Source organism: Schistocerca gregaria, chromosome 7 (genome assembly GCF_023897955.1).
Source record: "Schistocerca gregaria isolate iqSchGreg1 chromosome 7, iqSchGreg1.2, whole genome shotgun sequence".
Lineage (NCBI taxonomy): Eukaryota > Metazoa > Arthropoda > Insecta > Orthoptera > Acrididae > Schistocerca > Schistocerca gregaria.
In genome coordinates, this window is record NC_064926.1 from 389,114,968 (window position 1) to 389,403,325 (window position 288,358).

The 288,358-nt window shown below is 43.3% G+C and overlaps 1 protein-coding gene across 1 annotated transcript; it reads left to right on the forward strand.

Moving 5' to 3' along the window:
* The first annotated feature begins 11,676 nt into the window (after positions 1 to 11,676).
* Positions 11,677 to 236,822, forward strand: LOC126281185 (myrosinase 1-like). The gene is made up of 12 exons (XM_049979885.1): positions 11,677 to 11,799; positions 107,979 to 108,165; positions 128,344 to 128,477; positions 135,014 to 135,148; positions 167,021 to 167,143; positions 186,485 to 186,674; positions 195,916 to 196,010; positions 208,947 to 209,094; positions 213,594 to 213,742; positions 214,904 to 215,038; positions 228,275 to 228,381; positions 236,522 to 236,822. Exons 2-12 carry the CDS (start codon positions 107,988 to 107,990, stop codon positions 236,670 to 236,672), a joined length of 1,545 nt encoding a protein of 514 aa, XP_049835842.1. The 5' UTR covers positions 11,677 to 11,799; positions 107,979 to 107,987; the 3' UTR covers positions 236,673 to 236,822.
* Positions 236,823 to 288,358: the final 51,536 nt, after the last annotated feature.

The window sequence follows — 288,358 nt, forward strand, 5'->3', positions numbered from 1 at the left end:
TCTGAACTGCTTCACCAGATTTAAGTGCTTGTTACTTGAAATTATCCTACTGTCTCAGTTCGCAAAGAACCGACGACTGTATTAGTAGGGCAACCTTGTAGATGAGTCAGCAAACTGGCTCAGCTATAGTTTCGCTGCACAATCGTACCTTAGCTTTGATCACCTTATAACTTACACATAATCTTTATTCTGCTGGTAGACCCAGAGGAAGGACATTGTAAATGTAGCGAAAATCTCGGTTTTATTCAGTTTATTTAACACGACGCTCCACAAAACTCAGAAATCTTTCATGTCACCTGATTCTAGCCGCAGAAGAGTACGCACCTCTGGTTTTCCGCGGTTTTATTAAACTACTTGAGGCGCATACCGGATTGTCATGGCCATGCCCATGTTTTCTCTTTGTCCCGTCTCGTATGACAACAATATGGACGGGACTCCAAACTGTCAGCTTTCTTTTCACAATCAACAAGTTTTGACTTCGTTGAACTTCAGTAACTTAACATTTATAGTGAGATGGAGAGGCTCTCGCGATCATACTGGAATTACAGTACCTCCCATGCAGCCAATGTAACGCCCACCATTAATTCAAATAAAGTATTGTTCTCGAAAAGCATTCCATTAAGTCCCGTTATTCGCTCCTGCTGCAGGTATATTTTACTTCGCTCTATTCCCGAGAACAGTGTTTGTAGATGCATTTATAGAGAAACTAATTTTGAAACTTGTTTACACTGTCTTTCGTCTGTTGTGGTGCAGTCATCGATGGTAACTGCGTGGTTATTGATTCAACACTGCGTAAATGTGGTTTCATCAATCAACAGCATAAACAGAAGTATGTCACGATTTCCATTTAACAGCAGACAAATACTGAATCACAATGCTGTCTCCGTTCTGAAGAGCTACCCGTGAAAGGACAGAAGCCTTTTGTATGTAATGTTTGCTTTGCTCGTGTTCGCGAAACGGGGAGATCTACCCGAACTGGTCGCGTGAGAGTTTTTGGACAGCACTGAGCAATATTAATGTGTTCTTGAACTTATTGTTTACTTTCTTGTTCAGCTGTAATGTGCTCTCTGGTGACCCTGCCACTTTCATTCGGCTTTTCTAAAACTCGTGAAAAACTCGACGACCCGTAATTCGATGCTTGGGAAAGCGCCGTGGTATCATTGATATTTCATAAATCGTAAAAGTACAGTACACTTCTTCAGCATATTCATATTTAGTGAATATGTGTGGCATTTTAGCGACTACTTTTAGAATAAGCAGTTACTTTGATGCTGAATTGTGATGAGTTAGCAAAAGAACTCCCTAATGGAGTCGTGTTAAACAACAGTCAACTGATAATGGTGGAGAAAACGACACATTGTTTTGCGTGACTGCGTCCCCCATTGTCTTAGCCTTCGCATGGCAACTCTGGAAAAAGATAATATATGTCTGGGGTCTTTTTTAGCCCCAAAGTGATTCTAGCAACTTAATGATGATAAAACGTAAATATTAATAATGATATATTGAGAGACCCATGCACAATGTTGAAATCACAACTCCTTAGTTGCTTGCTATAATTAAGTTACGTATGTTGTAATTATGCACTAGCTATGTTTGAAATATGTTTAGTTTGTTTGGTTCCAAAAATTATTTTAACGCCATGTAACCCTATGTCATTAATTAATATGATGTGTAATATAATGTGTAAAAAGCTGTGTTAGAGATAAAAATCTACTTGCTCTCCATGTCATGTGACGAACACTCATTACACAACACTCTTACTCTGATATGTTCTTTCAGCAAACTTGTGACACTCATCAGATTGTGATTCACTTTCATGAATTTGACCTTTCTCGTTTCGTATTTGGAACATTGTAACTATGGTCTAATGTGACGTGACGGAAATATGTGCCGTTTCAAGTATTACATTCCTTGAAATCTGCTTGCGCACATCAGGTAGTACTATGACATATGTTGTCAGTGCACATCCAGATACAAGAGGAGGCACCCTAGTTTCCTGAATATCATTATCGTCTTTTCACATCCAATCACTTCTACTTCATCTCTGGGCTGTATATCTTCCTCCATCACATTTAAATCAGCGTTATTACTCTGACACTTCATTTCCAAAAATTGATTCATTTCACTGTTACTCTTGTGTAAATCTGCTAAAGCCTGTTCGAGACTGTAGCCACTTTCAAAAAGTATGTCATCATCCATCACGAATAAAATATAACAATACGTCTTATTTCAACAAAATGCAATTCCTAGCAGTGAATTAGTCGCAAAAATGCACAATTTGTGTTTTCTACCAATTGTTTACAACAATGGACATACAAACGTCAGTTAAGAAGGTGCATTGTTGCCAAGTTTTCATTTTCAATAATAAAGTTGAAATACAGCATCAGAAATCACGTACTGTATACGTGATGTATTTGCTGACCCCATTGCCAAAATTTCAAATTATTGTACTATGAACTGTAGTATAACCACAAATGTTTTACCCAGATATAATCAAAAGCCCATGAAACGCACATCTGTAGGATGAGAATTCTACATTCACATTTAAACTGTTTCTTTTTAGTTAAACGATCGCTGGAATCTAAAAAGACCCCAGACACCACACAAGGGTTAGGATTTTGATGTAAGGTAACTGTTGTAGTTGTTGGTTGTTGTTATTGCTGTTGTGGACTCCAGACCGAAGACTGATTTGATGCAGCTTTCTACACTAGTCAATCCTGTGCGAAACTTTTCATCTCTGCATGACTATCATACAACGTACATAATTTTGAATCTGATTACCACATTCAAGCCTTGGTCTACCTCTACACTTTTCATCCCCCAACACATCCCTCTTTTGCCAAACTGAAAGATCCTTGATGCCTCAGGATGTGTCCTATCAACTGATCACTTCCTTTAGTCAAATTGTGCTATAAATTTCTTTTTTACCCTCAAATATTTCGCCGCCCAAATAAGAAAGCTCGTCTACTACTTTTAGAGTCTCATTTCCTAACCTAATTCTCTCAGCATTGCCTGACAATGCTCGACTGCATTCCATTACCATAATTTTACTTTTGTTGAATTCATGCTGTAATACAGGAATACTGCGTGGTTTTCATAATATAATCCGATACAACGCCAGAAAAGGTTTTAAGCATCTTGTAACCTCTTTTCAAGACACTGTCCGTTCCTTTCAACTGACCTTCAGAAGCCTTTGCCATCTGCGACTAAACTATAATATCGTAGGCAAATCTGTAAGTTTTAGTTCCTTCTTCTGGGTTTTAATTTCCTTTCCGAATATCTCCTTGGTTCCCTTCACGACTTGCTCTAAACTGTGGTAACAAAAGTCAAAGGATAGCGATATGCACATGCACATATACGGATGGCGGTAGTACTGCGTACATAACTTCTGAAGTCAAGAATGTGCCGTGAATACCAGATTTGAGGATTACCTCTCAGCACGGACAGCGCAATGGCTGACGGCTTTGGTTAACGACGGACAGCAACGGTGTTTCCGCAGGATTGTCAGCGTTAACAAACAAGCAACATTTCTTGAAATTACTGTAGAAATCAATATGGAACGTAAGACTAACGTATCCTTAGGCGAATGCCGCGAAATATGGCGTTATTGGGCTGTGGTAGCAGACGACAGCCGTGCGCTCCCTTGCTAACAGCACGATTTCTCCTGTAGCGCCTCTTCTGGGCTCATGACCGTGTCAGTTGGACCCTAGCCTACTAGAAAACCGTGGCATGGTCAGATGAGTATTTCAGTTGGTAAGAACTGATGGTAGGGTTCGAGTATGGCGCAGACACCACGAACCCATGAACGCAATTTATCAACAAGGAACTGTGCAAGCTGGTGGTGGCTCCATAATGGTATGGGCTGTGTTTACATGGAATGGACTGGGTCCTCTGGTCCAAGAGAACCTATGAAATGAAATGAGAGTTTGGCGTCATTGGCCGGGAGGCCCCTTGCGGAGCAGGTCCGGCCGCATTGGTGCAGGTCTTATTACATTCGACGCCACCCTTGGGCAACCTGCGCCTCGGATCTACATCTACATCTAAATCTACATGACTACTCTGCAATTCACATTTAAGTGCTTGGCAGAGGGTTCATCGAACCACAATCATACTATCTCTCTACTATTCCACTCCCGAACAGCGAGGGGGAAAAACGAACACCTAAACCTTTCTGTTCGAGCTCTGATTTCTCTTATTTTATTTTGATGATCATTCCTACCTATGTAGGTTGGGCTCAACAAAATATTTTCGCATTCGGAAGAGAAAGTTGGTGACTGAAATTTCGTAAAAAGGTCTCGCCGCGACGAAAAACATCTATGCTGTAATGACTTCCATCCCAACTCGTGTATCATATCTGCCACACTCTCTCCCCTATAACGTGATAATACAAAACGAGCTGCCCTTTTTTGCACCCTTTCGATGTCCTCCGTCAATCCCACCTGGTAAGGATCCCACACCGCGCAGCAATATTCTAACAGAGGACGAACGAGTGTAGTGTAAGCTGTCTCTTTAGTGGACTTGTTGCATCTTCTAAGTGTCCTGCCAATGAAACGCAACCTTTGGCTCGCCTTCCCGACAATATTATCTATGTGGTCCTTCCAACTGAAGTTGTTCGTAATTTTAACACCCAGGTACTTGGTTGAATTGACAGTCTTGAGAATTGTACTATTTATCGAGTAATCGAATTCCAACGGATTTCGTTTGGAACTCATGTGGATCATCTCACACTTTTCGTTATTTAGCGTCAACTGCCACCTGACACACCATACAGCAATCTTTTCTAAATCGCTTTGCAACTGATACTGGTCTTCGGATGACCTTACTAGACGGTAAATTACAGCATCATCTGCGAACAGTCTAAGAGAACTGCTCAGATTGTCACCCAGGTCATTTATATAGATCAGGAACAGTAGAGGTCCCAGGACGCTTCCCTGGGGAACACCTGATATCACTTCAGTTTTACTCGATGATTTGCCGTCCATTACTACGAACTGCGACCTTCCTGACAGGAAATCACGAATACAGTCGCACAACTGAGACGATGGGGATGAATTTATGATGAAGACAACACAACAACCAGTCCCTGAGCGGAGAAAATCTCCGACACAGCAAGGAATCTAACCGGGGCCCGTAGGACGGCAATCCGTCACGCTGACCACTCAGCTATCGAGGCGGACCAAGAAAACCGATAATTGACCATCTGTAGCCATTCATGTACTTCATATTCCTAAAAAACGATGGAATTTTCGTGTATGACAATGCGCCGTGTCACTGGTCCACAAATGGGGGCGATTGGTTTGAGAAACATTTTGGAGAATTCTAGCGATCGGTTTGGGCCACCCAGATCACCCGGCATGAATCCCATTAACCATTTATGGGACAAAACAGACAAATCTGTTCTTGCAAAACATCTTGCATGGGTAACACTTTCGCAGTTATGGACAGCTGTTGAGGCAAAATGGCTCAGTATTTTTGCAGAGAACTTCCAGCGCCTTGTTGAGTCCATACCACGTCCAGTTGCTGCATTGCGCTGGGCAAGAGGAGGTATGGCACGATATTACGAGGTATAACATGACTTCACTCACTTCAGTATGTTCAGATTGGATAAGATCGAGGTATGCTACAACCCGGTCTCACTACCGTCCCAACTAAGAATTTCCTTTCGTATAAATAGACTGTTATAACTGCAGCATGGTTTCTGTGTGAGTTGAAAGACGAAGCTAATGAAATTCTCTCACAGGCGGCGTGACGTCGTGTGAAGCCGCTAACCATACGTTCCTAGCGCCTGACAAATTTTGCAATACCTCACGTCACTTACCAACAAGGAAACATTTATCGGAGGATCTGCATCAATGCTCGGACCTACTACATTAGTGAAAGAGTTTTAGTTAAGAGTCGCCAGCCATGTTCTTAGCTCGCGAGATATTGTTAAAGTATTACGTTGGTGCATAAGTTCGTAGGGTTTTCGTGTTGCATGTCGGTGTTCCGGTTGCTGTGGGTTTATTTATCGATTGTCATTTTCTATTTGTGGATCACTGTTGCTATTTGAGTTTACATATTGTTATTTTGAGACAGTGAGTGGAGCTGTGGACGCTAGAAAATGGAGTGCCAAGTGGATAAATCGGAACATTTCCGACATTCTGTTTTGTTTGAGTTCAGTAGAGGAGTGAAAGCAGAGAGGCAGCCAAAAATATTTGTACCGTATGTGTGGATAATGCTGTTGGGCAGGGAAAGGCAAGAAAAAATTTTGCTCCTTTTAGGGAGGTCCTTTTTGACATTAGTGACTCTCCCCGTTTAGGATGACCTTCGAGATTTGAAAAAGCCCGTTTAAAGGCATTAATCCACAATGATCCACGTCAGTGTACTAGAGAACTGGCAAATTTCACGAACTACGATCATTCCACCATCGTGCGACATTTGCATGCAATAGGGGAGGCGGGTGTACGGGTAGCGCATGCTCTAAGCCAAAATCACAGAAATCAGCGGGTGGCCATATGTTCATCTCTGCTTGTTCGCCATCAGCTGGCTCGTGAACAACGTGGAACAGTCCTTCCCTGTACCGTTAATAGTGACGAGAAATTGTGTCTTCATTCTACTATAAGGAGAAGAAGTGAATCGCTGAGTCCAAACAAAGCAGCAACTCCTGGTACAAAGACCAACGCGCATCCACAGAAGATAACGTTGTGTTATCTGGTGGAACAGTGACTGTGTGGTGAGCTAAGAAATGCTTACCCGAGTTGTCACCATGACATTTATTATTACAGACGCAAGCCAAGAACAGCGACTAAAGTCTGCGTGAAGTGGTACTACTTCACTATAACGCACAGCAGCGTTTTGCCAGACTGACAAAAAACACCACACAGGAGTTGGGTTGGGAAGTCACTCCGTACCCACCTTATTCAACTGATGTTGTGCCCTCAGATTTTCACTGTATCCGCTCTCTATCGAACAACCTTCAAGGAACTTACAGGATAAAAATGCGCTACGAACATGGCTCGACGAGTGATTTCTACAGTTGCGGAATCGAAAAGTTACCCCAGTGTTGGCAGACTGTAGTAAATAGTGAAGTAGAATATGTTATTGAAGACTTAAGTCTCTGTTATGTGTATCTGTTGTGTTTATTAAACTTACGGATCGTGCCGCGAACTTCTGCAACAACCCAATAGCCACTGCTCGAATACCAATGATAAAAACCCTGCAGCAGACTAACTGCTCTAAAAATTTGTTTTCAAGATTTTAAAACAAGGAAACGTATACTGCTAACAGTCAACGGACCATCGTTCCAACCGGTATTTCGCAACTTGCTCAGAAATCTCCTCCAGGAAAGGACACAGCTTGCACTGAGGCAAAGTCATCGAGTGAAACAGAAGTGATGTCTGGGGTTTGCCAAGGAAGTGTTACAGGTCATCTGTTGCTTCTATTTCATAGACAGTGTAAACAGCCGTCTTGGATTCCTTGCAGATGTCGCTGGTAAAGTCTCAGAAGATGAATTCGAATTACAATATGATTTAATCAAGAGTTCTGTATGGTGTGAAAAGTGGCAACTGTCCGTGAATAGTAATAAGTGTGAGGTCCTTCACATGAGTACTAAAAATAATGCGTTACATTTCATTTACATGACAAAGAATACAAATTTTAAGATTGTTGATTCAGCTAAATGCCCAGGGCTTACAATTACGATCAACGTAAGTTAGAAAGTGTTGTTGGAAAAGGGTACCAAATGGTTCAAATAGCTCTGAGCACTATGGGACTTAACATCTGAGGTCATCAGTCCCCTAGAACTTAGAACTACTCAAACCTAACTAACCTAAGGACATCACACACATCCATGCCCGAGGCAGGATTTGAACCTGCGACCGTAGCGGTCGCGCGGTTCTAGCCTGAAGCGCCTAGAACCGCTTGGCCACTCCGGCCGGCGCTCGGTTTAGAAAAACGATTTACACCTTATTAACTTTTCCACTCTGGCAAACACTCAGAATAATGGGGGCACTGGAAAGAAAATAAGAAAAAATTTCAGTTATTATCCGTATTAAAAAACAGCAATTTACTAATTTAGTTTTAAAACAGTTACAATTAGCAGCTCACCTTTGTAGGTACCCAAGACAAGCAAAATTAAAAAAAAAAAAAATAACTAGCCACAACGGCCGGCCCGAAAAGGGAATCGTTTCATTGGCAACATACTTAGGAGACACAACAGGTCTACTAAAGAGACTGCCTACACTATGCTTTACCGAACTCTGCTAGAGTACTCTGCGTAGTATGGGAACCTTAATAGACAGGATTGACGCAGGTCTTCGAAAAAAGTCAAAGAAGAGCAGCTAGCTCTGTATTACCGCGAAATAAGGGTCACAGTGTCACATATATTATTCTAGAGTTGGGGAGCACTCGTTAGAACAAGTAAGTTTTACGTTGAGACGAGATGTTTTCACAAAATTCCAATCACTAACTTCCTCTTATTTCCACTTACATAGTAAGAAACGATCATTGTAATAAAATAAGATAAATCAGAGCTCGCACAAAAAGATTTAGGTGTTCATTTTCCAAAGTGCTTCTGGAAAGTGAAATGGGTGGGAAATGATCTGAAAGTAGGTCTGTGAACCTTCCGCCCAGGACTGGAATGTGAACTGCAGAGTTGTGATGTAGATGTGAAGAAGATAACAGTACAATGAACGAGCATCAGGATTCACAAAAAAAAAAAAAAAAACAAAATTCACACTGAAACAGAGTTTATTAGTTTCAATAAAACTCTGCGAAGCCCATCTCTCTGTCACCACCTCCTCGAGCTGGCTTGTAACTCCACAAGCTAACACGAGACCTATGCCTGCCAATTACACGAGGAATATCGCGCGCGTTGCAATATCCACGTAGCGCAAAATAGGAGATAAACTAACCAGAATTTCACATTCAGGAACGGGGACTTGTTCAGAATTTCGTGTAACCTTCCTGTGCTGTCACAAAAACGTCGTTAAACACTGGATCACTAACTCTAATCAGAAACCCGTAACACACTCGCAGGCGGCCCATGGCAGGAGCGCTGCTGATCTAGCAAACAACTGACTCCCAAATTTCGTAAACTCGGAACAACTCCCAAAATAGTTGAGACCCTGAGACGTTTCAGCCATCAGGCCAGATGCGCAGAATGACTTCTGGCTTCAGTACATTTCTCTGACAGAATTTTCCACATTCTTATTTCCAGCTACACGGTACAGGTAAACCGGAGTATCTCTAAACCTTTAACCATGCATCCAGATTCGAAATCCAATGTTAAACATCATAAAACATACAAGGCTTCAAAAAGTAGCTTTTAATTGCTGAAGATGGGCGCGACACTGATCCAAACTTATTCACAAATAAATAATCTTTTGTCTAAATTTTGTCAGTTTCTGAATCACAAACACGTTCTTCAAATTTACTGAAGTTCCAACGCACCATGTATCCAAAAAGAAAAAAAAATAGAATTCAGTAGCTAAATGACCACAGGAGTTAGTTTCAGTCGCCTATTTTGCCTCAGAGTTTCCTGTTACAACCGTCCAAAGTCACATCCAATGCCCCCAAACCATGACGCTAGGAGTAAAGTAATACGTGCCACGCAAAACATTGGAAGATGGGACCTCGCCACATATCTCCACCCCACTTGATACAATGGTCTGCCGGGGTAGTACAAAACCACGATTCATCACTGAACACAATGCGACACCATTCATCAACAGTCCATGGTTCCCGGCGATGGCACCATATCAAACGCAGTCGTATGTGCTGTGGTGTTAAAGCAGCCTACGCATGGGACAGTAACTCCTTAAACTAGCTGCTGCTAGTCTCCGACCAATAGTGCTGAATGACCGAGAACGTTGCAGGAAGTAAATTATTTGTTCTCGTGATGCAGCTGCAGATCTGATTGAGTTACGGTATAGTTGGTGTACAATACGGCGGTCTTCACTTGTGGTGGTCAGACGTGGTCGACAGGTATTTTGATGACGATGCAGAAGGAAAGCAGGTCTTAGATGAATACACTACACTCTGCAGGGGCACGCTATTTAACCCATTAAAGGAACTTTACAAAAAAGACAACACAAACAGATAAAGTCTATATACACACTCACACACACACACACACACACACACACACGCACACAAAGAAAATATAAACAAAATTCAGATTTGCCGCCGAACTCTCTGGTGAACAAATGAACACTGACTAGGCTGGGACACACAAGAAACCACAATTGCACTGTGTTTTGGAGAAGTGAAAAGTGTTTTTACGATCTCATTTGTCGTAAAATACGTGTTATATTTACGTGTGCATCACGACACCTCACTATGATGCGGAGAATAAAAGGGCTTGCCACACGAAAACGTAAGTAAAAACGAATACAGGCGCGAAATATCGCGACAAACTAAATTACGTTCTAGATGATAGGTTAACTCCCAGCAATATTTCTCAACATCGTTTGGTTGTAGGTGACAAGCTACCTCTAGCAAATAACACACATGTGATCTGGAAAAATCATGCACACCAAGTGTAAAGGTATTAAGAAAAAGAAACGAACTATTGTTTGAACCTAACTTCCACAAAATTTTGTAATCAGTTAGTAAAAATGTTCACATTACATAATAAATAAAACGGAAACCCACTGATGATGGCACAGTGGTGCTGAAACATGTTTGGGTACAGAGAAAATGGCTCTGAGCACTGTGGGACTTAACTTCTGAGGTCATCAGTCTCCTAGAACTTAGAACTACTTAAACCTAACTAATCTAAGGACATTACATACATCCATACCTGAGGCAGGATTCGAACCTGCGACCGTAGCGGTCGCGCGGCTCCAGACTGCAGCGCCTAGAACCGCTTGGCCACTTTTTTTTTTTTTAATCTCATTTTGCTCGCTATTGCTCGTTGCATCTGCTCGGGGCGGACGTCGTAAGACATCCGTTTAAGTTCGTTGTTGATCGATTAGCTCAGTTTTTTTATTACAGAGGGCTGCTAACCCTCTGACCAAAAACGGTGTTTTGCATAACTGGCGGACCTCACATCCTACAACTTTTTAACTGCAGACACTGCCAACATAAGGAGCTGCAAAGACGAACCTCAGTCGGAAACTTGACACGGCAGCGCTACACACGATACAATATGTTGGGTGAAGTGATGGTTGACCAAAATAATTACCCTCTTTAAATCTGTCGGTCGGTCGGTCGTTCGGTCGGTTGGTGGGTGTGTAGGGGTTGGGTTGGGTTCTTTGCGGGAGGAGACCAAACAGTGAAGTCATCGGTCTCATCTGAGTAGGGAAGGATGGGAAAGGAAGTCAGCCGTGCCCTTTCAAAGGAACCATCCCGGCATTTGCCTGGAGGGATTTAGGAAAATCACGGAAAACTTAAAGCAGGATGGCCTGACGCGGGATTGAACAGTCGTCCTCCTGCATGCGTCCTCCTGCGCCACCTCGCTCGGCGGGTGTGTAGAGCTCTTTAGCTGCGCGGATAAAAAAGTGTGCTTTTTCTTGCGCATGAGGCAAACACAGGTGCACGGCGACTACTCGTAGGCACATGAGCGTAAACCCATCTTCGGTAGCATCAAGTGGTATGCTGAGGTGAAGCGAGAGCGCGTGAGGAACAGCTGTGGCTCTGCGATAGCAGCAGGAAGAGCGGCGGAGCTGCTGAGTCATCCTGATGGCTGCCAAGGTCGTGGCCAGGCGCGCGAAGGCAAGCCAAGCCGCGTCATGGCTCGCCTACCAGTCGCGACGCTGCCGTCAAAGACGCAGCACGGACGCGCGTTGCCTTGCTGTGCTGTCAGCTGTGCTGCCTGAGGTAAGTTTGCCGGCAACCTGCTTCTTCTTCTCTCGCGGTGCGCCGGGAAGCCGTCCAAGTTCCCGAACAGCGTTGCCCCCGCATAGTTCGACATTGGGCGTGTCTTCAAGCGCTGCCCCGCATAGTTCGACATCTGGCCAGTCTTCGAGCACTTGGTTTGACCCACCTAAAGAGGGAAACGAACAATTTAGCGTCTGCATAGCAGTGTCTCGACCGTGAAAGGGACGCTTTGCACATGATAATCAAGCGAGAAAGTTTTACACTTACTGCGTACTCCGCATTCTTTTCAACGGTCGAAGTGCCGTCGTCCTGAAGTGAATACTGGTGCTGTGTTTGTATGGATGACATCTGCACGCTTCGCTTTAGATACATGTTTACGGGAAATGCGCTTGCCTATCTCGTGCAATCATTCGCTTCTGCTGAGCAGCTGACCTCGAACACTTATCTGTTCCTATCAGTCGCTTATGCGCAGGAGCATTGCGGATTACGTTAACGGAGGCAGCGGGTATGGCATCTCTACCCGGCTCGTCTCTTCAGGTCCACTTGCTGTTCCCTGCAGCCATTGCAACTGTTTAACCCTAAGAGTATACACCCCAGTCACTCTGATCCTGAAGTTTTTGTGTTTGTTATTGGGCACACGTCACTGCAAATACACAGCCCGCTGCCGCCAATGCAAATTCAGCATTTAGGGAGGTCTAGTAGAGGATGGACGTTCGAAGTAGTGAGACAATGGTGTTTAATTGATTCGACAGAAATATTGTTTGAAAGTTCACTGTGATCCTGGAGTACACTTCATGTAACTGCTCTGTCCCTGAGTGTGAAGATCATTTATGTGAAAACGGTATGAGGGAATGACATTTTACTAACAGATTATGTTATACGGGAAGCCTTGTCAGACAAACTTAACTGTGAAAATGACAAAGTGATTTTCGTGATGAAAGTGATTCTGAAGGTTGATACCCATACAGTAGTTATGGATAATGGCGAATCTGATCAGTCCACCGAATTCTCAGATGAAGTAAATAGAGTTGGAACACAGCTGTCGCCAAACGTTCAGGTCTGCCATCTACCTATAACTTGTAGTCCATATTCCGAGAAATGGGAAATAACGAATGAAAGTGTTTTTCAACACCTTAGAATATACATGTAATATGTGCATTTCTTTAAATGAGTATCATCTTCATGTAATTAAACTGCAAACAAAGTCTTTAGATCCGCATCACTTTCAGGTTTCTACATTGAAAAGTTTCCATGACAGTTTTTACCAAGTCTCGAATTTTGGATGCATTAATACTAATATTGATTGAAAATGTACATGAGAAAGATGAAATAAAATGAGATTAGTACATGCGAGCGCAATTTCATTATAAAAATGGTGTACACTTCGTGTAATAATTTCAGAGGTGTACACAACTAGTGTTAACGACAATCGAAAATAACTGCACTGTTTCTGTTTATCGTAATGCTTTAGCAGTTTTGGGGTGTAAGCAGAATATAACAGTTCCAAGCTACAGATATGCTGTTAATTGTACACAGTAAATTCAGGAAAAACAAAAGAGAGTAATATTCAGCAGTGAGGTTCCACTTGGACTGTTCGAGCATTTAGTGGTTTTGAAGAGACCTGCAAACTAAAATCTGATGACTTAAACTTTATCTTGACAACTAGAAGTTTGAAAAAATAATAATGGAAATTATCGAATGATTTTAATCTTCGCATTTTATTTCTCTCTTAGACCCTTCAGTACAAAGAAATCTTTTCTGTTTATATATTTGAGAAGTGATTGAATTTTACAAAGGCCTCTATTTCGTAAGAATAAAGAACGAACTTTCTATGCTGTATTTTATTCACCTGAAGAATTCAATGACAAATTCTAGTATGTTTATTACGAAACTGATAATTAGCTACAGCTCTTTCTGAAGTTCGTAATTTGGCACAGATTCGCTACAACTGTGATCTGCACAACAAGTATGAAAAAGCTAGTTTTGAGCTCTGAATAGGACAACAACATTTTAAAAATTTTGCTTTTGTGGGGATCCACAGCCTCTAAGGGTCTGATAAAATTATGCATTGTCCGTTGTGGACTGTATTGTGCTTTATTAAAGTCGATTTTAATAAAGTACAATACAGCGTACAATTGACATTGTATTCTTTATTAAACATTTTAAATGCTTACCCAACATCATAATGATGCCTGAGACGTGGTAGCTCCGTCTACAGAAAAGTTTGTTTTCATTTATAGAGTGCTCCTATATTCTAGGTAAATTCTTTCGACAAGAGATATGAACGTATTTTACTTATAAATACGCTACCATAATGATATGTAAGAATTGTTGTATATTTGATACTGTCGGAGTCAGCATCGATACAAACAAGGTGGCAGAAATCCGAAATCATCTGTACAAAACGCTTTCTAATTAGGACACTCTATATCTAAAAAGAAACTAAACATAACTAGAAGTACTTTACTCTCTATTACTACTCTCAGAACGCAGGCTAAGTACGTCTTCCTATTACTCAGTGCTGATGCTCTCGAAAATTGCAACCGATCTGGGGCGACCAGAAGTGGGTGGTTGGTTAAATCAGCGATGACAGGGGGCGCTGAACTCCTCCTGGAGGTGTGATGCTGCCCGCTGTTTCCATTGGCACGCGAGTCAGCGCCTTCTTGATACCGTTTCGCGGCGCTGCGCTGGACGGTGTGCAGTCGATACTGTAGGACTGCACAGATTGGATGAAATATTACGATATGAAAAACAATAGTAGCGATGGAAGATGTGAAGTACTAAGTTTTTATGTAGTAAAGCAGACATTTGTTGATTGTTGTGTGATATTTTCTACGCAGATTGCACTTTCAAAGAACTGGTGTAAGTTTCTATGCTCGGAATAACGTATGAAACTACTTATACAATAGGAAATTATTGAAGCACTGTTTGTTATAAGGGCTTAATGTGATTGTAACTCTCCTTTCTGCCACTTGTACCACAACGAACAGCACAGTCCACATCTCATACTATCGCTACATACATACCTTTACTTCTACTACTTACATATATTTCTGACGCTACAACAATCCGACACTAATCCCTCTGTCGATTTTTGTCAAGTATCTTGAAAAGACAGTCCTTCACATGATTGTCCAATACAGTGTTAAAATCACACACAAGCTAATCAGCCATGTAATTCAAGGAATGAAGGTTCCGCTTGGAAATAACGGTTCACCAACTGCTTAAACGCGTATGTTTTGTCAAGGGATACCACAGTCTTTCAATTCGATTCAGAGTCGACCACACTGTGTGGTGTGTAAATGTGTTCCCATCGAAGCATCGATGCTTATTCTGGAACTCTTGGTACAGTACACCGTTACTTTCTAAGTTTACAGTTGTTGTTCCCACCTCTTTCTTAATAACGTAGTGTTGTGGTGACGAATGTGTTACAATGCAAGAAAACAATCAGGTGATTCAGGCCCTGAGGGCTATTCTCCTCGTAAATGTTATGCAGCAGTAAAGCTACACGTTTGCATTCAGAAGTGTTCATTACATTCCACAAAGCGACACGAACTTCTGTTTTTACAACAAATAACCATTGTTTAGAGTTTACTTGGTACTCAACAAGGCGGAATAGAGGCATGTTGCTACACTGCAATTGTTAACACCTTCAACGCTTTTACACACTTTCGTGGTCTTCTGTCTTACATAAGTTTGACATAGCTCTCCGCAATAAATTATACTATTGAAGCCTCTTCATATCTGCATAATTATTGCATGATACATCCACTTGTACCTGCTTTCTGTAGTCAGGACTTGCTTCTCCCTTCGCCTGCTATCCAACCATTACCAAACTGATAAGTCACCGATGATGCCTCAGGATGTTTTCTATCGACTGGTCTCTTCTTTCAATTAAATAGGGAAGATAACAAGTGCTCTTAGCTATTAACGTCTGCATTTTAGAGCCCATGTTTACCAGACTTTTTTTCTTGTTGTGTCCATACTATCACCTCTGAAAGTTGCCTACCCTACAATCTTAGCAACAACAGTACCAGTAGCCATATTCCACCGACAGAGATATCAGAACGATTTTCCCTTAAAACTTCCGACTCGGTCGTTTTCGAACAAGCTGATATTTTTACCCTTCTCCATCATCCCTGGAAGTTTGTAACATCATCACGGAATCACCATGTATAACACAGTTCTCCGTTCTTACAACGTCTTCTCAGTCGGTCCGTCGACGGTAATTCCCGACCTGCTGTTACTCGAGTTATCATCCAGCTGCCAAACATAGCGAGTGACTAATCGACTCCTACTGGCGAGACCTATGCTCTACGGTATTTCTGGCTCACTATTAACCATATCTTTCTCTTCCAATTGATATAATATACCTGAACAATGTACTTTCCATATATTCATAATAACAGTATTATAGTCTGACAATATGTAAGGGCGTAATGTCTTGATATATGAATTTTTACTCGCCGCAGATGTACATAAAAGTGGACATCTTCAGGTTCTTCATCACGAAGATCTTGTATAGTTTTATCGCAAAAAAATGTGCTTATGGCATTGTTGGCTGCGAATCCCATTCCGTGCAGTTGGCCGCCTGGGGAAAGTCTTCATCTGACGTCACTTCAACGGTCTGGGCATCAACGATGACGAAATGATAGTAACACAGACAAGCAGCCGCCACCAGAGAAAATCCCCCTCCGGCCGGGAATCGAACTCGGAGCACAATGATCGTGAGTCAGCAATGCTAACCACAAGACCACGAGCTACTGACTTTAAAAAAATAATTAATGACTTCAGTTTGCAATGTAAAAGAAGGGTGCTCGGCAGCACGAACGAACATTTTCATTAGTTATCTACACAACACCGTACTACAGGGTGAGGCAAATAAAAGTGGCACAGAGAAAAGAGTTCCTGGGTGCAAGGAAACACAACAGAGGAAAGGAAATACAGTACTAACCTGACCAGAGTAGATGTTGAAAGTGACGACCATCTCTTGTCACTTTTGGGCCCCTGTCAGCAAGTTGCTTAAGGCGGACCGAAGCTGGACAGCTGAAATTTTTGCATTCTCGTACGAAATGTTCTGCTACAGTTCTTGAAGGTTATGAGGGTTTTTGCGATACACCTTAGACTTCAAGGCTTCCCACACAATGTAATCGCATAGTGACAGATCAGGTGGGCCGGGTGGCCGCCTAGCGCTGCGACCAAACTGAGCTCTGCTAACAACTCCGTCAGGCATGAAGATTGTTCATGTGCCGGCTGTATGGGCAGTTGCTCCATCCTGTTGGAAGTCAGCTTGGGTATTAATAAACCGCTTCAGCTGTATTTAGACCTTTATTATTGGATCACTACCGTTTTAGTTGTACTAAAAGCCACATCTTCAGATGACTAATGTTTTAGTTATGTGAGTACTAACATTTTTATATTATCATGTAAAAGTTTTTAATAGTTTTCAAAAACTTTTTAAAATCTTAAAATAATTTACGATACCATTGTATATCTTAGGGCTGTTATTCGTTCTGGATTTATAGTTATACGGATGTTCACCTGAAGATGTGGGTTCTAGCGACACGAAACGATAGTGATCCAATAACAAAGGACTAAATATAGCTGAAGCGGTTAATTAATACCCAAAATGACTACTGATAGCTGTAGTTGCCCTATCTAGAAATGGGCTGCGGAAGCATGCCAATTGAGGCAAAAAGGGCCTTCCTTAGATTTTTAAATAACAGTGAAGCCTTACTCAAAGTGCAATATGCTGTGTCTCAGAAAGGTTGCATCCCCAATTACATAAAACACTTGCTCGCCGGCCGGGGTGGCCGAGCGGTTCTAGGCGCTTCAGTCTGGAACCGCGCGACCGCTACGATCGCAGATTCGAATCCTGCCTCGGACATGCATGTGTGTAATGTCCTTAGGTTAGCTAGGTTTATGTAGTTCTATGTTCTAGGGGACTGATGACCTCAGAAGGTAAGTCCCATAATGCTCAGAGCCATTTGAACCAATGAAAACACTTGTTCCGACAAAGATTGGCTATGTCTGAACATTATATTCGCGAAGTTATGACATTTTCTGTCAGATGTGAAATACGAAGTTAGTGTGCAAAAAAGGATCAGGTAAATAAGGGATTTATTTAGACCAGTTGGCACTTTCCAGGTTAGTAAGCGGCAGCAGTATGATTGGGCCTGCGACCACATTGCGGATAGCTGTAGTTGCCCTACCTTAGAGATCCTATTAGTGCTACACATCAAGGTAAACTAAGTAGCTTACGTAATAAGAGGCACTAGATTGTTCATCAGGATGTCACTGAGTGTAGTTTTGACTTTTGTCTTAGGGTGCGCAACAGTTCTGATACAACCTTTAATGAGAAAGAAACACCATTTTTAGAGAAAGGATTGTCATACAACATCAATGTTATGACCAATCAACAAGGGATTAGTTCGTTGATCTCCCACAACGTCTCTGCGTCAGACTTTGCTACTCTAACCACGGCTCAACGCTATGAAGTAGCTATTGGCTTCAAGAAAACAATCGAGGGAGGACGTACAGACTACACTAGGTCTGGTTTAGTCAAGGAACGACTTTACAGTGACAAGTCTGTTTCGGACAGTAATAACAAAAAACTCGGCGAAATTAAAGCGGAAGAGAAACACAGTATCTCAACTGAAGATCAGTATGTGATTAAAGTGCAGTCTTTCTTTGTAGATAATGGAATTTTTAAGTCTAATGTAGACCCTACGAACAGATACTTGACCAGCTTAAAAAAAGACCCTTAATACAACCAGTGCCTTTCCAAAACCGTTTAAGAAGAAAATCATTTTCCCTGTTGTTGTTGTGGTCTACAGTCCTGGGACTGGTTTGATGAAGCTCTCCATGCTACTCTATCCTGAGCAAGCTTCTTCATCTCCCAGTATCTACTGCAACCTAAATCCTTCTGAATCTGCTTAGCGTATTCATCTCTTGGTCTCCCTCTACGATTTTTACCCTCCACGCTGCCCTCCAAAGCAAAATTGGTGATCCCTTGATGCCTCAGAACATGTCCTACCAACCGATCCCTTCTTCTGGTGAAGTTGTGCCACAAACTTCTCTTCTCCCCAATCCTATTCAATACTTCCTCATTAGTTATGTGATCCACCCATCTAATCATCAGCATTCTTCTGTAGCACCACATTTCGAAAGCTTCTATTCTCTTCTTGTCCAAACTAGTTATCGTCCATGTTTCGCTTCCATACATGGCTACACTCCATACAAATGCTTTCAGAAACGACTTCCTGGCACTTAAATCTATGCTCGATGTTAACAAATTTCTCTTCTTCAGAAACGCTTTTCTTGCCATTGACAGTCTACATTTTATATCCTCTCTACTTCGATCATATCAGTTATTTTGCTCCCCAAATAGCAAAACTCCTTTACTACTTTAAGTGTCTCATTTCCTAATCTAATTCTCTCAGCATCACTCGACTTGACTACATTCCATTATCCTCGTTTTGCTTTTGTTGATGTTCATCTTATACCCTCCTTTCAAGACACTGTCCATTCCGTTCAACTGCTCTTCCAAGTCCTTTGCTGTCTCTGACAGAATTACGATGTCATCGGCAAACCTCAAAGTTTTTTTTCCTTCTCCATGGATTTTAATACCTACTCCGAATTTTTCTTTTGTTTCCTTCACTGCTTGCTCAAAATACAAATTTAATAACATCGGGGAGAGACTACAACCCTGGCTCACTCCCTTCCCAACCGCTGCTTCCCTTTCATGTCCCTCGACTCTTATAACTGCTATCTGGTTTCTGTACAAATTGTAAATAGCCTTTCGCTCCCTGCATTTTACCCCTGCCACCTTTAGAATTTGAAAGAGAGTATTCCAGTCAATGTTGTCAAAAGCTTTCTCTAAGTCTACAAATGCTAGAAGCGTAGGTTTTCCCTCCCTTAATCTAGCTTCTAAGATAAGTCGTAGGGGCAGTATTGAACATTTCTACGGAATCCAAACTGATCTTCCCCCAGGTCGGCTTCTACTAGTTTTTCCATTCGTCCGTAAAGAATTCGCGTTAGTATTTTGCAGTTGTGACTTATTAAACTGATAGTTCGGTAATTTTCACATCTGTCAACACCTGTTTTCTTTGGGATTTGAATTATTATATTCTTCTTGAAGACTGAGGGAATTTCGCCTGTCTCATACATCTTGCTCACCAGATGGTAGAGTTTTGTCAGGACTGGCTCTCCCAAGGCTGTCAGTAGTTCCAATGGAATGTTGTCTACTCCCGGGGCCTTGTTTCGACTCAGGTCTTTCAGTGCTCTGTCAAACTCTTCACTCAGTATCGTATCTCCCATTTCATCTTCACCTACATCCTCTTCCATTTCCATAATATTGTCCTCAAGTACATCGCCCTTGTATAGACCCTCTATATACTCATTCCACCTTTCTGCTTTCCCTTCTTTGTTTAGAACTGGGTTTCCATCTGAACTCTTGATGTTCATACAAGTGGTTCTCTTATCTCCAAAGGTCTCTTTAATTTTCCTGTAGGCAGTATCTATCTTACCCCTAGTGAGATAAGCCTCTACATCCTTACATTTGTCCTCTATCCATCCCTGCTTAGCAATTTTGCTCTTCCTGTAGATCTCATTTTAGAGACCGAGCGAAGTGGCGCATTCGGGAGGACGACGGTTCAATCCCGTCTCCGGCTATCCTGATTTAGGTTTTCCGTGATTTCCCTAAATCGTTTCAGGCAAATGCTGGGATGGTTCCCTTGAAAGGGCACGGCCGATTTGCTTCCCAATCCTTCCCTAATCCGAGCTTGCGCTCCGTCTCTAATGACCTCGTTGTCGACGGGACGTTAAACACTAACCACCACCACCACCAACAACCATTTTTGAGACGTTTGTATTCCTTTTTGCCTGCTTCATTCACTGTATTTTTATATTTTCTCCTTTCATCAATTAAATTCAATATTTCTTCTGTTACCCAAGGATTTCTACTAGCCCTCATCTTTTTACCTACTTGATCCTCTGCTGGCTTCACTACTTCATCCCTCAAAGCTACCCATTCTTCTTCTTCTACTGTATTTCTTTCCCCCATTCCTGTCAACGTTCCCTTATGCTCTCCCTGAAACTCTGTACAACCTCAGGTTCTTTCAGTTTATCCAGGTCCCATCTCCTTAAATTCCCACCTTTTTGCAGTTTCTTCAGTTTTAATCTACAGGTCTTAACTAATAGATTGTGGTCAGAGCCCTCATCTGCCCCTGGAAATGTCCTACAATTTAAAACCTGGTTCCTAAATCTCTGTCTTACCATTATATAATCTATCTGAAACCTGTCAGTATCTCCAGGCTTCTTCCATGTATACAGCTTTCTTTTATGATTCTTGAACCAAGTGTTAGCTATGACTAAGTTGTGATTAAGTTTTCCCTATGTACCCAGTCACTCCAAAACACCGAGCTTTGATTAAGGTACATAAAGTCGACTTGCCAACTCGTCCAACTGTTAACGCCCATAGTGGGTTTGATTGCAATACTGAGAAGTTGCTTGTAAAGTACCTCGACCAGCATTAACGCCTCTTGGTTTGCTTTAACATTCGCAATAGGGGACAGTTAACTGAAAAACTTTCTAGTTTAAATATCCTCCCAGGAGCTCATCTAGCCTCCTTGGATGTCAAGAACATGTATACCGGTATTCTGGACGATCAGATGCCGGATATTGTGGCTCCGAATTTAAGGGCGCATTGTGGAAGACCCAGCAACGAAATCAATGATGTACTCAAGTTGATGGAATCGGTTCTAAGGTTCAGTTACTTCAGCTCTGGGAACAATATCTTTTTACAAAAACAAGGTCTTGTAATGGGATCCCCCATGTCATACTGCCTTTCCAATATGTTCATGACAGTTTTTGAGTCGCACTCTATGACTCAGTTTCCAGTGTATGCTAGCAAGATCGGATCTTGGTATAGGTATGTAGATGACATTCTGCTTCTGTTTCTATAGGAAACGCGAGGAATGTTGTCAGTTCGTGCACGAGTTAAATGGTTTACAAGAGAACATTCAATTTACTCCTCAGCACAATGGATGGGGGTAGTTAGTATATCTCGACCTTAAGATTACCTTACGACATTTACAGAAAAGGAACTTCCACTGATATAATGATTCATAGCTCCTCCAACGCCCTACCAAGTACAAGGGGGACTGATGACCTTAGCTGTTTAGTCCCCCTTAAACATCCCAACAACAACAACCAAGTACAAAATGTCAGCTTTCAGGTCGTTTCTAGAAAGGGTTCATAGTATCCCGTTGATAAAGGGTTTCGAATCATACACTTCATAGGATACTAAAATGGCTTTGACAATGAGTTCGCCATTGGTATTAATCGGGGTATTCTGAGAAAGATAAGAAGAAAAGCTACTCTAACAGACAGCATTTTTTTTGTTTTCATTATCAATGCCAGTAGTTGTATGGCCGCTGGTATCATGTATCATAAAATTCCACATTTCAGCAATATTCCCGAAAAGATGGGCAGACTGTTACGGTCTAAAAATATTGAACCGGGTTTCTTCACTGCCAGCAACGTTGGCACAAAGTAGAGACCAGAGAACATGCCACTTGTTCCAAATACAGGGTGTTACGAAAAGAATACCACAACTTTAGGAATTTAAAACTCTGCAACGACAAAAGGCAGAGCTAAGCACTATCTGTCGGCGAATTAAGGGAGCTATAAAGTTTCATTTAGTTGTACATTTGTTCGCTTGAGGCGCTGTTGACTAGGCGTCAGCGTCAGTTGATGCTAAGATGGCGACCGCTCAACAGAAAGCTTTTTGTGTTATTGAGTACGCAGAAGTGAATCGACGACAGTTGTTCAGCGTGCATTTCGAACGAAGTATGGTGTTAAACCTCCTGATAGGTAGTGTATTAAACGTTGGTATAAACAGTTTACAGAGAATGGGTGTTTGTGCAAAGGGAAAAGCTCTGGACGGCCGAGAAAATGTAGCACGCATCCAGCAAGCATTTGTTCGCAGCCCAGGAAAATCGACTCGCAGAGCTAGCAGAGAGCTGTAAATTCCACAATCAACTGTATGGAGGGTCCTACGAAAAAGGTTAGTTATGAAACCTTTTCGTCTGAAATTGGTTCAAGTACTGTCTGCAGCTGATAAGATTAAAAGAATCGATTTCTGTGATTTTATCCTTGCTCAAATGGAAACAGATGAATCTTTCGTTTCAAAGATTGTGTTTAGTGATGAAGCAACTTTCCACACTAACTGGAAAGTTAACCGTCACAATGTCTGTATATGGGGCACTAAGAATCCGCGGGAAACAACTCAGTATGAACGTGACTCGCCTAAGGTGAACGTTTTCTGTGCCATTTCAGCCAATAAAGCTTTTGGTCCCTTTTTCTTCGAAGGTGCTACTGTAACTGGACTACAGGAGCTGGAGATGTTAGAGAATTGGCTGTTCCCTCAGCTCGAACAAGAAGCACAACAATTCATATTTCAGCAGGATGGAGCGCCACCACATTGGCACTTATCTGTCCGTAACTACCTGAGCGTCGACTACCCGAGGCGATGGATCGGCTGCCAGGCAGTCTGTGACAGAGCACTTCATCACTGGCCTCCAAGAAGCCCTGATCTTACCCCTAGCGATTTTTTCTTATGGGGGTATGTTAAGGATATGGTGTTTCGGCCACCTCTCCCAGCCATCATTGATGATTTGAAACGAGAAATAACAGCAGCTATCCAAACTGTTACGCCTGATATGCTACAGAGAGTGTGGAACGAGTTGGAGTATTGGGTTGATATTGCTCGAGTGTCTGGAGGGGGCCATATTGAACATATCTGAACTTGTTTTTGAGTGAAAAAAAACCTTTTTAAATACTCTTTGTAATGATGTATAACAGAAGGTTATATTATGTTTCTTTCATTAAATACACATTTTTAAAGTTGTGGTATTCTTTTGAATCACCCTGTATAATGAAACCGGGGTGTATAGCACCACTTGCAAAGATTGCCCCATGCGGTACTTTGGACAAACAGGCAGGAACTTTAGCACCAGGTTTAAAGAACATTTAGGGTTTCTGGCTCAAAATCTGCCTTGAAAACCCACCTTTTGCTACTAGAGACATTCCGTCACCGATCTCACTAGCAAATTGAGAATTTTTCACCGAGGGAACAAGGAGTGCGCTTTAAGCATCCCCGGAGTGGTTCTAGGCGTTACAGTCTGGAACCACGCGACCGCTACGGTCGCAGGTTCTAATCCTGCCTCGGGCATGGATGTATGTGATGTCCTTAGGTTAGTTAGGTTTAAGTAGTTCTTAGTTCTAGGGGGACTTATGACCTAAGCAGTTTAGTCCCATAGTGCTCTGAGCCATTTGAACCAACCCGGGGGAGGTCGAAATTATGAGAGCCATTGATCTTTTTCCACATCAAACCCTGAATGGACAAACGAAGTTGAGACACTGTAGCATTTTTGCAAATTTCGACTGGCTAAGTTAGTTGATGTAATACTCTCTACTTTTTTTGCTTACTCCCCCTTTGTTCCTCCTGGTTCTTTCCGGTTTCCTCCCACCTTCCCTTCCCACCTCACCTCCTTTCAGCTCCCCACCTCCTATACACCCTCCTTATTATTTTAGGTTTCCATACCTTCCTTTCAAGTGTGTTTTAAAATTTCTATATATTTTCGTAAATTTGATCTACTCTTAATAACATAAAAAATCACTTCAGTCTTGGATTCTTTTAATGGTAAAAGTGCACAATTTTTAAAATATTTTCATGAAAAAGTAATTTTTACAATTTTCAAGTTCTTTAAGTTTTTGAAAGTTTTGACATTTATTCAGTGGTCACTGCCTGCAGATCTGTTTCGTTGCCGCAATATATCCATATCATGTTCCTTTTTTGCGTCATTACTCGCTCAAGATTTAGCGTAACTTATGAAAAAATATAAACTGTCACTATCATATTGTTATTCCATAGATATTTTTTTAAAAACGTTTTTGTGCTTTTTATCCCCAAATTCCTTGTTCTCATTCACCATTCTTGTATCCTCCAAAAGACCAACAATCATTCGGCCGAGCCCACGTATCATTAGCGCATGCGCGAGCCGTCACAGGCAAGCTACACTCCTGGAAATGGAAAAAAGAACACATTGACACCGGTGTGTCAGACCCACCATACTTGCTCCGGACACTGCGAGAGGGCTGTACAAGCAATGATCACACGCACGGCACAGCGGACACACCAGGAACCGCGGTGTTGGCCGTCGAATGGCGCTAGCTGCGCAGCATTTGTGCACCGCCGCCGTCGGTGTCAGCCAGTTTGCCGTGGCATACGGAGCTCGATCGCAGTCTTTAACACTGGTAGCATGCCGCGACAGCGTGGACGTGAACCGTATGTGCAGTTGACGGACTTTGAGCGAGGGCGTATAGTGGGCATGCGGGAGGCCGGGTGGACGTACCGCCGAATTGCTCAACACGTGGGGCGTGAGGTCTCCACAGTACATCGATGTTGTCGCCAGTGGTCGGCGGAAGGTGCACGTGCCCGTCGACCTGGGACCGGACCGCAGCGACGCACGGATGCACGCCAAAACCGTAGGATCCTACGCAGTGCCGTACGGGACCGCACCGCCACTTCCCAGCAAATTAGGGACACTGTTGCTCCTGGGGTATCGGCGAGAACCATTCGCAACCGTCTCCATGAAGCTGGGCTACGGTCCCGCACACCGTTAGGCCGTCTTCCGCTAATTTTCAAAGCTCGCCTCCAGTGGTGTCGCGACAGGCGTGAATGGAGGGACGAATGGAGACGTGTCGTCTTCAGCGATGAGAATCGCTTCTGCCTTGGTGCCAATGATGGTCGTATGCGTGTTTGGCGCCGTGCAGGTGAGCGCCACAATCAGGACTGCATACGACCGAGGCACACAGGGCCAACACCTGGCATCATGGTGTGGGGAGCGATCTACTACACTGGCCGTACGCCACTGGTGATCGTCGAGGGGACACTGAATAGTGCACGGTACATCCAAACCGTCATCGAACCCATCGTTCTACCATTCCTAGACCGGCAAGGGAACTTGCTGTTCCAACAGGACAATGCACGTCCGCATGTATCCCGTGCCATCCAACGTGCTCTAGAAGGTGTAAGTCAACTACCCTGGCCAGCAAGATCTCCGGATCTGTCCCCCATTGAGCATGTTTGGGACTGGATGAAGCGTCGTCTCACGCGGTCTGCACGTCCAGCACGAACGCTGGTCCAACTGAGGCGCCAGGTGGAAATGGCATGGCAAGCCGTTCCACAGAACTACATCCAGCATCTCTACGATCGTCTCCATGGGAGAATAGCAGCGTGCATTGCTGCGAAAGGTGGATATACACTGTACTAGTGCCGACATTGTGCATGCTCTGTTGCCTGTGTCTATGAGCCTGTGGTTCTGTCAGTGTGATCATGTGATGTATCTGACCCCAGGAATGTGTCAATAAAGTTTCCCCTTCTTGGGACAATGAATTCACGGTGTTCTTATTTCAATTTCCAGGAGTGTATTTACTTTCCTGCCTCGTTCCCTGTTCGCGATTGCGTATAGATCGGAGAATCTGTAAGTGCGGTTTTCAGGTTCTGCTTTTCTGCCATAGCTATTTACTTGACGGGTTTGTTCCAGGCCGCGAACATCTATTCATTATGTGTCAACCACTTCTTCGTTTTTCATTCTGGTCCAAAATTAGGTCCTAATAGTTTTTCATTTATTTTCACCTTACCAGGGGAGCCCTATGGTATGATCTGTTTAGGACTCGCCCAATATATTGGAAACAGGCTGTTTTATTCTAGGACATTCGCCTGTTAGCGGTGTTTTGTTCTGACGGAAGTCGAATTTTGGGTACAAAATTGCGAGAACTTCCGCTGTCATATTTTAGTTATATGAGTACTAACATTTTAATATTTTCATGTATAATTTCTTAACAGTTTTGAATAACTTTTTAAAATATTAAAATAATTTACCATACAAGTGTATATCTCAGGGTTGTTATTCCTTGTGGATTTACTGTTATACAGATGCTCACCTCACCTGAAGAAGTGCCACGAAACCGGTACCGATCCAATAACAAAGGAGTAAATACAGCTGAAGTGGTTTATTAATACCCAAGATGACTATTCATAGCCGTGGTTGCCCTACCTAAAAGGTTGTCTGTCTGCTGGAAGTAACTGTTGGTCACGGGGGCGTGGTTTTCTGCATACATTCACGTAAAATAGCATCCAGCCGTCTGGGCCACTTTTATTTGCCCCATCCAGTGTATCCCTGTCAACGGAAGCAAGCAAGCAAGCAGCTAAGTCGGCCGTCACAAATACCCTCGAACCACCGAACGCTACTTCCCCCCCCCCCCCCCCCCCCCCATCTTTTGTTGCACCACTATGACTGTTTCTGTGAACGGATTGGAGGCGGAATATTTCTCTTGAGACACGTCTGTACCTTACGCCGTATCTAGGAGCACCGGCACGTGTCACACAATGTTATCTGCCTTTGCCTTTACGGCCGCCACTGCTGTGTTTGTTCGTAGCGGACAACGTGCGTCAGTTACTGAAGTCATTAGACGCAGTATGTCGTCTCCTTCACAACACTCCAACACAGAGTTCTTGCTTCTAAGTGCCATTCAGAGGAATTGCTGGTCGGAGAGGTTTAGCTTCCAAGAAAGTAGAAGTGATGGTACCAGAAAGCAGTTCTGCTCTCCACTTAGTAACGTCTAGAAAGGAAAACAAAGAAAAATTCATGGAATGCGTGGACGTAGGAAATTACTTCTACAGTAAAGTGGAATAATGTTTGCCATGTAACGCGAAGAAGGAAACAAATGACGAGGCAGCCGAACAATAAAAGAGGGAAATCAAGAGATCCGGCCGCGGTGGCAAAGCGGTTATAGGCGCTTCAGTCCGAACCGCGCGACTGCTGCGGTCGCAGGTTCGAATCCTGCCTCGGGCATGGATGTGTGTGTTCTCCTTAGGTTAGTTAGGTTTCAGTAGTTCTAAGTTCTAGGGGACTGATGACCTCAGATGTTAGGTCCCATAGTGCTCAGAGCCATTTGAACCATTTTTTGAAATCAAGATAGAAAATTCGTGTTAGAAGGATTTGAGGCAGAGACCTTCTTTCACTTGTGTGTCAAAGAAGGAAATGAGGCAACAATATTTCTCAACAGCAATAAAAATGAAAGAATAGCAAACGAGGCTGATAAGATCTAGAGATGACAGCTTCTCTGCCTAGAAGTAAGAATGATGTAGAAAAATGGTTAACTGGATTGACGTCCTGAGAGACGCAGAATTTACGTTAAGGACAAACGAATGAAAGATGTAAGTGGTGAGGAATGATAGAGGAAAGAATAATGGTTTTGCTTAGTGTTAACATTGATGTAAGCGTAGTGAAGGAAACGGTAGGGTTCTCCTGTCTAAAATGAAACATTATTCAAGATGACCGAAGCATGGAAAACATCGATAAGCAGACTGGTGCACAGAAAAGAAACTATTTTATACAAAAGATGTATGTATAGGTATCGAATACTAACTTATAATAAGAGAAAAATATTTCGTAAACTTGTATGTAGAGCCACAATATTGTGCTGAAGTATATAAGTGAGGTGTAGGATTCATAAGAGAAGGAATAAGTAGGCTTTGAAAATAGTGCAATGAAAAAAATTAAAAATTATGTTGTCAGATCTGATAAGGCGGGTCTTCAGTCTGCTGGCTGATTTGAACACTGGCGGTGTGCTAGTATTTGACTAATGGATGTGGTATACCGTTGCCATCGTCTACGTTTTATACACGGTGGTCCACTGATAGTGACCGGGCCAAATATCTCACGAAATGAGCATCAAACGAAAAAAACTACAAAGAACGAAACTCGTCTAGCTTGAAGGGGGAAACCAGATGGCGCTATGGTTGGCCCGCTAGATGGCGCTGCCATAGGTCAAACGGATATCAACAGCTTTTTTTAAAAAAAAATAGGAACCCCCATTTTTTATTACACATTCGTGTAGTGCGTAAAGAAATATGAATGTTTTAGTTGGACCACTTTTTTCGCTTTGTGATAGATGGCGCTGTAATAGCTACAAACGTGTAAGTACGTGGTATCACGTAACATTCAGCCAGTGCGGACGGTATTTGCTTCGTGATATATTTCCCGTGTTAAAATGGACCGTTTACCAATTGCGTAAAAGGTCGATATCGTGTTGATGTATGGTTATTGTGATCAAAATGCCCAACGGGTCTTGTACAGTTCTGCCACTGGGAACAAGAGAAATTACAGGACGATGACAGATTTTTTGCAAGCGTTCTATTTAGCGACGAAGCGTCATTCACCAACAGCGGTATCGTAAACCGGCATAATATGCACTACTGGGCAACGGAAAAATCCACGATGGCTGCGACAAGTGGAACATCAGCGACCTTGGCGGTTTGATGTATGGTGCGGCATTATGGGAGGAAAGATAATTGGTCCCCATTTTATCGATGGCAATCTAAATGGTGATATGTATGCTGATTTCCTACGTAATGGTCTACCGATGTTACTACAAGATGTTTCACTGCATGACAGAATGGCGATGTACTTCCAACATGATGGATGTCCGACACATAGCTCGCGAGCGGTTGAAGCGGTACTGAATAACATATTTCATGACAGGTGGATTGTACGTCGAAGCACCATACCATGGCTCGCACGTTCACCGGATTTCTTTCTGTGGGGAAAGTTGAAGGATACTTGCTATCGTGATCCACCGACAACGCCTGACAACATGTGTCAGCGCATTGTCAATGCATGTGTGAACATTACAGAAGGCGAACTACTCGGTGCTGAAAGGAAAGTCGTTACACGTATTGCCAAATGCCTTGAGGTTGACGAACATCATTTTGAGCATTTATTGCATTAATGTGGCTGGCTCTGAGCACTATAGGACTTAACATCTGTGGTCATCAGTCCCCTAAACTTAGAACTACTTAAACCTAAGGACATCACACATATCCATGCCCGAGGCAGGATTCGAACCTGCGACCGTAGTGGTCGCGCTGTTCCGGACTGAAGCGCCTAGAACCGCTCGGCCACCGCGGCCAGCATTAATGTGGTATTTACAGGTAATCACGCTGTAACAGCATACGTTCTCAGAAATGACAAGTTCACAAAGGTACAAGTATCACATTTGAACAACCCGAAATAAAATGTACAAACGTACCTACGTTCTGTATTTTCAATTAAAAAAACCTACCTGTTACCAACTGTTCGTCTAAAATTGTGAGCAATATGTTTGTGAATATTACAGCGCCATCTATCACAAAGCGAAAAAAGTGGTCCAACTAAAACATTCATATTTCTGTATGTACTACACGAATATATAATAGAAAATGGGGATTCATATTTAAAAAAAAAACGCAGTTGATACCCGTTTGACCTATGGCAGCGCCATCTTGCGGGCCAATCACAGTGCCATCTGGTTTCCCCCTTCAAGATAGACAAGTTTTGTTCTTTGTAGTTTTTTCGTTTGACGCTTATTTTGTGAGATATTTGGCCCGGTCACGATCAATGGACCACCCTGTATACTCACCTGGTCATTGTAACGTCGTATCCGAACCAAGGTGCAAGATTGCATATTTTTTTCTCATGTAGCCAGAGGTGAAAGGAGCTATAAGCTACAGAAAAATTCTAGGAACAACCGAGAATGGAGGCATAGTGTCTCGATATGTTCAAATCATCTACGGGAACGTAGCCGGGTGACGTCGACGGCAACCGCCAGTCTTTCGACATGTTACACCCTGTGATTTTCAAGGCAACACAGCTGCAAGTAAGCACTGTGAAGGACATTTAAAAGCCTCAGTTCACACGGCAATTCCGTGAAGGTAACACACACACACACACACACACACACACACACACACACACTGTAAACACTAGCGCCTTCACGCAACCAAAGAAGACCGACGTCAGAAGTTAACAATAGTGAAAATAAATAACCAACGGGTGAGGTAGCATTAACTCAGTCCGTCTGATTTCTTTTCTTTGACATCGCTTACTTACTGCAGTTTTGCCTTGAAAATGGCGAGGTGTGCACGCGTCGAAATGAACACAATGCGACCCCGTTCATCAGCAGTCCACGGTTCCCCGTCATGGCACCAGTCTACACGCAGCCGCTTTGTGTTACGGTGTTAGTGTCGCCTACGCTTCGGACGGCAATTCCCTACTCCGGTTGCTGCTAGTCTCTACAACATAATGTTAAGTGTTATACTCCATCCGTACGTACATCATACATATGTAAGCCTTATTTTATCGCCTTCAATTATATAAAAGGTTTATGTATTTATCATATTCATGGCAGTTTTCAGAACCAGTTGAAAATAGCCTAACACAAAGGCCGGGAATCTAGCCCAGGATCTCGTGATCCAGAGGCAGCAACGCTAAACACTATACCACGAGCTGTGGACGCATAGTGAAAGGTCTCACCGACTAAAAACAGCAGCAAGTCCAGCTTACAGCTCTGCTGTGTTGCAACATTTACCAGGTCACCTGAAAAAGCTGTGAAGCAGGGTGCACGTGAAAGCGGGGCGGGCAAGCCAGTCGAGCGTACGACGAATTCTGAAGGTTGCAAAGTGGAAAATGTACATTCCAAGATCGCTGCATTCTTTGAAGGAGGACAACTCGGGTCGAAATATGGAGTACTGCGAGTGGTTTGAAGGCATCTTCGCAAGGATGAATGGTTTTCAGCGATGGTTATCTGGTCTCACGAAGCGTAATTCAGACTGAACTGTGTGGAAACTGCCGCAACTGCGTGCACAGGGCCCCTGAAATTTCTCACTTTGACGTGGACAAACATGTTAATCTACCGGGTGGTAAAGTGTGAAGTGGTCCATTATCGCCCGGTTTGACTGGCCCATTCTTCTCTGAAGGTACCGTAACTGGTGAGATGTATCCCCATTTGGTGCAAACATCGATTTTACGTGCCATCCGAGAAGTGTTAGGAAAAGAAAAATTTTACCTGCAACAACATAGCTCCGCCTCACTGCTACAGAGATGTCAGAGCCTACTTGGATGAAAATCTACCTGGACGTCGATAGGTCGAAGAGGGTCTGTTGAGTACCCACCTCGGTCAGCTCTTGACTTCTTCCTATTGGGAACCTTGAAAAATGAAGTTTAGCAACAGAAGCCAGCTACACTGAAGGAGCTACGAGAAACCATCGAGGCGTCCTGAGCGGCTATCGCACCGGCAACACTGACAACCGTAGTTGGGTGCTAACAGGGGGTCTCTTTGAACACACAAAATAGCCTTCCTTCCGAGGATGAATTGTAAGGGTATGTCGTTTTGTTCCATTAATATTGACTGTCAAAAAAGTGTCTACATTTTTCTGGACCCCTCTGTTAAGTGACTTCCTGTTAGCCACTTTTCTTTATTATAATCTGTTACCGACTCTATAAATTTTGACCGTTATTCGTTTACCTTCACCCGTCCAGTACCCAGCAGTCTGTAAAGCAGCTGACAGTACAGTGCAGTCACCACATAATTAGATACTTAGCGTCTACCCAGCAAGGAAAAGTGCTAAATCATCTGGCGGGACTTGCGGAAATAGTACACATCCAGCCTGTACGTTAGCTTTACACAATTCCATACCTGGTTTTGAATAGGCATCATTTTACCAAGCTGACAATTAGTGGCCACAGCTGTGTTCAATGGGTAGCGGTTCAAACGGCTCTGAGCACTATGGGACTTAACATCTGTGGTCATCAGTCCCCTAGAACTTAGAACTACTTAAACCTAACCAACCTATGGACATAACACACATCCATGCCCGAGGCAGGATTCGAACCTGCGACCGTAGCAGTCGCGCGGTTCCGGACTGAGCGCCTGGAACCGCTAGACCACCGCGGCCGGCCTCAATGGGTAGCACCAGCTGAAACTCAATTACGGTTATGCTAATGGACAGACTGGATAATGACTTAAAGCCTGCAGTGTTTGGCTGCAACTACAGGGGTAAACCGGTATACAAACAGTTACTGTCTTTGGAAACTTGACTGCTAGAAGATAGTCAAACGATCGAAGCTATTAGAGAAATATCATCCTAAAGTAGCAGCCCACAGTGTATTTTGCCGCAAGATGACATTCGCAAACAAGTGTAATTTTCTTCGTCCAGGCGTGTTGAGTTACAGAACTAATTTTCCGACTCTTGAGACCTTGCCCTTCCTGAAAATATTTATGCGCATATGCTCTCGAAAGGCATGAACTGAATACATAAAGAGTTACTAGATAAAATCGGTGTAGGACGAAGTCTACAGAAAATCTTGAATAAAAGAAGGGTACACGCAATGGCATCCAGAATAGTGAACATGACAGTGGAAGGAACACATGGCGGGGAAAGTGGAAAAAGCTCATGAAGTTTGGACGGTTAAAACAAGATTACTGAGCATTTATTTATCCATGTTAATGGTTATTGAGCTTATCATGGTATAAGTGTATATGTATGTAGCCACTTTATCACAGGATAATTATATATTTTTATTTTTATAATTATATGTTTTACGATTTTGGTTGGGGTGGCTTTAAATATTGTGGGCTAGCATGAGACTTTTAATTTATACCGCGATAACACTCGTACGGACATCGGCTGCCCCAAAGTACGTACGATATAATATTTGTCAAACACAACGCGCGACTCACCGCCTTCTAATAAACAGTTTGCATGAGCCCTGAAAGAAAATATGCGTATTCTTAGGCAAACTGTAATTATTAATGTGGGTCTCAGGGGCTACTGGTTTTTTATGGGCAAAACAACACAAAGATTAACTGAGATATTGTGGAGCTTATTGAATGAAAATAATTCCAATATTTCTTGTTCATTATTTGCAAGGCAAAACTGGAGAGAATCTCCAACCAAAATGAAACATACTGAACTCATTCAGTACTGTAGATTTAGTAAATGAACTCTATCACTATTCTTTTTAACTTTGAAATTAATGAAAGATCAGAACTGAGAAGTCTCTCGCATATTATGACATGAAATTTTAAATAATACAGTCAGCGTAATGGCCGACTAAATCCTGCTAGGGGAGATGAGCTCCCTGCATTACGAAGTTCTGTAAAAACTTGGATGATGAGAATTAATGGTTGCGATCATGAGAGGTAACAACTAAGACAATAATACACACTTTCTAATAACAATTTATATTTTTCAAAAATACAGATAAAACTTACGTTAAATATCAGACAGCACTACAATGGCGGCCTACCGCTAGACGAAACAAAACAGAAGAGCTTTCAATAAAACAATAGTCTCTGATCTTCATGGCTTATGTTACACAGAGATTATACTAAAAAACTGTGTTTTCTTAATTACATCGATATTTGTGTTTTGATAATAATAATAACTTGCGTTCTTTACTATTTTTTATACATCGCGCAGACGTACTTAGTCTTTAGATAATTCATGTTTCACACGTCTCATAGCAAAAACTTCTTTTCCCTTTCTCCAAATACCCATTTATGTGACATACCGTCACAAGCTCTGTGGCTGGGGAGTGAATTACTCACTTACTGACGTACTTAGTTTTACTGGGCACACAAACCGCAGCCGGTCCTTGGCCTCTCTCAGTCCAGCCTTCCACACTTTCCTATTAGTTGCATCTTCACCCACTAGACCCAGTATCTACATGTCTCCCATGGCATTATCCTCCTATCTCGTTCTCTGCCGTCCTAGTGGTTTCGTTCCTTCGGCTTCCCCATCGACCAAAGCCTTTGTTACCACGTTCTCCCCTCTCCTTCTCACATGTCCGTACCACCCGAGACATTTGGTTAAAAACAGTCTTGGTTGCAATTGCTCAAGAAATTCGATGAGTCTCGGACCTCGAACGTCGAACGGTGAGTATCACCTTGGCGATTGAGGGCAGAGTTTTGAATTTTTTTGGGGGAGGTGATGACACTACACTCGAGTCCTTTGATATTTCACTACGTTATCCCAAAGCGACATGTACACTTTTCGATCGGTTGGTCGTCGTTTCGCACCTTTTCATTTGAACACTTCTTATACACTCCTGGAAATTGAAATAAGAACACCGTGAATTCATTGTCCCAGGAAGGGGAAACTTTATTGACACATTCCTGGGGTCAGATACATCACATGATCACACTGACAGAACCACAGGCACATAGACACAGGCAACAGAGCATGCACAATGTCGGCACTAGTACAGTGTATATCCACCTTTCGCAGCAATGCAGGCTGCTATTCTCCCATGGAGACATCGTAGAGATGCTGGATGTAGTCCTGTGGAACGGCTTGCCATGCCATTTCCACCTGGCGCCTCAGTTGGACCAGCGTTCGTGCTGGACGTGCAGATCGCGTGAGACGACGCTTCATCCAGTCCCAAACATGCTCAATGGGGGACAGATCCGGAGATCTTGCTGGCCAGGGTAGTTGACTTACACCTTCTAGAGCACGTTGGGTGGCACGGGATACATGCGGACGTGCATTGTCCTGTTGGAACAGCAAGTTCCCTTGCCGGTCTAGGAATGGTAGAACGATGGGTTCGTTGACGGTTTGGATGTACCGTGCACTATTCAGTGTCCCCTCGACGATCACCAGAGGTGTACGGCCAGTGTAGGAGATCGCTCCCCACACCATGATGCCGGGTGTTGGCCCTGTGTGCCTCGGTCGTATGCAGTCCTGATTGTGGCACTCACCTGCACGGCGCCAAACACGCATACGACCATCATTGGCACCAAGGCAGAAGCGACTCTCATCGCTGAAGACGACACGTCTCCATTCGTCCCTCCATTCACGCCTGTCGCGACACCACTGGAGGCGGGCTGCACGATGTTGGGGCGTGAGCGGAAGACGGCCTAACGGTGTGCGGGACCGTAGCCCAGCTTCATGGAGACGGTTGCGAATGGTCCTCGCCGATACCCCAGGAGCAACAGTGTCCCTAATTTGCTGGGAGTGGCGGTGCGGTCCCCTACGGCACTGCGTAGGATCCTACGGTCTTGGCGTGCATCCGTGCGTCGCTGCGGTCCGGTCCCAGGTCGACGGGCACGTGCACCTTCCGCCGACCACTGGCGACAACATCAATGTACTGTGGAGACCTCACGCCCCACGTGTTGAGCAATTCGGCGGTACGTCCATCCGGCCTCCCGCATGCCCACTATACGCCCTCGCTCAAAGTCCGTCAACTGCACATACGGTTCACGTCCACGCTGTCGCGGCATGCTACCAGTGTTAAAGACTGCGATCGAGCTCCGTATGCCACGGCAAACTGGCTGACACTGACGGCGGCGGTGCACAAATGCTGCGCAGCTAGCGCCATTTGACGGCCAACACCGCGGTTCCTGGTGTGTCCGCTGTGCCGTGCGTGTGATCATTGCTTGTACAGCCCTCTCGCAGTGTCCGGAGCAAGTATGGTGGGTCTGACACACCGGTGTCAATGTGTTCTTTTTTCCATTTCCAGGAGTGTAGTTTCTGTAAATGCATCATATAGATGTATATGCGGGGCAGCGACTGATCTGTTACCCGAAAAAAGTATACCAACAGCCGTAATTCTTCCTAAAAATTTTATTATTCAAGCAACCAGTTTCGCTTCGGCTTCAAGACAACACTAATGAAGCCTCTAAACTGGTTCCTTAAGTAATAACATGTTTGGGACTTGTTTCAGATTTGTATAGCAAAAACTGACTGTCAGAAGGCCCTAAAATCAGACAATGCAACACATTAATCCAACTGACATTTACATATGCAAATGAAATATTGAGTCGAAAACTAGATTTATAAGAAATTAAGAAAGTGGAGAGAAAGATTATTAGAAAAATTCTGGGACCACGACACACACAAGATGGATACAGGTTGCAAACCATCGAGACAACAGAAAAAGTAACAAACATCAAAACTGACAACAGAAAGAGACGAATGAAGTTGTATGGACACGCAGATAGATTGTCTGGAAACGGACTAACTAAACGTCTATTGGAATGTTCAAAAATGTTCAAATGGCTCTGAGCACTATGGGACTTAACATCGGAGGTCATCAGGCCCCTAGAACTTAGAACTACTTAAACCTAACTAACCTAAGGACATCACACACATCCATGCCCCAGGCAGGATTCGAAACTGCGACCGTAGCGGTCGCGCGGTTCCAGACTAAAGCGCCTACAACCGCTGGGCCACAGCGGCCGGCAAACGTCTATTGGACTATGTGACATTCCTTAAAGCATCAATACCTTTTCTAACTGAAGTTAAGAATGATTTGACAAAAGCAGAAATTGACGTCACAAAGAAATCAGACAGGGATACCTTCAGAAGCAAAATTGATAAGTGGAAGTTCATTCCGGAGATGGAACGGAAACCAGACCGACCAAAATTAACTGAAGAAAAAAATTAGGCCTTCGAAGAGAAAATGAAGAAATAGTGGGAAAATAAGAAGAATCCTAAGAAACACTGAAAATGGCTTGCTTTTCGTTCTCCAGTGGGGACACTCGCTAGTTGCAATAAAATGTTTAGGAAAATTTACAGATGTTGGTATCCTTTTTCTACGAGAAGATATAAATCTTAACTGAAGAACAGCGAATGCCCTAAAAAGCATCTTAGCATAAGTAGAACTCCACGAAGTGACTGGTTGCTGCATTTCTTCTACAAACATTATAGAGCTCGTTGGGATGGCGATGCGTCGATCAGCAACAGCAGGACTGTGGATCACAAAGGAACATTATGTCGACCCAATACACAGGGTTAAGGTCCTAACTGTTTCACCTCAACTGCCTTATAACACGTAAAAGACATCGGCAGTCTGTTTACAAGGAGCACACAAGACAATGAGCAACGTGTTTTCGTAATACTTCTATATTCCTCTGGTTACTAATATCAGCTTAGTTATTTTAATACAACAGTAGTTCTCAGTGCATCAGTCGTATTCAGTTGTGTTGAAACAAAAAATACCAATGGCGATCTTGCAGCGCTAGAAAAATGAAATTACAATGAAATCCAGACATGTCCGGAAGAACTGGTACCATCTTCATATAGAGAAGTCTTACCAGACAATGATGCTCTTTAGTGCGGCACATTGCTCAAACTCTTACGGGAATCGGTAGATCGACTGCCGTGAGTAATGAGTATAGTGGGCAGGGGGACTGCAATTGTAGTGTGTTGACAGTAAGTTTGAAATGTGGGTCTCACGGGGAGCTTGCCAGAGATAAGTTCCTGCTGTTGCACTATCCTCTGTGGCCTCGATGGCTCAGTCGGATAACAGCCGGCACGGTAGCTCAGCGTGTTCGGTCAGAGGGTTACGCGCCCTCTGTAATAAAAAAAACTGAGTCAATCGATCAAAAACGAACATAAATGGATGCCCCGAGCAGATGCAACGAACAAAAGCGAACAAAATGAGAAAAAAAAAGGTAGAGCGTATGCCGTACAAGCAGGAGATACCGGGTTCGAGTCCCGGTCGGGGCACTCATTTTCAACTGTCCCCGTTGATTTATATCAACGCCTGTATGCAGCTAGGGGTATTCATTTCATTGTAACCCTCATTTTGCCAATGATCGATGACCAGCCCAAAGCTTTTCATTGGTTTTCGCATTAAAAGTCCATGTATCTTTCCTGTAAGTCAGAAGTCACACTGCCAGAGAGCATTCCTTTCCCGAAACATCGGTATCTTAGTTATGAAAATCTCGTTCAGTTTACCGAAACCAATCTAGGACATTTTTACTTCTGTGCTTATTTCTTTTGCAGTCCGTCGAGTCTGCCCACCTCAGAAATAAAAGCTACTGAGCTGGTTCTGTGGCTCTATTGTTACGTGGCACACAATTTGTCTTCTCATCGTTGATTTTCCGGTGTAATTTCAAACTCGGATAAGAAATATTTAATCAATTGGCTGTCGCCGTTTGGAGCATTTAGACGAAGGTGAAATTTACCGTCTTATATGTTAAGCTATACTGAAATTAATTACAGTGTGGTCCCTAAAAAGATGTACTGTGTCCAGTTTAATCACATATTCCTTGAGATTGTCATGATTTTCCGGTTTTGTCTACTATTCAGTTAAGGAATATAGTATTTTACTTCACGTGCTTACTTTTTCGTGTCATGATCTATCCGTTTTTCGGCACAATATTGGTCTATATTAAAAGTTTCAGGCTTGCTTAGCCAGATGTCGTAAATTTGGAAATTTGTCGTAGGTTCCTATGGGACATAACCGCTGAGGTCATGGGTCCTTAGACTTAGTTTACTTAATGTAACTTAAACTAGCTTACGCTTACACACACACCCATGCCCGAGGGAGGACTCTAACCTCGAAGGGAGGACCACGGTTCAATCCCGCGTCCGGTCATCCTGATTTAGGTTTTCCGTGATTTCCCTACATCGCTCGAGGCAAATGCCGGAATGGTTCCTTTCAAAGGGCACGGCCGACTTCTTTCCCCGTCCTTCCCTAATCCGAAGAGACCGATTACCTCGCTGTCGGGTCTCCTCCCCCATAAACAATCCAACCTCCGAAGGGGGGAAACCGCGCGAACCGTGGCAAGGCGCCCCACACCGCACGGCTACCCAGCCCAGCCAGATGTCGTCTAGGGAGCAACGTGGAAGACAATTTCGGCCTGATGGAAGATGTTTCATATTATATATTTCTCCGCAGTCGAACGTATTGTCATCAGGTTCTAATAGGCTCAGTTTTATCGGGCTGATTTTGACAGAGACTACACCAGTTCTGATATAGTGTAGGATTTCCCAAGACTTATAGTTTAATTCATCACCACTTGGTGGATCTTCTGAAATAGGGTAGCCGACAGGCAGTTCATCCAAAGTGTAATTGAGGAACCTATTCTTGATTTTAGTGTTTTTATTCCATAAAGGCTACCGATAGTGGGCGGCACTCATCAAATGTCTTTTTGAACTGCTCGTTAAGCTCATGAGCTATCCTGAGAGACTTAGGACTACTGAAACCTGAATCTTAGTAGAACTTTTCCAGTGGAGTGGGCTACGTGCCTCCTGTTACCAGCCAACAGATTTCGTTTGTGCTTTTTTCGATCTTCCTTGCATGCGCCGACGTAGGCCAGACAGGGCACGCGTACTCAGCTGCGAAAAAGCAAAGCGCTAAAGCGTTGGTTCTGAGCACAGTAGGTTTCGCGCCCCATTTACTGCCGGTTAGCTTTCTGAGGATATTGTTCCTTTCAGCTACCTTATTCCGGTTTTTGCCGCACTGACGTTTCAATGTGAGGGATATGCCAAGTGTCACTCTGGGGCATGTCGCATCCTCTGTGCGCTCAATGGTAGAACCATTTAAGCCTACGCGCAGCTATTGGCTAGGCGTGTGTGCAGGTGAAAATCGCAAACTTTGGTTTTATGGAATTTGGTTTGGGAGAGTTTTCTTCGTAATATATTAACGTAGCTTCTAGGGTATTCTCCAGTTTTACCTCTACTTCCTCAAACGTTCTGCCTTGCGCTGTGATACCCAAATCGTCTGCATACAGAAGATATCACGTATCTATGGGTATTGACTGAACGTTCGTGTATATGCTGAACAGATGGGAGCTGGAATACTTCCCTGAATAAGGTCAGTTTTCTGCTTCCTCCAGCGACTTGTATTCCCATCTAAGATGACTTAGACAGTTTCTGCAGCAGGGATTCCATAATTTTTACTAGTTGATGTTCCCAAGTAATATCATAGATTTTGAGTAACAGTTTTCGCTGGTTTACTGCATCGTTGGCGGCTCTTATATCGACCAGAGCTAAGCCCATTATTTTCAGAACCATTCTATATATGCTTCGTCAGTGCCAATATATGGTCAGAACAAGATTGATCTGGCCTGAACCAGCTTTCTGCGGGATTAACTTTGAGTCAATGATGTTATTGATTCGTTTGAAGAAGTGGCACAGAAGGGATATGGGCCGATATTTTCTTGGCGAGACAGGCTCTTTTCCTGCCTTTATGTGTGCTATTACCTTGCACGTGGTTAAATAGGCTTGCAGTGGTTAAATAGGCTTAACACTCAGTTTTTGGCATTCGGTCTGAATGACTGTTGCTAGCTTGAATGTCGAGGGAATAACAAAGAACAAGCATTAATATTTTGAAAACACGTTGCTAATTACTTTACGAATTCATCATAACGATATGTCTTGATGACAACATGTGGCCAATACTTCTAACATGTAAAAATATATCTGACATGAAAAATAAGACGCGTCATACAGTACGCTAAGCGCTGGTTATCATTTCATAAGTTTATAATCAAACATAATTTACGGCTAAAACAATGACGTTCATTCATTTTCGGCTTACCGTAAATGACCTTTACTGGAAGGAAGAATTGAAAAGTATCTAAGGCGGTTGATTATCAACACATAATCACGGATGGCCAATATATATTAAATGTAAGTAAAATAATGCCATCTCAGACCACGCCAACACAGGTCTACCACCGACAATGGACGCTTAATGTTCTTTGACACCGCCGGTCAGATAAAGGCGAGTGAATGTGGAACACCCGTTAGCTTCAAAACATCGAAAAATGCACTACGGACGGCAGTTAAGCCCAAAAAATCTGTAGCCATTGCGCCCGCCATTCTCCTGTGTACTGGCTTACTGTCTGACTGGCAATCGGCTTGCTTGCTCACTTCATTGTACAGCATTCTCTTTATCGCTGGCCGGTTACATAAAAAATTAAAAATCTAGCGTTGGTGCCTTATTGGAAAAAATCTCTAATTTTAATCTTCTGTAAAACCAATGGCAAAAAAGTCGTAATTCTGCCTCTTACTCTGTTATTGTAGCTTCTAAAAAATGATTATTAATCCTCTTAGCTTTTTGTTCTAGTGAAAGAAGGTTGTGTCAGGAATTCGTGTACTGTAGTTAGCAGAAAGCAGTAATTTTCAGTAGTCATTGTCGATGTTAGATTTTATTATGTATCACTCAAGTCAACGGACTTACTGAGTTCGCCTTGTGAAATCATCAACAATCCGTTGCGATATGTCTGTCCAATCTTTCAGAAGAACAGGAGGAAAAAAATGGCTCTGAGCACTATGGGACTCAACATCTGAGGTCATCAATCCCCTAGAACTTAGAACTACTTAAACCTAACTAACCTAAGGACATCACACACATCCACGCCCGAGGCAGGATTCGAACCTGCGATCGTAGCTGTCGCACGGTTCCAGACTGAAGCGCCTGGAACCGCTCGTCCAGCCCGGCCGGTGGAGGACATCATATTATTATTATCATTAGTCTGGTGATTTCATGCGTTGATTTTCAACAGCTAGACAAGACCCATTCAGTGATCTGAACTTTTTTCTGTATGACATTTACCACATTCCTTTCTAATTGTTATTTAGCATCCAAGTATTTATGTAGAGGCGTGCGAACAATTTAAGATATATCTCATTTTTGTTTATAGGCGTGTCACAAACTTAACCTGTTTTAAAATTAATGTCTGCTTCCTTTGTATTAAATTTGATGGCCTCGTCTTAGAAGTATCGACCTACGTAAAGGCATATTGATGGTTGTTTCAACAACTTATGTGGATATTGGGAAGACCAAAGACCGCATTAATTTCAGTTTATTATTCCGTGAGACACTGTGTGATCTTTTCCGTGTAACATACACAAAAGATTGTGTCATTAGAAAGGTGCCAGGGCACCACGCAATTCTTTGCAGCAAGAAAATACGCATGCAATTGGGCAAGAAATCGTTGTAGTAGATGTAATACAATTGGCAACATCTCCATCATGTGCTGGAAAAACTTTTGTGAAGCAAGAGAGAGACTGACTCCATCGCTGCTTTATGAGACCTCATTCCAACCATTAACGATCTGTAATTATTTCCGCAATATGTAGGTAAACCATGAGCAGCGAAGAAATGATCGTCATCTACTAATTATGCCAAGGAGCGTGCCAAACTGTCTCAAACTATGTACTGGGCAGCGGATTTTGTAAATAGACCAACTAACCTCTACAAGATCTTCCATGGAAAAAAAGTTACTTCTAGATTATCATCGTGTAAAACACAAATTACAGATTTTAATGCAAGGGTCCTATACGGTGATACCATAAATTTTAAAGATTGTTTCCGTAGAAAAAATCCTCAATATGGCGCCGTACAGTGCGAAATCTGCAGTGCACCTGTCCTTGAGCTTCAATTACTTATAGTTTATCCGCTAATTTATTATTATATGTTGTGCAGGTGATACCTCACAGATCGTAAATTTTTCAAGGGAGTCGTAATTAAGAACCCTTCTGAGCTGCTGATGAACTAAATCTTAATTCACTAGCGGTTTCGATTAGTGGAGTATGAAGTAAGATAAAATTATGTAGCTTACATTTTTATGCCACAATATGAGCGCTACCGTACAGGCAAATGAAAATAATTTCATGTTATATGATTATCGGTTAACTGAAACTGATAGTAAATAAAAGTTTAGCGCATCAGCAGCTTTTAGAGGCTCCTAAGTATTTTTTCGATATTTTTTTTATTGGGTGCACGTTGGAAGGATTACAAGCATTTACAAATGTTTGTTAATGTTAGTTCATATGGCTAAATCTAAAGGATATTATTGTGTTATTCACGTATAAATTTACAAATGTCAATATTGGATGCGCCATCGATCTTGCTGCTGTGGTAACGTCGGATCCAGTCAGATCACCGATGTTAAAGGCTGTGGGGCTTGGCTAGTACTTCGGTGGGTGGCAGTCCGGGTCTGCCGAGCACTTTTGGTAAGTGGGTTGCACCCAGTTCTTGTGAGGTCAAATGAGGAGCTACCTGACTGAGAAGTGACTGCTTTGATCACGAAACTGACAACGGCCGGAAGAGCGGTGTGCTGGCCTCATGGCCCTCCATATCCACATCCAGTGATGCTTATCGGTTGAGGATGACACGGCGGTCGGTAGTACCTGTTCGAATGGAATATTGGATGTGTTCAGAGGCTTGTGTCCGCTTATGGTAGGTTTCAACTATTGCGCTGTATTTTCGATATCATCTTATGGATGTCAGTGCATAAGGGAGAGTCTATCTCCACCAACCTGTAGATGTGAGTAAGAAAACCTGTATGCCCCAAACGGGTAATAGATTCGGCGTTTGTCATTGCTGTTCCTTTTCTTGAAATGTGGAAGCTATACATGGTGGTTTCTTCCACCGTTTGCAAACTCTGGGGATTGATCGAAAAGGCCGGTCGTAGTGGCGAGCGGTTCTAGGCGCTTCAGTCTGGAACCGCGCGACCGCTACGGTTTCAGGTTCGAATCCTGTATCGGGCATGGATGTGTGTGATGTCCTTAGGCTAGTTAGGTTTAAGTAGTTCTAAGTTCTAGGGGACTGGTAAGTCCCATAGTGCTCAAATTCATCTGAACGATTTGAAACTTATGGCCACCTGGTAAATATCGTGTTGGTGCCCCTTTCGAACAGCAACGGTTCTGCCTGGCCAGGCATCGACAAATTCGCATTAAGTTTACGGAGGCATGTGGCACCAGAAGCAGATGGTCCGCAGTAATATCTATCCAGTTCACAGCTCTCATGATACCTTCGATTTGTATAACAGATCTCACAGAAGCCTTGGTGAATGTCTCGAATGTGTGCATGATATGCAGTTCCAATAATTAACGCTGCCGGCCGTTGTGTCTGAGCGGTTCTAGGCCCTTCAGTCTGGAAACGCGCGACTGCTACGGACACAGGTTGAATCCTGCCTCGGGCATGGAAGTGTGATATCCTTAGGTTAGTTAGATTTAAGTAGTTCTAAGTTCTAGGGAACTGATGGATTCAGATGTTAAGTCCCATTGTGCTCAGAGCCATTTGAACCATTTTTTAATTAATGTGTCAGTGGGCGCAGAACTAGCACCCGTTAGCGTCCCCGACGTGTTGCACAGTATTCAGATAGGGCGGATTTGGTGGCTAACAGAGCAACGTTTGTCCACTATCGTGTCATCAAACGACTGTAGCATGTGATATCTGTAATTCCCCCGACGCATACATTTTTCAAATAATTTACGGCAATACAGCCAGGTGACGTCGTCGAAAATCGCCGTTATTTCGGTAGCAGCATTCGATGCCATTTTCAAGGTAAAAGCGTTGTGCAAAAGAATTTAAAGCCTCGGTTAGCAGAGAAATTTCAGAAAGATATCACACACACACACACACTGCGAACAGTAGCTCCATTACAAAGCAAAGATGATACGATATTGCAGTGCCTGTGTTGTTCAGAACTACGATGCAGTGTTTCTTTAGACATGGATGCATGTCCGAAGGAACAGCCATTATGGCGAGCACAGCCGTTATGAAATACATGAAATACACTCGCAGTTGCCTGTTTCTTCAGGAATGCTTGCATGTCCGGAGGTACATTGCATCGTACATCTGAACAATGGCACTGCAATATCATAATTATCCGCCGACACCAGGCAAGCGGATTTCAATTAAGGTGTCTCACCTTTACGAGAAAATACATAACGGATATACTGCTGCAGGTCGTAGACAAATGGTTGACGACATAGCGAAGTTTGAGTCTGACCGTGAGGCGTGTTCGGATAGCCTAACGTTAAGGCGACCGCTCGCAATAAAAAGGAAATCCGGGTTCGAGTCCCGGCCCGGAACAAATTTTCGTTCTTGTCACTCATTACACAGCTGATGATTATCCTTATTTTCAGCTGTAAAGATGACCGACGTTGAAAGTTACCAATAGTGAAATTAATAATAAGCGGATGATGTAGTATCAATTATGTGCCTATGTTATTGAGGAGGGTGAGAGCAGGTTTCCATGCACAACTTAAGCAAAAAGCAAAATCTACACTCCTGGAAATGGAAAAAAGAACACATTGACACCGGTGTGTCAGACCCACCATACTTGCTCCGGACACTCAAGCAATGATCACACGCACGGCACACCGGACACACCAGGAACCGCGGTGTTGGCCGTCGAATGGCGCTAGCTACGGAGCATTTGTGCACCGCCGCCGTCAGTGTCAGCCAGTTTGCCGTGGCATACGGAGCTCCATCGCAGTCTTTAACACTGGTAGCATGCCGCGACAGCGTGGACGTGAACCGTATGTTCAGTTGACGGACTTTGAGCGAGGGCGTATAGTGGGCATGCGGGAGGCCGGGTGGACGTACCGCCGAACTGCTCAACACGTGGGGCGTGAGGTCTCCACAGTACATCGATGTTGTCGCCAGTGGTCGGCGGAAGGTGCACGTGCCCGTCGACCTGGGACAGGACCGCAGCGACGCACGGATGCACGCCAAGACCGTAGGATCCTACGCAGTGCCGTAGGGGACCGCACCGCCACTTCCCAGCAAATTAGGGACACTGTTGCTCCTGGGGTATCGGCGAGGACCATTCGCAACCGTCTCCATGAAGCTGGGCTACGGTCCCGCACACCGTTAGGCCGTCTTCCGCTCACGCCCCAACATCGTGCAGCCCGCCTCCAGTGGTGTCGCGACAGGCTTGAATGGAGGGACGAATGGAGACGTGTCGTCTTCAGCGATGAGAATCGCTTCTGCCTTGGTGCCAATGATGGTCGTATGCGTATTTGGCGCCGTGCAGGTGAGCGCCACAATCAGGACTGCATACGACCAAGGCACACAGGGCCAACACCCGGCATCATGGTGTGGGGAGCGATCTCCTACACTGGCCGTACACCTCTGCTGATCGTCGAGGGGACACTGAGTAGTGCACAGTACATCCAAACCGTCATCGAACCCATCGTTCTACCATTCCTAGACCGGCAAGGGAACTTGCTGTTCCAACAGGACAATGCACGTCCGCATGTATCCTGTGCCACCCAACGTGCTCTAGAAAGTGTAAGTCAACTATCCTGGCCAGCAAGATCTCCAGATCTGTCCCCCATTGAGCATGTTTGGGACTGGATGAAGCGTCGTCTCACGCGGTCTGCACGTCCAGCACGAACGCTGGTCCAACTGAGGCGCCAGGTGGAAATGGCATGGCAAGCCGTTCCACAGGACTCCATCCAGCATCTCTACGATCGTCTCCATGGGAGAATAGCAGCCTGCATTTCTGCGAAAGGTGGATATACACTGTACTAGTGCCGACATTGTGCATGCTCTGTTGCCTGTGTCTATGTGCCTGTGGTTCTGTCAGTGTGATCATGTGATGTATCTGACCCCAGGAATATGTCAATAAAGTTTCCCCTTCCTGGGACAATGAATTCACGGTGTTCTTATTTCAATTTCCAGGAGTGTATTTTCATAAGGTTACTTGCTAATTTGATTTCAACTGCTTCCTTAATGACACTGTACCAACAGCTGGAAGTGCAAGCCAGAATTCTGTGTTGTTATACGTATTTCACAGTCCGATTGCGAGTATCTTTGTTGCCCCGCCGCATCGTGTAGCAAAACGCCTTGCTACTCTGTTGAGCCCTATAATGTTCAAATACACTACGGGCCATTAAAATTGCTACACCAAGAAGAAATGCAGATGATAAACAGATGTTCATTGGTCAAATATATTATACTAGAACTGACATATGATTACATTTTCACGCAATTTGGGTGCATAGATCCTGAGAAATCGGTACCCAGAACAACCGCCTCTGGCCCTAATAACGGCCTTGATACGCCTGGACATTGAGTCAAACAGAGCTTGTATAGCGTGTACAGGTACAGCTGGTCATGCAGCTTCAACACGATAACACGATACCACAGTTCATCAAGAGTGGTGACTGGCGTATTGTGACGAGCCAGTTGCTCGGCCACCAATGATCAGACGTTTTCAGTTGGTGAGAGATCTAGGTAATGTGCTGGCCAGGGCACCAGTCGAACATTTTTTGTGTCCAGAAAGGCCCGTAAGGGACCTGCAACATGCAGTCGTGCATTATCCTGCTGAAATGTAGGGTTTTGCAGGGATCAAATGAAGGGTAGAGCCACGGGTCGTAACACATCTGAAATGTAACGTCCACTGTTCAAGTGCCGTCAGTGCGAACCAGCGATGACCGAGACGTGTAACCAATGGCACCCCATACCATCACGCCGGGTGATACGCCAGTATGGCGATGACGAATACACGCTTCCAATGTGCATTCACCACGATGTCGCCAAACACGGATGCGACCATCTTGATGCTGTAAACAGAACCTGGATTGGTCGGAAAAAATGACGTTTTGCCATTTGTGCACCCAGGTTCTTCGTTGAGTACACCATCGCAGGCGCTCCTGTCAGTGATGCAGCGTCAAGGGCAACCGCATCACGGTCTCCGAGCTGATAGTCCATACTGCTGCAAACGTCGTCGAACTGTTCGTGCTGTTGACTTGCAAACTTCCCCATCTGTTGACTCATGGATAGAGACGTGGCTGCACGATCCGTTACAGCCATGCGGATAAGATGCCTGTCATCTCGACTGCTAGTGATACGATGCCGTTGGGATCCAGCACGGAGTTACGTTTTACCCTCCTGAACCCACCGACTCCATATTCTGCTAACAGTCGCTGGATCTCGACCAACGCGAGCAGCAATGTCGCGATACGATAAACCGTAATGGCGATAGGCTACAATCCGACCTTTATCAAAGTCGGAAACGTGATGGTACGCATTTCTCTTCCTTACACAAGACATCACGACAATGTTTCACCAGGCAACTCCGGTCAACTGCTGTTTGTGTATGAGAAATCGGTTGGAAACTTTCCTCATGTCAGCACGTAGTAGGTGTCGCCACCGGCGCCAACCGTGTGTGAATGCTCCGAAAAGCTAATCATCTGCATACCACAGCATCTTCCTGTCGGTTAAATTTCGCGTCTGTAGCACTCCATCTTCGTGGTGTAGCAGTTTTTATGGCCAGTAGTGTATGTGTGAATTCCTAAGGGACCAAACTGCTCAGGTCATCGGTCCCTAGACTTACACACTATTTAAACTGGCTTAGGCTAAGAGCAACAGACACACCCATGTCCGAGGGAGGACTCGAACCTCCGACGGGAGGGGGCACGCAGTCCGCGACATGGGGCCTCCAACCGCGCGGCCGCTCCGCGCGGCAAGAGCCCTGTAGTAGGTCGGTGTGCGCATCACATTAAGAGCTCGGCGGATTTCTTTCGTCGATTAGAGGGAATACGTTTGAGTGACTCCGATATTCTAGCAACTCTTGATGAAGTCTCTCTCTTCACTCGTGTCCCTCTGTCCGATTCGTTCCGGTACATTAAGGTTAAGTTTGGTTCAAATGGCTCTGAGCACTATGGGACTCAAAAACTGTGGTCATCAGTCCCCTAGAAATTAGAACTACTTAAACCTAACTAACCTAAGGACATCACACACATCCATGCCCGAGGCAGGATTCGAATCTGCGACCGTAGCAGTCGCGCGGTTCCGGACTGAAGTGCCTAGAACCGCTCGACCACTGCGGCTGGCCGTGTGTTGGAGCCGGCGGCTTTGAAACTTGCGGTTTTTTTTCAGATAGGTAAACGATACTTTCGTTGTTCGGCCTCACGGCAGTGAGAATTTGAACAACTTTTTAGAACACTGAATTTAATCCACCCGGATGTTTGTTTCACTCTGGAAGTGGAAAAGGATGTCATTCCTTCCCTGATGTGTTGGTCAGGAGCGAGGTTTATGATATGTTGGGACATGCCGTTTATACGAAGCCTAGTTATACTGACATGTGTCGACAGGCTGACAGTTGTCACCGTCCGGCTCAACGTGAAGGTGTACTCCGTGTCTTGGTTCACACTGCCCACGTTATCTCCAACCCGTGAGAGTTGGTCAGCTGATTTGGCCCATCTCGAAGTCACCTTTCGTCAGAATAGTTGTTGTGGAAGACAGATTAGACGTGCGTTAGGCTGTCGGCCAACTGTGCACCGTGTGAGTAATGACAGTTCCGAGGTGGCAGCAAAGTCTACGGCCTCTTTGCCTTACGAAGGGAGCATTTCAAATAGGACTGGTCGTATTTTGCGGGAATATGGTGTCAAATGTGGTTTCCGATCACCATCTAAGATCAGGGTCCTTTTAGGTTACGTAAAAGATGATCTCGGTTTGCATAGGGCTGGTGTCTCCTTATTCCTTGCAGTTGCGGCATGTCATACATTGGTCAGACTATCAGGGCTGTGGAGGATCGGTGAACTGAGCCTAAGTGTTACACCATCCGAGAAAATCTGCCATTGCAGAACATTGTCTTGGCAACGGTTATCCAATGGAATGTAACGACACGGAGATTCTGGCATATACTTCCAGCTATTGGGATATTGTTACGAGGAAGCTGTTGAAATTAAACTGGCAAGTAACCTTATATACAGAGATGGCGGTGTTTGTTTAATGGCTTCATGGGATCCCGCTCTTTCCTTTGTCAAAAAACAGAAAGAATTACTTTTTACTACCTTTGACATAGGTTGTCTTTGGTTTGTGGTGGCGCTAGTGCGTGTACGTATGTGTGTGTGTGTGTGTGTGTGTGTGTGTGTGTGTGTGTGTGTGTGTGTGTGTGTTTTATCTTTTCGGAATTTCTCTGAAACCGTTTCAAATCCCTTGCACAGCGTTTACATGCTGCAATTTTGCCTTAAAATTCGCAGGGTGTGCTTCTTTAGAAATATCGGCTGTTATCGACGACACCACTTGGATACATTCCCATAGTTTATATGAACACTGTAGCATGATTCTGGCCTTGTAACATGGACTGTTATCCTGTTGGAAGACATCACCACTGGGAAAAAAGTAGAGCTTGAAGACACGCAGGCGGTCCGCAATAATATTCTCCTAGTCCACAGCTATTGATAGTGTCTTGGATTACTACCACAAATGACACGGAAGCCTTGGTGAGTGTCTGAGACAGGATAATACTGTCCCCATCAGCTTGCGTCTCTAGTACAATGCATCTTACCTGGATGATAGCGTGTCCGGATATGACCATCATCGACCTGGTGTAAGAAGGAACGTGATTCGTCTGACCAGACGACATGGTTCTGTTGATCTACAGATCCATCTCCATGATCTCGTGCCCACTACTATCGTGATTGATGATTTCGTCGAGTGACATGGGGAGAGGGAGGTATCGTACTCTGTGGAGCCCTGTGTTGAACAATATGCTCTGAGCGGTGTGGTCAGAAGCACTTGTACTTGCACTGTACTCTGTAATTAGATCCGCCATAATCGCCAGATAAGTCATGCCCCTCCCCTCCCCCTCCCCCCGTCCTACACAGGCCAAGCGGATCACCGGTGTGTGGGAGGCTTTGTGCAGAGTGGGCAAATACCTGACCTCCATATTGTAACCTTTTATCGGAGTCACTTATGTTCAGTGTATTTCCTATATCGTTGTTAGGATTATTTCCCATTCTTTTTAGGGCTCCGTGGCTCAGTAGGTAAAAACGGAACTCTTAGAGGATAGCTCTGTTATCTATGTGTCTGTCTGTCTGAGTGTTAAAAATCTTCTTTTCTCAGGAACGGGTAGACATATCAACTTGAAATTTATGTCGCAAGGTGAGGTCTATGGTCCTATCATGGTGTAAAAAGAAACATTTAAGCTTCTAAGTCAGTGCAATCAAAGGATACGGTCGTTTATGTCACTTATTTTAGTACTTGCAAACTCACTCATAAAAACCTATTGAAAAGTATCTTTACAATTACAATTAAAGAATGTCTTCACAATTAATCTGAATATGATGATAAAGTGTGGCCTCAGTACAACTGTCGCGCAAAGGGAATGGAGTAGGATGTGCCGTATATCAGAGCTAAATGAAGCACGGAGGGGAATTTTAGCAGTGAGAACATAAACAAAAATTCTGGCAAAAGAACATTTATTAGATCGGTAAATTTAATTGCATACGTGAGGAATATGATGGTTGCTGTTACCTGCAATCTATTACGTCGCATATTAATTAAACCGAGAACTTGACCGAGCGAGGTGGCGCAGTGGTTAGCACACTGGACTCGTATCCGGGAGGACGACGGTTCAATCCCGTCTCCAGCCATCCTGATTTAGGTTTTCCGTAATTTCCCTAAATCGTTTCAGGCAAATGCCGGGATGGTTCCTTTGAAAGGGCACGGCCGATTTCCTTCCCAATCCTTCCCTAACCCGAGCTTGCGCTCCGTCTCTAATGACCTCGTTGTCGACGGGACGTTAAACACTAACCACCACCACTACCGAGAACTTTACTTCGGAGTCCCCTGCAAGGTCTGTGATCTATGGAAGAATAATGATCAAAGAATGGTTTAATCACGAACACTTACATTCACACGCGCTTGAGAGACTAACAGGAAGAAAAATAACTAAAAACGTTCACCACAGCACACGTGGGTAGCAAGGAGGACTGTTCCATTGATTTTAACATGCGGGATAAATGAATAAAATTTCTATTAAAGTGAATTTCTATAAAAGTGAAGCGTAAATAAGAACCAAAATTAATGCAGATATTCCACAGAGCAAGATCACTGTGGCCTCGGCACTGTAGAAATTCTTATTAGATCACGACCACGTGGTTCTCACAAACAAAAGTGTGAATAAAGAAAGTTATCAAGTGAGACGACTTGCACAAAATTCAGTCGTAAAATCAAGGAAATCATACGCAATTTACATGTTCTCGGGAAAGGGATACTAAACAAAATGAAGTGAATCACAATAAACTCAACACGTCTCCACGCGTTTGATTAACAGTTCAATTGAACAATAGCCTACACCGTCCCTGGATTTCACACTTATCGCCAGTAGGTTTCACCCGTCTCGCGTCCCACGGAACACTCCGCCAGCATTCGCTCCCCGTACCTACGGTAGTGGTCAGAGGAACCCTATTGTGGTGCCAACCTATGAAAACGGTTCGTTCAAGGCAAACAGAAACCCCTTTGCCACCTGCTACGTGTTTCCTACCGTTGGCTGTTCTGACACAGACTACTATACTCCCACAGATCTACACACTGAAAACCTTGCACACTCACATTCATGCATTCAACTAACCGGACAAGAAGAGGAAAGAAGATGAAATATGGCACTTAAATGTATTAATGCGTGTGGGGCTCCGACAAGTACCAATAACCTAATGAAATATTAAAACGAAATATGGATAGTATACTGTGGCTACCGTAAACACACTCAGCTGCTCAGTCTTTTCCCTTTTCTTCTTTACATATAGGGTAATAGACCATTTGTACCAACAACTGAGGTGCCATTGGCAAACAAATGAAGCTGTGTGGTATGGCAAAATCGTGAAGAGGCTCATGCATAGTCTCTTCACTATAGGGTACTTCCGTTGGCCTATAATCATGAAATTTGGTAAAAGGAAATTTTCACTATACAACCAAAGGAAAAAATCCTAAAATTGTAAATTTGTAATTAGATATCTCGAAATTTGTTTGTCGTCTGTTATTCGACGTCAGACCTGAAATGAAAACAAACAGCAGTTTTGCGTTCAGGCGGAATGGATCGCAACAATAAAAGTCAAACATTAGGCAAGGAATAACTTTATTGCTCATTTGACGCGTTTCGCAGTTTATCCACCAGATATCCAGGAGCGATTGCAGCATGTAGATATGGCGTTTCAAGTTGTTTGTTGATATGCCATATCTGGGAGCAGTAATCGTTCCCGGATATCTGACGATGGATAAATTCGGAAACGCGTCACATGAGCAATCAAGTCATTCATTGTCTGACTTTTACCTTTACCATAGCGCCCCAGTTGGCCTGAATGGAGGACTACTGATTATTATAATAACGGTCGCCTCCCTCCTGCTCGACTTAATGTCACATTTATATTACTGAAAGTAAAACGTTCTCTAAAATCTTGTAGCATCAGGGACCGATATCGGTGCGCGAGTCCGACTCGCCACCTGGCCTTTTCTTTTCTTTCTTGCCTTCTTTTCTTTTAGCTGTTTTTTCTACCTCTGGAAACCTTGGCCATAACTGGCGGATGGGGCACTCTTTCAATTTCAATCTGGTACCGTATGTTCCAGACAACAAATGAAAGCCTAGTGTATATGTAAGTGAGTTTTAGTAAGAGTATACACTCTAAAGAGGATGATTTACTCGACACATGCACGTTCCTATAACTTGCAGGCGATGCGAACAACGTGTGTTGGTTCCCTACTCGTCTCTGTTCCAGTTGTATAGCCTACTTTCGTAAGTCGTCGGCACAGGAAAGTTAATGTTGAGCGTACTGAGTTCAATGTGCTGCTGAACGCCCATAAACAACACGGCTGCTTGTGCATACGGGACGCGTGTCTCAACGTGGCATATGCGATGGCAACGCATTCCGGCGGCAGTTGTCGGCTGCATCTGGCTCACAAATCACAGTGTTTGTGAAATGGACGAGTGTAAAATTCCTACGTTAGCTCTTTAGAACGCATATTTTCTCCCTTGTCCATAAACTATTCATGTTATTTTTCCAGTAGTGTACATAAATAAAAACTTTAATATCCATGAATATGTTCTAAGGCAAAAAGGGAAGTACCATGCCAAGTCAGTGATGACATCGGCTCATGAAAGTTCCGTTACAAACAGTGAGATACAAATTTAAAGTAGTCCTCCGCATAAAATAAAAATTATTTCATCATTCTTACTTTTTAGTAACACCCTGAAGTCATTCTTCCTCGATCAGTGTTACTATTCAGTAGTAGAATCTTTAAAACGAGTGAAATTCAAAACTTAAAAACTAGAAAGTGCCAAAAGTCTTACTACAGGTACTGAAAGCTCCTTGTAAATCAATCCAGTCGAACAGACTCATTCCACAGAAAGAGCGCATTGATATTTACATAACATCGAATGTTACAGAATATTCTTTCATTAAACTAATAACAAAGCACCAGAACTCACTAGAAAGCACGATGGCTAGTAAAAAAGTTTTTTTGGGTCCAGCGAGAGGCGAGCCAGCGAGACATTATAAATCTGTGACTCTGATCATTGCTCTATACCTGCCACATGTGTTACACGATCATAATTTGCATCTTACCGTCTCGTGAAATCCGTAGTCATTGACATGTTATTAACTGACAAATAATTATAACAAATTGATCGAATAACCTGGATTCTCAGTGTGCCGTTGCCTTGAAAGAGCGTACTTTCATAATACGCAAGTACAATAATTCTCTTACCACGAATACGATGTTTCCTGTCATTTTATTAAAACGTATTATACAATTAACGATGGGTTTTCGAGGGATCCGCAATGTCCTGATGCTGAGATACGGCATATGTACGTACACTCATGCTCATAAATTAAGGATAATGCCGACACATGGTGGGCAGTTTGCGGGTTTAAATCATCTCGGGGTATGACCGTGAGGCGTATTTGACATGCGGTCGCGGCACGGTGGCGCTGGCAACAGTCCACACACGCAGAGGTGTGTTGGTGCATGACAGAGTACGGTGCAGCGAGTAAGTGAGCAGACGTTTTCAGACGTGCTAATGGTGACTGTGTTTTTAAAATGGCTCAAAGAGCACATATTGACGACGTTGTGAGGGGTAGAGTACTAGGGCAACTAGAGACTGGTCAAACACAGCAGGTCGTCGCACGGCCCTCCGTCAGCCACAAAGTGTGATCTCAAGATGATGGCAACGATTTCAGCAGACAGGAAACGTGTCCAGGCGCTACAGTACGAGACGTCCACAGTATACAACACAACTCGAAGACGGAGTACTGCACATGGCCTCGCTAGGGACCCTACCGCAGCCACTGGAACAGTTGTCTCCAGACACATAGTCTACAGACGACTGAACAGACATGGTTTATTTGCCCGGAGAAGGCGCATTCCACTGATCGCTGGTCACAGGAGAGCCCGTAAAGCCTGGTGGCAAGAACACAATACACTGTCATTGGAACAGTTGATCCCTGGCTATGTTCACGGACGAGTCCAGGTATAGTCTGAACAGTGATTCTCGCCAGGTTTTCATCTGGCGTGAACCAGGAACCAGATACCAACCCCTTAATGTCCTTGAAAGAGACCTGCATGGAGGTCCTGGTTTGATGGTGTGGGTTGGGATTATGATTGGTGCACGTACACCCATGTGTGTCTTTACAGAGGAACTGTAACAGGTCAGGTCTATCGGAAAATCATTTTGCACCAGTATGTCCGCATTTGAAGGGTGCAATGGGCCCCACCTTCCTCCTGATAGATGATAACGCACGGCCCCACCAATCTGCTATCGTGGAGGAGTACCCAAACAGAAGGCTAATGGAGAAGCCTGCCTGTTCGCCAGACCTAAACCCCACCGAGCACCTCTCACGTCTTCAAACCCCTAAGACACTTCAGGAGCTCCCACAGGCACTGGTGCAAGATTGGAAGGCTATACCCCATCAGCTGCTCGACCACCTGATCCAGAGTGTGTCAACCCGTTGTGCGGCTTGTGTACGTGCGCAAGGTGATCATATCCCGTATTGATGTCGGGGTACATGCGCAGGAAACAGTGGCGTTTTGTAGCACATGTGTTTCGGGACGGTTTTCTCAGCTTATCACCAATGCCGTGGACTTACAGGGCTGTGTCGTGTGTATCCCCTATGTGCCTATGCTATTAGCGCCAGTTTTGTGTATTGCCACGTTGTGTGGCACACATTTTACAGTTATCCTTAATTTATGAGCATGAGTGTATATGCTGCAGCTGAAACGCAATATGGCGTCTCGCGACTCTGTACTGAAGAGAGATAGCGTGCGTGTGACGTGTGTGTCTCATTGGTCTACGATCAAACGCACGTTCAGAATATCTCAAGTGATAGATATTATTTAGCGCGTTCGGAAAGACTCCCCAACGTGCTACTTTTTCCAGTCTGTGATGTCAGAAACTTGACACTCTCAACGCCCAACGTTCGAATGCACGTCACGGGCCCGTAATCATAAGAATCTCGCGGTGGCCTGTGTTCATTACGTTTTGGTTGAGCATTGTGGTTCTATCGGTATTAAATCCGTCTTGCGACGCTCGGTTCACTCCAAAGTACCTCTGAGGTGGGTAAGAAGCGAAATTTCGCACCGTGTCACCAATCACTAAAGTTAGCTACCACCAAACAAGTACACTTGGAATTTCAGACAGTGCAAATATCATAGTAGCATGTTCTTGCTGATTACCAAAATTTGTAAACACACGGACAAACCTCAACAAAGCGACATCACTCTCTTGAGTACGATTTGGAGTAGGGTACTGACAGGTGTTGAGCGTTGCTAAGAACAACGTAAACGATGCGATCTAATGTCTTGGTAACGTAAATTATAGTGTTAGATAACGCTTTTGTTCGCGGCATTGGATGTAAAATTTGTAAATTTTGTAGCCCTTCGATGCAACGGAGCCTTAGTACAAATTGATAGAGGACGACAACGCGTACAGTCTCGTATCAGATGACTGTCGCGCATCTTTGTCGTCCGGGATACCAAAACCACAAAAGTGGGAAGATGTTTCCTCAGTACAGAGCGTGTACAAACGTAAGCGAAAACGCCGACGCTTAACTTTGTTTAACAAACCAGGGCTCCTGCGATACTGAGAAGCTGTAGAGTTAATTATTATGACAGTTTCAACTTTGAGTCGTGTCTAATCCCATTATCGTTACTTGTCTTTTATCATAGGTCTAGATAGAACATGTCTGTAATCTGTATTTGATTTTTCCCTCCAAGTTGTGTCATCTGCCACAACGGCTTGATTATGACAAGGTGGTCAACAACTTCACTATCGGTGCACAGTCTGTGTGCTTCCCCCCCAAGCGAAGATAACGGATTTGTCAGCTGACAACTTTTATCAATTATATAACTTCGCTTAATCTATATTCAGTAAGTTTTCGATCGATTTGATGTTGAAGTATTTTTCAGGGTTAGCAGTGACGAGAATGAATCGCAGAGTATGATGTAAGAACTTACTACAGCTGAGGTGAGGCCTTTTGGCGGGTGATTGTTAGTCCACTGTTGCCAGACTGTGAGTGACAAGCACTTAATAGTCACATGCAGCTTTGTTACACGTCATTATAGTTCCTGCTTTCGTCAGAATCAATACAATTACGTTTTTGTGGTGAAATCTGATTCCTGCTATGTTAGTCATATCGTTGTGGAAGTAATGTAAGTGTGCATCATTTCAACGTAAAAACACATTAAAAGTCTTTGCTATTCAGTTCGTTATTTGTAGTCTAGAGTGTGTAAAATTATTATAGACAACATGAGGTATTATATGTCTATATGAAGTATAAATGTAAATAAATCACTGATAAAAAATGCATATCAGGGTAGAACATATTATAACTACTGGTATTTCACGCAAATTTGCACGTTAACGAAAGTGTATAATTGCTAAGACTAGCCGTGTTCATTTTAGAATATTCATCTTCCGACTTGCTTGTTTTGATACATTTATAAACAAATTTACTTTCTTTAAGAATCCTGTATTCGGTGACCCCACATGTATGACAGTCGGCCTGGCTCCTTTCACAGCAGGTGCCTTAAGACCCCCACTTTGGCTGGAATTCTGCCTTATGTACGTCGGTAAATAGTTCTGAGTAACCGAAGTTTCATCCAAATAAAACACAGGTCGCATGTCATTGAAGTACGCAGCAAATTCATCGACAGCAAAAATTAATTCCGGATGCCATTATGTCGCTTCGTTAAAGTAAAAATTGTCAACAATCGTTGGGACGTTTGTATTTAAATTCTATATCATTTACTATGCGTCCAGCAGATCTAGCAAAAATTATTTTTTCAACTAACTTTTTTGTAAATGTTGGGTACTCGCCAATGCAAAATTCACAAACTGTCCGCCTGACAACGTCTGTTGATAAGTCGTTCAGTTGGGTTAAAGAGCTGTGTTGTTTAATATTTTTTCATGGAAAATTGAACGTTGGGGACTTTTTCCTCGCTATTCTTGCGCTGGCTAGTTCTGCACAAATACCATGTTCGGTAGCAAGGTGTTTTGTTACAATGTCTTTTTCATGTGTAACATGTCGCATTTCTTGATATCATCGCTATTGATTCTGTCTACTTTCCGCAAAACTTTCGTAACGAGCGTGCATGTAGATGCGAACACTTCACCATTATCGTATACAAGACATTTTAAATATTTATAGACTCTGTGGATTATGAATCTGCCTTGCTGCTGCATCGGTGAGCACCACGTACACCGAGGTGACAAACGTCATGGGATACTTTCTAATATCGTTTCGGACATCGTACTGCCCGCCGTAGTGGGGCAACTAGGACGTGTCTTGGGCTCAACAAGTCGTTGGAAGTCCTCAGCATAAAATTGAGCCATGTTGCCTCCATAGCCGTCCATAACTACGAATGTGTTGCCGGTGCAGGATTTTCTGCACAAACTGACCTCTCGATTGTGTCCCATAAATGTTCTATGGGATTCATGTTGTGTTATCTGGGAGACCAAATCATTCGCTGGAACTGTTCAGAATGTTCTTCAAAGCAATCGCGAACAATGGTGGCCTGGTGACATTCGTATTATCATCTATAAAAATTCCGTAGTTGTCTAGGCACATAAATGACCTTGTGGATGACATCGGAAATTCACTGAGGCTTTTTGCGGATGATGCTGTGGTATATCGAGAGGTTGTAACAATGGAAAATTGTACTGAAATGCAGGAGGATCTGCAGCGAATTGACGCATGGTGCAGGGAAGGGCAATTGAATCTCAATGTAGACAAGTGTAATGTGCTGCGAGTACATAGAAAGAAAGATCCCTTATCATTTAGCTACAATATAGCAGGTCAGCAACTGGAAGCAGTTAATTCCATAAATTATCTGGGAGTACGCATTAGGAGAGATTTAAAGTGGAATGATCATATAAAGTTGATCGTCGGTAAAGCAGATGTCAGACTGAGATGCATTGGAAGAATCCTAAGAAAATGCAATCCGAAAACAAAGGAAGTAGGTTACAGTACGCTTGTTCGCCCACTGCTTGAATACTGCTCAGCAGTGTGGGATCCGTACCAGATAGGGTTGATAGAAGAGATAGAGGAGATCCAACGGAGAGCAGCGCGCTTCGTTACAGGATCATTTAGCAATCGCGAAAGCGTTACGGAGATGATAGATAAACTCCAGTGGAAGACTCTGCAGGAGAGACGCTCAGTAGCTCGGTACGGGCTTTTGTTAAAGTTTCGAGAACATACCTCCACCGAGGAGTCAAGCAGTATATTGCTCCCTCCTACGTATATCTCGTGAAGAGACCATGAGGATAAAATCAGAGAGATTAGAGCCCACACAGAGGCATACCGACAATCCTTCTTTCCACGAACAATACGACGCTGGAATAGAAGGGAGAACCGATAGAGGTACTCAAGGTACCCTCCGCCACACACCGTCAGGTGGCTTGCGGAGTATGGATGTAGATGTAGATGTAGATGAAGTCAATGAATGATGGTTCAAATAGTCTCCAAGTAGCCGAGCATAGCCATTCCCCGTCAATAATCGGTTCATTTGGACCAGAGGTCCCAGTCCATTCCGTGTAAACAGAGCCCACACTATTATGGAACCATTGCGAGCTTGCGCAGTGCCTTGTTGAAAACCTGGGTCCATGGTTCCGTGAGGTCTGCGCCATACTATAACCCTCCCGTCAACTCTTACCACTTGAAATCGGGATTCATCTGACAAGGCCGCGGTTTGTCAGTCGTCAAGGGTGCAACTGGTTTGTTCACGAGCCCAGGAAAGGCGCTGCAGGGGATACCGCGCTGTTAGCAAAGGCACTCACGGCGGTCATCTGCTGCCATAGCCCATTAAAGCCAAATTTCACCGCAATTCCATGACTTTCGTCAATTTGAAAGAAATCTGTAATATTTGTAAACTCGTGTCTGTTAAAACTTAGCCGCGCGGGGTTAGCCGAGCGGTCTCAGGCGCTGCAGTCATGGACTGTGCGTCTGCTCCCGGCGAAGATTCGAGTCCTCCCTCGGGCATGGATGTGTGTGCTTGTCCTTAGGATAATTTAGGATAAGTAGTGTGTAAGCTTAGGAACTGATGACCTTAGCAGTTAAGTCCCATACGATTTCACACACATTTGAACATTTTTTTGTAAAACTTATTTTGATATCGTAATGTGTAAATTTCGGTGCAGAGCTACAGACCTATGTGAAAATTTAATTTTGAACGGAAATACGTGGAGCACACGCTACACGATGAGAAATCCAAGACTATCCGTTACATCAAACAATTCACTTGCGAGAAAGAAAACCGTTTTAAATGAGATGTACATAAGCTGTATGATTGCTAAACTAATAACTCAAATTAAAGTGCTGGCCTGAATAGGGCTAATCTTCATCTTAGTCTTGTAAACAATCACTGTACCAGGACTGTAATTGTAATTAAACAGCAAATAAACACAAAAATTAATGCATCTGACTATCTGATAAAACAGCTTGAAATTTTGCAAGGTAGTGCCCTACTGAAACCTTTTACTGGTATTAAGCCTCAGGACTGATTCTTACATTTTCATTAAAATGCGTTGATAGTCACTCTGCCTTACAGTGGACAGGAGCTTTGATGGTAATTAAATTTATTGGCACGCTTGTGCGCATGGAACGCTCGTCCGCTCTGCATCCTGTCACTATTAGGATTATTGCTTTGATTGTCCAAAACCAAATTTCATTTGCCAAACTTGCAATGTGCAATGCATTTTCATAAAAATGGTTCTCCGTACAGACCACGCGATGCGAGTATGCAAACACAGTCATGAAAGTAAACAAGAATGGGGAACTAGTCTTATCGACTGATAAATAAGAACAAGAATCCGAGTTTTACTACGCTTCTTTAAACCCTAACAACAATATATCTTTTCATAAAGTTCTCACAACTAGCTAGCTTAGCAAAAAAAGTTTCCTAAAAACTCCCCTGTTTAATTGCCTTCCCTGACACTTACTATCATCTGTCAGAGAAGTCCATGTGCTTCACTATAAAACTTTAACCATACACTATGTTCTAACAATAAGGAACTACACAGTTACATATATGTGTACCAGAAAAACTGGGTTAAGCTTAACAGGTGGTTTTTATCATTCTTCTACTAATATAGTCTCACCAATAATTTTCCTTCAAACATATTATTACAAAATCCCTTTTTAAATAATATAGTGGTACTACACGGCAAATCAGATTCCATCCTTTACAAACCAAGTATATTGCCAGACTGTCCAGTACACACTATCGCCACTCTCTTCAAAGTGAAGCAACCTCTCTGACTAACGTCTGTGGTCTCAAGAAGAGATCTAACAAGAATAAGGTTATATCAATACTAGAGAGGTTAAGTACATTTATCAAATTCGTAACTTCATTCAGCTCAACAGTTCCTTTTCAGCCCCAGTGTGTTATTCTCACTGCTCAACACTTTCTTTCTAAGTGGTGACTTACTGCAGAAAATTATTCCTTAAGACATTATTGAGTGAAAATAAGCAAGTTACAGACAGTATTTTGAACTGGTTTTGAGGTTGGCTTTGTGTAGGAGATAGATCTCGCCGCTGATATTGTTGCTCCTGCAAAGCGCATCTGCAGCGGGCGCCGCAACTTAACAGTACAGTTGGCGAGCAGTTTACGGGTCAGTGGCTTCCGGAGAAGGAGCTGCTTCAGCGAAAGGGCCAGTATTTGAACCACTTCAAGTATCTCAGCCAGTTTACTCAAGTTGTTTGCTCAACAACACTTACAGTAGCTCCCAGCTGCGTGCTTGCAGTCTCATAGACAATACCCAGCTACATGCAAACAACAATATATTCCGCGGCTGGAAATATAATTTGCTACGGCGTTATTATGTTCACTGTTATGCTTGGATGTTATTGAAAATAATAAAAAAAAAATATTCTCAACTACAACTGGGTTTATTTTAATTTTATCACAATGACAGTGGCTAGACTCATTCGTTTGTGTGAATGATTCCACATGAAGATTTTATTGAACCAAGTAAAACTCTAATCGCGGAGAGCACTTAAAACCTTAACCTTCCATCCTTCATGCCTTTGAAATAACCACAGTCTTATCTCGACGTCCAGCATTTACTTTTTCTGTAACTAGATTGTACAGTAATGTACGAAGACCATGCCTGACATTCTACACGAGTCAACTACAGTAAATTTAACAAGTCACATTAACCCCCCTCCCGCGAATCATTATATACATTTTCCTTCCATAGCGTTACCTACCAAAAGAGATCGCTAACACTTCAGAAAACTTAGTTTACACTTCACAGGAAATGTCAGACAGTATACGTCATGCAAGGACGAAACCGGGGAAGCCTACAGAAGTAAAATCAAGTGTCTCTACGGGTAAGATACGGTAAAAATTGCACAAAGTTTGTATAAACTTTTGAGGAAGAAATGGAAGCTGTTGAATACACTCACCTTCTTGCTGAGATGCCATGAGGAAAATATAATTTCTAATTTAACCACATCTGTTCATTTTATTAATAGGAGGAGTGCTAATAGGATTAAAGAGAGCGACAGTCAAGCACTGATTACGGAACGCATTCGTTTTGCCTATAGAGAGTGACCTATTATTTCCAAAGATTTAGGTTACTTACATATGGGCCTTCAGATGCGGTCATCATGAAATCTTTTTAGTGCATTGATTATTCCTGAGTGGTATCAGATTGGGTACTAGAAGCACCGTTATCAGGGAGTCTTCCCAATTCAAATTTCTTTCTCGGTCTGCCGAGTTAGAAGGGCGTACCCTCGACACACCAATGTTTCAAGTAAAGAACAGACTGGGCCCACAGTGGTCGTGTTGAAGAAATGTTTAAATTTTACTCCCACTCTAGTGAGTCATCCGGTTACGGTGAGAGCAATTATTCGTTCTCGTAGGAATGACGTAGTGGTTTCACAAGATGATAAGGGTAATGTCACAGTTGGGATGAGTACGTCGTTAAAATGCAGGCACTACTCTGTGGCTGAATTACAGAATATTATGTAATGACCCCCGGAGAGGATTAAAACATATGACTGTTCACTTTTGAAAACAAGCACATTGTCGGAAGAGTTGTGTAACAAACTTCATCCTGATGCTGTATTACCTCAAGGTTGTACACAAAGCTACAGCCTATAGTAAGTAATTTCGGTACACCCTCTTACAACAAGGTTAAGCATTTAACATGTTTTCTTTGGCCATTTGATAGCAAATATGAACAATATATCCCTAATTGTACGGATTTCGTTCGACAGCTGAAATCTTTGTGGCAGGATTCTTCGGATTTACTTCTGAGTTTTTATGTGGTATATTTAGATGTGTGCCTCCGGAAGAGTCCTTGAATTTAACTGGTGAAAAACTGAGTGAAGAGTTGAAGCTTTGTCGTCTTCTATCGACACGAAAGTATTTTTCACTTAATGACAATATTTTTGATTAGACTGGAGAGATGGCTATGGGAAGACCTTTACCGCTTATAGTTGCCACTTTATTTATTGAGGACTTTGAGGATAGGACACTGAAGACTCCAGCTTTGGAAAACATGTTCCTGGAGATACGTTCACGCCTCTTTTTTTTGTCTGCCCTCATAGACATGATGCACTGAACCGATTTTATGAACACTTCAACTATCTTCATCGCACAATTATTTAACATGCTGGCTGAAGGGAAGCTTCCATTTTTGGACATGAAGGTTTATAGAAAAGCATCATTGTTCTATGGGACATAGTGTTCACTGCAAACGGACACATACCGACCGATATCTGTGTGGCAAAAGTTGCTAGCACTGTACCAACGCAGTGCCGTCCTTTGTATTCTGGTAGGCAGAACATATTCTATTTCGGACACGGATGGTCGAACACAGGAACTTTCACAATGGGCATCTATGTTTAAGGAGATAATCAGATCAGTCGGGCTATGGAGCTTGGACCATCCCTGAAGTGTATGAAAGGGAGAGCTGTAGCCTTTATTCCTTATGTTGGGCGTATATCCTTGAAGACTGGAAGAATTTTAGGGGATTTGACATCAAGAGTGTGTTCCATCCACCTGACAAAATCAGAGCACTACTGGACTCTGAGAAGAATGACTTAGGAAGCGTGACATATATATAAATTCCGCGTCAGTGTAGGTAGAGTATTATCGGACGGCCGATTCGCACAGTTCAGGACAGGTGCGTGGAACATCGCCTTCACACGAGGTTGCAACAGACGAAAAATGTCTAAACGAGGTACATGGGATTAAATTTAACGAGACACTGCTAGTTGCCGATACGTCAGGTTTTTGGGACACTGTTTGTCACAAATCAATTGACATTAGGTTGCAGATAACTTGATTAATACGGTGACAGGGGTTTCCGTGTTAGCAGGACGGGGAACGCTGTGTTATCCCGCATCAAAGCACGATGTTCTTAAGTGCGGTCGAAATGAGTGTTTGAGGATAGCCTTTGATCGCGATACATCGTTAACGCTGGTGTCTACCGCGGGCGGTGCCCCAAGCCCATTCTTGGGGACAGCGGCGGTGGTGTGCGGCGCATGCGCCATGTACTGTACGAAGGCCTATATTGGACGGTTTCCAGTCTTGGCATCAGTTTTCAGTGGAGCTCAGCAGCAAGTGCATCACCCTTGGACAAGCAGACAGACGGATCGCTGAAATTTCGAGTCGTGTTCATTTCAGGATCAGACAGCAAACAAGAGGAGACTAAAGAAGTGTTGCCTTCATGACTTTCCATTGATCTTAGGACGGTAATAGTCACAGGCTGCCAGGTCAAGCGAACAGCGTGTTTTTCTTACCTGTTTCTCCCTATCTTCCATTTTCCAAGCTAGGGAGATGGTGGGTGGAGGAGGTCAGACCGGAGGGAGCGGAAAAGCATTGGACTTGTATTCAAGAGCACGGCTGTTGAAATACCTGTCCAGACGTCGAGGCTGATGTCTTTTCCGTAATTTCACTGGATCTCGGCGTGGTTTCTTTGGAAAGGCACGGCCGATGTCTTTCCCCACTCCGCGCTTGTGCTCCGTCTCTGATGACTTCGTCGTAGGTGGGATGTTAAACCCAAATGTTTCTCCCTTCCAGTCTTTCTTCATTTACATAAAACCCAGCACTTCTTCCTGCTGTGCTGGCTCTTATTTTGTCTTGGATTTCAATGCGTGCGCTTTAGTATTTAAGAAGCAATGATTTATAGACAATGTGCCGTATAGAATTTAGCCGCCAATATGTGTTGGATATCCAGGAGGCAGGGGCTGGGATGTCCGATCCTTGTGAAGAATGACGCGATCTGTCTCAGTATTGAGATTCCATGTTCTCGTGATTGTCGGGCTTTGTTCTGAGAGGCACCAAACAGGTGTTTGCTGTTAGGTTTCTGGCTCATGACGGTATACAAATATCTCGTCGCCATTCTTTTTCTTCTTGCGTTACGGCCTCTGTAGGACCACGGGTAGCCACTTCGTGGACTGCATTTTCCTCTTCTTCTCCCAGAACCTCTTCATTCTTTCTCTTCTTCTGTTCCGCCCTTCTTCTGAGATCTTCAGTTTCCGTTTATCCTGTCGGCTCCACTGGTGACACTCTAATCTTTTCCTGTTTTTTTTATCTGTCATTGATCTCTGGCATATTGGTCGGTGTATATTTGTTCCTCCGATTTTCCTTTCCTTCGACCTTGATCCCCAATTCCAACCACTCCTTCCGAAGTTCAACGACCCACTTGGTTTCTGTCTTTCCCCTTGTCCTCCCTGTTGTTTCCCACACTCTCTTCATCATTCTGTCCATATTCATCCTAACTACATGTCCAGCAAACCTTGCCCTATTGAGTCTGATTTCCCCGGATATTTTTCTCATGTTCCCGTACAATTCTTCCCTAGATCTTCGCATGCACCTCTCTTCACATCTTTTGGGACCTAGTATTTTTCTCAGTAATTTTCTCTCTTCTTTCTCTAGTTGTTTTCTTCCTTTGAAATAGCTTACCTCCGACATGTAGTCAACATTGTTTCGAGTACGTCGCAGAATCCTTTACGCATCCTTCATACAGCCCCAATTTCTCCCCACGCGATTTCCATATTTCTTTTAGAGCCCTGATGAAAGACATTCGTGGCTGTCGATTTTCTCAGGACAAGAGGTACACGTCTGGATACAATGATGGTTCTGTTGGTAGCCGCAAACATTTTTCCACTTGACCGTCTTGTCTCATAGTGGGATAAATGTGTTAGCAGTGATGGTGATTACTTTCGAAATAATAAACAGTTTACGTACAACAACAGTTAAAGCACAGAAAAACCCATCTTATCTGGAAGTCCCTGTATATACTCCTAACACTGCCATGTAGAGAGTGCTGCGCTATCGAAACAGGCGAGTTTCACTCCGCAGGCACACTTCCTTTATTGTGATGTGGCTTGCGCAGTAAGTAGTACACTGCAATTCATGCAGTCATGTTACTGCTGGAAAGGTGCAGTGGCGCAGAACATTACTGAGTTTATGTGTACTCTGCGGTTTTGGTTACATCAGTGAATACATCTTTCGTTGTTAACGGAGCATTCTGTTAGAAGAATGGCCTGTGACTGTTTTCTTGGAAAGTTAACTGACTGGAAATAAAGTTTTCCTCTATCTGTTGGCCGGCCGCGGTGGTCTCGCGGTTCTAGGCGCTCAGTCCGGAACCGCGTGACTGCTACGGTCGCAGGTTCGAATCCTGCCTCGGGCATGGATGTGTGTGATGTCCTTAGGTTAGTTAGGTTTAAGTAGTTCTAAGTTCTAGGGGACTGATGACCATAGATGTTAAGTCCCATAGTGCTCAGAGCCATTTGAACCATCTATCTGTTGGTGTTAATTGCGGTTAGCACGACGTCTTTGTTTTTTAACTCTCTTCAGCTCATGACCACATAAAGAATGCAAATTGTAAATGGATAACGTTCTAAGTGCCATTTTTTTTTCATAAGCATGTTTACAGTGCTGTTGTGTTCTCCGTGCTCTGTTTCAGTTCCCCAGACTTGATCGAATGGCCAAAACATGGAGGAATTCTTTCAAGCAAGCATTAATAGGTGACGCATCGCCCATGTGCCAGGCTGTGCTACCCTCCAGGTTTCCAAAATTTAAAAGTTATGAGAAGCGCTTTTTGTTGGCTAAGGTTTGTAAGTAGGCTGTTTAGGTTTTTTTACTGGTAACGCCACGTAGCCCTTTGTATGAAAATCACTGGCTGTGGCTGGTTCGCATTGTTGTTGGCTATTGTAGTATTGGGCAGCTGTATGTTAACAGCGCGTAGCGTTGCGCAGTTGGAGGTGAGCCGCCAGCAGTGGTGGACGTGGGGAGAGAGATGGCGGGGTTTTGAAATTTGTAAGACTGGATATCATGAACTGCTATATATATTATCACTTTTGAACACTATTGAGGTAAATGCAGTGTTTGTTCTCTATCAAAATCTTTCATTTGCTAACTATGCCTATCAGTAGTTAGTGCCTTCAGAAGTTTGAATCTTCTATTTCGCTGGCAGTAGTGGCGCTCGCTGTATTGCAGTAGTTCGAGTAACGAAGATTTTTGTGAGGTAAGTGATTTGTGAAACGTATAGGTTAATGTTAGTCAGGGCCATTCTTTGGTAGGGATTTTTGAAAGTCAGATTGCGATGCGCTAAAATTATTGTGTGTCAGTTTAAGCACAATCATGTATAATTGTTCATAGGGGACGTTTCAAGTTCTACGAGCTGAAAACTTAATGCTGCATTTCTGCACCTGTATTGTTGAAAAGGAACATAGTACTTCAGTATTAAAGGCACTTGAAAGCAAAACTTTCTTCGTCCTATCTTGTCGGAAACAGACAATTTTGAGACTGTGGTTGTGTACAAAATACAAGTTGAATCATGCAAAGAAGAAAACAGCAACCAGTCACTGATAATGGTGCCTATTTTTACACACATACCAGCGCTATCGTTATGGGGCCAATAGGTTCATCTTCACACGACTGTTATATAACAATTGTTGTTGTTTACATTATTTGTTAACAAGAAGAACCAGCCAACAACTAATTTAAATAAAAACAAATGTAACATACGAGGGTTGCCCAGAAAGTAAGTTCCGATCGGTCGCTAAATGGAAACCATAGTTAAAATCAGAAACATTTTATTTGCAAGAGTTAGATATACTTTCCAGATACTTCTCTACATAGTTTCCGCTCCAACTTAGACATTTATCAGAGCGTTATACCAAATTTCCAACCCCAATGTCATAGAAGGCAGTCACCTGTGCTTACTGATAATTCTCTACGCTCGTCTATAGAGCGTAACCTGCGCTCAGGTGTTGTCTTCGTATCCAGCGTTTCATGTGAACAGTGACGATACTCAGGACGAGGCAATTACGGCTGTGTTGTGGGTGATCGAACACTTCCCATCGAAAAGGCTGCAGGAGCGTCTTCACTGCCCCTGCAGAGTGCGGCTGAGAATTGCCATGAAGGAGGAAATGCATGGCAGTTGTGTTAGGTGGGCTGCATTCATTAAGGCGAAGCCTCTCAGTGGGCCCTCAAACTTGGCGGGAGACATCGTTGTTCTAGGCTCCTTTACTCGCTCGCAGTGCGCTCACAACTGTAAAAAGCGTCTTGATGCGATCGACGGTCATACTAGAGACACTACTCAACACACCTGCGCAAAGCTTCATCGGGTTTTCACTGTGGTGTCCATTTCTCGACCGATCGGAACTTACTTTCTGGACAACCCTTGTAAATGTGAACAGAAACCGATAGCGGAGCTGTCTGTGTAAATAAATAGCATTATTAACAGTTCCTAGTTGCTCTTTTCTTCTTTGGAAGAATCAACGTCTAAAAACTTTCTAACTGCCACTTAGAACAAGACAGTTACTTGCTATGGCACTAACAATGTTCCCAACAAACTACTTATTTTCTAATTTGTTCATTGTATTTTGCAGTAACGCAGTGAGTGGCATAATTCCGAGGTTTCGAATGGCTTTTCAAGTTTTGGATATAAATCAGTTGTGTACAGATAGACACACATTGTTTTTAATTCTCCGGCCATATGTCAAATAAGGCACTTACAACGTTTACCACTTCCCTCTTCATATGTGTCTCCTTACGAACGCAGCTCTGCATTTCATTTTCACACCCCTATTAAGCGTTAAAGACCGAGACTGCTGATCAGTAGTACTGCACTTATAGCTCAGACAAACGAAATGTTTGCCCGTAACGAAATCTGTATGGTTTGAAGCACTTATTGTTCCCATTTTATTCTTAAATATTTTGGCAGCACAATTCCGAATGATAAAGCACTACCAATTTTCTTTTCTACTGCGTAGTTGAATGCTGTCCTCTCCCACCCGACGCAAAATAATATACAGCACTGTAGTCACACATTTCATCTCACGAAACTCTGTGCGAGTGTTCTACTGTCCGGCTGAAACGTCTATTATTTTGGTGCGCTAGCCAGTTAGACACGGGATAACACACTGACAGATTTCAAAGAACTGAAACACACAGGGAGATTTTAAAGAATGTGAAGAGAATACTTTCAACAAGTTCCTGTCATTTGTTGAAACTGATTATAGAGGATTAGTTCGTGTTTGTTCCCATGTTCTGTTTAGTCGGTTATCCTGGTATTATATTATTCTGAAATAAGGGGTGCAGAGCTGATTAATCGTCACCCGAAGTGTGGAGGTAAGCAGAAATCAACTGCGAAGTCGTCATTAGGCAGAGTGCAATCCACACTGGGGGATGGACGTGATGATGAAAGTGTACGAAGAGTAATTAACTATAGCAATGTATATATGTTCGTAGTCTTCCACGGCTGGTGTCATTTTGGACAAAATAATTTTGGGTATTGGGACGCGTTATTGTCACTACTAAAACAGCTAAATTGTCAACGTTTCGATCGACTTGCTGAAAAAGGACCGCCGCAAATCGGTCCAAATGTCGGCAATTTAGCGGTTTTAGTAGTTCCAATAACGTGGTCCAATACCCAAAATGATTTTATCCTAAATATAGCAATGCATTTTACCGCTGACAGCACTAATGTATTTAACTACTAACAGCTTGCATACACGCCATCAGAGGGCACTGAATTAAAGTGACGTAACCGCCTGCGACTCTGATTGGCCGGCGCGCATTTTTAAGCGGCCGCAGTTCATAGCTTCACCCCGAAACAAACTGAATCAAGTGGTTCAAATGGCTCTGAGCACCATGGGACTTAACATCTGAGGTCATCAGTCCCCTATAACTTAGAACTACTTAAACCTAACTAACCTAAGGACATCACACACGTCCATGCCCGAGGCAGGATTCGAACCTGCGACCGTAGCAGTCTCGCGGCTCCGGACTGAAGCGCCTAGAACCGCTCGGCCACAGCGGCCGGACACACTGAATCGATGGATTCATATCTACCGTAGTACAGAAATTAACAGTGTGGGAATTACATAGACGTAGCACGACGCTACTAAGCATTTGCACTTGGCAGTGACTTATCTAATATCAGCATTCAAGACTAGTTGTTTCTATAAAGAACATTAGTGTCTTGCATATAAGTGAGACTAGAGGACTTAACACCTATCCAAAGTTATGTGTATCTCAGTTATGATTTTTTTTTTTGTGTCATCAGCCTTCTGACTTGTTTGATGCGGCCTACTACAAATTCCTCTCCTGTGCCAACCAAATCATCTCATAGTAGCTACGGCGTCCTGCCTCCTCAGTCATTTTCTAGATGCATTCCAAACTCTGTCTTCCTCTTCAGTTTTTATTCTCTACGGCTCCCTGAAGTACCATGGAAGTTGTTCCCTGATGTCTTAACAGATACCCTGTCATCCTGTCCCTTCTTCTTGTTAGGATTTTTGACATATTCCTTTCCTCTCTGGTTCTGTGGAGAGCCACTTCATTCCTTACTTTAACAGTCCACCTAATTTTCAATATTCGTCTGTAGCAACATATCTCAAATACTCCAGTTCCCTTCTGCTCCCTTTTTCCTACAGCCATGTTTTACTTCCGGAAAATGCTGTGCCTCAAGCGTACATTCCCAGAAAAATTTTCCTCAAATTAAGGCCTATGATTGATACTAGTAGACTAGTAGACTTCCCTAGACTAGTAGACTTCTCCCTTTCTGCCAGTGCTAGTCTGCTTTTCATGTCCTCTTTGCTCCCCCCCATCATGGGTGTACATACTGCATTGTACCTAAACTACTCTGAGGCGCCAAAAAAACTGATATAGGGATGCATATTCAAATACAGAGATATGTAAACAGGCAGAACACGGCGCTGCGGTCGGCAAGGCCTATATAAGGCAACGAATGTCTGGCGCAGTTGTTTATCCCATGGAGTGGGACGGCGAAATACCTAGGGGTTACCCTAGACCGCAGGCTCACCTGGAAGCATCACATCCGCGATGTGAAAGGGAGAGCAATTGGACGCCTCCGAGCCCTGTATCCACTGCTACACCCGCAGTCGTCATTGCCACCGCAACACGGCATCACGCTTTACCTAACATTGGTTCGCCCACTGTTAGAGTATGCGGCTGTACTCTGGGGGAAAGCCGCAGATGCTCACATTGTGACTCTGCAACGGATACAGAACCGCGCCCTGAAGACTGCTATGCATCTTGCGAGGCGCTTTTCGACGCGCCAACTCCACAAGGACACCGGGATCCTGTCTCTCCGAGAAAGGTTCCGCGCCATCTCCAGGAAGTTCTACGAGAGGGCGGAACACTCCCGCAACCGGCTCATCCGTGGACTGGGCCAACAACCACATCACAGGCCAACCACGCGTTGGCCTGACCTGCTGAGGGATGAAGTTTTACTAATCCCTCAACAGAGTGTGTCTTTCTCTTTTTCAGGTAAAACCAGACAGGACCAATCGACAAGAGTGTTAATATATATTTCTCTCCCCTACAGGAACTGCAGGAATGACAAATGTATGTCTATACTGCACCACCTCGAGCCAAGGACAGGCTCGTCATTCCAGCGTCAGCGTCAGCGCCAGCGCCAGCGGCGCAGTTGTTAGATCGGTTACAGCTGCTACAATGGCAGGTTATCAAGGTAGAATGAGTTTGACACGTGATGTTATAGTCGGCGTACGAGCGGTTGGACACAGCATCTCGGACGTCGCGATGAAGTGGGCATTTTCTCGTACGACCATTTCACTATTGTAGCGGGAATATGAGGAATCCGGTAAAACATCAAATCTGCGACATCGCCGCGGCCGGAAAAAGATCCTACAAGAAAGGGACCAACGAGGACTGAAGAGAATCGTTCAACGTGACAGAAGTGCAACCCATCCGCAAATTGCTGCAGATTTGAATGCTGGGCCATCAACAGGTGTCAACGTGCGAACCGTTCAACGTATCATCATTGGTATGTGCTTTCCGAGTCGAAGATCCACTCGTGCACTCTTGATGACTGCACGACGCAAAGCTCACCTTGGCCCGTCAAAACCGACATTGGACTGTTGATGACTGGGGACATGTTACCTGGTCGGACGAGTGTCATTTTAAATTGTATCGAGCGGATGGACGTGTCCGGGCATGGAGACAACCTCGTGAATCCATGACCTTGCACGTCAACGGCGGACTGTTCAAGCTGGTTGAGGCTCTGTAATTGTGGAGAGCGTATGCATTTGGAGTGGTATGGGAGCCCTGATACGTCTAGATACGACACTGACAGGTGCCATGTACGCAAGCATCGTGTCTGATCATATGCATCCATTGTGCATTCCGAGGGACTTGGGCAATTCCATCAGAACAATGCGACACCCTACACGTCCAGAATGGCTGCAGAGTGGCTCCAGGAAGACCCTTCTGAGTTTAAACACTTCTGCCGGCCACCAAACGCCCCGGACATTAACATTATTGAGCATATCTGAGATGCCCTGCAATGTGCTGTTCAGAAGAGTTCTCCACCGCCTCGTAGTCTTACGGATTTATGGACAGCCGTGCAGGATTCACGGTGTCAGTTCCCTCCAGCACTACTTCAGACATTAGTCGAGTCCATGCGACGTCGTGTTGCCTGACTTCCGCGTGCTCGCGTGGGCCCTACACGATATTAGGCAAGTATACCAGTTTCTTTGGCTCTTCAGTGTAACAGATGTGTTTCCTTTTTGTAGATGTCTGATTGCCTTTTTTGGCCGTTTCAACATCGGACTTGTTAGAAAGTATTTAGGATTTAACAAAAGTGATAAGGCCGAGAAGTTATATCTCAGCTGTGGGGCATGTTGAGCCAGTCACCGAGTCCTCGTCTAACGCACCTCACTAGGTATGGGTCTCGGTGGAAAATAACAGTGCCCTCGAGAAGTGTTAAACTGTACTGCCCTCTCTTAACCGGATATGCAAATCAGCTGCGTAGTAACTGCTCCCTGCGAGTGCGGCTGTCGGGTTAGTTAGCCGCTTATCGACTGGGTCCGGTGGGCGGGGACTCGTGCACTAGAAACGGTCGGCAAGTGCGCGTAGTTGATACGCAGTTTTAAATGATGGTATCGGAACATCTGCTGAAAATTTTGGAAACAACGGTTTATTTGCAAGAAGGAATGACACGTAACAATACCCGGTTAGGATAATGTTAAAAAACAAACGCATTTCGTCATTTACATACATGTTTTTTTTCTGTTCGTCAGGACATGGTCATAAGAACAGATTTTTGATGCAGCAGCCACCACACATATATAATTAAGGAAAGGACGGCCAATGTCCTTGTAAGTGCGGATGCACATCAGGCTCGAACTCTTACGGGAATGCCGGCCGGATTGGGCGAGCGGTTCTAGGAGCTACAGTCTGGAACCGAGCGACCGCCACGGTCGCCGGTTCGAATCCTGCCTCGAGCATGGATGTGTGTGATGTCGTTAGGTTAGTTGGGTTTAAGTAGTTCTAAGTTCTAGGGGACCGATGGCCTCAGAAGTTAATTCCCATAGTGCTCAGAGCCATTCTTACGGGAATCGGCGAAATGGCGCGAGTACATTAGTACTGTGTGGATAAGTTGAGAATTTGGGTCTGACGGAAAGGATAGTCCGTTCAGTTGCGACGAGCACTTGCACTTTGTTATGACGTTCGTCCCAAACCAAATAAAGCAGACAATAACGAACAAATTGGACCAACGATGAAAAAAAGTGGCCAGACTATCTGCCTAGTAAACAGGAGACTCGGCTTCGAATCCCTGTCCGGCACAAATTTTCAACTTTCACCGGTGATTTAAATCAATGCCTACTTGCAGCCAATGTCTGTAATTCGTTTGTGTCTTAATTTCATTATTTTCCATTGAATAAATTTACATCCAACTGTGACATCCCACCTGTCACTTATCTGGTTTTGGTGTGTTTTCACCCCAAGTAATTGACTAACAGCTCAACAGAGAGTGGAAAACTGCCGCAATGTCGGATAATGCAAAGATGGTAATAAGGCCCTGTGACTCCTGATTGAACTGCAGTGGCAGTGTTGACATTAATTGATTCAGAATTGATCCCATTTAATTAAAAGGGGTGCACATTGATGTTATATTCAGCGATTGAACACTAGATGCAAATGTTGAACATAAAATTAATTAAGAAAGTGACTTGGGGTTTCAACTACTTGATTGAAAACACATGCAGTCCATTAGCAAAGATTTATTTTTAACTCACAACCTTCAATCATCACATTACATGACTCTCCTAACAGGCAGTGGTAATAAAATGCGTTTGTGCGGAGTAAAGCGCGATAATGCAAAAGTAATTCCTATCGACTGACCCAGGCTCACAACAAACACATGGTACACAAAGTAGGCGTGTACCCCCCTGAGGAAACGTCCCCTTAGAAAAATTTATACACGACTGGTCTATGTGAAACGTCCGCTTAGAAAAATTATACAAGACTGTGCTTAAACTGACACACAATATCTTTAGCGCAACGCAATCTGACTTCCAAAAATCCCTACGAAAGAATGGCCCTGACTAGCATTAACCTATACGTTTCACAAATCACTTACCTCACAAAAATCTTCGTTACTCAAGCTACTGCAAGACAGCGAATACCACTACTGCCAGCTAAATAAAATATTCAAACTACTGAAGGCACTAACTACTGACAGGCATAGTTAGCAAATGAAAGATTTTAATACAGAACAGACAATGTATTTACCTTAATAGTCATAATATATAAATCAGTTCGTGACACCAATTCTTACAAATTTCAAAACTCCGTCATCTCTCTCCCACGTCCACCACTGCTGGCGGCTCACCTCCAACTGCGCAACGCTACGCGCTGTTAGCATCCAGCTGCCGCTGCCCAACACTACAATGGCAGACAACAATGCAAACCAGCCACAGACTGCACACGGCACAGCCAATGATTTTTATACAGAGCGCTACGTGGCGGCGGCGTTACCAATAAAAAAACCTAAACAGCCTACTTACATAGCCCCCATGCTCCGAACAAAAAAATTTTACAAATTGTTTTGGGCAGTGGCCAATAATGATTTGATAAAATTTTTCATAATTACTATAACAAAGATATCAAATGCACACACTTATTGATACAATGTTGGTCAGAAGCTAAAATTTTCTCACAGTCCATAAAGACAGTCCTGATCGTTCATCACAGTAAAATTGCAGTGTTTTTTTCAAAGTCTGAGCAATAAAAGAAATTGCACTTGGAAGTAGTGGATTTCTAAGCAGTCTTGAAGAAGTAGTGTTGTCCTTCCAACGAAAGACAGTGCTGACTTGTGACATGCAGACAGGTAATGGGCCACAGCAGAGTCAGTCGACGTTGAAGACTATCGGTAGGTAGGTCATCACAGAGCAGACCCACTGTAGTCCTGGTAGAGATTACAGTATTGGTGGGCCACCAGAGGTGCAGACCCATTGCAGTCCTTGTAGAAATAATGGTATTGGTGGGTCATCAAAGGTGTAGACCCACTGTAGTCCTTGTAGAGATGGCCAGCAGGCATCTGTTTGACTGTGCAGGCGCACAATCACCATTGATGAGTCTTGCGGATAATATAACAAGTCCATAGCCACCACTTGTGCACTCACAAACATTGTTTTTGAAATGTCCTTAGAACCAGCAATGCTGTTATCCAGTCCCTTACTGAGTTATTAACACACATGCAAACACTATCAGTCCCTACTTCTCACATATTGTCCATATACTATGACCAACAGAAACGTGTGCAGTGAAATGTAATTTACAAGTTACTTAATTTGATGAACTGGTGTCAATTACAATTTTATAACATAAGAATGCAATAACAAAGGTACAAAATACATCTTTAAATAACATAACAATACAGATAACATTTGCAGTAGTATAGGCTTTACAAAAGAATCGAAATAGCAAATACATCAGTATTACAAAAATTACGACATAAGTACATACATAAAAGATCAGAATAACTTTTGAAACATCAACTTCACACATGAGCATTAAAACAAAACACAATAAATAATGTCTGAACATATTTACAAAGAAAATAACACAGTATTTGAAAAATTCTACAACATAAATCTTATTAGCTAAACACATAAAGGCAGGAAAAAGACAAATACACAAGGGTACATAAACACATAGAGGGATAACACAAAAGGAAAGGACAGGGTTTGTTTTACTTCAGTATTTTGCATAGAGATCTCCCTTAGATCATCATTATTCCCAAAAAGTCCTATCTAAACCTGCTTTCTGTATTCTGTTCACATCCTCTTTCAAAAATAGTTTTTCTCCACTGTACACTACTTTTTTTTGCCAAACCATTTTCTTATAGCTTCCCAATGCTTTCCTTCCAATTCATCATAGTTAGTTTCTTATATAGTCTACCCCTCTTAAGCTAACTTAAACCTACTGAGCTCAGCTGCTAAACTAAGGGACGACGCAATGCAGCAGCACAAAACAATTAATACAAATAGCAATGATAAAAAAAGGAAATTGGCAAAAAAGGCAGCAATATTACAACTAATATAAGACAATGCGCACCAAACAAGAAAAATAAATCAGTAATAAAATTGGCTTAACCTAGTAATTTGTTAAGTAGAAACTGTAACTCGTTCAACCTGAGTATGCCTGGTTAGGTGTAAGAGAGGGCCTGAAGGCCCTAATCTTGCCAGGTAAAATAAATGCATAAATAAATAAATAAATAAATAATACAAAGTGACATTCAGTAGCACTAGGAATGGCAAACAGCCGCAGCAAATGCTATAACTTATACCTAAACATGACAAAGCTCAATCAGAAAAAATGTTACACTAAAGACAACAATGCAGATAAGGACAATGTCTATTCACATCTTAATGTCTATACAATTAAAGTGGTGCACCACAAAAACTAATGCTACAACAAATTACCAAGTACTTGAAAAGAAAATTATATATACAGTTACTGTTACTAGTCCCTTCTTATTGTTCTTTCCTTTCCAAGTGCTCCTTTTTTTTTTTTTTTTTTTTTTTGAAGAATGTGGATCATAAAATTATTATTTAATAGAGATGTTGACAGAAAGTGTTCACATTAGCAAATGCATTTAATTTTATTTTATAAAATCAATGATGCAACACAGCTGGAAAACAGATATCAAATGAAATAAGCTACTACGGACAAAGCATAAAAATATCATTCAATAGTCATGTGACATTTCATAAGTTAGTAGAATTCTCTCAATTCTCGTAGAAAGACGTTTGTTATAATCAGGTGTCAGATGTAAGTATCTTTCTCAGTAATGAGCGTGTCGTATTTGCGGTGCTTTCTACAAAGGAATGTCAATAGCGAGGATAATGGCCTCCCTTTTTTTTTTACCTGTGCCTCTGAAAGGCACACACTAATGGCTTTCTTTTTGTCAGGTGGTTGTCGCGCAGCTGGATGCCCACGACGCATTACGTGCAGGTGGTCACTTAACTGTCTTACCGAAATATTTACGACACCAGTTTCCGCTACAGTGGCAGTCTCATGTAAAAAAAATTCACAGGTCAAGAATTTGCGTTACACATCAGTAGAAACAAAATCCTATTGATATAACAGTGTCCGAAAAATTTTCGTCGGCATTGTAATACATTCACGCATTTACATACATTTCATAACTCTTAAAGTGCGATTCTTGGTTTCCAACAACCTTTTTCACAAACCAGAGTCCCTAACCTCTACTCATTATTTCTTACCTTATTCGTCGACACTTCTTCAATATTCCATCATAACAGATAAGTAGCATAATCAAATAACTCATATAGCATCAGCTTATTGATCATAAACATACCGCAATAGCATAATACACATAGTCATCGTAATAATAACATCGTAACACCTCAGTCAAATTCTCAGAATCGTCGTAGCTTCCTCCAAAAATTTCAAAACCTAAAAAAAATTCTCTGCTCATGTCAAAAGTGTCATCTACCTCAAACGTACTTTAAAAATCATGATCCCATACCAAATATGTCATTCAAAGCTCTCATAGTATCACAGTGGTTCCGAAAAAATATGAACAGTTCACAAAGTGCAGACAAAATGCAGTTTCATAAGTGTGAAGTTATCCAACTGTGTAATTGCGTAAACATCTGTCACTGATGTAGTAAAGTAAATGTTTGTCTCTCTCAGTTAAATGATCAGATAGCTGTGTAATTTATGTGTTAGAGAAATATGGTACCGATGTGTAAAGTTGTATAAACAAATACCATATTAGCTAGGGCTCCTTGTGCTTGCCAAACACATGGTACACAAAGGAATAATGTAATTATATCCTCAGGTGTTACAGATTACAGCAATGGAATGAAATGTATCACGGAAAACTTTCTTTGTAATTCAAATATGTTGAAAAATAAATAGTTTAATGCGTGTCCTGTAGCGCTAATTGCTGTAAGACAATCTCTGTGGAAGTGTCGTAGTTATTGTCCTCCGAAAGCTAAGTTCTGCAGAAGTCAATGTACTTACCTCATGATAAACGAAATTGAAATGCTTTGCGTATAGATATCTTAGTTATTACGCTTATTGCCGTGATGAAGTAAGTACTGTACTGTACGTATTGATGTGCTACAGAAAAGGCTGTCTCATTGTAGCTATACCACAAACGTTACTACTAAAACATGTTTTACTTTCCAGAAAAATTCAGAAAAACTGTGCAGATATAAAACAGATAAACTGCAAAAGCAACATTGTAAATTGTCACTCATTAGTAGCGTCGTGATAAAATCGTGTAGCTGTCACGTAAATTAACCACTGTATCATCTGGTATCTCACAGAAAGTACTTTAAATCCAGAATGTATTTTCAAGTAAACCAAAATGTTGCATTAAAATCTCATTAGCAATACTGGTAAATGTTCTAAGTATGTGAGCCTTATAGTCGTTACGTAATCGTGCAACTAACAAGCAAGAGTGTACACACGAAATAACACAGTGATGTCTGTTCACTATAACAATGCACTCGTAAATACTGGCTAAATATGTTCCGTAGGTTCTAGACTGGATAGTGAACTTCAAAACATTGTTGCATGTTAACACTTTCTAAGTGTGACAAAGCATACTAGAAATGTGAAGTGAAATGTTTTATGGCAAAGACAAAGTTAAAAAGCAGATTATCTTTCAATAAACGGTTTTACATGTAAAATATAGTGCAATTCTTTACTCTTCATGGTACTCAGAGTTTCAACTGAAAAGCAATTATCATGTGATTACGTCGGTAAGGAACACTGGAATTTTGCTAAAGGTTAGCTTATGTTATTTTTCTCTGAGCCAGCCGGCGCACGCGGCTGCCTGCGGTGCGAGTCATTGTCTGTTTCTTTGTTGGCGCGCGCCGTTATTGGGATTAGGAGACCTAACTTGCCGAGAGGGCCCAGCTCTGTTTGGATCCCGCCAGTTCTGATGAAATTCCGGTCTGTCGTTACGATCATATCGTCTGTCGTCATGTCGGTAGATTCCATAGTTTCTTTCTTGTCGGTCACGTGGTGGAGAATTTCTCTCTGAATCGTAACTGCACGCTGGACCGTTGCGTCTAAAGTTATTCTGTCTCCCTTGATAGTAGTTATTTTGGTTCCCATATTGTCTGTTTCTCTGATTGTCTCTGTGATAGTCATTACCGCGGAGAGGTGATCTTTCCTTGTAATAATTACTAGTCTGTCAACGGTTGTCATACGGGTGGTGTCTGTTTTGGTCACGATTTACGTTGTATGAATAGCCTTCTCGTATATTATTTCTGTCATCGCGGAATTGTGACAGGTGTGACCTGTAATTGTTGTGATCCTGTTTTCGCGTTCCGCGATTGTCAGTGTCAATTTCCAGCTCTTGTAACAGTCCCTGAAAAGCTTCAATGTCGTCTTTGCATCGTCCTGCTAAAACAATCTGTGGTAATGTTCAGGTAATTTGATTAAGCAAATGCGGATGAGTTCTGAGGGGCTGTATGGGTTTGAAAGATACTGATTCTTATGTAACATGTCTTCAAAATATTTCACAAGACTGGAAAATTCAGATTGTTCGAAATTTTTCATCATTATGATGCCATGTTTTACTCGGTCTTGTGTGGCTTGAGACCAATATGCTGAGAGGAAGGCATGGTAAAATTCTCCTTCACTGTGGCAATCGTGAATGACCGATCGCATTCTTACAGCTGGTTCATTCTCTAAGTAATCTGTGCTCTAGTGACCAGTTGGGAGGAAAACAATGAGAGAATTGATGGAGCCACGCTTGTGGATGAATGTCGTTGCCAGAATTCTTAAATGTTTTGAATTTACGTGTAGTAATGAACAGCTTATAGTCAAAATCATCGTGTCGGCGGGTCGCATATCGGTCATTGTTACGTCGTTTCGGCGGTTCCATCTCAAAATTCGGTGTACTTTGCCAATTTCTTTCATAATCTCCAAAGTGCCCTGTGTTGTTATTTTGTGGCAGTTCCGTATTTTTATGTCCCTCTTCCCGTATTGGAGTGCGAGTGTCCTCTGAAATACGTAATTCTTGTATTACCTGTGTCAGCTGATCTTGTACTTCCCGGATTTCTCTTTGGTGTTGCTTATTAATTTGATTCTGATTTTGTTTGAATTTCCTAATTTGTTCGAACTCTTCTGTGTCATTAAAGACTACCGGTTTTGTGTCATTCAGATTATCATCTACCTTCGTAGATAAATTAGTGAACTGATCCGAAAGTTCGGCGACTTTCTCCGATAGTGAACACATTTCCTCAGTGTGTTTTTCTGAACCAAGTTTCAGAGTGTCCATTTGTGTTGAAATCGAATCTACTGTGTCCTTTAAGTTTTCCTGAGTTCTTGCAAGTTGCGTAACCGAATCGGTGGATGCAACTGAGTCCATTTTAGCTTGCAAGGTGTCGTGATTTTCACGAACAACAGTTTGCAATTCTTTTATGGCTGCTTCGTGATTCTGTAATGAGTTTTCATGCCGCGAAAAAATAGGTTGAAAATGCTCACAAATTTGTGTTTTTACGTCATTACAGATTTTTTGACATTTCGATTCAATGTTATGTAACTCAGTAGTTAAATCTTCACGTGTTTGTTCAAGTGTGGTGTCTAACTTCCGAAGATTATGTTCCATTGTGTCCAACTGTTGCTGTGTTCGTCTCTGATTTTGTTCCCTTGTGCCTAACTTTTGAAGCTTTTGTTGTGTTTGTCTCTGATTTTGTTCCATTGTGTCTAACTTTTGAAGCTTTTGTCCCATTTGTTGCATTAATTGTAATAACAATACACTGGTGTCTGAAACATGTTCCTTAGTGCTATTCGGCAATGCATTTGAACCGGCAATATTCGCAGTTTGAAAAACAGAAAATGTGTCTTGACTTATGTGAGAAAGCGGTGAGGACACAAAACCTGAATCTACAGTTTTTGCAAGAATGTGTCCTGTCATTTCGGAATGCTGAGGCGAGCTGTTGCCGACTGATCGATCGATAATTGTTCCCTGTTCACTACTTGTTTCACTGTCTACACCATTCTTTGCAGCTCGCTCCATTTTCCTATGTACAATTACCAGATTACTACTTTGAACATTAGTTAATTCATTACATGGTGGCGCTAACACACTGCTTTCGTCTTCACTGTCATTTCTCAGTTTACTTTGGAGCCTAGTATTACGTTTTTCACACGCCATTATAGTCACAATATTTCAACAACAACACAAAAAAGCACAATTTGAAGAGAAAAACAAGAAAACACATTAACATGACATTGAAAATAATATCTCGTTAATTGCAAGCGCATCTGCGAAATACTTGGTGCAGATGTACATGCATGCCCCAACTGTTTTACTGTACAACAATGAAAGACTGCTATTACGCACTAGCAATAAACAAAAGCTACACTAATTACACAAACTACAAGAAAAAATCAGAAGATTCCAGTGAGGTATCCTGGCAGGGTCGCCATATGAAACGTCCCCCTTGAAAAATTTATACGAGACTGTGCTTAAACTGACACACAATATTTTTAGCGCAACGCAATCTGACTTTCAATAATCCCTACAAAAGAATGGCCCTGACTAACATTAACCTATACGTTTCACAAATCACTTACCTCACACAAATCTTCGTTACTCAAGCTACTGCAATACAGCGAGCACCACTACTGCCAGCTAAATAAAAGATTCAAACTACTGAAGGCACTAACTACTGAATAGGCATAGTTAGCAAATGAAAGATTTTAATAGAGAACAAACAATGTATTTACCTCACTAGTCATAATATATATATAGCAGTTCATGACACCAATTCCTACAAATTTCAAAACTCCATCATCTCTCTCCCACGTCCACCACTGCTGGCGGCTCACCTCCAACTGCGCAACGCTACGCGCTGTTAGCATATAGCTGCCGCTGCCCAACACTACAATGGCAGACAACAATGCAAACCAGCCACAGACTGCACACAGCACAGCCAATGATTTTTATACAGAGCGTTACCAATAAAAAAACCTAAACAGCCTACTTACAGTTGAACATAAAATTAATTAAGAAAGTGACTTGGGGTTTCAACTACTTGATTGAAAACACATGCAGTCCATTAGCACTGATTTATTTTTAACTCACAACCTTCAATCATCACATTACATGACTCTCCTAACAGGCAGTGGTAATAAAATGCGTTTGTGCGGAGTAAAGGGCGATAATGCAAAAGTAATTCCTATCGACTGACCCAGGCGTAATGTGAAGTGCGAAGTGCGAGAAGAATTCTACACTACATGGCCCATGAAACCCTTGTGGAAACTTTGCAGACATGATCCAACAAATTAATCAGTGGCCGGAGAGGGCGCAGTATCACCGAATACAGCGTGGTGGAGCGTCGTCGTTGTGCGGACGTCGGCCGACCTTGCGATGCTGCAAGGCTGCGCTCGTCCATTCACTCCTAGCTATCTTGCTCAGTACATATCTGAACCAAAACTTCCTATCTCCAAGCTCAATCGTTCCATTTGCTAGGTCCTAAACTGCAGAGATACTCACTCTTTCCCAGGCAAGCTGAGTAAAGAACGCCACGTCCGCACTCTAGGCAAGCTAGGAATGGAAGACCACTACAGAGACTTCTCACAGTCCGTTCTTCACCTCGGTTTCCCCTCCAGCAAAATCACGCCAATTGCAGCGCATGTCGCATTAATTATGCGTCACTTCCCAGTGCTGACCAATGCCTGCTCTGGGAAGTGAACAAATTCCCCCAAAATTTCCCTTCCTCTCAACTTCTGCTATTTAGCTCCTCCCAGGCCACCCATTAAGGTTAGCGTCTGCACAAACACCAATTTTTCCGGAATTCTGACTCCCAGGAGAGTACTTCAAATTCCTTGGTCCTATGTTCCCATCGGAGGCCGGCATATTTCATTCTGTCGCTTGTCACCTGATTTACTTCAGGCTCTATGGACCGTGAATTCAGGGTGAAGTTGCTATAGTCACGAACAAGCATATTTTGAACTCTGTTGACCGCTCCACTGTAGCTTTGCGTGGCTTTCTCACATGTTTCACTGAAAACGGGACGATGGACATTTATCAACAGGTGTGCAAGTTCTCCGTCTGCTTCCCGGTACACCAGCATGGCGTCAACCACCGACTCACTGTCACTCATCTTAAGGCAGCTGGAGGCCTCGCCCCCTTACCGATTTCTCAGAGCTTGAGCCACCCTAAGCTGCCTATTGTCGCTTCCCTTTGCCGCTCCCCCACTGGCCACAGTCACTCGAATACTTCCCTCAGGTAAACTAGCCTCCAGTAAATCGACCCATATCATGTGAATTACTTGAAAACCATCACTCAACATTAATTATTCCAATACGTCCATACTATACCCTCTACAAGATGCATTGTGCCTTGTCAATCATTTTAGTTCAGCCCTACTGTTCGCTCAACGTGAGTTAGGTGATCTTTAATGACTTCATGTAAGGGGCATAGTTCTTGCCATTTTACACGATCTTTCATTGATTATCCAAGGATTTGTCTTTGTTCTAAATTTCCTATTCAAAACCGTAAATACTTACTCGAAAAACACGAAGACGAGCAGACTAGTTTTTTGCTATATGGATAGTAAGCGTAAATAAAGTAAACTATGTAGAACATTCATCTTTCAGTTCTTAATCAAATAATGCAGATTCTCTACCAAAGATGTTACTTAATTTGTTAATTCTAAATAAGTCTACAGCCCACACATACAAAGCTGCTGCCCATACGTGTACAGTAATTCCAACACCAGTGTACAGAATTGATTCAGAGCTACTTAGGGGATGTGAAATTATTGTGCAGTCGGGAACCTACATCTACATCAAGGAATAAAGGGTATCACACGTTACTGACACACGATACTGATATACTGAAGGCAGACATGTGCAAGTACGACTTAAGTTATTATGTGTTGGAAACTGTGATACATAAAGTATCCTTCACTACACGCAGTACAGTTTCTTGAGGAGTATAGATCTTATTTTGAATCTCACAATCAGATTGGAGGTGACGTGGTATTTTAAGTCATCCATCTTTGGCATGCGAGCGGCTATGTGCATGCTTGTATTCTCAAGCTATTATTAAATGCTCCAACCAATTACCAAAACAAATGGTCGCACCGGCCTATCACCCTATTTCTATTAGAAACGGAGTGCACACAACTACGTCTAACGGTGGTATTCAAAACATGAATCATGAAAGGAGCCAGTTACTATTTGTGTAATCGAACCCTTAGGTGCAGTTACACGTCACGATGGAAGTGACAACGGGATATCGGTACATAAAGCAAATGTACAAAGGAAACAACTAACATCATTATAGAGGTACGTTTATACAGGCACGTTTTGTAAGTCATTTTTAGTGTACAAACTTAAGTGAGTGTAAATCTTCTCGCTCATGCAGGTGCTACTGGCGACCGGTATTCTTCTCTCATTATTGACTGGTAGCCTCTATATACTGCGTTTGGGTCTGTTTGCTTACAAATTGTGCCTGACTGCGTCGCTTTTTGCGTCCAATACGCACTCAGAAATCACATCAGCTGTTTTCTAACGCATACGACATCACACCGAATTGGCGAAAGTGACTGGCAATGTTTCCTGTCACTGCAGGTCTCCTTACATGGCTTATTGGCATTATTCGTGACTTGGCAGTTTTTGATTTTTCTGGTAACCCTTCATGACTAGGCCATTACAATGAAAACCGTTTTATCTTCGAGCAGATCAGTGGTATCCAGCAGGCTGCCACCAACACGGCACTGTGACTCCTGTACAACACTCCAAAAGAACTGAAGAGCTGTAGTCTCCTGATTTACGTATGTTCAAAATTTGTGGAACATCTTAGAATCCCGTACCAAAAGCAATCATAGTGCAATAAAAGCTGTATAAGTAGGTAATTTCAAGAACTCTGAGGCAAAATATCGGCAATGCAGTCATCGAAACTGATAGACTTAACCAGTTAATGGTTTTAAAGATTTCTTACACAGAAGAAATATCTGATTACGATGGCGTGTAGTATGATGCTACCTACACTGTATACTTCTTTTAAGTTATCTACGCCTATCTTTGCCACAATTTTCTATTTTCATCCTTCTATGTGTGTTGATACTGTGGCAGTAATTCATCTTAAAATGTTAACTGAATCTTCCGTCGGTTCTTGGCAGTCAACGTTATAATAAATGAAAACACTAGCATGCTTTTGTTCTACATTATACCCAAAACTGCGATTATGTAACAGTTTGAATTAAACAAATGAACCAAAAGTATTTGATGAGTCAACTACAAGAGGTATTAAACATGGAAAGTAATACAAGTACCACATATTGTTTTTATTTTACTTGGTTAATTTATTTAATGCAAAGTGTTACATAGTCGCAGTTTTGAGTATTACGTTAATGTTTTCCCTGTTGTGCCTTTTGTATTTCCGTATTGCTCCGCCCTTTTTACCTTTTAAAATGCAGTGTCACCACACTTTCAAAGATTGCATTTACAGTATGTTCCCTCACATTCCTCCATTTTCCTGCATTTATTCGTTTCTGTTTATCTTATTGATATTGCTTAAGTTCCTTATACATTCTGTAGTTACACTGATAATTCTTTCTTCTTTTGTTTGGTTCGTGTATCAGTCTCCATGTTTTAAATCTCCTGAAGCAGCCTTATCAAGTACTAATTATATATTTTTCCTTAGTTTTGCTCGTTAATAGAAACTGTTACGTAGGCATGCTGTTCCTACTTTGTGTTATATTTTTTTCCTGTCTACTCCGTTTTTATTTTTATTTATGTACTGCTGATTTTTTTTTTACTTTTTACATTGCATTACGATCACACTGTTAAAGATGTGACTTACTGTATTTTTCTGCTTCAATGTAGACGTGTAACTTCTCTTCCAACGTTGTTTACAAACATTGTAACTTCTTTGGTGACAATACTCAGTAAATGTCCGAAAACAGGTTAATGCAATAAAAGTAGAACAAAAGCAAACTATGCTTTTCATTTATCATCTTAAAACCCTAAACGTCACACTGCCTTCGTGTCAGAACACTTTTTTTGGCGTTTGGAAATATATTCAATCGATGTTAACACGAGAATTTTATCACAGGAACAACTAAAGGCAGAAAGAAAGAATATGCCGAGTACCTGAATACTAGTTGCGCTTCTGAAATGAAAGAATGCTCACAGTTATATTTTATTTAATGTTAATTCTCATTTTAATTGTTTTTAAGTGCTATATGTCTAAAACAAAAACTGTGGTATGTACCGCGGACATTTTTTATTAACACCGTAATTCGTCTCCTAAACAAGCGGAAAAGTCTAAATATCGAGTTGCCCGAACACATTTTACATTTGCCATAAGACAGGACAGAGAAATTAATTACATAAGGTTACTAAAAAGATAACTGATCGATTACAAATCAATACTAACAGGGACACAATGACATCCGTAACGTTCATCTGTCAACCTTACAAAATAGCTTACATATTGTCATTATTAAGTCATACCAGCACTAAACAGTAACCTGAAAAGAAGAATAGCTACTATTTGATGTTTCATGTTGCTTCAATTGGCGAACCTCGCCGGTTGAATTCCGGTTTTTGAAAATCATGCATTGGCAACGATTACGATATTAGACTTTATTTTCTCGAACATTTGTGAAATATTCCCAGGCCCATTATATACTATTCGTTGCTGTTAATATGCACAGCACTGTGTTCACTGTAACACTTTCCTGCTCGCGCCAAACGAAAGAGAGAGCTGAAATGAAATGAAAGAATTTTCCTCACGTCTTGCTTACCGTCGAGGCACATTTTGCTACTCGCTGCGAGCAGAAGGCCACACCTCTGTTTACGGCTCAGCCTATTTGCCCTTTCCACAGATCGTCCGAGCATGTTGTTCCTTCAAACTTTCGGAGTCTTGCGGAATGCTGACGTCAGAAGCGCGCTTACGTTCACGAGAGTCTCATGAGGCATGTTTTACGAGGAATGCTTCGAGAAGTTTTCAAGTTTCTCGAGACATGATCTTTCATGTCCTATCCCTGCAGTACAGGCTTCATGCAGCGCTGCAAAGTTTCGGCGCTACCATTGAAAACGAAGTACATCGTAAATAAAAGAGGACGCCTAGCGCAGCAGAGCTGGCTGGTTGATCTGACATGTGGCTTCTCTGTGCATTGCAAACGCGGCGATACATTAGCATATGGCGGAGCGTGTTTGGATTCCCAGGGCTGCTGCGCTGTTTGTCTGGGGCGGCGGGATGCATGCAGCGAACTGAGTGGAGTGCATACTAATGTTTGAACCAAACGCCGTACAATAGCCCATAATTACGCTGGGTGCAATAACTCACATACACGGAGGCGAAAAACTAGTGTGTTACAGAAAGCAGTTTAATGGAATATCATCATCATCATCATCATCATCATTAGTATTACTTATTTGAAATCCTTGGCTGAATAGAGGCCTCCTGTAGGCTTCTCTGTGCATTTCGGTCTTGACATGTAAGCATCCTTGTTCCTTCAGGATGTTTTCTGATATCATTTACTCGTCTTCCAAAAGGCGTGGCTGCGGGCTTTTCTTGCCTAAGAAACTCTGAGGGTCGTTAAATAAGTAATGAAACCTATTTCTTTCTGAAAGTAGGTTGGTTTTATTCAGGTTTCTACACTACTGGCCATTAAAATTGCTACACCACGAAGATGACGTGCTACAGACGCGAAATTTAACCGACAGGAAGAAGATGCTGTGATAAGCAAATGATTAGCTTTTCAGAGCATTCACACAAGTTTCGAGCCGGTGGCGACACCTATAACGTGCTGACATGAGGAAAGTTTCCAACCGATTTCTCATACACAAACAGCAGTTCACCAGCGTTGCCTGGTGAAACATTGTTGTGATGCCTCGTGTAAAGAAGAGAAATGCGTACCATCACGTTTCATAAAGGTCGGATTGAAGCCTATCGCGATTACGGTTTATCGTATCGCGACATTGCTGTTCGCGTTCGTCGAGATCCAATGACTGTTAGCAGAATATGGAATCGGTGGGTTCAGGAGGGTAATACGGAACGCCGTGCTGGATCCCAACGGCCTCGTATCACTAGCAGTCGAGATGACAGGCATCTTATCCACATGGCTGTAACGGATCGTGCAGCCACGTCTCGATCCCTGAGTCAACAGATGGGGACGTTTGCAAGACAACAACCATCTGCACGAACAGTTCGACGACGTTTGCAGCAGCAGGGACTATCAGATCGGAGACCACGGCTGCGGTTACCCCTGACACTGCATCACATACAGGAGCGCCTGCGATGGTGTACTCGACGACGAACCTGGGTGCACGAATGGCAAAACGTCATTTTTTCGGATGAATCCAGGTTCTGTTTACAGCATCATGATGGTCGCATCCGTGTTTGGCGACATCGCTGTGAACGCACATTGGAAGCGTGTATTCGTCATCGCCATACTGGCGTATCACCCTGCTTGATGGTACGGGGGCTGCCATTGGTTACACGCCTCGGTCACCTCTTGTTCAGACTGACTGCACTTTGAACAGTGGACGTTACATTTCAGATGTGTTACGACACGTGCTTCTACCCTTCATTCGATCCCTGCGGAACCCTACATTTCAGCAGGATAATGCACGACCGCTTGTTGCAAGTCCTCTACGGGCCTTTCTGGTTATAGAAAATGTTCGACTGCTGCCCTGGCCAGCACATTCTCCAGATCTGTCACTAATTGAAAACGTCTGGTTAAGGTTGACCAAGCAGCTGGCTCGTCACAATACGCCAGTCACCACTCTGGATGAACTGTGGTATGGTGTTGAAGCTGCATGGGCGGCTGTACCTGTACACGCTATTAAAGCTCTGTTTGATTCAATGTGCAGGCGTATCAAGGCCGTTATTAGGGCCAGAGGTGGTTGTTCTGGGTACTGATTTCTCAGGATCTACGCACCCAAATTGCGTTAAAAGTGTAATCACATGTCAGTTCTAGTATAATATATTTGTCCAATGGATACCCGTTTATCATCTGCATTTCTTCTTGGTGTAGCAATTTTAATGGCCAGTAGTGTAATACACCCTATTATTCTCCACTCTTTTGGCTGCAAGACACTGTTTTTGAACATAAACTCCGCTCAAAGCGACTTTCTTACGCCACCTTACTGGGAGGACCTGTGTGCCCGCATGGTACTGGTCGACATCAGAATAGTCCAGTGACGTTTAGTGAGCTCCTCTCGGGTGCACAGACTTAAGTGAGACATTGCGCTGTCAGGGAGAAAGAGAAATTCGTTTACATTTTTGTGGCGACGAACACGCTGAAGGTGTTTCTTCAGTTTCCTGATAGTAGTTGATCGTTGCACCATGAGAGAGGAAATCGAGCAGAATAACCCTTCAGGGCACGGGTAACCCCGTTTTCAAGAAGGGACGGCGAATAGATGTGCAGAACTATAGACTTTATCTCTAACGTCGATCAGTTGTGGAATTTTGGAACACGTATTATGTTCGAGTATAACGACTTTTCTGGAGACGAGAAATCTACTCTGAAAGAATCAGCATGGGTTCCAAAAAAGACGATCGTGTGGTGTGAAACCCAGCTCGCGCTATTCGTCCACGAGAGTCAGAGGGCCATAGACACGAATTCCCAGGTAGATGCTGTGTTCCTCGACTTCTGCAAGGCGTTTGATACAGTTCCCCACAGCCGTTTAATGAACAAAGTAAGAGCATATGGACCACCAGACCAGTTATGTGATTGGACTGAAGAGTTCCTAGATAACAGAACGCAGCATGTCATTCTCAATGGAGAGAAGTCTTCCGAAGTAAGAGTGATTTCAAGTATGCCGCAGGGGAGTGTCGTAGGCCCGTTGCTATTCACAATATACATAAATGACCTTGTGGATAACATCGGAAGTTCACTGAGGCTTTTTGCGGATGATGCTGTAGTATATCGAGAAGTTGTAACAATGGAAAATTGTACTGAAATGCAGGAGCATCTGCAACGAATTGACGCGTGGTGAAGGGAATGGCAATTGAATCTCAATGTAGACAAGTGTAATGTGCTATGAATACATAGAAGGAAAGATCCTTTATCATTTAGCTACAATATAGCAGGTCAGCAACTCGGAGCAGTTAATTCCAAAAATAATCTGGGAGTACGCATTAGAAGTGATTTAAAATGGAATGAACATATACAGTTAATCGTCGCTAAAGCAGATGCCACACTGAGATTCATTGGAAGAATACTAAGGAAATGCAGTCCGAAAACAAAGGAAGTAGGTTAGAGTACACTTGTTCGCCCACGGCTTGAATATTGCTCACCAGTGTGGGATCCGTACCTGATAGGGTTGATAGAAGAAATAGAGAAGATCCAACGGAGAGCAGCACACTTCGTTACAGGATCATTTAATGATCGCGAAAGCGTTACGATGATGATAGATAAACTCCAGTGGAAGACCCTGCAAGAGAGACGCTCAGTAGCTCGGTACGGGGTTTTATTGAAGTTTCGAGAACATACCTTCACCGAGCAGTCAAGCAGTATATTGCTCCCTCCTACGTACATATCGCGAAGAGACCGTGGGGATAAAATCAGAGAGATTAGAGTCCACACAGAGGCATACCGACAATTTTTCTTTCCACGTACAATACGAGACTGGAATAGAAGGGGGAACCGATAGAGGTACTCAAAGTACCCTCCGCCACACACCATCAGGTGGCTTGCGGAGTATTGATGTAGATGTAGGTGTAGATGTAGATGTAGAGCCCCAGAGGACTATCGTTGTGACTATACCGCCTGAGGTTGAGATTTTGAACTTTTTCTCAGAAGGAGAGATAGTGTGGGGCCACTCCATGGATTGCCATTTTGTCCACAGTTCGAAGGGATGAACCCATGTTTAGCATTCTGTGACGAACTTCGACAAAAACTTGTCGCTATCAGCCTCGTAACGCGCAAGCAATCCCAGACAGATGGTCCTTCGTTGCTCTTTATGGTCTTCTGCTAGGCAGCGAGGAACCGAACGGGCACACGGATTTGAGTGCCCCAAATGGTGGACGAGTGTGTCAGCTTTGTCAACAGAGACATCCAGTTGGGCAGCGAGGTGTTTCATTGTGATCTGTCGATCACCTTGAATGAGAGCGTCCACACATTCCAACATTGCAGAAGTCACAGGTGCGTGTGGCCGGCCGGCAAGCGGGAAATCGGACATGCTTGCGCGACGTTTAATGACAGATGCCTCGCCCAACGACTCTATGTGCTTTTGTTCACTGCCAGGTCTTCTTAGACATTCTGGAAGCGCCTATGAACATCGTCGATGCTCTGTTTTTCCGTCAATAAAACTCAGTGACAGCTCTCTTCTTGGAACGTACTTCTGCTACAGACGCCATTTTGAAGGTTACGTACAGCGTCACCTGCTATCGGAATTTCATGGAACTGTAGGGGCTGAAGCGGGAATATTCCACGACGTGCCACACACATTCCTCATTTTTTGAAGCGAAATTGGGTGAGGAAAAATCTTTTGCATTGTTTATTGAAAGCCCCTTGCAGTAAATAAATCGTGATACTCTTCTTCGGTTCACAGTTTTTAGTTTACTTAATAGTTCGACGGTCCGTCTGGACGTCGTCCACAAGTGTGACGCTACTGCCGGCGCCCCTGTATTGCGCCAAAGAGTACTCGGCCCTTGCACAAAGTGCCTTGATTGCAGCCCTTTGTCCACTCTCCCCTCCCCCCCCCCCCCCCCCCTCACACACACACAGATATACATTACCAGACTCTCGCAGACGTAGCTTTTACTGAAGCCTGACGTTTGGTGAGGTAAGTTGGTGGCGTAAGGAAGAAAGGCCGAAGTTGACCGAAAGTGGTTAAAAGCTCATCATTAAGCTACGTCTGTAGATTATGAGATCCCATAAAATGTAATAAACTACTTAAATAATTCCGGTATTTCGGATAAGACAAATTTTAATGTAATTATTTAGGCTTACATACAGTACAAAAGCGAAAATACATAAGATGTTTCTAGTAATGCTTCCACTGAAACATGTTCCTTTCCTTGTATACTCCGTCTGCTGTACGAAAAAATACAGCCAAACGAGACGTATGTATTGACCATTAAGCTAAACTCTGAAGGTAACATGGTTGTATCAAATTAGTCCCATTTCTTACGACTGTTTTATCAGTAAATAAAGAGCTTTTTGTACGTCCTTGCGCTCGCCGCCATGTTGTACTTCTAAACTGTTGCTTTCAGAGAGACCAATGATACTGTTTACTTTAGTTGGCTGGTTGGTTGATTGTTTTGGGGGAAGGGACCAAACAGCGAGGTCATTGGTTCCATTGTATTAGGGAAGGATGGGGAAGGAAGTCAGCTGTACCCCTCCAACATCGTGGCATTTGCCCGAAGCGATTTAAGGAAATCAGAGAAATCCTAAATCAGGATGGCGGGACGCGGGGTTGTACCGTCGTCCTCCCGAATGCGAGTCCAGTGCGCTAACTACAGCCCGACCTCGCTCAGTATACGTTAGTACCAGTCTAGTAATGTGTGTCTGTCCCCACCCTTCCAACTCCCCCTTCTCTCTGCCCCACGCGAAAGCAGCGCCGCTAGTGGAGAGGGCGAACAAAAACGAGGTATCGCTGTCGCAACTAATGGTCAAGATCTTCTGCCGATTGAAAATGTTACTCAAAGAACAGCCCTTGTCCCTGTTAATACTCTGAAAAAGTCGTGGAACCCGACGCTGATCTGAGTTAAAACAGAATGTACTCGAAAGTCATTAGGTCACTAAAAAGTGGCAATTCTGATCAGTCCCTGATTCGGCACCTGAAGTGAATATTTCCATTGTCCAGCAACGAGCATTTACAACACTGGAGAATAGCGAACCACTCGCAACTGCAGATCAGTTTCATTCCAGCCAATCTTTTCACAATGTGTGATAGAGTACTGACTGATTTTTCTTAACAAAACGTAAGTGCCTCACACTCTGAATTTCATGAAGGATTGTCCCCAGAAAAGTCCTGACTGAGTGTGTACAGTGACCTTGCCAGAGCCTTTGATCGAAAGGACCACAAAATTCTAATTGGAGAACTGAAATACAGAGTCCGCCAGAAAAATGTATACACATTGTAAGGAATGAAAAGTATTATTTTACGTTTACTAATTGATCACACATGTTGTACAACCTTCAGTGGTTACTTTAAATGTTCAAAATGTCACCGTTGGCGGCTATACAAATAACAGAACTACGAGCGGTCACAGCAACTACGTCAGTAAATGTTACGGTGGACTTCGCTGCACGTGTCGCTGTAATCTCCTAGCGAAGTTCCTCCAGTGTGCATGGCTTACGTCAATAGACATTATCTTTCACAGTTCCCCACAAGTAAAATTCCGTAGGTGTTAGATCTGGCGACTGTGGAAGGAACTCAATGGGCCCTATTCGTCCAGTCCAATGCCCCAGAAAATTGTCATTCAGGAAAGCTCTTACGGATAGGTGATAGCGTGGTGGCGGTTGGTAGAAGACCTCTTCATCAGCTCCATAAAGTGCACATATACCTGGCAAAACTGATGCGCGTAACATTTCCAGGTACACTTCTCCAGTGACTGTAGCATGAAAGAAAAACGGTCCTACTAAGTCCCTCGATGATAGTCCACACTACACATGAACCCCTGGTAGACTGAACGCTTTATTCACATAAACATGCGGATTTCCCTGTGCCCAGTATACACTGTTATGCCGATTCACGGTTCCATTAAGTTTAAATTGTGCCTCGCCACTCCACACTACCTTCGTCACAAATTGTTAGTCATCAGTTACCATTTGCTGATACCATCCGCAAAATTGCATTCGGCGATCAGGATCGTCATCGTCAATCGCTTGGACTTATCTTGGAATGTAAACTCTCCACTTTGCAGCTTTCAGAATTCTTCGTACACTTGTACTGCTAACCCCCACTTCACGTGCATATTGAGTAGTAGACTTCTGTGGAGAATTAACAAACGTTTCCAACACCAGAGCCGACGAAGGAGGACTTGTAGCTGTATGCTGTCTTCCTGATCTTCTTTTGCGAATATCACAAATCGTCCCATGCAATTCAAATTTGCCTGTGATCTGTATAATTGTTGGTCGTCGAGTTGGCGGTTCTGTTTCAAATTATCTTCTCCACTAACATTGCACTTCAGCGGGATTATCGAACTTGAAAAACCACTTCACAATACATTTTCGTTGCTCGAACGTCAAGTGTACTCCAGCCATCTTGTTTTCTCAATACCGAGATCAAAGTGTTAACGTTTTGTTGAGCCAAAGACCATACTACAACACACTCGTAACTCAAGTCGAACGATAGAGCCTGCCATGGAGTGTATACATCTTTCTGGCAGACTCTATTATTGATTAAGTCCTGTTATTCGTAAGAGAAAGACTGCATCACATGCAAGAACAGTAAGTCGGAATGGGGAAGCACGACATTTGGTGCGTACACGGATCAGTACTGTGTCCACTACCGTTACTAACCTACAGAAATGATCTTCTAGTGGCTATTCAGGTATACATTTCTTTTTCATTTGTTTATCCTTGTCCAAAGAATGCTAAATAAGATGTACTTTAAAACTGTAATATAGTATTAATTACAGAGAATTTCTCCATTTATTAGTCTGATGTACAGCAAATAGAAAGGCACAATCAATCACTGTAAACAAATCTTCCATATCATGAGGTTCGCTCAGATTACTGCTAACCAAGAGTTCGGAGCCCGGCTTTGCTTTATATTCACAAAATTCACCATTACTGATTACTCCCTCCTTCAAATTACTCTTGCAGCTTGTCACTCCTGTTATTAACCTGTTGCAAATTTTCCAGGACTTATACTGGAGATGGAATCCTGATGGTAGCTTCTCTTTTGCTGTCCCTAATATTCCAGGATTTGTTCAGTTCGACGGACTTCTGCTGAAGGTGGAATTGATGCTGTTGTAAGTAGGAAGCTTTTTTTGGATTTCAGACGTGTTAGACAGGCGTGAGTTCCGAACAGTGGATGCTTCGGATATCTTTCTTGCTTCATTCTCTGCTGCTACTTGTCTTCACACCTCTGGTGGTGGTACTCCCATGAGTGAAAAGATTTTATTGACTGGGGTTGGTCTTAGGCACTCGGTGACTGTGCGGCTTCTCCCATGAAAGTCCATGTAAATTTGGTTAGCATGTGCAGAGTTCCTCCAGACTGCTGCATCTTATTCCACACAGAGCCAGAGCAGGAGCAGATGTGCAGAGGACGCTGAGCTGCGCTCCCCACATGGTTTTGTCAGCTTGCAGATAGGATTGTTCCTGGTGCTTTTCTACTGTCTGGTGTCAACACAGTATTGTTTCTAGGTTAAGGCACGATTCAACTTTAGCCCTAGTTATTAGCGGTGGACACAGTGATTTAGACTGCGTCGTTTCCAGGTGTTGTTCATCTTTCTTCTTGCCGTCTTACTGCGTAGATGGAAGGCATACACTTAAGCTTCATTCGAATTTGATTTTAGACGGTTGTCGTCGTAGTATATAGCAAGTTCTTCCAGAGCACCTGTTAGCTTGTATTCTACGTCTTCAAACGTAGCGCTCAGAGTAACAACAGCTGTGTCATGTGCTTAGACGAAGGACCAGGTTCCAGTACAGAGCTGCCGGTAATTGGTATTCGAGTATCTGTTGAGCCTTGTACAGCTGGCGCTTTATCTCATTTATTGTTTGTCATCTTCTATTACGGAACTGGCGCCTCGTTTTCTTATCCCATTTAGTGGAGTCACTAACTTCCTGCCTTACTTGCCCGTGAGCGGCAGCAGCAGCGCATATCGAGAAGTGCACTGTCGTACCATCTCTGGAGCGACCGATACTATTTTCGGATCGTCGTGTGCCTGGCTGTCAGTTGGAGACGGACCAGCAGTGCAGTCGGGACGCAGCAGCAGTGAAGTCGGGGCGGAGCGCCGGTGAGGCGCCGACAGCCAGTGCTCGCCAACCGCTGGCGACACACATGAAGTGTCCGAAGGAGGGAGGTTGGAGCGGGACGACCGTTGGTTGGTCGTTCGGTTGGTCGTCTCATCGGCCGACGCATACTTGGTCCTTTCACCGTTTCCGGGCCTGGGAGTTGGTCGGTCGGCGTGGAAGCAGCGAGGAAAACTCCACAGCGTGTAGTTTGGCTGTGCCCGCTGGTGGCCTCTATGCAGTGTCGGAGTGTGTGGTGCTGTTCCATTGCTACGAGGTTCGTGGCTCGCTTCCCTTCGACATGAAAGTTGAGTTTTGACTTTACGTAGCAGCAAGTCACGATTGTTCACATTGTGTCGTTTGGAGTTCGTTGTCGGCTGTTGGGATATTGCCGCGAGGAACAACGTGTGTTTTCAACTTGGGAAATTTTAGTCACCCTCTGGTGGAGTTTAACTGTACTTGGTTATTTGAATTGAAGTGCACCAGCAGAATCTTCTGCCTTGTGGTCGTTAATGTTCCGGTTACCTGCCCTGGCCATTGATGTAAATTCAGGCAGTATATTTTCCTCATCGTGTTGTCGCTGTGCAGCACGGTGTGTAGTTTGACAGCTCAATGTATAATTGGTTGTGGTTGCCAATACCTTCTACGCTGTTCCATTCAACTCCCTGTTGTGTTCTGGTCGGGTGAAGCTGAGGTTATCTTGTCGGTGGGTCTGCTGACTGTCTGTCAGTTGGGTTGTCGTCGCATCGACAGTGGTTGGGCCGACGGCCTGCCTCACCTAAGGCGAGAGTTAGTGTTTGAATTCCAGGCCGACCCTCGGAACTTCTGAGCGCCCTTGGGTGTGTTGCCATTTCTTGTTTGTTCTTGTCGTTTGTACTTGTATGGCTTCTGGCCGATTTCTAGATTAAGGCTGTTTTGCCATTAAGGCGTGAGATGGTTTGGGCCTTCAGCCTAATTTAAGAACTGTTTTACGTAAAGCTTTTGCCATTTTTAAAATTAATGTCATTGAGTCTTAAGTGTTGGACCTTCAGCCGATTTTGAATTTAAGTAGTTTTGCTCTTAAAGTATCAGATTCTTTGGGCCTTCAGCGTATCTAAGGAACAGTTTTAAGAGAAGGCTTGCCTTTTAAATTTCTGATTTTGGTTGAGCTTTAAGTTATTGGCCTTCAGCCGTTTTTAAATTAAAGTGGTCTTGCCCTTAAGGCATGAGATTGTACGGCACATTCAGCCGCTAATTAAGTTCCAAAACTAAAGCTGTTTTTTTTTTAATTTTCTTGGCTCTTGTTATGTTTGATCAAAGAAAAGGTTGTATATTCGAGTGTAACTGACAGCCGCTTATGTTGGCCCGTTTCCACAACTTAAACTACCTGTCCTGTACTGCGGGTTTAGCAGGGCGTCTCATATGTTATATACATTTTAACAAAAAAAAATCTAACCACGAAAGAATTATTTGAATGGAAGTACGGAAATCGGTACATGTGACGTACATATACAGACAAAGAAATGATTACGATTTCAGAAACACTGGATGATTTTTTCAAGAGAACGGGCTTCACAAATTGAGAAAGTCAATAATGCATTGATCCATCTGTGGCCATTACACAAGCAGTTATTATGCTTGGCACTGATCGACAGAGGTGTTGAATGTACTCTTGAATGATGTCCCAAATTCTGTTCCGTTGGCGCGCTAGATGGTCAAAATCCCGAGCTAGTTGGAGGACCCTCTCCATAACGCTTCGGCGACCTTGCTGGTCATGGTAGGGTTTGGCAAGCACTGTCCCAAGAAATAGAAACTCAGGCCGTCTGCAGGCGGTGTCAGCCCAGGATGGCGTGGCATTAATGGCAAAAAATGCACCCCAGACCATCACTCCTGGTTGTCGGGCAGGGTGGCGGGCGACAGTCGGGTTGGTATCCCACTGCTGTCTGGGGCGTCTCCATACACGTCTTTGCTGGTCATCGGGGGTCAGTTCAAAGGAGGACTCATCACTGAAAACAATTCTACTCCACTGCGAAGTAGTGTATGGAGACGCCCCAGACAGCAGTTGGATACCGACCTGTCTGTCGCCCGCCATACGGCCTGACAGTGGTGGTGTGGGGCGCCATATTATTTCATAGCAGGATCCTTTGGTTGTCTTCCGCGGCACCCTTACAACAAGATGTTCTGCGCCCAGCTTTTTTGCCCTTCTTGCCAAGTCGGCCTGGGCTTACATTTCAGCAAGATAAAGTCCTACATGCAGACGGCGAGAGTCTTTACTGCTTTTCTTCAACTGAAAACATTTGGAACATTATGAGCAACGCCCTCCAACTATCTCAGGATTTTGATGATCTCGCCAAGTGGACCGAATATGGTACGATATCCATCAGGGGGACATCCAACAACTCTATGCGATTTCAGCCTTTCTCGGCATATTCCACTGTTGAATTCTTCTCGGGTTATCAGCCGACTGGTGGCGTCGTCTTGTCGTAACGTTTCAATGAGTTTCGTACCCATCATCTTCTGGCGAAGTGTTGGGATGCTGCTGCTGCTCTCATCTGTTACTTTCCCCTCTTTGGGGAAGGGAGTTTGTAGCCTTTCGGCTTTTACTCCCCTGTGTACGTGTGTATGTGATTATATCTGTAGTTTTTTTGTGTCTGTGAAATGTGATGATTGATCTATTTGTGTCTAGTACTTGCCTAAGGTTGGCGAGATGATTGGTGTTATATGGGAAGGAGCAGGATTAGGGATTGGATATTGTGATTTTCTCTTCGACTTAATCGTCGAAGATCGTCATGGGGTGCTTGTGTTTGTCGCGGAACATGTCATACCGACCTAGGGATAGGATGAGAGCGTTTCCTGATCTGGAAGAACCCTCCTAGAAGGCCGTTGCCAGATCTTGGAAACGCTCTCTCAGGAGTGGGATTTCAGCTGCGGCGTGCAGATCATCTATGGGGAATCCAAGAGGTAAACGCAATGCCCTCTTGAGGCCGCGGTTCTGCAGCCTCTGGAGTTTGCCCAGGTGCTGCTTCGCCGCGTATCCCCTGACAGGACACGCATATTCCATTACTGGCCGGATCAGGGCCTGGTACACATTTACTGCTACTGGGCAGGGAAGGGAGCTGGTTGAGTTCAGGATTGGGTGTAGGATAGACATTCTGGCGCAGATCTTCTTGTGGACCTCGTCTATGTGGGGTTTCCACATAAGACGAGAGTCCAAGGTTACGCCATGGTACTTGGCGGTTTTGCGCCAGGGGAGTTGGGTTCCATTTAGGTGAAGATGGAGGGGGGGGGGGGGGGGGCGTTGAGGTTTGCGCGTTCCGAGCCTGCGGGTAATCAGCATAGCCGTCGGGATGCTGTGTTCTGCGTATCTATATTGCTGCTTGGCCATCGTCCGCTACTGCAGGCCGGCCAATCACGTTCCTCCGGAAGGGAGTACCGCGTCGGTGGCGGTGGTGGTGGTGGTGGCGGTGGGGGGGGGGGGGGGGGGGGGAGGGCGGATGCTCGGACCGACGTCGAGACCCGGTGGCTATCCAATCTGTCTGCGGACGCCGATGCCTTCAGATCGGAGCTTTTCTGCCGTATTTTGTCAATTGTGGGATTCCACGCTGCACTGTGCTGAAAATCGCTTTCCCTGTTTACTAAATTGTTGTGCAGACGTATCTCCACTGCCTCTTTGAGGATCGAGTCCCAGAAACCGTTGGCGGTGGACAGCTTCTTCGTTTTTTCGAATTCGAAGGTGTGCCCCTCGATAATGCTATGTTTTGCTACATCGGCCTTGTTTGTCTGATCTAGTCGTACGTTCCTGATATGTTCAGTACAGCGCTGGGCGATGCATCGTTGTGTCTGGTCGATATATTCCATCCCACATTCGCACTCAATACTGTAAGTGCCCTGCGTCTGCAGCCCCAGTTGGTCTTTGGTTGAGCCAAGTATATCTTTGACTTTTTTCGGTGCGCGAAAGATGGTTGTTATTTCGTGCTTCTTTAATATTCTTGCGATCTTGGCTGTTGGAAGTCCAGCAAACGGCAGAAACGCCACAAATTTTTCTTCGTCTTGTTCTGGTTTCTCCTCCCGCCTCTTGTCTGCATACGAGGCGTGTCTTATTTGTGTCTCGGTGTAGCTATTCTTACGGAAGGTTTCCCGCAGATGTGCTAACTCACGCGGCAAACTCTCGCAGCCACAGATCGAGCTGACTCTTTGTACTAAGGTGTTAAGTACTGAGTTACGTTGTGCTGGATGGTGGCAGCTCCGAGCATTGAGATATAAGTCCGTGTGCGTCTTCTTCCTGTATACAGAGTGTCCCAACGTAGCGTCCGGATTTTTCTTGAGCAAAATATCCAAGAACGGAAGGCAGCCATTCTCTTCTACCTCCATGGTGAATTTGATGCTGTCATGTCTGCAATGGATTTGGCGTAGGAACTCCTGTAACTTTCCTTGTCATGGGGCCACACTACAAAAGGGTACGAAACTCATTGAAACGTTGCGACGAGACGACGCCACCACCCGGCTGATAAACCGAGAAGAATTCATCAATCCAACAACTCTATCAATCAATTACACGCCTAATAACTGCTTGCAAAAAGGCCAGAGGTGGACCGATGAGTTATTCACTTGCTCAAGTTCTCAAGCTCTTTCTCTCGACTAAATCATTCAGTTTTTCTGAAACTGTAATCATTTGTTCGTCTGTACATGTAAGTTATATCTACCGATTCTTGTCCCATTCGGATAACTGCTTCGTGTTGCGTCGCCTTCTTTTCCGCGTAGAGTTTAATACTGGCTAGCACACTTTTCCGAGGAAGGTCATTCTTCTGGATTAGATTCTTTTTATATGTCTTACTCTGTTGATATAAATAACAGCCTTAACTTATTTTGCCTATTTTCACTCCCTGCCGTCCTGTGGAATTATCTTCTGCAGCAGTGCACATAAAAATAAATAAAGTATTTGTTCTGCAGGTGATGTCGCGTAAGCAGAGGTGTGCTCATCAATCACTTGAAAACAATAACGCAGCTGGTTTCGATGAAGTCTCAGTCGAAATTCAGAAATATGGAAGTCAGGACTTAATTTTCTACTTTATAAACTGTCGAAATATTTGTTGACAAACAAGTCAAGGTCCAGAAGAACGGAGGCGTGACGTCATTGTTAAATTACCGAAGAAAGGAAATATAACCGAATGTACAGATCGGAGAGGTAGCACGTTTCTGCTGGTTGCAGGTAAAGAATTTCGGCTCTTTCTTCTGTAAAGGATACTAGAGGCAGCAGCTGACGACTACGTTAAGAACAGGCTGGCTTTCGAAGTGGGAGATCCTGCTCCGAATAAACGTTTGTTCTGCGAAACACAATAGAACAATGCATGCAGTAATTTAGAATTTCACTGTTCATTGTACCTCAACTTCGTTGTTTAAAAAAAGCATTTGACATAATACACCAGAATCATAATAGAATATTGCAAGTTTATGTGAAATTCCTGAACATCACAATGAGTCTTTAAAAACCTGTTAAGTTTCTGTATAAGAACGGAAGAAGGGAATAACTCTTTCTTTAGTATTCCGGCAGGCATCAGACAAAGGTGCATTTAGTCACCATTCCTTTTCACATTAATCGTAGACTTCATAATAAGGACAACTCCAACACGCGCATACGTTTGCCTAAGAAACCCAGGCTAACGGATCTTGATTTTGCTAATGACATGCTTCTGGCAAAAGCGACACAATGTTACTACTAATGACTATCAATCTGGACGGATTGGCCTGTTCGGTAGGGCTAAAAATGAATTGTGATAAAACAAAAATAATGTGCATAACAAGTGAAAATTTATCTACTCTGATTTCATTCCAACAAAAGGAACTACAAGATGTTGTCTGATTTCCATACGTCGGCAGTCTCATCTGTAATAACGGGTACGTAGACGCACACATCACCGGCAGAACTGGGAAAGCTTCTGTTTTCTTCCAACGAATGGGATCCAGCTGACTACAGTACCCACAAAGCTTCAACTGTACTCCTTTATCACTCTACCCATGGCCGTATAGGGGTGTAAACTATGGAAAATGTCAGCAAAATCTGCACATAAGCTCAGTGTTTTTTCACCAATGATGCTTGAGGCGAATTTTGAAGATCGGCTGTCGCGGCCGCGTTTCAGATGATGAAGTGCCGACAAGAAGTGGTCTATGCAGCCTGCAAGAAGTCGTTGCTGAAAGGAGATTGGAACTTGTGTGGCATGTTCTACACATGAAAAGTGGAAGAATCCTCAAATAATCAATGTTATGGATGCGGAAGTAGAGGGAGACGTCGTAAAGCCTGGAAATGAACTTTTGCAGAGGATCTTCAGTGAAACTGAAAACCTGTCAACTGATAGAGTTCTCTGGAGGAAACTTGTGGCCCGGTACGCTGCCTATCATCGGAGGAACCAAGTAGATCGGCAGACTCAGAAGTAACAATCTTGTGTAAAGTAACTGCAAATCAGGCAAATATCTCTTAAAAACTCTCGGAATTCCAATACTCACGTGACAGTGTTGGGACCAGATGAACCTAGTTTCGTGCAGCCATAACTGTGGGTTCTTTGATTGCTCAGGGAGAAGGGGAAACTAAAACACGTGAAATATGAGTACACTTTATTACATAAATGAATAAAAGTTGTACCTGACACACTTCTTTGCCATAGGATTGTTGTATAATTTGCGACTGTCGTTGACTAACCAAGAATCACTTGATGGACCTATTAACAAACTGTTTCCTTGATGTACAAAAGGCTGTATTTACGAAAGTACTTTTCATCAAAAACCTTAACAACTGTCAGTGTTCTGTACGATGATTCGCAGCTGTAGCAGACGTCAAAAACTGGGAACAGATCGCTTCCATGTTCAGCTCTGTATTGATAACTGATGAGAGGGTAGCCGGCGTTTGTGGCCCAGCGGTTCTAGGCGCTTGAGTCCGAAACCAACCTGCAGCTACGGTCGCAGGTTCGAATCCTGCCTCGGGCATGGATGTGTGTGATGTCCTTAGGTTAGTTAGGTTTAAGTAGTTCTAAGTCTAGGGGACTGATGGCCTCAGATGTTAAGTCCCATAGTGCTCAGAGCCATTTGAATTTTCTGATGCGAGGGCGCTGCTATGCTGAGGGCTAGGTGTGACCTTCAGGAGCACTTCCTGTAAGTCGTAGCAGACTGCTGTGAGATCTCGATAATGTCTGTGGTATCGATATATGCTGCCAACTTTGGTGCGGCACCGTGATCTCTGAACTATACCAAAAACAGAGCATTTACTCCTTAATGTTTTCAACTGCTTACAATAAAAATCAGTTTCATCTGATGTGTGATTTGCTAACTGGTCTTAGCAGAACAACAGAATAATAAATGAAAAGAACAGTATTGTGTATGTTCTACAGGATTAATTTATGGGGGGATTTGGAGGGGTCTTTTGGTAGTGATGGCTGGAATACCTGTTTTTAAATGACTAAAGACATAAAGGAGAAGAAGTGTTTGAGACGGGAGAGATATAGCACTGCAGCCAATCCCAAGTGAATACTGAGGAAACTAAGAAGAAATTTGGACAGGGACATAAAGTTTTGGGAGAGAAAGTAAAAGCTTGGAGGCTTGATGACGTTTCAATTCTGCCAGAGATGGAAATGTATGTGGAAGATCAGTTGAAAGGAATGTAGAGGGCCTTGAAAGAGGATATAAGATTATCAACTAAAGGAAAGCAAGAGTATTGGAATATAGTTGAATTAAATCATACAATGCCGAGGGAATTAGATTACGAAATGGTCAACAAAATAACTGACAATGATAGATGTAGAGAGGATGTGAAATATTTACTGAAAATAACAGGAAAAACATAAAAAGATAGATTTGTTAAAGTAGAATATAAAATTAAGTGTTAGGAATAATTTTATGAAATTGTTTGTTCGGCGTGTGGCCTTGATCGAAAGTGCAACGCAGATTATAAACATTTCAGGCGAGTAGACAATAGTAGATATTGAAATGTGGTCCCACTGAAGTATGCTGAAGATAAGATATGTAGATTGGATAACTATTGAATACATACTCATCTGATGTAGGCAGTAAGGAAATTCAAGGCACAACTTGACTTAACGAAGGGATCATTTTATAGTATACACAGGTTAGTCCATTGATCGTGACCGGGCCAAATATCTCACGAAATAAGCGTCAAACGAAAAAACTACAAAGAACGAAATTTGTCTAGCTTGAAGGGGGAAACCAGATGGCGCAATGGTTGGCACGCTAGATGGCGCTGCCATAGGTCAAACGGATATCAACCGCGTTTCTTAAAATAGGAACCCCTATTTTTTATTACATATTCGTCTAGTACGTAAAGAAATATGAATGTTTTAGTTGGGCCACTTTCTTCGCTTTGTGATAGATGGCGCAGTAATAGTCACAAACATTTGGCGCACAATTTTAGACGAACAGTTGGTAACAGGTGGGTTAAAATACAGAACGCAGGTACGTTTGAACATTTTATTTAGGTTGTTTCAATGTGATGCATGTACCTTTGTGAACTTATCATTTTTGAGAACGCATCTATTACAGCGTGATTACCTGTACATACCACATTAATGCAATAAATGCTCAAAATGATGTCCGTCAACCTCAATGCATTTGGCGATACGTGTAACGACATTCCTCTCAAGAGCGAGTAGTTCGCCTTCCGTAACGTTCGCACATGCATTACCAATGGGCTGACGCATGTTGTCAGGCGTTGTCATGATAGGAAATATCCTTCAACTTTCCCCACAGAAAGAAATCCGGGGACGTGAGATCCGGTGAACGTGCGGCCCTGGTATGGTGCTTCGACGACCAATCCACCTGCCATTAAATATGCTATTCAATACCGCTTCAACCGCACGGGAGCTATGTGCCGGACATCCATCATGTTGGAAGTACTCGCCATTCTGTCATCTGAAACATCTTGTAGTAACATCGGTAGAACATTACGCAAGAAATGAGCATACATTGTACCATTTAGATTGCCATCGATAAAATGGGGGCCAATTATCTTTCCTACCATAATGCCACAATATACATTAACCCGCCAAGGTCGCCGATGTTCCATTTGTTGCAGCAGTCGTGAATTTTCCGTTGCCCAATAGTGCATATTATGCCGTTTTACGTTACCGCTTTTGGTGAATGACGCTTCGTCGGTAAAGAGAAAGCTTACAAAAAATCTGTCATCGTCCTGTAATTTCTCTTGTGCCCAGTGGCAGAACTGTACACGACGTTCACAGTCGTCGCCATGCAATTCCTGGCGCATGGAAATATGGTACTGGTGCAATCGATGTTGATGTAGCATTCTCAACACTTTGTGATTCCCTATTCTCAAGCAATTTGTCTGCTACTGATGTGCGGATTAGCTGCGACAGCATCTAAAACACCTACTGGAAATCATAATTTGTTGCAGGTCGTGGTTGACGTTTCATATGTCGCTGAACACTTCCTGTTTCCTTAAATAACGTAACTATCCGGCGAACGGTCCGGACACTTGGATGATGTCGTCCAGGATACCGAGCAGCAGACGTAGCACACGCCCGTTGGGCATTTTGATCATAATAGCCATACATCATATCAACATGATATCGACCTTTTCCGCAACTGGCAAACGGTCCATTTTAACACGGGTAATGTATCACGAAGCAAATACCGTCCGCACTGACGGAATGTTACATGATACCACGTACTAATACGTTTGTCACTATTACAGCGCCATCTATCACAAAGCGAAAAAAGTGGTCCAACTAAAACATTCGTATTTATTTACGTACTACACGAACATGTAATAAAATGGGGGTTCCTATTTAAAAAAAAACAACGCAGTTTATATCCGTTTGACCTCGCAGTGCCATCTAGCGGGCCAATCATAGCGCCATCTCGTTTCCCCCTTGAAGCTAGACAAGTTTAGTTCTTTGTAGTTTTTTCGTTTGATGCTTATTTCGTGAGATATTTGGCACGGTCACTATCAATGGACCACCCTGTATACTGAGGCATCAAGGAGTAGTCTGTTTGGTAACAGAGACAAGTGGGTAACCTTATGGAGGGAGATCGAGGACTACAGACAAGAATGTGGGCGTACATCGAACCAAAAAGAGCCATTGACTCTGCAGTGGAGTCTGCAGTGATATGAAACTTACTGTCAATTTAAGCTTGTGAGCTCGAAGCCGGAACCTGTGCCTTTGTCAATGTACTGCTGTGTTTACTGAGGTATCCAGATTCCGCTCACGAGCTACGCTCGCACTTTCACTTCCGCCAGTACCCTAGTTTGCACCGGGCGAGGTGGCGCATTGGTTAGCACACTGGACTCGCATTCGGGAGGACGACGGTTCAATACCGCGTCCGGCCATCCTGATTTAGATTTTCCGTGATTTCCCTAAAGCGCTCCAGGCAAATGCCGGGATGGTTCCTTTGAAAGGGCACGGCCGACTTCCTTCCCCGTCCTTCCCTAATCCGATGAGACCGATGACCTCGCTGTTTGGTCTCTTCCCCCCAAAAATCCAATCCAATCCCTACTTTGCATCAAACCAGTCTCTGAAGGGAACACAAGCACGACCTCTGTTGACTGGGCTCTTGTATGTACAGATCGTCGTCACAGCTGCTGAGAGTTACGCAAGTCGCGACAGCTTTGTCGTTCAGAGCGGCGCCGCTTGCTGAAGGTGGCGTGACTCATCACCAGGTGGAGGTTATCTTTCATGAGCGCCGTTGCTGCCATGCGCACAGCTGAGCGCCAGCTTAACCGCTGGGGGGACAAGGTCGCCTCCTGACGGGAACCTCCTCACGTGCCGCACTGCCCGTCTGAAGGCAGCCTCCGTTCCGCGTGTTGCAGCCGCGCGCCATGTACAGCCGGGTGGCGGCCTACCATGCGCAGCAGGGCCACGTGCTGGAGGCGGACCCGGACGGCCCCCAGCGCCGCGGCCAGCGCGCCGACAGGCCGCGCAGCCGCTTCCCGGACGACTTCATCTTCGGCGCCGCCACCGCCGCCTATCAGGTCGAGGGAGCCTGGGACCTCGACGGTCAGTACTCGCTCGCTGCAGCCTCCCGCTACTACACTGGTTTAACTCTGGGATGCGTGAGAGGTGTCTCTAAGAGCCCTACCTTAAAACCAGTACTAAATGTAGGTATTGAAGGAAATACACCTGAAGTAAGGCTTGAAAACCCCTTCACTAACAAATTTTCGTGTTTTATTAAATAGACGATGTATTTCCATTATCAGGCGTAAATCGACTTACACTGTAGCGCCAAACAAACTGGTATAGGCGTGCGTATTCAAATACAATAGAATCTTTATTTGCCTTTCAGTATGTTTTCTATACAATTGCCACCGTCAGTGTGTTCAATACATTTTTTTTTTAAATTCCAATAATTATTATTGTACATAATTGTCCCTGTGGAGGGCAAGCAGATATGCATGCTAAAGAAATATTGATAACAAAACAATTATTCATACGCAATAGTTGTGGTGTCACAGCCACTTGCTAGGTGGTAGCCTTTAAATCGGCCGCGGTCCGGTAGTATACGTCGGACCCGCGTGTCGCCACTATCAGTGATTGCAGGCCGAGCGCCGCCACACGGCAGGTCTAGACAGACTTCCGAGCACTCGCCCAGTTGTACAGCCGACTTTGCTAGCGATGGTTTGCCGAGAAGACAGTTTAGCATAGCCTTCAGCTACGTCATTTGCTACGACCTAGCAAGGCGCCATTATCAGTTACTATTAATATTGTAAATCATGTACCATCAAGAGCGACGTTCATCACTAATGGATTAAAGTTAAGTATTCCACCAGCTACGTCCGTTGTTTCTAAATTCTAATTTCCTTGTCCTGTTCCAGAGCTCACGCCAGCCTTCGTGAGCTAAATCGCGTGCCTTTCGGCCTCCTCTAGCAACACTGTGTTGGCTCTCCTGCCAACCACAAAAATAGTAATAATAATAATAATAATAATAATAATAATAATAATAAATCATAACAGTTAAATATACAATAGTATCAAGATATATTCATGGTACATCTTACGTATCCATGTAAAAAGTCTTTGTTGGTACATTAGTGTCACAAACATATAGGTATAATTTATATGGCAGTTTTTTGTTTCATGTAGCATATCTGTTTTGTGTCACTGTTTAGAAATTCATCAAGTGAGTAATGGGGCGTACATTTGGGCCCCAATTCTATTGTTTGCTTAAAGTTATTCATCGGTAGTTTGCTCACAGCCTTCGGGAGCTTGTTACAAAAATTTCCAGCTAAGGTGTTTATGGCTCTTTTGTGTTAATGTCAGCCTTGTGTATGGTAGGTCTATGTTACTATTATTTCGAGTATTATGAACATGCACTTCACATCTTAAAGTTCTTTACGTTCTCTTTAGCATATATTAAACAATTATAAATGTATATACTAGGTAGTGTCATTATCTTTAGTTCTTTAAAATCATTTTTGCAACTCTGTCTTGGTGCTAGTCCTAAAATGCACCTGACTGCTTTCTTCTGCCGCTTGAAGATGGTACTTGAACCAACTGAGTTACCCCAAAGAACTACCCCGTATTGCAGTTGTGAATGGAAAAAAGCAAAGTATGTAGAGATTAGCAGATTTTTACTGATAACGTGTCTCAGCTTGCGTAATAGGGACATGTAAACAGGCAGCAAATGGCGCTGCGGTCGGCAGCATCTACATAAGACAAAAAATGTCTGGCGCATTTGTTAGATCGGTTACTGCTGCTACAACAGCAGACTATCAAGATTTAAGTGAGTTTGAACGCGGTATTGTAGCCGGCGCACACAGCAACTCCGAGGAAGCGATGAAGCGGGGATATCAGGAATCCGATAACACACCAAATCTCCGACATCGCTCCGGCTGGAGAAAAGATCCTGCAAGAACGGGACCGACGACGACTGAAGAGAATCGTTCAGCGTGACAGAAGTGCAGCCCTTCCCAAATTGTTGCAGATTTCAATGCTGAGCCATCAACAAGTGTTAGCGTGCGAACCATTCAACGAAACATAATCGATATGAACTTTCGGAGCCGAAGGCTCACTCCTGTACCCTTTATGACAAAGCCTTACATCTCGCCTGCGCCCGTCAACACCGACATTGGACTGTTGATGACTGAAAATATATTGCCTGGTCGGATGAGTCCCGTTTCAAATTGTATCAAGCGGATGGACGTGTACGGCTATAGAGACAACCTCATGAATTCATGGACCCTGCATGTCAGCAGGGGACTGTCCAGACCGGTGGAGGTTCTGTAATGGTGTGGGGCGTGTGTAGTTGAAGTGATACGGGACCCTGGAAACGTCTAGATACATCTCTGATAGGTGACACGTACGTAAGCATCCTGTCTCATCAAATGCAATCATTCATGTCCATTGTGCATTCCGACGGACTTGGGAAATTCCAGCAGGACAATGTGTGATCCCACACGTCCAGAATCGCTACAGAGTGGCTCCAGGAACACTATTGCGTTTAAACACTTCTGCGGGACACCAAACTCCCGTGACATAAACATTATTGTGTATATCTGTGATGCCTCGCAACGTGGTGTTGCAAAGAGCTCTCCACCCCCGTGAACTCGAACAGATTCATGGTGTCAGTTCCCACCAGCAGTACTTCAGACGTTAGTCGAGTCCATGCCACCTCTGCGTGCTCGTGGGGCCCTACGTGATATTAGGAAGGTGTACAAGTTTCTTCAGTTCTTTAGTGTAATACATGATTTATTTTTGCTCTTGAGTGAGGTGAAATTCATGTTCTTGTCATGAAAAAGTTTGATGATAGGTTATGATTTTCGTAATCAAACGCGTAAGATATGTGCGAAATAGTGGAAAAATGAACAGTGTAAACTTATCTCACAATATACGAAAGGCGTTTATAATTTACACTCCTGGAAATGGAAAAAAGATCACATTGACACCGGTGTGTCAGACCCACCATACTTGCTCCGGACACTGCGAGAGGGCTGTACAAGCAATGATCACACGCACGGCACAGCGGACACACCAGGAACCGCGGTGTTGGCCGTCGAATGGCGCTAGCTGCGCAGCATTTGTTCACCGCCGCCGTCAGTGTCAGCCAGTCTGCCGTGGCATACGGAGCTCCATCGCAGTCTTTAACACTGTTAGCATGCCGCGACAGCGTGGACGTGAACCGTATCTGCAGTTGACGGACTTTGAGCGAGGGCGTATAGTGGGCATGCGGGAGGCCGGGTGGACGTACCGCCGAATTGCTCAACACGTGGGGCGTGAGGTCTCCACAGTACATCCATGTTGTCGCCAGTGGTCGGCGGAAGGTGCACGTGCCTGTCGACCTGGGACCGGACCGCAGCGACGCACGGATGCACGCCAAGACCGTAGGATCCTACGCAGTGCCGTAGGGGACCGCACCACCACTTCCCAGCAAATTAGGGACACTGTTGCTCCTGGGGTATCGGCGAGGACCATTCGCAACCGTCTTCATGAAGCTGGGCTACGGTCCCGCACACCGTTAGGCGGTCTTCCGCTCACGCCCCAACATCGTGCAGCCCGCCTCCAGTGGTGTCGCGAAAGGCGTGAATGGAGGGACGAATGGAGACGTGTCGTCTTCAGCGATGAGAGTCGCTTCTGCCTTGGTGCCAGTGATGGTCGTATGCGTGTTTGGCGCCGTGCAGGTGAGCGCCACAATCAGGACTGAATACGACCGAGGCACACAGGGCCAACACCCGGCATCATGGTGTGGGGAGCAATCTCCTACACTGGCCGTACACCTCTGGTGATCGTCGATGGGACACTGAATAGTGCACGGTACATCCAAACCGTCATCGAACCCATCGTTCTACCATTCCTAGACCGGCAAGGGAACTTACTGTTCCGACAGGAAAATGCACGTCCGCATGTATCCCGTGCCACCCAACGTGCTCTAGAAGGTGTAAGTCAACTACCCTGGCCAGCAAGATCTCCGGATCTGTCCCCCATTGAGCATGTTTGGGACTGGATGAAGCGTCGTCTCACGCGGTCTGCACGTCCAGCACGAACGCTGGTCCAACTGAGGCGCCAGGTGGAAATGGCATGGCAAGCCGTTCCACAGGACTACATCCAGCATCTCTACGATCGTCTCCATGGGAGAATAGCAGCCTGCATTGCTGCGAAAGGTGGATATACACTGTAGTAGTGCCAACATTGTGCATGCTCTGTTGCCTGTGTCTATGTGCCTGTGGTTCTGTCAGTGTGATCATGTGATGTATCTGACCCCAGGAATGTGTCAATAAAGTTTCCCCTTCCTGGGACAATGAATTCACGGTGTTCTTATTTGAATTTCCAGGAGTGTATTTTGTAGAAATGTTTTATAAGTTTACACTGTTTATTTTTCCACTCTTCCGCACATATCTTCCGCATTTGACTTACTAAATTCATAACTTAACATTAGAATGTTTCATGATAAGAACATGCATTTCTCTCAAGAGCAAAAGTGAATCATGTATTGATGATGGACCCACAGGGTCCGAAATGCATTTTGTATTTAATGAAACACGAAAAATTGTGACTAAAGGCTACAAAATATTGATGAAATTAAATTGAAGGAAATGTTAAATTTATTATTTCTGTGCTACTAAATGTATTTGCAGTAAATTTCGCAGACAGAATCTATATATGCTGCTTAATGCACCTAAAAAATTATATCGTGCTAACACACATAGCTCAGGAGGTATCACGTCATGACACTGAGAGCGTGAAAAACTGTCGCATCATGCTTGACGTATAAATTTATTACTTCTTTTCTACTAATTCTATTCTGAACACATTTTGCGAACAGTATCCACATATGCCGCTAAATGTACCTACGAAATTATATCACTGTGTGGCACCAAGATCACAGGAGATATTACGTCATAAACAGTGAGATGCGTAAAAAGTTGCCCCATCATCTATGAAGTTTTAATAAATTTATTATTTTCTGTTGAGACACTCGTACAGTCGAGTCAAATTAGGGAAATTTCTGATACCTGGTAGCGGTTTTGATAGCGAAGCGCAAATGGCTGTGGAAGGAAACATCTGTAGAGCTATTTAGAGGCGTTGTCGTAGAGACGTTTACAAAATGGCTTTGTAGACTCGCAAAGCAGCTGCGCCCAGCATACAACTTGGGTACTGTACTTACTCATTTGTACATTACGCATATTTTTTTGTTTGACTGTTTGACAATTTCAAAGGCGTTCGCAGGTACATGACAATGAAAATTTTGATACTTTACTATGAATACAGTTTCGTTTTTTGTTTTCATTTCTAATAGGAAACTGGCAAAATGAACACCCAGGGAATGCCAGTTTTGTCAGCTAGTTATGTTGTAATTTTCCACAGTTGAATTAGTAACTGTCACTTTCACTCATCCACACCAGAATATTCACTCATTAATAGTAATACTCTTCATAAATAATTTCAGTATGTTCTTTGAATAGGTTTTTTGTGCATTTGCTGAATGACTGACCTTTTTTCTGCTTTATCGGTGGGGGCACATAAAGCATCTTCCTTATAGTGACCTTCCAGTTGCCGCAATTTTCGTCTGTTGGCTAGAAACTCCACAACGTGCTGTACCTCGTAGAACTTTATTTTGAAAGTGTGGCTTGTTGGTCCTCCTGTCTACACGAGAAAAGTTCCGTTTTATCAGACCAGTCTTCCGTGTAGTTGGTATGCTACTGTGAAAATAAGCATAAGGTATTTATTGCTACTGTATCTAATACGTTTCTCTCTAAAACAAAATGTCATCTTCCTGATTGTTTCTTCCAAGTGTATGTAATAAAAAGAATCAACTCCTGATGCACATTACGTTTTTCATCTGCAGTGAAGCTGTTTCGCCGAGACAGAGAAACATGACATGTCTGTTCTTTTTGGCCACACAACGTACAAATGTCAAATTGTCCATTCAAATGAAAGTCATGATTATAAAAGTTCTAAGGTTATGAAGGCTTCATTTCAAGTTAACATTCCCTTTTGCTTAGTGGCACTACCTCTTACTGGAGAAGGTGGAATTTTCGTGACACTGTGTACTCGTATTCTGGTCATTGGTGGTAGTGATTTATCCTAGTGAGTTCCATCATGATCGATAAGGAAAACAGCTATTCTACAGTCTGTGTCTCCACTGTTCGCTTCACCTAGGGCGCTAGAAGACTACGTATTGTGTTTATGATACAAAACCCATCTAAAAATCTTTAGCCACTGAGAAATACACTTGCCTTCAGTTGAGTACGGGGATGCAACTTTTACAGATTCTGACCTCTCAACAAGGAGTAATAGTGCCAAACTGATAACTGTTATAAGTAAAACAGCTACTTTAACACGCCATTCTGATAAAAATAGCCGGCCGCTGGTGGCCGAGCGGTTCTAGGCGGTTCAGTCTGGAACCGCACGACTGTTACGGTCGCAGGTTCGAATCCTGCCTCGGGCATGGATGTGTGTGATGTCCTTAGGTCAGTTAGTTTTAAGTAGTTCTATGTTCTAGGGGACTGATAACCTGAGATGTTAAGTTCCATAGTGCTCAGAACAATTTGATAAAAATAAATAAAGTATCGGAAAGGCAACTGGTTTGCCATAGGGATTAAAAGGCTCTTATGATGAACTAGACGGGTAGAACTACAAACCCATGGAATAAAATAATTAATTTGACGTGCAAGAAACAATGTACCTTCTGAAGAAAGTCATTTTATTTCCAAGGATTATACAGAATATCAACAAAAAAAATTAAGACAATTTATTGGAAGAATGAAAGGTTGCTGGGACTCAAAGGCCCCTGTTATTCATCCAAGGGTTAAAATAAACTTCAAAAAATAAACAAAAGAAAGTTTTACACCACCGCCATATCTGTGAACATGTGTGGGGTTAGATTCACGGCGTTTACAAGCGAAACAACTTCCAGTGGCGGAAACCGAATTTTGGAAACCATTATTCGCTGTCGAGTTTACATGTTAAGGTCTGAAGGGGTTTCGCTAAACCGGTCGAATAGGGTATCTGCAGAACAACTGTTACCGTTTCTAATTTAGTCAACACAATGACTATTTCCATTCAAGTAGATAATTCTGCTTCTCCTTCACTGTACAAAAAGTCAAACTACCCAGACAAGCCGAAAATTTTTGAAAACAAGACTTAATACGACAACCGAAGCACGTCTCAAAAATGATTGTGCTTTACGCGGAAGCGAGTTGTGGAAGCGGAAATCTGGCAGCAAGAACCAAATGTTCAAACGTGTGTGAAATCTTATGGGACTTAACTGCTAGGGTCATCAGTCCCTAAGCTTTCACACTACTTAACCTAAATTATCCTAAAGACAAACACACACACCCATGCCCGAGGGAGGACTCGAACCTCCGCCGGGACCAACCGCACAGTCCGTGAATGAAGCGCCCCTGACCGCTCGGCTAATCCCGCGCGGCAGCTAGAACTATATATTTCCAGATTAGATGCTGTAGGGTTGTACGAGGATGCAACTTTTACAGTGCTTCTGGCCTCTCAACAAAGAGTGACAAACTGATAATTATTAGTAGTAAAATATAAATAAAGTATCGGAAAGGCAGCTGGTCTGCTACAGGATCTAAAAGACCCCTGTCATACACTAAACGTACACTGCAAAATTTATAAAATAAAATAATTAATTTGACGAACCAGAAGCAGTAGTGTGAAATCGGTTTACTAAATGCTGTTTTAGGAGCTCAGTGTAAACATAGTGACTGGAGCACAGTTCAAGCCACAACTGGCTGCTTGAGACACCGTGACGAGAGGTACACCAGAGGTGAGCCAAGATAGATCTATTCTGTTTTCACGAAAAGCTTTTAAAGATCTCGTAAATTACCCTAAACGAAAAAGAATTGTTTCGTATTTTCATATTTAGCTCTGTAATGAGATTCAGAACTTTATTTCTGTTAAAAATATCTACGGAGTACTTATTTTAAAAAAATAATAAAAAATCGAACAAGTATGAGTACAACTCGCGCTCTTAGTATTCCGTACACACATAATGATATATGTAGATAGTATAGTAATAATACAAGGGGTTTTCGGAAAGTAAGTTCCGATCGACCTCGACACAGAAAACACTGTGAAAATCAAAAATGTTTTACTTGCAATGGTTAGCTACAACTTCAAGCCACTTATCTACGAGGCTGTTCGGAAAGTAAGGCCCGATCGGTCGCGTAATAGAAACCACAGTGAAAAAAAAAATTTATTCGCAACAGTTAGCCACACCTTCCAGCTGCCTCTCTAAATAGTCGCCGATCCAACTTAGACATTTGTTGTTGCGTTGTACAAACTTTCCAGTATCCTCGTTACAGAAAGCAGCCCCCTGTACTTTCCGCTAATTCTCTACGCTGGTCTGCCTTTCGTTGTTTGTGCCGTAACGTTGTCTTTGTAGCCAGCGTTTCCTGTGTTAGAGATGAATATCGGAGGTAGGCATTTAAGGGCTGTATTGTGGGTGATCAGTCACTTCCCATCGAAAACACTGCAGGAGCGTCTTCATTGCCCCTGCAGAATGCGGCTGAGAATTGTCTTGGAGAAATAAACGCATAACATTGATGGTTTCTGGGCGTTATAGCTTCAGGCAAAATCTCTCACCAGATCTACATACATGGTGGGAGACACTGCTGTTTTAGGGGTAAAATACAGGGAGCCAAAGGCTATTTACAATTTATACAGAAACCAGATGGCAGTTATAAGAGTCGAGGGGCATGAAAGGGAAGCAGTGTTTGGGAAAGGCGTGAGACAGGGTTGTAGCCCCTCCCCGATGTTATTCAATCTGTATATTGAGCAAGCAGTATAGGAAACAAAAGAAAAATTTGGAGTAGGTATTAAAATTCATGGAGAAGAAGTAAAAACTTTGAGGTACGCCTATGACATTGTAATTCTGTCAGAGACAACAAAGGACCTGGAAGAGCTGTTGAACGGAATGGACAATGTCTTGAAAGGAGGATATAAGCTGAACATCAACAAAAGCAAAACGAGGATAATGGAATGTAGTCAAATTAAATCGGGTGATGCTGAGGGAATTAGATTAGGAAATGAGACACTTTAAAGTAGTAAAGGAGTTTTGCTAATTAGGAAGTAAAATAACTGATGATGGTCGAAGTAGAGAGGATATAAAATGTAGACTGGCAATGGCAAGGAAAGCGTTTCTTAAGAAGAGAAATTTGTTAACATCGAGTATAGATTTATGTATCAGGAAGTCGTTTCTGAAAGTATTTGTATGGAGTGTAGCCCTGTATGGAAGTGAAACATGGACGATAACTAGTTTGGACAAGAAGAGAATAGAAGCTTTCGAAATGTGGTGCTACAGAAGAATGCTGAAGATAAAGTGGATAGATTACGTAACTAATGAGGAGGTATTGAATAGGATTGGGGAGAAGAGAAGTTTGTGGCACAACTTGACTACAAGAAGGGATCGGTTGGTAGGACATGTTTTGAGGCATCAAGGGATCCTAAATTTAGCATTGGAGGGCAGGGTGGAGGGTAAAAATCGAAGAGGGAGCCCAAGAGATGAATACACTAAGCAGATTCAGAAGGATGTAGGTTGCAGTAGGTACTGGGAGATGAAGAAGCTTGCACAGGACAGAGTAGCATGGAGAGCTGCATCAAGCCACTCTCAGGACTGAAGACCACAACAACAACTTGATCACTTTGCGCTCTGAACCGAAAAGAGCGATGTAAAGCGATCGACAGGCACGCTAAAGACACTGCCCAACACATCTGTTCAAAGTTCCATCGGATTTTCACAGTGGTTTCCATTTCGCGCCAAATCGGACATACCTTTCCGAGTACGCCTCGTACATAGTCGCCGTTGCGACTTAGACGTTTGTCCTAGCATTGTATCAATTTTCCATTACCTTCGTCATAGAAAGCAACCGCCTGTGCTTTCCGCCAATTTTCTGCGCTGGACCACTGTTTGTTGTCTGTGCCAAAATGTTGTCTTCATAGGCAGTGGTTCATGTGAGCAGTAATGAAACTCAGAGAGAGCTAGTTACCGGTTGTATAGTGGGGATGAAACACTTCGCAATCAAACACGCTGCGCTAGCTGCTTCATTGCCCCTGCAGAGAGGAAGGAAACGATTGGCAGTTATGTTATTTGGGCTACATAGGTTCAGGCGAAATTTCTCACCGGACTCTCGCAGTTGGCGGGAGACACTATTTTCTAGGCATCTTTACATGCTCACTGTGCGCTCATAACTAAAAAGAGTGACGTGATGCGATCGACAAACATACTAGAGAAATTGCCCAGCACATCTGTGCAAAGCTTCATCGGATTTTCACAGCGGTTTTCATTTCGCGACTGATCGGAACTTACTTTTCCGAATAGCCCTTGTAATAATAATAGTAATAATTTCGTGTGGCTCAGTGGCCTGGTCTTTGAATTGGACGGCACGTCAGCGGCCTGCATGTCCCTAACTTACCCCATTTGTCCAGCCGGGGAAAGGGAGCCCGGAGTTTAACGTGGAATCCGAACAGAGAGTTGTTTCTGGGGACTTGTCACATCGGTGAGAGGTGAAGGCTAGATTAAAAAAAAAAAGAGAGAAAATTCTGTGGTCTGACCGGGAGTCCATCTCGCGACTTTGGGGTTTCCAGACACACGCTGTACCGCTATTTCATCAGTACTCAATTTATAAGATCATGCATCTAAAGATTTTGCTGATGGAGTTAGCGAGTATTGAAATGCGTGACATATGTGGCCGTATTGAACTGATTTAGAAGTTTCAATTTTTTATGTTGCCAAGGGACCTTACTACCTGACATAAATCTGAGCATGATAACTCTACCCATTCCTTTCAAAAATCTGTCTCAATTGTGGGACAGACAGATAACAAAGTGACCATATACTGAAGAGCCAAAGAAACCGGCACTCCAGCCTAATACCGTGTAGGGCCCACCCTAGCACGCAGAACTGCCGCAACACGACGTGACATGGACTCGACCAATGACTCAGGTAGTGCTACAGGGAACGGACACCCTAAATCCTGCAGGGCTGGCCATAAATCCGTGAGAGTACGGGCGGTGGGGGGTGAAGATCTCTTCTGACCGGCAAGTTGCAAGGCACCCCAGATATACTCAACAATGCTCATGTCTGGTGAGTCTGGTGACCAGCGGAAGTGTTTAAACGCAGTAGAGTGTTTCTGGAGCCACTCTGTGGCAACTTTGGACATGTGATGTGTCACATTGTCCTGTTGGAATTGCCCAAGCGCGTCGGAATGCACAATGTACATGAATAGATACATGTGATCAGACAGGATGCTTACTTACGTGTCACCTGTCAGAGTTGTATCTAGACGTATCAGGGATCCCATATCACTCGAACTGCACACGCCTCACAGCATTACAGAGCCTCCACCAGCTTTAACAGTCCCCTGCTGACATGCAGGGTCCGTGTATTCATGAGGTTGTCTTCATACTCGTACACGTCCATCCGCTCGATACAATTTGAAACGAGACTCGTCCGACCAGGCAACATGTTTCCAGTCATCAACAGTCCAATGTCGGTGTTGACGAGCAAAGGTGAGGCTAAAAACTTTGTATCGTGCAGTCATCAAGGGTACACGAGTGGTCCTTCGGCTCCGAAAGCCCATATCAATGATATTTTGTTGAATGGTTCGCCATGGACGTCTTGCTGATGGCCCAGCAGTGAAATCTACAGCAGTATACGGAAGGGTTGCACTTCTGTTGAACGATTCTCTTCAGTCTTTGTTGGTCCCGTTCTTGCAGGATCTTTTTCCGGCCCAACGATGTCGGAAATTTGATGTTTTACCGGATTATTGATATTCACGCTACGCCCACGAAATGGTCGTACGGGAAAATCCCCACTTTATCACTAACTCGGAGGTGCAGTGTCCCAGCAATCGTGCGCCGACTATAACACCACGTTCAAGTTCACTTAAATGTTGATAAACTGCCAATGTAGTAGGAGTAACCGATCTAACAACTGCGCCAGACACCTGTTGTCTTTCACAGACATTGCCGACCGCAGCGCCGTATTCTGCCTGTTTGAATACGCATGCCTTTCCCAGTTTCTTTGGCGCTTCAATGTATAACTGTTCCCGTGTACCAATTGAGGTGCGGAACCCTAAAAACACCCCTTTTCCAAAAACATTGCTGGTGGATTTTTTTATTTTTAAAGGTTTTACCAAAAGCCCAATGAAAGGCAATTATAATTTCTGATGACATACGGGAGTGGCACCAAACGCTAAATAATATATCGGTTGTGTGGAAAAATGTTTTCAAATCAATCATGGATCTGCCTGTGTTTAGTTGTTCGCAGAAAGGAGTGCGTCCCTTCAGCAGTCTCTCAAATCTAGATCTTCCGTGTATATGGTTAAAATGGGGCGAGTGAATGGTTTTAGTGATACACAGTAACTTTGCATAATGTGTCTTTTGTTGTTATTCATCACGGGACAAAACTGTTCCACATCATCATTTCGGCTGTCGTCAGTGTTAGTACCTGAATCAGTGATGCACAATGTTACCTGAAGCTCTCGTAACAAACCGCCACATGCAACTCCCGTTACTTTGATATACTCTGTCAATAGTAAGTTTAACACAAAAGTAAGCATTGCAGTATGTAAGAAAATTGAGAATCTGTTAGATGACGATTAGTTTGACTTCGGGAAAGGTAAAGGTAACAACAGAGAGGCAGTTCTGATACTGCGGTTGATAATGGCAGAAAGACCGAAGATAAACCAAGAAACGCTCATAGGTTTTGTCGGCCTGGAATAAGCATTATACAACATAAAATAGTGCAAGATGTTTGAAATTCTGAGAAAAAAAGAGGTAAGTTATAGGGAGGGAGGACGGGTAATGTGCAATATGTGTAAGAACGACGATGGAACGATAAGACTGGAAGTCGAAGAACGAAGTGCTCAGACTAAAGAAGAGGTAAGACACGGACGTAGACTGTCGTACCTAGTGGTCAATCTACACATCGAAGAGTAGGATTAAAACTCAAGGTGAAAGGATATAAATGATAAGATTCGCTGATGACACTGCTATCCTCTGTGAAAGTGAAGTAGAACTACAGAATCTCTTGAAGAGTCTAATAAGTACAGAATATGGTATGAGTGTAAATCGAAGAAAAACGAAAGTAATGAGAAGTAACAGAAATGAGATCAAGGAGTAACTTAACATCAGAATTAGTGATTTCGAAGTAGAAGTAGTTAAGGAATTCTGCGAACTAGAAATTACCCATGACGGACGGAGCAAGGAGGACATAAAAAGCAGACTAGCATTACCAAAAATGGAATTCTTGGTCAAGAGAAGTAAATTGGTATTAAACATAGGTCTTAATTCGAGGAAGAAATTTCCGAGGATGCACCTTTGGAGCACAGCATAGTATGGTAGTGAAACCTGGATTATGGAGAAACTGAAAAAGAAGGGAATCGAAGCATTTGAGATGTGGTGCTACAGAAGAATGTTGAAAATTAGTGGACTGATAGGGAAGGAATGAAGTTCTGTGCAGAATAGGCGAGGAAAGGAGTATATGGAAAACACAGACGAGAAGAAGGGACAGGGCGATAAGACATCTGCTAAGACATGAGGGAATGACTTCCATGGTGCTAGAGGGAGCTGTAGAGAGCAAAAACTGTAGAGGAAGACAGAGATTGGAATACGTCAAGCAAATAATTGAGGAATTAGGTTGCAAGGGCTACTCTGAGATAAAAAGCTTGACACAAGAGAGGAATTTGTGGCTGGCTGCATAAAACCACTCAGAAGACTGATAACTCAAAAGAATTGTGTTCTTGTGGTTTTTTTGCTTCGTCATTACATTCTCTTCCTTGCGGAACGTACAGGGGTTGAAGAAAATTATGCAAATTCCATGAGAAATTATTTTTCCCACGTGCTAATCGAGAGTGGGACGGTCGAGAAATAGTCTGAGGGTGTTTCTGTGAAGCCTCTGCCAAACACTTACGAGTGAATTGCAGAGTAACTACGTTCGTGAAAATGTAGATGCATTAAGCTTATCTTCTTTTACTGCCTGTTTCAGTATACGAGGAGACTACTATTAGGCAAGTGAACTTTTAACAGCCGAAATTACGAGGGCTGCGCCAGTTGTACTCTACTGTTGAGGGAAAATATAAACTGCAATAAGGATGGCGGTTTATTACATAGGGTTTGTGCAACTTGCCGCAGATAAGTGAGACAAAAGGGAGAAAAGTATTTGAGCGCTGCTACAAGTGTAATGGAGACTGTCTACGTGGTACGTAACGTCTCTTCTTACGAGACAAAATGGATTGATCTAAAGCTAATTTCAGCAGTTCCACAAGGGAGTCTTATAGCGCCATCACTGTTTACATTTTTTTCTCGGGGTTCAGTTGCAGAGTAAATTAAAGAAACAGAGTAAATCTGTTGAAGCTTTGTGCATATGTGTTGCACAGTGTCTTTAGTATCAAAATGGTTCAAATGGGTCTGAGCACTATGGAACTTAACATATGAGGTCATCAGTCTCCTAGAACTTAGAACTACTTAAACCTAACTAACCTAAGTACATCACACAATTCCATGCCCAAGGCAGGATTCGAGCCTGCGACCGTAGCGGTCGCGCGGTTCCAGACTGAAGCGCCTAGAACCGCTCGGCCACACCGGCCGGCTCTTTAGTATCTGCGTCGATCGCTTCACGTCGCACTTTTCAGCTCTGAGCGCACAGTGAGTACTTACAAAACCAAACACCGTCCGAATAGGCATTGAAGGCCCAACGGTACCGACCGGCCGCCGTGTCATCTGGGCCCTTAGGCATCACCGGTGCGGATACGAAGGGCCGTGTGCTCAGCACAGTTCTCTCCTGGCCGTTGTCAGTTTTCGTGACCGGTGCTGCTCAATCGGCCTCACTGAGTGCATCCCGCTTCCCAACAGCACTCGACAGAACCGGACAGTGACCCATCCAAGTGCTAGCCAATCCCGACAGTGCTTTACTTCGGCGATTTGACTTTGTCCGGTGTTACCACTGCAGTTAGGCCGTTGGCATAGTAAGTACCTAAAGATGCCCAAAACATCGGAGTCACTGCCAAGAGTGATATCTTCATACTGAGGGGCTCTACCTAATTTAATGCAGTGTACATAATGTAACGGTCATGCATGACAGTAGACTGAGGCAATGGTTTAAGATCTTTGAAGAAGGGCATGCAGAGGAACATGATGCAGGCGTCCGGGAAAGGAAGCGAAGGTTAACTGATGATCTCGATCATCTAGTGAATCGAGCGACTTGAGAAAATTGTCTACGGAGGGCAACTCAGAATAAGCGAAGGGATGTCATCAGCCACTGTCCTTTTTCACGACAACGCTCCGACACACTGCAGCTGCAGCAAAGGCGCTCCTGCAGCGTTTTCAATGGAAATGTTTTGATTCCCCACCATACTGCACAGACTTTGCTCCGTCTAATTTTCATCTCTTTGTTCACATGAACCACTGGCTAAGAGAACAGCATTTGGGCATAGACGACGAAGTGCATACCAGCATAGAAGAAATCGGGTCTCTCTGAGACAGAGCCTTGCTGTGTGAAGGTCGTTTAACACCTCAGATTTCAAAGTGCACACAGGGCTGTACTTCTCATAGCCATCCTAACTATGCTCGTTTGCACAAGACACTGACCTCTTCTAACTCGCAGGACCGCTTTTGTGGCGTCTCTCTAGTGTATTCATGCGAGAAGGACCGGTCAAACCAGAAAGAACTCCCTTACAACGCAGAATGCATCTTGCTGGAAATTATCGAAATCTGGATCAGCTGCAGTTGACCAGCTAAAGTTATGACCTCTGTAGCGGTACGTCATTATTGCCTATTTTATATGTTTCGTTCGTCCTCACAAGCGCACACAACATCACTAATCAAATTATAGTCAAAATTAAAATCATTGCTAGCCCCAAAGCCTTGTTAATCTCTAGTTAACTTACTTACAATGTGACAGAGTGGCTTCGTAAAATGTATTTCATGCACGGAAGAAGTGGCTTCAAAAAATGGTTCAAATGGCTCTGAGCACTATTAAGCTTAACATCTGAGGTCGTCAGTCCCCTAGACTTAGAACTACTTAAACCAAACTAACCAAAGGACAGCACACACATCCATGCCCGAGGCAGGATTCGAACCTGCGACCATAGCAGCAGCGCGGTTCCGGACTGAAGCGCCTAGAACCACTCGGCCACAACGGCCGGCGAAGTGGCTTCGATTGTAACAACAATTTTTGAATGTTACTCGTCGTTTTAGGACCTCACTAGGTTGCACTAACAGATGAAACGTGGAGCAGCACATTTCGTCACGGGATCGTTTACTAAGCACGAGAGCGTCATAGAGATTCTCAGCAAGCGCTAGCGGCAGACGACACAAAAGAGGAAATCTATATCAGGGAGAGATTTACTGCTGAAATCAGAGAGCGTGCGTTCCAAGCACAGTCGGGAAACACATTATTTCGTTCCACATGTGCCTCGTGAAACAATGGCGACGAGAAAATCGGAGAATTTAGTCTTTCTTGGCACGCACAATTCGCGAATGAAAGAAGGGAAGGGGTAAATGATGAGGGCGTAGGAAGTACCCATCGCCACACACTGCCAGATGGCTTGCTAAATATACATAGAATTGTACACACATCAAAAGATTTTTGCATCACCCCGGTTCCCAGAACTCCTGAAGATAGACGTTGACTATGGATATTCTATCACAGACACAGTCCCTTTGAAACGTCCCCTTAGAACATTTATACAAAACTGTGCTTAAACTGACACGCAATATTTGTTTAGCGCAACGCAATCTGACTTTCAAAAATCCCTACAAAAGAATGGCCCTGACATTTTTTAGCGCAACGCAATCTGACTTTCAAAAATCCCTACAAAAGAATGCCCCAGACTAACATTAACCTATACCTTTCACAACTCACTTACCTCACCAAAAATCTTCGTTACTCGAACTACTGCAATACATCCAGCGTCACTACTGCCAGCTAAATATAAGATTCAAACTACAGAAGGCACTAACTACTGATAGGGATAGTTAGCAAATGATTTTAATAGAGAACAAACAATGTATGTATCTTAATATCATCAAAAGTCATAATATATATAGCAGTTAATGACATCCAGTCTTACAAATTTCAAAACTCCGCCATCTCTCTCCCCACGTCAACCACTGCTGGCGGCTGGCGGCTCACCTCCAACTGCGCAACGCTACGCGCTGTTAGCATCCAGCTGCCGCTGCCCAACACTACAATGGCAGACAACAATGCAAACCAGCCACAAGCTGCACACAGCACAGCCAGTGATTTTCATACAGAGCGCTACGTGGCGTTACCAATATAAAAACCTAAACAGCCTACTTACTCCTTTGACTGTTCAGAGACGTCACTAAACCCGCCCAAAGATGTAAACAACCATGCATGAACAGCATCTATTAGACGTAGGGAGTCCGATAGGCGAACAGTTCCAGCCAGTTCACCATGAAGGAGGTACATGGCTCGTGTTGTCTGAAGTTCAACCATGCCTAGACACTCAATACCAAGGTTCGATTGCGTCCGTATTATTGCTTTGTGCCAGGAAGGGCTCTCAACAAGGGAAGTGTCCAGGAGTCTCGGAGTGAACTAAAGCAATGTTGTTCGGACATAGAAGAGATACAGAGAAACAGGAACTGTTGCTGACATGACTCACTGAAGCCTCCCAAGGGCTACAGCTGCAGTGGATGACCGCTACCTAAGGATTATAGCTCAGAGGAATCCTGACAGCAACGCCACCATGTTGAATAATTCTTTTTATGCAGCCACAGGACTTGGTGTTACGACTCAAACTGTGAGTAGTAGGCTGCATGATGCGCAACTTCACTCCCAACGTCCATGGCGAGGTCCATATTTGCGAGCACGACACCATGCGGCGAGGTACAGATGGGCCCAACAACATGCCGAATGGACCGCTCAGGATTGGCATCATGTTCTCTTCACCGATGATTGTCGCTTATGCCTTCAACCAGACAATCGTCGGAGACGGAAGCCCAGTCAGGCTGAATGTCTTAGACACACCGTTCAGCGAGCGCAGCAAGGTGGAGGTTCCGTGGTGTTTTGGGGTGGCGTAATGTGGGGCCGACGTACGGCGCTGGTGGTCATGGAAGGCGCCGTAATGGCTGTACGATACGTGAATGCCATCCTCCGACCGATAGTGCAACCATATCGGCAGCATATTGGCGAGGCTTTCGTCGTCATGGGCGACAATTCGCGCCCCCGTAGTGCACATCTTGTGAATGACTTCCTTCAGGCGCTTCAGTCTGGAACTGTGAGACCGCTACGGTCGCAGGTTCGAATCCTGCCTCGGGCATGGATGTGTGTGATGTCCTTAGGTTAGTTAGGTTTAAGTAGTTCTACGTTCTAGGGGACTGATGACCTCAGAAGTTGAGTCCCATAGGGCTCAGAGCCATTTTGAACTGCCTTCAGGGTAACAACATCGCTCAACTAGAGTAGCCAGCGTGTTCTCCTGGGATAGATTGAAAAGCACACAGCGACAACACTCATCAATAATCGATGCTTCCCGGTCGTGGCATCGCTCCAAACACATGCTTATGCATGGGACTGAATCTCCTAGTTCGGCAGTTGCTATTATCCGACCAGTAGTGTGGTATGACCAGTATGTTGCAAGGAGTCCATTATTCGTTCTCAAATGGCAGACGTGGATATGAAGAGATGACGATGTACTTGGTGCACAATACGGTGATCCTCCGTTGCGACCGGAAACCTGGCAGTGTGGATGCCTGCCCTTGTCTTCCCGTGCAGCGAAACAACGGTCCATTGTCAAATCTGAAATATGTGGATACTGCTCGATTCGACCAGTCGGCCTGATGGAGTCCCATTATGAGGCATCTTTCAAACTCTGTGGTTTGCTAATAATGCTGTCTCAAACTAGTGCACGGCATCTTTCTGTCCTTCACAGTGATAACGCCTCTTATATTCTCTACCGTGCCTGCTAACAACACTTAACACGAACAACACTAATGAACTTCGGTGGTACCCGCTATGCTTGTGGCGAGGAATTTCAGCTGTTATTCATTTACGTACCTGCCGATGGTGTGTGCGTGTACGGTTACATTGACGTCCAACTCTGTCTTCTGGCTGCTTCAGTTCGTTAGTCAGGCAGTGTGTATAGTAATAGAAGTCACTTATACTGTTAGTTTGGTACTTCTGTTCTAGGCACCTTTTCGACAATTGCTCAACTTGCTGGATAAATTTACTTTGTAAACTCTTGTGCAGACATTTTGATGCATGGCCATCACAGTGCTCATTTTTCTGCAACTAGTTTCGACAGTAAGTCATCGTCTGGCTAACTTTAATTATTTTGTATATGGTTTCTCGTGTTCTGAAAACATTGAAAAAAAGAATTGTCTCTCAGACGATGACGTCCTGTCGAAACTAATTTCGGAAGAATAAGTATTTTAGCAGCTCTGTAATGGGTACGCATAAAAATGTCTCTTTTAGACCGTAGCTGTAGACTCTAAATTAAAGTAGAGCCTCTGCACACCTTTCCACTATGGAAACATCGGGTAAACTGTCTCTTAGAAATATTCGCGGCGGTCTCTTTAGGCAACTCTTTGTACAGATATCTTGCATGAACGGATCATTGTGCATCTTTTTCTGCAGTTCGATAATTCTCTACCAAGGCGATATATGATATCTCAGCCGTACCTGCTAGAAGCTTGGTTGGTTGTTTGGTCGGTCGGTCGGTCGATCGGTCGTTGCTCCCATCGGATTAGGGAAGGATGGGGAAGGAAATCGGCCATGCCCTTTCAAAGCAACCATTGCTAGCACCTTCATGGTGTTGGTTCTATGTAACTTAAAGTGTAGTTGGCTCTGTAGTCGCTTTTCTGCACACATATCACTGACAACAGCAGACAGCCTCTTCCAAAATGGACACCTGTTGGAAGCTGTTTACAAGCTTGAGGCCACTTGGAACGTGGACGGTTTAACCTATGTTACAAATCGCAAATCGGTCATCAGCGCTGACTAAAAGAGAACTTGCCCTTGATTATTACTACGGTCGTGAAGTTCCCATAGGGCTATTTGTCTACTGTTATCTGGGATGGAAGGTAGGGTGAAGGCATGGAAACCACTGTGTCAGAGGGGAGGAGGAGGGGGAAGGAAGGAGGGAGAGGGTTCCGAGCTTAAACTGATGGCCACAGTGAAAGTAGGATCATTCTACAATTGTCATTCGCATGTAACGTTCAGTTTATTCTGTTAAAGGACCTTTCTTATTTGTTTTTTAGGCAAGGGCGAGAGCATCTGGGACCACCTGCTGCATTCCGGTGGCAAAATCACCGATGATGGTGGCACTGGTGACGTAGCAGCCGACTCTTACCACAAGTTTCGGGAGGATGTTCGCCTTCTAAAGGAGCTTAATGTGAGTATTGTGCAGTGCGAACCTAACCGTGGCCACATGAACGTATCACCTCTCATAATCAACAACGACATTTCTGTTGTAGCATTCACAATGGATGTATCCCTAATAGCATAGATGATTTAGGCCATTCCGTGAAATTTCTGGCTAGCTGCCGGATGTCTGTAGCTTGTTTACACGATATCCTGGCACAATCTTCCGGCCAGCTTCAAGTGTAGCCTGGCGATAATGCACTGAACTCCCGTACGGCATCGCTCAAAGACAGTGCTGCGCAGGGTAGCTTATATAATTCCATACGACTACAAAAAATATTATGTAGGGCAAACGACGCGCGCTCTTCGGGAGTACATCATGGAACACCAACGGCCACCAAGTACACTATCGGGTCAAAAGTATCCGGACACTCCTATGTAATGCGGACATGATCAGTAGATGTCACTAAAAGCGAACCCGCCAGTATAAAAGGAGGCGGGAATTATTGTGAAGTAAATAGAGAGGTAGTAACATCAGAATGGGTTGATCGGGAGAGCTCAGTGATTCCAACGCGGATTAGGCGTTAGATTTTAGCTGAGTAAGAAATCCATCAAGCACATTTCAACTCTTCTATAGCTGCACAAGTCGACTGTTGGTGTTGTGATTGTGAAACGGAAACGCAAAGGAACAACCACAGTGAAACCAACACCAGACGGATCTCATTCACTGACGGATAGGGACCAGTACGAAAGGGCTGCCAGCAGTCCAGGTACCGCATTGACTTAATGGGGTATGATGGTCGAACAAACTCTCCTCAAAAGCTACACATATTTGTAGTCAATCTTAAGCGTCGCTTGAGGTGGTGTAAAGAGTGACGCCACTGGAGAGTGGTTGAGTGGAAACGAATGATTTGGACTGATGATTCACGCTACACCCTGTGGCAATCCGGTGGAAGGGTATGGGTTTGGCTAATGCCAGAAGAATTTTACCTGCCATCATACGTATGTAGTGCTAATAGTGAAGTTCGGAGGAGATGATGTTGTGGTATCGGAGTGCTTTTCTTGTTTAGGGTGTGGTTCCCACACTGCGCTTAAGAAAACAGTAAATGCGGAAGGATATAAACACATTTTGCAGCACTGTGTAAAGTGTACAGTGGAGGAACACTTCGAAGACGATGATTGATTGTTATCACCAAAACAGTGCAACCTGTCGTAAAGCAACATCTGCAAAGTCAATAGTTTCTGAACAATAACACTCCTGAAATGGTCTGCCCTGCCCAGAGTCCAGATCAGGATCCAATGGAACACCTTTAAGATGAATCAGAACGTCGACTCTGCTACAGATGCCAGCGTCTAACATCACTACTTTGTGTGGTTTCGGCTCTTCAGTAAGAATGGGCTGTCATTTCTCTACAGACACTCAGACACCGCATTGAAAGCGTCCCCAGCATAGCTTTAGCCTTTATAAAGGCGAAGGGTGGACAAAGCTCGTATTAATGTGCACTAATAGGTGTTAGGTTACTTTTGATCAGATAGTGCATGTCGGCTGGTCATTCGATGAAATACAATGAAACCAAATTTGTGGAACATACTTCAAACTTTTGGAGCTCCATTAACAGTGAATGAGTGCAAATATGACTATGTGAGGCATTAGGCAGTCAGTACGGCGGTTTCCATTTGGATACTGCATAAATCAGTTGCATATTTTTCAAGGGAGCCACTACGAAATTTGCCTAAAGCGATTTAGGGATACCACGGAAAACCATAACTTTGCCAGGTGAAATAAATGCATAAGTAAATAAATATTTTATGAGAGAGATACTTGTGTGTGATACAGCTGAATCCGATAATTTCTTTCCATGTTTTTGTGCGAGTTTTAACTAAGTTTTGAACTGTATTCTATTTTTATATTTGTGGAGATTATCAGCAGAAGTTCAAAGGAACCAGTAAGAGAGTTTTATAGATTGTTATTCGTATTGGAGTTGCGACATATTTAACCCTGTGTTGTGGATCAATAATAATGCAGTCCTCGAAAGTGTAGAAAAAGTGAGATTACGGTTCTTCGAGAAACGCTTCCTAGTTGATTAGCAGAGGGATCCGTCGCGAAATTTGTATTGTGGGTTGTACACAAGTTGGCTAAATTCTATACCCTGAAATTTATGACCTAGAATGAACTACAAGTAAAGCCTATACAAAGCGATCTTACCTCTGCAAGCCGGCCGCTGTGGCCGAGCGGTTATAGGCCCTTCAGTCCGGAACTGCGCTGCTGCTACGGTCGCAAGTTCGAATCCTGCCTCGGGCATGGATGTGTGTGATGTCCTTAGGTTAGTTAGGTTTAAGTAGTTCAAAGTCTAGGGGACTGATGACCTCAGATGTTAAGTCCCATAGTGCTTAGAGCCATTTGAACCATTACCTCTACAAACTTTTAAAAGTTTAGTGCAGTCATTTACTTAGTTCCGTGCAGCACATTAGCTAGGACGAATAACGAAAAAGGTTCAGCACTTTATCGAGCGAAGATATCAGGCTACAAGATACGAAAGAATCAAATCTTTTCACCAAGTAGTTCGCTTAAATATTGTAAGTATTTCGTAACAGGCTGTGCGTCCATTCCAGCACTTCGCCGAGAATACCCATAGCTGTCGTTATCAGTGTAGTGCATGCCGTAGCGATAAGATTCTAACACGTTTTAACTGTAATGCCACTGGTTATAGCGGACGTCAAGCAACGGCAAGGACGTCGCCAACCTAGGACAATTCCGAGCGTAGCTGTACTGCGACAGTGTTTTGTCGCCTAAAGCTGCTGTGTACTGTGGGTCACTCCCGGCGCTTACTGAGGATGCAGCCTAAAACAGCGCGCGTATCCCAGCCGCGGGTACGAGTGAGAATTCGTGCGACGCCACGAAGCTCAGAGTACAAGAGGCATGGACGTCTGAGTATTAGCGTTCGTGAATAGAATTACTATTAAATTTTTATTATAGTCAGACTAAGAAAGAAGAAAGTGGTGTGTAGTCTATAATGTTCGTTCACTGTCAATCAGAAAGCTGACCAGTTAGCAGTTCACATGAGACATGGCGAATTGAGGAGGAGGAGGATCTTAGTTTTTAACGTCCCGTCGACAACGGGGTCATTAGAGACGGAGCGCAAGCTCGCTTGAGGGAAGGATGGGGAAGGAAATCGGCCGTGCCCTTTCAAAGGAACCATCCCGGCATTTGCCTGAAGCGATTTAGGGAAATCACGGAAAACCTAAATCAGGATGGCCGGAGACGGGATTGAACCGTCGTCCTCCCGAATGCGAGTCCAGTGTGCTAACCACTGCGCCACCTCGCTCGGTACTGGCGAATTGATTCTGCTGAGTATCACAAAACCATTGGTCTAACAACAGTCAACACCCTAGATCGCATAAATATTTCTTTATTTAAGGCAATCAATTTCGAGAGGTTTTGCTGTTGTCTTCAGGTATTAAAAAAATCTTTTTTTTGTGAAAAGTGTTCATTTTACGTTGGACCTCACATCAAGTTGCCATGTGAGGTCCAACGTAAAATGACCACGTTTCACAACAAAAAGATTTTTTAAGGCCTCAAGATGATTGCGAGGTCTGTCAAAATCGGTTGTTTTAAATAAAGAAATTTTTATGTTATCTAGGTGGTTGTATGTTTTTAACAAGTAAAACAGATAGCTCATTCGGTATTTTTAATATGAGAAAATTCGATAAAAACCGTTAGGGTAAACAAGAAAATAGAATATGCTCAGATGAAGTATACAGGAAATTACATATAGTGTGCTCAGATTCTAATTTTGCAGAGCACTGAAGTGAAGGGCAGTAAAGTTTAGCGATATTTTGGGAATCGGTAAAGGCTTTTATGTACGTACTATAGGCCTACTTAGACATCATATTATGATTTGTCCTTATTTTCGACAGAGGCATAAAAATATTAAGAAATTCATAAGTGTCAACCACTAAATATTGCTCCTCAGTGCCCAGACATGTGAGTGACAATAAGAAAACGTGCACAAGAGCGAAGATGTACGATTGCGCTACTGACTTATACTAAGACGAAAATGTTAGTGGCTGCTGGAAAGTTGAAACCTTCAATCGAACAGTTACCCCGGGTGTGGTGGCTGAGGAGAAATGCCAGCTAGAGATGGGCGTTCAGATTAGTCACTGGCAACCATACAGATGCAAGTTTCCTCATCTGGAGAGAATAACAGAACTACAGCCCAAATTGATGAGTTTTGAAACGGTCGGAACCTAAGTTGGTCTGTGGTAAGGTGCTAGATCAAATAAACTGATACAATTTCAGTTAGTTTATTTAACAATAAAACATCAAAAGCAACTTTGCGGGCTTTCAAAATAGAAAATGAAATGACATGGTGTGTGTCCCTCAACTACGTACACTCAGACTCAAAGTTGAAATATTGAAATTTTTGGTTGGTTTCGTTGTCTAGGGCCTGGAATACGTAGTTGCTGCACTACCATCCAAATACTGCTGAGACTACAGTATACAATATGAATATACACATGAATCGAATGGTCGAAAGTTCGTATCACTTGGAAATTGCGAATTTTTAATGCAACGCAATAGTTTATGAATGAAAGATTGCAATTAAATAAAATCTTCAGGTACTATCTTAACGACTTTAAATGATGAGCACGATAATAAGAGTACTTTTAAGAATGCAGTATATTTCTGCAAAACACTTACTGGTGTCGATGGACCAGCAATTAAATAACAAGGAAACAATAGAAAAAAATGGTTCAAATGGCTCTGAGCACTATGGGACTTAACATCTATGGTCATCAGTCGCCTAGAAATTAGAACTACTTAAACCTAACTAACCTAAGGACATCACGCACATCCATGCCCGAGGCAGGATACGAACCTGCGACCGTAGCGGTCGCGCGGTTCCAGACTGTAGCGCCTAGAACCGCTTGGCCACTTCGGCCGGCGCTCGGTTTAGAACAACGATTTACACCTTATTAACTTTTCCACTCTGGCAAACACTCAGAATAATGGGGACACTGGAAAGAGAATAAGAAAAAATTTCAGTTATTATTATTAAAAAACAGCAATTTACTAATATGGTTTTAAAACAGTTACAATTAGCAGCTCGCCTTTGTAGGTACCCAAGACAAGCAAAATTTTAAAAAATGCGATTTGGCAACTAGCTGTTACAGCAGTCAAATTAAATCAGCAAAACAATAAAAAAAATCAGTATTTAACCATCAAACTCTGGTGGCCAACTACTTTTCAAATGAGTTACCAAAACTTAGGAAGCAGCTCTCGAAGAGAAACGGTTAGGAAACAGTGTACTCAAATGGGCTGTCTTTTAAGATTTTAAATGCTTTGCAGTGTTGTTCCATAAACAGTAAGTGGCTACCTGAAACACACCGAAAGTCTTTAAGCTTTTAAATACTAATTCAACGCAAACCTGAATTTAAAATACACGGTACTGATTAAATATTTAGTCTTCAGACAGTAAACCAAAAAAATAAAGAACACACGGAAGGAGCAATCGTCAAACGGCCACTGCCGCGAGATACCACAAGAATTGAAATATAAATAACAGTTAACGCCAAAGTGGCACAGAACTAGTTGAAAGCCAAATAATAATAAAAGTGAAGAGTCCTCCAGTCAGTGCAATCGGCCCCATGCATTTTTGTATAGGATATAAACACAAAGAAGATAGATTACATACGGACAATGACCGCTCGCCAGCCTATTGCACGTATACTGACAAGACAGCCCTCCGCGAAATGTGTGGCAGAACATTACAAAATTTTAATAAGAAGTAACACACTTGCTTATTACAAGAACAGAATATAAACAGGACCCCACACGGGTCAAGAGCACACAATGTTACAGTGCAATGTGCCTTGATAACCAAGATGGCGGAACATCTCGGCAGAATACAGGGATTTTCCAGAATCCCTCCGCCGCCCCTGACACCTGATGGCTGTAAAGTAGACGCTCAACGCAGTTTCCACAATGTTCCTGGATCAAGTTAAAACGGACCGCAAGTGCCCTTTCTACCAGGCAGTGCAGCGTTTCTGGGTCTCGAACTCCAATCCGCGCCTCGCCACTGCCCAAGCAGGAAGCAAACAGCCATTTCCAACGGTGTGGCCGCTCCGTTAACGGTTATCACGCCAACCCCGACCTCCATGTGGATCCAACTGTCGAAGCCTGTCCCTCGGCCATTACACCGAGCCGTCAGCAAAATGTCGCCCGCTGGTTGTAGATTGCACCGGACGCTCAATCAACGTCTCTACCCTGGCTCATGCGCAAGCCTTTACCCTTGCGAGGCATTACATTTCTGCCCTTGTGCTGGATGCCTAATCTGCAGTTACCAGGCAACGGGCCGAAGACGTTACGCTAGAAGGGCAATTTTCGATAACGGCTTAAACGTTTATCCGTTTAATGTCACTAAATTGTATACAGGAAAGAAATGATTTAGGTTAGCCGACACACTACGATGAGCAGGATGATACCCTAGACAAGTTAGTCACTACTGTAAGTTGGATCCTTAATTTTAACTGCCAACGAATGTCTCATAAGATGATCTTTTGCAGGTGGACGTGTACCGATTCTCGATATCCTGGTCGCGGATCCTGCCGGACGGGGGTGTGGACCGGGTCAACCAGGCGGGCATCGACTACTACAACAAAGTCATCGACGAGCTGTTGGCACATGGCATCCAACCCATGGTGAGTACCTACCGGTCCAGGCATCCTGAACTAAAGGGAAATTTATATAACTTACATCTACATGGATACTCTGCAAATCACATTCAAGTGCCTGGCAGAGGGTTCATCGAACCACCTTCACAATTCTCTATTATTACAATATCGTATAGCGCACGGAAAATATGAACACCTATATCTTTCCGTACGGGCTCTGATTTCCCTTATTTTATCGTGGTGATCGTTCCTCCCTATGTAGGTCGGTGTCAACAAAATATTTTGGCATTCGGAGGAGAACGTTGGTGGTTGGAATTTTGTGAGAAGATTCCGTCGCAACGAAAAACGCCTTTCTTTTAATAATTTCCGGCCCAAATCCTGTGTCATTTCTGTGACACTCTCTCCCATATTCGCGACAATACAAACGTGCTGCTTTTCTGTGAACTTTTTCGATGTAGTCCGTCAGTCCTATCTGGTAATGATCCCACAGCGCGCAGCAGTATTCTAAAAGAGGACGGACAAACGTAGTGTAGGCAGTCTCCTTAGTAGGTCTGTACATTTTTTAAGCGCCCTACCAATAAAACGAAGTCTTCGGATAGTCTCCCCACAACATTTTCTATGTGTTCCTTCCAATTTAAGTTGTTCGTAATTTTAATTCCTGGGTATTTAGTAGAATTTAAGGCCTTTAGATTTGGCAGTTTTAGCGTGTAACCGAAGTTTAACGAGATCCTTTTAGCACTCCCGTGGATTACATCACACTTTTCGTTATTTAGGGTCAACTGCCACTTTTCGCACCATTCAGATATCTTTTCTAAATCGTTTTGCGGTTTGTTTTGGTCTTCTGATGACTTTATTAATCGATAAACGACAGCGTCATGTGCAAACAACAGAAGACGGCTGCTCAGAGAGTCTCCAAAATCGTTGATATAGATAAAGAACAGTAAAGGGCCTATAACACCACCTTGGGGAACGACAGAAATAACTTCTGTCGTAATCGATGACTTTCCCTCAATGACTACGAACTGTGACCTCTCTGACAGGAAATTACAAAGCCAGTCACATAACTGAGACGATATTCCATAAGCACGCAATTTCATTACGAGGCGCTTGTGTGGTACAGTGTCAAAAGCCTTCCGGAAATCCAGAAATACGGAATGGATCTGAAATACCTTGTCATTAGCACTCAACACTTCATGTGAATAAAGAGCTAGTTGTGTTTCACAGGAACGATGTTTTCTAAACCCATGTTGACTATATGTCAATAGATCGTTTTCTTCGAGGTAAGTCATGATGTTCGAACACAATATATGTTCTAAAATCCTGCTTGATATCAACGTTAAGAATATGGGCCTGTAATTTAGCGGATTACTCGTACTTAGCTGCTTGGGACGTTGAAACTATTCAATAGCTGAACTTGCAGGTTTGTGACCGGAGTCCAACACAGATTCTTCGCTTCTCGCTAACGGTCGCCTTGACCGTCTCGACCATCCCGACACATTTCCTGTCCGACCCAAATTCCCAAATGCTGCTCCCCACTGACGTGATCCCGCCCATAAGCGCAGTTGCTCGCAGCCTCTCTGTACTCCCGGAAGGAGAACAACGATGGTATGCATACGCAGTGAAATAGTCGTATACCTGTCGAGGCGTATCTACACAATTATACATGTGAATTATACGTGTGATGTTTGTTATCTGGGACACGTCTGAAAGAATAGATACCACACATGTAATTCTCCAGCCATCTTTATTAGACATTTTTTTCTTGTCGGCGCATTAGAAGATGTCTTCAGTCTTTATTCGATCACTCCTTTTGTTCTTCAACAGTCTTCACAAGTAACACGACTAATTAGTTCCTTACATCTTTCGTGAATCATATTCGCGGCAGCACTTTTTATGTACCCTTATGGCCATTAAAATTGCTACACCAGAAAGATGACGTGCTGCAGACGCGAAATTTAACCGACAGGAAGAAGATGCTGTGATATGCAAATGATTAGCTTTTCGGAGCATTCACACAAGGTTGGCGCCGGTGGCGACGCCTACAACGTGCTCACACGAGGAAAGTTTCCATACGATTTCTCATACAGAAACAGCAGTTGACCGGCGCTGCCTGGCGAAACGTTGTTATGTTGCCAAGTGTAAGGAGGAGATATGCATACCATCACGTTTCATAAAGGTCGGATTGTAGCCTATCGCGATTGCGGTTTATCGTATCGCGACATTGCTGCTCGCGTTGATCGAGATCCAATGACTGTTAGCAAAATGTGCAATCGGTGGGTTCAGGGAGGGTAAACGGAACGCCGTGCTGGATCCCAACAGCCTCGTATCACTAGCAGTCCAGATGACAGGCATCTTACCCGCATGGCTGTAACGGATTGTGCAGCCACGTCTCGATCCCTGAGTCAACAGATGGGGACGCTTGCAAGATAACAACCATCTGCACGAACAGTTCGACGACGTTTGCAGCAGCATGGACTATCAGCTCGGAGACCATGGCTGCAGTTACCCTTGACGCTGCATCACATACAGGAGCGTCTGCGATGGTATACTCAAAGACGAACCTGGGTGCACGATAGGCAAAACGTAATTTTTTCGTATGAATCCAGGTTCTGTTTACAGCATCATGATGGTCGCATCCGTGTTTGGTGACATCGCGGTGAACGCACATTGGAAGCGTGTATTCGTCATCGCCATACTGGCGTATCACTCGGCGTGATGGTACAGGGTGCCATTGGTTACACGTCTCGGTCACCTCTTGTTCACATTGACGGCTCTTTGAACAGTGGATGTTACATTTCAGGTGTGTTACGACCTGTGGCTCTAACCTTCATTCGATCCCTTCGAAACCCTAAATTTCAGTAGGATTTCTACACCCTACATTTCAGCAGGATAATGCACGACCGCATGTTGCAGGTCCTGTACGGGCCTTTCTGGATACAGAAAATGTTCGACTGCTGCCCTGGCCAGCACATTCTCCAGATCTCTCACCAATTGAAGACGGTTGGTCAATAGTGGCCGAGCAACTGGCTCCTCACAATAAGCCAGTCACTACTCCTGATGAACTGTGATATCGTGTTGAAGCTGCATGGGCAGCTATACCTGTACATGCCATCCAAGCTCTGTTTGACTCAATGCCGAGGCGTATCAAGGCCGTTATTACGGCCAGAGGTGGTTGTTCTGGGTACTGATTTCTCAGTATCTATGCACCCAAATTGCGGGAAAATGTAATCACATGTCAGTTCTAGTATAATATATTTGTCCAATGAACACCCGATTATCATGTTTAACTTCTGCATTTCTTCTTGGTGTAGCAATTTTAATGGCCAGTAGTGTATGAAGTACAACAACTCAGTAGGCTTACAAGTACGACACCTATTTTTTTGTGGAAATATGGTTACATGCTGGTCATTTACATAAGGGGATTTTTTAAAATCGTAATACGGTGGCTGGAATTTCATTTTCAGCTCGGAGAAAATAGATATGTGTTTCAAAGTTGTACTGGCCTTTAAAGTAGTCACCAGAATTGTGTACAACCCCTTCAAAAGAGATGTGGAAGACGTAGGATACTCTTAGCAGTGCCAGTGGTGTTCACAGTTCGAGCGGCGCAGAACAGTCTAACAAATCAGTAAGAGCTTGCACTGTACGTGCTTGAGCATTGTCCTGCAAAATATTGGTCAGGTCCTGCAGAAAGCGTCATCACCTCTGTCTCTATGCTGTTTATTTTTGGAACACAACCCACGACCAGCTTAGAGACAGAGGTGATGACACTTTCTGCAGGACTTGACCATCATTTTGCAGGACTATGCTAAAGTACGTACAGTGCAAGCTGTTACTGATTTGTTTGACTGATGGGGCTGCTAAGTGCTATACCACCTACTGCACTCCCCTGACTTAAGCCCTCGTGAGTTCAACTCTATTTCTAAACTGAAGGAAACACTCCACGGCATCCGCTTCAGAACTGCTACAAATTCGGCGGTCAATAGAACGCGCCGCTCTAACTGTCAATACAACTGGCACTGCTAAGAGTATCCTACGACTTCCACATACCTGGCAACGGGTTGTACACAATGCTGGTGACTTCTCTGAAGGTCAGTAAAACTTTGAAACACGTATCTATTTTGCACGAGCTGTAAATAAACAGTTGCCATTATTGATGTCCTAACCCTCGTATATTAGATTGGTGCAAAAGTTCGCAGTGTTTTTGTTATGCATGTTGGTATTCCGGTTGCTATGTGTTTATTTATCGATTGTAATTTTTATTTGTAGTGAACTGTTGTGGTTCATGGAGTGGGTTCCTGTAGTCATGTCCTAGTTCATGAACCACGGGCAACGTATGAGTGGCCAAGTAAGTGGTCCCGACAGTCGGGATACCAGTTACTTTGGAATGAGGCTGGGCATCTCCGGCATATTCTGAGTCGTGCTCATACGGCAAAGACTACCAAATCCACCGGTTAGTCCCTCAACCGTTAGGAGTAAAACCCAATGGAACTTGGGGCAAGTAAGGCTAGCAACGTGCTTCCCCGGTACTTTAAATATGATGCTGGCAACAAACAGAGCAATATGCCTCGGACCTTTGGAGGTGACGGAGTCCCACCTCTAACTGACAAACAAGGGACTCCTAAGATACGACTTGGCAAACAAATGGTAATGAGATGGGGAGCTATTAATATCAATGGGGGCTACTCTGGGAAGAAGGTAGAGCTGGCAGAGGCTGCAAGTAAGATGGGGCTGGACGTTTCAGCTGTTAGTGACATTCGGATAAGGGGTGAGAAAGAAAAGGAAGTGGGAGAATACAAGGTCTACCTGTCAGGAGTCAAAGCAGGAATAGCACAATGGGGTGTAGGGCTTTACATCAGGAAAGAAATGGAACCCAGCGTAGTTGCAATAAGGCATGTAAACGAATGACTGATGTGGATAGATTTGACAGTGTCTAGCAAGAAAATTAGGATTGTGTCAGTATATTCGCATTGTGAAGGGACAGATGAAAATAAGATGGATAGTTCTTATGAGGCACTCAGTGATGTAGTTGTTAGAGTAAAGGACAAGGACAGTGTTTTGCTCATGGGTAATTTTAACGCCAGGATTAGAAATCGAACAGAAGGGTATGAAAAGGTTATGGGTAAATTTGGAGAGAATATGGAGGCTAACAGAAACGGGAAATAACTCTTGGATTTCTGTGCCAGTATGGGCTTAGTAATCACAAACTCCCTTTTTAAACATAAGAACATTCACCGGTATACTTGGGAAGGCAGGGGAACCAGATCTGTCATTGACTATATAATAACAGATCAGAAATTCAGGAAGGCTGTGAGGGACACACGTGTATTCAGGGGATTATATGATGACACTGATCATTATTTAATTTGCAGTGAAATTGGGATTGTGAGGCCGAAAGTGCAGGAGGTCAGGTCCATATGTAGGAGGATAAGAGTGGAGAAACTCCAGGATAAGGAAATCAGGCACAAGTACATAACAGCGATCTCAGAAAGGTACCAGTTACTTGAATGTAGTCAATTACAGTCATTGGAAAAGGAATGGACAAGGTACAGGGACACAGTACTAGAAGTGGCTAAAGAATGTCTTGGAACAGTAGTGTGTAAAAGTAGGATGAAGCAAACAACTTGGTGGAATGACACAGTCAAGGCAGCCTGTAAAAGGAAAAAGAAGGCGTATCAAAAATGGCTACATACTAGAACTTAGGTAGACAGAGAAAGTTATGTTGAAGAAAGAAACAAAGCCAAACAGATAATTGCAGCACCCAAGAAGAAATCTTGGGAAGACTTTGGAAACAGGTTGGAGACTATGGGTCAAGCTGCTGGAAAACCATTCTGGAGTGTAATTAACAGTCTTCGAAAGGGAGGTAAGAAGGAAATGACAAGTATTTTGGACAGATCAGGAAAACTGTTGGTGAATCCTGTGGATGCCTTGGGCAGATGGAGGGAATATTTTGAAGAGTTGCTCAATGTAGGTGAAAATACGATCAGTAATGTTTCAGATTTCGAGGTAGAATGGGATAGGAATGATGATGGAAATAGGATCACATTTGAGGAAGTGGAGAAAATGGTCAATAGATTGCAGTGCAATAAAGCAGCTGGGGTGGATGAAATTAAGTCGGAACTCATCAAATACAGTGGAATGTCAGGTCTTAAATGGCTACACAGGATAATTGAAATGGCGTGGGAGTCGAGACAGGTTCCATCAGACTGGACAAAAGCAGTAATCACACCAATCTTTAAACATGGAAACAGGAAAGATTGTAACAACTATAGAGGTATCTCTTTAATCAGCGTTGTGTGTAAAATCTTTTCAGGTATTGTTGAAAGAAAAGTGCGAGTATTAGTTGAGGACGAATTGGATGAAAATCAGTGTGGGTTTAGGCCTCTTAGAGGTTGTCAGGACCAGATCTTTAGCTTACGGCAAATAATGGAGAAGTGTTATGAGTGGAACAGGGAATTGTATCTACGCTTTATAGATCTAGAAAAGGCATATGACCGGGTTTCTAGGAGAAAGTTATTGTCTGTTCTACGAGATTATGGAATAGGAGGCAAACTATTGCAAGCAATGAAAGCTCTTTGCATGGATAGTAAGGCAGCAGTTAGAGTTGACGGTAAATTGAGTTCATGGTTCAGAGTAGTTTCAGGGGTAAGACAAGGCTGCAACCTGTCTCCACTGTTGTTCATGTTATTTATGGATCATATGTTGAAAACAATAGACTGGATGGGTGAGATTAAGATATGTGAACACGAAATAAGCAGTCTTGCATATGCGGATGACTTAGTTGTGATGGCAGATTCGATTGAAAGTTTGCAAAGTAATGTTTCAGAGCTAGATCAGAACTGTAAGGACTATGGTATGAAGATTAGCATCTCCACAACGAAAGTAATGTCAGTGGGAAGGAAATATAAACGGATTGAGTGCCAAATAGGAGGAACAAAGTTAGAATAGGTGGACGGTTTCAAGTACTTAGGATGCATATTCTCACACGATGGCAGCATAGTGAAAGAACTGGAAGCGAGGTGTAGCAAAGCTAATGCAGTGAGCGCTCAGCTACGATCTACTCTCTTCTGCAAGAAGGAAGTCAGTACCAAGACTAAGTTATCTGTGCACCGTTCAATCTTTCGACCAACTTTGTTGTATGGGAGAGAAAGCTTGGTGGATTCAGGTCACTTTATCAACAAGGTTGAGGTTACGGATATGAAAGTAGCTAGGATGATTGCAGGTACTAGTAGATGGGAACAAAGGCAGGAGGGTGTCCACAACGAGGAAATCAAAGAAAAACTGAGAATGAACTCTATAGATGTAGCAGTCAGGGCGAACAGGCTTAGATGGTGCCGGCCGCGGTGGTCTAGCAGTTCTAGGCGCGCAGTCCGGAACCGTGCGACTGCTACGGTCGCAGGTTCGAATCCTGCCTCGGGCATGGATGTGTGTGATGTCCTTAGGTTAGTTAGGTTTAAGTAGTTCTAAGTTCTAGGGGACTGATGACCAGAGTAGTTAAGTCCCATAGTGCTCAGAGCCATTTTCTTTTGCTTAGATGGTGGGGTCATGTTACACGCATGGGAGAAGCAAGGTTACCCAAGAGACTCATGGGTTCAGCAGTAGAGGGTAGGAGGAGTCGGGGCAGACCAAGGAGAAGGTACCTAGATTCGGTTAAGAATAATTTTGAAGTAATACACTCCTGGAAATGGAAAAAAGAACACATTGACACCGGTGTGTCAGACCCACCATACTTGCTCCGGACACTGCGAGAGGGCTGTACAAGCAATGATCACACGCACGGCACAGCGGACACACCAGGAACCGCGGTGTTGGCCGTCGATGGCGCTAGCTGCGCAGCATTTGTGCACCGCCGCCGTCAGTGTCAGCCCGTTTGCGTGGAATACGGAACTCCATCGCAGTCTTTAACACTGGTAGCATGCCGCGACAGTGTGGACGTGAACCGTATGTGCAGTTGACGGACTTTGAGCGAGGGTGTTTATTGGGCATGCGGGAGGCCGGGTGGACGTACCGCCGAATTGCTCAACACGTGGGGCGTGAGGTCTCCACAGTACACCGATGTTGTCGCCAGTGGTCGGCGGAAGGTGCACGTGCCCGTCGACCTGGGACCGGACCGCAGCGACGCACGGATGCACGCCAAGACCGTAGGATCCTACGCAGTGCCGTAGGGGACCGCACCGCCACTTCCCAGCAAATTAGGGACACTGTTGCTCCTGGGGTATCGGCAAGGACCATTCGCAACCGTCTCCATGAAACTGGGCTACGGTCCCGCACACCGTTAGGCCGTCTTCCGCTCACGCCCCAACATCGTGCAGCCCGCCTCCAGTGGTGTCGCGACAGGCGTGAATGGAGGGACGAATGGAGACGTGTCGTCTTCAGCGATGAGAGTCGCTTCTGCCTTGGTGCCAATGATGGTCGTATGCGTGTTTGGCGCCGTGCAGGTGAGCGCCACAATCAGGACTGTATACGACCGAGGCACACAGGGCCAACACCCGGCATCATGGTGTGGGGAGCGATCTCCTACACTGGCCGTACACCTCTGGTGATCGTCGAGGGGACACTGAATAGTGCACGGTACATCCAAACCGTCATCGAACCCATCGTTCTACCATTCCTAGACCGGCAAGGGAACTTGTTCTTCCAACAATGCAATGCACGTCCGCATGTATCCCGTGCCACCCAACGTGCTCTAGAAGGTGTAAGTCAACTACCCTGGCAAGCAAGATCACCGGATCTGTCCCCCATTGAGCATGTTTGGGACTGGATGAAGCGTCGTCTCACGCGGTGTGCACGTCCAGCACGAACGCTGGTCCAACTGAGGCGCCAGGTGGAAATGGCATGGCAAGCCGTTCCACAGGACTACATCCAGCATCTCTACGATCGTCTCCATGGGAGAATAGCAGCCTGCATTGCTGCGAAAGGTGGATATACACTGTACTAGTGCCGTCATTGTGCATGCTCTGTTGCCTGTGTCTATGTGCCTGTGGTTCTGTCAGTGTGATCATGTGATGTATCTGACCCCAGGAATGTGTCAATAAAGTTTCCCCTTCCTGGGACAATGAATTCACGGTGTTCTTATTTCAATTTCCAGGAGTGTAGGTTTAACATCAGAAGAGGCACCAATGTTAACACTGAATAGGGGATCGTGGAGGAATTTTATAAGGAGGCTATGCTCCAGACTGAACGCTGAAAGGCATTATCAGTCTTTAATGATGATGATGATGATGATGATGATGATGATGATGATGTTAACTGTTGCTGTCTGTGTTTACATATTGTCATTTGGAGATAGTGACCGGAACTGTGGGGGCTAGAAAATGGAGAAATCTGAACATTTCCGACATAGTCTTCTGTTTGAGTTTATTAGAGGGGTGACAGCAGGTGAGACAGCCAGATACATTTGTGCCGCGTATGGGGATAATGCCACTGGATAGAGCATGGCAAGAAAATGGTTTATCGTCTTAAGGAGGAACGTTTCGACATTTGTGTCCCTGTACATTCAGGAAAAGCTTCGGGGCTTGATGAAAATCGTTTTATGTTCAAAAAATGTTCAAATGTGTGCGAAATCTTATGGGACTTAACTGCTAAGGTCATCAGTCTATAATCTTACACACTATTTAACCTAAATTATCCTAAGGACAAACACACACATCCATGCCCGAGGGAGGACTCGAACCTCCGCCAGGACCAGCCGCACAGTCCATGACTGCAGCGCCTTAGACCGCTCGGGATCGTTTCATGCGTTAATCCACAATAATCGATGTCATTGTATTCGAAAACTGGCAACTATGAAGAACTGTGATCATTCCACCATCGTGCGACGTTTACATGCAATGAGGAATGTACAAGATAACGGTACTGGATGATCCCTGCTAAAATCACAAAAAATCAGCGGGTCGCCAAATGTGCATCTCTGCTTGCTTGTCATCAGTTAGCTCGTGAATAATACCGACAATTCCTATCGTGCATCGTTACTGGTGACGAGAAACGGTGTCTTTACGTTAACGTAAGGAAAAGAAAGGAATGGCTGAGCCCAAACAAAGCAGCCACTTCCTCTACAAAGACCTACTCGCGATCACAAAAGATAATGTGATGCAGCTGGTGGAACAGCGGCGGTGTAGTGTACTACGAGTTGCTTCCCCGAGGTGTAACCATCACTGTTGACGGTTATTGTCAACAGTTGAGACGTCTTGCAGAGGCAATCCAAGAACAACGACCAGGAAGACTGCGTGATGGTTCGTATGGCTCTAAGCACTATGGGACTAGCCATCTGAGGTCATCAGTCCCCTAGACATGAACTACTTAAACCTAACTAACCTAAGGACATCACACACATCCATGCCCGAGGCAGGATTCGTACCTGCGACCGTAGCAGCAGCGCGGTTCCGGACTGAAGCGCCTGCCTGAAGCGTCCACAGCGGCTGGCTGAAGACTGCGTGATGTGATGCTCTTCCAAGATAACGCCCGCTGGTATTCTGCTAGACTGACGGAAAAAAACTATACTGGAGTTGGGTTGGGAAATCATTTTGCAGTCACCTTATTCATCAGTTCTTGCGCCCTAAGATTTTCATCCTTTTCGCTCGCTACCGAACAGCCTTTAAAGAACTTGCTACCTGGATGAAAATTCGCTCTGAACATGGCTTGCCGAGTTCTTTGCCTCAAAACCATGTGATTTTTAGAGCCGCTGAATGAAAAGTTGCCTCAGCGCTGGGAGACTGTTGTAAATAGTGAAAGAGAATTTGTTATTGATAACTAATGTCTTTCTGTGTATTTGTTGTTTTTATTAAACTTATAGAAAAACGCTACAAACTGAAGCACTTGCCCAATACAGCAAAAATTTTATAAACTTAACCCACCACGTACATACTGTGTACTTTGAAATTTGTCTATAGAGTACACAGAGTTGTCAAGCCAATGTGAGCTCAGTTTGTTTTTATAATTTCTGCTATCTGCCGGCACATTTAATTCAGGAAGTAGATAAAGATATATTTTTCTGACTGCTTACGTCGCCACTTTCTGTGCAGGCTTAAGGTTGAGTTGTGTATAGAGCAATCTATTTTTGTTCCTAATGTTGTATTTATGATTGCTACAATTCTGTTCAAACTGTGGTCTATTTTTCACAATAAACTTCATAAGAGAATGAAATTATTGCGAGGCTGTTGTTAGTATGCCTATTTTTTAAACAGTTGTTTTAAACAGGATACACACCAGGTGTTACTCTTACAGCCTGTTTTTTTGCAATAGATTCTTTGTGTCCGTTAATGAAATTGTAAAAAAAAAAAAATTGAATGTGAAGTCGAGGAATCAAAGTATGCAAAGAAAGTTAGGTTTCTAATACTTTGATCACCAAAATCAGTGACTACACTTAGAGTAAATGTTGCTGCTCTCAAGAAGTTCATGAACTTAGGAAATACGTTTTCCGTAATTCACGGAAAACTTCTGCATCGACTCAGCTGATCAGTAGAAATAATTTTTGCTGTTTTAGTGTTAGCTTTTTACGTGGAAGAATAAAACAATCAAAACAAAATAAATAATTAATTGACACATTAAATTTGGATATCACAAAAAATGTTGAGAAATCTACATCTACAACTACATGATTATTCTGCGATTCAAAATTAAGTGCCTGGCAGAGGGTTCCTCGAACCACCCTCAATATATTTCTCTACAATTCCATTCTCGAATGGCGCGCAGGAGAAATGAGCACTTAAATCTATTTATCCACATATTTTATCATGATGATCATTTTGCCCTATGTAAGTTGGCGCCGACAGAATATTTTCACAATAAGAAGAGAAAGTTGGTTATTGAAATTTCAGAAGAAGTTCCTGCCGCAACGACAAACGCCTTTGTTTTAATGATTACCACCGCAATTCACGTATAATGTACGTGGCACTCTTTCTCCTATTTCGCTATAATACAAAACCAGATGTCCTTAATTGAACTTTTTCGATGTCCACCGTCGGTCCTATCTGATGCAGATCCCCAAACCGCAGAGCAGTACTCCAGAGAGAGCGGACATGCGTGGTGTATATAGTTTCTTCAGTAGACCTGTTGCAATTTCTAAAAGTTCTGCCTATAAATCGCAGTCTTTGCTTTGCTTCACCCACAACATTATCTTTGTGATCGTTCCACTTGTAATTGTAATCCCTAAGTAATTTACAGCCTTTAGATTTGTGTGATTGATTGTGTATCGAAATTTGGCGGATCTCTTTTAGTACTCATGCGAATGAGACTTCACACTTTCTATTGTTTAGAGTAAACTGCTCCTTTTCGTAACATACAGATATCTTGTATAAATCATTTTGCAATTGGTTTTGTTCATCTGATAATTTTACATCATCTCCAGACAATCTAAGACGGCTGTGCAGATTGTTATATGTGTCGTTCATGTATATCAGGAACACCAGAGTTCCTACAACACTTCCTTGGTGAACGCCCGAAGTTACTTCGGTTTTACTCAATGACTTTTCGTCAGTTATTACAAACTGTCACCTTTCTAACAGGAAATCACGAAGCCATTCACATAACTGAGATGACACACCATAGGCAAGCAATTTGAGTGAAAGACGCTTGTCAGGAACTGTGCCAAAACCCTTCTGGAAATCTAAAAATATGGGATCAGTCTGACGTCCCCTGTACTTACTCATTGCTTAGTGAAAATAAAGAGGTAATTGTGTTTCATAAGAACGATATTTTCTGAACCCGTGTTGATTATTTTTCAGTAATTCGTTTTCTTCGAGGTAAATCGTAATATTTGCGCAGTATATGTTTCCAAATCCTACTGCAAATTGACGTGATGTTCTTGTTGTTGTGGACTACAGTCCGAAGATTGCGTTGATGCAGCTGTCCATGCTACTTTATCCTTTGCAAGCCTCTTCCGCTCCGAGTAACTACTGCACTCTACATCCTCCTTCTAGTTAGCTTGTGCCACAAATTTCTTTTCTCCCCAGTTCTATTCAGTACCTGCTCATTAGTTACGTGATTACCTATCTAATCTTAAGCATTCATCTGTAGTGCCACATTTGAAAAGCTTCTATTCTCTTCTTGCCTAACCATTTATCATCCATGTTTCCATCCAAACAAATAATTTTAGAAAAGAGTTCCTGACATTTAAATTTATACTCGATGTTAACAAATTTCTCTTCTTCAGAAACTCTTTTCTTGCCATTGCCAGCCTACATTTTATATCCTTTCTACTCCGACCATCATTAGTTTTTTGCTAGCCAAGTAACAAAATTCATCTACTACTTTAAGTATCTCATTTCCTAATATAATTCCTAGTGTAATTCCCTGAAAGGAGCCGGACTGGTATATAATCTGAACCAGTGGTATTGTCTTCATTGTTTTAAGCTGCTTCGCTACACAGAGAATATCTCCTTCTAAGTTACTCATGTTGGCATTTCTTCTTGATTCGAATTCGAGAATATTTACTTCGTCTTTTTCTGTGGAGGAATTTTGAAAAATCTTGTTTAGTAACTCTACTATAGTGGTACGATTATCACTAACAGCATAATTGCTATCGCTCATTGAAGGTATTGATTGCGTCTAACCGATGGTGTACTGTACATATCACCATAGTCTCTTTGGGTTTCTGCCAGATTTCGAGAGAGAGTTTTGGAAACTATTAAAAGCACCTGGACTTGAAGGACGCGCTAAATTTTGAGGCTTCTGTAAGACTTCGCCAATCTTGGGAATTTCCATTTCTTTTAAATTTGGCATGCTTTTTTCGTTGCTCCTGCAATAGTGTTCTGACCCGTTTTGTGTACCATGGAGGATCAGCACCAACTCTTATTCATGTATCTGGTATTTATCTCTCAATTGCCGTCGATACTATTTCTTTGGATTCAAACCACAGTTGATCTACACTTGCATAGTAAGGGCGGAAGGAATGGAAACTCTCTCTTAGAAAGAAGTCCAACGAATTTTATCTGTTTTTTAAATAGATGTAGTTTGCGTTTAGTTTTGGTCTGTTTGGATGTTACGGTATTCAGTATCACTACAGCTTCCTTGTGATTACAGAATGGTCCGGGTTGCACTTGCCACGACGGTGCCTGCTTCTGTTTTTGATTCTAAAGTGAAGCCATACAGGGTAGTCGATTTTCCTTGGCATACTGCTGTTATGACGATTAAAAGTTTTTAGCCGGCGGACCGTCTTCTACATAGCGTGTCATAGTGGGTGTCCACCTCTGTATGGTGACGTTTGGTTTCATCGGAGAGTTCTCCACCATATCTTATTATTTTTAGGACCTATGCGTATCTGCGTATAGTCTGTTCCGTGGGACTGACTGTGAGTGCTGGGAATTCACATAATTTGTTATGAATGTTATGACTTGAATCCAATTTACACTTGAAGATGCAGCTGTAAATGCTGTGAAACAGATAATGCCTAAGAATGAAAGGATTTTACAGGTGAAGCGGTTTTATTTCTCAACGTGATTTATCGTGGCTGTGGTTGCCCAGATTATAAAGTTTTTATCACTAAAACGCAAGGAATCTCTTCATCTTTTTGCACCGTGTTCTTCAGTGTCACTATATCGGTCAGTTACGTCGTTTTAACTTTTTTCTTAGTTCTCAAATGGTAAATAAAAAATTTTGGAATGGCATTTCAAGAGACTGAAATTTTTTCTGATATTTTATTAAGTCGGTGTTTTTCATGGTAAGGCGTACTGCGATATCGAACGTACTCTCCCCTGTCCTTCTCGACACTGAATCTACCTTCTATCACGGCAGACGGGACGGTCACCGTAAGCAGACTTCAACTCCAACGTTTTCGCAGTGTTTTTACATACGGAAACACAAATTAAAAGTTTCTTATGCCAGTTGCGGCAGGCGACTTTACTGGTGCCTAGTAAAAACTTATATCAGAATTCCACAAACTGTGAGACATCTGTATCGAGTCATCTGTACACATGCAATCAATCTCGATATACCTAGAAACACTGCAGTTATGCACGGTAGGTCCGTACACAGATTTTAAGTCTGTATCTAGGACTATGATGATGGAATATTTGCTTCGTCTGTTTCATGCAGATTATCTCATGAGGCAACAGACCGGAAATTGATTGGAGAGTACAAACTGCATCTTTAATAGTAATGTAAGAGACAGTACTATGCGGAAATCGTCCAATCTGGAGTCTTCTGAGGCCATCGATACTATTGTAACCAATGCTATAGTAGACAGGTCAATGGGAGAAGCAGGAGCATCCCTGAAAAAATGAAAAACAGAAACTGTACAGCCAAATATAGGCACAAGAAAACTAATTGCGAAGAAATTATGGTAATAGAAGGAATAAGTCACCTGATCGTTGAAACAAGGAAGTACAAATATGTTCAGAAAGAGAAAGGAGTACAGCAGTATGTGAGGAATGAAATCAGTGGTAAGTGCGAGGAAGCTACAGCGAAAAGGTTGCACAGGAAGTGAAGAAAACTGAAAGGAAATTACGTCGAGAAGACATTTTCAACTTGTAGAAAACTCAAAATATCTTTCTGTGAAATTAGAAGCAAAGGCGTCATTCCAAATGCTTCCACTGCTAATCACAGATGAGAGACTAGATGGATGAAAAAGTATACTGACGGCCTCTACGAGAGGTAAGAACTGTCAGCTTACACTATAGAAGAAGAAATGTCGATTGGGAAGACGTAAGAGACCCATTATTAGAACATGACAGAGCTGAGGATAACTAGAGATAAAATAAGGCAGAAGGGGCAGATAATGATGTTTTGAAATTTCTAAAATCATTAGTAGAAGTGGCAATCAAACGATTTTTCGTGTCAGTATGGGATTAAAATAAGGGGTTAAAGTATATCAATGGTAAGACTTGTTGATGGCATTGCTATGCTGAGTGAATATGACACGTTGAATGGCATAAACAATCTAAACACTACGGAGTATGAAATGAGACTAAACCAAAGAAAGACGCAAGCAATGAGGAATAGCAGAAATAAAATTAGCGATAAATTTAACATCAAAATTGGAGATCACTTAGTAGAAGTAGTTAAGGAATTCTACTACCCTGGAAGCAAAATTACACACGACGGACAAAGCAAGGCGGGTTTAAGAAGCAGACTAGCAAAGGCAAAGAGAGCATTCCTGGCCAAGAGAAGTCAACTATTATTAAACATAGGAATTTCTGATAATGTGCGTTACGAGCACAGATTCGTAAGCAAGCCTGAATAATCGACTGTAAGAAAACGAGAGAATAAAGGAATGGAGGTGTTAGAGATGCGGTTTTACAGAAGGATGTTTGAAGTCATGTGGACTGATGAGGTAAGAACTGAGGACTTTCGGCAAGGAATCGATAAGGATACTAGAAGAGGGTACCGGACGTATGTCAAGACATAAAGACTTACAATGTATTGCATGGAGCCGTCGAGCACAAAAACTAAAGGGAATAACAGAGACTGGAACACATTTAACAAAGAATGGAGGGCGTAGGGTGCAAATGTTACTCTGTTTAATAGCTTGGCGCAGAAGGCGCGGTGCACCATATCAACTGCCAAGCTTAAATCGTTCTTTTTTGCACCGGATATATTAGACAAATTCCACTTTTTTAGCTGGTTTTCGACCTTTACTCTTCCTGCAATGACTGAATGATTAACGATAAACAGAAATGACTCATATGTGACAAAACAGGTAATTAACGCGATTACTTTGCTCTTTTAATGTTGGACGACGACTGGTTAACGGAAAATGACAAACAGAATGACTAAAATGATGACTGTACTTCACGAATAACTATTGACAGCGCTTACACGTTGAACAATCACTGCAGACTGTTATTCCGTAGCGCGTAGAGATGTGCGTAGTACTGGAGCTACAAAATGGTGAAACTGTCAGTAATTACATCTTCGCTAATAATATGAAAAACAGAAATAATTGCTAATATATATCAGACGATGAAGTAATTCGGTTCAGCTACAAATCGTATAATTAAAAAATGTCAAAAACGGTAGGTAATATTACGTGAGAGGGAAGTTTCGACGTGCACTGGAAAATTCAAAGCTCGCCAGCAACTTTCTGGAGAGCTACATTTTTTAATTGGATCATTTCATTAAGTAACACGTTATTTCAGCAGACGTATATATTTCGCAAAAAGGAAAACTGGAACAACAAAACTGCAGCATTGTAATTCTGGAAGAATTATATTTTAAGAGTCAAATATTATGGAACCAATAATTCCGAACAGGAATAATTTTTGAAGTGTCAAACCTTAGGAAAAAGAAGAAATTGACCAAGTACGACAAGGATACGCGCTCTCTTGGTTCTGTACAAACTTAATTATATATACAGACAGTTAATCCATTCTGGGAACGGAGGATCTCGACAATTTATGCCTATTATCAGGAATTCGAAGACTTCCGAGCAGATTTTAAGTTTGAAGTCTGAAAAAAATGACGAAAGAAATGATTTTCATGTGATATAATTACAAATTGAATATTTTCTGTTTTTTTTCATTTACTTGTAGTGTGAAACCTTGCTTCTCGCCAATTTTCATGATTCTAGATCTACGAGATGTATACGCTATAGGTTGTTTTGAGAGAGTTTGCGAATATCAAAATATGTGACATATACAACCATATCTTTTGATTGCATTAACTTAGAAGTTTATCGTTTCTCCACTGCCAGGGTACAATATACCTCCGGTAACATAAATTTCAATTTGATACGAACAACCGTTCCATAGAAAACAGGGAGTCTTAACAGACTGACAGACACTCGGGCAACAGATGACAAAAATATTTTTTCGTGTGTTATAATTACAAATTAACAAGTTTCGGATTTTTTTCCCTACCGTCAAACCTTGATTCTTACCAAATTTCATTATGCTAGGTGAACGAAAAGTACGCTATAGGTTTTGATGAGTGAGTTTGCGAGCATAAAAATACGTCACAAATGGTTCAAATGGCTCTGAGCACTATGGGACTTAACTTCTGAGGTAATCAGTCCCCTAGAACGTAGAACTACTTAAACCTAACTAACCTAAGGACATCACACATATTCATGCTCGAGGCAGGATTCAAACCTGGGACCGTAGCTGTCGCACTGTTCTAGACTGATGCGCCTAGAACCGATCGGCCACCCCGGCCGGCGAGAAAATACGTCACACAAAATGGTTCAAATGGCTCTGAGCACTATGGGACTTAACAATCTATGGCCATCAGTCCCCTAGAACTTAGAACTACTTAAACCTAACTAACCTAAGGACATGGCACAACACCCAGTCATCACGAGGGAGAGAAAATCGCTGACCCCGCCGGGAATCGAACCCGGGATTTCGGGCGTGGGAAGCGAGAACGCCACCGCACGACCACGAGCTGCGGACACGTTTATTGACTGCATTGACGTGGAAGTTTCGACTTTTTACACAACCAAGGGACTGTAGACCTTAGTTGTTATGGTGATCTTCAGTCCAGAGACTGGTTTGATGCAACCCTCCATCTACTCTATCTTGCGCAAGCTGCTTCATCTCCAAGTAACTACTGCAGCCGTCATCCTTCTGAATCTACTTAGTGTATTCATCTCTTGGTCTCCATTTATGGTTTTTACCCTCCATGCTGCCCTCCAGTACTAAACTGGTCATCCCTTGATGCCTCAGAATATGTGCTACCAACCGATCCCTTCTTCTAGTCAAGTTGTGCCACAAATTCCTCTTCTCCTCAATTCTATTCAATACCTCCTCATTAGTTACGTGATCTACTCATCTAATCTTCAGCATTCTTCTGTAGCACTACATCTCGAAAATTTCTGTTCTCTTCTTGTCTAAACTAGTTATCGTTTATGATTCACTTCCATACATGGCTGCACTCCACACAAATACTTTCAGAAATGACTTTCTGCCACTTAGTATGTGACATAAATTTGAACTTATACATCTATCGATACCAGATAAAGGGTGTTAACAGTTTGACAGACAGACAGATAGACAACAAAGTGAACCTATGAAGGATCCGTTTTTACTGATTGAGGTATGGAAATGTATTTTTTTTAACTAAGGGAATGTGACCTTTCATATAAGGTCTGTTAATCCTAAAACAGTTATTAGCGGGTCCGAATTTTGGAGAGTAAATGGTTTCAGTCTTTCAGTTGGCAGTCCGTTGAGTATTTGGAGAATGTAACAACTGCGGTGGCCTATACAAGAAGGGCATCCGGCCACTGTTTGCTATTCGCATCGATAGATACAAAAAAATGTGAAGACATCGAAAAAGATATGATTGTCGGAAGGACAGACTCAGCATACAGGAAAGTCAAAACAACCTTTGGTGACATTAAAAGCAACGGTGGTAACATTAAGAGTGCAACGGGAATTCCACTGTTAAATACAGAGGAGAGAGCAGATAGGTGGAAAGAATACATTGAAAGCCTCTATGAGGGTGAAGATTTGTCTGATGTGATAGAAGGAGAAACAGGAGTCGATTTAGAAGAGATTGGGGATCCAGTATTAGAATCGGAATGTAAAAGAGCTTTGGAGGACTTACGGTCAAATAAGGCAGAAGGGGTAGATAACATTCCATCAGAATTTCTAAAATCATTAGGGGAAGTGGCAACAAAACGACTATTCACGTTGGTGTGTAGAATATATGAGTCTGGCGACATAACATCTGACTTTCGGAAAAGCATCATCTACACAATTCCGAAGACGGCAAGAGCTGACAAGTGCGAGAATTATCGCACAATCAGCTTAACAGCTCATGCATCGAAGCTGCTTACAAGAATAATGTACAGAAGAATGGAAAAGGAAATGGAGAATGCGCTAGGTGACGATCAGTTTTTCTTTAGGAAAAGTAAAGGCACGAGAGAGGCAATTCTGACGTTACGGCTAATAATGGAAGCAAGGCTAAAGAAAAATCAAGACACGTTCATAGGATTTGTCGACCTGGAAAAAGCGTTCGACAATATAAAATGGTGCAAGCTGTTCGAGATTCTGAAAAAAGTAGGGGTAAGCTATAGGGAGAGACGGGTCATATACAATACGTACAACAACCAAGAGGGAATAATAAGAGTGGACGATCAAGAACGAAGTGCTCGTATTAAGAAGGGTGTAAGACAAGGCTGTAGCCTTTCGCCCCTACTCTTCAATCTGTACATCGAGGAAGCAATGATGGAAATAAAAGAAAGGTTCAGGACTGGAATTAAAATACAAGGTGAAAGGATATCAATGACACGATTCGCTGATGACATTACTATCCTGAGTGAAAGTGAAGAAGAATTAAATGATCTGCTGAACGGAATGAACAGTCTAATGAGTACACAGTATGGTTTGAGAGTAAATCGGAGAAAGACGAAGGTAATGAGAAGTAGTAGAAATGAGAACAGCGAGAAACGTAACATCAGGATAGATGGTCACGAAGTCAATGAAGTTAAGGAATTCTGCTACCTCGGCAGTAAAATAACCAATGACGGACGGAGCAAGGAGGACATCAAAAGCAGACTCGCTATGGCAAAAAAGGCATTTCTGGCCAAGAGAAGTCTACTAATATGAAATACCGGCCTTAATTTGAGGAAGAAATTTCTGAGGATGTACGTCTGGAGTACAGCATTGTATGGTAGTGAAACATGGACTGTGGGAAAACCGGAACAGAAGAGAATCCAAGCATTTAAGATGTGGTGCTATAGACGAATGTTGAAAATTAGGTGGACTGATAAGTAAGGAATGAGGAAGCTCTACGCAGAATCGGAGAGGAAAGGAATATGTGGAAAACAATGATAAGGAGAAGGGACAGGATGATAGGACATCTGCTAAGACATGAGGGAATGACTTCCATGGTACTAGAGGGAGCTGTAGAGGGCAAAACCTGTAGAGGAAGACAGAGATTGGAATACGTCAAGCAAATAATTGAGGACGTTGGTTGCAAGTGCTTCTCTGAGATGAAGAGGTTAGCAAAGGAAAGGAAATTCGTGGCGGGCCGCATCAAATCAGTCAGTAGACTGTAGACTGATGGAAAAAAAAAGACTACGTGAAGGAACGGGATGAAGGCCCTGCATTACTTGTAGACTAGAAAGCAGAAAAGAAGATAAAAAATTGTCTAAGGAGTGGGGCAGCTATCCCGTCTTGCTGCATTTCGCGATCTACTTCTCGTAAAAAGAGAATGGGTTATCCTCTTCTCTGTTTTTGATACCACACAACTTAAGTATGTAAAACATATTATAACATTCCACGTTCTCGCAACCCTTCCCCAAATATTTGAATGCTATGTATGTTTCGTAGTGTTTTGCTAAATCGCTAATTTTCTTTTCTTAATGTATTAGCCGCTACGTATCCTAAAACCAAACTACCTCTGTTCTAAACCACTTTCAAGTTTTCTGTTACCGATTTTGATAAGGTGCTCTTGTTTTTTGATGAATGTGGTAGTAGAGTGATTTTGCGGTAATTTTCATATCAGTCCGCCCCTCACATTATGTAAGCATCTGATTCACGAACGAAAGTCCTCTTTCTTCATAAGTTTGTAATGTCGTTATTGGAACTAGCGCCTACACAAACAGTACATCCCGGAGTATTACGCCATTCCCTAGAATAACCAAAAATTATGAACTGGACGGGAAGCGGAGGTGATAGAGATGATGCTCGGTAACATCAAGAGTGCCTCGTGAGTCTGCAAACATCATGTAACAGACTGCTCTTCTAGGCTCCAGTGGCTGCCCATCAACAGTAATAGGCATGGCACGCGTGTGTTAGCGCCACTGCTGGTGGCTTTATCGCGTTCTGCTTTGTATCGTCGAAGCTCTGCTCTGACTGATATTTCCACGGAACTCCATTAGCTGGTAAACAGAGCCATGCGTCCCGCGTTATACACCGTCACACGTGGCGACTGCGCGCAGATTTTACGCGGGATGTTAGGGCACTCCTGTGTCCCATTGTGAGGACGAAATCGAAAGTGAGTGTGCTGTTGGATGGCCTGCGTCATACCAGAAATGAAATTATGGGATTATTCCGCACGACGACAACTGAAAGCCGATTATTCCGCGTGGCGTCGGCTGAAAGCCGAAGTTTGTCCTGTCCTGTTGCTTCCCCAGATGAAAGCCAACGGCAGCGCACGCAGCAAAACTGCCTGTGTCGCTTGCACAGAGACAGGTGGATCTGTGCTCGAGACAACGGACTCGCAATCGTCATGCGTCAGTTCCAAATACGCGTCCAACCATTCTGACTTTAGCGTTTCGAGCTTTTCCTAAGTCACGTAACTGAAATAGTTGCTTCAAAAAATCTACTGACGATCCCATTCCTCGACCTTGTTCATGTCAGTTAGGTGACCTTCTGACGAAGCAGTTAAGGAAACCAAAGACAAGTTTCGAGAGTGAATTAAAAATCAGGAGAGAAAATAAAAACTTTGAGTTTTGCGGATGACGTCGTAATTCTGTCAGATGTAGCAAAGAGCGTGGAAAACAGCTGAATGGGATGAACAGTGTCTTGAAAGGAGGCTATAGGATGAAAATTAACAAAAACAAGGATGATGGAGAATAGTAGAAATAAATAAGGCGGTGCTGAAGGAATTAGGTCAGGAAACGAGACGCCAAAAGTGGTAGATGAGTTTTGCTATTTAGGCTGTAAAATAACTGATGATGAAGGAAGTAGAGAGGATATAAAATGTGAACTAGCAATGGCAGGAAAAGCGTTTGTGGAGAAGAGAAATTTGCTAACATTGAGTGTAGACTTAAGTTTAGAAAGTCATTTCCGAAGCTACACTCCTGGAAATGGAAAAAAGAACACATTGACACCAGTGTGTCAGACCCACCAGACTTGCTCCGGACACTGCGAGAGGGCTGTACAAGCAATGATCACACGCACGGCACAGCGGACACACCAGGAACCGCGGTGTTGGCCGTCGAATGGCGCTGGCTGCGCAGCATTTGTGCACCGCCGCCGTCGGTGTCAGATAGTTTGCCGTGGCATACGGACCTCCATCGCAGTCTTTAACACTGGTAGCATGCCGCGACAGCGTGGACGTGAACCGTATGTGCAGGTGACGGACATTGAGCGAGGGCGTATAGTGGGCATGCGGGAGGCCGGGTGGACGTACCGCCGAATTGCTCAACACGTGGGGCGTGAGGTCTCCACAGTACATCGATGTTGTCGCCAGTGGTCGGCGGAAGGTGCACGTGCCCGTCGACCTGGGACCGGACCGCAGCGACGCACGGATGCACGCCAAGACCGTAGGATCCTATGCAGTGCCGTAGGGGACCGCACCGCCACTTCCCAGCATATTAGGGACACTGTTGCTCCTGGGGTATCGCCGAGGACCATTCGCAACCGTCTCTATGAAGCTGGGCTACGGTCCCGCACACCGTTAGGCCGTCTTCCGCTCACGACCCAACTTCGTGCAGCCCGCCTCCAGTGGTGTCGCGACAGGCGTGAATGGAGGGACGAATGGAGACGTGTCGTCTTCAGCGATGAGAGTCGCTTCTGCCTTGGTGCCAATGATGGTCGTATGCGTGTTTGGCGCCGTGCAGGTGAGCGCCAGAATCAGGACTGCATACGACCAAGGCACACAGGGCCAACACCCGGCATCATGGTGTGGGGAGCGATCTCCTACACTGGCCGTACACCTCTGGTGATCGTCGAGGGGACACTGAATAGTGCACGGTACATCCAAACCGTCATCGAACCCATCGTTCTACCATTCCTAGACAGGCAAGCGAACTTGCTGTTCCAACAGGACAATGCACGTCCGCATGTATCCCGTGCCACCCAACGTGCTCTAGAAGGTGTAAGTCAACTACCCTGGCCAGCAAGATCTCCGGATCTGTCCCCCATTGAGCATGTTTGGGACTGGATGAAGCGTCGTCTCACGCGGTGTGCACGTCCAGCACGAACGCTGGTCCAACTGAGGCGCCAGGTGGAAATGGCATGGCAAGCCGTTCCTCAGGACTACATCCAGCATCTCTACGATCGTCTCCATGGGAGAATAGCAGCCTGCATTGCTGCGAAAGGTGGATATACACTGCACTAGTGCCGACATTGTGCATGCTCTGTTGCCTGTGTCTATGTGCCTGTGGTTCTGTCAGTGTGATCATGTGATGTATCTGACCCCAGGAATGTGTCAATAAAGTTTCCCCTTCCTGGGACAATGAATTCACGGTGTTCTTATTTCTATTTCCAGGAGTGTATTTGCTTGTAGAGTAGCCTTGTATGGAAGTTTAACGTGGACAATAAAAATTTCAAACAGTAAGAGAACAGAAGCTTTTGAAATGGGATTGTACAGTAGAATGCTGAAGATTAGGTGGCTAGATTACGTAACTAATGAGGAGGCGCTCAACAGAATTGGGGATAAAAGAAATTTGCGACACAAAGAGGCTGAAAGACGGGATCGGTTTATAGGATACGTTCCGTGACAGCAAGTGATCATCAGTTTAGTGCTGGAAGAAAGTGTGGGAGTAAAAGTTATGGAGGGGGACCAAGAGATGAATGCAGTAAACAGTTTCGAAAGGGTGTAGGTCGAAGTAGTTATTTGAAGATGAAGAGGATTGCTTAGGATAGAGCAGCTTCAGTAGGATGGAGAACTGCATTAAACCAGTCTTCCGACTGAAGACCACAAAAACAACATGTGACCATCTTTCATGTTTCCAAGCTGCATAAGCGTAAACTCAACCTTTTATTCTACAGGCGTTCTACATGTTATCAGAACATGAATCTAAGTTTTCAGAACGCTTCCAGGCTCTGGCTAAGCCGTCTCTTGTCAATTTTCCTTCTTCCAGAAGTGCTAGCCCTGCAAGTTTCGCAGGAGCACTTCTGTGAAATTTGGAAGTTTGGAGATGTGCTACTGCCGGAAGTAAAGCTGTGAATATGGATCGTGAGTCGTGCTTGCGTAGCTCAGTTGTTTGATCAGTTGTCTGCGAAAGGCGAAAGTCCTGGATTGTAATCTTCCAGGAAGTTTCATGAGTCTGTATTGTATGCATCTCATATTTATGGGACTTGAATTGAACATTTATTTATTTATTTATTTATTTATGCATTTATTTTACCTGGCAAGATTAGGGCCTTCAGGCCCTCTCTTACACCTAACCAGGCATACTCAGATTGAACGAGTTACAGTTACTAAATAACATTAAGAACATTTAACGTATTATGCAGTATTGATGTCAAACGAAAAAAATTTGAGATTATAACAGTAGTACAATGATAGTTATAACAATAAAAATAATTATAACAATCAACGATAATAATGATAATAATAATGATAATAGTAATAATAATAATAATAATAGTGACTAAGTATATGAAAGTAAACATACATTTCTTTTGTGAATGTCAGTTAGTTGGGAATTTTCTCGTTATATTCTTGCAGCTTGTGAGTTATTCGCATCGAGCAGAGACATAAGACGATAGAATGGGGTGAAAGAGATATATAAGAGGTGGATAGGTTTGAGGAAGAGAAAAAGAATGGTCTCTGTCTCTCATTTTCTGTTATAAATTTTTCAGTCATCAGTCCACAGTATTAGCGGTACTATACTTCAGATTACATGATTATTAAATACAATAAAGAATGACGCATGACGAAGGAATTATCCGAATGGGACGGAAATCGGTAGATGTTACGTACATCTACAGGCTAACGAAGGATTACAATTTCGGAAAATTTGGATGGTTTATTCAAGAGAAAGTGCTTCACAAATTGAGCAAGTCAACAACGCATTGGTCCACCTCTGGCCCTTATGCAAGCATTTATTCGGCTTCGCATTGATTGATAAAGTTGCTGGATGTCCTCCCCAGGGATATCGTGCCAAGTTTTGTCAGGCTGCCGCATTAGACTGTCAAAAGCCCGAGATGCTTGCAGGGCGCTGCCCGTAGTGCTCCAGACGTTCTCAATTGGGGAGAGATCCAGCGAGCTTGGCAAGCACGAAAAGAAGCAGTAGAATCTCTCGCCAAGTGCGGGCGGGCTTTATCTCGCTGAAATATAACCACATGACGGCTTGGCATGAAGGACAACAAAAAGGGCAATAGAATATCGTCGAAGAATGTCGCTGTGCTACGAGGTTGCCGCGGGTGACAACCAAAGAGGTCCTGCTACGAAATGAAATGCCACCCCAGACCATCATTGCTGTGTGACGGGCTGTAAAGTGGGCGACAGTCACGTTTGTGACTTGGTAGTCAAGGGAAGGCAGGATTCGGTTACGATTGTGGAAGGGGCCGTAATCACTTACTGTTGGTTGCCTTTTACAATTACACACAATTTATTTTTAACCAGTAATTCCAGAGTCAACAATAGATAAAAAATACCACACGTTATTAATGAAGGAATAAGCAACAGTGTAAAGAATAGTGTTTTCAGTGAGTTACAATTTAGCAAATCACCATTAAATACAGATACAAGAGATAATGTTTTAAAATCAAGCCACTGTGATCTGGACAGAAGGCCTTACACGCCAGGCATGGCAATAACTTAAGCATTGTTTAAAATCCGCTGCAACTTACAAATTACAGGTATTGAAATATTAAAGGTAAGACGCCAAAACCACGGCAGACGCCAACAGACGCCAGAAACGGCAGTAAATAAGGTTTTAAGGCTTACTTTTAAAATACAAATACCAAATTAGAATTTTAAGGCAAATGACCACAATCACGGTTGAAGGCCCTACTCGCCAGGAACGGCAATACTATTGAAAAATTTTGAAACCTGCTGTATAACAGCAAAAGCTAATAAAAAAAGCAACTGATCTAGATGATGCTCCAGGAATCGATCTCTGAGAACGTTCGGCAACAAGCACTTTCGCGAGCGATGAGATAGGCAGCCAAGAGTTACATTCACTTCACAAGATGGTAACTCAGACTAGTGGCAGTCCACCGAATGACTAATGATAATCTTGCTGACGTCCGATAAACCAAATGCAACGATGGAACAATACACCAAAGCCGGAACCGGCGGTCTGCGCTACGTCCCCATAATACTGTGTTTAGAGCGGAAATTCACTCCTCTTAAAGCTTCCTGGATCTGGGCTACGACGAGGTTGTGCACCCTCGTCACCACAGCCCTTCCATCTGGCAGTCCATGCGTGCCGCCAGCGGTCCCGGCGTGTTCTCTCACTGCGCGGACCTGGCTCCTCCTGAGTCCCCCAACTGAACTGGCCCACTCGCAAGACCCAGAAAAACAACGACGTCGCCCCAAAGATAGGGCAACAGTTAATACATATCGATAACCGCCGCTGCTGCCACCAGCGGACAGGCAACGCTTGCGAAACCGAGTGGCGCCAGTCAACATGAGAAGAATACAAACAACTGCAACCACGCCAACTAAACGATACCGTCTGGCCTCCAACAGCACCAATGCGAGCTGCAGCACGGCTCAATGTTAGTATCCCAAAATTGTCTGGAGTGTCTCCAAACACGTCCATCCTGGCCACCTGGGCTCTGTTTGAAGCGAGACTCATCACCGAATATAATTCTACTTGAGTCAGTGAGATTCTAGGCCGAAGACATTTCTGATGAGGCCCCGGACGGCAGTGGGATACTTACCTGACTGATGCCCAACATGTGGCTCGACGACCAGGAGTGATGGCGTGGGATGGCCTTTCTTTACGTAGTGGAACTGCCTTGGTTGCCATCTGCGGAACTTTTACAGCACGGCGATATGTCGACGATATTCTACGCCCCGTTTTGTTGCTCTGCATGGAAAGCCGTCCTGGGCTTACATTTCAGCAAGATAAAGTCCACCTGCACACGACGAGAGTTTCTACAGCTTGTCTTCTTTCTTGCAAAGCCCTACCTCGGCCAGCAAGGTAGCCTTATCTCTCCCCAAAGGAGAACGTTCGGAGCTTTATGGGCAGGGCCCTGAAACTAGCTCGACGTTTGACGATCTGACGCTCCAGTTGGACAGAATTTGGTACGACATCCCTCAGGAGGACACCCCTCAGGAGGACACCCATTATCACCTATTATCAATACCAAGCTGAGGTGGACTTGTTCAATTTGTGAATCTCTCTATATCTTGAATAAATGATTCCATTTTTCAAAAGTTGTAATCATGTTTTTGTCTGTACACGTTGGTCACATTTCCATTCAGATAATTCCTTCGTGGTAATTCGTTTTTTGTCTCCGAGAATGTAACTCAGTTATATTTTGTAACCTGTAATGCTAACGTCCAAACCTGTAATACTAACGTCCATGCTTAATTCCAACCACTGGCAAGAATAAATGCTATAAATTTTAACAAAAGTTAACATGTATACTTCGATTTTTGTTTTATGGACAATAGTCCGTACTTCAAGGCATTTTGTGTGCCTAACGTTTCGTATCCAAATGCTGGACATATCATCAGAGGCTGCAAAGACTCAGGTAGCAGTTTCAAACTTAAAAAGGATTAGCAAGTAGAACTGCTTACACAATTTCACGATACGCTCATGTATAAATAGGAACCACAAAAAGAAGCATTAACACTCAGCTTAACTAAATCAGTAGCAGTTGTCCTCTCGGAAACATGGATAAATCGGCAGCAGCACGTAGTGAGCTGGAACTGACAAAATACCAAACTCGTTTCTCCGATTATATGGTTTTATTAAGATCCAATTATTACTGCGCTGCCTGACAGAAAAAGTGAAGCGCCAGAAAACATGGTCGCATCTCAAATGTAACGTCATACATGTACACAACGTTGGCAGATATGTACATGATTGGAATGGAAATTATGTGTGTAACGGCTGCCAGAGAGCATTTGGATGTGACAGGGGTCCAATGTTGGACTTCATGAGCAATTTGAGGGGAGGAATACCCCCGTCAGAGTCCCGGTGGACAATGTCTGATCATCACAAGGGAGGACCCTTATATTGTGCACCAAACACATCGAAATTCGTTTACGTCTACACCAACCATCCGGGAACAAATGGACACTCTGCAACATTCTGTGTCATCCCTCACCATTGTTCAGAGACTAGCACAGTGGTGTTACTCCTGGTGACGTAGTGTGGAGACCTGTCGGGTATGGCTTCAGGTCATGGATGGTAGTGATTGGGGGGACTCTGTCGGCACAACTGCGCCCTTATGTATTACCTCTCCTACGACAGTATCGTGGTGCCGTTTTTCAACTGGACAGTGCTTGTTCCCATTTGGCACGTGTCTCTATGAACTGTCTACGAGATGCTGAGGTGTTCCTGTGGTCAGTAAGATTCCCGGATCTGTCTCCAATAAAACGTGTTTGGGACCAGCTCGGACATTAATTTTGTCCCAGGCCCAGTTTCGAGGATATCAAGGAGTGTTTACAACAGTTTGGGCCAGCTTGCATCAGGTGATGATACAATCGCTCTATGATACACTTCCCAACCGAATCAGTGCATTCCACCACACCAGAGGGTATGCAACATCATAGTGATATGTGACCTTAGACTGCCAAGTTCATTGTATCAGTGAAAGTGCATATTGCATTACCGGCCAGGGGACACCATCTGTGATGTTGGGTTGCTGGTGCAGGTCATTCTGTTTGACGCCACTGCAGCGGCTTACACATTGATGGAGATGAAATGATGGTAACACATACAACGAGGTCTGAGTGGAGACAATCCCCAATTCGATCATGAATCGAACCTGGGGCTCCGTGATAGAGAATCAACAATACTAACCAGAAACTTAGAGCTGCTGACAGCCACGGTCTTTGTAAATTTGACTAGAATTCGTAATCACTGAAATAACACCACATCTCCCTTCAACCTGCAAATTTTCATTTTATTTTCTCCTCCTCCTCTCTTGTACACCTCACATGTTTCTCAGATAGCATATGGTGGCAGTACACAGAGGCCATGGAAATTCAAAAGCATGGAAATTGCTTTAACAGAAAAGAAGGATGATTTAAATTAGACAAGTTGTGAACCTAGGTGCTAAATGAGGCAAATAGCACCAAGTATTTTCCACTACAAGCTCCACAACATACTTTGACGTTTTATGATGTCACAAACTGACTGTTATGTGGATTCTTATAAACACTTCGGCTTGTTGAGCGTGTTTTAGTTTGAAAATGCTATCTGCATCCTTATAGCCTCTGATGATGAATGCATCATTAAGAGTCGAAATTTTAAATGCAGAAATATGCCTTGGACGATAGCCTCATGCACATAAAATAAAAATCACCAAGGACAGACATACCATCTGTGAAACCCAGCATTGAGTATTCTTATAAAACAGTTGTGTGTGTGTGTGTGTGTGTGTGTGTGTGTGTGTGTGTGTGTGTGTGTGTTTAGGATCTCCATGCAAACCACTGGATCAGTTTCAACCACATTTTGGACAGACACAACAAGCCTCAAAAGTAGCACCACTGTGGGGGCTATACTCTCCAATCTCCAGTAGGAGAAGAGATATGGGAAAAAATGTGTCTTCCCTTGCAGTATACAGGTTCCGTGCATGACAGGCATGTTATGTGAGAACAGTAAGAGCCTCTCTTACTGACCTGCTTTGCAATGTAGCATACACATCAGGAGCAAGAATTGTCTTTCCATGCCCTGACATGTAGGCTGCCTTGTATTACAGGTGTTTTGTGTTGGTGTAGTACAGGTATTTGTTATCAACTAGTTTTGGAGATTACCCTACATGTCAGGGGCACAAAAACTGTTTTCAAGACCCTGAAGTGTAGGGTGCCTGACGCAACGACCAATTGTGGCTATAGTATTGTCCTGCTTCATAGATTATGTGCATATGGGCGTGTTGGGGAAAGCAGGAGATGGATAGAAGAGGGGAGGGACATGGAGAGGGGCAGAAGGGGACAGATAGGGACAGAGGGATACAGGGGGAAAGAACAAAGAGGAAGACAGAAGTGAACAAAGAGGGAAGACAAGGAGGGGAGGGACAGATAGAGGGCAAGAGAGGGGGAGCAAGAGAGTAATGGGAGGAGAAGGCAGTTGGGCAGAGTAGGGAGGAGGAGATTGGTGGGGAGAGAGGGGATGGAGAAGATGAATAGGTTGAGATAGAAAGGAGGAGGAGTAACAAGAGGGGCAGAAGTGGGTAGATAGGGAGGAGAGGTGGGTGAGACAGACAAAGAGAGAAGGGGGAAGAGGAATCGACATGGAGAAATGGGCAAGGAGAGTTGAGGGCGAGGAGATGGACAGAGTAAGAAAAGGGCAGGAAGGGGTGGGCAAAGGTGCAGGGAGGAAGAGGTAGGCAGAGAGAGGGGGAGGAGGAGTGGAGAGTAGATGGACAGGGAGGGGATGGAAAAAAGATATGGATGGAGGGTGGGGGAAGGAGATATTCTCAAAGGGACAGACAGAGATTGACAGAGAGGGGAAGGAGGCTATGGAGAGACAGGAGATGGACAGTTTGGGGTGGGAGGATAAGGTAGACAGAAAGACAGGGGAGGAAGGTGTGACCACGGAGAGGGGGGAGGAGGAGATGTGTGCAGTATATGTGTCGGATGTTTACGCAAGCGAAGCCGCTTTATACTCGTACATTTCATACAGTTTTGTAAATTGCAATTAAGAATGCGCTATAACTACCACAGTTACTCGTTACTGGCTTATTGATATTGCAATGGGGGCGCTTACATACGAACTGAAGCCGTGGGTATGAAATGTACACTGATCCAGTGGATTTGCTATAAAAATAGAATACGGATTTTATTATTACGTTTACCAAAATACCGCATTTGATTTAAGTCTTTCTGTTTTGACCACAAAATATATTAAAGCCTTCACCCGTTTGGACATCACAGCTACAACAGCTGCACAGTGTTTCTTCAGCTAAACTGGTGCACACTAGGTTGGTGTTGGACTACAATTGAGAGAGATGTGACATTACAGCCGATGCATGAAAGTTGCGGGTACGTCGTGGCACTCAGTTCGTCCAGTCGATGGAAAAGAGTGCAGTGTGCGAGTAGAAAGAACGAGGAACACTGTCGTTCGCAGCTTTACCAGACCGGTGGAAATGTCTTAACGGCGCCCGTGCGCCTGCTGTTACAATGACGAACGTAAATGCAAGCGGCTGCCGTGTCTGCCCGCAGGTAACGATGTACCACTGGGACCTGCCACAGAAGCTGCAGGACCTCGGCGGCTGGGCCAACCCGGTGGTTGCAGACTACTTCGTCGACTACGCTGAGCTGCTCTTCGAGAAATTTGGCGACAGGGTTTGTTCTTGTATAGTTTTAACGTTTTAACTCTTTCCTGATCCACTTGTAATACTCTATCACTGATTCTTAAAACCACTGCCATTTCCTGCTGTTTAGTTTTTAAAATGGCGTTTACTTAATTCCATCATTTAGCTATACACTAACTACTCATTTCGATGTGTAAGTATACTGTAGTACTTTGCCTGCCTCACAGGTGAGGCGAGGGTGTGCTGAAAAGTAATGCCTTCAAATTTTTTGTGAAAACTCTAAAACTTTTAAAATAAAACAAACGTCATCAACATTCTACATCTTTATTCATCTACATCTGCATTGAACTCCTCAAGCCACCTAATTGCGTGTGGCGGAAGGTACTTTCGGTACCATTATCTGATCCCAGCAACCCTGTTCTACTCGCGAATAGTGCGAGGGAAGATTGATTGTCGGTAAGCCTTTATATTGGCCCTAATTTGTCGAATTTTCCCCTGGCGGTCAACAAGCGAGATGTATTGACGGGGGGGGGGGGGGGGGGGAGGGGGGGGGGGGAGAAAGGGGAAAAGAGGAAGTAATATGTTGTCAGACTCCTCCTGAAAAGTGCTGTCCCAAAATTTCAAGAGTAAACCTCTCCGTGATGCACAATACCTCTTTTGTAACGTCCGCCAGTGGAGTTTCTTTAGAATCTCCGTAACGCTGTCTCGCCAGCTAAACGATCCCGTGACGAAACGCGCCGTTCTTCGTTGGATCTTCCCTATCTTCTCTATTAGTACTATCTGATAGAGGTCCCAGATAGATAAACAATACTAGAGAATCGGGCGAATAAGCGCCTTATGAACCACTGCATCCTGTTACATATTGCAGTCCCCTTCCGGCCCGCATCTGGTGGTCGTGCGGTAGCGTTCTCGCTTCCCACTCCCGGGTTCCCGGGTTCGATTCCCGGCGGGGTCAGGGATTTTCTCTGCCTCGTGATGGATGGGTGTTGTGTGATGTCCTTAGGTTAGTTAGGTTTAAGTAGTTCTAAGTTCAAGGGGACTGATGACCTAAGATATTAAGTCCCATAGCGCTCAGAGCCATTTGAACCAACCCCCTTCCGCTAAAGAGCACCGAATTGTAGCGTGAGAAACTGATCGCTGTAACTGAGTTTCGGATTAGAAGAGTTTGTCCTCACATGGAGTACTATTGAGCATCACATTCCCAGACCACACACGAGCGCTGCGACATCCTTGCTTCACTGTCATCAGTCATCCTCCATACAGTCCCGACTTGGCCCCATCCGAGTTTCATCTATTTCCAAAACTTAAAGAACACCGTCGAGAACATCACTTTGATAGTGGTGAAGCAGAGGTGAGGTTGTGGCCTCGTCAAGAAACCCAAACATTCTACAGTGACGATGTGAACAAACTGGTCTCTCGTTGGAAGAAATGTGTTCATTGCCAGGGTGACTATCTTGAGAAATAAATTTCTAGACATGAAGTATAAAGATGTAGAATGTTAATAACTTTCGTTTTAGTAATAATCTTTAAGTGTTTTCACATAAAAAAACTCGTACTCATTACTTTTCAGCACGCCTTCGTAGTTGTCCCTTTACAGAATGCCGATAGTGAGTGCGAGAGGATGGTGAGGAGCTTTAGTTGTGCACAACACGATAAAAGGTGGATGCTTGGTTTACAGTATGTCAACATTTGTGTTTCTAGAAAAGGATAGAAATTTCACTGTAGCAGCTATGTGTTTTATATAAGAATTCATCAGTAATGAGTCTATAAATTATTATGAATAATTCTATCAGTAATGAGTCCATAAATTATTATGAATAATTCGTGCGTCGTGTCGTCGACCTAACAATCTGCCGCGCAGTGACGGTTCCGAAAGTAACGAACTTCGACCCATACATAATTCGATGAACATTCTATATGAGAGAGATCTATAAACTAGGTGTAGTTAGAATTCACGATTGAAGATACTTTATTTCGTGTATCGTGCCGCGATATCAACAGTCAACGCTTCGCGAAATGGATACGAGTACTGTCGCGAACGACATCACTAGCACGATCAGTGTGAGCCGGTTTTAATTACAAGGAACTGTATCAATTACCAAAACCAGAACTAATACTCGAAGAGTGATTTTCAAATGATCGCGCTGCTAGTAAATATACAGGGTAACTGTCCACCACGACAAAATATGGACCTAAATGTACAAATGTAAGTTAATGCTGATGAGTAGGAAAAACAAACCCGTAGTGTTCGGGTACAGCATTAATCGTGTCCTGCTTGATACAATTACGTAGTTTAAATGTCTGGGCGTAACACCGAAAGAGATGGTGCAGTGGTTACCACACTGGACTCACATTCGGGAGGACGACGGTTCAAACTCGCGTTCTGCCATCCAGTTTAGGTTTTCCGTCATTTCTCTAAATCTCTCCTGACATATGCCTGGACGGTTCCTTTGAAAGAACACGGCTGACTTCCTTCCCCATCCTTGACACAGTCCGAGCTTCTGCTCCATCTTAATGATCTCGACGTCGACGGGACGTTAAACCCAATCTTCCTTTCTTCCTTCCCTTTCACCGTAACGTTGCAATGCGATATGGAAAGGAACGACTATGTAAGGTTTGTGGCAGGGAACTCGAAACGTCGACTTCGGTTCACTGGAAAAATTTTGGAAACTGTGATTCATCTATAAAGGAGATCACATATACACTATTGCCCATTAAAATTGCTACACCACGAAGATGACGTGCTACAGACGCGAAATTTAACCGACAGTAAGAAGATGCGGTGATATGCAAATGATTAGCTTTTCAGAGCATTCACACAAGGCTGGCGCCGGTGGCGACAATTACAACGTGCTGACACAAGGAAAGTTTCCAACCGATTTCTCATACACAAACAGCAGTTGACCGGCGTTGCCTGGTGAAACGTTGCTGTGATGCTTCGTGTAAGGAGGAGTAATGCGTACCATCCCGTTTCCGACTTTGATAAAGGTCGGATTGTAGCTGATCGCGATTGCTGTTTGTCGTTTCGCGACATTGCTGCTCGCGTTGGTCGAGATCCCAGAATATGGAATCGCTGGGTTCAGGAGGGTAATACGGAACTCCGTGCTGGATCCCAACGGCCTCGTATCACTAACAGTCGAGATGACAGGCATCTTATCCGCTTGGCTGTAACGGATCGTGCAGCCACGTCTCGATCCCTGAGTCAACAGATGGGGACGTTTGTAAGACAACAACCATCTGCACGAACAGTTCGACGACGTTTGCAGCAGCATGGACTAACAGCTCGGAGACCATGGGTGCGGCTACCCTTGCCGTTGCATCACAGACAGGAGCGCCTGCGATGGTGTACTCAACGGCAAACCTGGGTGCATGGCAAAACGTCATTTTTTTGGATGAATCCAGGGTTTGTTTACAGCGTCATGATGGTCGCATCCGTGTTTGGCGACATCGCGGTGAACGCACATTGAAATCGTGTATTCGTCATCGCCATTCTGGCGTATCACCCGGCGTGATGGTATGGGGTGCCATTGGTTACACGTCTCGGTCACCTCTTGTTTGCGTTGACGGCACTTGAACAGTGGACGTTACATTTCAGATGTGTTACGACCCGTGGCTCTACCCTTCATTCGATCCCTGCGAAACTCTACATTTCAGTAGGATGATGCACGACCGCATATTGCAGGTCCTGTACGGGCCTTTCTGGATAAACAAAATGTTCGACTGCTGCCCTGGCCATCACATTCTCCAGATCTCTCATCAACTGATAACGTCTGGTCAATGGTGGCCGAGTAACTGGCTCGTCACAATACGCCAGTCACTACTCTTGATGAACTGTGGTATCGTGTTGAAGCTGCATGGGCAGCTGTACCCTTGTACGGCATCGAAGCTCTGTTTGACTCAATGCCCAGGGGTATCAAGGCCGTTATTACGGCCAGAGGTGGTTGTCGAATGAATACCCGTTTATCATCGGCATTTCTTCTTGGTGTAGCAATTTTAATGGCTAGTAGTATAGGACGCTAGTGCGATCTATTCTTGTTAATTGCTTGAGTGTTTGGGATCCTTACCAGGTCGGATTAAAGGAAGGCATCGAAGCAATTCAGGGGCGGACTGCTAGATTTATTACCAGTAAGTTCGAACTACTCGCAAGTGTCACTGAGGTAATTCGGGAACTCAAATGGGAAACACTGGCCGAAAGGTGGCAGTTCTTCTCGAAGAAAACTATTGACAAAATTTAGAAATCGGCATTTGAAGCTGAATGCAGAACGATTCTAGTGCCACCAACATACATTTCGCGCAAGTTACGGGAAATTAGGGCCCATACGGAGGCACATGGAAGTCGTTTTTCCCTCGCTCTGTTTGCGAGAGGAACAGGAAAGGACATGACTAGCAGTGTTATGTGCGTAGGTGTGTATGTAGATAATAAGTGGCAGATTACTGTGGCTGAACGTATTAATTACACGTTGTGATTATTGCATTATTACAGAAGTTCGTGAACAGTGAAGTTGACGCTCATGTGATTCCTGGTAGAGTATACATGGGTCTTTACCAGATTCTTGTGATCCAATTGTGTGTATGCTCCCTTACTCTGCAATTAATTAAACAGTTACAGAACTTGATATATAGTTTGTGGTTGCAGCAAGCAGAAGAGACGCACTAAGGGGAAGAGCAGGCACATGTGATCTGTGGACATGGTCGTTAAATATTCCGAACCATTTACTTGTCTTTGTAGTAGTTGAGTGTACGATTTTGCTTTTTTGAGGGACACAGGTAATTAAAGTCGTAATATGATTTGCTTCTGACGACCACATATCATAAGCGTGTATGAATAATTACGTGATTTATTAGAATTTCCTCTAGTGAAGAGGCTGACTTGGAGATGAGTAGGGTGAGACTAAATACCGCGTAGTGACCAGAGTAATTGGTGACAGACCTTTATATGTGGATAGTAAAATTTCGTGTACCCTTGGTCTAGGGGTAGCGTCTTTGATTCATAATCAAAACGTCTTCTGTCCCGGGTTCGATCCCCGCCACTGCCTAAATTTTGATAAATAATCAGCATTGGCGGCCGAAGACTTCCGGCAAAAGAAGTCAGCCTCATTCTGCCAACGGCCTTCTCAAAGAGGGCGGAGTAGCGGATAGAGGTTCAGGGCACTCTCTTGTCCTAGGGGTGGGAAATTGCCCCTAAAGGCGGAAGAATCAGCAATGATCAACGACATGAGGATGCAGAAGGCAATGGAAACCACTGCATTAAAGACACGTAAAGTGTATCCACAGGACATGTGGCCTGTAGTTGAAGAAGTGTCATGATGATCTCTCCATTGGCAAAAGATTCCGGAATAGTCCCCCATTCGGATCTCCGGGAGGGGACTGCCAAGGGGGAGGTTACCATGAGAAAAAGATTGAATAATCAACGAAAGGATAATACTCTACGATTCGGGGCGTGGAATGTCAGAAGCTTGAACGTGGTAGGAAAACTAGAAAATCTGAAAAGGGAAATGCAAAGGCTCAATCTAGATATAGTAGGGGTCAGTGAAATGAAGTGGAAGGAAGACAAGGATTTCTGGTCAGATGAGTATCGGGTAATATCAACAGCAGCAGAAAATGGTATAACAGGTGTAGGATTCGTTATGAATAGGAAGGTAGGGAAGAGGGTCTGTTATTGTAAACAGTTCAGTGACCGGGTTGTTCTAATCAGAATCGACAGCAGACGAACACCGACAACGATAGTTCAGGTATACATGCCGACGTCGCAAGCTGAAGATGAACAGGTAGAGAAAGTGTATGAGGATATTGAAAGGGTAAATAAGTATGTAAAGGGGGACGAAAATCTAATAGTCATGGGCGACTGGAATGCGGTTGTAGGGGAAGGAGTAGAGGAAAAGGTTACAGGAGAATATGGGCTTGGGACAAGGAATGAAAGAGGAGAAAGACTAATTGAGTTCTGTAACAAGTTTCAACTAGTAATAGCGAATACCCTGTTCAAGAATCACAAGAGGAGGAGGTATACTTGGAAAAGGCCGGAAGATACGGGAAGATTTCAATTAGATTGCATCATGGTCAGACAGAGATTCCGAAATCAGATACTGGATTGTAAGGAGTACCCAGGAGCAGATATTGTCTCAGATCACAATATAGTAGTGATGAAGAGTAGGCTGAAGTTCAAGACATTAGTCAGGAAGAATCAATACGCTAAGAAGTGGGATACGGAAGTTCTAAGGAATGACGAGATACGTCTGCTGAATTTCTCTAACGCTATAGATACAGCAATAAGGAATAGCGCAGTAGGCAGCACAGTTGAAGAGGAATGGACATCTCTAAAAAGGGCCATCACAGAACTTGGGAAGGAAAACATAGGTACAAAGAAGGTAGCTGCGAAGAAACCATGGGTAACAGAAGAAATACTTCAGTTGATTGATGAAAGGAGGAAGTACAAACATGTTCCGGGAAAATCAGGAATACAGAAATACAAGTCGCTGAGGAATGAAATAAATAGGAAGTGCAGGGAAGCTAAGACGAAATGGCTGCAGGAAAAATGTGAAGACATCGAAAAAGATATGATTGTCGGAAGGTCAGACTCAGCATACAGGAAAGTCAGAGCAACCTTTGGTGACATTAAAAGCAACGGTGGTAACATTAAGAGTGCAACGGGAATTCCACTGTTAAATGCAGAGGAGAGAGCAGATAGGTGGAAAGAATAGATTGGAAGCCTCTATGAGGGTGAAGATTTGTCTGCTGTGATAGAAGAAGAAACAGGAGTCGATTTACAAGAGATAGGGGATCCAGTATTAGAATCGGAATTTAAAAGAGCTTTGGAGGACTTACGGTCAAATAAGGCAGAAGGGATAGATAACATTCCATCAGAAATTCTAATATCATTAGGGGAAGTGGCAACAAAACGACTATTCACGTTGGTGTGTAGAATATATGAGTCTGGCGATATACCATCTGACTTTCGGAAAAGCATCAACCACACAATTCCGAAGGCGGCAAGAACTGACAAGTGCGAGAATTATCGCACAATCAGCCTAACAGCTCATGCATCGAAGCTGCTTACAAGAATAATATACAGAAGAATGGAAAAGAAAATTGAGAATGCGCTAGGTGACGATCAGTTTGGCTTTAGGAAAAGTAAAAGCACGAGAGAGGCAATTCTGACGTTACGGCTAATAATGGAAGCAAGGCTAAAGAAAAATCAAGACACGTTCATAGGATTTGTCGATCTGGAAAAAGCGTTCGACAATATAAAATGGTGCAAGCTGTTCGAGATTCTGAAAAAAGTAGGGGTAAGCTATAGGGAGAGACGGGTCATATACAATATATACAACAACCATGAGGGAATAATGAGAGTGGACGATCAAGAACGAAGTGCTCGTATTAAGAAGGGTGTAAGACAAGGCTGTAGCCTTTCGCCCCTACTCTTCAATCTGTACATCGAGGAAGCAATGATGGAAATAAAAGAAAGGTTCAGGAGTGGAATTAAAATACAAGGTGAAAGGATATCAATGACACGATTCGCTGATGACATTGCTATCCTGAGTGAAAGTTAAGAAGAATTAAATGATCTGCTGAACGGAATGAACAGTCTAATGAGTACACAGTATGGTTTGAGAGTAAATCAGAGAAAGACGAAGGTAATGAGAAGTAGTAGAAATGAGAATAGCGAGAAACTTAACATCAGGATTGATGGTCACGAAGTCAACGAAGTTAAGGAATTCTGCTACCTAGGCAGTAAAATAACCAATGACGGACGGAGCAAGGAGGACATCAAAAGCAGACTCGCTATGGCAAAAAAGGCATTTATGGCCAAGAGAAGTCTACTAATATGAAATACCGGACTTAATTTGAGGAAGAAATTTGTGAGGATGTACGTCTGGAATACAGCATTGTATGGTAGTGAAACATGGACTGTGGGAAAACCGGAACAGAAGAGAATCGAAGCATTTGAGATGTAGTGCTATAGACGAATGTTGAAAATTAGGTGGACTGATAAGGTAAGGAATGAGGAGGTTCTACGCAGAACGGAGAGGAAAGGAATATGTGGAAAACACTGATAAGGAGAAAGGACAGGATGATAGGACATCTGCTAAGACATGAGGGAATGACTTCCATGGTACTAGAGGGAGCTGTAGAGGGCAAAACCTGTAGAGGAAGACAGAGATTGGAATACGTCAAGCAAATAATTGAGGACGTAGGTTGCAAGTGCTACTCTGAGATGAAGAGGTTAGCACAGGAAAAGAATTCGTGGCGGGCCGCATCAAACCAGTCAGTAGACTGGTGACCAAAAAAAAAGGGAAATTTTTAAGATGGGAAAATAGTTCAGATACCTTCGAGCATTACTCAGCGAAATAATGGCGAGAGTTAAAGCATAATCAGGTGAAGATTTGCACTCGGAAAGCTGCTCAAGTATCGGCTTTTATCGATTCCATGAAGACTAAGGATGTACGGGACTGTAATGCAGCTTGTTGTATACGGAGCAGAGACATGGACGCTGACCAAACAGATAGATAGAAATCTCCTCACATCTTAGAATTCTGGCCTGAGATATTTTTAGATTAGTGAAGGATGGAGACAACTGGGGAAAAGGAAAAACCGTGAACTGGAGAAGTTGTACAAATCGTTGGACACTGTGTCGGTAATTAGAAGAGAGGAGACAGAAGTGGTATGGGCAGGTAATGCGTGGAGAAGACATGATCACTAGACAAGAGGTGTAAGAAGGAATATGAGGTAACACACAAAGGGGAGACCAGAGAGGAGATGGATCTGCGGGATCAGAGACGATACGAGTAAGATGGGACTAGCTGGAATACGTAGACCGAAAAAGATGGAGAAGGCTGATTGTGGTTTGTGTGGTAGGTGAGTAAGTAAGTAAGATGAGTTTGGTCTTTCATTCCTTTCTATTTGCAACTCAAGATGACGGCTGGGTTGTGTGTGTTTTATCTCTGTGCTTTCAACTTACATTGTACACACTGAAGCTACAACCGCACGAAATTTCCATATTCTTTACTGCTTTAAACAAGGTGTCTGCCGCAAGACATCCTAACTTAACTCTTTTAGATCTTACGGACTCAACACCAGTGGTCATAAACTGCGGCCCACGGTTCTCAGTCGAATTTTATGTTAATATGCATCTAGCAACCCACAGCCGAATCCAAAAACGCCAACGTTAAGAGATTCATAAAAATGTAGTTCTCCTGTTCAATAATAAACAAAAATGCTTATAGTGACAGTAACATTACAAGGCGTGCTTAATTCTAATTGACGTTGGTGAATTCGATTGCGAGATAAGGGGACATCCATTAATTGCCTGATCTTAAAATAGGTGAGGGGAGGGGGGTGCGAGGGTTCGGCAGGGAAGGTGGCGAATGAAAATCTCACGCCAGCTTTTTAATTAAGAGGATAGACATGATTTCAACGGATAATATTTTGTTTTATTTAGTCAATTCCGATCATAGGCAATATTACCGAGCGAGGTGGTGCAGTGGTTAGCACAGTGGACTCGCACTTTGGAGAACGACGTTTCAAACCCGCGTCCAGCCATCCTGATTTAGATTTTCCGTGATCTTCCTAATCTGCTTTAGGCAAATGCCGAGGTGGTTCCTCTGAAAGGTCACGGCCAACTTCGTTCCCCATCTTTCCTTTACCGATGATGTCGCTGTTTGGTCCCCTTCCTCAGATAAACCAACCAACCAATCACAGACGGTATTACAGTGTCCACGTATCGTTATGATCTCTCTGAACTGATCTGAACTGAATGTCTTACACATGTTTTGAAAGAAATGCCGCAAAAGTGTTAGATTTCATTTAGGAAGTTCTCTACCGCGCATGCTGAAATCACTGCAAGTTAGCGAGTCAGTCAGTCGTGGTATTCTGCAACGAATATAGAGCTGATATTTTGTGTGCAACACGAATTTGTTCCAACATCTTTACAATGTATTTGTTAAGCGGCATGCTGACAAGTTGAAACACACATATCAGCAAGAAGGATAGGAACACAGCAATCAGTGGCGCGAATTCCAAAACTTTCCAGAATGTTTTAATTTTAAGTCTGAAGTCGGATAACAAACGAAAAAATATCTTTAAATTACAATGAAAAAATTTCGATTTTTTCCTTTACTTGCACTGTGAAATCCTGCTTCTTGCTATGTTCCTATCTTCCTTAATTACCTTAATTTTTTGGATTTTGAAGTAAAATCTTCCGAAAAATTGTAGAGCCTGCTTTGTACCTGCTAATCCCCATTTATTTCGGAATCAAGGTACAACCAATTTCGCGATAATGAATCGCATCTTGAATTTGATTTGGCTAGATTACAATACGATCTCCACACTTTCTATAGGGCACATATCCTAGCATCATGAAATGCGATGGTTGTTGAAAGATCCATCAATAATCTTAAATAATCACGCATCCTCGCTGAGGGACATACTAATTTGCACTTGTGCTGAAATCCTGATAGTACTTAGAAAAACAGCTTTCTCTGCTTCGATGAGGAAATGATGATAGTGTGCAGATGCGGCCGCTAGTAAGTCATAGTTTTCCGTTAACTTTTTAAAAGACTTTTTAGCTATGCACAGATTACGCTGCGATTGCTCACATAGAAAACTTCCTTAATTAATATACAGTCGCTGTGCACTTCGGTTCCTTGTGGAACCAAAGTTGGATAGGAAGTTAAGCGTTTGTGGAAGGAAGCTAAGCTGAAGTTCACCGACAAGAGTTCTCTTAGTGATCGTGTTAATTAAGAGACTGAAAAGCTACGTAATCATACGGTTCAAGGGAAGGTGCAAATAATGTTGTCTTTCATCTCTAAATCAAGTGAAGGTTACCGGTATTTAGGATTGGTGTGTTTAAAAAATATTCTTAAATACTTGTTAAAAACAATTTGTAAACGAAACATGATTTTATTGAAGTGTTTTAATCAATGTTTAAAATCAATTTTAAAAATTTTATTTGTACTTATTTTTACCCGGCGACGTGAGGAGGGATGCGCGAGGGTCCAACCACATCTCACCAAATCTCATCAACTGGGGGGGGGGGGGGGGGGGGCAAAGTTTAAAGAAAAGCTCTAACGTGGGGCGTGGACCAAATTTTAAACAAAAGCTCTAACGTAATTAATGGTGGCCGTTTGCCTCAGAGGTAGAGTGATGATTAAGGGACCACTGCGAGGTTAGAGGATTTGAGAGTGAGGAATGTAGTTCGTCTTAGCGTACTGATAAGTCATGGACGGCCGCACAGACGCTATCCATCTGAATGCTATTCAAATGTTGAGAAAAAAAATGTTAGACACTTCAGACCATCACAACCCCCTTCAGTCGGACGTGATGCCGGATTATATAGGCCTACTAACAAGGGGAGGTCACGGCGCTGGAATCACGGATGTACTTCAGACTTTGTGCACATTTAATAGGCCATTAAAACAACATAATCTGCAAGTAGTAAAGTGCACTAATCTGGCAATTCCTAGAAAATCACCACAGAAGTTTTAAACGTCTGTTAAGTGGCCTGTGTAACTGTGCTTAGGTGTCGGACGTTAGACTTCTTGGTGGTCAAGTGATTAGCGTTTGGGATTCGTAAGACGAACGTGTATAACGTGGCGGCTCGCCTCCCGCTCAAACAATTTTTTTCATCACTGGTCATGTTATTTTATTTATTGCATTTGTAAGATAATATAATAAAAAACCCGTGTATTAGCATGAAGTTTCAGTTTATGCTTTCCATGACCTCGGCGAAGATCAGTTTGGATTCCGCAGAAATGTTGGAACACGTGAGGCAATACTGACCCTACGACTTAACTTAGAAAATAGATTAAGGAAAGGCAAACCTACATTTCTAGCATTTGTGGACTTAGAGAAAGCTTTTGACAATGTTGACTGGAATACTCTCTTTCAGATTCTGAAGGTGGCAGGGGTAAAATACATGGATCGCAAGGCTATTTACAATTTGTACAGAAACCAGATGGCAGTTATAAGAGTCGAGGGGCATGAAACGGAAGCAGTGGTTGAGAAGGGAGTGAGACAGGGTTGTAGCCTCTCCCCGATGTTATTCAATCTGTATATTGAGCAAGCAGTAAAGGAAACAAAAGAAAAATTCGGAGTAGGTATTAAAATCCATGGAGAAGAAATGAAAACTTCGAGGTTCGCCGATGACATTGTAATTCTGTCAGAGACAGAAAATGACTTGGAAGAGCAGGTGAACGGAATGGACAGTGTCTTGAAAGGAGGATATAAGATGAACATCAGCAAATGCAAAACGAGGATAATGGAATGTATTCGTATTAAGTCGGGTGATGCTGAGGGAATTAGTTTAGGAAATGAGACACTTAATATAGTAAGGGAGATTTGTTATTTGGTGAGCAAAATAACTGATGATGGTCGAAGTAGAGAGGATATAAAATGTAGACTGTCAATGGCAAGGAAAGCATTTCTGAATAAGAGAATTTTGTTAACATAGAGTATAGATTTAAGTGTCAGGAAGCCGTTTCTGAAAGTATTTGTATGGAGTGTAGCCATGTATGGAAGTGAAACATGGACAATACATAATTTGGACAAGAAGAGAATAGAAACTTTCGAAATGTGGTGCTACAGAAGAATGCTGAAGATTAGATGGGTAGATCACATAACTAATGAGGAAGTATTGAATAGAATTGGGGAGAAGAGGAGTTTGTGGCACAACTTGACAAGAAGAAGGGACGGGTTGGTAGGACATGTTCTGAGGCATCAAGGGATCACCAATTTAGTACTGGAGGGAGGCGTGGAGGGTAAAAATCGTAGAGGGAGACCAAGAGATGAATACACTATGCAGATTGAGAAGGATGTATGTTGCAGTAAGTACTGGGAGATGAAGCAACTTGCACAGGATAGAGTAGCATGGAGAGCTGCATCAAACCAGTCTCAGGACTGAAGACAACAACAACAACATGTCTGTATGACAAATATCATCCTGCAACGTGTGATGTCAAGAGAATATCCGACGAGTAATTGTACTTTACTTTTGTAGTCTGACACATTGTGACTTACTATATTACTGATTATGAATAACGTCATTCGCATCATTGTTTGTCGAGGTTCGTCTTGGGCTTTCCAAGGCTGTATCTCGTCCTTGAGAATTTAATTAAAATACTAAATAGTTAAATAACATGTGGAATTCACTACAACTTCATGAATATACACGTGGATGTTTATTCATTATATTATCTTTCAGATACCACATGAATTAAATAGTGTGACAAATTATGAAAAAGCTACAGATTAAAAAATGAGTGTTGGCGGTATTCGAACTATCGTCTCGTTCCTTGTCTATCCTGTGTGGTGCCTATGCTGACAACTTGACGACAATGACTTCTTACCGCCTGCCCCTTCGCACGGATACGTAAGCCACATAATAGACGTGTAATACTACTCTGGCGATTTTCTCGGAATTGCCAGAGTAGCGCACTTTACTACTTTCACATTGTGGCTTTCTAATGGCCTACTTAAGTTGTCAATGTTTGAAGTAAATCTGTGATCCCTACGTCGTGGCCTTCCCATGTAAGAATACAGCGTTCACTTCTTCAGATTCCCACTTCTACCGACTACTACAGCAGTTGTAGTTTAGGTGACACATGATTTCTTGTCAACTGGCAAACTATTGCTTACAACGTCCGTTTAAAAACTTCAGAGACAGATTTTATTCCATGCTTGTAAGCGACATCAACACAGTTATTGTGGTGGCTAGTTGAACTAACAATTGTTAACAGATGTGCATTCGACCAATTAGTTGTGATCAGACAGTGTTAAGTGGATGTGCGCCAGAGTGTTGTATCACAAATCACAATCGAGCAACATCTCTAAATCAAGAATTCAAGACATTCTCCAGAGTATTTGAAGCATAAAAAAATGTATGAAGACTTTGTCCTGTACACCTTAACTCCCGAACACAAATAAAGTCAGGTAGATGCGCGAGGTTTCTTGATTGAAATGGAAAATGCGGACCATTCTTTTGTGGGAAAATCATCGCGGATGAAGAGGCTTGGTGTTGTCAGTACGAACCTACCAGAAAAGAACAAAATGCAGAAATTGACATGAAGGACCAATGCTTTGACGACAAATCCGACGTTTAGGCCAATGTAAGGCGTGAGTTGAGCAACACGCCAAAGCATGATTTTTCTGACAGTTTCATGTGGTTGTGTGAACTGCTGTTCGTTGAACTCAAGTGGGGGGGGGGGGGGGGCGAGCATGGGAGCGGGGGGGAAGACATGTATAACACCTGAGGCGTTGAAACTACCATCTTAATTTTTTTTAATCCAGTCTCAAAACTGTTTGAATTAACGAAGTATACTGAAAATTCGAGTACTTACACAGAAGTGTAACAGATCTTTTTATCACCACACACTAATATTCCGGAATATTTGTAAACATACTCGACAAACTAATTAGTTACCCTGAGGAGACATTTCCGTAATGCCGTATAACACAGCTTCCAGTCTTGATAATGAACTCAGTTTTGAGAAGTACAGAGAAAAAGTGTCTGCAGTTATGCCATATCCTGCTGAAGCCACTCATTTATGAGTTTGTCCCGTAGCCACCATATTGCGAAGATGTAGGTTGCTACGTTTGACCCAATGTTCCAAATAGTCCCAGACGTATTCTCAAGGGGTTAATGTCGGACGATTTAGAGGGCCGTCGAGGTACTAGAAGCTACCTAAGACTTCATTAAACCAGGAACACGGCTGTTGCTTTCTTGGAAGTATCCAAACGATAACCTCAAAGATGTAGATGAAAGGGCTACACTTGATCACTGAGAATGTTCACGGTCATCGAAAGAGTGTACCTAAGTCATGGTTGACACTGCTTCAACAGGTTTTATAGATTGACGCTGAACGCTGTTTTATAAATTATAACTTAATATATGATATGGTAGCAGCCGAAACGACTTTATAAATAACTATATTAAGCGACTTAAAAGGTATTACTCACAAAAGATCTACAATAATGGCAGAATCATTCAGGAAATTACTTTCTTTCATTAATATTACCAATACACACCCCCAAAAACATCAGATGAGCACCTTTGGTGTGAACTACACACTGCTCAAATCGTGGGCTAAACACGTCATTGGAGTGTCGATGGACTCGACATCCAGCATACCTCAAAAGGAGGCGAAATCGCAATTCGTTGGACCACACTACACGCCTCTCATCAGCTCTGTTGCTCTATATGCCTCTGTGGGCAACGCGCTTTCGCAAGTTACCCGGTTACAAATGTCCATTGCGAGCAGCTCACCTCAGAATGTTCACTTGCATACTGTTCGAGACAATGCTACTCTCACTGGCATCAGCGATTTCTGTCGGGTTTGAAGCCAGCTGTCACTGACAAAGGTTGATGCTCATCTACGACTCCTTTCAGTTAGGCTCTTTTTACGACCACTGCTGTTACTATGTGTTACGTGGCTGCGACGGGTACGTCATTCCTTGTAGATACGCCAACAGTCCGAGTTGATACACTAACAAATCGTGCAACTTAGTTCTGTACGGTGCGAAGTTGTTGCAAATGCTAATTATTCCTCCGAAATTATGCCTAAATTAGTTTGTCTGTCGTGGCTATTACTTTATTTTCTACATAGTTGGGTTCTGGAACACCCTCTTAATATTACTGTGTACGAGTAGCCTGTCATCTGCAACTAAATAATGTTGCTATTAGTCTTGTTAGCGAGTAAACAAATCACTAGACGGGCGGTAATTTCCATAATTTAACATTAAAACATAGCTGCTGATAGATCTTCAATACTAAACAATAATCATAATATTGTTCATGTCTGTTACTTCAGCAGCTGCAGTTCAAAAATGGCTCTGAGCACTATGGGACACATCTGTGGTCATCAGTCCCCTAGAACTTAGAACTACTTAAACCTAACTAACCTAAGGACAGCATACAACACTCAGTCATCACGAGGAAGAGAAAATCCCTGACCCCGCCGGGAATCGAACTCGGGAACCCGGGCGTGGGAGGCGAGAACGCTACCGCACGACCACGAGCTGCGGACAGCAGCTGCAGTTTTTATCCTTTCAACAAAAATAAAAATAAACTGTGAGCTGCACGAACATTTTCTTAGATTTACTTTAGCGGTTTCAACTTCAACCGTACTGAAATTTGCGATGCAGTAGGGTATAAAACATGACATTTTGTACTTGATTTGGTGTGTGCACCGTTGGAGATCTAAAATTGTGATTCACTAATTCACAAGCTTCAACCTGCTATTCATTTGAATAAATTTGGAGTAATACAATTTACGATGGTTTAGTAACAATGTAACATTTTCTCCGCATTACTGTTCTAGGGTTTAACTGTCTTATTCAGAAGTATGAAATAGGCTCAAATTATAGCCGGCATCAAATAAGGATGAGACGTTGGTGTCCTAAATAGAACCAGCAAGAAATACATATATAAAAGAGTATATAGAAAGACTGACAGTCTACATAATGATGACTTGAAAAGCATTTATCATATTTACACACAAAATAGGGGCCCTAGTGTTCATAAAACCTTAATGAAATTACGACAGTGGGAGCGCTAGTATCCACTGAACCTTGTAAAACCACATAAGATATTTAACATAAACATAAAAAAGGCAATTAAACCTTAGATGAAATTTTAAACAAACAAAAAAGTATTAAAATATCTCTTTACATGTAAAGATAGCCAAAAAAGGCAGATAATAAGTTCTGTTTTGTCGTCAGCTGATGGTGGCGCCAAGGGCTTATGGAGAGGCGACGATCTGTCAGCTTCTCAGTGTCTTGTAGACAAGGCCGAGAGGCGAATGCGATTCTTCAGAAAACGGAAGTAAGTGGGCTGCACTCGGCCTACTGTGCCAGGGAGTGGCAGCTGCCGACAAGGAAGCGTGCGAAAGGCCCCATCCCGTGTATACAAATCCACTTTGTCTGTAGAACCCGTTCCTCTAATCCACGTGTAGGGTGACAGTTATTGAACTATATGAAAAAAAAAAAACTACGGCGTGTACACACTTCATTCAGCGTGCAAACGTCACTAAAGATATTTGAATTTCGGTTATGACATATTCGATATGCCTGCCATCATTGACTATGATGTGGCGCAGGCGAATAGCGAAATTCTGCATGACTCGCTGAAGTGTCGGGACATCGATGCCGTCGATGGCCTCAGCAATGGTTCTGAGATTATGTTGTCTTTAATACAGCCCCAGAAAGAGGAGTCGCATGTGTTCAGATCCGGAGAATATGGCGGCGAATCAAGGCCCATGCCAGTGGCCTCTGGGTGCCCCGGAGCCAGAAAGCGGTCCTCATAGTGCTTTTGCAGCAAAGCAAATACTCTCCTGATTCAGTGGGGTCGAACTACGTCTTGCATGAACCATATCTTGCAGAAATCAGGGTCTCTTCAGATAATGGGGATGTAATCATCTTCCAAAATCTACACGTACCGTTCGGTAGTCACTGTGTCATCAAGGAAAACGGCACCGATTTTCCGTGAATGGACATTGCACAGCACACAGTCACCCGTTGAGGGTGAAGATTCGATGGGGTCGAGCTCCGTCATTCATGAACCATATCTTGCAGAAATCAGAGTCTCTTTGGATAATGGGGATGTAATCATCTTCCAAAATCTACACGTACCGTTCGGTAGTCACTGTGCCATCAAGGAATACGGCACCGATTTTCCGTGAATGGACATTGCACAGCACACAGTCACCCGTTGAGGGTGAAGAGACTTCTGGATCGCGAAATGCGGATTTTCAATCCCCAAAACGCGCCAATTCTGCTTATTGACGAGTCTATCCAAATGGAAGTGGGCTTCATTGTGCATACGCATACTAATTCCTCTCATGCCCCGCGACCAACCGTGCAGTTTGAACCTTCTAACGCAAACCATTCAGAACATACGACGATTTTATCTCATGTACTTCAATAACTGTCACACTGTAAATGATGACTAAAACGTACTACTTGCAGTTCACTTAAATTTGGAAATTTGGCGCTTGTGGAAGAGTCTTATGGGACCAAACTGCTAAGGTCATTGGTCCCCAAGCTTACACACTACTTAATCTAACTTACGCTACGGACTACACACACGCCCATGCCCGAGGCAGGACACGAACCTCCGACGGGGGAATCCGCACGGACCGGGACTAGGCGGCCTAGACCGCGCGGCTACCCTGCAGTTCACTTACTTGGGTTTTCTGCGGACTAGCATCCAGCACCCAGCCTCATCTACAAGGTACTGAAAGGTTCAACGAATCGTCGTTTCTCCGTTGGACTTTGGCGCCACTATCAGCTGATAATAAAGTAGAACACTCTACCCATTTTCAAAAATGGTTCAAATGGCTCTGAGCACTATGGGACTCAACTTCTCAGGTCATTAGTCCCCTAGAACTTGGGTCGAGATCCAGTAAACCGGTCAGTCTGTGGATAGTTTTTAGGCGGTTTTCCATCTGCCTCGGTGAATGCGGGCTGGTTCCCCTTATTTCGCGTCAGCTACACTATGTTGGCGATTGCTGCGCAAACAAGTTCCCCAAGTACGCGTATACCACCATTACTCTACCACTCAAACATAGGGCTTACACTCGTCTGGTGTGAGACGTTCCCTGGGGGGGGGGGGGGGGGGTCCACCGGGCGTCGAACCGCACAATAACCCTGGGTTCATTGTGGGGTGGCGGAGGGGTGAAGTGAGCTGCGGTAGTCGTCGTGAGGTTTTTGTTCTGTCTTTCTGCATAATTACGTATTTCTTGTCGATTTGTTTTAGGACACTGTGGCCTAATGCTTATTCGAAGTTGGCATACCTATGGCCGGCCGGAGTGGCCGTGCGGTTCTAGGCGCTACAGTTTGGAACCACGTGGCCGCTACGGTCGCAGGTTCGAATCCTGCCTCGGGCATGGATGTGTGTGATGTCCTTATGTTAGTTAGGTTTAAGTAGCTCTAAGTTCTAGGGGACTGATGACCACAGCAGTTAAGTCCCATAGTGCTCAGAGCCATTTGAACCCAACCATACCTATGACTTGAGGCTATTTCAAACTCCTGGAGACGACAGTTTAAACCGTTGACACCGGTAAAGTGAATAATAAAATTTTCGTGCAGGAAATGATAATTTTTTATCTTTGTTGAAAGTAAACGATGGTTAAATTCACGGTGTTTCTACTGGCACATCCAAAAACGGCAGCTCCTTTGCAACATTTTATCACATCTCTATGTTGAATCGATAAGCAGATTAGATAAAACGGACTGGTGCATACAGACCACTTCACTGCTTTGACTTTCGTCAGTGGCAGGGGATCATGTGACTGCTTGGCACCAGCACACCACATCTACAGATCTCCAAAGCGAGCAGCGTTCTCTTTTAGCGGGGTGACATGTTTTGTGGGCATGCTCGCAGGTGAAGCTGTGGACGACCTTCAACGACCCGTGCACTTTCGCGGGCGGCTACCAGGGCGCTGACGCAAGGGCGCTGGCGCCGCGCGTCGATCTGCCGGGCGTCGCAGACTACCTGCTGGCGCGCACAGTCCTAATCGCGCATGCGCGAGCCTTCCGCCTCTACAGCCACCGCTTCCGCCACGTCCAGAAAGGTAACCGCAAGCGCTGCACCCCTCTGGCGCTCTAACAGCCCCTCTTCTCGTTTACACCTTCAGTTCAGAGTCCCATTATTAAGCGTGTTTCTCGTCAAATATCACGTTTTTAAGGGTTATGATTAAGATGTGTGAGCTGTTGCGTTAATCTGGTTACTTTACTTCAGTGTAAACACGTAAGCACAATTACCATCAAAGGTGCCGCTGATGCTGCAAAATTCAACGGAAATTATACCACTGGCCATTAAAATTGCTACACCAAGAAGAAATGCAGATGATAAACGGGTATTCATTGGACAAATATGTTATACTAGAACTGAAATGTGATTACAGTTTCAAGCAATTTGGGTGCATAGATCCTGAGAAATCAGTACACAGTACAACCACCTCTGGCCGTAATAACGGCCTTGATAACCCTGGGCATTGAGTCAAACAGAGCTTGGATGGCGTGTACAGGTACAGTTGCACATGCAGCTTCAACACGATACAACAGTTCATCAAGAGCAGTGACTGGCGTATTGTGACGAGCCAGTTGCTCGGCCACCATTAACCAGATATTTTCAGTTGGTGAGAGATCTGGAGAATGTGCCCGCCAGGGCAGCAGTCGAACATTTTCTGTATCCAGAAAAGCCCGTACAGGACCTGCAACATGCGGTCGTGCATTATCCTGCTGAAATGTAGGGTTTCGCACGGATCGAATGAAGGGTAGAGCCGGCCGGGTGGCCGTGCGGTTCTAGCCGCTGCAGTCCGGAATCGAGGGACTGCTATGGTCGCAGGTTCGAATCCTGCCTCTGGCATGGACGTGTGTGATGTCCTTAGGTTAGTTAGGATTAAGTAGCTCTAAGTTCTAGGGAAGATGTTGAGTCCCATAGTGCTCAGAGCCATTTGAACCATTTTTTTGAAGGGTAGAGCCACGGGTCGTAACACATCTGAAATGTTACGTCCACTGTTCAAAGTGCCGTCAATGCGAACTAGAGGTGACCGAGACGTGTAACCAGTGGCACCCCATACCATCACGCCGGGTGATATGCCAGAATGGCGATGACGAATACACGCTTCCAATGTGCGTTCACTGCAATGTCGCCAAACACGGATGCGACCATCATGATGCTGTAAACAGAACCTGGATTCATCCGAAAAAATGACGTTTTGCCATTCGTGCACCCAGGTTCGTTGTTGAGTACACCATCGCAGGCGCTCCTGTCTGTGATGCAGCGTCAAGGGTAACCACAGCCATGGTCTTCGAGCTGATAGTCCAAGCTGCTGCAAACGTCGTCGAACTGTTCGTGCAAATGGTTGTTGTCTTGCAAACGTCCCCATCTGTTGACTCAGAGATCGAGACGTGGCTGCACGATCCGTTACAGCCATGCGGATAAGATACCTGTCATCTGGACTGCTAGTGATACGAGGCCATTGGGATCCAGCACGGCGTTCCGTATTACCCTCCTGAACTCACCGATTCTACATTCTGCTAGCTGTCATTGGATCTCGACCGACGCGAGCATCAATGTCGATATACGATAAACCGCAGTCGCAGTGGCTACAATACGACCTTTATCAAAGTCGGAAACGTGATGGTACGCATTTCTCCTCCTTACACGAGGCATCACAACAACGTTTCACCAGGCAACGCCAGTCAACTGCTGTTTGTGTATGAGAAATCGGTTGGAAACTTTCCTCATGTCAGCACGTTGTAGGTGTCGCCACCGGCGCCAACCGTGTGTGAATGCTCTGAAAAGCTAATCATTTGCATATCACAGCGTCTTCTTTCTGTCGGTTAAATTTCGCGTCTGTAGCACGTCATCTTCGTGGTGTAGCAATTTTAATGGCCAGTAGTGTAGAAAGAAACCTTAAGTGAGTAAGCTTCTTGAAAAATAAATTAGTAAAGCGTGGTTTATACTAGGTATTTCACAGTTAATTTTACACACTTCCAATGGTTGTAGAGGGTACTTAGTAGATCAAGTTTTACGTAGTAACCTATGTTCGGAAACGCCATTGAACGACGCTACAGAACGTTAAAGTTACATGCGTCGACACTCGGTAAATGTATCCATATGCAGGGTGATTCTGTGATGCTGTTACGACCTTTATAGGATGATGGAGGAGGATAAATGTATCAATTTGAGGTAAGGGTCCCTGCACCAGAAACAAACAAGTCGAGAGTTACAAGTGAAAACTCTTCTGATAACATCTGACAGTGGAATACATGTATTGGTACTGTTGCTGCTAAGACTGCAGTGTAAGCAACTTTCAGAGGTGGTAGTATGGACTAAAACAAGGAAACGATTCCCGGTAAACAGGGGGTCTAGAACGCATATCTGGAGAGCTAAGAGCTACTGCGAAACATATCTCCTCCTTTGAACAAAGGGTCATAGCTCTTAGGGCATCTGAGTTCAAATTCTACCTGACTTTCAGTTATCATCTTGCAAGTAATGTTTAATTCTTAATTAGAACTGAAAAAGATATAGTTTTTAGATTACTTTGTTCTTCTCAACTGTAACAGTTTCGTAAGTCATGGAAAGTGCTTGTTCATAATCATGAAAATTAGGACAGTCTGCATTGTTACCAAATGTGTGCAAGACTGCAGCTCTCCCGCACGTGTTCTCCTTGGTGTAAGAGGCTCAATTGAGGGCCCTTGAACGGGTTTTGTTCCCGTTTCCGATCGCCTGTGTGTATATTTTCACCTTGCTGTGTGCTCTAGCCCACAAAACCACTCGATATTGGCGGGAAACGGTACTACAGTTGCTGCTGGAAGAATTACCTTATACCATCTACAGGTGTATAGCTGCTGAGAAACGTGTACACAGATACATGGTAAGAAGGAATTGGACAGCAAACTATCATTGAAGTGTAGGAAGAGTAGCCTCCTTCCAATCTACCAGTCAAATAGCTGCCTAGCAATTTGTACACAGACATTCATGCAAGGTAAGAAGGGACAGGACGTCAAACCATCACTGAAATGTAGGAAGGCCAATACACGATACCACAGCTGACAAAATTCTTCATTGCTGTAATTACACATTGAAACTGTCACGAAAAAACACCACTCATAAACAATGGATCATATTGCAACACACACACTAGGAATTGAGAAACATTGTTGTAACAACAAAACTACAACAAAAACCTACCCCAAAACAACTCGCCAGGGGAGAGTGGCAGCAGCTGCACAAGTGTTCACCTCAATGTGTGGATACAGGCTAAGCAGCCTGAACCGGACTCCCCCCCCCCCCCCCTCCCTCACTCTTCTACGTCCCATCCTTCATGAGATACTTGAAACGGGGTTTGTTTCGCTTTCCAATACATGGTAAGTAGGTATAGGACAGCAAGGACAGCAAAGTACCACTGAAGTGCAGGATGAATTGCCTCTTCCCGTGAACAAAGGCGCGCAAAGGGAGAGTGGGGCAGTGGAACAAGATGAATTTGCTCCTGCACCGTGGAGTGACTGGCCATTTCAAAAACCATGAACAGGCGGCAGTCTCTATGAGCTGTGAAATGCATCCTAAGTCCAACCTGCTTCATCACCATTATTTTGCTGAAAGTTATTTTCCCTATGCTCGTCCATTACGACCTCCTTCCATTCCTCATATAGGACACTATGGACACAGTCCTCAGCTGTACGCTTACAGGTATTACACTTATTAAACTGCTCTCGCTAACTGGAAAGACATGTCGCAGGAATTTAATTAATTAATGTTCACATAAATAATATGTTTCTGTAATTTATCACCCATTTTGTTTATAAAAACAGTTTTTCCATGAGAGCGTTTTTCTATTGTTACTCCAATTTTAAGAAGTTGTGTTTATTTGAATTTCAAGCAACAAATCTGGAGGGTAATCATCAATTCGTTTTCCCTGGCAAAATTTAGGAAATTTTTCGAGCAGGATAACAACCTCAAAATAAATAGAGTAAATAAATGACGACAGAATCTTACATCTTTCCTCTTTAGCAGGTAAGCACAGACTGCTACGATTTGTCTGCAGTATACACAGAGAGAGAACAGGTATGCCATTGTTGGCTGGGCGACTGTGAGGGGTGGGTTCAGCTGCCTAGATAGAAAGTGTTCTCTCCCTCCGTGTACAATAGCTCACTTTCCACCTGGCGTATGTGAGTTGTGTCTTAGGTATGTTTTTGGTTGTTGTTGTAAAAGACAAAAAAAGAGTTACCCGTGTGAGTGTCAAGTACTGCCGAGGTATGCACATACCATTGTAGGCAACGTAGAATAGGCCTAGGACCAGGTACTGTTGTAGTTAGTCGGCAAACCTCGAGTTCTCCTGTAACCAATCTAGTAATACAAGCTGGCAATGGAACTTGAATTAATTCCTTGGATTTTGCATTATTCTTTATTGATTATATTTTCAATATACTGTTTTATTTCTACATTAATATTAACAATGATAGCTTTAACATAATTTATAACTCTACAGGGTGAGTCAGGAGGAAAGGTAGCCGGCCGGAGTGGCCGAGCGGTTAAAGGCGCTACAGTCTGGAAGCGCACGATCGCTACGGTCACAGGTTCGAATCCTGCCTCGGGCATAGATGTGTGTGATGTCCTTAGGTTAGTTAGGTTTAAGTAGTTCTAAGTTCTAGGGGGACTGATGACCACAGCAGTTAAGTCCCATAGTGCTCAGAGACATTTGAACTACTTCTTCTTTTTTTTTTTTTAAGGAAAAGTACATGCTTTGTGGCATGATACTAGTAGTAATTCTGAGCAAAAAAACTCTTGATAAACATATGCCCCTTTCGTAACTGTTTCCAAAAATGGTTCAAATCGCTCTGAGCACTATGGGACTTAACATCTATGGTCATCAGTCCCCTAGAACTTAGAACTACTTAAACCTAACAAACCTAAGGACATCACACAACAACCAGCCATCACGAGGCAGAGAAAATCCCTGACCTCGCCGGGAATCGAACGCGGGAACCCGGGCGTGGGAAGCAAGAACGATACCGGACGACCACGAGATGCGGGCAACTGTTTCCGGTAAACCAATGAAAACAACTAGGAACAGAAAGCGTGTAGCCTCGTCCTTACAAACTGTGTCAGTACGCAATTCTCTTGCGCGTGGTGCAGTTGTTTATCTTAAGTCTCTGTCTGACGATCGTAGTGGACGGTACTACAGTGTTGTTACGGGAACAACGAATACCGTTTTGTTCAAATGGTTCAAATGGCTCTGAGCTGTATGGGACTTAACATCTGAGGTCATCAGTCCCCTAGGACTTAGAACTACTTAAATGTACCTAATCTAAAGACATCACACACATCCATGCCCGAGCCAGGATTGGAACCTGCGATCGTAGCAGCAACGTGGTTCCGGACCGAAGCGCCTAGAACCGCTCGGTCACAACGGCCGGCTACCGTTTTGGGTAGTGACAATGCTACGGATCTTCACACATGCAGAGTATGCTGACATGGTGTTTTGCCTATGGTTTGTCCAATGGGAATTCCAGAGCTGCTTTTTGAGAATACCAACAACGATTTCCGAATCCCAGAGTTCCAGATAGCAAGGTGTTTTACGGATTGCGCGAGCGTGGTACCCTTCCCAGCGTAAATGTCGTCTCTAAACGTCCCACACAACAAACTCTTAATGAAGTTGAGAACATTGTTCATAGTGGAACTCAACCCTACTACTAGCTCGAGAAAAATTGCTGCCCAACTTAGTATTCCACAAACTCGAGTGATACGCACAGTACACGAGCACAGTCTGTATCCCTTTCATCGGCAGAATGTACAGCATTTAACATGAAGGAGTTGCTGCCGCCCGGCAAGAATACTGTCAATGGATCATTGCCAATGAGCGGTTAATTCCACGTATTCTGTTCACTGAAGGGTCAACTTTTATCTGCAACGTAATCAACACCACGCGCAACTCATGTATGGGCAAATTAAAATGTCCACGCTACTGTGGAAACGAATTTTCAGGGACGTTTCTCAGTCAACGTGTGGTGCGGCATTATTGATGACCAAGGTCCCGTTGTTCTAGATAACCGTCTTACTGGGACACGGTATATGAGTTTCTTCAAACTGTGTTACCAGAATACGTGGAGGATATCCCTTTGGCAACACGAGCTCGTATGTACTTTCAGCATGACGGAGTTCCCACACACTCCTTACTGCCAGTAACACAGTTCTCAACACAACGTATCCTGGTCGTTGGATCGATCGCCGTGGAGTCATTGCATGGCCACCGAGGTCACCCAATCTTACGTCATTGTATTACTGTTTGTGGGGTTTACTGAAGAGCGACGTCTACAAGTGCATAGTGGAAACAAGATAGGAACTTCTCTCGTATTTTACATGTTTGTGCCCAGGTAAAGGAATGCAAAACTGAGCTCCGACCGGCGAAACAACACCTGTCTACAAGAGCAGCAACATGCATTGAAGTTGACTGTGGACTGTTTGAACATGCGAGAGGAAACGTACACAATTAAACAAACCGTAATATAACAGTATCTTAATTAACCATCACCTGCACCTTTCCCGTTCCTAGCTGTTTTCATTGGTTTTTCCAGAGACAGTTAAAATAAGGTAGTATGTTTATTAGAAGTTTTTTGTTCAGAATCACCAGTAATATCACCCGTCAAAGCATGAATCTTCCCTCCTGACTCACCCTGTATAATGTAAAACATTGTACGCCAGCATGAGTATTGAATATGTATGTCCTGTTTAGAGTTTCCCAACAATAGATCTAGAATTCACTGCAGTAAATTGAACTGAACTACAAGTCACTTTTGTTTTCTCCCACAACGTGTTGTGATGGATTACACCCTCATCCTCATGTGGATCAGTGGATTATTTTTTTTCATGGATGCCTCCAGTTCTCTGTCTTTCCCTGTATTTCGAAGACGTTCCAGCAAAAGGAATACATACGTTTATTATGAGAATTTCTAACTTAATCCATTGATCCAGCTGGAGATGAAGGTGGAAACACTGGAAACGTTGTGGAAGCAAATAAAAGTGACTCACGACGATAATGGTTTTAATCTGTCTTTCAAATAATTAACTGTCGTAGTTTTAAAACCACAGTCCAACACGGACGACGTAAGGTGAGTGTAGGAGACGTTAATGGGTATACGTATACTGTGGCATGTTTGGGTTGTAAGATGGTCATACAGAAATGGAGTGAGAACAGGTGCCAGTACATTGCCTACACCTTCTTTCGAATAGCCCCAAGGGGACCACCAGGCTTAGTGTCCCCATCCGATGGGTGGTTCGCCATTAACAGTGTGACTACACGAGACACTGCAGAAAGGACGTGGACGCACAGACTGGTCAGCGATCACAAACTCTTCGCTACCATCACTCCTCCCCTTGCCAGCCAAATACTGGTGGTGACGATTTCTTCCAGTGCCAGGATTCGAACCGGCTACCCACGATTCGTGTGTGCCACCACACAAGCATGAGTTAGGGACTTCTGGGTCGTCCAAGGTGAAAGATGTCCATATATTTTATTTTGCCTATCCGGGTAAATGCCATCCATTGTTGTTGTTGTGGTCTTCAGTCCTGAGACTGGTTTGATGCAGCTTTCCATGCTACTCTATCCTGTGCAAGCTGCTTCATCTCCCAGTACCTACTGCAACATACATCGTTCTGAATCTGCTTAGTGTATTCATCTCTTGGTCTCCCTCTACGATTTTTACCCTCCACGCTCTCCTCCATTACTAAATTGGTGATCCCTTGATGCCGCAGAACATGTCCTACCAACCGATCCCTTCTTCTAGTCAAGTTGTGCCACAAACTTCTATTCTCCCCAATTCTATTCAATACTTCATCATTAATTACGTGATCTACCCATCTAATCTTGAGCATTCTTCTGCAGCACCACATTTCGAAAGCTTCTATTCTCTTCTTGTCCAAACTATTTAGCGTCCATGTTTCACTTCCATACATGGCTACATTCCATACAAATACTTTCAGAAACGACTTCCTGAGACTTAAATCTATACTTGATGTTAACAAATTTCTCTTCTTCAGAAAGGCTTTCCTTGCCATTGACAGTCTACATTTTATATCCTCTCTACTTCGACCATCATCAGTTATTTTCCTCCCCAAATATCAAAACTCCTTTACTACTTTAAGTGTCTCATTTCCTAATCTAATACCCTCAATATCACCAGTCTTAATTCGACTACATTCCATTATCCTCGTTTTGCTTTTGTTGATGTTCATCTTATATGATCCCTTCAAGACACTATCCATTCCGTTTAACTGCTCTTCCAAGTCCTTTGCTGTCTCTAACAGAATTACAATGTCATCGGCGAACATCAAAGTTTTAATTTTTCTCCATGGATTTTAATACCTACGCCGAATTTTTCTATTGTTTCCTTCACTGCTTGCTCAAAATACAGATTGAAAAACATCAGGGATAAGCTACAACCCTGTCTCACTCCCTTCCCAACCACTGCTACCCTGTCATGCCCCTCAACTCTTATAACTGCCATTTGGTTTCTATACAAATTGTAAATAGCCTATCGCTCTCTATATTTTACCCCTGCCACCTTCAGAATTTGAAAGAGAGTATTCCAGTCAACATATTCAAACGCTTTCTGTAAGTCTACAAATGCTAGAATTGTAGGTTTGCCTTTCCTTAATCTAGCTTCTAAGATAAGCCGTAGGGTCAGTATTGCCTCACGTGTTCCAATATTTCTACGGAATCCAAAGTGATCTTCCCCAAGGTCGGCTTCTACTAGTTTTTCCATTCGTCTGTAAAGAATTCGCGTTAGTATTTTGCAGCCGTGACTTATTAAACTGATAGTTCGATAATTTTCACATCTGTCAACACCTGCTTTCTTTGGGATTGGAATTATTATATTCTTCTTGAAGTCTGAGGGTATTTCGCCTGTCTCATACATCTTGCTCACTATATGGTAGAGATTTGTCAGGACTGGCTCTCCCAAGGCCGCCAGTAATTCTAATGGATTGTTGTCTACTCCCGGCGCCTTGTTTCGACTCAGTTCTTTCAGTGCTGTGTCAAACTCTTCACGCAGTATCATATCTCCCATTTCATCTTCATCTACATTCTCTTCCATAGGGCCAACAAAAATATTTGACCACTTTGCATCGTGTGCCGCGCCAGAATAATTGTTTCTGCCGAGGTGATGGGACTTTTTTCCAAAACAGGGCATTTTTCTACAATTCACTTGTTTATCTGTGATGGAAGTTTTGTGCACAGGCTTTGTACTGTGCCTCAGGAATGTATGGATGCTGTCTGTACTGAGAGAGTTTGGCGCTGTCTGCAGGTCGTGTGGGCATCACACTGTGCTGTACTTGGTTCGAGCCCGCTACCAGCACCGAGGAGGATCAGCGGGCGGCGGAGACGGCCCTTCAGTTCGAGGTATGTGGCCAGCTACAAGTCTCTGCTGGGCGCTCCTTTGTACTGATGTATGACCGCTGGTAGTAATTATCGGAATATTTATATTTCTGCCTCACTGTACTGCCTGACATGGGGCAGGTAATAAACAACCTGTACGTGAGAAGAGCAGTTCAACAGGGCACCGTGCAACAACCGAATACCTTTATGAAAATAATTTGTATTTCCGTAAGTAATTGGATTCACGAATTTAGGGTCTTACAACATTTTCCAGCAACAGCTGACGTGTATGAATGCATTCCAACACGCTGTCAACCCCACACTTGAACGAGAATAATGTACATATGCGAGGAGAGGGAAGAATGTTGTTGCGTCCGGCTTACGTCGACAGTCTGCAGGAGGTCGAGCGGTCAGGACTTGTGAGTGGGCATCCAGGGCTGCCGCTAAATTAAATCAAGTAGAGAGCATATATGTCGGTGTATGGAATACCAGGTGTCGGTCAGTCTAGGAGGACGAGCAATTAAATAAGTGGGCAACGGATGGGGAGGCGGTTGGAGGCCTGTTACAGGGCGCAGAGCCAGAAGCTCTGCCTCCCAAGAAAGACGTCTGTTGTGGTCGAGGTCTTGACCGTACAACATTTTCGAGCAACAATTGACGTGTATGAATGCAATCCACCAGGCTGTCAACCCCACAATCGAACGAGAATAATGTACATATGCAGAATCTTCCAGAGTCCACACACATGACCTGTGTCCAACGCACGCTGTAGGCTAAAATCAATGGCATGAATTCTCTAGCGATTTCAGCGGAGGGCTCAGGCGTCTCTTCTCAGCAGCTTGAACTGGAGAGAATTGCCTCGGTTCTAACAGGCAGACAAATTTCCGCTATGCCCAGCGGAGGTTTCTCTGGGAGAAAACTTGTAAAGATTTGATTGGGCCTTTGAAATAATTTTTTTTAAAACAGTTCTCTAAAATATTCTTCGGCTGGCTGCGACCCTCTACGGTAATGTCTCGACATGAATTCAGCTCCTCATCTTACTAGGTAGGGACTTCAGAAAGCAAGTTACATCTGTCGTCCCACACTAAGACCATTGTGCAACAAGTGTGACGAACTGAGTACCTATTGTGTACGACTTTGTACACAACGCTAAGGAGAGGTGGCTACAGAGAGGCAATGTCGTTGTAAGAAAGATGGGCAGGAGCAGAAATGATTAGCAAACAAGTTGACTCAGTAAACAGAAGATTTATTTAACTTGTATTTCACCAAGTGTATGAAGCTTTATCACAAATAATGCAGGGAGAAATAGAGTCCAGCTACCACAGTGTCAACAAGGATGAGGCTCCCTGAACTATGAACGATGATGCGGTAGCGAAGAGACTCCAAGCGCAAGTGGAGCGTCTTGCTGTCGCCAGCTGTCCTATAATGCAGTGGCAGAGGACGCTCGTGGTATGGGGCTGCTGAAGGTGTGGCTCAGCAGATGTGCTGCATTGGATCCGCCGGGTCCCCTACAAACGCTGTCGACGTGTGATGGGAACATTGCAATTCCGTTACCAACTTCGACACCCTTGGAGTGGTACTGATATGTCATACCACAGTATATCTTCCAGGTTTTCCGTAGTCACATTTCTGCTATGGTACAGATAACAGGTTCATCATATATGTGGGGAAAATCAGCTGCTAAACAATTTTTGAATTCTTGGTAAAAGCCCTCAGCTGCCTTTTATGCACGGTGCAAAATAAAAGAGAGCTTAAGGTTTTCACTATGAATTTCAACGCGGCGCATCACAGTGTGTGAGTGAAATGATGCAAAAACTGGGAACATAATCCAAACTTGAAGTAAACAGATGAGTAAGAGTCTTACAGACAAAACGTCTAAATGGCAAACAGACTCACCGTGAAACTCTGGTCAAAATTCAATATCTGTACAAAATGCAGTGTAGTGAAATGGTGTCAACAGTTTTCCCAAGGACAGACAGATGTGTGTGATGCTGGTAGGGAAGGAGGCTCACTGAAGTCGTCCACAGGCAGCAATACCCAGACTACCGTCCTCGTCTCCACGGAAGAAATGGGATGACATGTGTAATTTACTTTCTGAAGTTCCTCATATCTCACCTCTCATTGGGTTTGGCAGCAAAGTGTTCTACAGTACCAAGTGTTCTGCACAGTTCGCACTGGTTGTTTTCTTGTATCCTATTGTCCGTCTTAGATGTATTTTCCTTGTCAATCATATCGGAAACTTATGTTGATATTGAATAACGTCCTTCTTTCCCATGCTAAAAATCACACATTTGCGTATGAATGTTTCTTTTGAAAAATATGCAGTTCTTGAGGAATGATTAGCTTAGCAATATTTTTGGGAATGTACAAACTCCGAGTCATGTTGGGTCGTAAATAGGATCGTCAGGGATATAAACTGTATGCCAGCCGCAGTGGTCTCGCGGTTCTAGGCGCGCAGTCCGGAACCGTGCGACTGCTACGGTCGCAGGTTCGAATCCTGCCTCGGGCATGGATGTGTGTGATGTCCTTAGGTTAGTTAGGTTTAAGTAGTTCTACGTTCTAGGGGACTAATGACCACAGCAGTTGAGTCCCATAGTGCTCAGAGCCATACCAACTGTATGTTATTGCCCCGACTTCCACCCTACAGTCGAAAACAGTGGAGGCCCATTCCACATGTATGATGGGTCATCCGTCACAAAAAATGGTTCAAATGGCTCTAAGCACTATGAGACTTAGCACCTGAGGCCATCAGTCCCCTAGACTTAGAACTACTTAAACATAACTAACGTAAGGACATCACACACATCCATGCTCGAGGCAGGATTTGAACTTGCGACTGTAGCAGCATCGCGGTTCCAGACTGAAGGGCCTAGAACCGCTCGTCCACAGCGGCCGGCCCATCCGTCACATCCAGCGTGTTGCTATCACTAATCTGTCTTTATACGAGTGGCTGGGGTCGCAAGTATTTTCAGTCAGCACTTCCAGAAGGTGCTGCATCCCTCCAAGATTCTCTCAAAAAATCTGTTGTAAAGCACAGTGTTGGTGTAGTGTAATAAACAGTGCCGTCGATAGTGCGACAAAGAACATGCGAGGGACTGCTTAGGAGAGCTGATGGGAGAACATTCTGCGCATCTATGCTGATACAGTCGTATGCCAGCCTGTGAACACCATAACAGATCCAGTTGAACCCTTGCATTGTTATGCAGTGCAAGTGTCTATGAAATGAATCTATCGCCCCTTACAGTCGGATATACTCGTCAACGTTTTGAAATCACATCCTCCCATTGCGACTACTAATAAATGTTTTTTTAGTCTGATCACTTCCCACACACCTCCGGTGATAAGTCCGAACACGAGCCACAGTAACTTTGCTTTCCAACTGCGTTACATTCCGAACAAGTAGCATTTATAGGTGTATAGGGCCCAAACAATTGTGATATGTCCGTACTCACAGCAGCTGGATGTGGTTTTTCACGGCCTACCATTGCTTCCCAGAAGCAAAACCCTCCCGTCACCTCGTCCTTATCACATATTTGTGGAGGAATAAAGGGCACAATAACAATTAAAAAGCTCTCGATTCGTTAGTTTATTTTACATACGTTCTTGCTCAGTAGTAGGTATGTGCCAGAGCAGGATGAACTGACAAACTTAATGGCTGACTTTTTTGAAAACATCACCGAAACCCCCCACCCCCACCCCGCCATAACCACCCAGATATCTCATCCCCACGAGATGTTGCGATTTCGCCATTGCCACGAAATTATTTAACATATAGGTCTTCCAGCTAATGAGGATGAAGAACAGACTGTAAATATTCTGCTCCTGTGATGTTGTGAATAAATGGACTTGTCTCTAGATTTCATCATGAATGCTGCGTCACCATACTCTGATGTAGTAGATTGTGGCTGTTCGTATATTCCCCCACATGCTGTCCTTGTGGTGTCGCTGGAATGAACCATAGTTCAATAATTGGTGTGTTTGTTGGAGTCGAGTACTGACCTGCACCATGTGGTTGGAAATCCTCAGTGCACTTCTGTTACTCAGAGCCAGCACAACAGAAAGAGGAATGGGATGAAATGGTTTTCATATACCCAAAACAACATGTAACTACCCTCATTCATCTACATTTTTGTCCTTTTTTCCTCAGTTTTACGCATTTTTCGTCAATTTAGAAATTTTATCAGTTTTTTCCGTAATTTCAGCGCATTTGACCCAGTTCCTCGAGTTCAAAACCACTGCTCTCGACGACTTCTCACGAAAACAAAATGTCACTTCGCTTCGATCTCATAGAACTATCGTCAAATGACATGCAGCATAGTTCTCAATTTCTGTATCGTGTTAAACCAACACCTCCATTACTCTGCGAGTGCTGTGTGCTCATGGACATATCGTGAACGCGGTCTTGGTGCATTCCACGGCTAGCTGTCATGAGGTATAGATGTCTGTGGGCTGACACTCCCAACCTTCCACAGACACCACATGCATGCTATTGCGGAAGTGGTATGAAGTCGAGCACTGGCCTGATGCAGTGATGGAGTTTTTTATAGCACCACACATCTGTTCGGAGATGACAGCAGAGGGTGCATATCCTATTGGACCTGCGGTATGTGTTTATTTTAAATATCTATTAGTGGTGTTTTTGAATCATATAATGATCTGTCATTAGGATATGTAGTTGCCAATACATGCATCTCGCACACTGACAGCCAAGTTTTTCCCTCAAAATAAATAAAGACTTTACCTTCCTCTCCAGTAGTTCAGTACAGACTGAATCTCTTTAGTGCCAATTCACAAGTGAGGAAGTGGAGGAGGAGGGTGTCTGACTGTTGATGGTATTGTGAACTGGGGATGCAAAATTTGAAATTTCCACCATTTTGAATTTTCCGTCATTTTTTTGGAATTCCACAATTTTGGAATTCTGCCCCAATTTTGAATTTCCGACCACTTTGAATTTAATTAATTTGCATAATTAATTTAATGGATTGACATATTAATTTAATTAATTTGCATGCCAATTTAACTGTCATGTTACCACATCGATACTCCAGTTAGGGAGAGGAGATGGGCAGAGACCAACAGAGAGCCGCAGCATGAATAAATGTGGCAACAATGCAAACTGCCCATTCATTGCTGAACACAATGCATCGCCATTGACAAGCAGTCGTTGCCTTCCAGTCACAACACCACGCCGGCCCGTGTGGCCGAGCGGTTCTAGGCGCTTCAGTCTGGAACTGCGCGACCGCTACGGTCGCAGGTTCGAATCCTGCCTCCGGCATGGATGTATGTGATATCCTTAGGTTAGTTAGGTTTAAGTGGTTCTAAGTTCGAGGGGACTGACGACCTCAGATGTTAAGTCCCATAGTGTGAAGAGCCATTTGAACCACAACGCCACTCCGAACACAGCAGAGTGTTTTGTTGTTTATGGAAGCTTGTGCATGGGGCAGTTGTTAGATGGACGCCTACCAATGGTGGAGGACGGCACAGAACGTTTCAGAGGTTCCATTGCTTGTACTCGGATGACAGACCCAGACGTGAAAGCTGTTTGCTGCAGAATTTCGGCGATCCTCTGTTGCTGTGGTCAGGCGTTGTCATCCAGAACCTTGATGACGAGTGTGCCTATTGTCACGTTCCCATGCAGCCCAACATAGACCACTATCACATCCAAATGCCTCATAAATCTGCATATTATACGATTCGACCAGTGCGAAAAACTGAGTCCCACAATGAGGCTCCTTACAGACTGTGTCGTGCGCCGATAATGCTATCTCACAGAAGTATGCGGCATCCTCTCGTCCTTCACAGTGACCACGCAACATCTGACGCTGTTCTCACCGCTTATATACCCTACTATGCCTGGTAACGAAACACGAACAGCGCTAATGCGCTTTGCTGGCCACTTCACCTGTCACAGGCAACTCGTAATCATTTACATATCCGCCAATGGTGTGTTTGTGTACTAAGTTACACTGACGCCCGATCATGCCTTCTGAGTGCTTCACTTTCTTTGTCGGCAGTGTATGTTAAATTAGGACCTGTCAGATCAAATCATCTGACTACAGCAGAGATGAGTTAGTCTAGCCATTGTCATTACCGTGCAGACGATGTACTGGAAAGGTTGCATTAACTGGCTGTTGTGTTGGTAGAATTTTTTTTACATTATAAATGAAAAAACACACGGCACTGGTGCAATATCCTACAATATTTATTGATATACAAATTAGCTTTCGGCTGTTATGCCACCGTCAGATATTTGACAATGGTGTCACAGCCAAAAATCTATTTGTAAAATAATAAATTCTGCAGAATATTATACCAGTGTCGTGTGTTTTTCCATTCATAATGTATCGGAAAGGTGTCTCAATAGCCGGACATAAACCGTGGTTAATGAGAAACGTTTGTGGATTCGATCGAAGTCTGTTGATTGTTACCGCTTTAAGACCACTGTACCACAGTAAAACTGATTTCAGCTGTCCGTCTCGTACCAGGCGATACTGGAGCGTACAGAAAAAACTGCCGCCTGCCCAAGGCGCTATCGCTTCTTCCCTGCTAGTTTTCCTTCTCTCTCTCTCTCTCTCTCTCTCTCTCTCTCTCTCTCTCTCTCTCTCCCTGTCTTTCTCTTTCTCTGTCTCTCTAAAATACATCTTGCAGACAACCATGGTAAGATGGAAATTCACGCTTAATCGGAAACTGTTGCTTCTGTAGGACAATATAGCTCCCTCAGTTATGTCGTGTGAAGACACTTCGATTGGAATACGTGTAGTAAAGGCATCCCATATTTTGCTTCAGAAGACATAGAATCTGCTCATGACCCTCCATGTAGCACTCAAGCATATAAATAGCGTAAAGGCTGCAAATCTCGATATTCTTGTGATTCAGTTACAAGATATGTTTGGAACATGAGTTCCACTGTACGTGAGAATACGTATATTTCACAACTAAAATTGTGCGAACGACAGCAAACATTCAAGAACTGTCAAGCACTACGGGTGTAGCATCAGTTTCAAGTGGACGCTTAGTACATACATAGGTGCACATTTTTCATAAAAGAAACACTGTACCACAGATAAATACTACTTCAGCTCAAAATGCTTTAACCATTTCCATCATGTGTGGTATATTATATAATTATATTGAGTTAGATCGCGATATAAGTGGGAAAGGCGCCTATTCTTTAAAGGGAACCTAGATGTTAGAAGAAAGACTATAAACGTCTAGCAAAAAAAATTTTAAACGGCAATCACCAATTGACGAAGCCCATTCACAACTACTGTGCAGACTTAGAAAGGAGTTTACTAGATATATTTATGGGCTGTCGGAAAAAATTATATTCTAGCCCATATAAATGTACTCAGCTTTTGAAATCGTCATATCCGCGATAGCTTTGCCCCAGATATTGTACTGTTGTTCTAAATGAGGTCTGAGCCTTCACGAAGAGCATTGCGAAACCAGGCTTGACTTTTACGCGTACGCTTCGATGATCGATCACAAGCAAATTCATATTTTGCTCCGCCAGTGAAATTCTCTGCGGTTTTGCGTTAATAACGATGAGCAGTTTGCGGTTATATATCGATCTGAACTCCTCCCCACATGAAAGTGCACAGCTTTATGGTTAGTCATGAATGCGCTGTAGTGTTCAAACGTTAGATGGAAACAGACAGCTTTGTACCGAATCACGCATATCGTGGAAATTACTTGCCAATCTGTCACTGAACACGCAGCTGTTGAACTTGAACTGCTGATGAACTCTTCGTTCAGCACCCCAGGTCATTAGTAACAATCAAAACTCAATGATCACGTCTGGCACCGAGGTAGATGACTCACTGGTAGGATAATGGCGAAACAGTACGTGCCGGCCTTACTGAAATGTTAGTAATTTTCAGATTGCAGCTGGAGGACGCCTAATAAGAATTTTTTTTGTCTTCCTAACTTTAAACCGTCTGAGCGAAATAGTTTTTACCGCTTTTATTTACAAATCAAACACGAGATCGAAGAGAAGTCGCCTGGCGCTTCCAGGATCCTACTAAATAATTAACAGTTTTTTGAAGATCGTTTTTAATTTTTTGTTTTTAATGTGGTTTAACAGTTTTGTCTAGGACAATTGTATGAGTCTATTGCTGATCTTATGTATAAGATTTAGAGCCGGCCGCTGTGGATGAGCGGTTCTAGGTGCTTCAGTCCGGAAGCGCGCAGCTGCTGTGGTCGCAGGTTCGAATCCTGCTTGGGGCATGAATGTGTGTGATGTCCTTAGGTTAGTGAGGTTAAAGTAGTTCTAAGTCTAGCGGACTGATGACCTGAGATGTTAAGTCCCATAGTGCTTTGTGAACCATTTTTATAAGATTTGGTGGATCGCTTGACCACTAATATATGAAAAAACAGATTGTACATCGGCATTTCTTAGTGTATTTTAAGAGGGGATGCCAATATACCTTCTGTTTTTATTTAGTGAAACAAGGATTTAAAACTACTATATTGGAATGAAACTGGGTTTGTATTTTTGTAATACAGCTTGCTTTACTTCTACTACATGACGCAAACTGAGACAGCTGTACTTTTTGTAAACAACAGCCACTGTTTCCGTCTACGTATAAACCAATAAAGTCATATGATGACATGTACTGCTGCGAGTTTGTTGGCTTGTAACTCACTCAAATGGTATGTTGACTAGAATGGATCATTGCTATTGGATAATATGGTGTTTTACTTATTGTTTTGTGTAACTCAATTATGATCTGTAATTTCCTTGTATTTTAGCACTAAGACGGCTATTTATTGCAGAAGTCCGGATATGCTAGAAAAATAAGAAAGCCAGTGGGATTGGTTAATAAAAGTATTTCACAAACTTCTCACAACACAAACTGGTTCCATTAGAACTAATGTATGCACAACAGCTACGCAACACTGAGTGTGGTTAACAATACCAACGCTATCAGACGTATACTGCGTGCTGCATCTGAGCCGCTAAGGCTCGCTATTTATTTTTGTTTTTTGTTTTTTTGTTTTTGAAATGACCTGTCTTCTCAGTACTCGCGTGATGTCGATATCGAGATCGGATTGGAGTCTCTGGCCGCCGCAAATCTTTGGCGATTTGGCTTCCCGCGCGCCGCGAGGCTGACAGAACGAAGAATAAGGGGGAAGCTGGGAGTTATCTCTTTATCTCTGGACTGTGCGTGAGGAGCGGCGTCGGTGTCGGAGGGCAAGGCCGCTTAGTCGGTTGGCCCCGCCCAAGGAGTCGGTTGGGGACGGGATGCTGTGGGCTCGAAGAGCTTAGTGTGAAGGCCGGTGTTGTCCCGATGGTGGTCATCGTGTGGTCATTCAAGGGCTGAGAATTGATTTCTTGGTTCTGCCTTTGGATTCCGACGAAGAATTACGGCAAGTTTGGTGTACGAGGTGAACATAAGAATTATAAAACGGTGCGCGCTGGTGGCGCGTATATCGGACTTGTGAGTGGTGTAAGTTTCGCTTCGGTACTGCAGTCTCCAGCTAGAGCGCTGCATGGGATGAGAGCGTTGATATCGGCATTGTTGTCTAGCTGTTTTAAAGTAAATGACTGTTTTGGGTCGAAGATGGATCCAAGTGAAGGACCGAATCATTGCTTGTCTTGATAAAAAACCCAAGTCAGCCCCCAGAGTATTACACTGTTGTCTACAGTTATAACGAGTAATTAGACACTCTGGTAGTGTCCATGAATGAACTTTGGAGGTACTGTTAAGTGTTTGTAATAATGGAAAGATTGACTGCGGAGCTTTTCAGTCGGTCGCTTATAAATCCCGTTTATTGTAATTCAATTCTTACGGTATTTTACGGTCCTACTTGTCGTGGCGAAATCATAATTTGGCTGGGGACGTCATTCTGTGGTTTGGTGTGGCCCTCCCAATAGTTTTAAGCCCCATATATTTTCTTACTTCCTCTGCTGTGGTTGCCTTGCAACAGTTGATTTTTCTCTTGTCCACCCCACCGTACTGCTGGTTGGTGCGGTGCGGTATAGTCGAAGTATTCAGTAGTACCGCATCTACTCCCTCTCCCGTTTTAAGATTTGCGAGTCGCATCCATATAGACGTATAATCCCAATATGCAATTTGTATGAGTTGGTTGCGCCCTGTTAACTTCTGTACATCGTGGAAAATCCTTGCCGTGCCGCATGTGACCCTGAAGGACAGCACGTAGCACAACAGCGCATGACCACGAAGAAATCAAAATATATGTCTTGTATATTATTATTTAATGGATGTAACCACCGAGCTTAAGAATTGATTTGTGTTTTTGTATTTATTTTGAAGGTAAAAGATTTACATACCTGATTAATTATAACATATGTGCTTAATTATTTGTCATAATTCGTTGGGTGTTGTATGCATCACATCTAGGGAGGTTTATGATGTAAAGTGTTTAAAAGGAAGGAAAATATTTTGTGAAACGGTGCGCATCGTAGAGGCTAGGGGGTTTGAGTGTAAGTTGATAGTAGTCACATTTTATTGCATTTGTTGTTTTAGTTAAAACTTCTTGATCAATATTTCATTGCCTTTAGCGATCACAGGTGATTGATGTTGCGATGTGGCGCTAGAATCTTCTTTAATCTTGCATTATGCAATTTGTATTTTTTTCCTTTGCTTAAAAAGGGATTTTGAGTTTTGAGCGTTGTAAATCGATTCTGGGAGCTGTTCTTTGATCTGTTGTTATTGAAGAGACTGTTGGTTAAATAATGCTTCAGGAATTTTCATTAACAAACTACAGGGTGATTCAAAAAGAATACCACAACTTTAGGAATTTAAAACTCTGCAACGACAAAAGGCAGAGCTAAGCACTATCTGTCGGCGAATAAAGGGAGCTATAAAGTTTCATTTAGTTGTACATTTGTTCGCTTGAGGCGCTGTTGATTAGGCGTCAGCGTCAGTTGATGCTAAGATGGCGACCGCTCAACAGAAAGCTCTTTGTGTTATTGAGTACGGCAGAAGTGAATCGACGACAGTTGTTTAGCGTGCATTTCGAACGAAGTATGGTGTTAAACCTCCTGATGGGTGGTGTATTAAATGTTGGTATAAACAGTTTACAGAGAATGGGCGTTTGTGCAAAGGGAAAAGTTCTGGACGGCCGAGAACAAGTGATGAAAATGTAGCACGCATCCAGCAAGCATTTGTTCGCAGCCCAGGAAAATCGACTCGTAAAGCTAGCAGAGAGCTGCAAATTCCACAGTCAACTGTATGGAGAGTCCTACGAAAACGGTTAGTTATGAAACCTTATCGTCTGAAATTGATTCAAGCACTGTCTGCAGCTGATAAGATAAAAAGAATCAATTTCTCTGATTTTATCCTTGCTCAAATGGAAACAGATGAATCTTTCATTTCAAAGATTGTGTTTAGTGATGAAGCAACTTTCCACACTAACGGGAAAGTCAACCGTCACAATGTCTGTATATGGGGCACTGAGAATCCGCGGGAAACAACTCAGTATGAACGTGACTCGCTTAAGGTGAACGTTTTCTATGCCATTTCAGCCAATAAAGTTTTTGGTCCCTTTTTCTTCGAAGGTGCTACTGTAACTGGACTACAGGAGCTGGAGATGTTAGAGAATTGGCTGTTCCCTGAGCTCGAACAAGAAGCACAACAATTCATATTTCAGCAGGATGGAGCGCCACCACATTGGCACTTATCTGTCCGTAACTACCTGTACGTCAACTACCCGAAGCGATGGATCGGCCGCCAGGCAGCCCGTGACAGAGCACTTCATCACTGGCCTCCAAGAGGCCCTGATCTTACCCCTTTCGATTTTTTCTTATGGGGTTATGTTAAGGATATGGTGTTCCGGCCACCTCTCCCAGCCACCATTGATGATTTGAAACGAGAAATAACAGCAGCTATCCAAACTGCTACGTCTGATATGCTACAGAGAGTGTGGAACGAGTTGGAGTATCGGGTTGATATTGCTCGAGTGTCTGGAGGGGGCCATATTGAACATCTCTGAACTTGTTTTTGAGAGAAAAAAAACCTTTTTAAATACTCTTTGTAATGATGTATAACAGAAGGTTATATTATGTTTCTTTCATTAAATACACATTTTTAAAGTTGTGGTATTCTTTTTGAATCACCCTGTATATTAAGGATCTTGCTGTTCATGATAACGAATGTTCACTTACTATTTTAAAATCGAGTTAATAAAGAAAAATTACACATTGAGGTGTATTGTTCACGACAGTAAAACCATACTTCAGATAACTGACGTCATGAAGTCCATTTTTGTTTTGATTCCCTTCCGCCACTGCCACTTGTACCAGACGTGGGGGCTGCACAGATATTTTAAGAAACCTGCCCATTTTATGCTCGCTCAGAGCGAAGCGCGAAGACAATCACGCCCGTACTTGCTGGCGTACTCGGACAACTGACTGTAGAGACCGAAAACGCGTGACTACGCCTCCGCTGACCCCTTCTCACCCCCACGCCTCTACCGCGCAAAAATTATAATTATATCTCTGCCCACAGACCGCTGCGACCTCTTTTCACATTACACTTGATTTCTCGATCAGTATGGTATCAATAGAAAGAAAATTAAATACATTGCCTTTGAAATCGCTGACTTACTTTTATTCTGGTTCTGGGGTCGCCAGAATATTTTTACTTGGAAAGGGGTCGCGTTTTGAAAACAGTTGAAAAGCACTGGCTTAGACAATCCAGTTATAGTTTACGTTCATTACCCAGGTGGCACGTGTAGCGAATTGCTGTGCTAAAAAGAGTAGATATTGACAAAGACGTTTCCTATCAATATGGTCACACACACACACACACACACACACATACACACACACACACCCAAAGCCATGCACGCACACACACACACACACACACACACACACACACACACACACACACACACACACACATACACACACACCCAAAGCCATGCACGGAACTTTATTTTAGCAGCTTACTGCTCTACACTGATCCTGTTAAACTAAGCAACTGCCTTTTGCAGCTGGGCCTGTACGCTCACCCCATCTTCTCGAGGGAGGGCGACTTCCCGGCGGTGGTGAAGCAGCAGGTGGAGGCCCACAGCAAGGCGGAGGGGCGGCGCCGGTCACGGCTGCCTCCGCTCACGTCCCACGAGATCGCCGAGATCAGGGGTGAGTCCTGTCTACTGCTGACTAAGCGCCCAATTTCTCACCTCAGATCTTCGCAACAGCAACAACTGACGATTTTTAAACCTACACTAATATCACATCTCTCTTTTGGGCAGGGGTTAGGTGAAGTCGTTTGCATCTAAAAACCAAGCAGAAACTGATGAAGGTATGGAATGAAATTTTCACTCTGCAGCGGAGTGTGCGCTGATATGAAACTTCCTGGCAGACTAAAACTGTGTCCCGGACCTAGACTTGAACTCGAGACTTTTGCCTTTCGCGGGCAAGTGCTGTACCATCTGAGCTACCCAAGCACGACTCACGCCCCCTCCTCACAGCTGTACTTCTGCCAGTATCTCGTCTCCTACGTTCCAAACTTTACAGAAGCTCTCCCACGAAAGGTAAAGATCCCGAGTTCGAGTCTGGGTCCGGGGCACAGTTTTAATCTGCCGGGAAGTTTGATGAAGATCTGGTTGGTACAGTCCTGTCTGCTAAGTCCGTTGTACGCCAGACAACAGTGTTATTTGAGAGATTGTGAGGTTTTTACGTGGTGCAGAAGACCGAGCGGAGGCACCTGTGCGTGAAGTCTGGATAGCTTTTGGGATATCTCGCGAACAGACCATGAGGATAAAATCAGAGAGATTAGAGCCCACACAGAGGCATACCGACAATAATTCTTTCCACGAACAATACGAGACTGGAATAGAAGGGAGATCCGATACAGGTACTCAAGGTACCCTCCGCCACACACCGTCAGGTGGCTTGCGGATTATGGATGTAGATGTAGATGTAGAAACTGTAGGGCGTCTTCGACGCCAGTAAGACATTATTAGAGTTCGGTTACTTACTTACAATGTTTACAAGTCTTCGTTCTCCCGCACCAGCCTCGGCTGTCGCTCTTTCAGCTGCGTGTTGAGTTCTAGCTGATGTCCGTCTAATCAGCTCAGCGGTTGCGCGCCCAGTAGAAGTTGTCAGCGACCCTGGTGCGCCGCGGGTTGCCGGCGAGCAGGCGTGGTGTTTCGAGCTGTCTGCTAGAGTGTATTCGGTTCCATTCTGAATTGTATGGTGACCCATGGTGACCTATTCACGATGTAGCTGGTCGGTTGCCCTCCTCCCTACTCCTCGTCGGTTTCAGCACACGAAGGTGCCCGAGTGTTGAACAGGAACGTGGATCCCAGAAGGCCCTGTTGATGGCATCCGCGTTGAAGTCCCGTAATGGTGGCACTCTGCTATGTGGTACTGTCGGTGGGCAGTCAGTAGATGGCTGGCGGCAAGCAGCTTGAAGTTCACAAGGTGAAGGCCATAATCTGGAGTACATCTTCGGCTAGTTCATGGACTGTGCTGGAGCATCTTTTACGACATAGATCCAGTAGAGTAACAAAGTCATGGAACCGAGTGTTATTACTGTGAATTCCACCGATTCCAGTGATCAGCTCATGACGAGAGCTGGAGTAATTAAAGGAAGCTAGTGTGAGGCTATGACGCAGGGCTCGCTTCGTAATGACCGAATGTATCCTCCTTATTCTGCTGAAATCACATAACAAGCTGTTAACTGCTGTGTTATCCCCTCGCTGTGTTCCGTTATGAAAGAGACACTGTTGCAACACTCCTTACGAGCTAACGAATGCGCTTGTCTCGCTTCCATCGCTTCTGTCGCAGTCGCCTTTCTGCTGAATGCGTGTCATTGCTCGGCAGGCCGTGTCGTCGACCCGACACACTTGTGACATACAGGCTTGCTTCCTGCATCTGCATCTGTCTCTAGCATCGCTTGAATTTGGCTGTGGCAACGTGAGTGAACTTCAATGCAATTTTTCTAATTTCTATCCCTTACTATTTCGTGCAGCGACTGTGCATTTGTAAACCCCACTGAGAGACACGTGGTTATTCGAGTACGTGGTGTCTGTTCTTTCGGACAAATGGTTCAAATGGCTCTGAGCACTATGGGACGTAACATCTATGGTCATCAGTCCCCTAGAACTTAGAACTACTTAAACCTAAGTAACTTAAGGACAGCATACAACACACAGTCATCACGAGGCAGAGAAAATCCCTAACCCCGCCGGGAATCGAACCCGGGAACCGGGCCGCGGGAAGCGACAACGCTACCACACGACCACGAGCTGTGGACTCTTTCGGACATCTCCGAAAGAATATACACCACGCATTCATATAATTGATACGCCTAGCTGACTGATATGCTGACATAGAAAAAAATTCCCTGATTTCACGGTTAAAAATACACTTTCTCCTGGGTGGAAATACACTTTTTCCACATTAAGTGACTGTATACTTTTTCTCAGAAGTGTAAAGGTTAGCAATCCTTTGAATTTTCATGGATTTATACACCGACGTAGAATTTCCTGGCACATTAGAAAACGAAACTCAGAGAAAAAAACACGTTTGGAAAGACGTATGATATGCAGCAACTTGTACAGTACATATTTTCGTATTAAGAAAGTATAAATTCGAATTTCACCGAACACCGCATAATACTTTATAAAGCATTGAGATCGAAATCGCGCGTTTGTAAGCCAGTCATAGCTCATGTCATGTGATCTCACCAGCCGATGACAGCTGATATTCAAAGCATAGGGCACATGATGTAGTCATCCAATAGCAACACCCCTGTTAAGTAGCGCGAACACACAAGTAGGAAAAGTTAATGGTATAAAATAATATACATAGTGTTGCTAGAAGAAAAGAAAAGCTTTTACATATAATATTGGTCTCTAAGATTAATAAGCTGCAAGAGAAGCTAAGCTTTCACATATAGTATTGAACTTTGTTGCGCCTGTTACATTTTAAAATACATCACACAAATGTGCCAGTAAAATTTTTACGACATAAATGTCTAAACTTCTAGGCTCAAAATTCTTCTACATGGTCATCCTCAAAGTTGATTTTTAAACGTGAGTCAAACGCTCTGTGATTTAAGAAATTCATCGTACATTCTCGCACATAGTTAATCTTGCATAGAAGGAAATTTACTTTGAAAGTAACACTTTTCAAGCAACCATTCGCAGTATTTTCCTGCGACCTGTTGGAAATAGGTTCGCTTCATCAGTTGCCAGAGAGCGCCCCATGTCACCGCGTTTGTGCAACTATGATGGCTCAGAAAGCCCGTATGTTCGTACGTGTAAAACATTAAAAGATCTTACATTATCTCATAAAAGAAACAAGACATTAGAAGATACTCCAAGAGCATCAGAACTTCATGAACCATACTGAAATGCATAATTCGGCTTAAAGTGCACATTCATATCCCCAGATTCGAATATAAATTTCCTTGGAGTATCATTTCTGCATTTCCTCACGTTTCGTTATTTATTATGGCATAATGCCATACATGCTCGAAGATGAAAAAGTGCACTTGAAATGCAGCGGACAGTTGAAACTAGCCAATAGTGTGGAATTAAACACTTTGTTTCAAATAAATTGAGTGCCTCAGCTGAAAAGATGATTAAAAGCCAAATTTCTTTATCAAACCGACAAAAAATAACTTCACTGTTATGCAAGGCGATGAATGTTTGACTATCAGAAAGGTTGACATAAAATAAAATCTGAAACTAATAACATATTTTGGCGTTCTGTAATTTTGTTAATGTATTTTAATTTACTGCATAACTTCCGGTCACAGAAATCCATTTTGTTTTCATTTGACGTGAGAGCAATATCACTAAACATAAGCACGGGTCACATGGAGACTACCCACCTCCCCATTATAACTCAGGCTGCTCTGTGCATTAGCCCCCAGCCTATGATATTTCCGAGCCAGGGCAATACTAGATAGTATTTCCCTTCTTCGGTGGGGATGGACAAATTCGTCCGACCTCCTGTGCGAATGTCAGAGTAGCGAACGTCGCGGAAATGGACAGAGGATGCAGATAGGGAAATGTGGATCGGCTACGAGGCGTGCCGAGATAATCCGCGCAGTAGCGATAAATGTCCCGCATGGCCCAGTGATTGACGCACGTGCCTAATAACCAGGAGATCCCGCGTTCGAATCCAGGTCTGGTACACATTTGCTCTCGTCGCCGCTGATGCAGCTGACATCTGAGATCCCTTCCCTTTACTTTGCTTTATTCCTCTTTCCTCCTTCAATTTACAGACAGGTGGTTACAACGTTGAAAATCTTCTGTGAGCTTGAGTTGTTGCTATAAGGCAGTCTGTTCCAACACTGCCCCTTGGAGCACGGGCGCCGGGTTGCTTCGGCCTTGGCCACCCACGCCCGCGTGCTGGAGTCCAGGCAAGTACGGAACTCACGCCACAGCCCGGCAGCCCCACTGTTCGTGCTGCCCACGGGTGGTCACCGGAATTGGAAGTATTATAAGGGGATGTTGTACACTTCGATAACATATTAAGTATTAATTTATACATGTAAATTCCTCATTTCGAAGTACTCAGTTTCTAGTCTTTCACCATATGTGCAATTTTGATCCTAAAGATTTGGGAATCCCCGGACGTTTAGCAGTGGCTTGTAATGCATGATATCTCTGCTCACACAGGCTCTGCTGACTTCCTGGGACTGAACCACTACACGACGCTGTCCGTGAGAGCGGGCGAATCCGGCCGGGTGCCGTCCATGCAGCACGACTCCGGGGCCGTGACGTCACACCTGGAATCCTATCCCGTCAGCCCCGCGCCCTGGCTCAGGGTAAGACCTATCGACGAGGCAGGCCGCGGTGTTCACGTTCATTATCTGTTGAACTGGGATAACATTAAAGTGTACAAAGATTATAAAATTACAACTGATGCGTGCTCTGTTTACTGAATCATGTTGGTTGAATCGCGGTGGCTAAGTTGCAAGTGTCAGTACAAATTATGAGGTCTAGATTTCAGTGCACAGTGTTGGAAAGTGAACGCATCGAATGCATATGAACGAATTAATAACACGAGCTGTCGCTGTATTCCGATGCAATGTGATAATGCGTGCATCCACGAGCCATGGGGGGTATTGAAAGCAAATATCTTGAATGCATTTGGGTCTCACGCTGATCCTGCATATCTACTGCTTTCCGAAATTACGAATGGCGACATAGTCGCAACAAAAAACCGCATTGATCCCGGTGGGTATTGACATATATTTATTCCATTTACGGATTAAAAAATTATTTTAGGTTATAAATTTGTGTCAATAATGACCATCGTCAAACCTGAGTACACTCAGCATTCTAACCACTCAGTCAGCATATTCAAAAATGGTACAGTCAAAGTAAGAAGCCAGATAAACGTCGTCGTATGTATGTAATATTTATATTTCATACAAAAATAACGAAGCTTGTTTGTCTTTTTACTTCGACTGTACCATTTTCGCGTGTGATAACTCAATGTGATTAGAAAATTACGTGCACTCAGGTCTGAACGTAACTTGAAATTAAAAAAAAATTCTGATGCGTAACTAGAATAAATATCTATAAACTGTTTATAAATAGTCTATTAGACCAAAGTGACCATCTCTATAATAATCAGGAAAATTTTTGATATTGTAGCATCTACTACAAAACGGTTATTCATAAATCCTAAAATCATGCTAGAACAACAGACACAATACGTTAGTCTATTAGAGTTCGGAATTAATAATGACATCTATAATTACAATACTGGAAGAAAATATGACCTTTATTAATATTCATTAAAATTTACTTTCTCACATAGAGGCGATTAAAACTGCTACCAAAATCTTCCGCCACCTACGCAATAATGTCACAATAATTACAGTCTTAATGGTCAGCAGTGTAGCATCGTATGAAATGTATGGAATTAGTGACAGTGTACGCGTGTGACTGCTTTAACTGACCTCCTGTCGTCTGCGCAGTGCATCCCGTGGGGGTTCCGGAAGACGTTGCGCTGGGTCTCTGCGCAGTACCCTGGCTGTCCCATCGTCGTCACCGAGAACGGCTGGGGCGACGCCGGCGATCTGCAGGACGACATGCGCCTAACATACTTTTCGGTGCGGAGTTCTACACCATGGCTATACAACCTCTGGCAAACCACAATTGTCTGGGGTCATTACGCTACAATTAACTGTAAAATGTTGATATGATATTTTTTGCTGTTGAGCACATCACCATCATCAGCAGCAGTAGTAGCGGCAGAAACAGCCTTTAGATGACAAAGCCGCCCAGACTTATGCAGTACTACGGTCTTCTGTTATCCACATCCATGTTGATTCTGCATGTTTTCTGTTGTTAGCCACCTATCTTCCATTAGGCCATCGCCTCAGCTTTCTCTTATTTATTGAATCGAACAACAAAAGCCTTTAGTCCGTCTGCCATGCACCTGCCTTCACGTTCTACAAATTGGTTACAAATTGATATTCATACATTCATACATGAAAAATTGTAAACTTTGGCAGCCGAAGGATGGATGTGTGACGCTTCAGTACAGTCTCACCATGAATCTGGCAAGGATAACAAACAGCGGAGATGTAGATAACAGGGGGTATAAGTCTTTGTGAATTTTATTCTGTGTATTCAGTTGCACAGTAACTATGCCTCACACAGAAGTGCTTGACGAGTATACACACATGTCAGAATTTGAGAGAGGATGTTACTTGAGCTCAAAGAAGAGTAATGGGTAATCGCTCGAAATGTGAATAGGAGGGATGTTGGCAGGAGTGGGTGGAACCATGGCGGAACACAGCGTCCAGAAGGAAGCGGTCGACCTACAGAGACGATGTTCAGGAGCAAGCAATCGTTAGCCACTGAGAGCCCCGGATTCATCATTATCGTTGCTCTGACGTGCAACTGGTGCTTCATTGACCAGAAGAGCCATTAATATGCGGCTCATATCAAGGGGGCCGAGCTCACGGTGCCCCTTAAGCCCAACACCTTTGACCTCTGTACGCCAACAACACCGTTTGCAGTATTGTCAGTCACACTAGGCTTAGAATCTCATTGACTGTGTAACACTACCACTCCTACTGCTCTACCATACCCTCAAAGCTGGAGGCAGTTCGTATAGTGAAATTATTTTTATTAAAGCAATTACAGTGTAAAGAAGCAGTACAGTGTTACCCTCTGAAAGGAATTTATGTTGTGTTGATCGTGATGTACCTGACTGAAGTGGCTTGGTGCAAATGGCTCTCAGCACTATGGGACTTAACTTTTGTGGTCTTTAGTCCCCTAGGACTCACAACTTCTTAAACCTATTAAAGCTAAGGACATCACACACATACATGCCCGAGGCAGGATTCGAACCTGCGACCGTAGCGGTCGCGCGGTTCCAGACTGTAGCGCCTAGAACTGCTCGGCCACTATGGCCGGCAGAGGTGACTTATCGGAAGTGAAAGTCAGAATTATGTAAACATTTAAAAGGTAACAAACAATAATTTACCTATCCACACTGTTCAAATAATAAAGAAAACGGTCGCCAACCTAATTAGGCATGAGAATGATTAACATTACTGTTCAACAAAATAGATATGAGTAACTTTAATGGACAGACACAACCTAGACTTTATCACACGAGAGTGCAGTTAACTCTCTCACTAGCAAATGTTGACGTTAAAGAAAGTGCTAACAGCTGTAGAAGAACATAGTTATTTGCATAAGTACAACTGATAATGACATACACTTGCCTTCAGGGCTTAGTCAAACCGAATAATTTCAATAACATTACTATTAAACTACACTTCAGAATCATAAAATTAGGCATAGATTCAGTATTTTTTTCATATATTTTCCTATCTGACGTGGAATGTGGATATGGTTCACTGCAAAATTAGGTATTGTGCATAGATTAAGTCTCTCAGTTCTAAATAGCTTTCTACTTACAATGAAAATTAAATGGAGTTCACTAACAAATTACTTCTCACTGTCATTTGAATAAAGAAGTTACTGTTTTCATTGATAGTGGTCTTTCTATTAATCGTTATCTATCATGAGCACAATAGACAAATGGTGCATTCTGTTACACTATTAATATGCACTTTTAATACACAAGAGGAACCCAATATTGAGCGGAACTTGACAGGAATAGCAAGAGCAACTGAAACTTTCTATAATTAAGTAACTTTGTGTAATTGAACTACTTTCAATGGGAGGGGCCCTTAATCGTGACCACTGTAATAGAGAAAACTAACCACACTTTCAATACATTAGAGAAACAAGCCCTTAACAAGCATGAACATGTAACTTTCCACAGTAATAGTTCTCAACTTTTACTGCAGTAGAACACAACTTGGCATAGTTATAAGACGATAATTCACCTTTGGGTGATTTTCAACAGGCTGCACTATGATCATTTAATTTGTAAAACTCTATAAGCCACAGTTTTGAGAACATTCACTTTTGAAGTTGGCAACAAAATATTAATAAGCAGCTTTAATAAAAAAAAATTATTTTCAACAAGCATCATTTACTATATTTGTCAGTTCTGCTGACTTTAACTTAGTTTCTTCTAACTATCTTCAAGTCGCATTATTGAATTAATAACCGGGCTTTCCTCTTTTTCACCATATGGACACTAAGTAAGCATATTTGACTTGGGAAGGATCCTAAGTGGTTGAGTGACTGGGGATAAAATCAAGATAGCTATATGAGTTCGAGTATAAGTTACCTTTTATTTGAACATACTGAAATATCCAATGAGCTGATCCTGTACATTATTGTAATTCTTCTGTTCCGTTACAGTGATTGGGCGATGTGGTGGCGAGTACATCTTGGCAGGTGGATTGACAGTTGGTAATGATAAAGCTCTGTTATTTCTTGGTGGCGATGATGGATACCATTTGCAAAACAGAGCTAGCTTACTAATCCATCCATCCGAGGCTTTGGCATATTGGTTAACGGCACAAAAAGCCTCTCTCGGCACCAGCACAATACACGAGTTCTACATAAGCTGTTTACAGTTTGGTAGCTCGTCCCCGACTAACTCTTCCGTCCACCTTTCGATCCATGCCAACCACATATTCCGCGCGATACAAAGTTCCAGAGAGGAACCACACATTTCACACATATAAAGAACTAATAACCCTAAGTGAGGATCAGCAACAACAGAGTAACAAACAAACCTTTTGAACAAAACAGACCAATTACACATATTGACAGTTCAACATAAAATTATTTGAACAAATTTTTAGTTATATATAATAATTTTTGTTTCCCTTCAAGTGAGGCAAAGCGTTTAAGTAATAAAGACAATACACTGCATATGTTACTTACCAGGACATCAAAGTTTTGGCAAAGAAAGAAGTACACATTTTTATACAGTACCGAATTAATCATAGAATAATTACAGAAGCTCATCGATGGAATGTTGAACAGAACAGAAAGAAAAATACACTACTGGCCATTAAAATTGCTACACCAAGAAGAAATGCAGATGATAAACGGGTATTCATTGGACAAATGTATTATACTAGAACAAACATGCGATCACATTTTCACGCAATTTGGGTGCATAGACCCTGAGAAATCAGTACCCAGAACAGCCACCTCTGGCCGCAATAACGGCCTGGATACGCCTGGGCATTGAGTCAAACAGAGCTCAGATGGCGTGTACAGGTACAGCTGCCCATGCAGCTTCAACACGGTACCACAGTTCATCAAGAGTAGTGACTGGCCTATTGTGACGAGCCAGTTGCTCGGCCACAATTGGCCAAACGTTTTCAATTGGAGAGAGATCTGGAGAATGTGCTGGCCAGGCAGCAGTCGAACATTTTTTGTATCCAGAAAGACCCATACAGGACCTGCAACACGCGGTCGTGCATTATCGTGTTGAAATGTAGGGTTTCGCAGGGATCGAATGAAGGGTAGAGCCACGGGTAGTAACATATCTGAAATGAAACGTCCACTGTTCAGAGCGCCGTCAATGCGAACAAGAGGTGACCGAGACGTCTAACCAATGGCACACCGTACAATCACGCTGGGTGATACGCTAGTATGGCGATGACGAATACACGCTTCCAATTTGCGTTCAACGCGATGTCGCCAAACACGGATGCGACCATCATGGTGCTGTAAACAGAACCTGGATTCATCGGAAAAAGTGACGTTTTGCCATTCGTGCAACCAGGTTCGTCATTGAGCACACCGTCGCAGGTACTCCTGTCTGTGATGCAGCGTCAAGCGTAACCGAAGCCACGGTCTTCGAGCTGATAGTCCATGCTGCTGCAAACGTCGTCGAACTGTTCGTGCAGATGGTTGTTGTCTTGCAAACGTCCCCATATGTTGACACTGGGATCGAGACGTGGCTGCACGATCCGTTCCAGCCATGCTGATAAGAAGCGTGTCATCTCGACTACTAGTGATACGAGGCCGTTGGGATCCAACACGGCGTTCCGTGTTACCCTCCTGAACCACCGATTCCATATTCTGCTAACAGTCATTGGATCTCGACCAACGCGAGCAGCAATGTCGCGATACGATAAACCGCAATCGCGAAAGGCTACAATCCGACCTTTATCAAAGTCGGAAACGTGATAGTGCGCATTTCTCCTCTTTACACGAGGCATCACAACAATGTTTCACCAGGCAACGCCTGTCAACTGCTGTTTGTATATGAGAAATCGGTTGGAAACTTTCCTCATGTCAGCACGTTGTAGGTGTCGCCACTGGCGCTACCCTTGTGTGAATGCTTTGGAAAACTAATTATTTGCATATCACAGCGTCTTCTTTCTGTCGGTTAAATTTCGCGTCTGTAGCACGTCATCTTCGTGGTGTAGCAATTTTAATGGCCAGCAGTGTAAATCAGCAAAAGATATGTAGTGTCTGAACTCTGGTGTTACAACTAGAATAGAATTCTCTTCAGTGATGAGTCCCGCTTCGAACTAAGCACAGATAATCTCATAAGATGGTCGGGAGAGCTATTTCATTTCGTAGCGGGACCCATTTGGTTGTCATCCGCGTCACCCTTAAAACACAGCGGTACGTCGACGATCTTCTACGCTCCGTTTTGTTGCACTTCATGGAAAGCCATCCTGGGCTTACATTTCAGCAAGATAATGCCTGCCCAAACACGGCGAGTGTCCTGCTGCTTCTCTTCGTTGTTCCCAAACCCCACCTTGGCCAGCAAGGTCACCGGTCTCTCCCCAATTGAGAACGTTTGGAGCATTATGGGCTGGATCTTCCAACCAGCTCGGGATTTGATGATGTAACTCACCAGTTGAACGGAATTTGGCATTGCATCACTCAGGAGGCATCCGACAACTCTATCAATCAGTGTCAATCCGAATACCTATCTATGAAAGGGCCAGAGGTGGACCAACGCTCGATCTGTGAAGCTCTTTTTATTGAATAAATCATCCAGTTGAGAGTTGACAATACTCTCTTAGGATTTAAAGGTTGGCTACAGCGCGCATACACAAGTCTGGAATCTAAGATATTGTTGTCGCGCTTCGTAGCGCACGGATGAAATAGTGGCAGTTTGCAAGTCTGTGTAGGAGCCCGCCTGCTGTGCGGACGTGTTTTAGGCGAGGGGTCGTCGCCGAGCTGTCCGCTAGCAGCGAGACAGGATTTGGTATTGAGTTGATATTTTTTATAATTTTCAGCGCACTTATTAATTTAAAGAAAAGGGTTAGTGTATGTTCATAGCAGCAGACGGTAATTTTAATAATGATAGGAGTTGAATTCTTAAGGGAAACCATATTTGGCGAATAGATTAAGTATTGATTTTTATCATTGATTTTTTTGTAATTGTCAGGGAACTGTTTCACTATGTATTTAACTGCGACGTATTTCAGTCTGTCTCAAGAGTTTGATTAACTGGTAATATTGTTTTAATGCTACTGGAGGCAGATTTACATACGTAGCGCTTGTTCAAAGAGCTTCAAGCGTTTTGTTAATTGAATGAGAAAGAATCGCTTTCAGAATATAGTTTTTGAAAGAAGGAATTACTTGTTTGGGTTATCATTTATCGAGTTTAGATTTGACAAAACCCTTTCTCTTGAATTATATGTAGTTGTTGTAAGCAGCAGCACAGGTAAAAGTCGGGAGCTGTATCTTCTTATCTAGTGTTTTCTACTGAAAATCTTGTGGTTGTACTCTTGTTTACTTTACTATTACAGAGAAAGCCTAAACTGTTTTTTTTTTTTAATTGGTCCTGTGCGCAACAGATAACTTACTTGGTCTTTCTGCTGCCACTGCTTGATCTGCTGCATCCCATTGTTGTTGTTGTTGTTGTGTTCTTCAGTCCTGAGACCGGTTTGATGCAGCTCTCCGTGCTACTCTATCCTTTGCAAGCTTCCTCTCCCAGTACCTACTGCAACCAACATCCTTCTGAATGTGCTTGGTGTATTCATCTCTTGGTCTCCCTCTACGATTTTTACCCTCCAGGCTGCCCTACAATACTAAATTGGTGATCCCTTGATGCCTCAGAACATGTCCTACGAACCGATCCTTTCTTCTAGTCAAGTTGTGCCACAAACTTCTCTTCTCCCCAATCCTATTCAATACCTTCGCATTAGTTATGTGATCTACCCATCCAATCTTCAGCATTCTTCTGTAGCACCACATTTCGAAAGCTTCTATTCTCTTCTTGTCTAAACTATTTATAGTCCATGTTTCACTTCCACACATGGCTACACTCCATACGAATACTTTTAGAAATGGCTTCCTGACACTTAAATCTATACTCCATGTTAACAAATTTCTCTTCTTCAGAAAGGCTTTCCTTGTCATTGCCAGTCTACATTTTATATCCTCTCTACTTCGAGCATCATCAGTTATTTTACTCCCCAAATAGCAAAACTCCTTTACTACTTTCAGTGCCTCATTTCCTAATCTGTTTGTCCGCAGCTCGTGGTCGTGCGCTAGCGTTCTCGCTTCCCACGCCCGGGTTCCCGGGTTCGATTCCCGGCGGGGTCAGGGATTTTCTGTGCCTTGTGATGACTGGGTGTTGTGTGCTGTCCTTAGGTTAGTTAGGTTTAAGTAGTTCTAAGTTCTAGGGGACTGATGACCATAGATGTTAAGTACCATAGTGCTCAGATCCATTTTGAACCTAATCTAATTCCCTCAGCATCACCCAACTTAATTCCACCACATTCCATTATCCTTGTTTTGCTTTTGTTGATTTTCATCTTATATTCTCCCTTCAAGACACTATGGATTCCTTTCAACTGCCTTGCCTCTGACAGAATTACAATGTCATCTGCGGACCTCAAAGTTTTTATTTCTTCTCCATGGATTTTAATACCTACTCCGACCTTTCTTTTGTTTCCTTTATTGCTTGCTCAATATACAGATTGAATGACATTGGGGAGAGGCTACAACCATGTCTCACTCCCTTCCCAACCACTGCTTCCCTTTCATCTCCCTCGACTCTTATAACTGCCATCTGGTTTCTGTACAAATTGTAAATAGCCTTTCACTCCCTGTATTTCACCCCTGCCACCTTCAGAATATGAAAGTCAGTATTCCAGTCAACATTGTCAAAAGCTTTCTCTAAGTCTACAAATGCTAGAAACGTAGGTTTGCCTTTCCTTAATCTAGCTTCTAAGATAAGTCGTAGGGTCAGTATTGCCTCACGTGTTCCCATACTTTTACGGAATCCAAACTGGTCTTCCCCGTGGTCAGCCTCTACTAGTTTTTCTATTCGCCTGTGAAGAATCCGCGTTAGTATTTTCAGCAATGACTTATTAAACAAATGGTTCGGTAATTTTCACATCTCTCAACACCTGCTTTCGTTGGGATTGGAATTATTATATTATTCTTGAAGTCTGAGTGTATTTCACCTGTCTTATACATCTTACTCACCAGATTGCTCACCAGATGGTAGAGTTTTGTCAGGACTGGCTCTCCCAAGGGTGTCAGTAGTTCTAATGGAATGTTGTCTACTCCCGGGGCCTTGTTTCGACTCAGGTCTTTCAGTGCTCTGTCAAACTCTTCACGCAGTATCATATCTCCGATTTCATCTTCATCTACATCTTCTTCTATTTCCATAATATTGTCCTCAAGTACCTCGCCCTTGTATAGTCCCTCTATATACTCCTTCCACCTTCCTACTTTCCCTTCTTTGCTTAGAACTGGGTTTCCATCTGAGCTCATGATATTCATACAAGTGGTTCTCTTTTCTCCAAAGATCTCTTTAATTTTCCTGTAGGCAGTATCTATCTTACCCCTAGTGAGATCAGCCTCTACATCCTTACATTTGTCCTCTGGCCATGTCTGCTTAGCCCTTTTTGCACTTCCTGTCGGTCTCATTTCTGAGACGTCTTTATTCCGTTTTGCCTGCTTCCTTTATTGCATTTATATTTTCTCCTTTCATCAATTAAATTCAATATTTCTTCTGTTACCCAAGAGTTTCTACTAGCCCTCGTCTTTTTACCTATTTGATCCTCTGCAGCCTTCACTATTTCATCCCTCAAAGGTACCCATTCTTCTTCTACTATATTTCTTTCCCCCATTGCTGTCAATTGTTACCTTATGCTCTCCCTGAAACGCTGCACAACCTCTGGTTAATTGAGTTTATCCAGGTCCCATCTCCTTAAATTTCCACCATTTTGCAGTTTCTTCATTTTTAATCTACAGTTCATAACCAATAGATTGTGGTCAGAGTCCACATCTGCCCGTGGAAATGTCTTACAATTTAAAACCTGGTTCTTAAATCTCTGTCTTACCATTATATAATCTATGTGAAACCTGTCAGAATCTCCAGGCTTCTTCCATGTATACAACCTTCTTTTATCATTCTTGAACCAAGTGTTAGCTATGATTAAGTTGTGCTCTGTACAAAATTGTACCAGGCGGCTTCCTCTTTCATTTCTTACAGTTCCCTGACAGTTACAGACGAAATCAATGATAAAAATCAATACTTAATCTATTCGCCAAATATGGTTTCCCTTAAGAATTCAACTCCTATCATTATTAAAATTACCGTCTGCCTCTACGTACCTACACAAACCTTTTTCTTTAAATTAATAAGCTCGCTGCAATTTATAAAAAATGTCAACTCAATACCAAATCCTGTCTCGCTGCTGGCTGACACGGCAGTACGGCAGCTCGGCGACGACTCCTCGCCCAACATACGTGCACACCACAGCAGGCGGGCTCCTACACTGGCTTCCAAACTAATTAATCCATGCGCTGCGAAGCGCAACAACAATATCTTAGATTCCAGAGCTTGTGTATGCGCGCTGTAGCCAACCTTTAAACCCTAAGATAGTATTGCCAACTCTCAACCTGCTAACAGTGATGCGATACCAAACTGTCTGTCGCCCGCCGTACGGCTAAACAGCCAGAAGCGATGGTCTGGAGTGCCGTTTCATTTCGTAGCAGGACCCATTTGGTTGTCATCCGTGTCACCCTTAAATCACAGCGGTACGTCGACGATGTTCTACGTTCCGTTTTGTTGCATTTCATGGAAAGCCATCCTGGGCTTACATTTCAGCAAGGTAATGCCTGCCCAAACACGGCGAGTGTCCTGCTGCTTCTCTTCGTTGTTCCCAAACCCTACCTTGGCCAGCAAGGTCACCGGTCTCTCCCCAATTGAGAACGTTTGGAGCGTTATGGGCTGGATCTTACAACCAGCTCGGGATTTGATGATGTAACTCACCAGTTGAACGGAATTTGGCACTGCATCACTCAGGAGGCATCCGACAACTCTATCAATCAGTGTCAGTCCGAATACCTACCTATGAAAGGGCCAGAGGTGGACCAACGTTCGATCTGTGAAACTCTTTTTATTGAATAAATCATCCAATTTTTCTGAAATTGTAATCATTTGTTTATTTGTCTGTGTGCATCACATCTACTGATTTCCGTCCTATTCGGATACTTCATCGTAATGAGTCGTTTTTTTTGTCTTAGAATGTATGTCAACATAGTCTAAAAACCATTGTGAAATGCGTGGCTGTCGGTACTTCCCATGGAACCACTTATGTTTCTTCCTATTGCATCCAAATATGGAGTACACTAGGAATGTCACGAGAGGCGGTGCCGCCAGTATAAGAGTGCAGTGTTGTCAGTAGAAGTCCAGTAACAGTGATACTTAGTCGGTCAGGAGAGCTCAGCCGGGTGCATTTCAACCGTTCTCAAGCTGCCCAAGTCGACTCCTGGTAACGTGATTGTGAAGTGGAAACACGAAGGATAAAAATGGTTCAAATTGCTCTGAGCACTATGGGACTTAACATCTGAGGTCATCAATCCGCTAGAACTTACAACTACTTAAACTTAACTAACCTAAGGACATCACACACATCCACGCCCGAGGCAGGATTCGAACCTGCGACCGTAGCGGTAGCGCGGCTCTTTACTGAAGCGCCTAGAAGCGCTCGGTCACAGCGGCCGGCCACGAAGGTACAACCACAGCTAAATCAAGACCAGACAGATCTCATGTACTGATGGACAGGGACTATAAAGCACTGTGGTGCGTGGTTCTCAAAAGCCGCACGAAATCACTGTAAGAATTTACTTGTGATCTCCAAAGTGCTACCAGCAGTTCAGCTAGCACAGTGACTGTGTGTAGAGAATTGTGTACATTGCTCTAGCGGCTCCTCAGAAACCACCCATTTCTGTAGTAAATGCTAAGCGATTCTTGAGGTTGTGTACAGAGCGTCGCTAGTGCGCAAGCGATGACTGGAAACATGATTGGAAATGATGAATCACATTATAATCTGCGCCAGTCCAATGACAGGAGTACTGTTTGGCGAGTGATGTGCAGTGCCAGAAGTTAAGTACGGAGGAGATAGGGTTACGCGGTATGCGGATGTTTTTCGTGGACTGGGTGTGGTACCCTTAAAAAACGCCGAATTTTGAAGGACATGAACATATTTTACCGCATGGGACAATTAGAACACAGTGCACCCTGTTATAAAGGAGCATCTGAGATTCAATAGTTTGTGGACTATAACGTCCCTGAGATGGACAGGTCTGCACAGAGTCTCCAACTGAAGCCAATGGAACACCTGTGAGATGAGTTAGAACGTCGCCTTCGTTCCCTGCTCCAGCATCGCACACTGATACCTTCTCTGGTTTCAGCTCTTGTGGGAGAATGGACTGCCATTCCTCCACAGACAATGCAACACCCCATTGAAAACGTCTCCAGTAGAGTTCAAGCCACAATAAAGACCAAGGGAGGACACGCACTAGATTTCTGTCTACTAGTAGGTGTCCAGATACTTTTGATCACAAAATTTATTGCCTAAATCTACATTTACGTGATTACTCTGCTATTCACAATAAAGTGCCTGGCACATGGTTCAATGAACCACCTTCAAGCTGTCTCTCACGAGGGAAAAACGAGCACTTAAATTTTTCTGTGTGAACCCTGATTTCTCTTATTTTATGGTGATGATCATTTCTCCCTATGTAGGTTGGTGCCAACAGAATGTTTTCGCAATCGGAGGAGAAAACTGGTGATTGAAATTTCATGAGAAGACCCCGTCTCAAAGAAAAATGCCTTTGTTTTAATGATTGCCACTCCAATATTAGTCTAATCTGGTCTTTATGACCCCCCTGGGAGAGATACGTAAAGGCTTGTAGTATAACTCATACATTCCCAACTCCATACAGGTCTTTGAAACTTTGGAAATAGCTTATTGCAAGCTAACCGACATCTGTCAGCAAGCGTCCACCTTTTGAGATTTTTCAACATTTCCACGACGGTCATCTGCGAGAGAAAACAAATCTGTGGCTATTATGCCGCCCTTCTTCGTAAACGTTTAATACTGCCTATTAATCCTGTTTGGTAAAGGTTTTCTAGTCGTGGGCAATAATATACGGTGGCAATAATATACGATAGATAACGCTAGTGTTTTCTGAGCAATCTCCTTAGTATACCGATTGCATTTTCCCAGAAATTCACCAATGAAACGACGTCTACCACTTGCTGTACCTTTGTATTTCCATAGATTGTTACACCCAGAAATTCCTGTGAGTTAACTGGTTCCAGTTGTGACTCATTGACACTGTAGGAATAGGTTACTATATTTTTGTGTCTCATCTCAAGTCTGTTCCCCGATACATCTATTTGTTTTCCTGCATTTCCCAAATGCATTTCTCCATTTCTTGCAAAGCAAATTTTAGTTAAGAAAGATTGTTTGCATTTGAACTACATTCTTTACTGCTGCAAGTAAAAAATGAGAATTCATAGTGATTTTTATCTCATATGTCGAAGCTTAGTTCTGAAAATCCCATTTAGTTTACCAACGCTCCCAAGGGTATTTTCATTCTTCTGTTTCTCTTGCTGCCCATCCAGTCCTTGTTTTAAACTGCCCTCCATACGCAAGTAACTCGTCAGCTGGCGCTATGTTTTTAATATATACGATTTTGTTGTCTGTGTTCATTGCACATTATTTTAATCCTAGTATTATTTTATTCAGAACTGCCAGCTGATGCGAACAGCCAATGACAGAAGAGTGTGACTGCACTTAGTTCATTTGAAGTCCTGCCTTCAAACTTGCTCTGTTAAGTTCTACAGACTAACACTACAATTATATGAACAGAATGGCAGTGGTCCATCTGTGTTATTATAACACGTAGACGTTTTTCTCTTTTTTCCAGTTTAAGGGTCCACAAACTTCCTATAAGAGTGCTGAGAACAATTTTTGGTGTTATGAAATACGAGTACTGTGCCTTGCTCATCTTTCAAATTCGAAATTATTATCTTGATGAAGTCTGATGAGAACTGTAACACTGATATCTTCTTCCCTATATTATCACAGGTTGAATAATGCTTTGTTTGTAAGGGAATGTTTCTGCAGATTTTGTTGCAACTAAATGAAAAACTCTCTAGGCCATTATGCTATATTTATTTATAAGCCCAGCTTATTCTTTCGTCTGCTTAACATTTTCTTTTTATGTGGTTGTTGATAATTTTAGTGAACACTTTATACATTATGGAGAGGAATCTGGTAGGTCAGTAGCTCGTTCTTGTCGAGCTATGTATCGCAGCACACTTTTGGACAACACTGTGCATCAGTACTCTGATAAGACTAGCGTTTCTTGTGTATATTGAGGAGGCATAAAACTCTAATCCACTTTGCGCTTTGTGGTGAGCAAATTACAAATTATAGGCTAGCTTCTGCATGAGAGATACATATGGATCAAGGTTATTCTATGTGTTATCATAATCATAATCAATGCTTTAAGATCTCTAGAGATGTAGATACTACTAGTTCCCTATATTCAGCACTTTTATACTTAGCGTCATCGGTTGGACGTGAAACCATAAATTCTTTTCTTTCATTTCATCAGTATGCTTATAATCGTGCCAAATTACGCTTACGTAAGCTATTTTCTTTTGGCAGGCATACCTATCTGAGCTACTGCATGCTATAAATGAAGACGGCGTTAAGGTGTTTGGATACATTGCATGGAGCCTGCTGGACAATTTGGAGTGGATCTTCGGGTACACGTAAGTAGTGTCTGTGGACTCATTTTCAATGTTCTACAGGTGTGTTACAATCGCTGCTGATTAGCATCCTGATTTAATCATGCTACTAACAAACCCATTTGATCAAGAGAGAGAGAGAGAGAGAGAGAGAGAGAGAGAGAGAGAGAGGGGGGGGGGGGGAGAGAGAGAGAGAGAGAGAGAGAATGGAAACAAATGGAATAGATTCAATGATCGCGGACGTCAAATGAAAGCAAAACAATAAACAAACGACAGTCGGAAGCGCATCAGAGACGTAAATTTGTGCAGTGAAAGTTTGTCCAAGCCACAGCAATGTAACAGGACGCAGTATTTACAAACGAGCAGGAGAAAACTGGAGTAAACACTGTCAAAATACGAAACGTAACCCATGAGTAACAAACTACACGAAACAGTTGGCCATAGCCAAGGTTCACAAAACTTTATCGATGTCCACAAGTTCAGGTTAGCTTCACAAAAGCACGTTTGGCATACAAAAACGAACTAACGAACTTGTCGCAGCCAAGGACTCGTAAAATACTATAATGGTAACGTCAGAGACGGGGGTACGCCACGAATTTTACTAGAATAAACACCTTAAAGATTAGATAATAAACAAAAAAATCAATGCAGACATTGTCTAACATTCCCAATGTTTGCAGATGACACGATGTACTAATTTAGACCTGTGGCTGATTTCGGTTGGCAACCACAGGACACATACAGTGTAAAATAAAAGGCAAAGTGTACATACAATTCAAATGACAACAAAATCTGATGTATCATATTCCTTAAACTAAGAATAACCTGTATGTATGTATTTCAGGAAAATAATAATAAACACTGAGGCTGCCACAACTGTAGTGAGACACGTTTGGGTGTTAAAACAATAATTTGTACACTTCCTAAAAGGCGGACCCGTCTTAAATTAATTATTATTTTTCTGCAAGCACGGGAACTGAACTCAGAACTACAATATGATCGTAATCTAATTTATGAGAAAATTAATAAACGAAAATTTTTGGAAGGATCGTGTAAAATATTGTACACAGAAAATAAAAGGTGTAAAAAAACGATACTGATGAACTGTTAGGCTTTTCGAAGGGGTGCTTAGGAAGTCATCCAAAGCCGCTACAGAGCGTCGAAGTACGGTCCGGTTCACACCAGGGATGGTGGTTGTCGCTGAAACAACCGGTTTTCTGCACATAAGTTTAACCTGACTGTTAACACTGCTAAAATGGCCAAAATAACTGATTTTCGGTTTTTTATTCCTATTATTCCTGTAATAAACGCAGAAATCGAACCAAGTTTGAAAAATTTTGGCGCACTCAATTAGAAGATACACACACTGAAACGCGAAAGAAACTGCTGTAGGCATGCGTATACAGAGAAACGTAAACAGGCAGAATACGGCGCTGCGGTCGGCAACGCCTATGTAAGGCACCAAATGTCGGGCGCAGTTGTTAGATCGGTTACTGCTGCTACAATGGCAGGTTATCAAGAGCTGAGTTTGAACGATGTGTTAAGGTGCACGAGCGATGGGACACAGCATCTTCGAGGCAGAGATGGAGTGGGGATTTTTCCTTACGACCAGTTCACAAGTGTACCGTGAATATCAGGAATCCAGTAAAGCATCAAATCTTCGATATCGCCGCGGCCGTAAAAAGATCCTGCAAAAACGGGACCAATAACGACTGAAGAGAATCGTTCAACGCGACAGAAGTGCAACCCTTCCGCAAATTGCTGCAGATTCAGTGCTGGGCCATGAACGAGTGTCAGCGAAACATTATAGATATGGGCTTCCGGATCGGAAAGCCCACGCATTTACCGTTGATGACTGCGCGACACAAAGCTTTACGCCTCGCGTGGGCCCGTCAACACCGACACTAGACTGTTGACGACTGGAAACATGTTGCCTGGTCGGACGAGTCTCGTTTCAAATTGTATCGAGCGGGCGGACGTGTACAAGTATGGAGACAACCTCATGAATCGATGGACCCTGCACGTCATCAGGGGTTGTTCAAGCTGGTGGAGGCTCTCTAATGGTGTGGGTCGTGTGCAGTTGGAGTGATATGAGCCCCCTGATAGTCTAGATACGACTCTGACAGGTCACACATACTTAAGCATCCCGCCTGATCACCTGCATCCATTAAAGTCCATTGTGCATTCCGACGGGCAAACCATACGACACCCCAGACGTCGAGAACTGCTATAGAATGGCTCCAGGAACACTCTTCTGAATTTAAACAACTCCGCTGGGCACCAAACTCCGCAGACATGAATATTACTGAGTATACACGGTGAATCACCTAACATTACCGCTGGATATATTTTGTAAACCACATCAAATACTGACGAATCGATTCCACAGACCGAACTTGAGGAGAGAGGCTAGTGTAATTGGTTAATACAAACCATAAAAAAATGCACGAAAGTATATTTTTTACCACAACCCTACGTCTTTTTAAATGGAACCCCGTTAGTTTTGTTAGCACATCTGAACATATAAACAAATACGTAATCAGTGCCGTTTGTTGCATTGTAAAATGTTAATTACATCCGGAGATATTGTAACCTAAAGTTGACGCTTGCAACCTCCGACGTTCAGTTGCGTGTTGTAACAAACACGGGCCACGGTCGGCGAGCAGCAACTGCAGGGACATGTTTACGATGACGACCGTGTTTACGAGTGTGGCTGTACTGCACTGTTGTGGTTTGGTCTAGCTGTCGCAGTGTCCGCATGTAGCGCTTGCTGCTAAGGTTATTCTGCATTCGCCTCCGCACGCAGACCAACTGTAGTACACCGTGTTACCAGACTTCTGTGATAGTGTAATGTTGTAGGAACTGTGACCATGGTGTATTCGAACTCTGAAAAGGCGGAGATGATACTCATCTATGGCGAGTGTCGACGAAATGCAGCTGAAGCCTGTAGGGTGTATGCAGAACGGTACCCGGACAGAGAGCATCCAACGTGCCGTACATTGCAAAACATCTACCGCCAATTGTATGCAGCAGGTATGGTCGTAGCAGGCAAACGGGTCCGTAACAGGCCCGTCACAGGAGAAGCGGCTGCAGTTGGAGTGTTAGCTGCTGTTGCCATGAACCCACACATGAGTACACGGGACATTGCGAGAACCGGTGGACTGAGTCAAAGTAGTGTCATGCGTATACTCCATCGTCACCGCTTTCACCCGTTTCATGTGTCGCTACATCAGCAATTACATGGTGATGACTTTAATCATCGAGTGCAATTCTGTCAATGGGCATTAACAGAGAATGCGTTGCAGTTCTACCTGTTTAACGATGAAGCGGGTTTCACAAACCACGGGGCAGTGAATCTACGGAACATGCATTACTGGTCCGTGGACAATCCTCGCTGGCTCAGACAGGAAGAGCGACAGCGACCGTGGACTGTCAATGTATGGTGCGGAATCATTGGCGACCACCTCATTGGTCCTCACTTCATTGCAGGGGCCCAAACAGCTGCAACATTCATCGCGTTTCTACAGAATCATCTGCCAACGTTGCTCGAAAATGTCCCACTGGAAACGCGTAGACGTATGTGGTATCAGCATGATGGTGCACCTGCACATTCCGCAATTAACACTAGGCTGTCCCTTGAAAGGATGTTCGACGGGCGTTTCATAAGACGCGGAGGACGCATAAATTGGCCAGCCCTTTCTCCTGACCTTACATCTTTAGACTTCTTTCTGTGGGGTACGTTAAAGGAGAATGTGTACCGTGATGTGCCTACAACTGCAGAGGATATGAAACAACGTATTGTGGCAGCCTGCGGCGACATTACACCAGATGTACTGCGGCGTGTACGACATTCATTACGCCAGAGATTGCAATTGTGTGCAGCAAATGATAGCCACCACATTGAACATCTATTGGCCTGACATGTCGGGACACACTCTATTCCACTCCGTAATTCAAAACGGAAACCACGTGTGTACGTGTACCTCACCCCTCATGGTAATGTACAGGGTGTTTCAAAAATGACCGGTATATTTGAAACGGCAATAAAAACTAAACGAGCAGCGATAGAAATACACCGTTTGTTGCAATATACTTGGGACAACAGTACATTTTCAGGCGGACAAACTTTCGAAATTACCGTAGTTACAATTTTCAACAACAGATGGCGCTGCAAGTGATGTGTAAGATATAGAAGACAACGCAGTCTATGGGTGCGCCATTCTGTACGTCATCTTTCTGCTGTAAGCGTGTGCTGTTCACAATGTGCAAGTGTGCTGTGGACAACATGGTTTATTCGTTAGAACAGAGGATTTTTCTGGTGTTGGAATTCAGGAATTCCACCGCCTAGAACACAGTGTTGTTGCAACAAGACGAAGTTTTCAACAGAGGTTTAATGTAACCAAAGGACCGAAAAGCGATACAATAAAGGATCTGTTTGAAAAATTTCAACGGACTGGGAACGTGACGGATGAACGTGCTGTAAAGGTAGGGCGACCGCGTACGGCAACCACAGAGGGCAACGTGCAGCTAGTGCAGCAGGTGATCCAACAGCGGCCTCGGGTTTCCGTTCGCCGTGTTGCAGCTGCGGTCCAAATGACGCCAGCGTCCACGTATCGTCTCATGCGCCAGAGTTTACACCTCCATCCATACAAAATTCAAACGCAGCAACCCCTCAGCGCTGCTACCATTGCTGCACGAGAGACATTCGCTAACGATATAGTGCACAGGACTCATGACGGCGATATGTATGTGGGCAGCATTTGGTTTACTGAGGAAGCTTATTTTTACCTGGACGGCTTCGTCAATAAACAGAACTGGCGCATATGGGGAACCGAAAAGACCCATGTTGCAGTCCCATCGTCCCTGCATCCTCAAAAAGTACTGGTCTGGGCCGCCATTTCTTCCAAAGGAATCATTGGCCCATTTTTCAGATCCGAAACGATTACTGCATCACGCTATCTGGACATTCTTCGTGAATTTGTGGCGGTACAAACTGCCTTAGACGACACTGCGAACACCTCGTGGTTTATGCAAGATGGTGCCCAGCCACATCGCACGGCCGACGTCTTTAATTTCCTGAATGAATATTTCGATGATCGTGTGATTGCTTTGGGCTATCCGAAACATACAGGAGGCGGCGTGGATTGGCCTCCCTATTCGCCAGACATGAACCCCTGTGACTTCTTTCTGTGGGGACACTTGAAAGACCAAGTGTACCGCCAGAATCCAGAAACAACTGAACAGCTGAAGCAGTACATCTCATCTGCATGTGAAGCCATTCCGCCAGACACGTTGTCAAAGGTTTCGGGTAATTTCATTCAGAGACTACGCCATATTATTGCTAGGCATGGTGGATATGTGGAAAATATCGTACTATAGAGTTCCCAGACCGCAGCGCCATCTGTTGTTGACAATTGTAACTACTGTAATTTCGAAAGTTTGTCAGCCTGAAAATGTACTGTTGTCCCAAGTATATTGCAACAAACGGTGTATTTCTATCGCTGCTCGTTTAGTTTGTATTGCCGTTTCAAATATACCGGTCATTTTTGAAACACCCTGTACATGTGTGTCAGTGAAAAAGACCAATAAAAAGGTATTAGCATGTGGACGTAATGTGCTGTTCCAGTCTCTTCTGTACCTGAGGTCCATCACCGTTCCCTTTGGATCCCTACGTAATTCGGTGCTCTCCGATACACACGATCGAACAGCGGAGGAGTGGTACTCAAGCGTCAACTTTAGGTTACAATATCTCCGGATGTAATTAACATTTTACAATGCAACAAACGGCACTGATTACGTATTTGTTTATATGTTCAGATGTGCTAACAAAACTAACGTGGTTCCATTTAAAAAAAACGTAGGTTTGTTTTAAAAAACATACGTCGGTGCATTTTTGTATGGTTTGTATTAAACAATTACACTAGCCCCTCTCCTCACGTTCGGTCTGTGGAATTGGTTCGTCGGTATTTGATGTGGTTTACGAAATATATCCAGCGGTAACGTTAGGTGACTCACCCTGTACATGGGATGCCTTGCAGCGTGTTGTTGAGAAGAAACCTCCACTCCGTCGTACTTTGACGGATTTACTGACAGCCCTGCGGGACTCACGGTGTCAGTCCCCTCAGGCAATACTTCGGACATCGGCAGAGTCCATGGCATGTCGTGGTGCGGGCCCTTTGCGTACTCGCGGAGGCCCTACACGACGTTAGACAGGTGTACCAGTTTCTTTGGCTCCTTAGTGTAGAATCTAAATATTAAATTAAATAAGCAAATAAAAGAAAACTTAGTTCTTCCACCGGTCGCTCTTTTCTCGAAAAGCGATGCGTCGTTGAACATTATAAAAAATCATTGGTATTCTCCTATTGATTCCTATTTTTTGAAACTCTGCTCGATAATCATTTTGTACTCTCGTATCATACCAATGTTTGGGCACTGCAAATAGTCAGTGCTAAAGGGTGAAAATTGAGACTGAAGAACCCTGTTTTTCGTGTTGACGTATACTTTGAATGAATTATTAAGTGTTTCATTTATTACTGCGACCAGAATTTCCTTACAGTTGTATTATTTCATAAAAGTAGTAGACAAATATTTAATCTTTTTAAGGAAATGAAGCGTTACACCTAATTGTTAGGTCACTTCGAAAAACTATTTCCACACTAGAGTTGACGCCACTCTGCACTACAATAGCGAGAAACGACCGTTTAGACCGGGGGGCGGCATTTGTAGCGCACTGCACGTACACGCGTACCTGTAAGCCACAACACACGCAGCCTGGTCATTATTGTCTCAGCGGTGTTGTACCAGTTTTTATGGCATGTGTTTGCCGTTTGTTTCTGTCGACATTGTTATTAAAATAGCATTGATCGTTTTTCCCATTTTCTATAACACAATATTTCAAACCAATGCAAATATTACAACTAAAAATTACTTTTTTTAAAAAGAAGAGAAAAATTGTAGCACTGCTGCGATGGATAATTATATTTTGCTTTTTACTCGGTTATTATGCAAAAATTAAAAAAAAAAAAACACAAAAAACAGAGACCAAACAAATACCGAAAAATACTAGCCATTCAGAATTAAAATACGGATATCAGTTTTAACTGGTCGGTTTTTCCCATACTTAGTTCACAGTGTGAAGCTACAGTGTGCAGTATAATATGTTGCAATAAACGCACTCTGCGTCATTTACTGACGTGTAAAAAATTACGCTAGTGTAAGATATGAAGTGTAACATAATTGTATTAGCTATATTACAGCGTTATGTAAAAACTGAAATAACCATAGTTAAAAGATTCTGTATCAGGAAATGGAGTTTGGTTTACAAGGCCATGGCTTCAAACCATGGATTATCACATTACTACAGGAATCATATTTATTTTAAATAAATTACCAATTCATCTTGTATTCATAGTGATGAAGAACAAAGAGCTTTGTAATGACCTTAAGGTGTTCTAGTTTCTGTCACAGTTGCATTCAATTTTTTTTAAATTTATGGTGGCCGATTTTGGACTACTTTGTCCATTGTCAGCTTACAACCGTCGTCGTAAACGTTGGCACGTATTTCCACCAACATACACATATCCTACAGTCATAACTGGTATTTTTATGTATGTATAAAATGATAATGCTATACTAAGCATTACGGAAGTTTGGAAGTTCGTGGTAACGTCTTACGGGACCAAACTGCTGAGGTTATCGGTCTCTAATCTGATGCATTACTTAATCTAAAACTAACTTATTCTAAGGACAACACACACACACACACCCATGCCCGAGGGAGGACTCGAACCTCCGACGGGGGAAGCCGCGCAGGCCGTGACAAGACGCCTCAGACCGCAAAGCTACCCCGCGCGTCTAAGCATTACGATTGGAGTGAGCTGTCACTTCTTGTCTTTAAGAAATCATTGTATCTTGTATAAACATTACCGTTTTATACATATAAAAAATATGTTATTGCTATTTCAGATGTCTGCATTGGCGGAAATGTAAATTAACGTTTACGTCGAAGGCTATGGTTTGAGAATGTACAATGCAATCCGTAAAAAATTTTGTGTGCAATAGTGACACAGGCTGGAAAAAATAAAATTTAATAATCGAAGTTGTTCATCCTCGCTTCCACATTGTGTTGGAACTTTACATATATAAGTGTGTGTTATTTTCGCAGAGTGAGGTTTGGACTGTACCACGTGGACTTTGAAGACCCGGACAGGCCAAGGAAGGCGCGGGCTTCTGCTAAGTTCCTCGCAGAGGTCTTCCGGACGAAACAGTTGCTTCCGGAGCACTTTAAACCGTCCGCTGTGGCCTCTGACAAGTGACTGCAGAAACCTAGCCGTGGTAGATCATTCCTGTGGTTATCTGACTGTTGTTCACTACATGGTCATCAGAGGGTTCGTTCAATGTAACGTCTTTTCTGAAATAATGAAAGAGACAAATAGATGGAATAAATTTATTTTACGTTTGAACAACTACATGTTTATTTCATGTCCCTTTTCCAGAATATGTTATGGCAGATTCTTTTACATTTCACTTTATAATAAACTAATAAAAAAATTTCTGCACCCTTACAGCTTGAATCGTTCATGTTTTTTTCCCGAGCGGAAACCTCTTTCTAAGTATTCTCTTCATGACAAGACGCCAATAAGTCTAGCCATCTGAGGTAAGAACAAACCTACATTCTCAGTGCAGTGTAGTGGAGCATTCAGTCCCTGATTATGTACCGAAGAAAGCGAATTACTTACAACGTTTAACCACATTAAATAAATGTCTCCATGTATCATTTCAGACTTTGAGCACGCACTGATGCTTCACAATGGTATAAGCACGGGAAATACCTTGCCAAATAGGCGTATACTACAGCGACGTCTTAGGGAGCTTCAGCCGTTGTCCTTAGACACAAAAAATTGGAGCGCTGCTAACTGATAGCTAAAAGTGATGACTCTTAGGGGAACCCCCCCACCCTAGACAACGCACCAGGACTCTGCGTGGCTTTTTCGGAGAAAATATAAGGGCTGTGTCGACCCGGACACTACACACCCGTCTTCTTCAAGTGTTCCTATTGACCTGTAGGAGGCAATTACAGTAACAATACAAGGTGTCTGCTCTATGATTAGTTAAGAAAATCGGCAAAGGATCTTGATTTATTACTAAAATATTCTCTGGTGACGATTCTGAGAACACTGATAATTGTGACAGCTAGTGGTTAGTGGGTAGATACGCCAGTAATAATGACTGCGGGCAGTGTCTCAGTCAGTATGAGAACTACATGTAAATTGAAGGGTGGAGGGGGATGACTGCTGTCATCTGCAGCGGGACATTAAGCGGAGTCAGCGGCGACGTGCGAAAATGTGTACCGGCCGGGATTCGAACCCGTTATCTCCTGTTTATTAGGGAGGTGCGGTGACCACTGTGTCATCCTGGGCGCAGCGTTATCGCAACTGCCCTGACTATCTCGGTACCCCTCACGGACGATCCGCACACCCAACGAGTGCCACCTATCTGCAGTCCCTGTCCATTATATTCCTTTTCGTTACTTAGAGGTTCCCACAGGAGGTCGGACGTATTCGTGAATTCGTACTGAAGAAAATGGATCCATTCCCCAGTCAGGCTTATGAATTATGTTATGGTGTCTGTTCCTTCGAAGGAACAGATGCCATGCATTCACATAATATGAGAACTATGCCGCCGTGAGATATACTTCATTGGAGTATATTATTTTTTGAGGATACCACACACGCCGGCGTTAGATGGTTCAAATGGCTCTGAGCACTATGGGACTTAACATCTATGGTCATCAGTCCCCTAGAATCTAGAACTACTTAAACCTAACTAACCTAAGGACATCACACAACACCCAGCCATCACGAGGCAGAGAAAATCCCTGACCCCGCCGGGAATCGAACCCGGGAACCCGGGCGTGGGAAGCGAGAACGCTACAACACGACCACGAGATGCGGGCACCGGCGTTAGATTGTCAATCAAACAATTACCGGCTGAAGACCTTGACACGAATGCCTCCAGGCAATATGTCAAGTATTAACTTGCGAAAAACCTCAGTTATTACCACAGCATGCTGGTTCACCTTTAGCGTTCGAAGAAGGTAGGAAGTGGGCGTGAACAGTCAGCACAATGTCCACAGTTGTCGAGCAGTTGGCATCTGACCTCGTAGTGGGCAGTCAATGACAATAAATGGGGCTGTTACCTGTAGAATATAAAAACCAGTACGTTGGAAACTGACGCCATTCTCATCAAACCTTTGACGCATGTTTATGGTATCGGAATCATACTGCTGTAAAATGCATGTGGGCGAAATCAGCTGTACCGGAATTAAGTAATATTTTAGATGTGCTTAATTGTAATTGGAAGTTTGTGAATGCATCCATGAGCTAAGTGAAGGTGGCCGCTTGCCTTAGGGGTAGAGGCGTATTTAGCATAGCCACTGCAGGATTAAATGATGTTAGACGAGAATATTTCACTGTTTGTCTTCCAGTACTGACAACTCATGCCCGTTCGCGGCTCGCACCCATCAGCGGCTATGTTATAAATTTCAAACGGAAGCAACATTGATTCCTAAATGCGTATGATATTGACGGTCAATTTCAAATACAGTACATATTAGTAGCAACGAATAATGAACTAAATTAAGTCTGTCGTACAACGCAGTGAATAGAAGGAAAATGAGTTTCCAAAGATTTAGTAACCATTATTGAGTCATTCATTTAAATGTAAGTGCTGGTAGTGTTAGCAGCCAATTAGTCATCCGCTGTCACACGCAACACAAAAAGACTTGCGTCAGCAACTTCGGCGACACATTGGGTTCGCTGAGGGTGACAGCAATCAACATTGTCATCTACATCCGTACTCGGCGGATACCTTGTACCACTACCAGTCGCCGGTCGCGGTCGCCGAGAGGTTCTAGGCGCTTCAGTTCGGAACCGCGGGACTGCTCCGGTCGCAGGTTCGAATCCTGCCTCGGGCATGGATGTGTGTGATGTCCTTAGGTTGGTTAGGTTTAAGTAGTTCTAAGTTCTAGGGGACTGATGACCTCAGCAGTTGAGTCACATAGTGCTCCGAGCCACTACCAGTCATTTCCCTTCCTGTCCCAATTTCAAACAGAGCGAGGGAAAAACGACTGCGCATACGCCCTTTCACCTCTTATCTTCGTGGTCCTTACGCGAATTGTACATTGGCGGCAGTAGATCAGTCCTAAAGTCTGCTTCAAATGCCGGTTCTCCTACCTTCCTCAATTGTGTTTCACGAAAAGAATGTTGTCTTCCCTTCAGCGATTCCTATTTGAGTTTCCGAAGCATCTCCGTAAAACCAGCGTGTTGCTCCAAATTGCTCATAACAAATATAGCCTCTGAATTGCTTCGATGTCGTCCTTTAATCAGGCCGGGTGGGGAATCCACGCACTTGAGCAGTACTCAAGAATGGATCTCACTAGTGTTCTGAAGCGATCTCACTAACAGATGAACCACGCCTTCCGAAAATTCTTCCAAGGAACTGAAGTCGATCATTCGCCTCCCCTTTTCCCTTCCTAAGGTGCTCGTTGCATTTCTTATAGTTTTCCAACGCTACACTGGATATTTAATCAACCTGGCTGTGCCAAGTTGCTCATTGTTAATGATTTACTGAATTTTTTTGGATTTGGCTCCATGTGAAACGCTAGTCAAGTGTGGCTTACTGTTGCTATTGTTCGTGTTAATTTTGCACTACTTTCAGTGGCTACTTGTATGGGAAATTTCCTTCCTCGGGATTTAATAACACATCGTACTTTTATTGTACAATCTAAAGTTTCCGTCAGCACTGATATTTCAGGAAGTTTTTATATTTAAATTGACTCGTCGCACATGTAAATTATCTAACGATGACAGTGTGAGCTACAATAAACACAATTTGCGACTGACTGCTGTACCTTCTTTCACCAATTGCTTCATTCGAACACTACGGGATTGTTTTTCCCACTCATCTTTCTATATTTATAGAAAGCTGTCATCATTGCATAGACTAGGAGTTTCGTCCAAGACATCTTGTATCCTCTGAAAAAGACAACAGTCGACAAGAAGTGTTCTAAACGGTACCTGCTTTAAACGATCAATACTTGAGGATCTGCGGCCAACATATCGTGTTCTTACTGCAGCTAACTTACTAGTTAATAATAGGGTAAGAGATACGCCGCCCGAGGTGCCAACTTAGCATGTCAGTAGCGGTTCTTGAGCAAAACAGTTTGGGGACTACAGCTGTAGAACAATGCTGAAAATAAAGTAGTAGTAGTTGTTGTTGTTGTTGTGGTCTTCAGTCCTGAGACTGGTTTGATGCACCTCTCCATGCTACTCTATCCTGTGCAAGCTTCTTCATCTCCCAGTACCCACTGCAACCTACATCCTTCTGAATCTGCTTGGTGTATTCATCTCTTGGTCTCCCTCTACGATTTTTACCCTCCACGCTGCCCTCCAATACTAAATTGTCCTACCAACCGATCCCTTCTTCTAGTCGAGTTGTGCCACAAACTTCTCTTCTCCCCAATCCTCTTCAACACCTCATTAGTTATGTGATCTACCCATCTAATCTTCAGCATTCTTCTGTAGCACCACATTTCGAAAGCTTCTATTCTCTTTTTGTCCAAACTATTTATCGTCCATGTTTCACTTCCATACATGGCTACACTCCATACAAATGCTTTCAGAAACGACTACCTGACATTTAAATCAATACTCGATGTTAACAAATTTCTCTTCTTCAGAAACGCTTTCCTTCCCACTGACAGTCTACGTTTTATATCCTATCTACTTCGACCATCATCAGTTAATTTTCCTGTAGGCAGTATCTACCTTACCCCTAGTGAGATAAGCCTCTACATCCTTACATTTATCCTCTAGCCATCCCTGCTTAGCCATTTTGCACTTCCTGTGGATCTCATTTTTGAGACGTTTGTATCCCTTTTTGCCTGCTTCATTTACTGCATTTTTATATTTTCTCCTTTCATCAATTAAATTCAATATTTCTTCTGTTACCCAAGGATTTCTACTAGCCCTCGTCTTTTTACCTACTTGATCCTGTGCTGCCTTCACTACTTCATCCCTCAAAGCTACCCATTCTTCTTCTACTGTATTTCTTTCCCCCATTCCTGCCATTTGTTCCCTTACGCTCTCCCTCTAACTCTGTACAACCTCTGGTTTAGTCAGTCTATCCAGATCCCATCTACTTAAATTTCCACCTTTTTTCAGTTTCTTCAGTTTTAACCTACAGTTCATAACCAATAGATTGTGGTCAGAGTCCACATCTGCCACTGGAAATGTCTTACAATTTAATACCTGGTTCTTAAATCTGTGTCTTACCATTATATAATATATACGATACCTTCTAGTATCTCCAGGATTCTTCCATGTATACAACCTTCTTTTATGATTCTTGAACCAAGTGTTAGCTATGATTAAGTTGTGCTCTGTGCAAAATTCTACCAGGCGGCTTCCTCTTTCATTTCTTACCCTCAATCCATATTCACCTGCTACGTTTCCTTCTCTCCCTTTTCCTACTACCGAATTCCAGTCACCCATAACTATTAAATCTTCGTCTCCCTTCACTATCTGAATAATTTCTTTTATTCCGTCATACATTTCTTCAATTTCTTCGTCATCTGCAGAGGTAGTTATCATATAAACTTGTACTACTGTAGTAGGTATGGGCTTCGCGTTTATCTTGGCCACAATAATGCGTAATAAAGTAAAGTAGACTGATAAATAGTTAGGAAGTTCTCTGCGGAATGCATGGGCAAAGGAGCACGTGGAAAACACTAGCAAGAACGAGGCACAGGATGATGAAGCATGTCCTAGTACACCAGGGAATAATTTCCTTGGTACTAGAGGGGGCTGCACGGAGTAAAAACAATAGGGAAAGACAGGGATTGTTAATATCAAATGTAATAAAGGAAATTGGACGTTTGTGCTACACTGAAGTGAATACGTCACAGGAGAAGTTGGCACAAAAAAAAGTTTATCGGTTGCTGTTCAGTACGTTCATTAGTCCCCTCTGTGACATGTGACTGTTACAGAAGTCACAACAAAAGTTATCAGCTACAACTGTATTATTACAAACCACTTTATTTCAATAACCTGGTTCTGTCCAAAGCAGTGGTTGCATTTTCAGCAATTCTACGTGAGGTCTTCATTTTTAGTGTCCTACATATGCCTATATCTAACATTTTTTTAACAGTTAGAATTTCTTTTTCCTCTTGTGAAGGGTGCAAGAAACTCATCTTGGGATGCAGTCTTCTTCTTGTAAGAAACAGGTACTGGTGATTCATTAACTGTAGTGCATCTGCGTTGTATCTTTATTGAGATCGAATTCCGCTCAAAGGACGCTATAATTTCGTAGTTTTATGGTTCTGTGTGATATTTAAGATGGCAATAGTCGAAATTTAGTATTCTTATAAAGATCCATTGCTACTGTGAATCTTCCGACTGCATGTTGGCGCTACAGTCCAGTGGTAGGAATAAAGCACATTCAGCTCAGATTGTATTGTTATCAGATTGCTGGTTTCGGAGAAATTACAATATTTAGAACTTAGGATTTGTCTGTTTGGAACATGAAACTTACAGTAGTCTTCTGCGGGATTTCGCGTTATTGTACGGAATCGTTGCGCCCGGCTCATGGGGTGCTCCAGCTTGGCGGAATAAAGTCTACATACAAACACGGAATAGTGTAAAAAAAAAGGTTAATTTAAAGCTGGTATTCACCAAATTTGTCTCTAAGTGGGTTGATCGACAAAGTAACTGCAAGTTAAAAGTCGTGGGACGCCAGGACGATTCACGCTTAACAACGGTAGCAGTTCTGCTCTTGTTTCTACCACAGCTTTGAAAGAAAAATGTACGCCAAAAACGGAGCAGCTTTGTTAAACTGGTAACCGTGCAAACATAACTTCCTACCATAAGTTTCATATCAAGATACAGGCTTAAACTGCAGAATTATATCTTCAGTAGCAACAATAAATAAATTACGGAAGAATGTGGTTGTAAACATTTCTTTAAAATTCCATTTATGCCACAAAACGTTCGAAAGGTCCACTGTCTACTGCAGTGCAAGCTTCCGGTCGCCGGTGCAAGAACTTATAGACAGACTGAAGAGATCCCGATGACATTACTGCATATGTTGCAAGAAAAAAAAATGAAACTTTTAAATCAGGGCCTGCCACGGCGTGCCAAACTTCACGCATGGAGGGTGTGCGGGATGCCGGGGGGCCAAGGGATCGCCTGTATCGGCTTTGCTCGATCCTTCTCCGAAGTACACGGTACGGAGAGTTGTAGCTTTTTTCGGTCTGCTCAGCTCTCTTCAGCTCGGCGGAATCGTGGTGTCAGTACTGTTTATCCTTCGCTGTTTGTTCGTGATATGAAGGACGTTCACAGGTCCAGTGAATGTTTGCACGAAAGGACACTGTCTAGCGATCTATCGTCACAAGCCTCTAAAAATGAAGTGGAATGCCAAAAGACCCCCCATGAACCATGGACCTAGCCGTTGGTGGGGAGGCTTGCGTGCCTCAGCGATACAGATGGCCGTACCGTAGGTGCAACCACAAGTTGCAGGGGCAACAGTCTGGATAATTGACTGATCTGGCCTTGCAACACTAACCAAAACGGCCTTGCTGTGCTGGTACTGTGAACGGCTGAAAGCAAGGGGAAACTGCAGCCGTAATTTTTCCCGAGGGCATGCAGCTTTACTGTATCGTTAAATGATGATGGCGTCCTCTTGGGTAAAATATTCCGGAGGTAAAATAGTCCCCCATTCGGATCTCCTGGCGGGGACTACTTAGGAGGACATCGTTATCAGGAGAAAGAAAACTGGCGTTCTACGGATCGGAGCGTGGAATGTCAGATCCCTTAATCGGGCAGGTAGGTTAGAAAATTTAAAAAAGGAAATGGATATGTTGAAGTTAGATATAGTGGTAATTAGTGAAGTTCGGTGGCAGGAGGAACAAGACTTTTGGTCAGGTGAATACAGGGTTATAAATACAAAAATCAAATAGGTCTAATGCAGGAGTAGGTTTAATAATGAATTTAAAAAATATAGGAGTGCGGGTAAGCTACTACAAACAGCATAGTGAACGAATTATTGTGGCCAAGATAGACACGAAGCCCATGCCTACTACAGAAGTACAAGTTTATATGCCAACTAGCTCTGTAGATGTTGAAGAAATTGATGAAATGTATGATGAGATAAAAGAAATTATTGAGGTAGTGAAGGGAGACGAAAATTTAATAGTGATGGGTGACTGGAATTCGAGAGTAGGAAAAGGGAGAGAAGGAAACATAGTGGGTGAATATCGGTTGGGGGAGAGAAATGAAAGAGGAAGCCGTCTGGTAGAATTTTGCTGTGAGCATCACTTAATCACAGCTAACACTTGCTTCAAGAATCATAAAACAAGGTTGTATACATGGAAGGGTGTACCCGTGGTCTACGGGTAGTTGAAGAAGTGTCATGATGATCTCTCCATTGGCAAAAGATTCCGGAATAGTCCCCCATTCGGATCTCCGGGAGGGGACTGCCAAGGGGGATGTTACCATGAGAAAAAGATTGAATAATCAACTAAAGGATAATGTTCTACGAGTTGGGGCGTGGAATGTCAGAAGCTTGAACGTGGTAGGGAAACTAGAAAACCTGAAAATGGAAATGCAAAGGCTCAATCTAGATATCGTGAAGTGAAGTGGAAGGAAGACAAGGATTTCTGGTCAGATGAGTATCGGGTAATATCAACAGCAGCAGGTGTAGGATTCGTTATGAAAGGAAGGTAAGGCAGAGGGTGTGTTACTGTGAACAGTTCAGTGACCGTGTTGTTCTAATCAGAATCGACAGCAGACCAACACCGACAACGATAGTTCAGATATACATGCCGACGTCGCAAGCTGAAGATGAACAGATAGAGAAAGTGCATGAGGATATTGAAAGGGTAATGCAGTATGTAAAGGGGGATGAAAATCTAATAGTCATGGGCGACTGGAATGCAGTTGTAGGGAAAGGAGGAGAAGAAAAAGTTACAGGAGAATATAGGCTTGGGACAAGGAATGAAAGTGAAGAAAGACTAACTGAGTTCTGTAACAAGTTTCAGCTAGTAATAGCGAATACCCTGCTCAAGAATCACAAGAGGAGGAGGTATACTTGGAAAAGGCCGGGAGATACGGGAAGATTTCAATTGGTTACATCAAGGTCACACAGAGATTCCGAAATCAGATACTGGATTGTAAGGAGTACCCAGGAGCAGATATAGACTCAGATCACAATATAGTAGTGATGATAGGAATTCCATTGTTAAATACAGAGGAGAGAGCAGATAGGTGGAAAGAATACAATGAAAGCCTCTATGAGGGTGAAGATTTGTCTGATGTGATAGAAGAAGAAACAGAAGTCGATTTAGAAGAGATAGGAGATCCAGTATTAGAATCGGAATTTAAAAGAGCTTTGGAGGACTTACGGTCAAATAAGGCAGAAGGGATAGATAACATTCCATCAGACTTTCTAAAATCATTAGGGGAAGTGGCAACAAAACGACTATTCACGTTGGTGTGTAGAATATATGAGTCTGGCGACATACCATCTGACTCTCGGAAAGGCATCATTCACACAGTTCCGAAGACGGCAAGAGCTGACAAGTGCGAGAATTATCGCACAATCAGCTTAACAGCTCATGCATCGAAGCTGCTTACAAGAATAATATACAGAAGAATGGAAAAGAAAATTGAGAATGCGCTAGGTGACGATCAGTTTGGCTTTAGGAAAAGTAAGGCACGAGAGAGGCAATTCTGACGTTACGGCTAATAATGGAAGCAAGGATAAAGAAAAATCAAGACACGTTCATAGGATTTGTCGACCTGGAAAAAGCGTTCGACAATATAAAAATGGTGCAAGCTGTTCGAGATTCTGAAAAAAGTAGGAGTAAGCTATAGGGAGAGATGGGTCATATACAATATGTACAACAACCAAGAGGGAATAATAAGAGTGGACGATCAAGAACGAAGTGCTCGTATTAAGAAGGGTGTAAGACAAGGCTGTAGCCTTTCGCCCCTACTCTTCAATCTGTACATGGAGGAAGCAATGACGGAAATAAAAGAAAGGTTCAGGAGTGGAATTAAAATACAAGGTGAAAGGATATCAATGATACGATTCGCTGATGACATTGCTATCCTGAGTGAAAGTGAAGAAGAATTAAATGATATGCTTAACGGAATGAACAGTCTAATGAGTACACAGTATGGTTTGAGAGTAAATCTGAGAAAGACGAAGGTAATGAGAAGTAGTAGAAATGAGAACAGCGAGAAACTTAACATCAGGATTGATGGTCACGAAGTCAAAGGAGCAAGGAGGACATCAAAAGCAGACTCGCTATGGCACAAAGGCATTTCTGGCCAAGAGAAGTCTACTAATATCAAATACCGGCCTTAATTTGAGGAAGAAATTTCTGAGGATGTACGTCTGGAGTACAGCATTGTATGGTAGTGAAACATGGACTGTGGGAAAACCGGAACAGAAGAGAATCGAAGCATTTGAGATGTGGTGCTATAGACGAATGTTGAAAATTAGGTGGACTGATAAGGTAAGGAATGAGGAGGTTCTACGCAGAATCGGAGAGGAAAGGAATATGTGGAAAACACTGATAAGGAGAAGGGACAGGATGATAGGACATCTGCTAAGACATGAGGGAATGACTTCCATGGTACTAGAGGGAGCTGTAGAGGGCAAAAACAGTAGAGGAAGACAGAGATTGGAATACGTCAAGCAAATAATTGAGGACGTAGGTTGCAAGTGCTACTCTGAGATGAAGAGGTTAGCACGGGAAAGGAATTCGTGGAGGGCTGCATCAAACCAGTCAGTAGACTGATGACCCCCCCCCCCCCCAAAAAAAAAAAAATACATGGAAGAATCCTGGAGATACTAGAAGGTATCAGATAGATTATATAATGGTAAGACGGAGATTTAGGAACCAGGTTTTAAATTGTAAGACATTTCCAGGGGCAGATGTGGACTCTGTCCACAATCTATTGGTTGTGAACTGCAGATTAAAACTGAAGGAACTGCCAAAAGTTGGGAATTTAAGATGGTACCTGGATAAACTGACTAAACCAGAGGTTGTACAGAATTTCAGGGAGAGCATAAGGGAACAACTGACAGGAATGGGGGAAAGAAATACAGTAGAAGATGAATGAGTAGCTTTGAGGGATGAAGTAGTGAAGGCAGCAGACGATGAAGTAAAAAGAGGAGGGCTGCTAGAAATCCTTGGGTAACAGAAGAAATATTGAATTTAATTGATGAAAGGAGAAAATATAAAAATGCAGTAAATAAAGCAGGCAAAAAGGAATACAAACGTCTCAAAAATGAGATCGTCAGGAAGTGAAAAGTGGCTAAGCAGGGATGGCTAGAGGACTAATGTATGGATGTAGAGGCTTATCTCACTAGGGGTAAGATAGATACCGCCTACAGGAAAATTAAAGAGACCTTTGGAGAAAAGAGAGACACTTGTATGAATATCAAGAGCTCAGATGGAAACCCAGTTCTAAGCAAAGAAGGAAAAGCAGATAGGTGGAAGGAGCATATAGAGGGTCTATACAAGGGTGATGTCCTTGAGGACAATATTATGGAAATGGAAGAGGGTGTAGATGAAGATGAAATGGGAGATACAATACTGCGTGAAGAGTTTGACAGTGCACTGAAAGACCTGAGTTGAAACAAGGCCCTGGGAGTAGACAACATTCCATTATAACTACTGACGGCCTTGGGAGAGCCAGTCCTGACAAAACTGTACCATCTGGTGAGCAAGCTGTATGAGATAGGCTAGGCGAAAGACCCTCAGACTTCAAGAGGAGTATAATAATTCCAATCCCAAAGAAAGGAGGTATTAACAGATGTGAAAATTACAGAACTATCAGTTTAATAAGTCACAGCTGCAAAATACTAACGCGAATTCTTTACAGACAAATGGAAAAACTGGTAGAAGCCGACCTCGTGAAGATCAGTTTGGATTCTGCAGAAATGTTTAAACACGTGAGGCAATACTGACCCTACGATTTATCTTAGAAAATAGATTAAGGAAAGGGAAACCTACATTTCTAGCATTTGTAGACTTAGAGAAAGCTTTTGACAATGTTGACTGGAATACTCTCTTTCAAATTCTAAAGGTGGCAGGGGTAAAATACACGGAGCGAAAGGCTATTTACAATTTGTACAGAAACCAGACGGCAGTTATAAGAGTCGAGGGACATGAAATGAAAGCAGTGGTTGGGAAGGGAGTGAGACAGGGTTGTAATCTGTTTTCGATGTTATTCAATCTGTATATTGTTCACGCAGTAAGGGAAACGAAAGAAAAATTCGGAGTAGGTATTAAAGTCCATGAAGAAGAAATAAAAACTTTGATGTTCTCTGATGACATTGTAATTCTGTCAGAGACAGCAAAGGACTTGGAAGAGCAGTTGAACGGAATGGACAGTGTCCTAGGGTATAAAATGAACATCAACAAAAGCGAAACAAGGATAATGGAATGTAGACGAATTAAGTCGGGTGATGCTGAGGGAATTAGATTAGAAAATGAGTCACTTAAAGTAGTAAAGGAGTTTTGCTATTTGGGGAGCAAAATAACTGATGTTGGTCGAAGTAGAGAGTATATGAAATGTAGACTGGAAATGGCAAGGAAATCGTTTCTGAAGAAGAGAAATTTGTTAACATCGAGTATTGATTTAAGTGTCAGGTAGTCGTTTCTGAAAGTATTTGTATGGAGTGTAGCCACGTATGGAAGTGAAATATGGACGATAAATAGTTTGGACAAGAAGAGATTAGAAGCTTTCGAAATGTGGTGTTACAGAAGAATGCTGAAGATTAGATGGTTAGATCACATAACTAATGAGGAGGAATTGAATAGAATTTGGGAGAAAAGGAGTTTGTGGCACAACATGACAAGAAGAAGGGACTGGTTGGTAGGACATGTTCTGAGCCATCAAGGGATCACAAATTTAGCATTCGAGGGCAGCGTGGAGGGTAAAAATCGTAGAGGGAGACCAAGAGATGAATACTCTAAGCAGATTCAGAAGGATGTAGGTTGCAGTAAGTACTGGGAGGTGAAGAAGCTAGCACAGGATAGAGTAGCATGGAGAGCTTCATCAAACCAGTCTCAGGACTGAAGACAACAACAACGGTGGTTAGGTCAAGGCGCTTGCCTGGAACGATTTTTCGACTTAAAACTCGATGTTGAAGAATTTATGAAGAAAAACGAGTACAGGAAGGAAAATTAGAACAATCAGAATGGACTGCAGACCTCGCATTTTAACTGGGCTTGACTGCACACTGCCCGCTGTAAGTAAACTTAAGGCGTATTGCACTGTTTTCCTCAGATAGTTTCCATATCTTCAGGATGAGGTTGCTAAAATGCTACAATATTTCGGCCAATATATGTGTTTGAAAGACTTTTTTCGGTTATGTAACTGAATAAGTTACGATTACGATTTTGCGTCGGTTCGTATGCTGACAGTTTGTAAGAGACAAAATTGACGTGTCTTTATTGCGCCAAAAATAATTCAATAAAAATGAAAGTTTGTTTAGTTTTGTATCTTTGCTGTTGAGAAGTGTGAAAAATAACACCAAATCGAACACAGTGCGACTTAGTTGCCGTTCAAATACAGCGCGTCTGGAGTTCCCCCTCATCACGCTCAAACAGCCTGGCGGGGTGGTGGGGGAAATGTGCCACCTAGAGGAGCAACATGGCACTAGTGCCAAGGCACACCCTTCGATCCGAATTCCTGGCTCCCGTGTTTTAAATCGTCTTTCACTGTCGGAACTTGTGCAGTGCCAAAACCTATAGCAACCGGAGTACCAGCTTGCAAAACAAAGACACTACGAAGTTATGCACGAACCTAATGTTCCAGTGCCCTTCCAACAGTAATTTTATCCACATTCGCCGAACGTCTTTCCTGTTAGAAACCGTCTGACGGGACACCTTTGTGAATAGAACTCAACTATTGTCTTCGCGTTCCTTCTGCAATCTTCATAAAAAAGTAGTATATGTACGAGGTGCATTCAAGTTCTAAGGCCTCCGATTTTTTTTCTCCGGGCTGGAAAGGCTTAGAAACATGCGCATTGTTTTAAAGTGAGGCCGCGTTCATTATCAATACGTCCCAGAGATGGCAGCACCGTACGGCAGATGGAATTTTACGCTAGCGGCGAGAATGAGAACTGTTTTAAATACTTAAAATGGTGACGTATTCCTTACTTGAACAGCGTGCAATCATTCGTTTTCTGAATTTGCGTGGTGTGAAACCAATTGAAATTCATCGACAGTTGTAGGAGACATGTGGTGATGGAATTATGGATGTGTCGAAAGTGCGTTCGTTGGTGCGACAGTTTAATGAAGGCAAAACATCGTGTGATAACAAACCGGAACAACCTCAAGCTCTCACAAGCCGGTCTGACGACATGATCGGGAAAGTGGAGAGAATTGTTTTGGGGGATCGCCGAATGACTGTTGAACAGATCGCCTCCAGAGTTGGCATTTCTGTGGGTTCTGTGCACACAATCCTTCATGACGACCTGAAAATGCGAAAAGTATCATCCAGGTGGGTGCCACGAATGCTGACGGACGACCACATGGCTGCCCGTGTGGCATGTTGCCTATCATTGTTGACGCGCAACGACAGCATGAATGGGACTTTCTTTTCGTCGGTTGTGACAATGGATGCGACGTGGATGCCGTTTTTCAATCCAGAAACAAAGCGCCAGTCAGCTCAATGGAAGCACGCAGATTCATCGCCACAAAAAAAAAATTGGGGTAACCGCCAGTGCTGAAAAAATGATGGTGTCCATGTTCTGGGACAACGAGGGCGGTATCCTTACCCATTGCGTTCCAAAGGGCACTACCGTAACAGGTGCATCCTACGAAAATGTTTTGAAGAGCAAATTCCTTCCTGCACTGCAACAAAAACTTCCGGGAAGGACTCCGCGTGTGCTGTTTCACCAAGACAACGCACCCGCACATCGAGCTAACGTTACGCAACAGTTTTTTCGTGATAACAACTTTGAAGTGATTCCTCATGCTCCCTACCCACCTGACCTGGCTCCTAGTGACTTTTGGCTTTTTTCATCAATGAAAGACACTCTCCATGGCCGCACATTCACCATCCGTGCTGCTATTGCCTCAGCGATTTTCCAGTGGTCAAAACAGACTCCTAAAGAAGCCTTCGCCGCTGCCATGGAATCATGGCGCCAGTGTTGTGAAAAATGTGTACGTCTGCAGGGCGATTACGCCGAGAAGTAACGCCAGTTTCATCGATTTCGGGTGAGTAGTTAATTAGAAAAAAAATCGGAGGCCTTAGAATTTGAATGCACCTCGTAATTTCTCTTGATTTTTGAAAAGCATTTATTATTTCAAACTAGTCAGCTTTCGACACGCTCTTCTTTCACCAGTATCACGACAGTGCCAGGCTGTGTTTCCTTTATTATCCGACATGACGTATTTCCTTATTTGAATATGAAATAACGAACTCCTGGATAAGATAACAGTCGGTTTAATGTCGAAAATAGATGAATCCCAAGTTATAAATATCGAAATTACTCCGAAACTAGTGTACAGATTTTGAAGAGTGAGCCGCCAGTGAATCCGTCTATCTTACAACTACGATATTCCATTTGAAAAAGCGAAGTTGATTTCGATATCTCTGTAATTAATATACAAAACACGGTGTGGTCAGAAATAATTTAAATATGGTAGACTGTGTTGGAAAATAATTGTTAAAAAAAAAGTTCAATACGTTGCCCCGTTTCGTAGTTAAATATCGCGCAAATTCAAGCGGCCCGACAGGTAAAATTAGAGTTAGTTTTTCTCATAGCATAGATGACAGCGCACGAGACTGGTCAGCCTTTGACTCAGGTTCGACCCTTACTGCCATCCCATATTTAATAGTTGTACGATTCTCTTGTTTGCTTTTAGGAAACAAAATGAAGAACTTCCGTGGCGACACGGTCTGTGGCGGGCCACTTGAATAGGCTCGCGCAGCAATCTGACTGACTAACTTCGACGTTAATTAACTCGGAAATGACGGAACGTATCGAATTTGTTCCTGAAAAATTATTTTTCAGCACAACCTACCCTGCAACTCGCTTACTAGCTTTTCAGAGCGTTTATGGCCACCCTGTGCATGAACAAAGACAGTACGTCACCCAGTGAGGACTTCCTCACAATTGATCCTAGCTAAAACATAATTACGGTACCTTGTAATATTCCGGAAGCATTTAAGGTGAGCAGCTTAGCTGAATTCATCCTGTGTGCAGCATGTATAACAAAATGTCACAAATTCCTACATTAAGTAGCACTGGACTAAACTGGAAGGAAAGTTTCTGTAATGATGTGCGTGGAAATCAGTAGCTATTGAGATATGGGCTGTTTTAATTGTGACAAGTAATGTGTTGTATTACAGATTAAGGGATGCTGTGTATCACCGATTTCTGCGCGACGAATTACCAGCGCTATTGGCGAACGCTACTCTTGCAGAAAAACCGTGACTGTTAAGTTACGCACGACAGGGCACCGTCCCATTCTCTACTGATCGTGTGACAGTACCTCTCCGGACCTGGTAATATGGTCTCCCTGTTAACCGGAGGTTGGTCGAAGAGACCTGGTAATATGGTCTCCCTGTTCACCGAACATGAATCTGTTGCATTTCTGGCTATGGGAACATTAAAAGGCGTTGGCGTAGGCCCGATTCACTGACAGTATGCAGACATTAGAGGAACGTGCGACCAACGCATGTGATGCAATTCGTATGGAACGAGTTGTACGTGGGTTCGGAAAAACGTAGTAACAACACGCTTATAATTCACACTAGGTTTTATTGATAAAAGTAAAAAAAATTAAATGTATTTCAATTTTTTCAGTTGATATATAGTGTTTCATACTAGAATGTCGTGTTCCCAGTTTGTCACAGCTCTGCCACAGGAAACAGGAAAGCGGTCGAAGACGTCCGTCTTCTGGTCGGCTCCTGATCGTTGTCAGAAGGAGGCTAGTTTTTTATTACGCAAAGGTTTCTATTATTTGGAAAGGAACAACCCTGATTCCTTTACGTAATCAGTATGAATTTTATAACTCCCTAAGGAACCATTAACAATGAACAATAAAAGAGTTGCATTTGCAAATGAAATCATTACTAAATGGGGCAGCTATGAGTTGTATAGAAGACAAGGAGCGGCCTTCTGTCCACGTCCAGGATGCCGCAGTATTCTCAGCTGTAGTAAAGGCTGTTTGACATTTATAAAAATAATATGCCATGGAGGTTAAAAAAGTATAAAGGGAAAGAACAGAATAATAAATCTGGTAAACACAAATATATTCAAATAATTCTCACAAGCAATTAGGGCTTATTTATAAACAGCATAACTTACATAAGTAATTTTCTGACTGTATGGTGGCATCAGATTTCAGCCTGTCCTGTTCTTGATTCACGTTTTTGTCGCAAATTCCAGTCATTACTTTTCTCCTTCCTTCGAGACAATTCTTGCACCGTTCAACACATTGATAACAATACCTTGCCGATTTACAGTATCGAACATAAATTACTTTTATTTTATTAATTAATAACTACTGTGTGCACTCTCTCAAGACCGCTCACTTTTATGGCTTAAAGACGACCTTCTTTATGCTTTCACATTACAAGCAGAAGTACAACAAAATTAGAAGATCTGCAAAGGTTCTTTTAAAATTTAGATCGAAGCGGAACGCTCAGTTCAGCATCTGTTAAAATTTTTCTTTGACTGCGCAATCGATGTATTAGCGTTCGCGCTAGATGCGCATCTTTACAGTTATGTACATTATGTAAAACAAATGTCTTTAAAAGAATGGGTCTCATATCATAAGTTGATCATTTAATATACAGCTAGGTGAAGGCCTTTCCATCGGTACTCACAGCTTTCATACGACGGAATGCCCAATAATATTACAAGGTTCACCGTATTGCATGCTCTCAATGTAACCTCCCCGCATCTCGGTTACCTTTCCTTCACACAGATGGAAGGCGTCGTGCACCGTCAGCGCATCTATCTCTGTAGATGTCTCGTAAGGACCGCTCTGCGCCACGAATGATGTCTTCTGTTGCAGCGCCTGCCACGAAGAGGTTCCTTCATTTTGGCGAACAGGTCGTAATCGCACAGATTCATAACGGGTGAGTACGGTGGATGGTCCAGTATCTCTCACCCCCACGCGTGCAGGAGCTCCTGAGCAGGGTTGCCGTGTGGCATCTTTTATTGTCACGAAGAACGGTGTGGTGCAGTGCCAGAAGAAAACACTATTGTGCGCTCCGGCCACTTGTTCTTGTTTTCCAAACGTACTCTTACGGCGCTTGAACTGGCCTTCCGCAGCTTCAGACAGTACACACAGCAACTGACTCGAAACACAGACGTCGCCGCTCACTGCACGACTTCAGCTGACCTTCTGCTATCAGTTAGATGATGATGATGTTAGGTTTGTGGGACGCTCAATTGAGCGCTCATCAGCGCCCGTACAAAGTCCCAATTTTTACACAATCTACTCTAACCACTCTCACGAAGATGATGATGAAATGTTGAGGACAACGCAAACACCCAGTCCCCAGGCAGAGAAAATCCGCAACCCGGCCGGGAATTGAACCTGGAACCCCGTGATCCAGAAGCAGCAACGTTAGCCACCAGACCACGAGCTATGGATCTACCATTTAGAGACAGCGAGCATACCATGTTATACATATATTTTGTTACCATCGAGTAAAGGTTTAAGTGTCAGGAAGTCTTTCCTGAAAGTATTTGTATGGAGTGCGGCCATGTATGGAAGTGAATCATGGACGATAGTTTAGACAATAAGAGAATAGAAGCTTTCGAAATGTGGTGCTACAGAAGACTGCTGAAGATTATATGGGCAGATCTCATTACTAATAATGAGATACTGAACTGAATTGGGGAGAAGAGGAGTTTATGGCACAACTTGACTCGAATAAAGGATCGGTTGGTAGGACAAGTTCTGAGGCATCAAGGGATCACCAATTTAGTACTGGAGAGAAGCGTGGAGGGTAGAAATCGTAGAAGGAGACCAAGAGATGAGTACACTAAGCAGATTCAGAAGGATGTAGGTTGCAGTAGGTACTTGGAGATGAAGAAACTTGCACAGGGTAGAGTAACATGGAGAGCTGCATCAAACTAGTCTCTGGACTGAAGACCACAACAACAACAACAACAATAACAACAACAACATATCCAAGTCTCAACTACAGTTTGTTTATACTTGTAAAACTGCCGAAACCTACCTTAGATTGACATCAGTAAGCGTAGACTACGGTAATTTTCCTAGTAGCTTTGGTCAGTTAGGGTCGTATCAGCGTTTCCCGTACGTTGGGTGTGTTGCATGCCTAGGAGGCGTTACCTCATGAGGATCGCTTTCTTTACGTAACCGATCAGTGCCTTACTAGATTTCCCTAGGAACTGGAAACAGAAAACAGTCTACAAACGGAGTGGAAATACACAAAAGAGCCACGTAACCTACGGAACAGTTCACTTCTACATAGTTATACTCCAGTCTGTTACGTAAAAATAAACAGTATTTTTAGCAAAACTTAAGTTTTCAATGCTTAATTCAGGTTTTATTCGCAAACTGTTGATTTCTAACGTGCAACAGAGGGATGTTGTAGCAAAAATAAAGAAGATGATAGAGGTTTACAGGTGAAGTAAAGAAACGCACAACAAATGTATATCAAACATCCCTTCAATACTTCTTCGAACTTATTTAAAACATGTTTATGCTGTTCACAAAAGTCTTTCGTATTTATTAATAATAACAAGCAACTTTTGCCTTTGGTGATAATGAAACACGTTCTATAGAGTAAAAAATAAGAAGATGATTGATTATATATAAAAGTTTGTGCTTGTAAACTGTACTTGCCTCAAAAGTAACTGTTTTGGTTCCATAAAAGTGAAGAAATTAAGCGATCATGTAAGGTGTCAGGCAAATCCAACACCTTCCATGAAAACCCTGACATGATAAGCAAATCCAGTAGCATGTCACACAGCTCCGAATAAATCGTGACATTAAATTAACCAAAGTTATATGAGTAACGAGTGAGCAAATGGAATACCACAGACTAACACAAGAATGCCTAAATGCATGTCGTACCTTCCCACCGTGAGACCGATGCAGTTCCGAGGGGACAAACGAGAACAGAAGCCGAGAGCAGAACCGTGTTTAGCGAGAAGGCCCTACGATGAGGGACGGACTGGACACCCACATCGCCAGCTAGCTACTAGGGCACACCACCTGCACGTTTTAGCGTGAGACTGTTTCGCGTCTCTGTTACGTCAAGGACCACCCCCCAGCCCATGTTAAAAGCTAGAGCCCTCCAGAAAAACAGTATAGATCTTACGATAACACAAAAAGGGCCACTACCACCCGCAAGTTTTAGCGTGAGCCTTTTCCCGTGTCTGTTACATTAGGACCACCCCCCAGCCCATGTTAAAAGATAGAGCCCTCGAGAAGAAAGTATAGATCTTACGATAACGCTAAAAGGACCACACCAGCTGCAGGTCTTAGCGTGAGAGTTTTTAGCGTTTCTGTTACGTTGCAAACTTTAAAAACATTGCCCCACCACGAAAAGTATAACGTTTCTCATTGGATTGACAGAATTTTTGTAGGCGGAGCTTAAGGTTAACATTGAGACCCTGATTGGTCATATGAAAACACAGCCAGATACCTTTTTTAAACCTACTTCGGTAAGTTGTAGTAAGGAGAAGTTAGGGGAGAGTTGCTTCGGAGATGGCGAGGTGAGCGGAGCTGCGCCGGCCGCTGCCCCCCTGAAGCTGCCTAACCAACGACAAGGTAATGAACGCACGCGATGCCGCATAACAGCGCATAAAGCTTCACTCAGAACTGCAGAAGTCTCATCTGTTACACCCCCTTTTTGCGTAATACTAGTGTCGATCGTCAATTAAAGCTCATGGTGTTCACATTTGCCACTTGAAGTAAAAATCTGAAACGCGATGATTTCTCTGTTACATAGTTATTGAGAAGCCACATCAGCCACTGTAATTTACGACAAGTTAAATAAGTAATTAAAGATAATTGAGGGTCACTGTAGACCATTTTGATAGTTTTCTCTTTTGTGAAACTTAACTTAAACCTAGATTATAGATGTGATATGGCATAGGTCATCCTTCGATCCATTGTAGAAGTTGGAAATCCATTCAGGGAATATTCGTTCACATTTTTGTTGAACGCAGTTGGTTTTTACCATCCTGTAATAAAACATTTCCTTTTATCAATAGTGCAATTTATAAACGATGTTTTGTGAGTAGAATAAAATTTTCAATGTTAAACGTAACTGCTTCTTCGACGTTATTTTACCAGCTAACTAAAAATAGGAAAGCCTTGAACCCCTTCCACTAAATTTAGTTAGTATTAAGATTCTTTTACAGGGAGTGCAGTGGAGCTGACGCTGAGATCATTAAGTGTTTGGTTATATCATCGCTAGTTTCACTGAACTCTTCTGAATTCTACATGTCATGTGTGGTCTGGCGTCTCCTTACCAGCAACAGGTCCCAGGTTCAAACTAGTCAATTCCCTAAAAAAACACGCTCAGAGCGTCGTTGCGCGAAAGTGGTAGGGAAACACGATATAGAACAAACAGACACCACCCTGAATGTTTAGAATCAGCAAGTTTGTATTACTTACAAAATGCAATTTATATTCTGTAAGGATATACAGTAAAATACAGAATGAACTAACACTGAATGATGTGCCGTTCTACTTATATGCAAAACACACAACTAAACAAACAAACAAAATCAAGAGAAGGCATCAGCCCCTAGTTTCTCTCTTACATGTTCATTTATGTTTTTTTCCCCTACTAGTGTTACCAATAATACCGGTAATCGTACTTTTTACTACGTCTTTTATCTACTGTACCAAAGCTACCGAACCGTCGTTTTGGTAGAGTCCAACTCTAATTTTATTAAATCAGTACACTTAGGCCTGTATGGAAGGCGCCCAACAGGGACAGTTCGTGTGTTTAGAACTGAAGATGTACATACTTCAGGTACTGAATTTTTTGCGTCCACGGCTTCCGCATCGTGTCAACCGAGACGCCCACTACAGCACTCGTGATGACTCTCATCATCCGTAGCCAGACAACTGTAGCAAGCTCGGAGCTGCTCACTTGATGTCGTGTCAGGGCTCCATCCTACGGATCCATAACCTTCTTGTGTTCATTCGGGAGTGATGTAACATCATCTCCATGTGTTTGAGCAGCGCGGGATTAGCCGAGCGGTCCAGGGCGCCGCAGTTGTCGGCAGAGGTTCGAGTCCTCACTCGGGCATGGGTGTGTGTTTGTCCTTAGGATAGTTTAGGTTAAGTAGTGTGTAAGCTTAGGGACTGATGGCCTTAGCAGTTAAGTCCCATAAGATTAAAAGGTTTTGTTTGTTCCATTGTTGAACAAGTGACTTTTTTCACTAGCACTGACATTCATCTTTTCTTGTTCCTAGTGTAGAACATTTTTTCGTGCGTTTTCTTTTACACTGTCTTGCTGATGAAAGAATATATTGTTCATTTTACCAGTACAGTTTTCCATTTACCTATTCATCGACTATGTTGTGAGCCCTTCCATCAAAAATGCTTATTTATCTGATTGGAATACTGTAAGTGTCACAAGGAATCTGCTTAGCGTACTCGTGGCCACGTCTGCGCCTTTAGGCAACAGTATCTCGAGATAATTATTAACTCTTTATTAACTTTAATGAAGCACACCGCCAACACTTGACTCAACAATTGGTGAGATAACGCTACGCTATCTTCTCTCGAATTATTCTTAACCGCTGGTCATCTCATTTTGTACGAGGGTCAGTCAAAAAGTAATGCCTCCTATTTTTTTTCTACGTTTAATTGTCAGGAAATTTAAATGCAATTACATAGGTTGAAAACCACAACATTGAGGATCATTTTGTCATTTTTCAATGTAATCTCCGCCCATCTCTACAGTTTTGGTCCATCTTTGAACAAGGGCATGTATCCCAGCACGGTAAAAATCACAGCTCTGCTTCCTAAGCCATTGACGCACGGATGTTTTGACGGCCTCCTCATCTTCAAAATGAATCCCACGATGAGCTTCTTTTAGTGGCCCGAACAGATGGAAGTCTGATGGTGCCAGGTCAGAGCTGTATGGGGGATGAGGCAAAACTTCCCATCCAATTTTGACAATCTCGTCAGAGGTGTGACGACTGGTGTGTGGTCTTGCATTGTCATGCAAAAGAAGAACATCTGCCATTGATTTTGTTGGGCGAACTCGCTGAAGACGTGCTTTAAGTTTTTTGAGGGTTGTGACGTATTGAACAGAATTTATTGTGCATCCCTGCTCCAAAAAATCAACCAGAATCACACCCTCTGTATCCCAGAAAACTGTTGCCATAACTTTCCCTTCCGATCGCACAGTTTTGATTTTTTTCTTCCTCGGCGAGCTTGTGTGACGACACTCCATTGACTGCCTCTTTGATTCGGGTTCAAAAAAATGCACCCATGTTTCGTCCCCGGTCACAATTTTTTTCAGAAACTCATCTCCCTCCAAACGGAAGCGCTGCAAGTGTTGGGAGGCTATTGTTTTCCTTGCCTGTTTATTCTGATCGGTTAACATTCTTGGAACCCACCGTGCACAAACTTTTGAGTACCCCAATTGTTTAATAATCGTGATCACACTGCCTTTACTAAGAGAAATAATGCGACACACTTCATCTGCAGTCACCCGACGGTCACCACGAATGATGTCATCAACTTGCTGAATGTTGTGTGGAGTCACTGCACTCACCGGCCTGCCGCTCCGCTTTTCGTCAGTCAACGGTGTTTGCCCTTCAGCTTCCTTACAACGACGAACCCATCGTCTAACAGTGCTGACATCCACTGTCACAACACCATACACCTTCTTCAGTCTTTCATGAATGCGTATGGGCGTTTCACCTTCTGCATTCAAGAATTCAATCACACAACGCTGTCTCAAACGAACATCGATGTCGGCCATCGTACAAACTTCTGCTGTGCTGCCACCTGTTGACACAGAAAGTTACTACTGCAGTGGATTGCAGAAGAAGGTTTGAGGAATGGCGCCAAATTCAAATTTTTCACTTAACTTAATTTTTTTAAGTAGAAAAAAAATGGGAGGCATTACTTTTTGACCGACCCTCGTAGTTAGGTGAATGTCGCTGCCATCTGTCAACGCTTTTATCAGGGCAGCGTGACCTCATAGCTTTGCCTACCAGGTGACAACCAAATCCCTCGCAGGAGAGCTTCTGTAAAGTTTGGAAGGTAGGAGACGGATACTGGCAGAAGTAAAGCTGTGAGTACCGGGCGTGAGTCGTCCTTCGGTAGCTCAGATGGTAGAGCACTTTCCCGCGAAAGGCAAAGTCCCGAGTTCGAGTCTCGGTCTGGCACACAGTTTTAATCTGCCAGGAAGTTTCATATCAGCGCACACTCCGCTGCAGAGTGAAAATCTAATTCTGGAAACATACCCCAGGCTGTGGCTAAGCCATGTCTCCGCAATATCCTTTCTTTCAGGAGTGCTAGTTCTGCAAGGTTCGCAGGAGAGCTTTGTAAAGTTTGGAAGGTAGGAGACGGATACTGGCAGAAGTAAAGCTGTGAGTACCGGGCGTGAGTCGTACTTCGGTGGCTCAGATGGTAGAGCACTTGCCCGCGGAAGGCAAAGGTCCCGAGTTCGAGTCTCGGTCGGGCACACAGTTTTAATCTGTTAGGAAGTTTCATATCTGCGCACACTACGTTGCAGAGTGAAAATCTCATTCAGGAAGAAGTTGTGTGGAAATATGAAAAAAAATAAGCAAAATATACAAACTAAGTCGTCCATGCGCAAGATAGGCAACATCAAGGATAGTGTGAGCTCAGGAGCGCCGTGGTCCCGTGGTTAGTATGAGCAGCTGCGGAACGAGACATTCTTGGTTCAGGTCTTCCCTCGAATGAAAAGTTTCTTTATTTTCGCAAAGTTATGATCTGTACGTTCGTTCATTGACGTCTCTGTTCACTGTGTTTTGCGACCTTTATGTAACCCAAAGAAATACCATCGGATTGAAGTCGCAGTATTTCCTCTTCGTGTTCTTCGTACGGATCAACAATTTCATCATCTGGTACATACAGCCCCGCAGCAATCAGCAAGGGATCGTCATCACCACACGTACTGTTTATCAACAAATGTAGGAAATAATCATACAAATGTTCGACAATCGATCGATCCCTTAAGGAACTTTCCGATTCCTTACAGTTCGGAAAATATTCATTGACTTTGTTATTGAAGTAGCGAGCTATATTTGCTGGATTCATACTGCCCACGGAATACATCTCACGTATTTAATGCACTCTCGTTCAAAGGAGCGAACAGTCAACTGTCATCCAGGGAGCCTCGTTAGCAGGAATGCTCTCTCTTGCGTGCGCTGTAGTCGACTGGCGTCGTGTGTTTCGATGTTTGTTTAAATGTAGCGTTATCATACTACGGCGCAGTTACCTCGCATCAGACGGACGGAAGGACGGACAGATAATAATTGTCTGAAAATAAAAAATTAAACTTTTCATTCGAGGGAAGACTTGAACCAAGGATCTATCGTTCCACAGCTGCTCACACTAACCACGGGACTACGGCGCTCCTGGATGTTGCCTATCTTCGCACGGACTACTCAGTTTGTATATTTTGCTTATTTTTTTCATAGTTCCACACAACTTCTTACTGTTTTCTCGATTGATCTGTGTTCAGTTTTTCAAGGCCTATCCACTGTGCCAACTTATAACTAAATGTGAGGGGGGTGCGATGGGGAGGTTCCCTTGTGAGAACTCCTCGACACTATGGAACATTATGAAGCGTGGATTAGGTTCATAATCTAGAACTGACGGAAACTACGCTGGAATGTGAAGAGACAAAGAAAAGGAAATGCAGCGAACATGGCTAATACTTCAGGCAACAAATAAGAGAAACTGTTGTTAGCGCTGTAGAAGAATTCAGTGGTCGTAGAGAAACTGAGCAAACGCATTAGACTGTTTCTGAAATTTCAGGAATAGGTAACTTTCCTGGATCTATGAGGAGGATAGTCTACACTCGATTGCTTTGTAGACCAAATAAACTTTGTTTTGACATTGTTACGAGAGGATCGTTCTATGCCGGTGACGGCATAATGAACGAGTTGACCTTTCAGCTGACTTTCGTAAAAGCACTATGTTGGGAGACGGTGTTTTTATAACTACATTATTTATGAAAATAGGTTTACAGCAGCGAAAAGAACACATTTACTTTGCTGATGCGACTGTACTTCATTTCTTTTGTTTATCCTTGTTCATTCTTTAATTTCTTTTATTTTATTTTGTTTATTTTTTTTTTACAGTTACAGTAGTTCAGATGGAGATTAATCTCATATTTGAGACACTAGGTTCAAATGGTTCAAATGGCTCTGAGCACTATTGGACTTCTAGGGTCATCAGTCCCTTAGAACTCAGAACTACTTGAACCTAACTACCTAAGGACATAACACACATCAATGCTCGAGGCAGGATTTGAACCTGCGACCGTAGCTGTCGCGCGGCTCCCGACTGTAGCGCCTAGAACCGCCCGGCCACCCCGGCCGGCTGAGAGACTAGGATATAGTTACTTAAATGCCCAACAAAATGAGCTTCAGCTGGCTTTTGACGCCTTAATTTAGCATCTAATGTATTTTTATGGATAATGCTTCCAAGCGAGATACCTTCCGTTACTAATGAACCCATAGTAGCGTCACACCTTCCTTCCCTATGAACTGACGTTGGCAGAAACATACGTAGTACCTCCAGCAGAGATTCGAACCGTATCTTGATTGCAGCCGTATCACATTCAAACAGAATCAGCTGTATCATTATTGCAGCCATATCAAATACAAACGGAGTCAGCTACATATTAGATCATTTGTCTCCTGGATTACCATCGCAAACACCTTTCCGTCGCAATAGCACAGAAATGCTACAAGCAAAACACTTGTACAATTCATAGAATATTGCTCTAGTGTATCGGTCCCGTACCAAATAGGACTAACAGAGGGCTGGTCACAGGTTTGTTTGGCCGATGGCTGACCGTTGCCGCAATGCTGAAGAAAAACAGAACCGGAAATCGCTTGAGATAGGTGAAAACTACGCCGTGAAAGGTTAGTTATAAACTTTCAGGAACCAGTTCCTAGAGAGGAATAAACTACAACCCTTATGTATAGCTCCTGTAAGGGTCAGTAAGACAAGATCTGACTGATTACAGCACACATAGAAGCATGTAAGCAATCATTCTCCTCGAGATCCATGCTTGAAGGGAACGGTAAAAAACCCTAATAATTGGTACCCTGGGAAGTACCCTTTGTTATGTTTGAAAATAAAGAAGCAATGGATCTGCCGAGGTTGTATATTATTTGAATAAGATCTTTTATTAAACACTACTAAGCAATTTCAATAACTTATAATCTTAGCGGAAACAAAATTGTTTTATTCGATGTTAGTTGTCTGTGGACCTAAGCATGTGCAAAGCAACTGAGTTATTGTTTAGGCGACGTATGGATTGAATAGAGACTGGCGATAGTGTAGTCATCAAATTCCCTTTTAGCGCAGAAAGAGCAAGTATCAGAGAGGCGAGGAACCTTGCACCCTAACTGAGGGTAAGCGCCTAGTTGTTGTTGAGACAGGAGGGGTGCGAAGCAGTGATAAACTACGAGGCATGTGTGCCAGTTCGCACGCGGTGGAGGCTCCAGCAGCAGCTTCAAGAGAAATAATCCTGTCAAAGAGGGGGGCGCTTGTTTCTTGTTGGATAAACGCACACGGAAAACGTTCCAACACCTGTGATTAATTTTTCAATGTCTCTGTAACGCAATACGTTAGCAATCTTCACCCTTCGAAAGCGAGATGAGTATTGTACCTCTTAGCCTGATGAAACTAAGAAGTACAAGAGAGAATTTGAGTCCCGCCGTCAGTGTACGTAGTCTATTAGTCCCGAATAATTCCAAGGGAGTCACTGAATAGTTTCCTTCGTACAAGTATGTTGTTTTTAGCTACGATGGAACAAGCTTAACATATGGAGAAAAAACATATCGCTCCAGCAAGGAAAGGGATTCGTGGAGAGGAACTGCCATGCGGGATTAGCCGAGCGGTCTAGGGCTCTGCAGTCATGGACTGTGCAGCTGGTCCCGGCGGAGGCTCGGACATGGGTGTGTGTGTTTTTCCTTAGGACAATTTAGGTTGAGTAATGTGTAAGCTTAGGGGCTGATGACTTAGCAGTTAAGTCCCATAAGATTTCACACACATTTGAACATGTTTTGGAGAGAAACTTTTGTAAACAGCCAAATTACATCAAAAATGAGCAATACGTCTTCTGGATCCACCATTACTGAATCTGAGATTCCTCAGTGTCAAGATTTATGACACTCTATGACTTAAAATCCTCATTTGAGGGGCATGTAACCTCCAAGAGTATCATAAATCCTGGCAACGAGAAATCTAGAATTGTGAGAGTTCCTCTCCACATAGCTCTTTCTTTGATGGGGCAATGCGTTTTTTCTCCGTATGATAAGCTTGTTCAAAAATGTTCAAATGTGTGTGAAATCTCTTGGGACGTAACTGGTAAGGTCATCAGTCCCTAAGCTAACACACTACTTAACCTAAATTAGCCTAAGGACAAACACACACACCCATGCCCAAGGGAGGACTCCATCCTCTGCCGCACAGTCCATGACTGCAGCGCCTGAGACCGCTCGGCTAATCCCGCGCCATAAGCTCGTTCCATCGTAGTTAAAAACAACATACTTGTATGATGGAAACTATTATGAACGAGCAGATGGGTTTCCACAGTGCACTTCTCTATCACCTGTGACAAGACTTGTACATGCATCGCAATGTCGCTACACACAACGAACCTCTTTTACAGATTCACAGACTTCTTTGTAGGGCGGGGGCGGAGGGGAGGTGTTGTGTGCTAAAGTGGTACCACCTTGGCGGCTGGACTTCCTGGGTGACTGGTAAATGGGGGTGTTTCCTCTTTACTTAAGCGTAAGAGGGATATGAGCTCGTAATGGTCCTTGAGCCCTTTTGTGATGGGGATTGAGGCAACGTAGGTACGGACTGATTTCATTATTTAATACTTCAGTGCGGCGCCTCGACGTTGGTTCGAGGTACCCCATCGCGATGTCAATGTTCAGGGGCGACTGTTCCTGTGTGGTAGAAGTGTCTTGCCAAAAGCCTCAGCGCATCCGCTTTATCTAAAGTATAAGTGTGGTAGGTGGTAAGTTCCTGGACAGTCATGTCGCGTTCCTGGTGCAAGTCAAGCACTCTGACCGACCTGGGAGCCCCAAAGATGAGCCGAAGGCATCGATTTTGTAGAATCTGCGGTAGTCTGATGTTGGATGCGCACGCCGTCTCCCAGGTGGAGCACTCGTACGATATTGCTACAACTACTGTGGCTTCATAGAGGCGGAGCTTTGTGCAGACGTTCATGAAGGTGCTGGCACAGAGGGGAAGAGTTGGTGTATCAATCCAAGGATCCCCGTTCTCTTCTCAGTTAGGAAAAGTTTGAAGAGGAGGTTGCTGTCGAAATGCACATCGAGGTTAAAAAATTTCAAATGGCTCTAAGCACTGTGGGACTTAACATATGATGTCATCAGTCCCCTGGACTTAGAACTACTTAAACCTAAGTAACCTAAAGACATCACACACATCCATGCCCGAGGCAGGAATCGAACCTGCGACCGTTGCAGCAGCGTGGTTCCAGACTGAAGTGCCTAGAACCGCTCGGCCACATCGCCCGGCTCACTCCGAGGTACTTCGTGCGGTTTATCCAGGTGGTTTCCGTTACAAGATACGAGGACGATAAGTTTATCGAATTTATAGATTTAGGAAATCGTTTTCACTATGTCGACTAAAACACACTCTTCGAATTTCTGAAGATATCTGTGATAAAATGCAGTCAACGTAAGGTTAAAATATATACAGAACTCAGACAGTAATAACTGCAGCAACTATAACGGGAGTGAAACACTGTTGTGGCCTTTCTGCCATGTTATTTAATCTTACACTGAGCAAGCATTAAGGGAAACCAGAGAAAAATTTGGAAAATTAATTAAAGCCAGGTAGGAAATAACACCTTCGATCATTGCCGAAAACGTTGTATTTCTTATGCTTATCCATTACGGATATTTTAGAACCGGCCGCGGTGGTCTCGCGGTTCTAGGCGCGCAGTCCGGAACCGTGCGACTGCTACGGTGGTAGGTTCGAATCCTGTCTCGGGCATGGATGTGTGTGATGTCCTTAGGTTAGTTAGGTTTAAGTAGTTCTAAGTTCTAGGGGACTAATGACCACAGCAGTTGAGTCCCATAGTGCTCAGAGTCATTTTTTTGTATGTTGAATGTAAATAAGTTGTAATTATGTCGGAGACGACAAAGGCGCTGAAAAATCAATTGAATGGAATAGTTGGTGTGACGAATGGCAGCTTGCTCTGAATGTGGACAAATGTGAGTTAATGCGTATGAGTAGAAAAACCATCCTGTAACCTTAGAATACAGCATTGGATGCTGTTTGATATAACCACATCTGTTAAATATCCAGGCGTAACGTTGTAAAGGAATTTGAAATGGAATGAGCACTTCAGGTTCGTAGTAGGAAAGGTGAATGCTCGACTTGGTTTTATTGGGAGAAGTTCGGGGAAGAGAAGATGTAAATCGTCTATAAAGGAGAGGGTGTAAGGTGTATAGAACGCTAGTGTTTGGGTTCCCCACCAGGTTGGATTAAAAGAAGACATCTAAACCGTCACATAAGTGCCGCTACATTTGTTACCGGAAGGTTCGATCAGCACGCAAGTAGTACGAAGATACTTCATGGTTTCAAATGGGAATACCTGCAAGGAAACGACGCTCTTTTCGCAAGGCACTGTTGCAGAATTTTAAAGAGCCGGCATTTGCGGCCGACTGCAGAATGATTCTACTGCAGCCAGGGTATATTTTCCTCCAGGGTCACGGACATAAGATGCGAAATATTAGGGCTTGCACGGAGACTTTTAGACAACTGTTTTTTCGTAGCTCTATTTTCGAGGGGAAAAGGAAATCATTTATTAACAGGGAAGGCGATGTCACACCCGTGACGATGAACGCCATCACAAGTTACCGCAAAAATCACGATGTTTGACGTGTTTCGGGTGCTAACGGTATTACACAGTTTTGGACAACCGCAGCTTCAACGGATTTGGTATTTATGTTTCCTTGTATCTACATGAATAAAGGTAACAAATCATGAAACCCTTGTTTCTCTTCGACAACAACATTAACACCGTGGAACGACCAAGCTTTAGCCATTAACAGTGACAAATTTGCTCTAATCGATGGGAGTAAATGGAGAATATAGCTCAATTAATGTGGTAATGGGACTAGATGACGGCTTCATTATTCATTCGCTTTTTAAATTCGCTAACTGCTGCTGGGCTGCCATGCCACGAACTAAATGACGTCAGCGTGCAAATTACTTTACCGCTTAATCTGAGTATACCAAAACTCTGTAATGGCGCATAACTTGTAGTTGGTAGACTGCAATAAAATATGCCAGATAGGGCAGGCAATATGGCGGAATTCATGACCTTTTTAGCGTACAAACTAGTTTCCCGTTTGGTACACGCGTCTGTTTTAACGGTGACTGCTGATAAAGTACATGGTCAACGCTTATTATTTATTTGTACCCATCTGTGGCGACTCTAATACAATCACTGGTAATGAAGAATCGCTTTAAAGGCAGTGCTATTTTGTATTGTTCATTGTGCAATTACACAAATGCCATCTTCGGCGTAAAAACACCCTCGGGCGTTTTTTCGATATTTATTACGTCTGATTTAAAGGAGGCTTTAGGAACTGCACCATGCAATACACAGCAGTACTTTCTCCATTATCGGCTTCCGCATACCCTGACGATCCTCGGGGCATCTGTACCACGGGAGAATAATTATACATAAGCCGCCTACAGTAGCTATACATAGTGGTTCATTAACCAGTTTTGAGTGTATACGTAAGGTTGTTAGTATTGTGTGACAACACCGGCTGCCTTATCTCACGGGGCGTATTCAGCCATCTAGTATAAAGGTTGGTCTTCCTACGCTCGATTTGGTTGTTTCTCATGTGAAAATGATATAGTTGCACTTTAAGTGTATTTTCAGAATGTAGGTGAGTGTAATGGATGCGAGTACAGCGTACTATTGGGTTTGTGTTGTTACGGATGAAGCGGTAGTGGGTGGGGCCCTGTATTGACCCATAGACTACTCCTCTCGATCAACATCAAGGCGGCCTTTGTGTTTTACGCCCCTATCCGGAACATCATCAACGGTGTCACATGTCCTCACTTCATGATACGCTGCGGAGAGGTTTGGAATTTAATCCAGGACACTGGAGCAGAGACTGGTGAGCAGGAACTTTAATCCACCGCCTGGCAGTGCTAATTTCATCCACCACCAGGATTCGAACCGGCGTACCTCTGAGTCAACAGCCACCGCATAGGCGTGCGTTGGCGACCTGGGCTACGGTTACGGGTGAGCATGCATGCATGTCATGCTGATGCATGTACACTCTACGAAAAAAGATTTATCAAGAACCGTGTACAGTTACTGTGTGCAGATTGTTCTTCTTTGATACAGATAAGTCGAGGAGTGTCAGAGTGTGACCCGAAAAGATAGTGAAAATGAAACTAAGTCCTGTTGTTTATGGCATGATGCAGTTTCTAGCATTTAAGAAAGCTTTTCAACAACGCTGACACGAAATATTTTTCAAATAAATGAGATTGAGCTGAAACAGTAAGCACAAGAAAATCCTATCGGTTTTCAGCACATGTGCTTCCAAAGAAAGTTTAGAAATTTCGACAGGTGTCACAGTAATCTCCAGCAGTAAAACTGATGACTGTTTAGAATACATGACATCCATATGCAAAGGAATTGTTGTTCTTTTTTTCTGAGAGTGCTAAGCCCGTGAGCGGCTCCTTCAGTTGATCTGTGTGAAGCAATGTACGCCATTTCTCTTGATGGTGGCATCCATCTGTAACAAACACTTTGATGCCAAGGTCGCATATGTGCCTGTTACGTGACGTTCAGATTTCCTTGTGGAAGTCACTAGACGAGCGCGTAATCCTGTGACGCAGGAAAAACATTCCGGTCAACTGATGGACTTCCACTGTCGGAAACTTTCGAGGAAGTTCCGAAGAGATCGAGTCACATCCTCTGAACGTGATCGAAATGTGTATCTCCCGCATTTCCCCATTACATGTAGGCTTCTTAGAACAGGTGGGGAGGTCCCAGGAAGAGCGGCACATTTCGTCACGGGTTCGTTTAGGAAGCGCGGGAATGTCGCGGAGATTCCCATCAAACTGCAGACACAGACGCTGAAAGAGAGGCGTTGTTCATCAAGGAAATTTCTAGGGTATTCATTTCTCCTACATACATCTCGCGAAGTGATGGGAAAATCATAACAGTCAATCTATATACAGGGTGTTTCAAAAAGGTACGGCCAAACTTTCAGGAAACATTCCTCACACACAAAGAAAGAAAATATGTTATGCGTACATGTGTCCGGAAACGCTTACTTTCCATGTTAGAGCTCATTTTATTACTTCAAATCACATTAATCAAGGAACGGAAAAACACAGTAACAGAACGTACCAACGTGACTTCATACACTTTATTACAGGAAATGTTCAAAATGTCCTCCGTTAACGAGGATACATGCATCCACCCTCCGTCGCATGGAATGCCTGATGCGCTGATGCAGCCCTGCAGAATGGCGTATTGTATCACAGCCGTCCACAATACGAGCACGAAGAGTCTCTACATTTGGTACCGGGGTTGGGTAGACAAGAGCTTTCAAATGCCCCCATAAATGAAAGTCAAGAGGGTCGAGGTCAGGAGAGCGTGGAGGCCATGGAATTGGTCCGCCTCTACCAATCCATGGGTCACCGAATCTGTTGTTGAGAAGCGTACGAACACTTCGACTGAAATGTGCACGAGCCCCATCGTGCATGAACCAAATAATGTGTCGTACTTGTAAAGGCAAATGTTCCAGCAGCACAGGTAGAGTATCCCGTATGAAATCATGATAACGTGCTCCATTGAGCGTAGGTGGAAGAACATACTGACGAAACTAAAATGAGCTCCTCCTCCACACTCTCTTCCCATCTCCTTCTTCCCTTTCTGTCCATCCCCTAGCTCTCCCTCTATCAATCTCCTCCTCCCCTCTTTCCATCTCATACTCTACCCTTTCACCCCCTCTCTCTGCCAACTTTTCCAACCCCCACTCTACGTCTCTCTCCTCCTGCCCCTCTCTCTGTGCCTCTCTTCCCCCCCCCCCCCCCCTTCTGTGGCCGGCCGGGGTGGCCGAGCGGTTCTAGGCGCTACAGTCTGGAACCGCACTACCGCTACGGTTGCAGGTTCGAATCATGCCTCGGGCATGGATGTATGTGATGTCCTTACGTTAGTTAGGTTTAAGTAGTTCTAAGTTCTAGGGGACTGATGACCTCAGAAGTTAAGCCCCATAGTGCTCAGAGCCATTTTTGAACCCCTCTGTCCATCTATTTGTCTTCCATTTCTTCCACCATCCTCCCTTTGCCAATCTCCCCGCCCCCTCTCTCTGTCCATCTCCACCTCCACCCTCCTTCTCCTGTCATCGTCCATATACATTCACTGGTATAAGTGAAAACCGTCTGCAAAATGAGCTGCGAGTGGAATCATTAATAAGGAAGTAATATGTTGTGGTTGGCAGGAGAGCCTACACAGGGTTACTAAGGGAGGCCGAAATGTACGCGTTTTAGCTCACGCAGGCTGGCGTGAGGTCTGGAACATGACAAGGAAATTAGAATTGAGAAAAAACGGACGTAGCTGGTGGAATACTTAACTTTAATCCATTAATGACGAACGTCGCTCTTGACATTACATGATTCACAGTATCAATCGTAACTGATAATGGCGCCTTGCTAGGTCGTAGCAAATAACGTAGCTGAAGGCTATGCTAACTATCGTCTCGGCAAATAACGTAGAAGTCAGTGAACCATCGCTAGAAAAGTCGGCTGTACAACTGGGCGAGTGCTAGGAAGTCTCTCTAGCCCTGCCGTGTGGCGGCGCTCGGTCTGCAATCACTGATAGTGGCGACACGCGGGTCTGACGTATACTACCGGACCGCGGCCCATTTAAAGGCTACCACCTAGCAAGTGTGGTGTCTGGCGGTGACACCACATAATAAATGAAACGTCATGATTGACACGGAAGTTTTACAGCATGAACAGCGAAAATGTTGTAAGCGATAGACTTTTTTCCTTTCTTTATTTTATTGTCCGTCTGCCTGTCTGTCTGTATGCCCCACTGTACAAAACCCTGTTTCTTTATTTTGTAGTTTCATAAAGGTTTAAAGTTATGTGTAAAATTTGTTGTAGCTCATTAAATACTCTCATTCTCAGATGCTGGTTGAATTAAGTCTGCATATTTGCGCGACGTGAGTTAATCTTCTTTTTCACCCCAACCTCTCTGAGAGGTAGGTGGTTCTTACCTCCACAGCGGTTCTTTCCGAAGTGATATGTGTACCAAGTTCAGTTGAAATCGATCCAGTGGTATAGGAGGAGATGCACGTACACTTTTTATGATATGAATGGGTAAAAATACGTGTATGTGTGTATGTTCTCAAACCCTCCTAAATCTTTGGATCCATTTCAACAAAATTTGGTACACTTAACACTTATTGTCTGGAAGAAAGTGCTGTGGTGGTAATCATTTCCCATTGGGGTGGGTGTGAAAACAAGGTTGCATAGGAGGTGGACAGAGAGAGTGGAGTGGAGGAGATGAATTGACAGAGCGCGGAGGAGGAGATGGACAAGTAAGAGTTGTACGGGACATTTGGAAGATGGAGTGGGGCAGTGGGCAAATGGAATAGTAGGATGGTGCGAGGAGGCAGGTGGAAAGAGTGTGAGGAGGAAGAGGGAGACAGTATGAGAATACTGGTAGAGATGGAACGGGTGTGGGTGGAAGAGGTACAGCCCGTGAGGAGACAGGTTGAAGGGGGACAGTGACTGCTGAAGCAACAGGAAAAGGGGTGAGTGAAATAGAAGGGACATGGTAGATTAAGGGAAAGATTTAAATTTCTTCTGATTATATTGATGAAACCATACTTGAGATCTACCAGGGCCACCTGAAGCAATTTCAACAAAATCTAGAACGTAAACAACTCATTTTAGTGTGAATGTATGCTTTCCCGGCGTATACAGCTAGCGAAGAGTTTTCGGGCTTCCAGCGACGTTTCGACGAGTGACATGCTCGTCATCTTCTGGCGAAGTGCCGAGACTTTGCGGATGCCAGTCCCTTTATACCTGTGGTGTGCCCCCCACCACCTGGCCGCGGGAGGCTGGGTCCGGAAGAGCCGGCGGGCGGAGTGGAGGGGGAAGCGGGTGCGCCGTTCGTGTCTCTGACAGAGCATTCCGGTCGCGTCTCGTGAGCTGGACGGTTCTTGGTGCGTTCCTGGGGCTAATGCTGGATTCCAGGCCGCGCTCAGTTGATAACCTTCGTCCCTGTTCACAAGATTCTCGTGGACCCGTATTTCTATTGATTCTTTAATGACGCTGTCCCAATAGCTTCCGGCTCGGCACAGCACCCTGGTGTTCTCGAAATCAAAGGTGTGGTTTTCTTTGATGCTGTGTTCAGCTATCGCAGATTTCTCTATCTGTCCAAGTCGGACATGCCTGGTGTGTTCCTCACACCTTTTAGAGATGCAGTGCTGCGTTTGTCCAATGTACTGTACACCACATTCGCAGGCAATGCTGTATATACCAGATGTGTTGAGTTTGAGTTGGTCTTTAGCTGAGCCCAGCAGCTCTTTCGTCTTCGGCGGTGGTCGGAAGACGGTATTTATGTTTGATTTTCTCAGTAGCCTCCCGATTTTGGATGATATGGGCCCCAAATATGGAAGAAAGGCGAGTCTCTTGTTAACTTCCTCTTCCTCTTCTTCGCCAACTCATTTTATGGTTCTGTACATCAGTCGGTGAAAAGTAATTCTTATAGGATCAATTTGTTGTCCGTCTGTCTGTCTGTCTCTGTGTCCGACTGTACAAAACCATGTTTCTCAGGAACGGACAGACGCGTAAAGTTGAAATTTTTGTCCTATATTATAGTCTGGGGTGCCTTGCCGATGTAGAGAAGTGAAGCTTCTAAGTCAGTGCAATCAAAAGCTAGTGCTATTTATGTCACTTATTTTGATACTCGCAAATTCACTTGTTAAAACCTATAGGGTACTTCCCCTTGATGTAGAATCATTAAATTTGCAAGAAGAAAGGTTTCACAGTACAAGTAAAGAAACAGATCAGAAAACCTTCGTCTGTAGTGATGCAAAACTGTTGCACCCTGCGACGTCGCCCTAGGACTCGGCAACGCTTCATACAAGAAGGTGCTGAAAGGTTCGAATAAAAACCAGACCTCAGAACTGACACCAGGTTTCACCACAATTTGGACCAACTTCATGGGGGACGTTTTACATGTTGAGGAGGTCATCAAACCCCTTCTTTTGACTCTTCTGCGACGGGGGTCAGAACCGAGACGTCCCATGTTGATAACACGCGGTTTTCTTATGTGTGGTCGAGGACAACGTTTGAGACACACCGCTGCTGTAAATCAACACGACAATGAAACTACACCTTCTTTAGGGCCTTGATCCCATAACATTTCACGGTCTGAAACGTCCACTCTCAGTGTGATGAGCAACAGAACGAAGTTCTTGACAATTTTTGTCATTGCTGGTACCTTCCGGACTATTCAACCCTTCTCGGAAGACATCGTGGGCTTGCAGCCACACTGACCCTGATCGTACCCGCTTGGAGTGTAGTAAATCCGCAATTTATGCTCTCGTGTACACGGTGGTACCAATAGGAACCGTTCAAAGCTAGCCAAGCAGAAAGGAGTGTTTAAACTGTTTCGGCTCTCTTGTGGCTTAATAACGGAGGGTGGGGAGGGGGAAGTAAAATGTGTGACGTTGACACATGCGCAAATAAAACTGCACAACGCCCCTCTAAGACCCACACAGTTCAACAACGCACTTGGTGACACCTGCACAACATTTCTGGAGACTTTAACAATGTTCCTTTACAGAGAGAGCCACTGATTTATTGTTGCATGTCCCAACATCACAGACCCCGTCCCTCCTGTGACCACGTCATGGGAGGGCGCGAAAAACGAGGGCTGTAACAGGATAAAGACCTTTTTCTGCTTCGGATCACGTTCAAATTTCGTCGAAAGTTTTGGGCGGTCTCTAGAGGTTCCACTAGGTACATCAGAGCAAATATTGCGGTCGTACTACACTCCAAAGCGATGCGAACAGTTTCAATGTGGCTGCAGGCCCCTACATCGTTGAAAAAGTGTTAAATCGTCGGGGGGAGAGGGGGGGGGGGTATTGAGAGGTTTTAGCAGTGTCCAATTGTCAAGACAGTTGGTGGAAAAATAAAGCATTTAATGAAAAAATATTAATTTCAGTTAACTCTTTTTATATTGCCGAAAAGAAAATTTAATATGTGTGAAGAAATTTAACCCTTTGACTACCAATTTTTATTTCAAAGACATTGATGCATGATTAGTTTAATTAATGTCGTAGTCAGAAGTGACAATATAAAACGAATATTTCCCGCCATCTCATTTTCCAACACAAGGGGGTATGAGACATACAGGGTTATTCGAAAGTGGCTCTGGGGTTTCAGAAGACTACGGCGCAAAAACTACAAGACATATAAAAACAGACACACATAAGTGGATTTAGCATGATTCACATTACAGGTGCACAAGGTGTGATTCGTCTGTGACGTGGCAAACGCCAATGCGTGCGTGCTGTCCATTACACGTGTCGGTGAAGGAGCGACAGCATCTCGCGTTGCAAATCTGTTAATTGGGCTGCCTACCTCTAGGCGCGAACTAATTCGATGTGGCAATGAAGCTTGAGGACAGCACAACTAAAGGTGCAGTCTGTAATAATAACAATTCTGCATACCATAAGCGGGCTGCCCTTTACCAGCGGAGACTAATACGTGGCAATGACATGCAACAAATTCCCGCTGGCTATCTGATAACCTGTCGTGGGACAACTACATCCCAACGGTAGTCAGGGGATTATGTTAAGTGAGATAAGCAGCAGCAACCAGAAGTCATAAAAGTAATTTCAGCAAAAGTCTTGAAATAAATTTGTGAGAGGTGAGCTTCCTAACAGTCACATTGTTGATGGAAAAAACACTTAGCTCTGGGAAATGTGGTGTTGTCATACCACGTTGGTCATCCTTAATCTTCATTAGGCATATCCGCTGTAACTGCCCTCCTTAAAATAGCCACTTATATATAGATTTGGTAGATGGTGGTTTATTTGCAGTTTGCTAGTGGACTGAAGTACCTGTAATCAGCCATATAAACCAAACACGCTCCTCATTTATATTATAGTTCAGAGAACGGACGTTTGGAAAAAATAGGTCCACTTAGTAAACACGTAACTCCACTGTCAGAAAAGCGTAGCTTTTAAGTCACTTTGTGGAATATTAGTTCATGAGAAGAAGCATAATTTTACTTTAACTTCACAGATCGCTTTGTGTATCGAAAGCAGTTAGCCTGGTAAATAAGTCTCTTCACTTTCCATTTTGTAGCTTTCAGAATATTTTGTTATGCTATATGAAGTAACAAACAGTTTATAGCGAACATCACTTTTATCTATATGTTCATATGTTCAAGGTCGACACTATACGTCGTACACAGTGCACTCATCAAATCCGTGACTCCACTGTCTGCATATCGTACTTTTCAAGTTTACTTTGTGCAATGATAGTCCATGACAGGAACAAATTTAACACATTATGGTGTATTTTACTTTCACAGTCCGCGATATGCACCGAAAACATTCCGCATGTACACCGAAAAAACTGCGGATTGTACACCGAAAAAACAGTCTAAAGCTGTTGCTAGAAATACGCCTTTCCCTTGCTTATGCGAGACGATAATCACGCCCTGCACTTCTCCCCAGACTTGTTTGTTACTTTACTCATGGTCACAATGTCTACGTACATACAGTATATGTATCTGCGACATATGAAAATTTGTGCCGGACTGTCACTCGAAGACGCTTATCACGAGCAGTCCCCTCAACAACTTCGGCTACCCGAACACGCCTCCAGCACCGATCCAAACCCCATGTGTCGCGTAGTCTCATGTTCCCGTAGGCGTGCTCGGATAGCCGAATGGTTTAAGGGGACTGCTCGTGATAAAGGCGAAATCCGGGGACGAGACCCGGTCCAGGACAAATTTTGATGTGTCGAACAGCTGACGTCACTGAATAGCCACAGAATGCGAATCTATTTCGTTCTTTGTTACTGCTACACATAGCCACCTATGGATACCTTTCAAAGTTCGTATTACATCGATTACAATGTTTTAAACTTTTAAGCGCCATTACAATTTTATGCACGTAAAAATATTTTAAGCACGCAACAGCAGAAAATGAAAAATGGTAATTCCATAAAAGGCAGATATTATTCGTGCTAACCAAGCTGACATGCGGCTCCGTGTTTGATGGGTGTGGTGCCAAATGGGAAATGCATTTATGGTCATGCCGTCAGCAGTGGCACAGAGTGTCAGCTCAGTTTGAGCGAATAATGCATAACGTATGTAGAAAGAAACACGTAATCTGCTCTATGCAGTTCTCTTTGAAATGAAAAGAAAAGAAAAAAAAGAAAGAAAAAATATTCCAAAGACTGCTTCATGTTGTATTCTTCGGTATCTCTACTGAAATCACGCTATGCTCTGTCGTTGATGTTAAAGCGAAATTTGCGATATTTTCGCGTATTAATTACTGGCATCACCTTGAAATAGAACACAGTGCTTAAATGCGAAGTTCTACCGAATATAACATGGATATTATAATGAAATAAGGAGACATGCGTCACTACTGATCACCTACTGATTTCGCATAAAAACCTGATATGTTTTTTGAGCATTAACAATAATACTCACGATTTTTGTCATTGAACGTTTTAAAATAACACTCAGGTGACATATGTTATGGAATAGCAATAAGCACGTATACAGATGGCAGCAGTATCACGTACACAAGATATAAAAGGACAATGCATTCGGCGGAGCTGTCATTTCTACTCAGATGATTCGTGTGAAAAGATTTCCGAAGCGACCGCACGATGAGAATTAATAGACTTTGAACGTGGATTGGTAGTTAAACTAGACGCATGGGGCCTTCCATTTTTGAATTCCTTAACGAGCTCAATATTCCGAGATCCATGGTGTCAAGAGTGTGCCCGCAGTACCACGTTTCAGGCATTACGTCTCACCACGGACAACGCAATGGTCTACGGCCTTCACCTGACGACGACGTTAACGTAGAGTTGTCAGTGCTAACAGACATTCAACACTGCGTGAAATAAGCTTAGAAACAAATGTGGGGCGTACGACGAACGGCGAAATTTGTCGTTAATAGGCTACAGCTCCATCCACAATCCCTGCTGGGTCCATCGGTAGTGACTGACTGCCGTGTCATCCATAGCCAGTGGTGTCATCGGCTGCCGTGTGGAGTGTCGTGGGCTCAGCACATCGCTCACTCGGCCGTTGTCAGTTTTCCTGAACTGGAGCCACTACCACTCGGCCAGGTAACTCCTCATCTGGCATTACGAGGGTGAGTGCACGCCGAAATTGCTGAAACTTCAGAAAGTCACCCCTCCTTTACCTGCAATGTATGCAAAATGTACAAAATGGGCAATATTAACCACATCACGGAATTAGTCTTCGACTTCGGGAAGAAGAAGGGATCCGATCGCAGGATAATATCGGTGATGCAGACAGTAACAGCGGTCCTGGTGGGTAAAGCAAGTTGATTCAGCAGCCAGAGCCAGTTCGGCAAGTGACCACTGTAGGTGAGTCTATACGGAAGAGTGTCCAAGGGACCACTTCCATAGCATGTACCATTGTCACTAAGTCCAATTCGGCGTAGGCGCTCATTAGTACATAATAAGCTATTAATGACTCTGTACCAAGAGTCTAGGGGTAGGGTCTGTGATTAATAATTGCCCACAGTCTCGGGTTCAAACCTCGTCAACCATTAAATTTTGGATAAAAAAAACATCAGAATTGTCGGCCGAAGGCTTCCTGCATAAGAAGTCACACTCATTCTGCGAAAGGCCTTGTGAAAGAGGACGGAGGAGCGGACAGATGTTCAGGGCACTCTCTCGTCCGGGGAGTGGGAAACTACCCCTAAAGGCGAAAAAAATTAGGAATGATGAACGGCATCAGGATTAAGAAGACAGTGGAAAACCATTAAAGACACATAATGTGTATCCACAGGACATGTGGCCTGTAAATGAAATAAGTGTCATGATGATCTCTCCGTTGGCAAAAGTTTCCGGAATAGTACCCCTTTCGGATCTCCAGGAGAGAACTTCCAGGGGGGAGGTGAGCATAAGAAAAAGACTGAATAACCAACGAAAGGATAACGTTCTACTAGTCGGGGTGCAGAATTTCATAAGCTTGAACGTGGCAGGGAAGCTAGAAAATCTGAAAAGGGAGATGCAAAGGCTCAATCTAGATATCTTGCGGGTCAGTGAAGTGAAATGGAAAAAAGACAAGGATTTCTGGTCAGATGACTGTAGCATAATATCAACAGCAGCAGAGGACGAGAGAGCAGGAAGACTTATTGAGTTCTGCGGTAAATTTCAGCTCTTAATAAAGAATAATATGTTCAAGAATCACAAGAGGCGGAGGTATACTTGATAGAGACCGGTAGATTGAGGAAAACTTCAGTTAAATTACATCATGGTCAGACAGAGATTCCGAAATGAGATACTGGACTCTAAGACGTACCCAGGAACAGATACACACTCATATCACAATTTAGTCGCGATGAAGAATATGCTGAAGTTTAAGAGGTTAGTCAGGAAGAAGCAATACGCAAAGAAATGGGATGCAGAAGTAGTAAGGAATGACGAGATACGCACGAAGTTCTTTAGGTTACAGTTGCAAGCTCATTAGGCAGTACAGTTGAAGAGGAATGCACATCTCTAAAAAGGGCAATCACAGAAGTTGGAAAGAAAAACATAGGTGCAAAGAACGTAACTGCAAGAAGCTATGGGTAATAGAAGAAATACGTTAATTGATCGATGAAAGACGAAACAAAAATGTTAGGGAAATACAGGAATACCGAAATACAAGTCGCTGTGAAATGAAATAAATAGGTAGCGCAGGGAAGCTAAGACGATATGGGGTCATGGAAAATGTGAAGAAATCCAAAAAGGAAATGATCGTCCGAAGGACTGACTCAGCATATAAAAATATCATAGCTCCAATCGGTAAAATTAAAAGCAACGGCGATAACGTTAAGAGTGCAATGGGAATTCCAGTGTTAAATGCAGAAGAGAGAAGGGTTAGGTGAAAAGAGTATATTGAAAGCCTCTATTGGAGGAGAAGATTTGTTTGATGTGATAGAAGGAGAAAGAGGAGTTGACTTAGAAGAGATGGGGATCCAGCATTAGAATCAAATAAGGCAAGAGGGACAAATAACATTCCATCAGAATTTCAAAATAATGTTGTTGGAAGTGGCAACGAAACGTCTATTAATGTTGGTATGTAGAGTGTATGAGTCTGGCAATTTACCATCTGGTTTTCCGAAAATGTCATCCACAATATTTTGGAGACTACTAGAGTTGATAGGTGCGAGAATTAACTCACAATATGCTTAAAAACATCAATCCAAGTTGCTGAAAAGACTAACACGCAGAGAATGGAAAAGAGAATTGAGGGTAAATTAGATGACGGTAAGTTTGGCTTTAGAAAATATAAAGACACTAGAGAGGCAGTTCTGACGTTGCGGTTGATAATGGAAGCAAGAATGAAAAGTATAATCAAGACAATGTAAAATGGTGGAAGATCTTAGAAATTATGAGGAAAATAGGGGTAAGCTACAGTGAGAGACCTGTAATACACAACATGTGAAAGAGCCAGGAGGGAATAACAAGAGTGGAAGACCAAGAACGAAGTGATTGCAATAAAAAGGATGTAGTGTTTCACCCCTACTGTTCAATCTGTACACTGAAAAAGCAATTATGGAAGTAAAACAAAGGTTCAAGGATGGAATTAACATTCAATGTGAAAGGGTATCAATGATAAAATTCGCTAATTACAATGCTATCCTCAGTGAAACTGAAAAAGAATTACACAATCTGTTGAATGGAATGAGAATGAACAGTCTAATGGGTACGGAATACGGATGGAAAGTAATTAAAGAAAGATGAAAGCAATGAGAAGTAGCAGAAATGAGAACAGCAAGAAAGTTAACATCAGAATAGATGATCACGAACTAGACGAAGATAAGAAAAGCTGCTGCCTAGGCAGCAAAATAACCAATGACGGACGGATTAAGGGAGACATTGGAAGCAGCCTAGCACTGGCAAGAAGGGCATTACTGGCCGAGAGAAGTTTATTAGTATCAGAAATTGGGCTTAATTTGAGAAAGAAATTTCTGATAATGTACGTTTGGAGCCAAACATTATATGGCAGTGAAAGATGGACTGTGAGAAATACAGAACAGAAGAGAATCAAAGCATTTGATATGTGGTACTAGAGAGGAATCTGAGAATTAGGTGGACTGGTAGGGTAAGTAATGAGCAGATTCTGTGCACAACCGGAGAGGAAACAAACGTGTATGGAAGACAATGACAAGAAAAAAGGACAGGATAGTAGGACGCCTTGTTGTAGCGTAACATCAAGCACCGGCACGTCGGCCTGGAACGACAGAACGCTGTGAGACGCCGTCAGCCAATAGAATGCTGACTAGGACGAGACCACGACAGGAGCGGCATCTATACGAAGATAATATAAGCGCCTCTCAAGCTAGTTTCAGCCGCACTGGAAGAGGAGCACTACAAGAGGAGCTGTGACTTGTGATCTATGTAAATTTCTTGCATGGAAATTGTATATATCGAAGGACATTGATTATTTGCATGTCGCCATGTGCTCGTGACCATCATTGTAAGAAGACAAAGTTAAATATTGTCTATTTAATTTACTGTAATAAACGCCATTAATAAGATTTGCTTGAATGTTGTCTAGTTATCCGAGAAAACAGCTTCCTAGGTACCCTACGTTAGACGATTGTGCTGGATCCCCCCACATCTGTTCTAACATCAGAAAATATCTTCCATGATACTAGTGGGAGCTGTAGAAAGTAAAAACTGTAGAGGAAGACAGACGTTGGAATACATCCAGCACGTAGTTAACGATAATGGGGCAAAAGTGTTACTCTGAGATGAAGAAGTTAGAAAGAAAGAAAAAGACACAAGAGGAAGCCACTCCCATCGTGTTTAAGGGCAGACAGATGTTGCTCCATACAACCTTCCAATGAAAACGCGGTTGATAACTGTTCAACCGTATTGGGGCAGACCATGACGTCCCCGCGAGCAAGAAGGAGATGTCGCGATCACTTGCCCTCTCAAGATGTAATACCGCAGACTATTCAGAGCAATATAAAATTCTGGAACACGATGCAATCTGAAATGATCTAGGTCAATAGGCGAAGCAAAACTCACTGGCCATACGAGAGTGGAGAGTCGTGACGAGACAGAACGCATTTCGCGGATAACAGTATCATGTGTCGGACATACAATACAGACGCTTTGGGTGTGATATCTGAGAGAAACAATCCTCCTTCCGTGAAAAGCTTCGTCATTTTACATATATGGTCATTCCTTAAAAATCGGCGAGACAGTTGGCACAATTTATTCACTGTCATTCACATTGTAAACGAACGTAGTTCATGTTCCTGTACGACATGCTGAATTTTACCAGTAACAGATTTCCAATTCAAACCCGCCACCTCAGGGGCAAAGATCAACGACAGCCCTCAAAGATGTATGCCGATTCGCAAAACGTGCTCAAGCAAGGACAGCGTCCTCGAAGCCGCACAGGTTGAGTAATTTGCATTTGTGTTCATTTAAGCGCATACCTGAAGTACGATAAAAACCATCAATTATCACTTTTAAACTTCCTCACTGCGACGAAGGAGGACACAACGTCATCAGCATACGCCCTAACGCTGAGATTCCATACTGAGACTTTTAAACCTGGCAGTCGATCTGCAGCTTGGCGCAACAACGGTTCAAGAGGCAGGACCAACTAGTGGGTAGACAGCAGACTGCCCTGAGGGGTACCACGTGCTCGTGGATGTGGTTAACGAAGGGCGGTGTAATAAATGTCATACGTGTTCCGAAAGTCTCTCGCCCTTGCAGCACAATAACATTTTAGCGTTTTTCGGATTCGCGGCTTTGCATGCAATAAGGATGGGTAGCACTCTACCGCCGGAGATAAAACTCCCACACAGCATCAACCATACCATCAACGGACCAATCAGCAAGACGGGGAACGTTGAACATCCACTGAGCACAAAATGTCATGGGTTGTAGGGCGAGACTGACAGTCGTTGCAATTGCACAGTGATCAGTGAAAGGCGCACGACTTCCGTCAACTGCAATAATCTGATGACAAAAAACATCGCACAAGTAAAACCTGTCAAGTCTGCTACTAGACGTAAAGTACATGAATTTCGCGAACGCCGGGAATTTATGTTCCCAATCGTACCACAAACTCATCATAAGAAGCAATTCATGGAGATTGCGACTAACATTAAAACAGGGCGCAACCCGCAGTTGAACTCACCACTCAAGCAGAAGATTCCGAGAATTCTTGTGGAAAAGATAAGAGAGTTCCTCTGTAAAATTTCGATCGCGCCACCTTTTGACCAGTGCCAGATGATGCATAAAGCACAACCTGGGTGTGGTCAAAAAGACGACAACCAATCCCGTGGCCAGAATCGCGAACTTCAATGTCAGTGACAGATAAAAGAGAGCAGTATCTGTCCAGTCTCCAAGCGCTACTTATAAAAGGTCTGAAACATTTGGAGAGAAAAGGTGGTAAACAATACTTCCTCCAATAATATATATCTGCACTTGAAAGATAAATAAACTGACGGAGTGCAGCGGGACGTAGCTCAGATTCAGTGCGATTGTTATTAAAAGTAAGGAATGTCTATGCCTGAATCATCTACCAAAGTGGAACAAAAGTAAATTACATGTAGTCCACATTCCGACCATCTATCCGTATATAGTTAAGGCTCACCGGCCATTTGACCATCTTCTTCTGTGCGGACGCACAAACAGTGCCCCAACCCTTACGGGAATCGGCAAAAAGCCGCCAGTCCGCCAGTAATGAGTATAAAGGGCTGGGGCACTATGAATATAGTACTGGACAATAACTTGGGAATGAGGGTATTACGGGAGGCGTGCCAAAGATAAGTCCATGCAGTCGCACTATCCTGTGTCCTCGGTGTCTCAGATTGATCAGAGGGTTTAGCTACCCTCTGTAATAAAAAAAACTGAGTGAACGGATCAACGAACAACCTGAAGGAGTGTCATCGGACGTCCGCCACGAACACATTCCACGAACAACATAGAGCAAAATAAGATAAAATATAGAGCGTCTGCCATGTAAGCAGGAAATCCCGGGTTCGAGTCCCGGTCGGGGCACACATTTTCAACTGTCCACGTTGACTTATATTCAATTCCTGTATGCAGCTAGGGGCATTAATTTCATTGTAATTACATTTTAGAACCTCTCTGCTTCGACCATCATCAGTTATTTTGCTCCTCAAATAGCAAAACTCATCTACTACTAAGTGTCTCATTTCCTAATCTAATTCCCTCAGCCTCACCTGATTTAATGCGACTACATTCCATTATACTCGTGTTGTTTTTGTTGATTTTCATCTTGTATCCTCCTTTCAAGAAACTTTTTATTCCGTTCAACTGCTCTTCCAGGTCCTTTGCTGTCTCTGACAGAATTACAATTTTTATTTCTTCTCCATGAATTTTAATTCCTACTCCGATTTTTTCTTTTGTTTCCTTTACTGCTTGCTCAATATACAGATTGAATAACATCGGGGAGAGCCTACAACGCTGTGTCACTCCCTTCCCAACCACTGCTTCCCGTTCACGCCCCTCGACTCTTGTAACTGCCATCTGGTTTCTGTACCAATTGTAAATAGCCCTTCGCTCCCTGTATTTTACCCCTGCCACCTTTAGAATATGAAAGAGAGTATTTCAGTCAACATTGTCAAAAGCTTTCTCTGAGTCTACAAATGCTAGAAATGTAGGTTTGCCTTTCCTTACTCTGTCTTCTAAGGTAAGTCGTAGTGTCAGTATTACCTCGCGTGTTCCATCATTACGACGGAATCCAAAGTGATCTTCACCGAGGTCGGCTTTTACCAGTTTTTCCATTCGTCAGTACAGAATTCGTGTCAGTATTTTGCAACTGTGACTTATTAAACTGATAATTCGGTAATTTTCACACATACCGACACCTGCTTTCTTTGCGATTGGAATTATTATATTATTCTTGAAGTCTGACGGTATTTCGCCTCCCTCATGCATCTTGATCACCAACTAGAAGAGTTTTGTCATGGTTGGCTCTCCGAAGGCTATCAGAAGTTCTAATTCCCGCGGCCTTGTTTCGACGTAGATCTTTCAGTGCTCTGTCAAATTCTACACCCAGTATCATATCTCCCATTTCATCTTCATCTGCGTCCTCTTCCATTTCCATAATATTACCCTCAAGTACATCGCCGTTTTATACACCCTCTATATAGTCCTTCCACCTTTCTGCTTTCCCGTCTTTGCTTAGAACCGGTTTTCCACGTGAATTATTGATATTCATACAGGTATTTCTCCCTTCTCCACAGGTCTCTTAAATTTTCCTGTAAGCTGTATCTATCTTACCCCCTAGTGATATATGCCTCTACATCATTACATTTGTCCTCTAACCATCCATGCTTAGCCGTTTTACACTCCCTGTCAATCTCATTTTTGAGACGTTGGTATTCCTTTTTGCCTGCTTCATTTAATGCATTTTTATGTTTTATTTTTCCATCAGTTAAATTCAACATATCTTTGTTACCCAAGGATTTCTACTAGCCCTCGTCTTTTTACCTATTTGATCCTCTGCTACCTTCACTATTTCATCTCTCAAAGCTGTCCATTCTTCTTCTATTGTGTTCCTTTTCTCCGTTCTTCTCAATCGTTCCCTAACGCTCTCTCTGAAATTCTCTACAACCTCTGGTTCTTTCTGTTTATTTTCTTTCTGTTTATTCAAGTCCCATCTCCTTAAAATGCCATCTTTTTGCAGTTTCTTAAGTTTTAATCTACAGTACATAACCAATAAATTGTGGTCAGAATCCACATCTGCCCCTGGATATATCTTACAATTTAAATCCTGGTTCCTAAATCTCTGTCTAACCAATATCTGCCTCTTCCACGTATACAACCTTCTGTCATGATTCTTAAACCGTTATCTATGATGAAGCTATGTTCTGTGCAAAATTCAGCCAGGCAGCTTCCTCATTCATTGCTTACCCCCATTCCATATTTACCCATTATTTTACCTTCTCTTCCTTTTCCTACTAGCGAATTCCAGTCCACCCTGACTATTAAATTTTCGTCTCTCTTCCCCATTAGAATAATTTCTTTTATCGCATCATATATTTCTTCAATGTGTTCATCATCTGCGGAGCTAGTTGGCATACAAACTTGTACTACTGATGTAGGCGTGGGCTTCGTATCTATCTTGGCTACAATTGTGCGTTCACTATGCTGTTCGTTGTAGTACCCATATTCGATTTTGTGTTTATAACCCTGTGTTCAACCGACCAGAAGTCTTGTTCCTCCTGCATTCGAACTTCATTAATTCTCACTATATCTAACTTTAACCTATGTATCTCCTTTTTTAAATTTTCTAACCTACCTGCCCGATTAAGGGATCTGACATTCCACCCTTCGATCCGCAGAGCGCCAGTTTTCTTTCTCCTGATAACGCCGTCCTCCTGAGTAGTCCCCACCCGGATATCCGAATGGGGGACTGTTTTACCCTCGGAATATTTTACCCAAGAGGATGCCATCATCATTTAACCATACAGTAAAGCTGCATGCCCTCGGGAAGAATTACGGCTGTAGTTTCCCTTGCTTTCAGCCGTTCGCCGTACCAGCACGGCAAGGCCGTTTTGGTTATTGTTATAAGGCCAGATCAGTCAATCATCCAGACTGTTGCCCTTGCAAAGGCTGCTGCCCCTCTTTAGGAACCACACGTTTGTCTGGCCTCTCAACAGATACCCCTCCGTTGTGGTTGCACATACGGTACGGCTATCTCTATCGCTGAGGCACGCAAGCCGCCCTTCCAACGGCAAGGTCCTTGGCTCATGGGGGTTGTATTATAGCAATTTATGCTGAAAACAAATTGTAAGTAGTAAGTGCCAACTCAAAATGAATAACTGTAAGTTTCATCATTTACTTAAGAATCAACGTCTAGAAATTCTCGATGGATTCAAGCTGAGCTCACTATCGTCTTAAAGGCAGTAGAGAGCAGTTTATATCAGAATACTTCTTTACACTAGAACACACATCATTACACTGTTTCAAAACAACCACTCGTTAGTTATAGTAATCAAAATTAAAGTTTGTATGGAGCCGATTCTATCACTAACATTCCATAGCAGTCAGATTATATCATGTGAACAGGTATAAAAATCCGATGGGCAAAGAGACATTTAAAATTAACACTTAAAAGTTCAAAACCAGTAGAAACATGCGTAGGCACCATATACTAGGCTTTTACTACCAGGATATTAACAGACACAAACAATACACACAGTTTATGATGAAAGGCCACGTTGTAACACCGCAGAACCTGGCGCTTAGCAATCAATTTAAATCACTACGATTAAGCCCAAATTATTAAGTAAAAAGACCAGTCAATGAAGGGATTAATTAGTAACACTGTTCAATATATAATATGTTGTAAAAGCGAAATGAGTTAAAGTTTGTTAATATGGTATGAATGAATCCGGAACCGACATTAAAATTGACAGTTAGCTCCAGTTGTCGAATTTCAGCAGTTACCTGCACCCAGACATTTTTCATTAATATACTGGAGTGCATGTACAAGCAGGAGTCAACACTGCTTGAGCACATAATTCTCCCAGCATGGTAGAGTTACGTGATCGGGTACATGCTATGCAAACGTGATCTGTAACACTGCGGCCAGAGAATGTCTTGACTTCTTAAGGAAATTTGGAAATTTGTGGTAAGTTCTGTGGGACCAAACTGCTGAGATCAGCGGTCCCTAGGCTTACATACTACTTAAACTAACTTACGCTGAGGACTACACCAACACCCATGCCCAAGGGAGGACTTGAACCTCCGACGGAGGCAGCCGCACGAACCGTGGCAAGGTGCCCTATGCGACTTCTTAAGAAGTCGTCTAATACAATGGTAAGTTTTTGACGCTGCTCCAAGTGCTTTTACGAAAAGTGTGTTGTAATGTATCTCTGCTGACAGTCTACTTCTAACAACCACGTACAAAAATGTCTCGTAAATGTATTAATAATGAAGATAACTTCCATTTCAATTATGGCGAAGAGACATTTGTTTTGTGGGTACGTTCACTTACTTGTTCTTTAAAAACGGGGTGTATTTCTCGAATTCTGGTTGTACTATAGGAGATCAGGAAAAAACATGGAATCTGCATGTATACAATGGAGTCTACGTAAAGAAAAAGAAGTAACAATTTGTAAGTAGGCTGTTTAGGTTCTCATATTGGTAACGCCGCCGCCACGTTGCGCTCTGTATGAAAATCACTGGCTGTGCTGTGTTCAGTCTGTGGCTGGTTTGCATTGTTGTCTGTCATTGTAGTGTTGGGCAGCGGCAGTTGGAGGTGAGCCGCCAGCAGTGGTGGATGTGAGGAGAGAAATGGCGGAGTTTTGAAATTTGTAAGACTGGATGTCATGAACTGCTATATATATATATATATATATATTATAATTTTTGATGACTATTGAGGTAAATACATTGTTTGTTCTCTATTAAAATCTTTCATTTGCT

What these genes read in the sequence shown, in the direction of transcription:
- LOC126281185 (XM_049979885.1), top strand. Translation starts at nt 107,988, where the DNA reads ATGTACAGCCGGGTGGCGGCCTACCATGCGCAGCAGGGCCACGTGCTG. An exon ending in GCCTTCTAAAGGAGCTTAAT is followed by an intron (nt 128,478 to 135,013) that starts GTGAGTATTGTG and finishes GATCTTTTGCAG; the next exon opens with GTGGACGTGTACCGATTCTC. An exon ending in TGCGCCTAACATACTTTTCG is followed by an intron (nt 215,039 to 228,274) that starts GTGCGGAGTTCT and finishes TTCTTTTGGCAG; the next exon opens with GCATACCTATCTGAGCTACT.